The sequence below is a fragment of the Podarcis vaucheri genome (assembly GCF_965113315.1).
Source record: "Podarcis vaucheri genome assembly, chromosome: 5".
Classification (NCBI taxonomy): Eukaryota; Metazoa; Chordata; class Lepidosauria; order Squamata; family Lacertidae; genus Podarcis; species Podarcis vaucheri.
Window position 1 is genome coordinate 103,594,905 of NC_138763.1, and position 260,994 is coordinate 103,855,898.

The following is a 260,994-nucleotide window of genomic DNA, read 5'->3' on the forward strand; positions in this document are numbered from 1 at the left end:
TAACAGCACTGCACTACCCCCCCCCAAAAAAAAAAATTGTTGCCGTTTCATGTTCATGTAACACTTCCTTGTAGCTATTCTGCCGCATCAGTTGTTCCTTTGGCCCCATTTTTTAAGCTGAAAAGAGCTTTTCCACCCTTAGATCTCACTGAGTAAGAGATTCTGTGGTGAAGACAATAACATCATAGCACTACCCAGTCAGGTGAGTTTATGTGATAACGTCACAGAAGGCAAATGAAATTATGGAAGACTTGCACTCGGCTGGGTGGGCTGAAAGTCTTGCTTCACACACCAATAAACACCCTCATGTGAAATGGCAACAATTTGCAAAAAAAGTAGTGCCGTGCTGTTACATATAAAGTGCCTACTGTACTGTTTCTTTCCAGAATAGGTATGCATGTGCTTGCATGTCTATATAAGAACAAATATGTCAAGCTGGCTTAGAGCAATGGTGCATTTAGTCTGATATGCCCTCTCCAGCAATGATGAAAATTCCCTGAGTGCTCAAGTCCTTGTCATTCAGTATCTTAGAAATTATTCTTCAGTTCCACCTTCCACACGTCTCTGGTAATATTTGTATTCCGTAGTCATATGAATACCATGATAGTTTCCCAAACTTTACTCTTCTTCCTGACTGTGTGATGATACAGCCCACAAGGCACCAAATTGTTAGCCCCATTGCTGGGACAGCATGGGGAGAATCCACAGGGAGGTCATTCCCATGGTGCTTCTGCTAACTTAGGAATGATTCCTCAAGAGCCAAGCTGCAGTATCAGTAGATTCTTGAATAGCTCAGTCAATAAAGCATGAGACTCTTAATCTCAGGGTTGTGGGTTTGAGATTGGGCAAAAGGTTCCTGCATCGCAGGGGGGCTGGACTAGATGACCCTCGTGGCCCCTTCCAAGTCTACAATTCTATTATTCTATGTGATGCAGCTCTTACTGGATTGTAGCACTGGATTGTACCAGTTGTAGGTGGAGTATCCACCCATGGAAAACTGGCATATTAGAAAGAATAATCTTACCAGGTGCTTCTCCATAATGTGCTACTTTTCTACAGTATGTGCAGGGAGGGTGTTCTTGCATTCAGTCCTGGAGCATTCAGATATACAATGTCTGAAGTGTTACGGGGCAGAATATGTGTAAATCTTTCCATTTATTGTTGCTCTCTGTGTTTGTAGGGGGAAGTCCTAGCATATTGTTTAAAGGTCTGGTATTGTTCATGGCCCCTTCATGGATCACTGCCTTGCCGTGGCAAAGGGGCTTGAATAACTCAGAGAAGCTATGAACTATACCGAGCAGGGCAACCAAGATGAACAGGTCATAGTGGAGAGTTTTGACCAAACGTGATCCACCTGGAGGAGGAACCAGCAAGCCACTCCAGTATCCCTGTCAAGAAAACTCCATGGACAAAGACAACAGGCATATAAAAGTTATGACGCTGGAAGATGAGTCCCTCAGGTCGGAAGGTGTCCAACATGCTACTGGGGAAGAGCAGAGGACAAGTACAAGTAGATCCAGAGCTGATGAAGCGGCTGGGCCAAAGCTGAAAGGACGCTCAGTTGCGGATATGCATGGAAGCGAAAGGAAAGTCCAATGCTGTAAAGAAAAATATTGCATAGGAACCTGGAATGTAAGAACCATGAACCCGGGTAAGTTGGATGTGGTCAAAAATGAGATGGCAAGAATAAATATTGACATCCTGGGCATCACTGAACTAAAATGGACGGGAATGGGCGAATTCAGTTCGGATGACTATCATATCTACTACTGAGGGCAAGAAACCCGTAAAAGAAATGGAGTGGCCCTCATAGTCAACAAAAGAGTGGCGAAAGCTGTACTGGGATGCAATCTCAAAAATGATAGAATGATCTCGATACGAATCCAAGGCAGACCTTTTAACATCACAGTAATCCAAGTTTATGCACCAACTACTGGTGCTGAAGAAACTGAAATTGACCAATTCTATGAAGACTTACAAGACCTTATAGAAGTGACACCAAAGAAGGATGTTCTTCTCATTATAGGGGATTGGAATGCTAAAGTAGAGATTCAAGAGATAAAAGGAACAACTGACAAGTTTGGCTTTGGAGATCAAAACGAAGCAGGGCAAAGGCTAATAGAGTTCTGTCAAGAGAACAAGCTGGTCATCACAAACACGCTTTTCCAACAACACAAGAGACGACTCTACACATGGACATCACCAGATGGGCAACATCGAAATCAGATTGATTATATACTCTGCAGCCAAAGATGGAGAAGCTCTATACAGTCAGCCAAAACAAGACCTGAAGCTGACTGTGGCTCAGATCATCAGCTTCTTATAGCAAAATTCAAGCTTAAACTGAAGAAAGTAGGAAAAACCACTGGGCCGGTAAGATACAATCTAAACCAAATCCCTTATGAATACACAGTGGAAGTGAGGAACAGGTTTAAGGATTTAGATTTGCTGGACAGAGTGCCTGAAGAACTATGGATGGAGGCTCGCAACATTATACAGGAGGCAGCAACTAAAACCATACCAATGAAAAAGAAATGCAAGAAAGCAAAGTGGCTGTCCAACAAGGCCTTACAAATAGCGGGGGAGAGAAGGCAAGCAAAATGCGAGGGAGATAGTGAAAGATACAGGAAATTGAATGCAGATTTCCAAAGAATAGCAAGGAGAGACAAGAAGGCCTTCTTAAACGAGCAATGCAAAGAAATAGAGGAAAACAACAGAATGGGAAGAACCAGAGATCTGTTCAAGAAAATCGGAAATATGAAAGGAACATTTCGTACAAAGATTACCATAATAAAGGACAAATGTGGTAAGGACCTAACAGAAGCAGAAGACATCAAGAAGAGGTGGCAAGAATACACAGAGGAACTATACCAGAAAGATATGGATGTCTCGTACACCCCAGGTAGTGTGGTTGCTGACCTTGAGCCAGACATCCTGGAGAGTGAAGTCAAATGGGCCTTAGAAAGCACTGCAAATAACAAGGCCAGTGGAAGTGATGGTATTCCAGCTGAACTATTTAAAATTTTAAAAGATGATGCTGTTAAGGTGCTACACTCAATATGCCAGCAAGTTTGGAAAACTCAGCAGTGGCCAGAGGATTGGAGAAGATCAGTCTACATCCCAATCCCAAAAAAGGGCAGTGCCAAAGAATGCTCCAACTACCGCACAATTTCACTCATTTCACATGCTAGCAAGGTTATGCTTAAAATTCTACAAGGAAGGCTCAAGGAGTATGTGGACCAAGAACTCCCAGAAGTGCAAGCTGGATTTAGAAAAGGCAGAGGAACCAGAGACCAAATTGCAAACATGCGCTGGATTATGGAGAAAGCTAGAGAGTTCCAGAAAGACATCTACTTCTGCTTCATTGACTATGCAAAAGCCTTTGACTGTGTCGACCACAGCAAACTATGGCAAGTTCTTAAAGAAATGGGACTGCCTGATCACCTCATCTGTCTCCTGAGAAATCTCTATGTGGGACAAGAAGCTACAGTTAGAACTGGATATGGAACAACTGATTGGTTCAAAATTGGGAAAGGAGTACGGCAAGGTTGTATATTGTCTCCCTGCTTATTTAACTTATATGCAGAATTCATCATGCGAAAGGCTGGGCTGGATGAATCCGAAGCCGGAATTAAGATCGCTGGAATTAAGATTGCCGGAAGAAATATCAACAACCTCAGATATGCAGATGACACAACCTTGATGGCAGAAAGTGAGGAGGAATTAAAGTTATAAATGAGGAAATTACTTAAAACAATAGAAAGTGGCATTTCCTCCTGAAATGTAAAAATCTAGAATCATGACAACTGTAAGAAACCCATATTCACTAGTATGTCAATTACAAGAAACACATATCAGAACTTCAGTAGAAAAGAAGTAAAAAAATAGAGATACTAGCAAGCCTTCTTTCATTATGGGACAGACATAAAATAAGACTGTCTATGAAAGTCTCTGTTCACTTTCAGAATGTAGTACAGATTTATGAAAATATGAGGAGAAAGGGGCTGTTTAGGTATATCCATTTTAATTGAGAACAATAGATTGAACAGTAAAACCAAACACAAATTAGGAGGCATAAATCTTCCTTGGTCTGAATTTTATCAGATTCCATATTATCTGAATAATTTTTGAGATCAGATATGCAGCTAAGAAATATGACCAGTTTTAGAGAGAATTTATATCTAATGAGAAGCAGGTTCTACCCAAAGCTTGTAAAATATTGCAACACTATGAATGTGAATTGGATGGGGTAAAGCATTTTAAAATGGACCTAAGATGGGAGAGACAGTAGACCTGTGGGGCAAATATGAGGACACTTTGGGAGAACTGTCCACTCCATTTCATTAAAGATGAAGAAAATTGCTGCAAGCTTTTAATGGGGTGAAATGTTACTCTACTATCTATAAGTAAAATATGATCAAGAATTTCATTTCAAATGGTTGGAATTGTCAGACAATTAAAAGTGTTTTTACTGAAGGGCAGGGAAGCTAAAGAAGCTATGGAGGAAGATTTTAAAATGCAGTGGAAAAATGCTGAACTATAAAATACGTTTGGACCCACTATTTTTTCTCCTAAAATATGACAACAGAATACCCCTTAAGGATAGAGAATTAATATGTGATTATTACAGCACTAGTTGCTTGATGTAAAATAATGGCGGCAAATGGAAACACTATCTTTGAAGGAATTGCTAGATAATTTGTAGGAGTGTGCAATAAACAAATCAAAAAACCAAGCCCCACAAAATTATATAAAAGTCACAGAAGGCTAGTAAAAATGATATTGATTCATTTACAACTGGTGATATCTTATTTATTTTTATAATGAAGAGGTCACTGGCTTTTCTGGCTCATGGTCCTATTTGCAAACCTGAGAAACTGTTATGAGTACCACACGTACACCACAATCATGCAGCACATGCACACATATTGCAGACACACATGTACCCTCAAAAAAGTCATTTTGAAGTGAACGGAATATGGTTTTCAAGGGGCAATTTCCTTCTCTCCCCAGCAATGACACCACCAATTCATCAATTGGTCTCCATTCCAGTTAGGCTTTTGAGAAGCTTCTTTGAATTGTAATTGGGACATGAGGGTGTTTTTAACGGGTTACAGCTGAGGAAAGGAACTTCCCCCTCATCACCTGCAACCCTCCCAATTACTCCCTCACACTGCAATTAGGGGGGGGGACATTCTATTGGCTGAAATATATTTCTTTCCCCCCTTCAAATCTAATTTCAGCAAGAGTCAAGAACGGGGAAGGGAGGGGACCCTGTGGATGTCAGGGAAGGCCTTTGCATGCATATCTGTGCCCATGGGCACCACACGGGCAATCCAGACTTTAATTCCAATCAGTTATAGACAGAGAAACTTCCAGTTACTGTGACTGTATGCATAACAGGCTGTAGCAGTACTGTAGTATGAATTCCCCAGAGCAGAGTAAATGACCGTGTTTATAAGCTGCCAGGACAACAGATCTGTACACTGTTGCCATGTGTGTACAGATCTGTTGTCTGTACAGATTAGTGGATTCTCTGGTCTCTGAGGTATTCTTAGGTTTCTGAGGTGACAGAGCCCAGGCAGGTAGTCTACTGAATCACACTGTTCACTTCTCTAGAGCTGGGGTGGGGGCAGAAGAGGCAACCCATTCTTACTGGTTTCCTTTCAAGTTTGGAAGCTGTGGGAAGCATGGCTGGTACCTGGAATCTCCCTTCTTACACCCATTTTAGAGCACCCAAGGTTCTGCTATACAGACAAGTATATAAACAAAGGTCAGGAACAGGAATATTCAGGATGCAGGACATTCTCTCAAGAAAATCGAAAGAAACAACTTGAGAATATTAGAACTAATTGAATCCAAATATGCCAGATTTGTTTGTTTGGTCATTCCCTTTTTAAAAAAACAAAGGGCTTCAATCCCTAATGATTCTGGAATCCTTAGGAATTAGATCTAATGTCAAGGACTGGCTGGATGCAGAGGAGTGGTGGAAGGCACCAGCTAGGGAACCCCAAGAGAACCCCCAGAGGAAGAAGGCTCAACGCCAGGGGATTGGTGGTGGGATGACAATGAGTGGTGAGAGGGAGAAGAGGAGGCCGATAAGGAGGAGGAGGTGTCAGAAGCTGAAGACGCAACAGGGTTTAGTGAGTAGGAAGAGTCTGGGGCAGAGAGCAGCCCAGAATCAGAGGCAGGAGAGGAGGGAGGCCAGGAGACAGAGATGAGACAGGCTGCTGAAGAAGCCAGGGAGTCTTCTTCTCCTGCTGCGACTGGGTCCCCTCCCCACTGGTCTCCCCAAACACAAAGAGGAATGAAGAGGGCAGAGCAACATGGGACTAGATGAAGGAGCCTGAGATTGCTTGGGAAGGATCCAGGGGAGGAGGAGTATTAGGGAGCAGAGGGAAGGGGAACCTTCAGTCCTCACAGCTGCCTCATTGGAACCAGACCTTCTAGGAAGAGTTGCTGTGATCACGAGGCCTGCACTGTTTTGGTTGTTTTGAATAAAAAGTTAACTTCACTGACACTGGTGTTTTTTATTGCTGACCTAATCCTGACTTCGGCTCCTGACATCTAATATAGAGCTTAAAGGTTAAGCTTCTTTATAAAGCACCATTGGACCTACTAATGGGCAATGGGTAGAATTTTAGAGAAGCGTGGGACTTAGGTCAATTAACTGATGAACACAAATGGAGCTCTTTATGTTCTAAACCCCACTTCATATCATTTTGGCTAAACTTCAGGAAGCCTCTAAAGGTGAGATGGCATGGGGCATTCCTATACCTTTCCAGAGTTAATGGCACTCTCTCAGCTTTATGCTGGAGAGGATGTGAGCTTAACGGTGCTTTCCTCCACATGTGGTGGGAGTGTCCACCAGTTAAAGATTTCTAGACTGTTTGCCATTACGGGGCAACATCTTGTACCTGAACCCCTGTTAGCTCTGCTGTCAATGGAAAATGATATTAATTCAAATGTCAAGCATAAAGAGTTAGTCCTTTTTCTTATGACAGCAGTAAGACAAATAGCTGCTTCCAACTGGAAAAAACCCTCCCACCACAGAAACCTGGACCCAATATTTGTGGAATATAGCCCTTATGGAGCACTTAATTCACCATCAGAGGGTGATCAGAGGAATAACAAAGAAACATGGGTTTGACTCAGTATGGTCTTGATTTATATCATTTATTAACAATAAATGATAAGTGGTTGCCACTTATGCTGTGGATGTGAACTGAATTCATAATGTAAAAGATTTTCAAAGTTGATGGCATGTGGATGCCTGCATACAAGTACAAGCCCCAGTATACACATATATGTCTTGGAAGACACTTTGAGTTTGGTAATTGTTTTTAAAATGTGCAATAAAGTTTATACGGAAAGTTTATACTATCAACCAGCTGTTAATTAATTAACAAGGCATTAAACTCATCTTGAGAAGAAAACATATATACGTCCTTTTGATTTCAGTTGAAACACACACCCCTTTAGGATTCCATCCTTTGTTTATTGGGAATGTGTGCTATAAACAAATGTAAAGAAGGAATGTGCACTTATGGCATGAAGTACAACAGGAGGTCTAAACACATACTGAAATCCTCCTCAATGACATATCCGGAACTTAACCTGTGGCCAAACTGTGCAATTATCATTATGCACATAATAAGTACATGCTTAAGGGGAAAGCTGCATTGATTTCTTTTTTTCAAAAAAATCATTTTATTAAAAGTTTTCAACATATGACACAGTTAAAACCAAAGTGGTCTAAAGAGAAATACTGAAAAAAAGACTACATAGCAAGAAAGGAAAAAATATAAGCGGAGAAGGAGAGAGAGAGAGAGAGAGAGAGAGAGAGAGAGAGAGAGACGGATGAAATCAATTAGTAATAATGATGATGATAATAATAATAATAATAATAATAATAATAATAATAATAATAAACACACACACACACGCATTCCTCTATCACCATTATATCCTAATCTAATCTTCAATCCACATACAGAGAAGGGAATTCTTCCAGCTGCAGTGATTCCAATGCACAAAGCACATCTGTGTGTTCATTCCATTGTGGCAGCACATGGCAGAGATGCCCTACCTGGGACCTGGGGGTTTTATGACAACGTTTGCAAGCATTTTAAACCAGACTTTTGTGGTATAATTTTAGACTACCGAGGGTCTTTGTTACAGTAGTTGAGCACTATGGAATAATAACGCCAGATATGTGATTCTTATACTTACGGCAATGGACATAAAATGCTTGGCAAGGAATGTGATAAATGCAGTTACAACTCCTCCAGTGGCCGTCATCGTCATTCATCTAAATCCAAACAGTTCTGTCTCATCGATTTCAACTGGATAGCTGTAAGTGTTTTTAAAAGAAAATAAATTGATTAACTGTCTGGCTTTGGCATGAATGATTAACTTATGCTCATTGAATTAATGAGTTAAATGTAAATTTATGCAGAGAGATAGTTCTCAGTGAATGTTCTCTACTGAAGCTGCAGGAAGCTTTCTCTCTCTCTCTCTCTCTCTCTCTCTTTGGTCCTAAAGTTAGCATTCTTTCAGACTGCTATTCAAATACTGTAACTGCTATCGTTCATTTCTTCCACCATCTGTGCAACATTTCCAGTAGCATACAAAGCTTTGTGGATCCCAATGTAATATTATGGAATACCCATAATGTTTAGGATGTGGGACTTTGTAGCAGAGGTAGGAAATGGGTGACTGCACTTAAGGACTCTGAAACAGTCTCTTGTTTTGATCTGCAAACATAAACAGAAGTCTTAAAATAGGCTTGGCTGGATGAAGTAAAGGTGATTGAGATGTTTGGAGGATTGTGACAGGAGCAGAGATGGTGAGCAGAGATAGCACACAAGGGCTCTTATTTTCCCAACAGCCCAAACTAATTCCATCCTTTGCAGCCGAGGCGGGGCGGGCGGGGCGGAGTCCCGGAGAGGAGCGCGTCACCATCTGGTGGCAGCAAACGCAAGCACGGATCCTGGTTTCATTCCTTAGTCGCCGTATTTGTGACCTCCAGGATAGCACTGCCATCTAGAGGTTAAGAATAGCAACAGACTTGAATTAATTCCCCCCTTAAAGTAAGAAAGGAGAATGTTTTCTCTTGGCTTTGTTTTGTCATCATGAGCCAGTTGGAGAGACAGGCACACTCGTCGCTCAAAGACTGCAACATCAAGTGACAGCTTCTATGCGTGAAGAAGCCACTCCAGAGACAGTTCCCATACCATCTGCTAACATCTCCTCAAACAGAACTTGCATCAAGAGTCAGTACTATGGTGTGGTGTATGTGTGCATCAATAATATTTTGGGAGGAAATATGGTATCTCGGTGAACTGAAAGCTGAAGAAAACATGTATTTATTTACAAAGCCCTGAACAACTTAGATCTAGGGGACCTCAGGGACTGCCTAAACTCATACTACACCAGCTTGATCACTGTATCATTTGCATCAGTGTTGTTGATTGTCCCCCCCCCAAATTGGCAAGGTTCATTTGACATCAACACAGAACTGAGGCTTGAGTGCCATCAGCCCAGTCTTGTGAAATAAATATTTAGCAAGTGCTTTCTGTTTCAACTTTTAAATTCCTGCTGAAAATGTTTCTATGCCTCCAAGCTTATGCAGGCAATTTCAAAAATATATTCCCATAAGTTAGTTGATGGTTTCTGGTTTTTAATTTTTTGGTGTTACTATTATATAAAGATATTATTGTAAACTAAGATATAGCAGAGTATAAATACTGTAATAAAGAAATAAAATAAAAACTGCACAAGCACAATGCTCTGCATAGCAGTCATACAATATGGTGCAATGAAGGATTTATAATGCATTGGTTCTACTTTGGAAATGATTAGTTAATTTGGTACTCAAACTTTTTTGGCATCTGCCTGTCTCAAGAGACAATGAACTGCTCCTCTGGAGGTACTCCAAAATACAGGGAGAAATTTTGATGAAGAAAATTTTGGAAGCATCTCTGTTCTAGAATGCATCTTGCTAGGCCATGAGTGTATCAAGCTGAAACTGAAAGGCAGTTGGGATCAGAAGACAACTAGAGGGCAGGAGCAAGAGAATGAGTCAGAACCAAAGAGCAAGACTAGAATCACAAGAAACAGCAGAGTTCTTGTTGCTTAAGCAATATCAAATTCCAGTAGTAGTCTTCTCTAAGCTTTTGGCTGATGCACTTGGTTTCAGCTCGCAGCAGCAATGGGTAAATGTTTCTTCAATCCTCTCCTAGCTTTCAATGTTCCTGTGCTGATGCTCACTCTCACTCTTGTTCTCAGGAGCAAAGCAAGAGCAGCCGCTCCCAGAATTTGCTGGCTTTAGCCAGTGCCTCCTGGTATGGACTCTAGTCAAAGGCTGCTAGCAAAAGGCAAACCACCGCGAAGAGACCTTTGCCTCTTGCTGTTCAGTCACATCTCAGACAAACCCAGTGGCCTATGGACCAGTAGAGATGGCAGGAGACAAGCACACACCCAGACGCTGGACAGCTACAAGCAATTTCTCCAGCCTTCACCAAGAGGCTGCCGGCGTGTTTCTGGAGAACTATGGACATTAGTGGGGCAATGGCCCACACAGTTTCCACATAGTAAATGTGGGACATGACCACAACAAAGGGCTGCAACCACAGCAAAGACGTCAGGCCTTGTCTCTCTCTTTCCAAATTATTTTTATTAATTTTTTGACATAATAATGGCTGCAGAAGATACTGAAAATACAAAAAAATCAAATAAAAACAAAATCAACAGAATCATGAGATATCACGGAGGAACTACTTTTATACATGAGACCAACAGCAATTTTAAATCAAGTAAGTTATCATACACTGATTTCCTTTTGTTGTAGCTATATCATTATTGATTTGTTTCTCTACTACCTTAATCACAGGAATCGGATGGCAATGAATCAAAAATAACATGGCTGGTTTATACAAGGCAGGTCATTTTCTATACTGAAGGCACTTCCCTTTCTGTGTGCTTTTAAAATTTTATAAGATGATGCTAAGGAGTTGCAGAAGATTCTTTATCACTATTGTACAATACCTGAGTATTTAAAAAATAAATAAATCTGCAGAAGTGGATATCTCCCCCCCCCCATGTGAAACATGATAACTGGCTTGATATACCTGCACATGTCTTGATTTTCTTAAAGGCAGCAGAGATTAGGGAGGAATGACGGGGTGGGGGCAGGGGGGTGGAGAAAAACACCACCCAGCTCCTTCCTGTTGTCAACAGTAAGCAGTGGAGTGGCAGTGAATGTTATGATGGGGGGAAATGGGAATGGAGAGAAGCTAAGACGCCAAATAGGCACATGGGGGGCAGGGGATCAGTCTCCCTCAACATGGGAGGTTTGTAAATCTGTCTCCTGAGAAATTTCTATGTGGGGCAAGAAGCTACAGTTAGAACTGGATATGGAACAACTGATTGGTTCAAAATTGGGAAAGGAGTACGGCAAGGCTGTATATTGTCTCCCTGCTTATTTAAGTTACATGCAGAATTCATCATGCGAAAGGCTGGGCTGGATGAATCCCAAGCCGGAATTAAGATTGCCGGAAGAAACATCAACAACCTCAGATATGCAGATGACACAACCTTGATGGCAGAAAGTGAAGAGGAATTAAAGAACCTTTTATTGAGGGTGAAAGAGGAGAGTGCAAAATATGGTCTGAAGCTCAACATCAAAAAAACTAAGATCATGGCCACTGGTCCCATCACCTCCTGACAAATAGAAGGGGAAGAAATGGAGGCAGTGAGAGATTTTACTTTCTTGGGCTCCATGATCACTGCAGATGGTGACAGCAGTCACAAAATTAAAAGATGCCTGCTTCTTGGGAGAAAAGCAATGACAAACCTAGACAGCATCTTAAAAAGCAGAGACATCACCTTGTCAACAAAGGTCCGTATAGTAAAAGCTATGGTTTTCCCAGTAGTGATATATGGAAGTGAAAGCTGGATCATAGAATCATAGAGTTGGAATAGACCACAAGGGCCATCGAGTTCAACCCCCTGCCAAGCAGGAAACACCATCAGAGCACTCCTGACATATGGATGGAGGGCACAAGGAGAAGGGGACGACGGAGGACGAGGGGGTTGGACAGCGTTCTGGAAGCTACCAGCATGACTTTGACCAAACTGCGGGAGGCAGTGGAAGACAGGAGTGCCTGGCATTCTCTGGTCCAGGGGGTCACAAAGAGTCGGACACGACTAAATGACTAAACAACAACAGCAACAAAAGCAGCGACAAACCAAGAACATTGATGCCTGTTGCTAGTCATCCAGGATAAGAGGGCTAACTGGTTCTCAGGTGGGCGCCACTGCCATTCTGAGAGAACAAGGGAGGTGTTCAGAGTGAGTTCCTACACCTCTTGTGCTAGAAAAATAGCACTGCATGATAAACAATACAAACTGGAGGTTAAAGTCTCTCTTTTCCCTCCCTACTATCATACTCTCTCTTGTTAATTTGCCGTCTCTAGAATTTCCTACCAAAATTATGCATCATCATTCCATATTATTTGGAGTTATATAGTTTTGCCACTTGGAGACAACCAAATCTCTTCTTCCTCCTCCTTGGGCATTGCTCTTATTCAGGCCATAAACCTGTGTTTGGGGTGTGCCACTTTAGACACAGAGAATCATATACTTATAGAATTGTACAGTTGGGAGGGACCCCAAGGGTCATCTAGTCCAGCCCCCTGCAATTCAGGAATCTCAGCTAGATCAGATGACCATCAAATGCATTTGAATACAAGCAAAAAAAAATCCCTGCACATAGAAACTAGCATGTCAGGGCTAGCATCTAGTCATGACTAGAATATTTCTTTCATACATCCACCTTTCTGTGCAGAGGAAATGTCTGGGACAAGTGAACCTGTAAGCCCCACAGTGGCCGTCTGAAATGGCGCAGCCCAGACACACATTTCAGCACTTCAGAGAGAACTAAGCTTTAGTCTGTTGAGGCAAAAATAACACACCCAGCTATCCCTCTCAAACAGTCCAACGTGATCATCCAAGTATCTATATATTTTGATAGGACCAAATAAGGCACAATGATAAATTCTAAGTAGACTGTGAAGAGCTCCAGAAGAATCTTACCAAATTAGGAAAACTGACAATTCCTGCTGCACATATATACCAAGAAGTTCTAAATGGGGAAAATATCCTGATCATAGTGGGAAACTGACTGATAACATCTGTTCATTGAGCTGCATCAGTGAAAAAGGAATATATATATATATATGGATGATTGGGAATGGAATTCAAAATAAAACAGCAAGTATTTTAATGGCAGCATTTTAATGCCAAGATCTATTGCACACTCCAATTTAGAACAGCATGTACAGTTCAGGTTGCACCTGCCTAAAATGTAGTTTATAACTGAATTCACAAGGTTAGGAAAAGGAGAAGTGAAACAGTTGGGGCATGGAACATATTCCTTTGAAGAAAGCCAGTTAGTCTATTGCAGCTTCAAGCTGGATTCCAGATGGAATTTTAGTAACCCCTTTTCCCATCAGGGGGCAGTATACTCCTTCTAAAATTGCTGTTTCATATTCCTCTGAAAGGGTTCCTTCCAATATTCATGGTGAACTCTGAGCTGACTTTAAGTTACTGACCCCATGTTTAAATTAGTTTTCTTGTTTTAAAAATCCATTTTATGAGATCCATTTTAATAAAAAATGTATGCTTATCAATAATATTTTGCTCTTTCCTAAACAGCACAAGAAAAAATTGGATTATTTGTTTCCTGTTAATCTAATTGACATACTAGAACAATGTGCAAAATTGTGTTGCTAAGCCTGGATACAGAAGGGTGTGATCTGCTTGTCTCCTCACTGTGGTGATAAAAGGCTCTCAGCATTTTCACATCCTCAGAGGCACTTCCAGCTAGCTTCCAAGGCTTTTCTGGCACTGAAAATACATTTCAGATCTGGGTTGTGTTGAGATCTGGCTCAGGCTGAATTCTGGATTTATCTTGACACTGTAATTAAAACAACAACAACATCAGTTTATCTGAGGTACAGGTGAACCATTTCGTTACTTGGCTGCCTGTTTATTTCTGCCCCACTGAAAACCCTTCCAAGTGGCACCAAGTAGACATATTATTTAATTTTAACAGCATTCATTGGATATGTAAAACAACACATTTAGTAGGACCAATTCAAAATGCAATACATAAGCTTCCTAATTATACAGAACTAGGGATGGGGGGAATTCAATTCAGTTTCCTTTTAAAAGCAAACCTACCTAATTCACATGTTCTGAAACAAAACAAGAACCGGGACATAGCTGTCCTTCAGAAGTCACACTTCTCTGAATATTTCAGTCAAGTAATGTGTACAAAAATGCATATACCAGAGTAAGCGTTCCTGAAACTGCATGTGTTGATGGGGGGAAATAAAATAAAAATGCATTATTTTAGGAGAAATCACTATGTAAAAATTTGTATATTGGGCAAAAGGGGGTGACATGAAGCTGCCTTGTACTCATCCAGAGTACTGGTTCATCTCTAACCAGCTATTGTCTGCTTTGACTGACAACTACGGAGGGATCTGGCCAAGGCAAAGCAGGATCTCCACAAGGCCTCACAAGCTAAATCATGTCCTCCCTAAAAGAGGGCGCCTGGAGACTGACCTCCTGTGTTGTGGGTGGGTTGGATTGCTGCAGTAATGTGCAAGGCGCTGGCAGCGTTTGGCCTGCTGGCCAGTGAGTTTGCACCTCATTCTTTCCACATTGGTGCAGCTACTACCGCTGCTCACTGGGGCCTGTCCATCAACAGGATCAAGGATCTGGGCCTCTAGAAATCTGACGCATACAGGGGTTATGTTTGGATGCAGCGCTGATGTGTAGTTATTAATGTTGTTTTGTTCATTCCTAAGTCCGCCTACCCTGCACGTCTGGATAGTCAGGCATAGCATTGGCCACTGGGCTGGCAGGAAGGCGGCGGAGTCTGGATTCGGATGCAGGCTCAGACTCCTCGACCATGTGTGCGTTTCCTGGGTGTCCAGATGAGGAATGCGTTGGGAGGAGCTTCTCCCGATGGTGCGGGCGAAGGTGTCTGCGGAAGGCATGCCCGCAGCGATGGTGGTGCAGCTGGGTGAGAAGGATTTGCCGGAAGCTCCCGGCTTGAGCCTGGAGACCTGCATGCAGGAGGACTTGGAAGAGTTGAATGCAGCTCTTCCTGCACGCAAAATATTTTGGTCACAGCTGTTGCAGCGACATGTGTGGTGTGGTAGCCGATGCCCAGCTGCCACCGAGAGGGCCAGGAGACGCATGCAGAGCATAGTGGCCAAGAAGTTTCTGGCCTTGGGCAGGACAGTGATCCATCACCTGGGCATTACCTTCCATGATGCGTCTCTTTACAGGCTTGATGGTGTTCATCTGTCTGTAATTGGAAATGATTTGTGGCTGACCTCCGTGTCAGCGGAGTTAAGGGATTGGTTACAGGTGTGAGTGGTTGGCGGTGAGTGTGGTGCTTGTGTGGCGGATAGGCACTGGTTCAGGTGATAGGGATGGAAGAGCGGTCTCGCCATCCCTATGTGAAGGGTATTCCATTAAAGGAATCCAGGGGCTCAACTGGTTTGATCAATGCCCGAGAGGGAGTTGTGCCCATGCCTGAGTCCAGGGGGGCAGCTGGGTGGTGAACATAGTCTGTTCCCGGCTTTTCACCTTCCCAGGTGTTCACCCTTGGCTGACCTATGCTGGTGCCCTGGGTCAGCGCTGCCTGCAAGGGTGCAGGGAGCTAGTCAAACCAGAGCCTATGCAACCACTCACCTTCTGTGATCAATAAAGTTGTGGCCTAAATTCTGCCATAAACCAAAACTAAAATTTGAGTCAAGTGTGAATTTATTTAGGGGGGAGGTCTCTGTGTCTGAACACGCAAAACAGGGATCCCTGAAGCATTTCAGCAGCACCTCAGCAATCCAGACATTTTTGAAAAATGCTGCAGAGAAGCTCCTATAAAAGTGAATCTATGGGTGCAACTTTGCTGTTCCACTAGTGGAAGCCGGAGCAAGGACTCCTTCCAGTGCAGTGGGGTTTCCCCTTCTCCCTGCCCCACGTGCCCCTCATGCCTCCCCCAAATCTGGAGGGTCCAGAGATCACCCAGAGCAGTGTGCAGGAAGAGGACAGGACAGGACAGGGGAGATTGTTCCATCAGGCAACCTTGTGGTGATGAAACGATCTCCTTTGTAATATATTTAATTCCACCCAATGTCCCTAAGCTTACCATAGCAGGGGGCAGTGGGAGGGGGCAGACACAGGGAGCAGCTTTTGTGCAGAAGACTCTGCCCAGTGACCTTTTTAAAATCACTATTATTATTTTTATTCATAATTTAAGAAAATAAGGGGAAAGAGAACAAGATGAAATAAAATTAAAGGAGGAGGAGGAAGAGAAAGCAACAAATTAATAATAAGAAAAGTAATAATAACAGTAGACCCCCATCAGTTCACCTGGCTGACCAGGTGGCCTGTGTGTGCAGTCGCTTGTCCTGGTGCCAATTGTGGAAGGGCCACCTCAGGCTTCCTGCTCTCCCTCCTTGGGGTTCTGCATCTTGGACCAGACAGCTGTGCAAACAGAAGACCTGTCCTCTGTCAAGTACCGTATTTTTCGCTCTATAACACGCACCAGACCATAACACGCACGTAGTTTTTAGAGGAGGAAAACAAGAAAAAAAATATTCTAAACGAAGTAGTGGATATATGATTTTTATGGTTCATGCTGTGGCTACAGACATGTGATCTGACAGTGAGTTTGGAGTAGCCCAATGCAAAAATCCTGAGGATCCATGTGGATCCATGCTTTGTAACCACGGAGGAGGGAAGGAAGGGGAACCATGGATCCTCTGCTGATGACTGCAGCAGATCTCCCCCGCCACCCATAGGCATTCACTCCATAACACACACAGACATTTCCCCTTACTTTTTAGGAGGAAAAAAGTGAGTGTTATGGTGCAAAAAATATGGTAAGTCCCTGGACTGTCCTCAAAGCCACTAGAGGGAGTCACTAGATGGCGCAGGTGGTATATAAAGCCTGGGAACTGAATATTAAACATGTTGCAGTTAATACTTCAGGTTTTGCTAGGGTATATTGAGTTTTGACAAACCTAACAGAAGCTGCCACCACCCCCTTTTAAGTAAAATAACTAACTTCAGACAAAGCACTCTTTTTGTGTTTCAACTCTGTCTGCAGGAGAAACAAAAGATACTGAGCCCCAGGTAACTATTTTGGGGTCACACTCCCCTGTTAAAAAGTCAGTAGCCAGGAGGTGGTCATAAATAACTTTATATATAGTCCCGTAAAATCTGAATGAGCTGTTGGAGGGGCAGCCAACTGTACATTACAGAGCGGAGAAGCTTCTCCCATTAAAATGGCTCCCATCATTGGTCTCTGAGCGGCTGCCAAGGGAGCCTTTCAAAGGGAGCAGCACCCACCCCATGCCAATGGGTGGAGGGCATTGGCTTGGTCTTCAAAGGAATCGCTTTTCTATTAAAAGTTGAGGCTGCAGTAGCAGCTGCTGGGGGTGGGTAGGGGGAAGGGAAGAGACTAAGGGGAAAAGAATAAAACGTAAATCAGAGGGAATGTTATTTACTATTTGGATGCCTTCTCTGGCCCATCCAACACCAAATGGGTGGAGGTGGGAGATTTTTCATTTTATAAAGATCTCAGAAAACCCCAATATTTTTCATTTAAGAAGAAAGAAGAAGAAGAGCATGTATTCACAGAGTAAGAGCAAAGACATCCAGTGAAACAGCAAAACCTTAAAATTGTTTAAAGAGGCAAGATCCTTATGTACATTCTTATGTAGCTTTTCATCTCACACTGTCTGCCTCCCTTCTCTCAGTTGTCTTACCATTGCGACTGATCTTGTTCTAGACCTTAAACAGCCAGTCCTGGGACTTCTGCATGCAGAGTGCATGCTCTGCCCCTATCCTGGGAACGAAGGCCGTCCCTTCCGAGGCTGAACCTTCACTATGTTGCCACAAAAGCCAGCCTCCATCACCTCAAGACTGGGCCATGGGGGAGTGGCGCTGGGTGGCCACTGGACGTTGTTTGGGCCTGGATAGGGCCTGGGTGCGAGTGTGCTGGGAGGGGTCCTGACTTACTCTGCATCCACAGTAAGGCCCACCACTGTTGGGACCACAGCAGGGCTAAAGGGTTAAATCCATTCTCCCACTCACCCACCACATGCCACATTTCTACTCTGGACTGCCTTTTCAACAAAGAAACACACACACACACACACTGCCTAATTATGTACTAATCTAAGGTCACCAGACGTCCCTGTTTCCCAGGTACAGTCCCTGGATTTACAAATCAGCCCCCTGACAAAATCCATCTATTTAGCAGGAAGTTGAAAAGCGTCCCCAGATTAATTGAAAAAAATCTGGTAACCTTATGCTAATGTAACATACAGCTTGGCGCTTTGTCTTTCCTCACCTTCCCTTCTTGTCTCCTTGTTCATCCACTGTTCCTGTGTTGCCAAAGTAGACTGCAATATAAGCCTAATTGTGTGAATATGAGTTCCAGGTGTATGGCTCTGTCACCCACTGGGGTAAGCAATCTAGGATGGGCCAGGAGGAGGCTATGTCCTTGAGTCATCACCTACCTTTAGGTAAAGGTAAAGGGACCCCTGACCATTAGGTCCAGTCGTGGCCGACTCTGGGGTTGCGGCGCTCATCTCGCTTTACTGGCCAAGGGAGCCTGCGTGCAGCTTCCGGGTCATGTGGCCAGCAGGACTAAGCTGCTTCTGGTGAACCAGAGCAGCACACAGAAATGCTGTTTACCTTCCCACCAGAGCGGTACCTATTTATCTACTTGCACTTTGACGTGCTTTTGAACTGCTAGGTGGGCAGGAGCTGGGACCAAGCAATGGTAGCTCGCCCCGTCGTGGGGATTCGAACCGCCGACCTTCTGATCGGAAAGCCCTAGGCTCTGTGGTTTAACCCACAGCGCCACCCATGTCCCTCTCATCTACCTTTACTTTCTCACAAAACAATGTCAGGTTCCATTCACTATAATTGTGGAGGGATGTGTGGACTGCTTCTCCTGTGAGGACTAAAGCTGTTTGTTGTCACTGTTACTCGCTGTTTTCACATCAGTGAGATAGGGGGTGACTGAATGGGGTCACACTCCTTTCCTGCTCCTGACCTGCATAGGTTCAGTGTCCCCTTGTGTGAGCATTAGCCCATGTGCACACAAGTTGTATACATGCATAGGCCCTCTCCATTTGATCAGGAACATTGTGCAAGGCCCCCAGTTGGGTGGAGAGTCTGTGATAAGCATGCATGCTCTACAGGCATAGGTGCTGCTCAGAAGGGGGGCACGGCATGCTTGAAGATTGGGAGCAGGGACAATGGACATGATCTTGCTCCATCTCCACAGCATCTCCAGTGGGACGGAAATGTTATTTTTTCCTCCTATAAAGGTGAGAACAAAGCAATCAGGGTACCCTCTAAAATTTCAGGGTTCCCTAAATATTTTCCCTCAAAATATATACCCATTTATCTCTCATTGTAATCTTGGGAGTTTTAATTGCAAATCATCAGTGTGAAACCTCCTTCCCTTGTTGTGGCCTTGACTTCCCCCAGTCTTGCTTTTCCCAGGAAACACCAGCATGCACTTAGGCTTCAGCTGGCTTCCAAATTTGTTTTCCCCACATTAAAATCTCGAGGGTGGCCGTGTCTCCATCTGGATTCCTGTTTTCCCTCCAGTCTCTCTCTAGTCATGTAGGCTCAGGGGTGAATAGCCGTCAGAGCAGCTAGTTAATTCTGCTCTCAATACTCTCCCTGAACAGGCAGACACGGATGTCTGGCTGCCCAACTTTCTCTACCCATCTGTTCACATGGCATGGTGCCCGGTGAGAGGCTGGTGAGACCTTTGTTCTGAGGGTATACAAAGGAGGCAATAACGGATTTAGAGGGTGCACATGCAGAACAATGCAAGTGCCATCTCTTCAGCAGGAAGTCCCTTTCACTCAGATGATTAGTGGGGCTTCCTGCCGCGTCCTCCTGCAAACTTGCTTGCGAAGAGGAGACAGGCAGAATTGTACTGCTTTGCGAGGGTTTTGTGTTTTGTCTACAGGTTTCAGTCCTGGCCAGTGGTGGTGACGCTTAAGCAGATATAAAACCATATCATGGTGAGGATATTCTTTTTAAAAATAAAATTAAAAAACGATACTATCCAGAGCCATGGTTATCAGTGAATTTCTGCCACAGACTGGTTTTGGGTCCAGACAGTTGCAGAATCTACCACATATACAAGATTATGAGTAAGCATGTGTTTGGGGTGGGTACATATCCCCCCTCTCTTTGCTGCACATACGATGCCCACGTATGTCTGATGCTTAAACCTCAAAAAAGCAGATAGGTTTCCCCCCCTCCTTGCAGGAAGATAAAGTGGCAGAAAAAAGTTCCATCTGTTTAATCTCTTCAGGTCAGCTGTTATTAAAGCGCAGGAGCAGGGCCTGAGGAATGGTGGCAACCCTAAAGGCAAGAGGATGTGGAAGCCAGAGAGGGCTGCTCTGTCTTTCTGAGATGCAGAACTGCGCCATCTTGTCATGTATAATGCTGTGATAAGCAAAGCCATACTTGGTGAACCACAACCACATATTCCACCTTTACTCCAAGGAGCTTCTTGCAATCCCGTTTTTGTTTTAACCCCCCTGAACAATTTGTTCTTATAAGCAAAATGGAACTCTCCATTGGGTGAATGGGAAATAAACTGGCCAATTCAATGTAAGGAGCTGTAAGTCAATGCAATTGGAGCAATAAAATATATGAATTTCACATATACACTTATGGGGTCAGAACTGGCAGTGCGTGACAAGGAATGAGATATTGGGTCAGAGTGGAGAGCTGAATGAAGACGTTGGCCCAGGGTGTGACAGCTTTGTAAAAGGCCAATTCCATGTTAGGGATCCTTAGGAAAGGAACTGTAGATAAAACTTCCAGAAATGTAATGCTGTTGTACAAATCTATAATGCAACCCCACTTGGAATATTGTGCACATTTCTTATCACTGGACTCCAAAAAGGATATTTCTGGAAACTATTTGGAAAAGGACAGTTCAAATAATGTAGTGGATGAAGCAACTTCCCCCTGGGGAAAGGTGACAATGTATGGTGCGTTCAGTTTAGAGAAAGGGCAAGTAAGATGAGACATGACAGAGGTATGTATAATTATGCAAGGCATGGAGAAGGCATCAACAGAGAGGCATTAGATCAGGGGTCAGCAAACTTTTTCAGCAGGGGGCCGGTCCACTGTCCCTCAGACCTGGGGGGGGGGACTATATTTTTTTGAGGGGGAATGAACAAATTCCTATGCCCCACAAATAACCCAGAGATGCATTTTAAATAAAAGGACACATTCTACTAATGTAGAAACACGCTGGTTCCCAGACCATCTGTGGGCCAGATTTAGAAGGTGATTAGGCCGGATCTGACCCCCAGGCCTTAGTTTGCCTACCCATGCAGATGAACAGCAGGCAGAGAAGAAATTCCATTAAAAAACAGAGAAATTCTACTAAAAATATTTGAAGGACTTTTTTGATCCCATAATGAGAACAATAAATGCAACTATTAAAGAAAGTGGAATCCCAGACACTTGGAAAGAAGCCACACACACACACACACACACACACACACACACACACATGATAGATCCCCGTACCCCCCAACCAATAGTGGACTCTTGGGGCGGAACTGCAGCAATAGCCTCCTGGCACCACTGCCCCTGACCAGGAGTGAGGAGAGGTCAACAATATGCATGCTGTGCAGATGTGCTTTTGGGAGGGCTGGATATTTTGGGAGAAGCATAAACTGATGCTTTCTAAACCATAGGGCATTAATTATTATGAGAAGCATATAGATCCAGATTATGTAAGTAACTCCCACAAAAATGCTTTTGGAAATATATTTGGTCATGCATACATAAGCATTACTGTCTACATTCTCAGTAGAGGTTCCTATTAAATTATTAGCATAATGGCATTTGACTCTAGTTAGGGTAGCAAAAATGTGTAGGGATAATTGCTGGAAGCAGAGGAGGAGAAAGGATGTTTTTTTGTCATGGTTGGTGGACTTGCTTAGAAGCGGAACACTTGTGAACAAATAAATAAATAAATAAAAATCAGTAAATGAATACTATTCTTTAGGCTGACATACCCTAAGACCCAAAAGTCTACCTATCAATGTCTCTCAAAGTATCAGTTCAATAACATTGATTACAGTAATTATAGTGGCTCAATACTGCAGGCCAACTAGCAGAAACAAAAGATACACCTATTCAAGAAGAGCACATTAAACTCTGAGATCTAGCAATACTAAGTAAAATTACACGGACCCTGTAGGTCAAGCAAGGAAGAAATCAAGCAAATACTTTTGAGGAGGAATTGCAATCTTTCAGGGCAGGGATTGTCCATGTCAGCGCCCCCAGGGGACTTTCCTGGTGCCCACAGGGTCCTCAGCACCCTAGCTGAAATTGGGCTTGAAACAAGTATCCCATTGTAGCTCACAGAATAGTTTGTTGTGTGTGCTTGGCTGTAGGATAAATGTGGTGCCCACAACAGTTTCTCTAATTTGCAAAATTGTTCACTGACCCCCCCAAAGGCTGGAGATCACTATTTTAGAGTGTTATTGACCACTAAATGAAAAGCGGATTGTGGCAACCCTCTCCCCTTGCTATAAGCCAAAAAGAAGAAGAAGAAGAAGAAGAAAAATTGACTTATTTTCCTCTTTTTTGTTTTTGTCTCTTTTATTTCCATTTTTTTTTTTGCTCTCTGGAATACATTGGATGCTATATATTAAATATAATTTACACAACAAACAGCTGAATCACAAAGATTAGGTATTGAATAAGTTCCATATTTAAATTATGTCCATCATTTATTTAGCTGAAGTTGAAATGTGGTCTGCTTCTTTTTAATATTTGTACAACAATAAGTTTTTTCATATTGTAGGGTAGTTAAATTTTATTACTTAACAACTTAAGATACTAGTATTACTAAACAATTTCAGTTAATATTTGTAAAGTTGATTAGTTATTTTTCTGTGTTCTAAATTATATGTATTACTTATACTATGTACAATCAATGTATTTTTTAAAGGAGAAGACTATTCCAATGGGACATCTATCCCACTGAACACCAGGGGGCACAAACATGAACATCCGGTGCAGTGTCAAAACCTAGGTTAATTCCGAAGCCTCCCGTTACTGCCTAATGCCCTTCGTGGTGCTCTGGCTGCTGCTTGAACTATTTCCTGCTCCTGTTTGGAAGGCAGGGGAATTATTGTGATTCGGGCACCTTGCGGTTACTAGGCTTTGCACTTCAACCTAAAAGATTAGCAACCAGAGCCAGCCCACCAAGGAGGCGGGATGAAGGACACGTCTCAGGCAGCGAAGCGGAAGAGTCGGCACCATTCCCACCTCACCACTTCTTCCCTGTCCCTCAGCCATTAGGCCCAGTTCCAAATACCAGCACACAGAAAACTAACAGGCTGTGGAGAAGACTAAGCTAGAAGCCCTGTCCTTAACATGCTATTTTTCCATCTTGATTTAAAAAAAAAATTAAAATAGAGGGACAATTCAGTCATATGAGCCCCTTCCTACAGTATCCTGGAGGTTTAGCACTTCTGTGAAAATGTGATTTTGCTTTCCTGCCACAGGAAGCCTATTCTCATTTTAGTTGGCCTAATGTATCCTGTATCTGTTTCCAGTCTAGTGGCGTAGGGTTAGGGGTGCCAGTGAAGTCCCGGGCGCACAGTCTGGGTCTGTGTGAGCTAGGTGCTCCCTCCCCCCAGAGATCCCCATCGCGCGCCCAGCTTGCAAGCGCCTGCCCATCGGCAGCGAGGGCTGGGGAGGGGAGGGTGAAGAGCCCCCTCCGTGCCCGCCCAGTGGCAAAGGAAGCTCTTCATCCTCCAAGCCCCACCCCCACCCAGTGTGCAAGCGCCTGCCTGGCAGTTATGTGGGCTGAGGAGTGTGGAGGGGGAAGAGCACCCCCCGTGGGCCGCCAGCAGCGAGGGCTGGGCGTGGGCACCCATCCTGGGCACTGGCGAACAAGGCCCCTGTTACAGTCTTATAATTATCCTCTTAAGGTGACTAGATGGTGACTAGAACCATATTCAGTAGGGCAGACCCAGCAGTGCCAGAGGTCCATATCACAGCACAGTTACGTATGGGAGTTTGCTGTTGATCCCTTTGCGGTTGGGCTATACAGAAAACTGTACTGAGACATTTCCTTTTAAGGAGCAGCATTGCTGTTTTTTGATTTCTCCCTCGTTTCCCATGCCAAGTTTGCCTGAAGCCACTACTTTCATTCACACAAAACAAAAGACCATCTGAATGACATATTCATTAGTATGTGAATCATTTCACTTTCCCCACAAAGTAAACAAAGTCATGTGCAGACTTTTCTCCTATATGATGAAGGAAATATCTGATTCCCACAAACATTGTGGGAATAGCAGGCCTCCACAAACTGTGATCTGCAAAGTATAGTCCACCTGGTATGTCCAGCAGCCCCTGCTCTCTCTCTCTCTCTCTCTCTCTCTCTCTCTCTCTCTCTTCTGTGTGTGTGTGTGTGTGTCACACAGTTGCCACAGTTCACATATGTAGTCAATACACACTATATTTTAGATCCATACTTAGAGTATCTTAGCTGTAAACCAAAATATATGTAAAGTGGCCTACATATTCAACACAAAAAGTCCCAAAGCAGTTGGTATATTTGCCTGCACATGAAACTGACAAGATAGTTAATAAGCTGTCTTGAGGTTAATGAGTTTCAACACCATGGAGAACATCTGCTCTAGACAGGGCAAGATTTTAAATTTGTCTCTCAATCTGACACTGGGTATGCTCACATTAAGGGATTCTACACTTGGCTGTAATCTGCAAATGCCTAGTGTTGTATCAGGAGCCATTTGTAGCAACAACCTCAACCTCTGCAATGGCAATGGGGAGCTGCCATGCTGGCTGGCAGAGTGGGGTGGGCTTTAACTCCAGAGATAGCTGGCGGAGGGGGGGGCAATAAAATTGCTGGAGATCTACATTCAAGCATTGGGTGAGAGGAGTGCAGAGGCTCCAGATTCAGCGAGAGAAGAAAAAGAAATAAAACCAAGGTAAAAAATAGAGAATCCTTTTGTAAAAAAAAATCACAATAATAATAAAAAAGTGGTGCAGCAAAGTGCCCAAGTGTGAACTACACACAGCCAAGGACTCAATAGGTGGCCTTAATTGTGTGTGCAGGTCCTTCTCTCCAGTCACTTTTCTCCATTCCTGACTCAGGTCAGATGCAGGATGGTTGAGGGTTCAGGACCCTGTTTTTGAAGCAAGACACACATACCATCCTGCTTTATTTGTAAATGAGGCAGATTTATGAATGATGACTCCATTCCCTCTGGCATGTCCCTCTGCAGTATGTTGGTCTGCCCCTCTCAAACCCCCATCTGTAACATGGGGAAAACAATACTGGGCAGAGCCTGTGCACTAGCAAGATGCTGTACATACAGTGTGTTAAGTATAATTGCTTAATTGTACATTGACATGGAAAACAACTCTGCATGCATACTGCTAAATGCATAGCATGGAAACTTCTACTGTAGTTAAACAAAGGTGTTGCAGAAAGCCTAACAGATTGATAATTATCTTAGAATATATCTCTGCTACTCTGTCATGAAGTGTTTAACTTCAGATCACATGAGAAAGGTATTCAGTTGCAAATATCCATTTTGTGGGACTTGGCATTTGTAAGAATTTAAATATAACAGGACTAAAGCTACTTGGTATTGCTAATCTGTACATGTTTACTCAGAAGTAACTTCCACTATACTCAATCAGACTTATTCTTAAGTAAGTGTCTAAAGCAGTGTTGCCTCCTGCCCCCCCCCCGGATATTCCAAGGGGGCCACAGGTGAAAATCACGTAAATAGGTGGACACAGCACGAGTCTTGGGGGGCACAGAGGGAACTGAGAAGTGAAGGGAGGGAAATCCACCCCAGCATCTAACCGAGTGGTGCTGCTGACCTGCATCTAAATAACTAAGTGTCTACTTAGAAGAAAATAGCATATTTTCTCAAGAGGTAAACCTCACAAATCAAGGAGGTTGTTTGCTTTCACAAAAGGGACATAAGACTAAAATGTCCACGCCACCAATGTGTCCTGCATACACAGAAAGGCACGAAGAACAAAATATGTTGTTCTTCCATGCATTTCAGGGAAGTGTATATTCCACACACCCTCCCAAGAACTCTGTGGAACAAGTTAATCAGAGGTGTTTGTGACTGACACAAGGCCATCCCGTGAATGTTGTGTCCAAACTGACATTTGAACCCAGATCCCTGGAGTTGATACCAAACACTCTAGGGGTCAGCAGCTGAATGTCTCTGGGCCAAGTCCCTCTCCCTCAGGGATGCCAACTGCCCAGCAGTTGCTGGTAAAGAGGAGAAAGTGACATCCATAGTCACAGAAAGTCCTGGGTGGGCCAAATTGGAGTTCATGTGTTAGCCTGGTCACTCCCCAAAGTGGGGCTTCAGGAAAACTAGATGTTGAGAAGGGATGTACCTTCTATACACCATGCTAGACCTCAGTGTAATGGCTGAATCCATGTCCTGGGATTCTTCTGCTCTGTCTTGGTCTTATGCAGGGGTCGGCAAAGTTTTTGTGGCTTGGGCCGGTTCACGGCCCCGCAGATGCCGCAAGTGTGCGTGCGTGCTTGTGCAAATGCTATTTCCGGTGCAGAGGAGGTGTGCACAGCTTCTCATTGGATGCAGGAGCTTCCTGCATCCAATGGGAAGCCGACCAGCGTCGCGGAAGGGGGTCCCCACTCTGCTCCGCGCCGGTTTAGTGCGGTGCATGGGACCCGACTGACCGGGTGGCGGGGATCCCTGAGCGGGCGGCAGGGGTCCACAGGCCGGTTAAATGACCCCCGTGGGCCGCTTGTGGCCCATGGGCCTTAGGTTGCCAACCCCTGCTCTTGAGCTCTTGAGCAAGACCCCATATCATTGTCAGGGGAGGGGGAGACAGACAAGGGTGAAGAATAGAGCTGTCTTCCAGACTAGTGCCGACTTTTTTCCAGTTGAAAGGAAAACATCAAGATGTTCGTTTCAATATAACATTAACTCCCTCCCACCCACCCCCCTTTGAGAGGGGTATTCCAGGCTCATTGGCAAGTGACTAGAAGGAAGAATTTATAGTGTTGGCCTAGGAGATTTGTTGCTTGTTGTTTTTGTTTATCCACCTGTTTTCTGACTCCTTGAATAACTTTTCTCTCTGTCTCTCTCTCCCCGAAAAAGACAGGCGTGCAGTTACTGAAACAAGTCGGCACTGTCGAGCATCTGAGACCCCCTCTTTGTTTGACTGCTTGTGCGTTAGGTGGGTTTAGTGGCCAGATGCACTGAAGTTTGCAACAGACAGTCCTTAGACCATCTGCGCATTGTTTGGGTGGGTGGGGGGAGTGGACGAGTGGGGGGCGTGAAAGAAAGGCTGTTTGTGCAAGTCGTGGGAAATCTAGTGGCTGGCCTTGCCAGCATGCTCTATGAATTGAACTAATTGAAGATTAGGCTCGAGAGCTGGCCATAGCTGAGGGAGAGGATAATCCTTCATCAGTCCCAGTCGAAGGCCAGTAATTGGAGCTTATTGCAGGGCGGAGTTCCCCTCCAGTGCTGAAGAAACTGAGAAGCTTTTGCTGTTTAACTATGAATTCTCAACAGAAATTGAGGTTATGGGCTCTGTGCATGTGGAAGAATTTAAAGCAAGGGCGGAGGGGGGGGACCTGCAAGAGGGGAGAAGTGGGTGGGAAGCGTAATGCAATTTTGATAGTCTAGGCTCAACTTTCAGAAAACAAAAGAAATTAAGGCTTCTTTTGTTGCCCAAACCAACATTTTAGCATACATAATGAGCCCTTGGGTTGTATGTAATTAACCCTTAAACCTGTCTCCAGGAATTTGTGTGTTTTAAAAAAGCTGCCTTATCTTAAAATAGGAGGCATTACCCCACAATCAACACAGGTAGGGAGACTTTAAAGGGATGCTAATCTGCTGTTGCTACATTTTCTCTGCCTTTAATTTATACTGCATGTGATGTTCTTATTACTGGTATTCACAAAAGTGGTTGTTTTAGTTCAGGACAGAACAAGAACCTTTGCTGGGACTCCATTTATTTGAGCCAGCAATTCTATCACAGAATCAAGCTGTGGCATCAATTTAGTTGCTATTACCAGTGCTTTTTTTCTGGGGGGACGCAGGGGGATGCATACCCCTAAACATTTTATGAATCCAAGTTTGGCCTCATTGAGGGACATTATTTCAATATGAGTAGGAAAATGAGGGTACGCCTAAACTTTTTTAAAAGAAAAAACACACTGGCTATTACAGATGTGCTTTAAAAAAAAGCTTTATAAGGGGGACGGTGACTCTGTAGCTCTCCAGATGTTGTTCAGTATCAATTCCCAACAGCACAGCCATCATAACCAATGGTCAGGGATGACAGGAGGTGAAGTTCAGCAACAAGTGGAGGCTTACAGGTTCTCTATTATTTTATAAGTAAACCTTCTAAAAATAATAATGTATGGGGAACTTAAGATTTGAGGTTACACTTTTCCCAGTATTTAGAATTCAAACTTTTTAAAACAAAAATATTCCAGCAACTGTTTGATGGCCAAAACAAAAACACAAGAAGATAATATGAGCTTATGATATCTCAGAATTTGCTTTCAAACATCAGTGGAGCAATGCAATGGATGTGCAAAGTCATGACTGGAAAACACTATTGTGACTTTCAGAGGATTTTTCATTATGCTGAAATGCTTATATGTAATGGTTTTATTTTGATTTCATTTTACTGGCATTGCAGGGTTTGTTGTATTTGTATTCTGTTTTTACATGTTATGCTGGAAACCACACAGTGATGACCATGCAATGAAGGGAAGTCAACAGATCTGGTTAACAGATCGGGTTAATAAATAAAATAAAAACTACCCAATAGAACAACAGAATAGCACATTTTTTAAGGCCCTCTGAAAGAACCATTCTAGGTGGAGGCCGGGGGGGGGGGGCAGCGGGATTGTGGAAGAGGCAGTGTCTCAATACTGCTGTTAATGCATCTTCCCCCACGTCAACCTAGCAGCGCAAGTTGCGAAGGCCCAAATAACTTGCTCAGTTTCAAGAGCTGAGAAAAGCAAGGCTTCCTTCTCTTCCTGGGATGGTTGATTAAGGTTAGAGCACTGTCAGTCTCCCAGCTGGAGAGACCTTCCTAATTTAGCAAAGGGAGCACACTTTGAGACACTGTCACCACTGCCAGGCAAGGAATGTCCAAAGTGAGGAATTAACTCTTTTTTTGGTCAAAAGTACACTTACAGGTTAGGAAAAGGCATGTCCGTCTGTGAGTCCTAAGTCTCTGAGCTACTCCTAGGTGTGCACCCAATGAGGCAGCGGCAGCAACAGAGAGGCCTGGCCCCAGCCACAACTCATGTCCCTTCCCCACCTGAGCTGCGTGCAAAGACTCCATCTGTGTGCCCCCTGTTTCTGTTCCTCCCACCTCAATCCTCTCCTGGAGCAGTAAGTGATGCTCCTTTCAAAGATGAATCCTATGTTTATTATGTGTTATCTTCCACTTCACGTTAGAAATGAAGGCCTGTTGAAGAAAGGCAAGGTAAGACTATTAAATGAATAAACCAACTAGCCAGTAACTATTTTCAACTGCATCAGGCTTGCCTGGGCCCCCATGAGTGAAAGATTTATTTCCTTAGTCAGCAACTAGAGTTCCTTGAGATGGGACTGAGTGTAAAGAGCCAATGACAAGCATTTAGAAAATAGAGAGAAGACTTTTCTGCTTCGACTGGGCCACTTCACCACAGCAAGAGAGTCAGAGTTTCGTCTTCAGTCCACCAAAGGGCATATATTGATTCTATACGTTGCATTGACAGCCAACGGCTTTTTGTGGAATTGTAAATAGGAATAGGCAAATATTGTTTTGACTAATTTCAAATCCACTTCAAATTTAATAGGTTTGAGATCTGAACAGGTTTTGAGGTTTGTTCTGTGTTGGGAACTGGGACTTTGCCAAAGTGTATCTGTACATTTAACTTGAACTTTCCAAGCCAAGTACATATTGGTTTCTCATTATAGGTCATTTACATTTCTTTATGTTTCCCGTTGCCTTGTGTTCCAGCTGCTTCATTGGCAGCAAATTTTGGAATAAATATGTCATTAATTTCCTGTAGGACTATGTTATGTAGCTCTTTCTATGTGATCATATGAGGGGAAATGGTAGCGAATAGCATAGTGAGTGGTTGGGAACTCTTTAATAGTTGAAATTAAGCATGTGAAGAGCCTAGTTGGGAAGACCCACATAATTTGTTTGTTTAAATCTGTATACCACTCTTCATTCAGAGATCACAACATAAAAATACAAAATTAGAACACAATATAAGAAAACAAAAGTAAGTCAATAACCTCCGTCCCACAAACACATTTAAAAGATTGTTTAATCAGCCAAAGGCCTGGCTATAGAGAAACATTTTCACCTGATGCCTAAAAATATGTAAAGAAGCTGCCCGGAAGGCCTCCCTGGGGAGAGCACCCCACACAAGGGAAGCCACAGTGGAAGAGGCTCATTCTTGTGTCCAGGGGTGCCATGGGGGCGGGCAGAGAGGCCAGTGAATGAGGAAGCAAGGCTGTGGAATTGGCACAGACAGTAGCACACTGATCCACCATCTGTCTTTCATGTGAACTATTCCAGAGATGATTCTGAGGCCCTCATAAATGTTCCCTCACCAATGTAGGTCTGGTTGGTGGGGAGGAGGGAATACTTTTTTTGGCTGTGATTTTTGCTTTTAAAATGAGGGTTTCCCACACCACAAATCAACTGAACACCTCATTGCAGAAGAATACATAGAATATGAAGTGGCATAGATTAAGAAGGAAAGTTTTACATTTCTACATCCCTCAGGATCCTGTCATGCTACCAGACGTAAAGCAGGGCTAAGATTACACAAAATTATTATGGAATGTTTCTCTGCTAAATTTTCTCCAACATTTCTGACTCTTGATTTTTTTATTAGCATCAGAAATATTTCCTGTATTAGGACCAGCTAACGTTTCAATGCAGTACGTGAACTTTTGAGTTACACAGAACTCTTCCTTGGGCTTTAAAAAGGGGGGGAGATAGAGGGTGTTTATGGTTAAGCGCATGGCCTTAAGCTCGCCTGCAGTTTTTTCCTCTCTTCATGCAAATGGAGGAAGCTGCACCTGAACTGTAAAGGCTCCACCTTGAGTAAAGGCTTTTGGGCTAGGCAGAGGCATGCTGGGACAGAGGCACAGATGAGACTATCACTTTGGAAAAAGAAAAGGAGAACAAGCTGTCTAACTGATACTTCCATAGGTGTTCATAAATCCTTACCCACCAAGCTAAGCATAGTTCACTGGGCATGTGTTTTGGCCTGGTATTATATTGGCAACACCCCTCTTTTCACACTGCTGGGTAGGCAGGTGGCCAAATGTATCAAGTACATACCCTCCAACATTTATCTGATGAAAATAGGGGGGTCCCATTCCATAATGATAATTTTACTCTTTATATCACACACATCTTACTGGGTTGCCCCAGCCACTCTGGGGAGCTTCCAGCATACAAAAAAAAAACCATAATAAAACATTAGACATCTAAAAAACCTTCCCTATACAGTGGTACCTCGAGTTACAAACGCCTCAGGTTACAAACGCTTCACGTTACAAACTCCGCTAACCTGGAAGAGTTACCTCGAGTTGAGAACTTTGCCCCAGGATGAGAACGGAAATCGTGTGTGCAGCAGCAGCAAGAGGCCCCATTAGCGAAAGGATGCCTCTAGTTAAGAACAGTTTCAGGTTAAGAACGGACTTCTGGAACTAATTAAGTTCATAACTAGAGGTACCACTGTACAGGATTGCCTTCAGGCATCTGGCGGGTTGGGATGCTGGACGAAATGGGCCGTTGGACTGAGCCAGCAAGCTATTCTTACCTTCTTAGTTTCTTACCCCCCTCAGAGCTACAATTGCCCTTGAAAAACGACAGTGCCCAATAAGCCATGCGTTCCCCAGCAACTGGTGTCTCTGATCTTGCAGACTGCGTGTTGCCACCATGACGGGCAGCTGTTGACAGCACTCCCAGGTGTAAACATGCAGACACTCTCCTCTGCAGGCACCTCACACATTAAGAGCAACATCACTATGAAAACATTAAATACTTAAAAATATCACTTCCCTACATGTAATAAATTAGCATATCAGAGATTTTTTTATGTGTGAGGCATATATACCCACAGTCCCAAATTATACCACCTCATTCTGCAAGACCTGTACAATGGATTGACCTACTTATTATTTCAAAATGCTTTTATTTGCCCTTAAAAATAAAAAAAGAATCTAGTAAAAGTGCATTTAAATAGAACTATTAAAGTTTTCAAGGTTCTTCACATTCATTATTATCATCATTATTTTTCTGTAATCCTTACAAGGTAGTTTTGTTGGCTCTGTATAATTAAATGAGGGGTTGAGGTTGAGAGACAATGGCTTCACTAAATCTAGAGAGTTTTCGGGTGAAGTAAGATATGATTGCTATGCTCCTCTCCTGATATTTTACAGCAAAACAGTTTGCCAGCCCTGATAAACAAAAATGCTCAGAACGTGCAGTTTCACGGGATCACTAAAATGTGACAAATAAAATTGTGTCTGCTACATACAAAGGTTAATTTATTCACTTCCTTGTTAAAAAAGGAAAGGAAAGGAAAGCAGCTTTGGGAGAAGCAGTAAGAAGCAGAGAGGAAGTGGTATTTAACTCTTGGAATGGGAAAGTCTGCAGTTCCTCCACGGTTTCCCCACCTCACCCATTTTCAAACGTGAGGAAAGCAGGGGGAGGGAGGTATCTTGGAGCAGAGAAGAGGCAGTGGGAGAATGGTTTTGCTACAACTTTCCTCCTCCGTGTTTCACACGGTCCCCACAGTAAGCTTTTTTGTGTGGGAAAAGACAGAGAAAAAGTGCCACTGATTGTGAGTTTCACACATTACATGCGTACAGGTAAAGCCTGGTTTAGCTTAGAAGCAGGGTTTGAGTTTACAAAATCGTAAACTGCATGGAAAGAAAGCATCAAACACCACTTGTCACCTTCTCACATAACAGCAGGGCCAAATTCACTCACTTGCCAAGTTGATTGGCAGTTAGAAGGAAGTGCTTCTCTACACAAACAGGAGATGATGACTGCCATCTTTGTGCCCTGTGAGTAGAGATGGGAAAGAAATTTGATTCTGCTTGTATTTTAATAAGAAACTACCTCATTCACACTTCTTGAATCAAAACGTGAACTGAAACCCAGCTGTCCTTCAATATTTGCACTTCTCCAAACTTTGCAGTGCTATTCTCCAACCACTCTTTACAAAAATGTGGGAAATGGGGAAAAGGGTGAATATGAAGGCATATATTTATGAAAAAAGCATACAAAAATGCTGTATATTGTGGGATTATTTTGGCAGTAATGTGTACATTAGTCAAAACTGCATACAAAAATGTGTTAATTAGGAGAAATTAACACAAAAATGGTGATGAATTCTCTTGGGGATTTTTGCAGATTGTTGGGTAAATGTGGAGAAATAAACTCACATTTGCAAAAAAAAGAAGATACCAAGAGAACCTGAAGCTGGCACATTTGTCCAACGCTACAAGGTCGGGGCCCCTGGGAAGCTGACCTGACTAGCTGTGGCTGGAAACAGAATCCTGGACCACAACAATATTCCCCCACCTGTTGCCCTCTAGATACTCTGGAGTACTGTACAACTCTCATCAGCATCAATCAGCATGCCTGTGCTGGATGGCCTGACGGGAATTACAGTCAGTGGCCATTTTACGTGTGTCTCGTTGACTTAGGACCACACGCATGCTCATTGCCACGGACCTGGAAGTGGCCAGAAAAGGGGGCATAGCGAGGTAGGGTGGGGGTGGGAGGGGTTTATGCATGCAGGGGAGCACGGGGGGGGGCAGGAATGCAACACCTGGCTAGGGATGACTAGACTAGATGGATCTTGGTAGAATCTACAAAGCTCTTCTTCTGTTCTTAAAGCATTCACAGTCCCTGCATTTTATTTTGCGTAATTGCCAGGTCCCTAAATGCCAGTATAAACAGTTACCCTGTATAGAGAAATAAACCAGTATATTTCACTCTGGTTAAGCTGAAAAAGTTAGATAGCTAAACACTGTTTATTTAATCTCCACACTGTGCTGAGTTAGAAATATGGGGATAATTATTGCATTCAAAAGTTAGCGCTCTACTTCAAAAGAAAAAAATGAAAGAACATATGGATTTCTTTAAAACATCTCTTTGAAATAGTTTAACTTCACTGGGCTAATTTACAAGCAGTTTTAACATATGAAGAGTTCATTTCAGGACATAAGTTTTCCTGTGTGTGTGTGTTTTAAAATGTCTTCCTGTGTAAATCATGGGGGGGGGGGAGAGAATTAGGCTCTGGACTCTGATGCTGTTGTATTTTGGCATTCTGCCTCTTGACTGTTTTATTGTCTACTTTGGCTGGACTCAAAGTTCCAGTTAGAGTTGCCTGCCAAAAAGAAAGGGGGAAAATGTTAGGTCCTTTAAGGATACTGAAAAATAAAGCCAGTTTTTAAATCTGCCACGTCCTGTAGGCAAATAAAAACCAAATCTCTATGGAGCTCAGACGTTCTTTCCTGTTCTCCTTTTTGGATTCCAAGCAGGAATGAAACCGTTTTCCTTTGCATCAAGGAAAAGGGTTCAAGGGCCTCACAGCTCTCTTACCAGGCATGCCGCCCCCTTCCCCTCACTCAGTCAAGTCAAGGTGCAGATTGACAGCCTCCAGTGGGGAAATTATTCCTCAGTTCAGGTTTTTGCACATTTTAAACAAGACAAACAATGTAAGATCTATATATCACTCTTGCACATCTGAGCTGTTCAGTGGGGTTTTGCTCTCAGGCTGTTGCCATGTAGGACGTTAAACCTATAAATGCTTCAGGGTTTTTAAGAATTATGAGTACAATCCTGCCAACAGTTAAGCACTTTGAAAGCCCACTGATTTCAGCTGAAATTTCTCCTCACTGAAATCACTGGGGCTTAAAAACTGTCACCTTTGCTTCTTTGTTACCTTTGTTTGATTATGACCTTTCTTTTATTACACTTTTGCAAGGAAGGAGGTGAAATGAACAAAGTCCCAAAACATAGGGTCAGGGGTACTCAAGGGTACGCAGTACCAGCACCTCATTTGTTCAATATATATGATTTTCTTGGTTTACAAAAGTACACGCCTTGTCTCTTTTTTCAGGTTGTAGTCCTTCTTACAAATCAGTTACATTTGCTGTGAGACATTAGTGTTGAGTGCAGTATAAGGTTGGGGAAGTCGAGTGGGGAGGGGGAGGCTTATATTCTTTTGTATGGTGTCCGTGTGGGGTTTTGTGTCAGCGTCAACTGGGTAAGTTCTCTTTCTCTTCGTTTATTACATTTCCTTGGTAGTGAGAGGTATTGGGGGCCAGGGTGTGGGTGCTTGTCTGTGGTTGTCTGCAGTGGGGTTTGCATTTACGAGCGGGGGTGGGGGTGGTCCTTGTTAGGTCAGGTAAGCCAGATTGATTCGTATGCTGTTGATGGATTTTTGTCATTGTCTTGTTGGGCTGTGTATGTGATAAAGGGGAGCCATACCCTTCTTCTATTTGTTCCCATGTCAGTTTCAGTTTATTGGTTAGTTTTTCTAATAAGGCTGTTTCCCATACAGTTTGATACCATTGGTTCGTGTTTACTCCTGACAGGTCTCTCCAGTGTCTGGCTATGAGGTTTCTGGCTGCTGAGAGTAGGTGGGTTATAAACTCTCTATACTGTGAGTGGTGATTATGATCTTGGAAGATGTTCAGTAGGGTGACTTCTGGGTGAGTTCTAATACCTGTTTAATTATTTTGCATATCTCTTGTAGTACTGCTGTCCAGAAGAGTTGGATTTTAGGGCATTCCTACCACATGTGGAGGGATGTGCCTGTGGAGCTGCAGCCTCTCCTTGGTGAGGTTCCTGGGCATATCAGTGCCAGTGTCTATGGGGTACCACCTGTAGGTGAGCTTCAGAGGGAGTTCCCTTCTTTTGGCTGATATCGACTTAAAGGGAAGTTTAGACCACATTCTAGTCCATTTGGTGGGGTTAATTTCATCGCCAATGTCATGCTCCCATTGTTCTTCGATTGCGTCAAGGGGGGTTGTGGGATTCTGGAGCAGTATTTTGTACATTGCGAATGCCATCCCTTTGCTGTGTCCCTCTGCTGTCAGGAGAAGGTTTTTGAAGGTGGTCCAGGGCCTAGTGGCTGCTGATTTTACTGCTGGATTGTTTAAGAAGCGTATAGTTGACAATGTGCTAGCCAAGGTATTTGGGTGTCCCCTAGTTTGTCTTGTATTTCTTGTGCTGGTATGGGTTTGTTGTTTTTGTAGAAGTCTTTTAGGCAGTGCAGGCCTTCGGCTTGCCAGGTGTTTTTCTGGAGGTTTTGTGCTGGGGGTTAGGCTAGGGGATTAGTGGGGATGGGGATAGTTTGCCTGCTTTTCACTTCCTGTTCAGTGAACCTGTTCAGTATTGTGGGGATTTTCTTTAGTTTATTTGGAGTAATGGGTGTGCTGTTGTGGAGATGTTTCAACGGTGTCTCTCTCCAAGAATATACGGGATTATGTGGTATACTTGGTTGCCGATGTAACATAATTCTTTGTTGGGGATTCCCTGTTCTCCTTCTGAGGAGGGAGGTGCAGGTATTTAGGGCTTATTCTTATTATTTAGGGCTCTTTGTGTGATAAAATAAACGGGTGTAGCCACTTCTGGAGTTGGCTGGGGGAATCCAGATTGGGAGGATTTGGAATCAATAGGTTAGCTTTGAGAGAGTGATCATTTTGTCTGAGAAGGTGAAGTTGGCACTGTTCCATTTCCTCAAGTAACTGTTGATTTGTTGCCACAGGGGCTTGTAATTGTGGAGGTATAATTTGAGGTTTCTGGTTATTTGAACCCCTAGGTACCTGAATTTGGTGACGCAAAGTTTTATCTTTGTGATGTTGGTGAATTCCTTTTGGGTATGCGGGGGGGGGGGGGTTTGAAGCACATAGCCTCAGTTTTTGCAAAGTTTACTTGCAGGCCCGACACCATTGCGGATGTGTTGAGTTGCTGTGTTTATGGGGTCTGGTGTCGTGACCATCAGGTTGACCTGCAACCCTATTTTATAGGTTTTACCTTTTATTTCTACACCCTTGATATCTGGGGCTGCTCAGAGTCGGATTGCAAGGGGTTCCAGGGCCAGGATGAATAGGAAGGGAGATTGGAGTCCATATTGCTAATTCTGCATTTTGCTGAGGCTTGGAAGTAAATTTGTAGGAAGTTGGGCCCAAATTTCATGTTAGTTAATACTGCTAATAGATATTTCAATTCTAAGCAATCAAAGGCTTTAAAGATGTCTAGGGACCTGATCGTCAGTAGGAGTTTGGTCCTTTTGCTGTGTTCTATCAGATTCAGTAGTTTCCTCCTGGGGTCCTTTTACGTTGCAACCAGGAACAAAGCCTGGTCAGCCCTGTTAGGAATCTTCTGATTTCCTGTTCAGGTTTAGTATCATTTAAAAATAAATAAATTGCCCGCTTTTAATTTTTATTTTCTCATTAAAAAATTGCCTTCTCACTATTACTATCATACATCTTATTTCTGTTATTTTTTAGATTCCAACACCTAGGTAAGCTGGTGCTCAGCTGAGGGAGAGTCCTTTTTGCTCCCCCCCCCCCCGTTCAACTCCAGAGGCCTTCAGGCCTTGGAGCTTCACTGGGCCGTCGGTGGGGGGTGTGTGCTCCCAGTCCCAGCAAAGTTGAGGCCAGTGGGAGGGGGGTAGAAGTCCGGCACCTCTATTTTGTTCTTGTTAAAAAGTGTGGCACGTAGTGTAACAACTTCATGGCAAGTACCAGCACCTATTTTTCTTTTTTAAAAAAGAAGCACTGGTGAGTGGAGACACTGCTCTCCTGCCCTGTAGTTTCCCAAGATGGATATTCTGCTATTGCATCCCAAGGCAGGGGACTTTGGGGTTTTACCTTCCAGGTTTTCAGTGCAGCAGCCAGAAACCACAGCACCCTCCACCTTGCTGGTTCAAGAGGTCAATTGACCCATTGACCATCCCAATGAAGCTGCAACACTTTTGCAACAGCACAAAAAGAAAAGAAAAAAATGCCTCCACTTCACTATGGAGAACTGGTCCTGCGACAAAGTTAGCATATATTGTGCCCATACAAGGTGACCAACAGAGATAGAACTTCATTGGATGTATGTCTCTCGTACATCTTTCTCATTTAGTTATCAGATTTATATCCTGTATTTTCCCCAAGGCGGTCAAAGCAGCCTATGTGAGGTGGGGGAGTGGCTGGATGCTATCCTTACAATAGCCCTGAGGGGTCCAGGGGAACTTTGTGACTGAGGGCACATGAGGGTCTCCCTGATCTGCCACACCACATTGGCTCTCATATATTAAAATGACAAATACTGAATAATATTCAGCTAGAACTGAAACAAATATCGTTGCCACAAAATTATCTTCAATATTCTCCTCTTTGAAAATCATGGATAGTAAATCCAATAGGTATAAAAAATATTCGTATACACCTTAGAATATATATATTATTGTATATGTTATATATACTAACATAGTCCTAGGCTACCTGTCTTGAACTGGCAGGAACAGGATTTTGCTGAGAGGTGCAGCTGGGACTGGGTCACCCGGGAGCAGGCTAGGGATGGGGAAGGAGAGGTTGTTGTAGACAATACTCACAGGGTGACAGAGGATGATGAGAGCGCAGGGGGCAGTGCACAGGAAGCCGAGCAGCGGGACCCAGAGCCAGAGAGGCCCCCGTCCCCATGAACACGACAGGCCCTAAGACATAGGGAACAGCGGGCAGAGCACTCCAGGATGCAGAGTCAGGTCAGGGCCTGCAGCCCAGTTCACTAGCTGGCCAGGTGGGGAAGGAGGCCTAGACTCCTCAGCTGGGGCAAGCTGGAGCAGGCGAGGGTCACATGCTCATCAAGCCCAGATGCTGCAGTCAGCAGACACAGGATCAGAAGGCAGCAGAGCTGAGGGGCTGTGTTTGTTAAACTGGCCACCTTGAGGGATCTTGTCTGGGATTCTCCTTGGACCTTCACAGGTTTCTACTTTGAGATTGCCTGCTGAGCTACTTACTGCTTACTTGGACTGACTCTGGACTGCATCTCCTGACTTGGCTTGTGTGGATTGGCATCTGGAACTTGGATCGTCATCTTGGCACACTGTCTGCCAGGTAGGCCAGGGGATAATAATAACCCCCCTTTGGGCTTCAATGGTTCTCATTAAACCCATAGAAGGTGCTATGAGAGGGAACTGATAAGGGGTGATGGATTTCCTGGTCGTCTTGTGCATTTGTAAATAAATCATGGGTGACAAAAATGTCAAATGACTTTGGGAAATGTCTTCCCAAAGTCAAACTCTGGCAAGTGCAGCCTGCAGAACTTCTCAAGGCTTGGGGAAGTGGGGAGCATGTAGCAATATGTTTACTTTCGCATGTTAGGCCATTGTTCCCCAATCTGGTGCCCCCCAGATGTTTTGGGCTAAAGTGCCAACTGTTCTATCCTAACCATTGACTATGCTGGCCAGAACTGATGGAAATGGTAGTTCAAAACATCTGACGGGTGGCTGCTTGGAGAAGGCTGCTTTAGGCACAGAAGGAGAACATTCTGCTAGACACAACAGTGGTCCAAGGGACAGCTCAGCATCCTGGCTACTGCCCTCCCCTCCAAGTTGTAGGTCAACCTGTGTGGAGTGAGATATTGGGCAGGGGTTGCAATCTGGAATTAAGAGGGTCAGGATTTCTGCTGGCAGAAATTTCTTCCACTTTTATCATGCCATGTAAGTTCTGTATAGTTCTTGAGACGTTGATCTGTTAACATGCTGAGGCTTCCCTGAAGAATGATTTACCTCTCAGCCTTGTGGTTCTCCTGTGATTTCAGCCAACAATTGGAAAGAAGTCTTCAGTGCCTTCTTAAACTTCCTGCGACATTCCCCTTTGCTCCTCCGGGTTAATCTGGCAATTAGGAGGGGATATAGGCCTACTTTGGGCTAGGAGTCCTCCCGGCTTGGACTGCATGCCCTGACAGTGCTCCTGCCTTTAGGAGGCTACTGCTCAGTCTTCTGTTTCTTCCCTCAGAGTCTAACGTATATATCAAATTTTCCTGGCAGGAACAATGGCTTTTGCTTTAAAGGGAGTGGGGAGCTTAACTTTGTGTTCTCTAGAAGCCTGCATGCTCTTATTAGAAACAAAAATTTTAGTCTTTCAGGTAGAACAGAGGGAAGACCAGTAGGGTTGCTCCTCGCTCATAACTGTATGGCCTGGTCCCATTTCAGGAGCAATATCCATAATAATGAGAAATGTTATGAAAAAAGTTTACTTACACAGTAGTGTGTTTTTTCCTGGGAAAAATTTTGTCCAAGCAAATTTCAGTCACCATAGTGATTGCAGGGGAAAGGGACTGTTTTTTAAAGGAAAAAAAGAAATAAGAAAATTCTACTTACAATTAGTGACTGAATGGTATGGAAGATATACAGTGCTCTGTGATTATGTATGGTGAAGCAGCCCACAATATGTAGCAGATGTTAACATTAAATTATTTATATGTACTTCTACATGTTCAGCAGAAGGGACGCGGGTGGCGCTGTGGGTTAAACCACAGAGCCTAGGACTTGCTGATCAGAAGGTTGGTGGTTCGAATCCCCGCAACGGAGTGAGCTCCCATTGCTTGGTCCCTGCTCCTGCCAACCTAGCAGTTCGAAAGCACATCAAAGTGCAAGTAGATAAATAGGTACCACTCTGGCGGGAAGGTAAACAGCATTTCCGTGCGCTGCTCTGGTTCGCCAGAAGCGGCTTAGTCATGCTGGTCACATGACCTGGAAGCTGTATGCCGGCTCCCTCGGCCAATAAAGCAAGATGAGCGCTGCAACCCCAGAGTTGGCCACGACTGGACCTAATGGTCAGGGGTCCCTTTACCCTTTTTACATGTTCAGCTGAATGGGATCACTCCCCCCTCCCCCCCCCCGCCCGCCCCGGCCTGTGTGTCTGGGCAAAGAAGTGAAAAAGCCGACACGTGTGCAAAACGGTTCATAGCTAAGGCCTTCTCCATGCCACCACTTTGTGCTACATCATACCAGGTAAATTTCAACAAGCCTAACGCACTCCTGGTATCAGCCTGGCTGGGGGGGGGGGGGCGGGTGTCAGGTGCATAATGGGAGCAACTCAGTGCTTTTTTCTAAAAAAATGTTTAGGGGTACTCTCCTTGTGACTCAAGAAAATCACTGGGAAAGGAAAGGAAGCCACCATCGGAGGTGGCAACAACGAAACTGACCAATCACTGTGCTAGATTCCAGCCCCTACTTCACACATTAAATGCCTGCTTCCATCTGAGACTCAGGAAACACCATGAGAGGAAATGCTACCCGCCATCAGGGGTAGCAGCGGAAGTGACGCTTCACCGTGCTAGAGAAGAAACTAACAATTTAAATTTTTTAGTTTCTTCTCCCGTTAGATTCACAAAATGTTTATGGGTATGCGTCCCCCTACGTCCCCCCAGAAAAAAAGCACTGGAGCAACATCACCTTGCCAACAAAAGTCCGTATAGTTAAAGCTCTGGTTTTCCCAGTAGTGATGTATTGAAGTGAGAGCTGGGCCATTGCTCATGAGGAATGGGCTAAGATTCCTCAGGAACGCTGCCGCAAGCTGCTGTCTGGCTATGCATCTGGTTTGCAGCAGGTCATAGCAGCAAAAGGCTGCTCTACTAAGTACTAAAGATGCTTGCCATGAAGGGGTTGAATAATAGTGACACTGGAGAAGCCAGTGTAAGTTGCAATTTCAGCTGAATTTGAACCTGAAGCATCCATTGTGTTGAGCTATTTCATTTTTTAAATAATAATTTTTATTAAGTTTTCCATTATAACAATCCAATCAAATCACATTAAATATTCCAAATTATACAAATATATATCATGAAGTCCAAATATTTTGCCAAATTATAAATTTTTTGTTGGGGGTTCCCATGCTTCAAGTTCAGTGGGGTCCAATCATCTCATATTTCTACTGCTTTGAGTGTCCACTAGTCCCATCTTTAAATTTTGTTATTATCCTTCTTCTTTCATAGCCTCTGAGTTGTTTCCACAGGTGAGCTGAAATGAACAATATTATGCTTCTGTGTGAACTTTGTATGACTCTCCCCCCCTTTTTTTGCAGCTGATAAGTCTTTTATTTGCAATATGTCCTCACACGCTGGTATTTATGCCGAATCCATCCAAAAGTCCTTCTCGGGTGGCAGACGCCATCTTTCCTCAGTTCCGATGAAATAGAATCTAGGTGTTTGCTCATTAATTTTCTCAGACAGGTTGCACCAAACATTAGTCTTTCCAGAGGAGGATTGCCAAATCGAACTTGAGCTACCGATATAATAACAAAGTAAGGGCTCGCCTCCCCCTATGACTATTAATCTCTGCAACACAGTCTGTCTCATAATGGCAGATCCCGATTACAAGAGAGTCTTTTATCTTCTTCCAAATATTTCGAAAAACAAAGGCTTTAGATAATATTATTATTTCCACACAGTTTATATTTTCCAATCTCACTTGCTATAGGTAATATAGACGGTTCTTCTGGGACGGGGGGGTTGTTAGGTAGTATCGTAGTAGAAAAAGAAAAAGTTTTATCCCCCCTCCTTTCCATTCCGTTTCAACATACCGGCTTAGATGTTATTCTTTGATGTTATCTTTCTTCCAATCCGTCACTCTTAGCATCTCAGTGGCTGGCTTAATTAGCAGATAAAATACCCTTTCTTCGCTCGAAGCATGTCCATAAATCTAATATCCAATCTTTTATCTTAAGAAATGGAACTTGGAGCGCTCACAGAGACAGCGTCCAGGAGATCCAAGCTCCCTCGAGGGCTTTCCATCCAGTGCCCCCACCCCCTCCTTCTTTTCGACTCGGGGGTGGTTTGTGGGCAGCCGCGGATGAGACTGCATCTTCCCTTCTACCGGGAAGAAACCTGGGAGGCTGATTACTCCCATCTCAGCCTCTTAATTACCTCATGTGAGCTGGAGAGATGGTATTGTTGGCCATCTTCCGTGGCGCCCCTAGCGGAGCCCCCATGTTGAGCTATTTCATTCACTTTTGTTTGATTTCTCATTGCAGACAGCTGAAATTTTGATAATAAACACAATTTACAGTGGGGGTTGAGTCATTTTGATTGCAACTGTATATACTGTCCTAGTATCCATGAGCATGATGACCAGCCTAAAAATATTTTTAAAATAAAATAAAGAAAAATATGTGAAGAATTGGCTATTATTTATTAAATGTCTTTACCACCCTTCATCCGAGAATCACAGGACAGGTTACAATATATATACTTCCTTTTGTAATTTCTGAAGCTATTGCCAATAAACTTAATTGGGTACACTTGGATTCTAGTATTCTAGGGAGGAATAAACATTTATTTTTATCAGACATTTTCATACTAATTGTAATTGTATATAATATGTTCCAGCATGTTCTTCCTTGGAGTGCCCTCTCATACCCTCCAACATTTTTCAGATGAAAATAAGGGCATTCTATTCTACACCAGAAAGCTTTTCCCGCGGTTGATCTTGCTGCACACATAGACGTCATATACACATATGCATCTGTCACCTTGAGCCAGTTGCAACCTCTCCACCGAACCTTCCTCTCAGGATTGTTGTAAAGAGAAAATGTGTGAGGGAAGGGAGTGTGTACAACACCTTCCACAGATAAATGGAATGAAATAAATTTTCAGAGGTAAGCTGGCTTGAGTCCCTGTCAGGGAAAAAGCCAGGTAACAATAACAACAACAATAAAAAATAGAAATTGTCAGAATGATCAGAAACACACCAGAGAGTAAATCCTACTGCACTCAGTGGGATTTACTTCTGAGTAAAAATGCTTAGGATTGCAGTATAAGGCTGCCCAGTCTTTACCCAGTTACCTGGGAGTAAGTTCCACTGAATACCGTAGGGCTTCTGAGCAGAGATGTAAAGGCTTGCTGTATGAGGCTCCATTTGCAACAAGCTTCACATATTTCCTAAGACATGGCTGGCTGCTGAAGCATTGCAATTGAAGAGTTTAAAGTGAATTGGTGACATTTTCCTTCAGATGTATAGGGAGGGCTTCATATGCCAGCTTCACCATTTCCTTCATTTGAGGCAAGGATTTTATTTTCGGTTTAAACAGGACTCTGTTTTTGTACCTACAGACACACACACACCACTTTCAATTGTTTGCTGTGATGGGGAGAGGAGGAAAAAGGAAAACTGGGACATTATGGGATCAATCAGAAACTGGGGTGGCTTCTGCAATTCTGAGACTGTCCTTGGAAAATTGGGACATTTGGAAGATCTGCACTCTGAAGTGGGACGCACAGTGGTAGATCCACTTCTGCTTCCAAAATTCTTGCTGGTCAGGGCAGGAGCTGTGGGGGGAGGGGCAGAGTTCTTCTCTTTGCCTGTGTCCCCACCCCCCCCACCCCCCTTGCCAGAGTCTGCAGGTGTAAGGTTAGCTACTTCCACAAGCAGCAGCTTTCTGCCTGTGAAGTGATCCACTTCACTGCTGGCACAGTTCTCTGCCGGAGGAGGTGCAGCAGTTTTCCTTCTCCAGCCTGTGGATCTGGGGCCTAGAATTGCATTGCTTGCAATACGATACGATAATCTTTATTGTCATTGCCCCATGCAGAACAACGAAATTGAAAGTCTACATCAGACATTCAGAAACCAACAAGCCTGCTATCCCAGCTATCCCAGCCTGGTTAACCCCCTAAAAACTCTGATACCCCATAATTAAATACAATAGACTCCCACAGAGACTACCTTACACTGCGTTTAAAACCTGCGCTTACAACCTGTGCCTGAATACAAATGTCCCAAATGCTTGGCCTTTCTTCCTAGGGAACTGCCCCTCTCCCAGCTCCACAACAGCCCTTTTTGACAGCATTATAGACCATAGTCAGACCACAGAGTTGCACAGTAGCATTAAGTATTATTTTCAGTCCCTTTTCTTATCATTATTAAGGTTGAAGTTTGTTTGTTTAGTTACTGCATTTTAGACCACTCAAGAGCAGAAGCTTCTTTGGGCAGCTTACAATACATGTTAAACTGAAAACAAATATAATCATAAAGCAAATACAGATTAAAGTCAGCAACTGCAGGTAAAGTTATGATAGCAAAAACCGCATCAGCTCTGTAAAATTCCACAGATCTGAATACTTTAATAAATATCTTTAGTCACTAAAAGTTTTTAAAGTTTAAAAAGCCTGGGCCCAGAAATGGACAGGAAGCTACTGCTAGTGAAAAAGCACTGGTTTCATATATGACCATATTCTGTTGCCTTGTGGCCCTATTCTGGACCAGTTGAAGTGACTGGAGCATTTTCAAAGGCAGGCCCATGTATGATGCATTGCTGCAATCCATGTGAGAGGTTATCAGCATGGATAACTAGAGGAAGGCTGGTACAATATACGTATCAGTCAAGTACTACAGTCCAATTTCCCTATGTTCTGAGCAGGTTAGGTGAGCGCTTGGATTGTGCCCAGCCCTGCTGGCCTCCAGCTACAGTGACACCAGCATAATTGAGCAGGCATGGACCTCTTTCTGTTCCATCTGCCAAACAGACAGATTCCCACCAGGTGGCAGCCTGCAAAAATCCCCCAATTGGGTGAGGAGTGGGCAGGTCTCAGCTGGCCCAAGATCGGCTGTATCCTCAGTCAGCCACAATCACTGAGCCTGCTCCAGGTTTAGATTACACAGTATCCTGGTAAAAAAACACTCTGAGACATAGAAGCTGCTCATTCTCTCCAGCAACAAGTCCTCCAGAACAAAATGAACACCACTTAGCTGGCAAACTGCCCATTAACAGCACCTCCATCTTAATGGGATTGAGTGCCAGTTTATTCATCTTTGACCGGTATGTTACCATGTCCTGAGACCAATTTAAAAACACCATCATCTGGATTTGATAAAAAGGAGAGCTTCAGTTGTTCCCTAGGCAGATATTAGTGACATCTTGCAACAGGACGTCCTTCAGCAGCTTCATGTAGATGCACTACCATTGCGCAACCATACAATATTTTCTGCAAACTGTTCCACTGCCATATTGAGATATTTCCTTAGGTAGCCACCACCAGTTCAAACTCCAACAAGGCAAGTTTGGGATTTTATTCATTGATTCATTTTTACTATTTAATAAAACAAGATTTCTAAGCCATTTACACAAGTTACAATGATAAAATCACAAACAAAAAGTAAATGCACAATCAAAATATCACAAAAAGCTGATAAAACATTAAAATAGAAATACTGAGCAGTGTTATCTGAAAGTTGAGATGGTGGGGTGTGTTTTTTTGTTTTATTTTTTATGCCAATACTTGTCATAAATCTAATGGAAATGGCCCGAGCCAGACCCCTGGTGCATTTTTGGCCCCAGTTCGTGTCTGCTCTGTGGGTTGTTTTGCCCATTACACAGCAACAAGCCACAACCAGTCAGGGCTTCTGATGAGCACGCACATAGGTGTGCTTGAAAAACACCTAGAAATTATAATATATGAGGAGGCCCTGTTAGAAGTAACTCTCCAAGGCCTTAAGAGGTGTTTCCCCATCCCATAATCCGAGACCTTTTAAGGAGAGATGCCAAGGAATGAACTTGGTGCCTTTTACGGGCACAGAGCCATAACCAGCAGGAAATTTTGGTTAAATGAGAAATATAATATGACATCTAGTTCAGAGATCTGATGATGTGCTATGATGGAGAAAGCACAAGGCATTTTTAAAATTCCTGCACCTGCCTTCCCCCACCCCCCTCATCCCCACCCAACAGTGCAGTGATTTTTAAAATATTAATGGTTCTGGCAATAGCAATTTATCTGCTTATCATATGCTGCCTTCTCTGTGCCATGTTTAAGTAAGTGTAAAAGCCACTTATTTCCAGTAACATTCATTTTTTTAATGGATTCATTTAGGGTCATGTATTTCAGCAAAAATAGATACCTTTATTTCATTTCGCAACCAGCATGTCGACTGTTGTAACATTTGACCAGTTATTAATCAAGGAGCTAAAAGGTTGACTGTTCCAATTGAGATACATTAGCTTGCATTCAATATTAATAGCTTCTGCCAATATTTATTTTGCCCATTATTTAAGTGGCTGGTGTCATTAATACTCCAGTCTTTCACTTGATGTCAGCATTTTGAAGCAAAGCTACTGGGAGTGCAGGGGGCACGAGATGGACTGAGCTCCACCTGTGGACCCACCTGGGTGCTTGGGGAATGTATGGAGACCCCTTTGGCACTGCCATTTGTGGGGAGTGAAATCCCCATAGTGGGGGCTATGCGGCCACCATGGTTTCCTTGAGTGTCCTTGTCCTTCCCTTCATGGTGACCGCAGAACCAAAGTATCCATGAAGGTACTGTCCATGTAGAGCACGGAATCACACTAATGGCTGTTTTGTGTCATGTGGAGATGACTGCACTGGCACAAATAGATTTAGCACACACACACAGCATATTCAGAGGCATGCCCATCTGCTTGCCCGTGGTTTGGGACACCAGCTGCATGAATGACTGCGCCCGATCCTCTCTGCAATAGGAGCGCCTGGGTGTCTGTGTCAAACATTGGGAATCTTCACTTGTGTTTAACCATGTAGCTCAGTGGCGCAGCGTGGGTTGTCAGCACCCGGGGCAAGGCAAATAATTTGCGCCCCCTAACCCGTGGATTTGCGCCCCCTAACACGTGGATTTGTGCACCCTAACCCTAACCCCCAGATGTTGCGCCCGGTGCGGCCGGCCCCCCCCTGCACCCCCCACGCTACGCCACTGATGTAGCTTAACCCATGATGTTCTGTCATGATCTTTGTGTTGAAGCCTTTTACAGAAACAGAGTCGAGAGACCTACTCATCTATACAGCTGCAAATAAAATGTTTTCATTGTGTTGTGAAGTGCATTATACAAATGTGAACTATGGCAAATTCAATATATTTTTCAGAACGTTTTAAAAAAAGCATTTTCACAGTGTTTTTTTGTAAGTGTAGATTCCACCCACGTGCTATGTCCACCAGTGAGAGCCAGAGCAAATACTTACAATATTGTCTTGTTGTATGGATTACTTTGAATTGAATGTTTTAGGAGAGAAATAAGATTTGGACTATTCCTTGAATTTTAAGGCTGACAAGATACTGGAAAGCATCAAATAGATTTCACAGGTTCTTGAATCGAGGAACAGAAAACCTGCAAACCCCTCTTTACAAGAGTCAAAAGCATACCCACCATAAGCAGCTCTTATTTCTACAGTATATGAAAAAAGTGAACTATCGTTTATCTCTAGTCCTTACATTTCTCCCAAAGTCCCATAGAAAGCTTTGTTAGTACTCTTTCGAATGCAACTGTAATATGCCTGGAAGCCTCAGCTAATGCCTCATCGTTTAAAAATCCTTGCAGTTTGAATTGGAAATGAAGAAGCCTAATGCATTTTGCAAACGCTGCTTTTCGGCACTGAGCTGCTGCTGAAGCAGAGCCAAGAGAAGTCATATGTCGACCTCTGTATCCATTCTGCTGTATTTCAAAATATATGAACTGGAACTGTAGGCGTCTCTGATTGGTTGGCCATGAAAACATAGAATGTGAAGGGGGGGGCTGCGATCTTCCACATTTGTACTGTATGATAGTTGTGTAATCCAATTTTATGTACTGCAGTAAAGCAGTGCAGAAGATGCTGCCTGCCAGCAGATGGCACCAAAACGGAAAAAGTCGACACAAAGTGAGACTCCAGTGGACAAAAGGCTTCAGATTTCCAGCGCTCTTAGTTCCACTAGCCTGTTTTTGATATGCAAGGTAAGTTAGGAGAGGGTTCGGTCTTCCTCACTGCTGGACTGCGTACATCTGTCACGTATTGTGTAAATTTAAGATTTCTGGTGATGATGACAAGTGGCTAATTTATAGTAATGGTTTCATACCACTGTGTTTTCTTAACAACTTCTAATGTTTCAGATTGTATAATTTGCAGAGCATTATCCATTTCTAAACATACACACAACTTTTGGTAGATACTCAGAGTAAACTGCCCTAAGGTGACCCTCCCCATGGAAATATAAAGTTGAGCCTCTCTAGATTTGAAACATGCTAATAATTTAAGGCTGCATGTTTGCAATTTTAATTTATTCATTCATTTATTTATTTACACTGATACTGAAGCTTCGGTAGTTGCAGATAAGGCCACTGTGAGCAAGTTGGTAAGAACTGTACTGTACTCATGGCAAACAGACAGATTTGTACATTTTGTGACTGAGAAAGGTTGGATTGCACGTTCAGATGTGTGTGTTGCAGGATAGCATATTCTTGCTTTTAAAATCAAACTTTTTCCAGTAAATTTTACATTTTAAAACAAGGTCTGTGGTTGGTTAATTTAAACTGTCACCCATTTCATATTATATTCTGTGATTAACTGGCAATAATTTCTTCCAAACTAACATTTATTTTCTTTTAAATACAGGATCAAAGCAAGAGAAGTACCAGGTGCCACTTATTATAATTCTTGTCCAGAAATAACACAAAAGGTAAGGAATTGGTTTCATAACTAATCTGTTTTGTGATTTATTTATTTTTAAAAAACAAAATTTTAAATTAGACTTTAAAAGGCTTTCTGTTTTTGACTAGATAACTGGCACTTTTTCTTAAACTGTTATCTGCTACATAAATTGTATTCCAAATGTGTGGTTAAGTATGTACCAGATATTGCTATGTTTCCTGACGTTCATTGAAGTGTGGAGAATGTGTGTGTGTGTACACACATATTTTAAACCTTATTGAAAAGATGCCAGACACTGCTAGCAAAGGAGTAGTGGCTAGTGAATCTTCATCGTCATACTGATTTTGGATCTTTTTGCATATTTCTTTAAAAATGTTCTTTTTCTTGCCCTCTTCACCTCTCCAGCAAATATTTTGACAGTTGTAGTAGCAGCATAACCCCATCCCCCCCCCTCAAAACACCAGCCAGTTTTAATGATGGCCTCCAGAGATCTTTGATTGCAATAGCCCAAGGGTTAGTTCAAATATGTCTTTACTCAATGCAGAGCCTGCTTGTTTCGAGAATTATTGAAGGCAAAACATCTCTCAGTGATCAGAAGCAGAATCTTGAATTTGCAGATGGTGCCTGGAAGATGCAAGGAAGGGAAATTGTGAAGGCCTCGTGTGTCGGTGCGCCAGTGCTTGAGTGGACATCACACTGGGCAAGTCTTTAGTTAGGCTGAAGATAAGAAGCTGGCAGGGCCCTACGCAGCACCCGTCATATGGCACATCCTTCTAAGAGGCAAAATCCTTTCAATCAAGTATTTTCTGGGGTTAACTTGAAACACTGCATATCGATGCCTTGCATGACTGAGAACCTGGCACTTCTAGAGCAAAAGTCGTAGAAGTGAAGCAATTCTGTCGACCTAGTTAATGTAATTCAGGAGGTTCAAATCCGGGCCAAGTTATCTGCATTCCCTACATAGCGTCTTGGTCTTTTTTGAATGCCATTATCTCATCAGGAATCCATCCAGGCAAAAAAATAAATGCAATTCTCAGGAGAACAGATTTGCATTAGCCAGGGTTATAGCATGAACACAATATCTAACCAATAACATTTTCCCCTTCCATTTTCAAGGGGAAATGTTCCTTTTTTTAGGATGGATTTCAATGTATCCTTCAAGGAGGGCAGTTTTCCTAAGCAAGCTTTCCTGGAGGTAAATTTCATTGAAATTAGTAAGATTTACTTCTGAGTTAATGTGGTTAAATCAGGCCATAGGTTTCTGTGGGGAAAGGGAGGGGGGAGATTGTAGTGAGGTAAAATAATATTTTTTAACATGAGTAAATGACATCAGATTGAAAAAAATACTCATTGCTTCCACTGAAGTCTTTCTCAAAGCTTGGGTTGACAATGAATTCATTCTCTATGAGGTTTTCACTTGCAGTAAGTTTATTTTTTAAAAAAATTACAATTAAAATTAATAATTTATATTACATTTGTGTTAATGCAGATCAGACAATTGCAAAAGCAGATGCACAATCCATTCTGAGATAATAGAAAACCCCCTCCACTATCTCATTGAACTGAATGAGAGAATTCAGTGCATCCAACAGTCGTTTTGATTTAAAACAACTATATTTTCTCTACTTTGGTTTAGCATAAAACTTGAAGCAGCTGTCAGTTTCTTCCCTTGTCATTTGAATTTATAAAAGAAGGAAGAGGAAACTTTGTGTAGCTTTGAAGTGTTTATAAAGCATTTAGCTTTAGCACAAATCTAAACAAATGTACAGCACAGTCTGTTTTTCCAATTCGTAAGAGCTAAGCTGGGGAAAATCACGTTATTTGATATGTGATTACACCAAATGACAAGAAAGTATGAAAAGAGCAAAAATAAGGTTGCTAGTTTCAATGTACAGTATCTACTTTATGCACTAATCCTAACTTCATTACTTATGTGGAGACATGTCATAGGCAAATGACTATTGATCTCTAAAGCAACAGTGTCTACTGTTCTTAAGACGTTTTAGGAAGTATGCTTCTTTTCACAACAGTTGAAAATGTTAGCTCCTCTTTACATGATACACAGTATTTACAGAGATCAATGCATTAGATTAGCAAAAATGATACGGTAGTAAAATAACATTCATCACATGTAGGGGTTGAATATTAATTTTTTAGGTTAGTTATTGTATATAGGCTTATTCACTCTATAAAGATGATTCTCTCATTTCAATAAGGTTTTATATTTCTCAAGAGTGTTTAGCAATCCTGTGCATAATTACACGGGAGTAAGTCCCACTAATGCCAAAGAGGTTAACTGCCAAGTAACAGGCTCAGCTGTGAGGGCAAATTAACAACCTGTAAATGCAGCTGAAAATAACTCATATACAAGATTTCAAGTCTCTGTATTTTCAGTTTATTTGTTTTTACAGGTCCAAAGAGATCTGTTTTCTTAACAGGTTCCAGAGTCCAGTTATGAATTAGAGATCTTGTTCATTTACAGTTTTAATAACTATTTTGTTACATAATACAAGCATGGTGCTTTGCCCTCCAGAAAATTCATCTCTTTTTTGTTAGGTAACATTAGTGTAACATTTTTGGTATTATTTTCAAACGTAAAAACTTGGAAGCCTTCACTTCTGTATTCAGAGAAATAATTTTGGTAAATGTGAATGTGGATGCAGTTTCAATAGCCCCATAAAGCAACTTTGCAAATTAAGAGAAAGCAATGCTAGTAAGTACCAGTGAAGTGTGTGTGTTTGTGTTTTAAAGGGGGGAAAGTTTAAAATAAATAGGAATGTGGTTGACTGTGTAAAACCTGCCTCCGTTTTTAATTAGCAAATAACACCTCTGAGGGAAAATGCTTGTCTTCTACTTTTCTTTATAAATCTAAATAATGTAATGATTTCATATTTCAACCTGAAATACAATACAGAAATTGATATGTACAAAGTTGAGGCCTGAGTATAGAATTTCTGAATTTCTAACTTTTGTTTTCCATAGGCAACAATACAGAAAACATCAAATAATCTCATCCCCTTTTGTTCAAAAATAATTACAATGCCCTACCCAGTTGCTTACTTTAATTTAGCTTCACTTCATGTAAAATGTTTAGTTAAGCACTTTGCCTCCCATTGATTTCAATGCTGCCCTTGGTTTTTAGGTTATCTAGTATCAACAGCATGATTTTCTATTTTATATCATTATAGAGAAATAAGAATACTGCAGTTGTGCGCATTTGTGTGTCTTGTGACTGAATGCGTATCTGGGCAAACATTCAAATAAATAGACACACGCAAGGGTTTTGTGATGCCTTAAATGCTAACCAGTTTTAGATATATTTGATGCATCGGATGAAGTGGACTCTAGCCCACAAATGCTTGTGTCTCATTACATTTTTCAGTCTTTAGGGTGCCACAAGACTTGGCATTTTTTGTAAAAGCCAAAGGCTGCAATTCAGTGCATATTTAGCCTAGGCTCTGGGGCGAGGGTCACCCTTGGGTGCAATGGCATTCTTGAGGCTGTCTCCTGGTTCCCATGAGTTTCTGAGCCCCCCTCCCTTCACTTCAGCCTTTGTCATGAGAAGGTGAGACTGGATACATGTTTTTTTTCCTAAGAAACGATGTCCCTTCCCACGCCCCCTGTCAGTTGCAACCACTTTTCAAGGCTTAGGTTGGCACCTGAGCAGCTGCACAGAGAGTGGAGTGACCAAGAGGAGAGGAGGGAAAGGAGGAGAGGATAGAAAAAGGAGTGATGTGGGAGACGGAGGGGGAGGGGAGGGGATGTCACAGGAGCTGGGACAGAGGGGGAGCAGAGGGAGGATAAAGTAGCAGCAGCAGAGAGAGGTGGGTTGGGCCACACTGCTTACCTGACCTCCCTCCAGCGAAGGGAGTGGTTGTGCTGGAAGGAGCACCAGATTGACTCACCCGATGTGTGTTTACACTGTGCCCACCTCTCAGTCCCAGTATGTGGCAATGACTGGCGGGAGGTCAGGTAGGAGGCAGAGCCCTGCAGTGTCATCTTTTACTGAGTAGCAGGGGGAGAATGGACGTATTTGCGCATGCACACACACACACACACGTGTGTGCACATACTGGATCCATTAAAAGTGATCTTCTTGAAATTGCACCGGTTTCCCACTACCAGCTGAACCATCAGATTGCAGATCACATCTGTCTTCACTGATGATTCATAAAAAATGTGGATTTGGTGCTTTCCAGTACTGGTGTAGTGCACAGACATGGATCTGCATCACTCAGAGATACTTATGCATCCTCATAGTTGTTTTTACAACGGATCTGCTCAAAACCACTATCAAATCATAGGTCACCTCTCTGCACACAGATATCCTCTGTGACACATGAAGATCTGTGCCTTGGATCAACATTTTCCTAGTGGTTGCAAGCATTGGAAATGTAAATTTAACACTGTAAACTTAATTTTGTACAATCAGGCAAATTCAAGAAACTCTGTTTTAATTCTCCTCTATCCAACTTTTACTGAAACAATAGTTGACAATAGAACTCTGCAAGTGAAAGGGATGCAGCTTTATACTGTTCTCTGTAGTCCTTGTGGGCTTACATGCCTTAATAAATTACTTCCAGTTTAGGGGTTTAGACTCAGCTGTTTGTGTTTTTCCATTCACAATATATTTCTAACAAGTGTAGCCAACAGAGACTTTGGTATTTTTCATTGTGAAATAGTTATGGAACTTGGATAATGCTTTCTCCCATGTGCAGCATTATGACCTCTGTCATGAATCAAGGCCACCATCGTGAGGACGGGACTAGAAAGGAGAATAGCAGCTCACTAAATCCCACTTCCTGTCACAATAACAAGAAGTTATGAGAGCACTTTGCAGGATGACACCAATGTAATTTCCATTGCCATTCCTGTTCCATGTTATCAACTACTGGTCAGTACTGGGGAAGCACAGCCCCACTTTCTCTCTTGACATATTTGTTAATAGAGGGGGCAGGGACATCCAAATTGGGCTTTCCCTAAATATAGGAAGTAATGGGAAAACATGCTGGGAAGTGATTGGTCTTCATTCCATAACAACAGAAGAAGGCAGTAACTGGGGTTGAGCAACAGCAGCCATAGAATGAGACAAAGCCAGCCACAATCATCTACACCACTTTTTAGCACACATTTATGAAGCAGACAAACTTCCTCACATTCACTGTCCACTGTCCATGTTCAGCCATAGTTTTAGCCCTCAGCAAAATGTGTAGTTGGATTTTTTTTAAAGAAGAAGAAGAAGGATACTACCATTAGAGCAGTTTCCAATGATTTCTTGTTGTGCAGAAATAGGATGTGTAACTTCCCCTGCTTCCTGTCCCTTTGCCTGAAATTCCAATATATCTCTGTATGAGGAACTTGTGCGTTTCTTAGGCAGGAGGGATGCAAATACCACATTTAAGACACAAGTTAGAAGAACCTGGCCCCTAGTCCCCCTGCCCGGACCCTGGATAAACAGGCCTCTACAGTGGTGATGCCAAAGATGCTCTCAACGCATTGCCACCATCCACTGCCTTTTCCTGCTCCACCCTTCAAAATTGTGACCATTTTCCATGTATAAAAGTAAATGGCAAAAATAGAATTTGCTGGGGAGGTCTCTAAGTATGAACCAAGAAACTTTCTCATGCAGGAATAAATTATGTATTCTGTATGTAGCCCCTTCATAAAGCCTGCAGAAGAAGCACACACACAAGACACTGTTTGCACGGACAGAACCTGCAGTTTAGCAACTGTGCCATCTAGGATCTTGGAGGGTAAAATATTAAAACATGCAAACAAAAGTCTTCATCTCTACATAGGCATTTTTATATTTTTTAAAAATAAGGCTCAGTTCAAAAAATTATCTTACCTTTAAAAGTTGACCTTTGCCTTCACTTTTTCCACTTTACTACTCTTAGCCACTCCAATGCCAATGGCGCTGCCCATTCCTCCTTGTTGTAACAGCTGTGTGGTGTCACCTCTTTGCTTCTCTTCCTTCAAATCCAAATGAAAACTCTGCATTTCCTGTGTAGCTTCACTTTAAGCCACTAGGGCCAACCTCAATGGAACAGAAACATACACAACAAATGTTGCTGCCCCATCCAGTCTACTATATCTGTAGTAGTAGTAGCAATAGCAGCAGCAGCAGCAGCAGCAGCAGCAGCAGAATATAATATAAATAGATACCGCTTTGGCTATAAGCTTGTTTTCCTTTCCCATATAAATGGCGTTTCCGTGCGCTGCTCTGGTTCGCCAGAAGCGGCTTAGTCATGCTGGCCACATGACCCGGAAGCTGTACGCCGGCTCCCTCGGCCAATAAAGCAAGATGAGCGCAGCAACCCCAGAGTCGGCCACGACTGGACCTGATGGTCAGGGGTCCCTTTACCTTTACTTTTGGCTATAAGCTTGTTTTCCTTTCCCATATAAATCCATGAGACTTAAATGAGTCTAACAAGCTGGATTGTGTCTATAATGGCCTTTCTGGATTCAGCCTTCCATTTCTAGTGGTGACTAGCCAGATAATCTGGGCACTCAGAAACAGGACATGAAAGTGATCGACTTTCCCCTGTGGTTTGTCCCCAGCATCTGGTAAGCAGAGCAAATGCCGCCTCTGTGCATGCACAACCCATTTAGCAATCATAGCTAATAGCTGTTGATTGCCTCATCTTCTCATTCATTTTAGGGGGATTAATTTGGACATGAGCAAGCAATTCCAAGAACTGTGCTCTTTGTACACAATCCAAAACACTTTTAATATTGAAAATACAAAATAGGTGTGGAATGATAGACAGATAAAAATATGTTTTCTTTACATTTGCTTTTCAAGTCCTTCACAAACTCCCTCAAAATTATTATTTCTCAGAGGCCACGGAAAGAAAGTCGATGGTGTAAAAAGCCATAAACTAGACCAAAGCGTCATATGGTCCATCTGAGGCTGGCAGTAGACAAAAGGTCTATTTATATGATAAGAAAGGGGTCCTAGAAGACAAAGGCATGCAGTGATCCTGATGGCAAAATAAATCATCAGACCACTAAATAGATCAAACATCTTACTCCTCCAACAATTATACCAATTCAGTCAATCTAGTGAGATTCTGGGTCTACTTTGTAGAAGCTCAATGTCAAGGGAGGACAAGCAGATATGTTTGTCTGGTCCAGTGAGACTGGACTGGACAGTGAGACCAGGCCCATCAACTGTTGTTCAGCTGACAATTGCCACTGTTAAAAGTGTGGTGCCTATTTCTCATGAAATTTAAAAAGGTGCTGTAAGTCTGTGTTCCTCAATGCACACAGGAACACATTGCACCTCCCCTTGGGACCCTTGTCAGGTCTGCCAGTGACTGGGACGGAGGGGAATGGGGTCCTCCTCACTATGCCCATTCTTCTCCATGTGGAGTGCCTTACTTTTCTCCATAGGAATGTAGGATTGAACTGCAAGGAAACTAGAGGGAAGCGGCTGCATCCTCAAAAATCTTTGGTTGTGGGAGAAGTCTATTGCCACCAGAAACCCTTAAAGACACATATCTGTGATTCCTATTGTTCCCATGCCAAAATGGTACAATCTGCCCTTGCAAGAGGATCACCCCAGCTATCATTCTGAAATTTGTTAGGCTCCTGAAAACCCCTTGATGTATCTGCCTACAGTTTTGCAGGCTTAATCCAACGTGGAGGGGATCTGCAATGCCGGCATATTTCATTGATTTCTATGAAAAGTGGGGAGGGCGTTATAGCCATTTTTTAGATTCCTCATTATAGTGAACAGAGAAAAACATAGCTTCATTGTTAACATATCTAATTTAGTTCTGAATAATGAGTTGAATTGGAAAGATATAGAGCAGCTCCAAAACAGTTTGAGCTGCTTCCAAACCAACAGTAGATTTCTGTGTTTGTATTGTGATGACTTCTTTTGTAATCCTGCAGTGTCATTGTGGAGTTGTAAGGGCCCTGAGGCTTCCCTAGTTCAACCTCTTGCGGTGCAGGATTTGATTTATATATCCTTCAGTAAAAACCATTCATTTGGTTCAGGTTCAGTTTAAGTGATAAGACATCTGCTTCTTCTGTAGAAAAGCACTGAAGCCAGTCTCTGCCTCATGTGTTAAAACTTTAATTCCATGTGTGTGTGTGTGTGTGTGTGTGTGTGTGTGCTAATAATTAGAAAAGTGATTCATAATAACATTTAGCCATATTGTGTCTGTACTTCACATTCCGAATGACTTCTGTATCCATTTTCCTTAACCAGATTTTTATGCTTCTTTAATGCCAAGGCTTGCAATTTTAGAGAGGAATTAAGTAGCATAGGATACAAAAATGTCTTCAGTTTCTGTAACTATTCCTGACCAGCATTTTGGCTCTAAAGTACAGTACAGTGGTACCTCAGGCTACATACGCTTCAGGTTACAGACTCTGCTAACCCAGAAATAGTGCTTCAGGTTAAGAACTTTGCTTCAGGATGAGAACAGAAATCGTGCTCCGGCGGCGCGGCAGCAGCGGGAGGCCCCATTAGCTAAAGTGGTGCTTCAGGTTAAGAACAGTTTCAGGTTAAGTACGGACCTCCAGAATAAATTAAGTACTTAACCTGAGGTACCACTGTAATGATCTCAAATTGTACTGCCCACAGAAAGTTTGTCTGCTAACGAACCAATGGACCTTTTACAGAACTACTGTGTGTGGTAGAGGATTCTGAATTCTTTTTCAGAGCACCCACAGACAGTTTAGGACGTATAGTCTCCAGGTTTCTTGGGCCTCATCAAAATCATGTGTGACCTAGAGCATACAAAATATTATTCTGCAGCAACACTTTGCATTTGGGGCCTATGTGTCTCTGAGGGGGCAAGCCTGTGTGTTGTTTTTTCCTGACACACTAATTTTCTATTTGGAAGGATTTACTTGTATGTAGGAACATTCAATTGTGTGCCATCGCCTTTCACTCTGAAATGGTAGAGCTGAGACATTGTTTTACTACCTCAGTGAGAACTAGGACATCATCTCTGACCATAAAGAGCATTTGTGTTCACCAAACTGTCTTTCAGAGAAATTTAGCTGCCATTGCTAAACTTCTCACTGAATAAATCTTAGTAAGTGTCTATGGAAATCCTGTGTTCTTTGGAGTACTGTTTAAAATCAGAGCTGTAAAGTTTGCAGATATGGTAAGAGCCCATTGGAAAGCTCCTTGCAATGCCCAAACAGCATTATTATTATTATTATTGTCATGGAGGTAAAAGTCCGATCAATGTGTGTCAGTTTGCTAGGCTGTGCTGTTTCTCTTATTTGTTTCATGGTACTATTTTTACTATATTATATTTAGTGATGTTCTAACTATGTTAGCCAGTCTGAGCATCCTTGGACAGAAGAGCAGAGTAGAAATGTATAAAAATAAAAATGATGGGAAAAGATTTGTGCTTAGAAGAAGATCCATTGCAAATGGGCAAAGGCGTTTCATTTTACTGCTTCATTCCATAAAATTCCAGTGGTTTACAAGTCCTTCTCCATCCCTGGGATTGGCGAAAGAAGCTGAATAGCTTGCATGGTGGTGTTGCCTGTGTGCAACCCGAAGCTGACCCAGGAAATGTCAAAGGCAGATGAGGCAAGAGGGAACAAGTTCCATGCCGTGTCAATTTTCTCTTTGGTAGCTTGAGAGAGAGATAGAAGAAAGACCAACTCCCACAAAATGGATATTTGCAACTGAAAACCTTTCTCATGTGATCTAAGTTAAACACCACATGAAAGCTAGCAGAGATACATTCTAAGTTAACGTACTTAAGAACTTTTAGGCACTCTGCTGCTCTTGCTTAGCGTCAATGGAATTTTCTGATGTTACATCTCTAGCAATAGCATTTCAGTGTACAATTTAACAGTTATACTTATTTATTTATTTATTTATTTACGGCTATTAGCCCATAAAATATATACAAACATAAAAGGACAGAGGCATAAAAACCGATATATTCGGCACCAGAAGGAGAACATCACGATGCAAGGGTGGGTCATTGAGCAGAGCCAAATAGCAGCTTGGGGCCCAGGGAGCTCCAAGGGACGGGTCGCAGAAAGAGGAAAACTGAAGACGAGATCCGACATGCACTCTCATCATAGCTGTCCGATTAGTTTTGGTGATGTTGTTTTTTTAGTGGTTTTTGTGTGAGAGATAACTGCGTTCAGGAATCTCGCCACCTGCAGAGTTACAGAGGGATCTGTGTCCTGCAAAAGTAGTGCGGCGTGTGACTCAACAGGCCTGCCAACCAAGCGCAATAAAACAGGACCTAGGAATTTAGTCCTGACTATGCTATGTAGGGCAGTTATACTTAACATGGATGAGCCTTTGGATAGACTTTTGATGGTTGGGCTAAAGCACATGTGTAATCTTGATACTGTAGGTTATTTACACTGACATACAGTTCTGATATTCTGTGTTAATAAGAATTTTATCTATTAGCTTAACTGAAACCTGGTTTAGAACTTGCCTGTGACACTTCGACAGCTACAGTGGCTTTATGTGAAAATATTCACCAAGTGTTTAACAGGGGACAAATGCATCCACTGCCATTGTGCACTGAATACATTTCATTTTTTAGCATCTGTCTGATTTATATTTTTATCACACTTACAGGACCGTATTTGATCAGTTCAGTTTGTTCCCATCAGCAAGGTTCCTGGAATAAAAAACACTAATCCCTGTGCCCTTACCTTTTGGGTCCATCTAATTCCATCTACAGGTTTTATTGTCGAAATGTGGTGCAATAACTAGGTTGTTGGGCTTGAGCTTCGGGTTCAGATTCCTAGCCAGCTATGGAGCCCTGTGGCTGGCTTTGAACACGTCAATCTTTATCACCATAACCTACCTCACGGAGTTGACCTGGGGTCCATGTAAGGAAGAAAGCTAATACTACTTCTAACGATGATGGTGGTGGTGGTTAATAAACAAGAATGAATTATGGACCACATATGCAGTGGGTTCAGATGAGAGGGAAAGATGGCTATATAGTTTGAATCAAATATTTGTACAGTGGTACCTCGGTTTACGAACTTAATCAGTTCCGGAAGTCCGTTCTTAAACCCAAACTGTTCTTAAGCTGAGGTGCACTTTCCCTAATGAGGCCTTCCACCGTTTGGTTCCGTTCTGAGGTAAAGTTCGCTAACTTCCAGTTTTAACACAACTTCCAGTTTTGTGGAGTTTGTATACCGAATAGTTCATAAACAGGGCTGTTCCTAAACCGAGGTACCACTGTACTTGGGAAAATCTTGTGTTTCAGTTATATTTCATGCACAATGTCCATGTGTAGTTTGGTTGACAAGAATGCTGTCTGTGTAGTGGTTAGCTCAATGAATGTGGGTTGTTCTTTCACATGCTTTCTGTAAATAACACGTTCGGATTTACTATAAGAGGCAATAACCTGATTCAGCAAACAAAGGAAGAGCAGGAACAGAAAATTCTTTCCCAAGCAGTTGAGGTAGTCTTGGGTGCAAGATAAATACTGTACCTCTTACAGAGCTTGAGGGTCACTCACGATACCTGATCTGTGGCTGCATTATGGCTCAGTTGATTCATGGGGAATTTGAGTGAATGTACGGAGTCCATTTAGAAGAATAGCTTATGCAAGCCAATAACTTTGAGGTCTTGGTGGAGACAAGCAATTTTATCCTCAAAATGCTTTGCAAACAAGTCACAGCAAGCTACCGTTGATTCTACCACCTCCTTGGGCCGGCCTGTAAAAGCCCCATACATCCTGGAAAAGCTCTGCCAGACGACATAATGAGGATGGTCTTCACTGCCACCAGGTAGGCTTGATAATGAGCCCTGGCCAGTGTTTGGTTGCATACATTCAGATCTTTCCTCCACTTTCCCGAAGTCTTTACAGCATCAGTGAATCTCTTTTCCATGAGACATCAGTACTTGCAGAGCTCCTTAGGAATGTTTAATTCATAGTCAATGAAAACTGAATGTGGGAAAAGAAAAATATCCACTAAACCTGTATGCCAGGAAAAATCTAAGGAACTTATTGCATACACACAACGTAATATTTTTATTTTAAGTTATGAATAATATATGAATAATAAAGAATGTTAAGTTACAATCAAGAGAGCTTTGTTACATTGCAACACAGATTTTTATTAGAAGAGGTATTTGTAATTAGATCAAATACTTTTTAAAATGTATCGCTATAAGTCGGGATCAGATTATATGGGGATAACAAGGTAAAGGAGTCCCCTCAGGAGTGACGAAGCAAGTACTGGCACCGTTGAGATGTGCAGATGGTAGGTGATGTCCAGCTTATCACAACTTTTGCATTTCCCCCCCTTCACTTTTTAGTTAGCTGAAGCCTTAGGTTTTCTGATGTGTGCGTTGTCAACCCATCAGAAAATAGCAAGTAGTTCAAAGCAGCTGTGCACGAATTACTTACTTGTCACCACCAGTGTCTGCTATTTAGCACAGTGTCTTTAGCTATTTTAAATGCCCCCACCCCAATGTTTCAGGCTGGTCTATACCTCTGGATCTTCACTAATACTCATATTTCTTCAGAACAGAAAAAGGTGTAGATTCCTTTAGTCAGCCAGGACAATGTCACACTGCCTCCCTGCTATGCAGGCTGCCTTTCTGTTGTCTGTCCAGCCAGGAGCTGTGAGGATTAGGCAGTTTATGATTACAGTATTCTGCAGCCTACTGCAGCTTGCCCATGTGAGATCAGAATTTTCTAACATGCAGATAGCATAGGAAGAGGATTAGTCTACTGTATGTAGATGACAAACAGACTTACTGTGCATTGATAGAGCCTCTTCCTTATTGCTGATCTCAGTGGGATGTGGCATTAGTTGGGACAGCTTGCCCAAATTACTTTCCTGTTCCAGTTGACTTTCTGATTGTGTCTCTCTTCTGCCCACCCTGGTGAAGCAGGAGAAAAATCTGGAGAGATTCAGTCGTTCAGTCATACACTTGCCCAGCGATATCTGCAATATTATAGATTGCTTCCTGTGGCCTATTGTATTGACCATTAAAGAAGATGTTTGTTGGCTATGACCATGACAGAATGGATAACATTTTCCACCCTGGGGCAGTAAATGCCTTCCACGTGTGACATCATAATAAGCATTATTTTTAGGCTTGGCTATAGCTGGCCAATATGGAGTGTCCTTCTTGAAAACGGACTTTCATGCTCCCTCCTTAGTGATTTATACCATACAGCAGGGAGGACATGAAGTGCAACATGTTTTCCAATTTGTACTTGTAGCTCTGAATGAGCATTTTGTAATTTGCCACTTACCTTTAAGATTCACAGATAAAAGTGTCAAGAATGCTAAGTTGCAACCCCACAGATCTGGACTCTGCGCCACTGGCTCACACAGGCAGGACAGATCTGCCTGGCTATGTAGCCACAAATGTTCTGGCTCATTATTTGAAATAGCTCTGTGGTGCCTGTGTATTGCTGATTCAGTAGTTGGGTTAATACTCTGGCAGGTGGGGGGGGGGAGAGATGATAAGAAAAACTGACTATAATACCCTGGAGTAGATGAGGTCATTGATGGATATGATGAATACTAATATTAGGTGACTGCTTATGATCACATCTTCCCAAGCGTAGAAGCCGTGATTCAGCTCTGCCCTGCTAGGAGTGGGTGGGTGGGAAGCAGAGATTATTGAATCCTAACCATAAAGTGGGTTAAATCATAATTGGCAGTTGGCCAAGCTGCTCAAGGTCCCAAATAGAATTTATAAAAGGGTTTCAAAGCCGGGAAAGGAAGCTCTGAATTTATGCCAAATCTACATTCCTGAAACAAAAGCTTCATGCATTAGCTATGTGTTTATTGAATAAGTTCTGGATTTTGGTTATGCTGTGAGTGTATGAGGGGTGGGCAGACTTAATTGGTATACACCCTTGAATGGAGTTGCCACATAGAGTAATATTCAAGTGAATTTGGAGGGGCTCCTACTATAATGCGGGGAAGGGGAGACCTTTTTTCAACCTGAGGGCTACATTCGCTTCTGGGTAACTTTCTGGGAAGGGTCAGAGGCAAGAATGGGCCAAGCAATTTATCTTTGTACAGTAGGCTAGTTTCTTTGCCCACTCGCACACCCTTTCCGTCCTCCAGAGAGGGAAGCGAGAGTTCATGGTCACTTTCTGGCCAGGAATAAAAACCTCAAGGCTGATCCATCTACCTCTGAGTTGCACAGAATTCCCGCTGCTGCTTTCAGTCTGCTCCACCATGGGTCAAGGAAAGATTGTATTGTAGGAACCAAACCAGGGCAATCCTCAGGTGAAATGTCTGAGGAATTTCGGGGAGAAAGAAAAAGAAGAACAAGAAGAGGGGCAAGCTCTGAATTAGAATTTAATATAGGAAAGCGATGCAGCCCTCCACATATACAAATCCATTTCTACTTATTATAGACCATTTTTTGCTGCACATTTACTTTTAAAAATGTAAATATTTTTCTTAATATTAGAGATTTTAGGGTAATGGTGGATAATGAAAATGGCAACTCGGTTTGCGGGAAGTGAAGAAGAGGCAAAAAAGAGAAAACCATGTTATGGAAATTGCCATAAATCTCTCAGGTGCAACCAGGACAGGTCCTAATCCTAACCTCAACTCACCTGAAAGTGATTCCCATTGAATTCAATGAGTAGGATTTCACTCTGGTTGTAAAAAGAAGAACTGGTGTGTGTTTAAAAAGAAAAAAAATGTAACTGAAATGATATCAGATTAGTTTGTGAACTACTTTCAAATCAAGGAAAGAGGAAATCAGACTCAGGGAATTTTTATTTATATGTTATGAGACTGAGATTTCCTGTTACAACACTTAGCCATTGTCTTTATTTTGTTGCAGTTGTGAATTTCTATTGTTCTTCATAATGCTGCTATTGGAATTTATGATGGTAAAGTTTCCCAAGGAGCGTCATACATCCTAATAGAAACATATAAGGGTTGATTCATCAGGAACAAGGGGAGAGGAATCAAATCAGCCTTACCCAATGGTTGAAGTGGGAATAAAAGCCTGTAAGGGGGGGGGGGAGATGTGCTCTGAATTACTTCAGGCAGCAGTGGCATAGCGTGGGTTGCTGGCGCCCGGGGCAGGGCAAGTCTTGTGCCCCTTAATGGATTGGGCAGCTGGGGTGGAGGCGCGTGTTCCCCCCTTGGGTGCTTTTCTGCCTCCCTCACTCCTTGGTGTAAGGTGGCGGCACCACCCTCCCCCTCCATCATTCTCAGCCATGCAGGTGGCGGGGGCAGGCAGGGGGGCAGGCTGGTGAGTACCTGTGCTGGGAGAGTTTGGGGCTGCCCTTGTGAGCATTGCCTGCTGGCCATATCCCCCCCCCCACCACTGCTGCCGGCAAGACCAGCACCAGGAGCACTGAGTGGCGCTACTGCTCTGACTGCAGTGACCCTGGTGACTCAGCCTCCGCTGCAGCCTCCATCTCCCCCTCCTTGGGAGCAGCCTCCTCCCCGACCTACGCTTTGGTCACCAGCGTTCCCCAGGGCCTGCTGCCTGCATCCTCACCACCTTGCAGGCTGGGTGAACCCTCAGCTCTGGGCCAGCCCAGGGACAGGCAGGTGTCCAAAGAGAAGGAGGCAGCCCTGAAGGTTGAAGACCCAGCCCAGGCCCAGCTGGCCTGCCCATGCCTCCGGAAAGCTGCGGGAGCTCAGCAGGGAGTCTGTTGCGGGCATGCCTGGTTGCACCCCTCTCAGGATTTTATGCCTTGGGCCACAGCCCCCTTGGGCCCCCCCTCCACTGCCAGGAGAGCAGCCCCTGAAATTTCCTCCTTGGGGTGGGAGGAGACCAGCAGTGCCTCCTATTCGCTGCATGGAGGGGGGGGGCTGCCGAGGAGGCGGCTCATTTGGCCTCCAAGGCGTGTGCCACAGCTGTAAAAATAATTCTCATCTACTTTACAAATAATCTTTGTGAAATACTTTGAACACTCAAAATTGCTATACAAATGCTAAATATCCTCCTCATCCTTTTGAGAGTAATTTAGAGTTGTGGGCATTTTCTAACAAATTACCCCCCCCCCCATATGCATTTTATGTGGTAGAATGTCTTATGTCTTACTCAGACATTTGAATTGACTCATTGTACCCAACCCTGGAAGGCGGATTGTTGGTGATTTGGAATCTATCCTTGAAGATTCAGGATGCTAATCTTCACCCAGGGATTCCCTTTTACCATCTTATCACATTTTACCTTTGGGATTTTGGGAGCCAGTAACTGATTCTGCTGCGCCCTCTTCTAGTGTTTGAAGTCATTTCTTGATGCGCAGTTGCATGCTCCCAAATGAATAGAGCCATTCTGCTTTTCCTATCAATTCATAATTATTTATCACAGCTACAGGCAAACTATTCTTCACATTTGGTTGAATAATTTAGGGTTGGAGTTTAAAAATTACTTTATAGACCTATCAAAAGAATTATTAGTTGATACCATTTGGAGAAGCACTGTGACATATTTTGGGGTGGCCTTTTTATTATTGCCTTCCGTGCATATTACACAAAATTGATTTTGTATTTGGAATTATTTTGCTAACAAAAACTATGTTATCTTTGGGATAGGCAACTGGTTGTCCAAGTGTCCAATCCAGCCAACATGGGCTTCCGTTCTGGCTCCTAGGAACATCAACCAATTTCTTCCAAGCCAAGATCCAACTAAGGGCTCTTTAGCCCATTCCCTTCAACTATGAACAGCAACATAGGCTCCTCTCTTGTACGCCAACTGCTTGCCCTTGTGTATGAGCCAAGATGTGGGGGTGAGCAGCAAAGGTGTAGACCAAGGGTTGTCAACCTGGTCCCTCCCGCCCACTAGTGGGCGTTTCAGGATTCCGGGTGGGCGGCAGGGGGTTCTATGGCACAAGCTGAATCCTCCTTCCACCGAGCACTGGGGGGCGGCAAGAAAATTTTACCATCAAGAAAGATGCATTAGTGGGTGGTAGGTATAAAAAGGTTGACTACCCCTGATGTAGACACAAAAGGACATTTCTGCCACTGCTCCAGCTTCAACTTGTGCTCACACTGGGGAGGCGGAAGCTTTTGCTTGTGGAAGAACCGATGCTGTTTGCCCTTTTGTCATTGTTTAGTGCAGAATATGGTCATTATTAAAAAGCAGCTATCAACCAGGCAAGTCTGCCTTACCTCTATGGCTGCTTGTTATTCAGGGGTGAGAAGAGCTATGACTTCTGAATACTCTCATATCCACAATGAAGGAGCCACCTCCTCCTTTGTAGACAGTCACCTGTCACTTTCACCTTAGTCTGTATGTCTCTCCCCATCCCACAAAAACCCTTCCCATAAGGCATCTTCATCTGAAATTAGAGAAGGACTATCAGCATATTCACATTAGATGAGCATGCAAAATCTTTTCACCCAATAAAGTATGGCTATGTAGTATTCATTTTGCTGATATATGGAAAAGTTGGAATATTTTGCAAAATTAAATAGTGTAAAACGATATGAAGACTCAGCTGAAGAACTGTGTCTAGTTTGGTGATGTATTTTGCTTTTCAATCTAATCGTTTCAGATGATGGTCACTGGGTTCTGACGTGTAAGTAGTTAATTAATTCTGAACTTGATTTTATCATTTGCAATTTTCTCCCCCTCTCTGTTGTGTAAAGCATTTATTAGCACTTGAAGGGAACACTTTGTCATTTACAAATGGAATGATACATATTCAGTGAAGGATCATGTTTAATTGGAAAGGGAGGAGACAAGCAGTGAGGGGTCCAAACAATGTCCTCCATCATGCAGATTCGATAATTAGCAGAAATATGCTGGCAAATTGTGAAATGGGGGGAGTTATGTGAGATGGACCAGCACTTTGGCATACTTGAAACATGCCTGCAAGTGTAAACCTCACACAGTTCATGGTCTGGAAAGCTGATTTTTGGACACTGAAGTTAAGTTAGTGTTACCTAAAATTCTGAAACCTAGTGCACAACACACACGCACTGATTAAAATTGGAAGCAGGCATAATTCACACATGAAAAGATTATTCAGAGAGAGAGAGAGAAATGAGAATAATGGGCAGATATATACCTTGCAACTGCAAAGAGCCCAGTTAATATTGTCAAACATTGAAAATTAACCTATTGTGCTGGATTCAACCGCTACCCAGTGTCTCTTAATGCTCTGATTCTCTCTTGCTCCCTTTCTTACAACTATACAGTGCAACCCTGTATTTCACTCTGTGGATGCAGGAAACATATTTTCTGCGTTGCTGTTTTCTATTCCACCTTTTATCTTACAGGAATCCAGGGTAGTTTATAACATAATAAAAGAAAACCCAAACAATCCAACAATTAAAATATTAAAACCACATATATAAACAAACAAAAAACCACCCAATGTAGGAAAGCATAATCAGTGGTGATGCTTCTGGTAACCCCCCACCATACCCTTCAGGATAGTGTCACCAAGTGAGGTGGCATTGATGCCCTATGGAGCTTCCAACAGGCCAAGAGTGGTAGCTGAGCCCAACACAGTGGCTTAATTTTTCAAGGCTCACTTCAGCCTCCGTTCGAGCACCCTGGTGTGTTCTAGTTCTGGTATTCAGTTTGGGAATCGCAGGCTGAACAGCAAATGCATGAAATTAAAAAGGTAGCTTATTGTACAAAAACCTTAAGTCTTCTGACAGCTGATAATTGCTAAAAGAAGCACTTTTGGTTTTATTTATATCTTAATTAAAATATTTATAATCCCACCCTTCATCTGTAGTACAGATTCTTTACAGATACCAGGGCAGTGTAGCCAGTGGCATCGCAAAGGGGGGGTGCCCCAGGTGCCATGTCTGCGGAGGTGACAAAAAGGCACCCCGCAGGGGCTCACGGCGGTGCAAGCAGCCATTGCGCTGCTGCAGCCACATGTGGAGGATCCTCCATTCACAGCTGCAGCTGCGAGCAGAGGATCCGGAACCGTCCGTATGGCGCTGGAGTGGCGCAGGCAGCAAACTGCTATGTATGGCGCATGTGAGGTGTCACTACGTATGGTGCATGTGTCATACATAGCGACACTGCACATGCGCCCTATGTAGCGACATCCCGCTCCAGGTGTCATGACACCTTCGTTTGCCCCGGGTGTAAAGATAAAGGTAAAGGGACCTCTGGCCATTAGGTTCAGTCGTGGCCGACTCTGGGGTTGCGGCGCTCATCTCGCTTTATTGGCCGAGGGAGCCGGCGTACAGCTTCCGGGTCATGTGGCCAGCATGACTAAACCGCTTCTGGCAAACCAGAGCAGTGCACGGAAACGCCGTTTACCTTCCCGCCGGAGCGGTACCTATTTATCTGCTTGCACTTTGACGTGTTTTCAAACTGCTAGGTTGGCAGGAGCAGGGACCGAGCAACGGGAGCTCACCCCGTCGCAGGGATTCGAACCGCCAAATTTCTGATTGGCAAGTCCTAGGCTCTGTGGTTTAACCCACAGTGCTCCCCGCGTCCCCGCCCCTGGGGGTAGGAGACGTAAAATGAACAAACTGTACAGTCATCAAATATAAAATAATAAAACATGTAATAAAAATAAAAAGTTGCTAAAAGCACCAGCACTAGAGCAAGTTAAACAATTGCTCATGTAAAACCCATTGAGATATTTAAAATGTCTGGGCAAAGAAGTACCGTATGTCTTAGCCTGGCTCCAAAATGATTACAGGGTTGGCATGAGACACGCTTTGCCGGGGAGGGAGAGGTCCACGAAGAGGGCATGGCTACAGAGAAGACTGTTTTGTGTCACCAGATTGTGAATTTCCCTTAATGATGGAACATAGAAAAAAGCCCCCTCTGGAGTTCTTAAGGCACAGGCAGATTGCTATAAGGAGAAGCGTTCTTTCAGGTATTTGGGTCCCAAAGCATCTAGGGCTCTAAAAGTAAGTTTCAGCACCTAGAATCGGTCTGTGTTATGTGACTCTGCCTGCACTGGTTAAAATTATGGCAGCTGTGGTCTGTAGTGAGTGAAGGTTGAGATGCCTTCAAGGGGAGCCCTTGAACAATACATGACAGGAACCCCACTGGGGGGTTTCCAGAGCATGGCTCCTCTTAGAAATACCATCCTTATGCAGGAATAGTTGTGGCTAGTGAACCAGCTAAAGCTGTTAAAATGTGCTTTGCACCACTGAGGCTTCTAGTAGTGACAGTGCTGGTTCTAGGATTACTGTGCCCCCAAGACTATATGTACCTTTTTCTCCAAGGGGAGCAGAACACCACTGAGAACAGGCCCTGCACTTGATTCTCAGACAGAAGGACCAGCTGCCCACAGCATTTCTGTCTTATCAGGATTCAACTTCAGTTTACTGGCAGTTGATTTCCAAATCCAAGCAGCAATGCAATACCTGTGCAGCCTCACTAGACTCAGATGACAAAAAGAAATAGAGATGAAGATCATCAGGATACTAATCCTATCTTAGCAAATTTATTAAAACAGCTTTTCAGCGAGAGTTTAGTTATTTATGTTTCCATAAATAGCTATTGGCACAAGCAACTCACACCACAACAAGTTTAATAATCAGTTGTGTATGTTGTTTTATATTAGGAACGATTTGTGCAAAAATAGGCAGAGGAAATAGTGTGTCAGTTTATCGTCAATATGTGAAATGCAGGGAAAATACCAGCTGGCACAAGAATATGGTCCAGGTGAATGGAAGCCAAGAGGGAGGGGGGAAATGGGTGGCGAGTGTGGACAGCTTGAAGGGCAGAGTTTGAGAAAACTAATGTAGTTAACAGCATCCTTGGTTCTTAATTGTCACGATGGCATTTGTTACCATATAGGTGTGTTGGTGTGAAGTCTGCTGGGGACAGTGCCTGCTCAAGTACCTGCTCACTGAAGTTGTCTACCTGCCCTCCGCCAAGTAACATTGATGGGAGAGCCTTGGCCGAGATAGTCACAGTGCCCTCTTTGAGACTGTTTCATCTCCCTCCCCCAAGGTAGCCTCAGGGAGCGGCTTGCCCAGTGGGGTGGGCCCACAGCAATAGCCTCCTGGCAGCAGCACTGCCACTTATGATAGGGGAAGGGGTATGAAAGTCGCAAGGTGGGTGCTGGGCAGATACGCCTGTGGGACCACTCGGTGGGCTCCACCGGTGGCCCCTTCACAACTCAGACCTTGCCACTGCCTCACCTTCCCCTCCTGGTAAGTAGCAGTGACACCAATAGTAATAATACCCCACCCATCTTGCTGAGTTTCCCCAGCCACTCTGGGCAGCTTATAGGATATCTAAAAACATAATAAAAACATCAAGCATTAAAAACTTCCTGATACAGGGCTGCCTTCAGATGTCTTCTAAAAGTTGTGTAATTCTTTATCTCCTTGACATCTGATTGGAGGGCATTCCATGGGGTGGGTGCCACTACCAAGAAGGCCCTCTCCCTGGTTCCCTGTAACCGCACTTCTTGCAGTGAGGGAACCGCCAGAAGGCCCTCGGAGCTGGAACTCAGTGTCCGGGCAGATCGATGGGGGTGGAGATGCTCCTTCAGGCTGTTTAGGGCTTTAAAGGTCAGCACCAAAACTTTGAATTGTGTTCAGAAACATACTAGGAGCTTACTGCCAGGAGGCTATTATTGCAGTTCCGTCCCACTAGACGAGCTACTCCTGGGTAGCACCTTGGCAGAGTTGTGAACTTGTATCAATAATATTGCCACACTCAGAATAAGGTTTACCAAAAGAGAGAGAGAGAGAGAGAGAGAGAGAGAGATTAGTGTTACATTATTTGATGCAGGTGTTTCCAAAAATCCAGGTAATACAGATTCAATTCATCAAAAAGAAAAGAAGATATCAGTAAAGCTTTATAGGACTCTTTTTCAGCAAAAAGAAGGGGGCTGAGTCTGTTTTGGAACACGGTAGAAAAGTGCAAGTGAGAACCACATAGTAATTTAAGAAATACAGTAGATTTTAGACTTATTAGATCATTTGTGTGGGATAGGATCATGGTATGTGCATGGGAGGGGGGGACCTTGCTACATGTTTGGACTGGGTTCAAAAAACTCCTTTATTATTTTATTTATGATTTTCAGTTTTATACATGTCAATAATTATATAATCATTTTAACATTTCAAAACTTGACTTCCTTTCCACTCTTTCTGCGGTTCCTTAAGCTTATTTTTTAATATTTTCTGCATATCCAAATTAACAATTTACTCATTTATTCATCTACTTTAAATATATACTCTTATAAAACTGCAGGTTATTATAATAATCCTGCCAATGTTCTTATCTGTTTACAATTTATTTGTAAATATTCAATAAACCATTTCCATTCTTTTATAAAAAGTTTGCTATATTGATTTCTTATTTTCCCAGTAAGTTTCACAATTTCTGCATTTTCCATAAGTTTTTGTATCCATTCTTCCTTTGCTGGGACTTCTACTTCTTTCCATTTTTGAGCAAGTAACATTCTTGCCGCTGTAGTAGCATACGTGAATAAATTTCTATACAGTTTGGGTAGTTCTCTCCCTATAATTCCCAAAAGGAAAGCTTCTGGGGTGTGTGTTTTTTAACAAACGTTATTTTAAACATCTTTTTCAATTCATTATTTATCATTTCCCAGTAACCTTACTACAAGACCAGCACATATGATGAAAACAACCTTCTTTCTCTTTACATTTCTGGTTTTTACTTTTTGAAATATGGCAACCCTAAAAATAAGCACTGAGACAAACTGCTTTTTAAAATAGTTCACCCTTCTTCCTCCCAAGCGCTAGGGTTAGAGAAGGTTGGGTGAGATTCCAGCCCTGGGTTGGAAGCTGGATCTATCAAGGAGCAAAGTCCAGCTTTCCTCCTCCGCCTCTCCCTCTTAAATGGTTTTGTTTTGAATTTTTGCAACACTTGGGAGACAGGCCTTTGTGCTCTTTTAGAAAGTGTTTTGAGTTGGTCTGAATAAATTTGGATTAATTTGACGAAATTCAGATCTGCCTCGACCCACTTTGAACCAAGTCCAGTTGGGTTGTTTCGGTTCAGAATTTGGATTTAATCCAAAGAGGTTGCACAACTCTCCCTGCTCCTTATATGGAGAGTTTTTGGAAATTTTACTGTTTGAAAGAATGTGAATTGCTTGGGTGTATAATTTTATTTTATCATTATTTCTGTGTCAAGTACATAGGCTTGGATATGGTGCTTGAATGGATCAGTGTACTGTTCAGTTCATTTAAAGTGGTATATTATGCTTCATCAAGTATTATACTTTGGAAAATTCTATAGTGAGTTGCATTCTGATGCCATAAGTGTTTGTTGAGTCCATGCTTCTTAACTGAAAATTAAACAAATAGCTGTTACTGCCTATTTTGTACACGCACCTGCATTTATCTGAACAGAAGGAATCAAATCATTATACGAATGAACCCAGGTGCACATAGTGGAAATGTTGCTCACTCAGAGAATCCACTCAGCACACCTGAATGCATTTGCAAGTGTAATAATTTAATAAACACCTTTAACATTAAGAAGTAATGACTTTTAAATATTTTTCAATGTTGCTAAATTACTGAGTCCAGGGTATACAAATCGAAACAGGTCTTTTTTTTTTTTTATAAAATTTTTATTGGTTTTACAAGAGTTTTTATAACAAACAAACATAAAAGAAAAACAGACAAACAAACAAATATAATTTCAAAATGTCCTTTCATAAACTTCTTTCCTCGGACTTCCCCATACCTCCCCTTTCTGCATCCTCATGTCCAAATTTTATAGCAACTTATAAATGTTTTTTCCGATCCTAATTCATCATAGTCCTTTCTTAATCTAATCTTATATTACTGCAACCCTTTCTCTCTGTAAAATCTCGACATTCTAAACTTCATCAAGTTTATAATAGTTCTTAAGATAAATCTTAAATTTCTTCCAGTCTTCTTCCGCAGTCTCCTTTCCCTGGTCACGAATTCTGCTCGTCATTTCCGCCAATGTCATATAGTCAATCACTTTCATCTGCCATTCTTCCAAGGTGGGTAAATCTTGTGTCTTCCAATACTTTGCGATCAGTATTCTTGCTGCTGTTGTTGCATACATGAAAAAAGTTCTATCCTTTTTTGGCACCAGTTGGCCGACAATGCCCAAGAGAAAGGCCTCTGGTTTCTTAAGAAAGGTATATTTAAATACCTTTTTCATTTCATTATATATCATCTCCCAGAAAACCTTAATCTTCGGGCATGTCCACCAAAGATGATAAAAAGTACCTTCAGTTTCCTTACATTTCCAACATTTGTTATCAGGCGAATGGTAAATTTTTGCTAGCTTAACTGGAGTCATGTACCACCTATAGACCATTTTCATCACATTTTCCTTTAAAGCACTACATGCCGTAAATTTAATACCAGTGTTCCACAACCTTTCCCAGTCAGCAGACATAATATTATGACCAATGTCCTGTGCCCACTTAATCATAACTGATTTAACTGTTTCGTCTTGTGTATTCCATTTCAACAGCAAGTTATACATTCTTGACAAATTCTTAGTATTGGGTTCTAACAATTCTGTCTCAAGTTTTGATTTTTCCACCTGGAAGCCAATTTTCCTGTCTTGTTTAAAAACCTCCATTATTTGATAATAGTGGAGCCAATCTTGTACTTTGGGTTTTAATTTTTCATGGCTCTTTAATTTCAGTTTCTCTCCATCCTGTTCTAAGATCTCACAATACTTTGGCCATCCGACCTCCATATTAACTTTCTTGTGGGCCTTAGCCTCTAAGGGTGACAACCATCTAGGGGTTTTGTTTTCCAACAGATCTTTATATCTCATCCAAACATTAAACAACGCTTTCCTTACAATATGATTTTTAAAGGCACTATGCACTTTGATTTTGTCATACCATAGATATGCATGCCAGCCAAATGCATTATTGAAACCTTCTAAGTCCAAGATATCTGTATTCTCGAGGAGCATCCACTCTTTCAGCCAGCAGAATGCTGCTGCTTCATAGTACAATTTTAAGTCCGGCAGGGCAAATCCCCCTCTTTCTTTTGCATCTGTTAAAATTTTATATTTTATTCTGGGCTTTTTGCCCTGCCAGACAAATTTCGCAATGTCTTTCTGCCACCTCTTGAAACAGTCCATCTTGTCAATAATCTGCAAAGTTTGAAATAAAAATAACATTCTAGGCAGTACATTCATCTTAATCACTGCAATTCGGCCTAACATTGACAATCTCAAATTTGACCATATTTCTAAATCTTTTTTAATTTCTGACCAACATTTTTCATAATTGTCCTTATACAGATTCAAGTTTTTAGATGTTAAATTAACCCCTAGATATTTCACCTTCTTAACCACCGTCAGACCTGTCTCTTCTTGAAACTTATTCTTTTCCATATCTGTTAGGTTTTTCCCTAAGACTTTAGTTTTTTGTTTATTCAATTTAAATCCAGCTACCTGTCCAAATTGTTGGATTATTTCCAACACTCTTTTTGTACTAGTGTTTGGCTCCTGCAAGGTCAAAACAAGGTCATCTGCGAACGCTCTTAACTTATAGTGTTTGGTTCCGACCTTTACACCTTTAACCTGCTGGTCGTCTCTAATCATGTTCAGCAACACCTCCAGGACCGAAATAAAAAGCAATGGGGAAATTGGGCACCCCTGTCGTGTTCCTTTTTCTATCTTAAGTTCCTCAGTTATTACATTATTTACAATCAACTTAGCTTTTTGTTCGGAATATATTGCACCCATACCATTCTCAAATCCTTGTCCTACCCCCATCCCATGAAGATTCTTTTTCATAAAACTCCACGAAATATTGTCAAAGGCTTTCTCCGCATCCACAAATATCAAAACTGCTTTAGTATTTATGTTCACCTCTAACTTTTCCAAAATGTCTATTATATTCCTAACATTGTCTGAGAGGTGTCTTTTTGGGAGAAAGCCTGCTTGGTCTCTGTGAATCTTCTCCATCAATACTCTTTTAAATCTTTTTGCTAAAATGTCTGCAAAAATTTTGTAATCCACATTCAATAACGAAATTGGGCGGTAGTTCTTCAGTTGAGTCTTTTCAGTCTCTGTCTTTGGTATGAGTGAGATATATGCTTCTTTCCACGATTCGGGTGCCTTTTTTCCCTCTAAGATCTCGTTACAAACTTCCTTTAACGGTTGTATCAGCCATTCCTTTAAAGATTTGTAATATCTGGAAGTCAGTCCGTCTGGCCCTGGAGATTTGCCCAATTGCATGTCCTGAATGGCACCCTCTATCTCATGTTCTGTTATTCTCTGGTTTAGATCCACCTTGCTATGATGAGAGATTTTTTGTAATCCATATTTATTAAGGAATTTATCTATGTCCTCTTCATTTTGTAATCCTTGGGAATAAAGTTTTTTAAAATAACTCACAAAACAATTTCTTATCTCATTGGGTTTAGATATATTTTTTCCATCCACTTCTAGACTTGTGACTGTATTTAATTTCTGTCTTTTCTTAAGTTGCCATGCCAGAAGTTTACCACATTTGTCTGCCGACTCAAATGTCTTTTGTTTCATTTGCTTTATTTTCCATTCTATCTCTTGGTTCATCAATTCCATATATTGTGTTTGATACAACTTAATCTCCCTCAAAATCTCCTGGGACTTTGGTTTTGATCTTAATTTTTTCTCTCCTTCTTTTATCTTTTCCAAAAATTTTTCCTTTTTCTCATTCTGTTTTCTCTTCTTTATTGAATTTTGTTGAATCAAAAATCCTCGCATCACAGCTTTACTTGCGTCCCAGATCACTCTTTTTTCCACATCGCCCTTTAGATTGATTTCAAAATAGTCCTTTAGAGTTTTTTGGGCCTTCATGTGGATCTCTCTATCTCGGAATAGGGTGTCATTCATTCTCCATCTAAACTGACCAGTTGTTGTAAATTTCATTTCCATCTTCACGGCGTTATGGTCGGAACAGGTTTTTGGGCAGATTTCTACCTTCTTAATCTTCGGAGCCATTCCACTAGTAACCCATATTTGGTCGATTCTGGTCCAGGTCATCTTTGCATGGGAGAAAAAGGTTCCCTCTCTTTCAAGAGGGTTCCTTGTTCTCCAAATGTCTATTAAGTCCATATTTTCAGTCATTTCGAAGAAAGTCTTCGGGAGTCTCCCTTCTTTAGTAAGTGTCAGTCTTTGTGTCTTGTCCATGTTTGTAGAGACTACACCATTCATATCTCCCATGATTATCATATTGTATTCCAAATAATCTGTCAAAGTTTCATGGAGTTTTTTGAAGAATTCTGCTTTACCTTCATTTGGTGCATAGATCCCAATTATCAAAAATTTTTCTCCTTGTACCTGAATCTCCACCGCTAAATATCTTCCTTGTTCATCTTTGAACATCATTTTTGGAGCCCACTTCTCTTTTACATAAATCACAACTCCTCTTTTTTTCACTTTGTCCGACGAAATAAATTCTTGTCCCAATTTTTTATTCATAAGCAGTCTCCTGTGTGCTCTAGTTATATGGGTTTCCTGTAAGCAAATCAAGTCCAGTTGTTCTCTGTACAAAATATGGAATACTTGTCATCTCTTCAAAGGACTGTTCATCCCATTACAATTCCAGCTAAGGAATTGCAGGGCCATCTTGTTATTTTTCTGGTATTCCTCCAACAGCTCCCAATTGTTGTTCCTCCTCTGTTGGTGGTGGAAGATTCTGTCCAAACGAAAGGTTCAGGATGTCTATTACACTCTTTTGCTCAGCAATTGGGTCTACAGTTCCTTTCTGTAAATCTTCTTGATTTCTTTGCAGGAACCTGTCTTTATCCTGTATCGTCTTTATTTTCACCTTCTTCCCCCTATAGTCAAAAGACAGTCCCTGTGGAAATTCCCACCTGAAGAGAATGGTGTTCTTCTTCAACAGGTAAACCAAATCCTTATAAGAAGCTCTCAAGTCCAAAATATGTTTAGGAATGTCTTTAAAGATCTGTATCGGTGAGTTCCCAATTTGTAAGGCCTTTTCAAAGTGCAGTCTTAGAATTTTGTCTCTTTCCTCCTTCGATCTCAAGGTAATCAGACAGTCTCTCGGCGCCTTTCTGTTCTGTCTTCTGCCCAGTCTAAATGCTGTTGTAATTTTAAATTCGTCTTCCTCTAGATCTTCCCAGGAATCAGCAAACTCTTTCGTTAAAAAGTCCGTAAGATTGTCTCCTTCGTCCTCTGGAATTGATCGTAGTTTCAAATTCCTTTCTTTTCTTTGTAGTTCCCACAATGCCAGAGTTGCGTCGTGGTCATAGACCTTCCTGGCAATCGGTTCTAATTTTTCCTGGGTCTCTCCAGCAATAGTTCTGGCTTCCTCCGCAATTTGACGTGTGGCAGAATTTTCTTGCGTAAGCCTGTTTATAGATTCTGTATTCAGGTCAAGTCTTGTTGTTAAATCTGTCAATTTCTGTGAATTCTCTGTCAATTTCTTGGTATTTTCAGCCGTCTGCTTTGTTAGATTCTCCAGAGACTGGTTTATCTTAAGAAGGGCTTGCGACACTGCATCCATGGAGACTGCTGTACCTTTTTCTTGTCCTGTTGTCACTGTAGAGGTTATGCCTGAGATCGAGCCTCTTTTCTTGTGTTGCTGTAGCTGTTGTTGATATTGCCTTGTCTTGGCTCTCGTGCTTATCTCGTCTGCTGGGCCACTCATATCCCAAGGTCGTTTCCCACGAGAGCCTTCTCCTAAAGGAAAATTCCACTGTCCCAAAGCGTAGCAACTTTTAATTTACCCTCTAGAGGGAGCAAATCAAAATGTCCGCAAACAAAGGCAAAGAGTATTTAAAAAGCAAATTTATCGGGAGGCTTCTATATGTATATTGCAACACTTTCTCAATAGATAGAGTCCCAGCCTTCCCTGATATATTGTGTCCACAGAGTCCCAAAACTTTGTAACAAATAAGCAATGAGACTTCCACTTTGTTACTTTCACAGGAGTCTAAAATCAGTTCAGTGTTCCTTTGTTTTAATAGCAGTTTGTGCCAGGTTGAAGGCTGCAGAGAGTTCCCTTTCCTTTAAGTTGGTCATGCAGCTTATAAAATCACTTATTCCTCCCCTCTGCCCTGCAAGCTAGAGGGGATAGTCAAAGTCCAAATGTCGGATTCAAGCAGTTAAAGACAATATCCCATATGGATGCAGCTCAGTAACTTTCGTTGCTTTAATTATCATGCAGTCGGGGGAAGGCAGACTTCCTTAATTTTCGCCTTTCCCGTTTTCAGCCTAATTTCAAGTAGTTTTGACACGAATAGAGGTTCAATCTTACTCACGGGTCTTTTTTGTCCAGATTATTCAGGAAGGGAATCGGCGCTCTCCACTAATGGCGACGCGGCTTCACCCTGCGGGCTGGGTAGCGATTCTCAGCACCGCGCTCCCCGTTGTCGTTCCGGAGCCTTTAAAAAGGCTCTTTCTGCGGTAAAGGGGGGCGCTTCAGGTGCCCACCGAATCTCCTTGTTCACAGGCTCCGTTCCTGTGATTTTAGGGGTCCCCCGCTTGCCGTAGCGGGTCAGACCCGAACTCGCAGAGCCGTCCTCTCTCCGGAGCTCGGAGAGGGAGCAGCCATTAGCGCTGGCGCCGAACCGGAATCCAAATCGAAACAGGTCTAACAAGAGAACCATAGTAACTAAAATCAAGAGAGCAAGAGACTTTTGAGTGACTGGAGAGCAGTAAAGTTGAAAGAGCAGTGTTCCTGGGCAGAGATGCTTCATTTACGAGATAATTTGTGTATTCCTGTGAACTTTCCCCACAAAATGGTGCTCAAAGCAGTTCAAAACATATCAGATGAAGACAATGGTAAAAAAAAACCCGAGCATGAGCAATTACAGGCACAAATCCCCATACCAAATAAATGCACCATTAAAGAATGTAAACAATTCAGTACAACTGAAGCAGCATGTAAAACAAGGCAAATAAACTGATCTACATGGCAACACGAGAACGGGCCTTCTCTGCAGTGGCTCCCCCTCTGTGGAATGCCCTCCCCAGGGAAGTTCGCCTGGTGATTATACACCATTAGGCGCCAGGCAAAAATGGTCCTTTTTAACCAGGCCTTGGGTGGACCTGATCAACATCCCATACCCTTTTAATATGTGGCTCTTTTGTTTTTAATTTAATTTTATATACTGTGATCCTTTTATGTGAATCTCCCTGAGACCTCCGGGTATAGGACAGTACAGTGGTACCTCTGGTTGGGAACGGGATCCGTTCCAGAGGCCCGTTCGCAACATGAAAAGAACGCAACCCACGTCTGCACGTCTGTGCATGCGTGGGTTGTGATTTGCCACTTCTGTGCATGTGCGTGACGTCATTTTGCGCGTCTGCACATGCGCAAGCAGCAAAACCCGGAAGTAACCCTTTCCAGTACTTCCAGGTCACCGTGGGACGTATCCTGAAAGAACATAACATGAAGCAGACGTAACATGAGGTATGACTGTATATAAATTCAATAAATCATCATCATCTAATCTAACACCTTAAAACCAAACGGGGAGAGTTTAAAGCCTAAGAGAAATGGCCTACAGGACCCTGGAGGCCAAGCCCGTTATTCCATTCTGAAGTACTGGCATGGGGTTGCCACTCTTCAGCGGCACTCATTAGATGCTAGCAACCCTGGGCTCTCTCCTCTCAGCCCCTTGCCTGCTCTGTGCACCTGGGAGATAAAGATTGCCACTCCTCCTCCTCCAAACCCCACATATGCTTGCATTTCACGGCAAGGCAGTCTCCCCCCCCCTCCCCAGCATTGCTTCATATTTGCAGCCACTTCTGTTTTTAAAAGGACCCTGAGCTTGGTTTTTCTTTCTGGAGACTGTCATGCTGCCCAAGTGTGCTGGGGCAGCCTTTTGTCTTTCCCTGGCATGCCCACGCACGCAGGCAGGCAGGCATTTGATGCAAAGAAACGTGAATGAAGAAAGATGGCTGTTCCCTTGTAAGATTGTGGTTTCATGTCTCAGTCAAGTGCTTTCCTAAAGCTGTTTCACCCCCACCCCTCCTGCCCCAGACCATGTATTTTGCATGCGGGGGACAGTGGGCTATTGTTAGTCTGTGAGACACAACTCCGTCTCAGAGCCGTTCAGGAGTAGCTTGTGAAGCAAGTCAGCTTGATTTGCATTTGTTCCAGTCACAAAGGTTTATAGGTCAGTGGAGGCTGGCTGGAAAAAAAAAATCACCATGCTTTTGCACCATTCTTCTATGGTTGTCAGGAATTCAAACAGGCTGGTTTGTATATTTCTTCTCGGCCATGAATATATGATGGCGCAGTTGGAGCTGCTTTGTTCCTTGGGAGCCTGGTACCAGCTGGGACTAAGATGGAGGACATGGCTTGATGCCAGCCTGCCCCCCCCCCGCTTCTCTGCCTCTCACCCTCTTCCTTTTGCCCATACTAATCCGCATCTGCTTGGATGTCAGTACAGCCAGAGACAGTGAGAGGGCACTGCTCACCTGTGTGCTGTGCCTCTTACATTTCTTCTCTTCTGAGAAAAGAACCCAGATGAATAAAAGGCAACATTTGCCGTTTTCATTGGGAGCTTTGCAGGAGCTTAATCTCCATGCTGTTGTTGTCACTGTGTATTTCAGTTCATGCAGGTTTAAAAGCTGAACCGGGGGCTGCTCAGCTATGTAGGAAGAAAAGCCATGCTTCTGTCTCACAAGCCAGATAAAGAGCACGTTTTATTTCAGGCATGCATTAATTCAGACAGCCTTTTGTTTTTGGCATTGGAGGTGGAGGAGGAACCCCTTACAATACAAGATTTTTGTGGAATATAATGATATAAATGTACCATTTATATAATGGTGTTAAATTTTGCTATGTTGGATGTAGAGGGTTCCTAGATAGAAAGAAAATATATATTTTAAACATTACTAGACTTTAATTTTAGATAAAGCAAGAGGTTTTGAAAGAAAAATCTTCAGTTTGAAACTGTGAAGTTTCACACAGATTAAAGGAGACCATGGCAAGGTGCTATCCTATTAAACACTGGCAACTCTGCTTCCAGGAGGCTTAGCCTGAGCTTGAAATGGATTTTGCATTGGTTTTGATGTCAGATCGCCCTCCCTCTCCTGAGTTGATGAGAAGATCAGTTTCAGTTGCAAAAACCAGTTCATCCCATAACTGTCTGAAATCTGCAGCCCAGAGATTTTCCTTACAGATACCTGAAAATGTGCCAAGCATGGTGTTTTAATGCCTCTATTTAAATGCAAGCAGTGATTCTCCCATTCTGAATCTACTTGAAAGAGGCTTTCTGTAGAATATGAATTGTTTTCCATCCAGTGAGACTTCACTTGGTAGGGTGGCTGCTTCTGTAAACGAGTGAGACCCTGGCTGAATATCACATTGATGCCTCCATTTGAAACGGCCAAGGAAACCCATTTGAATATATGAATCGCTGCCAGGTTGGCACTGCCTTTCATTCACAGATTAGAATTCAGCCCATGTCTTTAACTCTTCAGCTGCACAGGCTGCAAAACAACATTGCCCTAAACAAATGTTCAGGTACAATTGCTTTATTCTCCTGCTGTCTCAATCAGGTCCTGTTACACTGTTCACTTAGGAACATGCACCATTTACGTATTTAATACACATGCAAACAAATGCATCATAACTTTTTAAAGGATCAAACATCAGATTCTGTTATTGAAAAAATACAGTTTCCAATTTTGTTATTGCTTTTTAAAATTGGTGCTTTATTTTTATCTTAAACACACACTTGTGTATGTGTTACATTATAGTCAGACTGCAATATTTAGAAGATTAATCAATGCCTAGCACAATCCTATACATATCTGCTCAGAAGTAAGCCCCACTGAGTACAGGAGCACAACCCTGTTCTCACTTACCTTGGAGTGAGTCCCATTGAACGCCGTGGGACTTACTTTGAGTAGGCGTGTATTGTATGGAACCCCATGATTAGTTGCTGGACGCCAATTTTAATCAAGGAAATGAGGTTAAGGGCCGTCTTGTTAAATTTTTTAAGCTATTTTGGTAGTGTTGTATAATGCAATAGAGAAAAATGAAAATTTTAAGAGATGGCATTTTCTTGTGATAGTAAATTGTAGCCTTTGTTTATTAAATTTTAAGTTGTGTTAAGCTTTCTTCAGTTTCTCAAAAAGTGCTGATGTTTAGGGATGGGTAATGTACCAGTTTATTTACATTTCATTCTTTTAGTGACAATGTGGAAAATTAATCAAAGTAAAAATAATGTTGGCGGACATATCCTAGTTATAATTACTTCAATGCAAACCCCTGGTTTTAATGTCCTTGTTTCAGACACTAAGGAAATTCATCAATTGTCTCTTATCCATCAGATCTACAGTAGTAACCTCCCATAACAAGCCCATAACATTAATTTCTGCCAAATGATAAATAATGCAAGTTATTGATATGTTGATATTAAGAATTCCTGCAGTGGGGTCCAAACTTTTTTCAAACAGGGCCAGATTTGATGAAGTGAAGGGCCGTGAGGGCCGCCCAAAGGGCCAACCTTTTTTTTAGGATTGAAGTTGTTGTGCTTTTTTTTTTTTACCCCAGGAAATAAACTGCCACAGGAGATGAATTAAACCGACCGGCGGACCGGATTAGGCCCCCGAAACGGACTTTGGACATGCCTGCCAGCATCATGAGCAGCAAATTCTCATAAAATATGTATAAATGGAGAGGGAGATGATATAAAATCGAGAGGGTGAAAGAATGCTTGGATTGTACTAAAAATATATTTTGTAGCTATGAGATTGAAATTCAATTTATAAACTTATTGGGACTGGGATTTATACGCGTTTTTATAATATTTTGTAAAGCAGTGCATGCATAATGCTAATACTAATGATGTGACAATATATTGTAGTAATTAGTTAAACTATAAATATTTGATTTGAAATAGTGACAGTACAAAATAAAAATTGTTTTTAAGAGTAATAAATAATAGTATGATCCAGTCAAAATTAAGTCACACTACGGTCAGTGGAGAGTTATATATTTGCCTCTTGTCTGCTATGTTGGCCCTGATGCAGCCTCCTATTGCCTCCCCCACATCCTCAAGCTACATTTTGTGGCCTGGCGGTGGCTTTGTGAACATGGTTTTGCTGCCCATCTGTGACTGTGCAGGAATTAAGGTCATGGTGATATAAGTCGTCATGGCAGGCCAACAGACCTGTCCGATAGGCCACAAGTTGTGGAGGCCTGAGTTAAATTCTGTCATTTCACCTTTTCTTATGGAGATCTCTTAAAACGCTCTGTTCTGTGGAACATATCTGATTTTGGTCATGGTGGCATATATCCTGCTTTACAGTCCTCAATTCAAAGACATATTCTGCTTGATGGCCTGCCCAATCCATATCACTGTAAGAACCGTAAGAATGGAATTCAGTATATTGAACAGTTAATATGTCAATGGACAATACCATAGATTGAATAGGCACGTAGGTCATCTGGTTATAGTCTTCCCAATTATAGTAAAAGATATTGTACTTCTGTTTAAATTTTAGTACTGCTTTGTAAATTAACACATACAGTCATACCTCGGGTTGAATGTGCTTTGGGATGAGTGTGTTTGAGTTGCGCTCCGCGGCAACCCGGAAGTAATGGAGCGTGTTACTTCCGGGTTTTGACGCTTTCGCATGCACAGACGCTCATAATGCCGCCACGCGCATGCGCAGAAGCAGCAAAAAACGATGCGTGCATGCGCAGATGTGCCGTCGCTAGTTACGTTTGCTTCTAGATGCGAACGGGGCTCCAGAACGGATCCCGTTCGCATCTAGAGGTACCACTGTATATATTATGCAAAACTGTCCTCCTTTTTGATGATGGGTAGCTGCCATAACATTTGGTGGGGTGGGAGCATTGATCTAATCTTTCAGCAGTGTCGCTGTGGCTTACTAGGAGGGGTAAGGTCAGCATGGTGCAAACACACTGGCAGGATCAGTGGATTGGCTCTGCTGGTGCTTTTGCACTGTGCTGACCTTGCAGGCACCTCCGTCCTTTCCCTCCTGCTAAGCCACAGTTGGCAATGGGCAGTCAAGTGCATGCCCTTGCCCCACTGACCACTAATGGCCACTCTGCGTGACCCACACTCATTGGAAAAGAGCCCTTCAAGAATTGCACTGTGTTCTTCACTGTGCTTGGCAGGGGGTTGGACTCGATGGCCCTTGTGGTCTCTTCCAACTCTATGATTCTATGATTCTATGATTCTATGAAACTTGTGTAGGAGCACTTATTGCTGGATTCCACCCCATGTAGCTGATCAGTGCTTCTTTTTGTCATAATTGCACTTTCTTCCATAAGAAGATATAAAATACAGAATATTTCATGTGCTGTTGGAATGCATTATGCATTGTTGGTTGTTTCTGAGTACAATATTGAAAAGTTCTAGGAGCAGCTATCCAGGGCTTGTTTTCCTTTGAATAGGAGAGCCCTGGAGATTTACAAATATAATACAGAGCATAGTTTGTCAATCCTAGAGATTCCCAGAGAATAAACTGTGCAACCACATACCCCACACCCTACTTCCAAGGCTGCCCCCCCCCGTTTCCTACTAACTTCAGCCAGCAACTCTCAGTTCTCAGTCTGCTTCTCTATGTCCATGCAATTGACAATTTGTTTTTAACTCTCACAGTCACACCCCCCCACCCTGCAGAGCAGTATATCTGACAAACTGCCTCTGCAAGTAACTTGTCTAATCAAGAAACACCCAGAACCATTAAAGGAAGATCTAGGATGGAATTCTGCACCCTTTGGGAGTCAGCCCATTCAATGCAGTCAGGCCTACTGCTGAATAGAATTATTCTGCATTCCAGCAGAACCAGAGCAAGACAAACCCAACACACCATGGTATTGCCATATTTTGAGATTAGAGGAAAACAATTTGTAAAAAGTCTGCTATTTCATTTTTAATTTTGTTTAGTTTGAAGTCATATGTACTTTCTGTGGTTGAAAATACTTTCATAATCACGAGTATATTTTAGGGTGCTGGAGGCTCCTTAAAACTGCCTTTGGATGTGGCATCAGATCAAAAGAAATCTTAGACTGTGATCCAAGCATAGGCAGACCTTGATTTCTTCTCACATTTCCCCCCTTTACATTTTTTCTTTTATTCTTAATGGCTTTTTGAGGCAAAGGAGGGTGTTAATTGTCCAATGTAAACATGATATTGATATGATTATAAATCATATTTCCCTCTCAAGTCATGTTGACTTTATCATAGAAGCAGCTTTTCTTGGCAAAAACGGGCTCCTAGAGCTGCAGGTGATTCCTGCCTATTGTGTACGATATGCAAAGTTAATAATTTTTTGCTATTAATTCCTTAAATAAAACACATATCTTTTTACCCACTCTGTTATTCCTCAGCCCCAACTGAAGCAAAGCCTAACTAGGTATAAAAGCATTTTCTGCTATCCATATCTCTCTCTTTCCTCCCCTCCTTTGTTCTAAGAAGGGGGCACGATGAAGCACCCCCCCCCCCCTCTCTATACTGGTCTCTGCTGATAGCAGCCTGTCCTCCACCTGAATGGACAGGACACTGCCATATGGGGAGCCTCCACTGGCTGTAACCAGTGTGGGGCTCAAAGTGGGGCGCTTGAGGGATGGGTGCCGGGTGGCCAAGTGTCCACTGTCTTCTTTGCCAGCCTGTTGCCTGATTCGGGCCCCTCGGCTGTGGCTGCCTGGAGGTCGTGCAGCAAGAACTGTCCTCGCTTCCTCCCCGGCTGGCAGAAACCAACAGGGCTTGGGATGAGGTGGTGGCTGTGCCACTGGGATCGCTTCCTCTCTTTCCTCCTCCCCAGGCAGGGTTAGGTTTGCTCTGCTGGTCTACTTAAAACTGGGAATTGTTATGACTTAGTATTTTTTGCTTTTTCGTCTATGACGATCGCTTGCACCGTTTCAGCTTTCAGTGTTGTAAGAAGAGGTTTTGCCGGGGAGGAGACAGGATTCTTAGAAAGATTAAAAAGTCATTCTGTTCATATTCAAAAATGGCAGGAAAACCTTCTAAAGAGCATTGGTTGCATACCCTTCAACATTTCTCTGAAGAAAATATGTGGTTACATTTTAATACCTCAAAATATCTAGAAATATAGATGTTGCTAGATAATAACTTGCTCAAAAACATGGGGGTGGGGGTGGGGGTGGCCTTCCTGTCTTTCCCCAAGTGATGTTTCAATGGAATGAATCCACTGCTTGCGGTAGAGCTCACATTTGGCAGAAGACAAACCTATTTTCTTTTACCTATCTCTTCTAAAGCACTAGCATCATTTTGACGTTTTGCCTTTTGGGGAGAGGTTGCGTGTCTAGAAATCAAATCTTTGATTGATACTTTTTGACTGTAGTGCACATGTGTGCAAATGTGTGCTTGTGGACCCAAAATGGCAGCAGATGGCTTCCCTTCCACCCTCACACAATTGCATACCCAGAAAGCAAATGTTGTCACATGTGTGTGAGTAGCAGCAGCTAAGTAAAGCCAGATCCACTGTAAATTGAAACATTTAGTCGAACACCCTTGTGGTGGTTGTCTTTTTTAACAAAAGTAAGCTGCTATTTTTAGTTTGATAAGCAACAGCCAGAAAAGCATATTTAGTAATGTTCGAGTGGAGGAGGGATGCCCTTGCATTGGTGTGAAAATATGGGTGCTATAACTATCTAACTCATGCACCCCATTTTTTATATATTAAATGCTGGAGCGTTAAAAGGATGGAGGGTGGGGTAGGGCAGAGCCTGAGATTTCACAGACCTTCTGCCAGTCAGGTAAAGCAGTGCTGGATTAAATGGTCTCCCTCAAGGATCGGCAGATCCTCTTAAGTCTGTCCAGTCTCATTTTTCTGGCAGTCATAGATCTATTTTGTCCTGCTTTGCATTTTTTAGTATGCATTGCCCCCAAAGTATGCATTTTCCAATGTGCTTTTTGTGTGTGTTAAAAACACATTTTACATGCACTTTAATCGTAATGTGCATATTTTTGTGTGCACCTTTGTGCACCGAAATTGCATTGCAAAATCCAGAGATGTGTGTCATCTGATTGGGAGCTGTATTCTGATCCATAAGCAAGTGTAGGGCTGCTGCAAAAAGCGAGCTGAACAAGGCTCTCCTCCACCAACAACTGACTCAGAAAAAGGTGACTGCGTACACTCATAGCTCTGTGTACACTCATTGCTGAATTATGCTCATTAATAATAAGGCATACACATATATACAGCAGCGCTTTTAGGAACACTTAGGTTGAAACATTTATCGCACAGTAAATAAGGTAATGCTGACTATCAGGGTGTTTTTTTAAAATATTGTGCTTTTTTAATGTTGTGCTTTCTCCCCTTCATCTAAATCAACAATTTAATAAACTAGAATAGAAAAAAATATTGTTTTCATGACCACATGGAACATGTATAAAAAAATACAAAGCACAAAACCCCAGACATTCAATTCATCGCACGCAGACAGGTTCTGTCAGTTGCCAACCTCTGTGGGAAAATGTTGAATGGAAGGTGAAATTGCAGACAGAGGCCATTTGGATGCCAAGACTTCAACTGGGTGCTCTGGAATTAGCATATCCGTCTGGCCACCAGTGCCAAGCTGCAGTTTTTATGGTGTTGATAATCGATGGGCAGAGGAGAACAACAAAAGACGCTCCTTGCAGTTGGTTGGCAGCAGAAAACAAGTGGTGAGAATGAGGGAGGGGGGAGGGATGGAGAGACCCAAGAGCATTTGTATGCCGTCTGCTTGGGAAAGACTGGGCTGCGTTGAAACTGTGTTTGTGTGTGCTATGGTGGTGACTCTGGCGACACCACCATCGAGTTTATTAGTCCTGTTTCTTTCTTCCTAGAAGAAACAATTAACTCAAGTTTTGTTGCAGCAGCTAATGACCATTAGCCAGGTGGAGTGGTGTGCTTGTGTGCGCACATGTGCAGGCATGTGCGCACTTTACATTGTTCCAAAAGCAATGGAAGCAAACAAACAAGTCATTGATTTTAAAAATTGATTAATAAAAACACAGAGTATATCATTCCCAGGGAAATTGTTAATCTCAGGAACACAGACCAGTACATTTAAGCCTCCATGGTTTCAAAGGAAATACCGTATTTTTTGCTCTATAAGACTCACTTTTTCCCTCCTAAAAAGTAAGGGGAAATGTGTGTGCGTCTTATGGAGTGAATGCAGGCTGCGCAGCTATCCCAGAAGCCAGAACAGCAAGAGGGATCGCTGCTTTCGCTGCGCAGCGATCCCTCTTGTTGTTCTGGCTTCTGAGATTCAGAATATTTTTTTCCCCTTGTTTTCCTCCTCCAAAAACTAGGTGCGTCTTATGATCTGGTGCATCTTATAGAGCAAAAAATACGGTAGTTTCTTCCAGGGAAATCCAATGCTTAAATTCAGCTTGATGGTGATTTAGGACTAAAATTTTCACTAACATATTTCTGTTGGATTTTACTTATTGGATATTACATGTGGCCACTATAAAAGAAGCTTTTGGTGGATATTTCTAGAAGCCTTTTTCACACATAAACCAAACATTTTTTTAGAGTGTGTGGTTTACCTGTTGACATGTAGAACATTTTTGTGCTTCTGAACCTGTTGGCTAGTGTCCCATGCAGTTTTGGGAAGACAATGGGGTTGGGGTGGAAAATCACTGGATGTCAGTATCTGTCATGTATTTGCACACCTGAGTGCCTTCAAATTGTGTCTTCTTTATCACTTCTCACAAAGCACAGTTCACCGCAGCTTTCCTTGCTCATTCAAAGAGCTCTTCCCTTTGGCCGCAGAAGCTGGGTAGAGGGAGATGCAGGATTAGTGGTGGAAAGGGGTTGCTGTTGTGACACCCAGGGAACCAGCTAAGACTGGAGAAAGGACAATTGTTGCCTCCCCCCCCCCACTCCAAGTGTTTAAGGTGACATGACTGAGTCATAATTGGCACACTTTCCCTGCCTCGCCTTCTATACTTCTAGGCTGTGTTATACACAAGCAATCTGCAGGGCTGGGCAGTACTATAGGATGCAGGCATGTAGTTCACAGTTGGCAAAGAATCACAGAGTCTCTGTCAATTGGGAACTATGGGCAGGAATATATTTCCATTATGCAACACAGCAGTATCAGTGCATGACATTTTTTTTTAAGCTGTTCCTTTCCAGAAATAGTTTCTGTTGTATTTGAGAAAATATGTGTTTGCCTCAATAAGCTGCCGTGTTTCCTGTGAACTTTGAGGTTCCTTCCATCTTCTGTTCCATGTGTCTGATGCAAGTTTTAGAACAGCAACTGCTATGAGTCCCATGGCAATCAGTGTGTTTACATGCACTTAACAGCTCATGCCCAGTATTCAGAGTTTCATGTGCAAGTAAAGTTCCTCTTGCTGTCAACCTATGAATGGCTAGAGTTTGTCTGTTTACCTTCTGCTAGCTCATAGGAGTGCACAGGCCATGACTGATTTAAAACAGAGAAAGTGTTCTCACCAATGTGCAGTCTTTTACCAATGTACTTGTGCATTTGTGTGCATTCAAGAAACACTGCAAAAGCAGCGTATGTACATAAAGTTTATTTTTGTTTGGCATTTTACCAGTGCACAAGATTGGTAAAAAGGTAAAGGTAAAGGACCCCTGACTGTTTTAGGTCCAGTAACAGACAACTCTGGGGTTGCGGTGCTCATCTTGCTTTATTGGCCGAGGGAGCCGGCGTACAGCTTCCGGGTCATGTGGCCAGTATGACTAAGCCGCTTCTGGCAAACCAGAGCAGCGCACGGAAACGCCGTTTACCTTCCCGCCAGAGCAGTACATATTTATCTACTTGCACTTTGACGTGCTTTCGAACTGCTAGGTTGGCAGGAGCAGAGACCGAGCAACGGGAGCTCACTCCGCTTCGAACCGCCGACCTTCTTGATTGGCAAGCCCTAGGCTCAGTGGTTTAGACCACAGCGTCACCCGTGTCCCTACAAGATTGGTAGTATTACACAAATGAATCTTGATGCAATTATACATAGATCACACTGAGGTTGTTGTTGTTTTTGCAGTGCTTTTTCGCAGCACACACCATGTGTATTGATATCGTAGAGGTAAAAATATGGTCTTTACCAAGGCTAGTAGTAGCTGTCGGAGGAGGGGGGGATTTTGATCAGAGAAACAGGTGAGGGAAAGGGGTTAAGCCTCCACCCACACAGTACACTTTCCCTTGTCAAATTAGCATCAACCTGCAGCTCCTTTGGAGGGATGAAAAAGACATCAGATCTTGTAGTATGTAGTTTGTCCCTTATTCATCTATGATTCTAGGATGTATCACAAAATTCAATAGGAGAACATAATACAGAAGATCTGCTTCATATATTTTTTTGCTTAAATATAGCCTGTATCATTAGCCCTGGTTCTTGGCTATACTTTTCTTGGGACAACTGTTCTAAAATTGTACTTTCCATTAGAGAGTCTTGATATCAATAACAATATAAATAGTTCCTGGCAATGTAAAAGAAGCACACACACACACACACACACACACACACACATTCTTATTTTGCATTTTTGTGCAGAATGGTTAAAACAATAAAATGTTAGCTATGCATCAGTGCAGAAGATAAGTAGTCATGCATAGAAATGCAGGTACCATAAAGATATGCAATTAGAGCAACTTCCAGAAAATCTCAGGCATGAAAACTAAGTGGTGATACAGGCTAGAGAACCTGTTGCTACAAGCAATGGTTTCCATGGAAACAAATGGTTTCCAGCATGTAGAGATGATGGAGTCATATTTTTCAGATAATAGACAGTCATTCTTTTATGCCATGTGCTACAAAAAGCAATTGCTGAAGAATCTCCACTACAAATCAGTGCCTGAAGTAAAATAAATTATAAATTAAAAATGAAGAAAGGTCCTACAAACACTGCTCATCTTTTAGCCTCACCATTCCTTTTTTATTATTCATGTCCATTTAAAGCTATCCCTCCTATCCTTGGCCATGCCCCTTCTGTAAATAAATGAGTAATATTTCTAAGAAACTAAAAACCTTACAGACTATGATGGTGTTCCTGGACCATCATCAAACCTTGTGACAGCACACTTCACACCTGACCTAACCTTCCCCGCTGTAAAGAATACAATGGAATAAATGATTGTTCATTTGGGGGAAACTGTATGCTCCCAGTTTCTTTTCATTGTTCATGAAATAGGCAATGGTATCAAGCAACCCACTGTGTGAATAACATCTGCCAGTCAAGAAAATAAGAAAAGGGTTCACTTCTAGATACCACTCCCTGTCCTGTGTGTGTGCAGCTTCTAACCTCTGTTGAAAAGCCTTCAGTGAAAAAGAGTCCACTACCTCTGGAATAAGTGGAGGTTCTAAGGGGCAAGGCCCATCTTGCAGAGCTCCCATTCATTTTTATGGGTCTTGCGAAAGAAAATCATCTCATGGATTGTGCCTATGGCTCAGATCTGCCCATTACTCCTAATAGCCCCTTGATTTGTCACCCGGCAGCTGCTTCCACTAGTCTCGTGGTCAGAGAAACTGTTCTGGTTTCCTCTTCTACACCCTATAGCCATTGCTCTGTCTCTATATTGAGAATATCAGGTGATAAAAATATTTGTATTTTAAACATGGTTTGTAGAGATGAATGGTCTTTTAAATTCCACTGTATTAACAAGCATCCAAAGATGGTGAGCCTACAACCCTGTGCACACCTACCTGGCAGTAAGCTACATGGAACACAGTGGGACTTACTCAGGAGTAGGATCAGACTGTGGCTGCACAAGAGCTCGTGCAAAGCAAGAGTTTAGAAATGTCAGAGAGGTGCATAAAAGCATTAGTCACACAAGATTATACAGTTCAATTGCAGCCACTTTAAAGGGAAAAAGTGGAGGAGTAACATACTTTTGAGTAATTTGTGACTTTAATTTTGATTAAACCCACCTTTTCCTATTCAAATACAATGAAAAAGTAGATTAGCTGGAAAATGATGTTTTCCATCGTAAACTGTAAGTTAGGGATGAGTAATCCCCAGTTTGAGGCCTACGCTTACAGAAAGAGCCCTCCAATTGTGGCAGCAGTGACAAAAAAGGGAAAGGATTTACAGTGCTCCCAGTACGTTTCCAAGCACAAGTCAACATGTTGGAGCTGACCTTTAGAGCCCTAAACGGCCGCAGCCCAGTAGACCGGAAGGCAAGTCCCACCCTCCATATCTTTTAGCCTGGACATCTCTGAGGGTCTCTGAGGGTCTTCTGGATGTTCCCTCAACGCGAGAACTGAAGCCACAGGGGACGAGACAAGTGTGGTGCCCACCCTGTGAAACATCCTCCTGTCAGATGTCTTTTTTAAAAATTAGTTTTTCTTTTATTACTCACAAGTATAGCTTTACATCATAACTTTACATCTTACAATTATACATATTCCTGTTTTCAAAGTATGTTCATAATTATTATCATAGATCGGCAAGTATTACTGTACACAAAAAGGAAAAAAGATGTAATTTTAAAATCGTAATATTCCTCATAAATAAATGACTTCCCGTCTCTTCCATTTTGTACTAATAAACTTGTTGCCTATATTTGTCCCTTGTCTTTTTATTTATAATATTTTCTTATCTGTCGATTTTCCTTTTAAAATTGTTATCCACAGAAACTACTCAAAGGCCGTCACCGTTTTCAGATTGCAGCAATTACTCCTCAAGTATTCCTTAAAACAATTCCAATTTGCGACAAACTCCTGTTTGGAATTATCTTTGATTCTTTCTGATAAGTAGTCTAACTCCGCAGACTCCGTTAGCTTTTGTATCCACTTATATCTGGTGGGTACATACCTGCTTTTCCAATGTGTAGCTATTATAACCCTCGCAGCTGTGGTAGCATACAGAAAGGTTTTCCTGGTTTTTGGGGGGGATATCCAAACCAGTAATACCTAATAAGAATGTTTCAGGTTGTTTTTTTGAATATTCCCTCCTGTCACATGTCAAGGAAATAAACAATTATCTGACTTTTAGAAGACATCTGAAGGCAGCACTGTATGGGCTGGGAATAAGAATAAGAATAAAGCGTTGGAGAACTGTCAAAGTCACTTGAATCAGCTTACATCTGAGAACCAGGATCGCCTGGCTATCTCCTGATATATCTCCACCCAGACATCTTCTCCTCCAGCACAATCAGCCTAATCAATTTGAGTATCTCTTAGCAGATTCAACCCTATTTTTGCTTCTGGCTCCAGGAACACGAGGCCACCTCTTTATCTGTCTTCCCTTTCTGTGACATCTTTGGTAGAACTTGTTAGAACTCTCTGTGTGCTAATACATGGTATAACCAAAGACATGTTCTTCTTTGGTTTAACATTGCCTCCATCTTGCCCTCTCCCTCGGTTGCCTTCCTGGTGTCACATTTTAGACTGTAAGTGTTTTGGGGCAGGGAAGTCAATAAACATATGCAGCTCTCAGCTATATCTAATAAAACTGGTGGTTCTTGCAGTGAAGAGGGAAAAGAAAACAAGATTTTGTTGTTGTTTTTACATTAAGGATGTTCCCAAATTCCATCCAATATCAGATTGGGCCCATGGGTTTCAGTTAGAGTGCACTGATTTCCAGACTGGACACACGTAACATGTGTAGCAGGCAGCCTAAATCAGTCGTTCTGCCCATCCTGTGTTGCAAAGTATAAAAAATAAGAGCTGAGAAAAGAACAAGGCAAGAGTGACGAGGATCTAGGAAGGCCTCCTCATGGAAGGACCTTTACATGCTAACTTGGCAGAGATTTTCAAGGTATGGGAGTATGTCACAGAGCTAGAAATTCATGAAGTTAAGCAGTGACAGTGAGAAACCTGGATACTTGCAGTTAAATTAGCTGCAGTTAAATTAAAAATTCAGAAAGGTCTGAATTTTACAAATTGAATAGCAGCTGCAGAAAGCAGGTTGATGGTGTTGGGAGAGTGGTGGTGGCAGTGCTGGGGTTACCTCTTTTCTCCCAATGCTGTTTTCCCACCGAAAATCACTTTGCCTTTGCTGCTATTTTCTATGTGATTGGAAGCATGTAGGTAATTACTCTTTCTAACAGTATTATGTAACAATATTTGTTCTATACAAGTGAGCAAGCTCAAGATGCTCATGAGGATTAATCAGATGTGATCCAAACACAGTAAATGTTGTCTTCTTTTTGGAAATATACTTAATTGGAGAGACTGAATTATCTTGAGAAAAAATGAAACAAGTAGTTGCAAAGAACTTTGGTTTGGAGGATAATAACAGCCTCTGCAATTTGTCACTTATTGCAATTAAGATGTCATTGGATCCAAGAACACAGGGAACAAGAGAAAAAATCTAGATATATATTTTGTATACCTTCTAGGTATTTGACACTTTAACATCACATTGCCTCAGCCTGGAGGATAATAACTGGACATCACTCAAATGCCACCCTTCTGGACATCCTGTCCTCCGTGTCCTAGAATTGCCACCTTGGCTGCCATCTCACCTTTTGAAAATTCAGATTTGTCAGAAGCCTTCCCTCTCCCCTTCTCCCTCTCTGTGTGCTTGGGAAGGGGGAAGGGAGGGCTGTTTTCTGCTTCTTAATTAACCATACACTGCTCCGCAATTTCAATATGGAAATGGAAAGCCATCCGCAATTATTAATGAGCCTCCAGGCTGTCCTGTGGCGTTTTGAAGCCAAGGCTTGCCGGCCGGCCCCCTCCTTTTTAATTCTTATTCAGAGCTTGCGTGGGTGAAACATGGAGGTGGATGTGTGCATGTGCCCAGGCCCGAAGGAACCAAAGAAATGCAGACAGAAAGGCCGGTTTTTGCTTGCTTCCCCTCGCAGAGCGCAGGACTAGATGTCTGTGTTTTCTGCTGCGCGGAGGGAGGGAGGGAGGGAGGCGCGCAGTGTTTTTCGGTCCCGGGCGATGCCAGCCAGCCAACTTCCGAAGGGTCGGGGGGATTTTCTGCTTTCAGAGAAAGACCACCGCGGACGAGGGGGGGCTCCTTTGCCCTTGACTGACCCCCGCCGCCTTGGCCGCCCGCCAGCTTCCCAGCCTGAGAAACCCGCGCCTGGTTGGGTCGGCGCGCCCGAGCCCTGGGCAGAGGGAAGAGGCCTGGCCCGCCCGCGGCTGCTGCGGGGGGGTAATGAAGATGCTTGCTCCGAGGTGGGGCGGCGGGGGGGGGAGAGATGCAGCATTCCTGTCCCCCCCCCCCCCCGGTTCTGAGATGCGAGCATCCAACTGGGTTTGCAGGCTTGGAAAAAGAGAGGAGGCGAACAAAGAGCCGGAACCTTCGAGATGGGGAGGAGAAGAAAATGAGGGTGGACTAAGAAGGGCGGCGGAGGGAGGTGGGGCGCGGGGGGGGGTTCGGGTTCATAAGCTGAAGACTTTCAAGCGTCAAAGCCTGAAAAATAAAATCAAAAAGAGGCGGGGAAATGCAGCCGTTGAGAAGCCGGAGCTGCTTTCTCTCGGCAGCTGCCCGGCCTGCCAGCTCCCCGCCGGACTTCCTTTTGCAGGGAGTTTGGGTTTGGGGGCCCCCAATTCTGCACTGTGGGGGGAGGTGTGGAAAGGGAAAGTTTGGTGTCATTTCGAGGTGACAGAAGCGCGATCAGAAGAGCGTGATTTGAGTTGCGGGGCGGGCGGGGGGGGGGGGCTTCGCTTTTGAGTGCCTGGCCGAGTGCCAGCTCCCAGGGAAAGGGAGCTCAGTTTTCTCACTGCAGCATTTCCTCTCTTTCGGAATGATACCAGCTATATTATAGAAATCCTTGTAACAGTTGTAAAAAAACACACAAATAAATAAGCATTTAAAAAACAACCACAGCAGACTTATTGAAAGCACTTTATAAGAATTCCTGGTGGGAAATCCCCCCCCCTCCCGACGCTCCTGCTTACATTTATGCAAGGCAATTTTTACCTTTTTTGTCTCCTAATCATGGCCCTTTGTATCTCAAATGGCCTTCCCTTAATTTATTGACTTGCCCTTTCTTTTCCTTTCCCTCTATAAACCTCACATGAAACATGGTGATGGTTTGAATGCAGGAAGTTATAAAATGAAAGATATGATTCAGAAAAGGCAAAATGCTAGAGGTGTTTACTTTGAACAAATTAAGTAAATAAATCATAGTGAGGGCAGCCTTAATGAAATTACATCTTGTCTACATTTTTGTCAATACATTTGTGTTTAAATAAGCATAATTTTTAAAGAAAATGCCTGCTGTAGGAGTATCTTGCATCACAGAAACTATATTAATGTTTTGAATGGTAGTCAAGTTACCGTGCTTTTAAAGGGTAATCTCTTGTTGCTGCATTTTTTAATAGAGTATTTGTCTAGGGATCTTATAATGGATAAAGTAAATCTTAGAGAAATGAGATTTGTTTATGCTGTACCTACAGAGGAGAGATACTGAAGGCCTTTCAAATAACCCTTAGTATAAATGGAGTGAGGTTATTTATAAAAATGAACCTAACAACATTTTAAAAATTATCAGTCCTAAACAGATCAAACACACCGAATAAGTCATTTTACAAATGCGGTAAATATTGTTAATTCATTTGCTAGATATACAGCTATTTGGTAGTAATAACTTTTGACATTCCCTTACATGATAAGGGACCTGCTAGTATTTGCATTCGGTATCAGTTTTGCTGCATATGGAACCACTACAGATTTGCAATCCAGAGAGAAATGCAACCTAGATAACGTTTTTCTTCCTAAATTCTATCCATTTCAAGCGTGGTGAAGTCCTGGACTTCTGCCATGACTTAAAACCCATCTGTGCTGATTTTCAAAATAGTTCTCATATACTGTTCATTGAAGCTTGGGTAAAAAAATACCGTTGACCAACTTGTATCGTAGGTAAATCAACTACATTTGGTTAGAACTGAAAGCAATATAAAACTGTACAGTAAGTTTGCTTCGGAAGGTGCTAGAATCAGTTCCACGTGGTAATTAGTTACTGTTTAAATGTGTTGCTGGGAGAAAGTAGTACAGGAATGGCTAGGATTTTGTATAATCTGGTGGTCTTCATCAGTTGCAGACTATTCTTCTTCTGCTATTCTTTGTATCAGGCCTTTGTTGATCTATTTAGGCCATTTCTGATGTCTGCTTATTTTATTTTATTTTATTTTATTTTATTTTATTATGAGTCCAATTTATTGTCTTCAATGGAAGGCTTGCAGCACCTGAAAAAAGATCAAAACAGTATCATTATGCAAAGAATGCTGGTTTAAGGAAGGGGCTAGGTCTGTTATAAAAATTTTATTTACTGGGAAAGCTATAGTGCCCTAAGCCCCTTTATGTAAGACATGTAATTGACATCTGAAACAATTAGGAAGTACTGGGAGAAGGTATCATTGATGCCATTGTTATGATGATACGCATTTTAGTGTTTTTATATGGCAAACTACCCTGTGATCCTTGGACAAAGGGTGGTATATAAATTCAATTAATAATAGTAATAATAATAATAATCCAGGGCTTGGGGTATTCACAGGCCAACCTTTTAGCCTGTCCCAAATTAGCTTTGCTGAGTATTTTCTCAGGCAGCCTTGATAACTTTTTGCACAAGCCCAATAATATCCCCGTGGGGGCACACTGTCTTACAAGCTGGCAAAACACTTGAAATCTGCTGGCACTTTGACCCTTTCATTGTGGGAGTTAAGAATCAGAGACAGAATAATTAAGGGAGAAACCCCCTACAAGGGTTTCTTGGCTAGACCTGTTATGCCAGGTCTAGCGAAGCCAGGTGTGTTCAGTGGAATTTGCTGCCAAGGAGTGTGGTGGAGTCTCCTACTTTGGAGGTCTTTAAGCAGAGGCTTGACAACCATATGTCAGGAGTGCTCTGATGGTGTTTCCTGCTTGGCAGGGGGTTGGACTCGATGGCCCTTGGGGTCTCTTCCAACTCTATGATTCTGTGATTTTATAAAACATGACACACACACCCAATGCTAAATATGCTTATTTCTTCTCTCAGCAGTTATCAATAAACTTTTGCAAAGGTATCCTGCTAGATAAAGTGGAGCAATATATTAAGAATTCAACACAATGATTCACAGACAATGATGCCTATAGGAGGTCTTGCCATAAAACCAAGCGGAGCCCCATTTTCTCTCTTCCTTCGTTTTGGGGAATGGGAACGCCTCCCACACTGCCATTCTCTCCCCCATCTCCCCTTGGTCAAGGATGGAGATCTCAGAACTGCACTACATCCTAGCCTTTTTTGGTATCTAAAAAATGAAGACCATAAATAAAGAGAAAGTTTTTTAAAAAAATATTTATACTATAGTTATGTAAACCATTGCTTCTGACTGAGAATGCTGATTTTTAATATCTGCAGATTGTATCGATTGGCAGAAAAAAAGAGTGCAAACTAGAGAAGGTTAATGCAGAGAATGATTTCCGTTGGGTGACTGCTATTTATTTGATCTAACAAAATAAATAATACATTCTATAGAAACTCATTGAACTTATCCTTAAACCCCATTCATCCCAGAAGGCACTGGATTGCATCAAGAAGGGATTATTAGAGCCAGATGCCTAAATTGGATGCAACCATCATTGCGTGTTTTAGAGTGATACATGGAAAGACCATCCTATTTTCTGGAAGGTAGCTGTTCTTCTTCCTTTGCAGCAATCCCAAGCAAGGTGTGCAACGCTTGTAGCCTGAGTCATATTTTAAATAATAGGTAACACCAGTGATTTCCACTCCCCACTGCGTGAAGAAATACTAGCTTGGCCTTTTTCCAAACTGAAGATTATTTTTGAAAAGTACATTAACATTAAAATAGTTGTGATTATTTAGGATATTATTGACAACACATTCATAATTCATGTCAGATAAGCAATTACTTTAACAGTTGAACATATTAATAGCACAGTAATAATCGGTGAATATTTGCATCATTATATACCACCTACATTTTAAAAAAGCAGCGGCAGAAGGATATTTTCTAAACTAAAGAATAATAGTTTCCTTTGCTGTGCTATGGAATGCTGAATATGCAACAATGGCAATATTTACCAATTATGGTATGATAATGAAGAATGTTTTTGTTAAAATATAACATCCATAATTTTCATGAATATTAGACTTGAACAATATAGCATGTTTGCTCAAAAAAGAGAGAGAGAGTGATTAGATGAGCTGAGATATAGAGCAATAGATAGCAAAATATAAATTCTGCAATCCCATATTACATTTTACCATTTTGGAGATCTAAAATAGAAATTGATTTAAGTGAGCATAACCAATTTGGACAATATTTGAATATATTCTTTTTTGTGCAACTGAGCTGATGGAAGGAGAGAAACATGTTGACCCTTGCAAAGGTGAATCAGCAGCAGAGCCCACTGCCGCCTTGCAACGGTGATGCAGCAGAGCCCACTGCCGCCTTGCAACGGTGATGCAGCGGAGCCCACTGCCGCCTTGCAACGGTGATGCAGCGGAGCCCACTGCCGCCTTGCAACGGTGATGCAGCAGAGCCCACTGCCGCCTTGCAACGGTGATGCGGCGGAGCCCACTGCCGCCTTGCAACGGTGATGCCGCAGAGCCCACTGCCGCCTTGCAATGGTGATGCCGCAGAGCCCACTGCCGCCTTGCAACGGTGATGCCGCAGAGCCCACTGCCGCCTTGCAACGGTGATGCAGCGGAGCCCACTGCCGCCTTGCAACGGTGATGCAGCGGAGCCCACTGCCGCCTTGCAACGGTGATGCAGCGGAGCCCACTGCCCCCTTGCAACGGTGATGCAGCGGAGCCCACTGCCACCTTGCAGCAGTGATGCAGCGGAGCCCACTGCCGCCTTGCAACGGTGATGCAGCGGAGCCCACTGCCGCCTTGCAACGGTGATGCGGCAGAGCCCACTGCCGCCTTGCAACGGTGATGCGGCAGAGCCCACTGCCGCCTTGAAACGGTGATGCCGCAGAGCCCACTGCCGCCTTGCAACGGTGATGCAGCGGAGCCCACTGCTGCCTTGCAATGGTGAATCAGCAGCAGAGCCCACTGCCGCCTTGCAATGGTGAATCAGCAGCAGAGCCCACTGCCGCCTTGCAACGGTGATGCAGCGGAGCCCACTGCCGCCTTGCAATGGTGAATCAGCAGCAGAGCCCACTGCCGCCTTGCAACGGTGATGCAGCGGAGCCCACTGCCGCCTTGCAACGGTGATGCAGCGGAGCCCACTGCCGCCTTGCAATGGTGATGCAGCGGAGCCCACTGCCGCCTTGCAATGGTGATGCCGCAGAGCCCACTGCCGCCTTGCAACGGTGATGCAGCGGAGCCCACTGCCGCCTTGCAACGGTGATGCTGCAGAGCCCACTGCCGCCTTGCAACGGTGATGCAGCGGAGCCCACTGCTGCCTTGCAATGGTGAATCAGCAGCAGAGCCCACTGCCGCCTTGCAATGGTGAATCAGCAGCAGAGCCCACTGCCGCCTTGCAACGGTGATGCAGCGGAGCCCACTGCCGCCTTGCAATGGTGAATCAGCAGCAGAGCCCACTGCCGCCTTGCAACGGTGATGCAGCGGAGCCCACTGCCGCCTTGCAACGGTGATGCAGCGGAGCCCACTGCCGCCTTGCAATGGTGATGCAGCGGAGCCCACTGCCGCCTTGCAATGGTGATGCCGCAGAGCCCACTGCCGCCTTGCAACGGTGATGCAGCGGAGCCCACTGCCGCCTTGCAACGGTGATGCTGCAGAGCCCACTGCCGCCTTGCAACGGTGATGCAGCGGAGCCCACTGCTGCCTTGCAATGGTGAATCAGCAGCAGAGCCCACTGCCGCCTTGCAATGGTGAATCAGCAGCAGAGCCCACTGCCGCCTTGCAACGGTGATGCAGCGGAGCCCACTGCCGCCTTGCAACGGTGATGCAGTGGAGCCCACTGCCGCCTTGCAATGGTGATGCCGCAGAGCCCACTGCCGCCTTGCAATGGTGATGCCGCAGAGCCCACTGCCGCCTTGCAACGGTGATGCCGCAGAGCCCACTGCCGCCTTGAAACGGTGATGCCGCAGAGCCCACTGCTGCCTTGCAACGGTGATGCAGCAGAGCCCACTGCCGCCTTGCAACGGTGATGCAGCGGAGCCCACTGCCGCCTTGCAATGGTGAATCAGCAGCAGAGCCCACTGCCGCCTTGCAATGGTGAATCAGCAGCAGAGCCCACTGCCGCCTTGCAACGGTGATGCAGCGGAGCCCACTGCCGCCTTGCAATGGTGAATCAGCAGCAGAGCCCACTGCCGCCTTGCAACGGTGATGCAGCGGAGCCCACTGCCACCTTGCAATGGTGATGCCGCAGAGCCCACTGCCGCCTTGCAACGGTGATGCCGCAGAGCCCACTGCCGCCTTGAAACGGTGATGCCGCAGAGCCCACTGCTGCCTTGCAACGGTGATGCAGCGGAGCCCACTGCCGCCTTGCAACGGTGATGCAGCGGAGCCCACTGCTGCCTTGCAATGGTGAATCAGCAGCAGAGCCCACTGCCGCCTTGCAATGGTGAATCAGCAGCAGAGCCCACTGCCGCCTTGCAACGGTGATGCAGCGGAGCTCACTGCCGCCTTGCAATGGTGAATCAGCAGCAGAGCCCACTGCCGCCTTGCAACGGTGATGCAGCGGAGCCCACTGCCGCCTTGCAACGGTGATGCAGCGGAGCCCACTGCCGCCTTGCAATGGTGATGCCACAGAGCCCACTGCCGCCTTGCAATGGTGATGCCGCAGAGCCCACTGCCGCCTTGCAACGGTGATGCCGCAGAGCCCACTGCCGCCTTGAAACGGTGATGCCGCAGAGCCCACTGCCGCCTTGCAATGGTGAATCAGCAGCAGAGCCCACTGCCGCCTTGCAACGGTGATGCAGCGGAGCCCACTGCCGCCTTGCAATGGTGAATCAGCAGCAGAGCCCATTGCCGCCTTGCAATGGTGAATCAGCAGCAGAGCCCACTGCCGCCTTGCAACGGTGATGCAGCTGAACCCACTGCCGCCTTGCAACGGTGATGCAGCAGAGCCCACTGCCTCCTTGCAATGGTGAATCAGCAGCAGAGCCCACTGCCGCCTTGCAATGGTGAATCAGCAGCAGAGCCCACTGCCGCCTTGCAACGGTGATGCAGCGGAGCCCACTGCCGCCTTGCAACGGTGATGCAGCAGAGCCCACTGCCGCCTTGCAACGGTGATGCAGCGGAGCCCACTGCCGCCTTGCAACGGTGATGCAGCGGAGCCCGCTGCCGCCTTGCAACGGTGATGCAGCGGAGCCCGCTGCCGCCTTGCAATGGTGAATCAGCAGCAGAGCCCACTGCCGCCTTGCAACGGTGATGCAGCGGAGCCCACTGCCGCCTTGCAACGGTGATGCAGCGGAGCCCACTGCCGCCTTGCAACGGTGATGCAGCAGAGCCCACTGCTGCCTTGCAACGGTGATGCAGCGGAGCCCACTGCCGCCTTCCAACGGTGATGCACCGGAGCCCACTGCCGCCTTGCAATGGTGAATCAGCAGCAGAGCCCACTGCCGCCTTGCAACGGTGATGCAGCAGAGCCCACTGCCGCCTTGCAATGGTGAATCAGCAGCAGAGCCCACTGCCGCCTTGCAATGGTGATGCAGCGGAGCCCACTGCCGCCTTGCAACGGTGATGCAGCGGAGCCCACTGCCGCCTTGCAACGGTGATGCAGCGGAGCCCACTGCCACCTTGCAGCAGTGATGCAGCGGAGCCCACTGCCGCCTTGCAACGGTGATGCAGCGGAGCCCACTGCCGCCTTGCAACGGTGATGCAGCGGAGCCCACTGCCGCCTTGCAACGGTGATGCAGCAGAGCCCACTGCCGCCTTGCAACGGTGATGCAGCGGAGCCCACTGCCGCCTTGCAACGGTGATGCAGCGGAGCCCACTGCCGCCTTGCAACGGTGATGCAGCGGAGCCCACTGCCGCCTTGCAACGGTGATGCAGCGGAGCCCACTGCCGCCTTGCAATGGTGAATCAGCAGCAGAGCCCACTGCCGCCTTGCAACGGTGATGCAGCGGAGCCCACTGCCGCCTTGCAATGGTGATGCCGCAGAGCCCACTGCCGCCTTGTGACGGTGATGCAGCGGAGCCCACTGCCGCCTTGCAATGGTGAATCAGCAGCAGAGCCCACTGCCGCCTTGCAACGGTGATGCAGCGGAGCCCACTGCCGCCTTGCAACGGTGATGCAGCAGAGCCCACTGCCGCCTTGCAACGGTGATGCAGCAGCGCCCACTGCCACCTTGCAACGGTGATGCAGCGGAGCCCACTGCCGCCTTGCAACGGTGATGCAGCAGAGCCCACTGCCGCCTTGCAACGGTGATGCAGCGGAGCCCACTGCCGCCTTGCAATGGTGATGCAGCGGAGCCCACTGCCCCCTTGCAATGGTGATGCCGCAGAGCCCACTGCCACCTTAATTCAGTGTACAGTATACAGAATTTTGCTTAATCAGCTTTCTGAAACATTCACCTAAAAGTATTCCATGCTTTTCAGTATATGACAGTGTTAGTACATACAAAGGAGAACATTTCAAAAGTAAATCTTAAGGTGATAAAATATACAAGGGCAACCTCATTCATATCTTTATAGGTAGTGTGGATTTTCATCTAAATAGGATAGCATGTATGAAGTTAATTATGGAATGCAGATAATAAAATATTCTGCTCGGTGACAGTTTGAGTTTAAAGTACTTAAAGAAGAGCAGGCTTGATTGTTAAACAAACCCCTCAAAGTGGTTTGCAAACATATAAGACAAGAAAATCAAGGAAAAAATATGGCCATTCTGTAAACCATACAAAAGTTAAAATACTAAAACAGGTTAAGATTACCGCAACTTTCTAAGCGTCTGGCTAAGCTTGTCTAAACAAGAACATTTTTAGCAGGCACAGAAAAGAGTACAGTGAGAGTGACTGCTTGATCGCAATAGGCAGGGAGTTCCCCAGTGCAGGCACTGCCATGCTAAACAATCACGTTCTTACAAATGCAGAATGGGCATTATGTGGCACCTGCAGTGGCGCCAATTCTGCCAATCAAAACAGCTGAGTGGGTACATGTGGGGTAAGGTGATTTCATAGGTAACCATTCCCAAGTTGTTAAGGGCTCTATATACAATTATACTGACTAGCTTGTGATGAAAAGGTACTTATTCAGGGGAAAACATCAAATAGCAAGGTCCCTTACCCTGCAGAAGTGTAGTGATTTCAAAAGACGGCCTTAATTTAAAATGGTATTTATCAGCAGATATAAATGTCATTCCAGCTAGTTTGACCAACCAATGAATAATATTACTTCCTTGCAGTAAACATACCTGGAATTGAATCTTACTGAAACCAGTGGAATTTAATTCCAAGTGAATATGGCCACAAACCATTTAAAATATTCTGTATTAAATGGCTTGTGGTAACCCCATAAATCCTATCTTTAACAGTAACAACACCAAAAAAAGCAAAGCCAGTGGTCTTGATTCATCATTATACTGTAACAGTTTACCTACTTGCAACAATAGAAAGAAAATAAACTGTTTCTATTTGCAGCAGATTGATTAACTGAAATTTCTACAAAGCTACAAATATTGACACATACTTCCCAGGTGAAGAATGAATGCATATTTCAACATAATATTCCAAGTAGTATACTATTCAGTGAGCATGTGATTTGAGGAAGCGGATTCACTTTGTTAAAAGGAAATCGTTGTGTGATTATGCATTTTTTAAAAATATCGTTACAAATGTGCATGTCCGCACTGAAGAGGCAGAGTTCACAAATTTCAAGAAGTACATGAAATAAGATTTTAAATAGAAAAGATTCACAAAGTAGTGTGGCATCTCTTTGAGTAGAGGGATTCACCACTGTTTGCCTTCAGGGACCAAACTGTTATTCTGGCAAGTAAATTAAAATTTTCAAAATATCACTACCATATTGAGAAAGAATGTTTGGATCCCAGGCTCTGGATGAACTAACAACTCAGGACGAAGTTTTCTGTGGAAGCAAAGAACACCAAAATATTAGTGACCCGTTATCATGAAATTAACGAATGCAAATTAAGTTATGGGATAATGTGGTGTGTGTTTAACTCAGCTAAAAGTCTTCAAATACAGTCCAGTATAGATATTAGCATGCTTGTTACATTGGATGCATTTGCGCAATCATATCTGGCTTAATAAACCAGAAACCAGAATGCACATGACAGTCACCATATTCAGGTCCTTCATGGAAACAGAAAAATGAGCCAGGAAGCTGCTTCATTTACTATCGCTTCCTGTTACATGGGAACCAGGATCTATGGTTAATGACTTCCAAACAAGCTGCAATAAAAAAGTCAAGCCATTAAAGATAGTTCCTGGTCCTCATGTAACAGGAACCTACTGTTTTTTGCAAGTTCCTGGTTTGTATTACTGCTCACAATAAGAAGTGGAGACAAATGAGAGCAAAGGAGCTGCATGTAGGTACACAAAGCTTGTATGTACCCGGCCTTATTGAGCCAGAATTGTACAACCCAGGCATGAAATCCATACTGTATTGCACGTTAACTTTTTAAAAAAGGATTTTAAAAAATGAAATCTTCAAGAAATATCAGGAGAGCTGAATGTGTCTTCCTTTATGTGTACCTTTAATGCTTCACCCACCCACCATTTCTCCATTCTCAAATCATGCCTCCCCCAGACAGCTTTTCCTGCATCAATTTTCACATGTGGCTACTAGGTACATATTTTGAACCACTCTGGCTGAAAAGGCAACTTGTGCAGCAATTTGGAGTGGATAAATGGCGGGGCAGGGAAGGGATAAGGACACACATTTGAAGCTAGGCTGGGCTGAGAGTCACTCTACAATTTTGCAGGGCTATTTGTCTCTTTTCAAAACTGCAAATCTGTTTTCCATACTTTTCCAGGAGCCTTGAGGATTTAACAGAAATGTCCAAATTGGGGGGCAGGGGCGAATTTTGCACTTACTTCGTTAATTGTATGAGGTGGTTGAATGTGCCGTTATTGTTCTGCTCTTAAAGCACTATATATGTCCCATGCCTGTTCTTATTGCCACAGAAGTCTCTCCCTGCCACCTCCCAGCCTGGCCCACATCCTGGAACCTCCATTTTGCCATACTAGGCCCCATCTGCACTATATATCTAAACCACTTTAAACACTCAAAGAACCATGGGTACTGTAGTTTGTTTAGAGATTTTTAGGAGAGCCCTTTTTCTTCACAGAGCTACATTCACCATTCCCTAGAAAAATGAGGAGTTTGTTCAACTACTGCAGGAGTTGTAGCTTTCTGAGGGGAATAGGGGTCTCATCATCATCATCATCATCATCACCATCATTTATTTATACCCCACCCATCTGACTGGGTTTCCCCAGCCAGTCTGGGCAGCTCCCAACAGTATATTAAAAACAGAGCCAAACATTAAAAACTTTCCTAACCAGGGCTGCCTTCAGATGTTTTTTAAAAGTCAGGTACAGTAGTTGTTTATTTCCTTGACATATGTGGGAGGGCATTCCACAGGGCAGGCGCCACTACCGAGAAGGCCCTCTGCCTGGTTCCTTGTAACCTCACTTCTCACAGGGAGGGAACTGCCGGAAGGCCCTCGGAGGTGGACCTCAGTGTCCGATGGGGGTGGAGACACTCCTTCAGGGCTTGTTTAGGGCTTTAAAGGTCAGCACCAACACTTAGAATCGTGCTCAGAAACGTACTGGGAGCCAATGGTCTCGGCGGCCATTCCCAGTCACCAATCTAGCTGCCGCATTCTGAAGTAGTTGTAGTTTCCAGGTTACCTTCAAAGGCAGCCCCACATAGAGCGCATTGCAGTAGTCCAAGCAGGAGATAACTACAGCATGCACCACTCTGGCGGGCAACTCTCAGCACACTTAACAGTCCTGCAAATGCTCAAAGTGGCTTGCTACCACTTTAGATGCAGTGTGTGCCATCCATGATGTGCTAGTGGATGGGAAGCCAGGAGGCTGAGGCCTTCTTCACACTGTTGCAAGCATGCTTTCAACAACATTTTTAAAGAGCCCAGTGTTGAAATCCACCTTCCAATTTCTTGAAAGTTTTCTTCCCTCGTTCTCAGGGCATTTTAGAATTTCTTTAGAATTTGGGCAGGTGGTGAGCTTGGAGGTTACCTTACCATTATGAGCTGGCTGAGGGTAGTGTGAGTATTTTTGCTTTCCAGCAAAAAATTCCCAGGCACTCTTCAGGCTCCCCAGACTTTAACTGAAGTGTGGGAACCCTGAGAGTGCAGACCACGGGTGAGATGATTTGCAGAAGGAAATGAAGGAGAGGCACAAATACCGGGGGCCCCCTCCAAGCAGGGGAGGCAGAACACAGACTGTCACCTAGCATTTCACCAAAATATCCCACCCCTTTTGATAATTTTTGAATGCAGTTTCTTTTCTCATTAACTGATGGAGAATGGATGAAAAAACGCAAAAGAATTTTTTGGTACAACAGTAGTTTTAAGAGCAGAGAGCAAAAAAAAATAAAAATAAAAATTGGACCATTTGCTACAGCTAATGAGTACAAAATTTCCCCTCCCTCAACAAGTTCTGAGAAATTTTAGATACCAAAGTGGTGGAACAATTTGCCTGGAAAAGGAATAAGGAGATGTTTATGATTTACCAGGCAAGTTGTTCCACCATATTACTCACAGCCACCACTCACAATTTAATACATATAGATGATATTGATGTAGATTTGGGTTAATTTTCCTTGAGGTAAGAAGATTGGTTATTTTACTGAACACCTTCTTTTTAATGTCTTTTTGTATTCTGATCTGCTGTTGCCCCTTCTCTGTTCCCCCACTCCCCATCAACTGGGGCTTATTTATCAGTTATTATGTAAACCTAGCCCAGGGGTCGGGACGCGGGTGGCGCTGTGGGTTAAAGCCTCAGCGCCTAGGGCTTGCCGATCGAAAGGTCGGCGGTTCGAATCCCCGCGGCGGGGTGCGCTCCTGCTGCTCGGTCCCAGCGCCTGCCAACCTAGCAGTTCGAAAGCACCCCCGGGGGCAAGTAGATAAATAGGTACCGCTTACCAGCGGGAAGGTAAACGGCGTTCCGTGTGCGGCTCTGGCTCGCCAGAGCAGCGTTGTCACGCTGGCCACGTGACCCGGAAGTGTCTTCGGACAGCGCTGGCCCCCGGCCTATAGATGTGAGATGGGCGCACAAACCCCAGAGTCTGTCAAGACTGGCCCGTTCGGGCAGGGGTACCTTTACCTTTACCTTTAGCCCAGGGGTCACCAAACTTTTTCATCAGGGGGCCTGTCCACTGTCCCTCAGACCTTGTTGGGGGCCGGACTATATTTTGGAAAAAAATATGAACAAATTCCTATGCCCCACAAATAACCCAGAGATTTACATAATAACTGAGAAATAAGACCCAAGACCCCTCAGCCGCTAAGAGTAGGCTCCTATGCTTTACTGTTATGAAGCCATTTAATATGTGTCATATTATGATTTGATGTGGCTGTTTGCAGGAGGAAAAGTTAGGTGAGGTAAACTGGGATTTAATTTAGTTGGCCTCTTGTGGGGAAATTCCCGCAACAGTGAAAACAGAATGTGAAATGTTCTGGGGAGCCAAGAGCCTTACTCACTTCTTGTCGAGAGCCTCTTGTGGGAGATGGATCAGGGTAGTGAAAGTCTGGGCATATCCTTCAATTTCTGAAGATTTCACTTTCGTGGGGAATCTCCAACATCACCTTTAAGGAAGCATTTTTATTTTATTTATTCAACAAAATTTATATGCTGCTTGATTGTGTGTGTGTGTGTGTGTAATCCTCTGAATGGTTTACAAATATATAAAACAAATTCTTAAAATTATCAATAAAAACCATTAAAAGCAAGTATTTAAAATATTCAAAAGATATTTAAAGTCAATAGTAACTAAAAAGAAATAAAACACATGTAATTTCTACATATCTTGAATCGTTGCTTTGAAAAAATGTTTTAAGTAGAATTCACATTATGTGGCTCCTGTCACAGCAGCAGTTTCACAGACTGAAGTGGTTGGGTGGGCATATTTGCCATATTGAGTATTTATTTATTTTAAATAAACAACTTGGATTTATATTTACTTTTAATTGAAGAGTGGTATAGAAATATTTTAACTGAATGAACACTGAGCTCATTCCTATTTCCGGTCAATTCAACAATTCATAATTAATTGGAAGGCGCTTCCATATCATCCTGGAGAAGGCAGCGTATTGGAACAGACGAGGCAGGGTTTTTGTTTCATCCGTTCATTCTAGACAAAAAATCACCTCTGTTATTTAGAAACAGGAACCACTTCACCCTGAGATCCCACTGCAAGATCTTCCTGTGCTGTCCTGCACTGCAGGCCACTGCTTTGCCCTCTCCCCTGGAGTTGAATGGCATTGACGCACAGTCCAGAAGCCTTGCTTCTCCTGTATCTGGGGGGCAGGAGCTCCAATACTTCCCAGCCACACGCATAGATTCTGCTGCTAGACTTCAGCAGGGCACTGCCGATCTGTAGCTCCCAGCTGGGGATTACTGGCACGGCTCATTTCACCTGGGCAGGAATGGGGCAGGGGGACAGGCAGTCAACCACATCCAGGTGTGCCTGGGATTCAGGACTTGGCGTTACTTCATGCTGCGCTTGGCATTGCTTCCCTTTATTGGAAAATTGTGGATCCAGGTCCCAAACGTCATTTTTTTTACCGCTATGCAGTTGTATGGCATGCAAATATGACAAATTATTTTTGTGTAACCAATGTTATCAGTGAATTTTTCTTCCGAATGCATATAAATTTAAACTAGCCATATTTCTAACTAGCCTTAGATTATTGAGTGTGAAGTTAGAAGAACCCAAAAAATCATCTTGCAAATTGCTCTGTTTATCATCATCATCCTATTTGTATTTTGAAAAATAAGAATGTAGGAATGTATATTCAGAATATGCTTTTCTTAAAAACCGTAAGTCACCAACAATTAAAAATGAATGTTTCAGTTATTTCTCTCTCCCTTTTAAAAACCACTTAAGGATGTTTGTGTGCTCGCACGTGTGTGTATATAAAGTTTCCAAAAGCAAAAGTCAAATGATTTTGGTGGCTAAGGAGGGCTGCCACTTGTCTGAGCTGAGGATATGACCCCTTTAATCCTCTTTAGTTAATGTATTGGTGATCTTTACTTAGGCAAAGTAAACAGTGCTGATCTGAACAAAGAGGAGGTCATGCCTCCTGCATTACACTCTGACCCAGAGGTCATGGCCTTTGTTCGCTTCTCAATAGGAATTGCTCTCGGAGGGCCACCACAAAATGGAGAACTAATTTAGGCACGTGCGAGCATAGAAAGGCAGAGCAGCAGGATTATATAATTTTAAACACTTCAATACCCAACATTTACACCCACAAAATTGAAGTAGGTTGTTGTTAACATTCTGTGAAAAATACTTTAAACTAGTTTTGCTAGATTGGTTGTTTGCAAAATTTAATTGTTCAGTTCCTCACTGTGATTTGTGAAAGATAAACAATTATATGATAATAGTTTCTGTTTGGAACACTGAAGTGTGTGTGTAAAATTAAAGCAGCATAAAAACCTGAACTATGGTGCTTTGCAGATAATCTGTCTTGCAAATATATTGTTTAAAAGTGTGTGCAGTGTCTTCCAGCTTTTCAGGGAAATGGTGTATGATATTTCCTCAGCATACATTTAAATAATAATCTTGAATTGTAACATACCATGGAAAACCATCCATCTTAGGGCTTTACTAGAATGATGTCATATTGAAATGGGAGTTGTGGAAATTAAGAGAAATTAAGTGAAATGTATCTTTTGGAACTGTAGCTAAATTCTAAAGAACAAAAGGGGGGAAAATCTAAAGAACAAAATTTTATCCTTATATACATATAGAATTAGTGTTAGCTGTTTATTTTTCCTGCACATATGGGATCCAGACAGTGAAATACATAGAAAACAAGCAGTTCAGAAGACATTTACATTATTTTTAAAATAACAAAATACTTTCTGAGTGAAAAACTAAAATAACATATATTACGTAATATAACAAATTACATACATAGAATCATCAGGGAACCTACAGAATGTAGGAGAATCCTTCCAATACCGAATTATCAAGTTTATACTTGTATTATAATCACCTATTTTACATACTTCTTCTCACAATTACATAAGTGGATCCCAGTGAAGGATTTCCTGTGGGGTGTGATAAAATAGCTGATGGAAATCTACATAAACCACACCTTTTATTTTGAAGTTTAATGTCACAATTTTCTGCATTAGTTCCAAACTGAGGTTGCTTCCAGAAGACCTGTTTTTGAACATTCATCCTGATTTGTTTTCGGGAAGATTATATGATATCAGCTGTTTACAGAGCATTCCTTTCTATGATGCGGGGTCAAGCAATTGCCACACTTTCCTTACTACAGAAAGTCCAATATGAAAGGGGAGTGGGTTTATTCTGCAAGAACCAGTAGTGGTTTAGTGGGGCAGATTGGAATGGGGCAGCGTTGCTCACCTGGTTTCCCAATGCAGGTGACTCCCAGAAATGAGAGGGTGAGGGGAGCTCAGCAGAAGGGACCCACCTCCGGCCTCCCTCGCCCCTCTGTGTTTGGAGGCCTGGTGAACGCTGCCCAGCCCTGATCTGCTGGTAAGAGCCCCCAGCCCACTTGGCTATGTGCAATAAAACTGACTGAGACCCAGCCCACTTTCACTGATCGGTGCGAAATTGCCACTATGTGATTAAATTCCAAAACAGTCTGGAAAGCAGAGACATATCTGTAGTACCCCGGGATAGAGACGGTTCTATTCAACTGCTGTTGGCTCCAATTTTGTCACACCAAGCAATAGCCAGAATTTTTTTATTCTATTTGGTAGTATAAATAGAACCTCAAATGTACTAGCTAAGATATTCTCCATTTCAAATCAATAAATACTGTATTATGAGCTATAACTTGCTGTTCAGCATGCAGAAATGTAGAGTCTTGACATTTAATTAGTGAGGTTAAATAATAGAAGTAGGATAATATTGGAGGTCTCTTAACAACCTGTGTTCCCATTCCCATGAAGAGGCAAGCGTTCAGTACACCCAGAATGCAGGTGCTGTGGAGGAAAGGGAGAGACCGGTTCTTCAGAGGCTTCCCTTGGCTTGCTCACAGCCTTTGCTGCCTCGCGGCCCATCCAGCAGAAGAAGAGCTGCTTAGCTTCCTAAATGATTAGTTTGAGAAAGATGAATGTATTGAGGTTTAAGAGCTCTTATAGTTTGCAGTGATAATGCTGAATGATAGTTGTCATATGCAATTATAAAACTACTTTTTTAAAGGAAGTCATTTATAAATATATTTACTGAGCTGTTGATTTAATTGTAGCCATTTGCTCTGAAGAAATGTTGAGAATTTGCACAACCAAAGGCTTATAGCCCTTTTAGCACTCAGAATCTGTTCTGTTTAGAGAAAACAAAATGCTTAACTTTCAATATATTATTGGTTATCTTTTTTTAATCCCTCTTCATTTCAACTTAGTGCAGTTCCTGGGTGAAGGGGAGTTCTATAGTTTCACCAGCACAGTGAATAAAGGATTGAAACAGAAGATTTCCCAGCATTATGATAAAAAATGCTTTGTACAGCATATTTTTTAGAAAGTAACATGCAGAAAGAAAAACTACCTGCATGTGATGTAAAACAATACCTCTGTTCAATCATTTTATCCCAAACAAGAAAATGCAGCAGAAGTAGAGACTAATTAAAATTTATGATAATTACAAGCAAAGGAAAAGCAACGTACACTTGGCAACTGTCTTCTTGGTTATATGCAATATAAAAGTGACTGCTTTTTACACTTGCATTTCTTAGGCAGTGGGGCATTTCAGTTATTTGCTTTTTGAATTTAGTTTGGACAGGGAAATAGAACCACAAGCTTTGGTTTTTCCTCAACATTTTGTAAAAAAGCAAAAGATATACTTTTTTGAAAAATGCTGGGGGGGCAGGAAGGTTGTGGAACCTGCTTTACTTAAGAGTGTAGAAAAACCTGGAAATATTTATTATGTTCATTTTAAAGTTGCAAAAATTATTCTACTGTTAAAAAGACTCTGTGATGTGAGTACGCTTTACCTGGCACATAACCCCTTTTCTTTAAGAATTACTTCTATTTATAAAGTGCTTAGAGCCCCATGGCACAAATTTGGAGTTCTGAAAGGGTCTGATCTTTCTATGGTTCATGTAATGCCTTCTTTTACAAAAAGGAGTCCCCTTTGTATATTTTGATGCAATATGTAATACAGAGTATTGATGCAATGAAGCAGACCACAGACAATATTATTTAATTAATATTTAAAGTTTTTCTACCTCCTTTAGGGTGTGTTCTCTCCCTCCTGCATCAAAATGGTTTTGGTTTGGTTTTGTATGTATTCTGTTAACTGTCTGTGTATAATGGATAAGCTTCTGACTTATAGTTTTGGTGACTTTTTCCTATACAGTTTTCTTGACATTTTCAGAAGCTTAACAAGAAATCTTTTGTCACTGCCAATAACAATTGTTTTATGTGGTAGCCTAAAAATCAAGAAAGTGACAAGCACAATGAAACTGCATAAGGATAATTCTGTCATAATAAATTGCAGACAAGTAAATCTGTAGCAGCAAAAATAACAGCAATGAAAAGTCCCGATAATAAATATCCAGCAGCTGTCTGAAGTGGCCATACAGTGGTTTTTTGTTTTGTTTTTTTGTTTGAATAAAGTAAATAAATAAATTAAAAGAAAGAGGGGGGAAACTACTTTCTGCTCAGGGCATATATAACTTACCCTTTTAGGTGACCACTTTATGCATCTGCTGACGTGGCCTCTGGCCCTTTCCCGAGTTTCCTCATTAGTATTGCATCAGTATAGCAGGAAAATAGATTTAACCTTATGTCTTATAAAAAGACTCATAATGACATTATTAAGAATTTCAGCTTCACAGCTTCACTGAGCCAGTTCTTTTCCATAGTCTCATCAGTTGTACTAACAGCAATGTTGTTCCAACTTCACTTAGCCACGCAGCATTTTCACGCAGTGCTCCATTGTCCGGACACAACTCAAGTCCTGCTGAAAATGATCACATTTTGGTTGAGGCAGATCAAAATGTACCTATGTCTTCACAGCTCCTGTGACATCCCTTTTGTCGAGACAGGACTATGTCTCAGCTTTTGCAGCCGTGTGGAACATCACCTAGAATAGCTTTGCACGATAGCTCCCCACTTTTTCATTTCGTAGGTACGTATAAAATTATAGTCAATATTGGGTAGGAATATAGGTTCCAAAGTCATTTGACATTTCGCGCACGGAAGGAAATCAGATACATTTCTAGTGAGACCGTGCCTTTCTGCTGGAGGGAGCATTTCTGCTGGTGTCACCTGCTCTGTCTGCAGCCTCCCGTCTCTTGGACAGTCTCTTCAGCAGATCCCCTGGAAGCTGCTTCATTTTGGGTCAAACCGTTGGTCCACCCAGCTCAGTGCTGCCTCCACTGACTGGGTCTCCAAGGTTTCAGACAGGAGACATTCCTAGCCCTATCTGTAGATGGCAGAGATTGAACCAGGGACTTCTGCGTGCTGAGCTACAGCTCTTTCCTAAGCTTCATGGAGGGCTCAGTGAGGCTGTAGACTGAGTGAATATCAGCCAACTTGCACCCCTTCCAGCAGAAGTGGAAGTGTTATCCACTCTTGCAACCAGTGGCGTAGCGTGGGTTGTCAGCACCCGGGGCAAGGCAAGTAATTTGCGCCCCCTAACCCGTGGATTTGCGCCCCCTAACCCTAACCTCCAAATGTTGCGCTCGGTGCGGCCGGCCCCCCCCTGCACCCCCCATGCTACACCACTGCTTGCAACCGGATCTTTGGATCTAAGACAGGCTTCCTCAACCTCTGCCCTCCAGATGTTTTTGGCCTACAACTCCCATGATCCCTAGCTAGCAGGACCAGTGGTCAGGAATGATGGGAATTGTAGTCTCAAAAATATCTGGAGGGCCGAGGTTGAGGAAGCCTGGTCTAAGATATTGTGGCGCAATGGGTCAGGGCATCTGGCTGTTCACCAGAAGGCTGGTGGCTCCAACCCACCCAGGAATGGCTGTCGGCAGAATTCCTGCATCACAGGGGACTAGATGACCCCAGGGTCTACAATTCTGATTCACATGAACTTAATCAATTATTATATTCAATTAGTTAGTTTCATAACCTGCCTTATATGACATTACTAGCAGAACCTTAGGTATTTTTACTCTGAAATGAATCTCACAGGTGGTCAAAGGTTACGCTCAAGTAAATGTGCATAGGATTGTTCCATTGAAATGAATGGAAGCTCTGAAAAAGCAACAAGGCACTGTCATGCTCTTCGTGTACAGCAGGGCTCCCATTAATTTCAGTTACGGGGCTGGCAGATAAAACTAAGGATTGTGCCTTTATAAATGACAAGGTTGTGCTTGTATTCAGGGACCGGACCAATCATGCTTTGAACAGCAACCAAATTATACACATAACATCTAGCTGTTGTTATTTTTATAAACTAGCTCATATGTCATACCTAACCCAAAAGAACTATTTTAATAGATTTCTCAGAGTGATTTTAAAGAGCATTTATTTCTACAGCACTTGGCTTGGTAACAATAGATTTTTAAGCCCTTAGCAAAATGCTTATATTCAACTTGTATGCACACCCTGGGAAATAAATCAACATTTTTATTTTCTTAAATGAGACGTTAGATATTAATATTGTCAACTGTTGTTTCTGCTCTGGAAAAACCAAAAAGTGTTGTGTTTACTCATTTGTATATAAGAAGCATTACTGATTTTTGTGGTGGCCAGGAAAATGTAGGGGGCACATGTTTTTATGGACTTACTTGGTAGTTCTCACTGAGGCTGAAATTAAAGTACACTTAATTGTACAGGTCATACAGTTCCCTTTGCCAGATCTAAGGGGAAACAATTTAAATATACCTTTCTTTCAAGGTTGCATCCAAAGCTGGCAGATAATTTGTATTTGTGGTGAAACAACGAATAATTTTTCATCTAAAATTAGGAATCAAATGTGATCCAGACACTGAGCAGAACCCTGCTCACCCAATGGGGCTTTCCACTCAAAATGCTCATCGACTCATACAAGACATCTCTGTGGAAAATCCCAAATTCAATTCAATCCATAGCCAGTATATATTAAACTTTGGGATTTTTCACAGTACTGATGGGGCTTGAACTTGTTAACTATTTTAAAGCCATTTTGCATTCTGATCACTCTAACAGCGGACACTCTATATTTAAATAACTATTGAAGATAGCAAGTACTGATAATGACCCTTGCACTTTAATACCAAGGCCTCTCACATTCAGTAACTATGAATTAAATATCCACAGAAATGTAGCAGTACACAAGCTCAAGTAATTTTATTTATTGGCAACCTAATTAATCAAAGACAGATGATAAATAAATTAAATAATTTTAAAGCTGTGGCAACTCCAAAAAAATCCAAAATGAAGTGTTTTCCTTAATATTTATGATCCTTTAGGTTGTATATCTGTATATTTTTAGATTACAAAATATGTAATGTGGTTAAAGTTAATGTGTTTTAAAAAGAGGATAAGCAAAGAGAAGTTTTGTCTAAGTGGTTAAACCTGGCATTTGCTGCAAATCTGATGTCAAGGGGAAATATTATTAGTATTAGATTTCATTTCTTTCTCTCATGTATAACCATTATTAATTTCAAATTAAGGTGGGTTTTTTTGGTATTTTCTTTTCTATTATTTTCATATGCTTCCATTAATGGGAGTGAAGAGTTCTAGAGAATTAATATCACCATAGTGGAGACCTATTCTTATTATACATCCATTTGCAAAGTTATATTTGAAAATATATTACAGTAATTTTCCCACTGTGTATAAACTATGTTTATATATTGCATAGCTTGTTTCCTAACTAAAAAAAACCCCTACAATTAATATTCACCACATTTCTTTATTTCCCCCTCCCTCCCACAATGTTTTGTAATGTATATTGTGCTATAATAAAAATGTCAATGTGTTTCTATCTAACATAACACAAAGAAAAAGCAATATATGTTGGTCTACCTTGACAGAATATAAAGCATTTTGGCTGTTTAGTAAATACGGGTTCTTAATTGATCAGAAAGCTATTTTGATCGCTACCTGTGCAGAAAAACTGCACGTGCATATATAGAGGGTTTTTTTTAAAAAAACAAAACTAGTTGCCTGCTAAGTGTGTCCTTCTAAGTGTGTGTGTGTGTGTGTGAGAGAGAGAGAGAGAGAGAGAGAGAGAGAGAGAGAGAGAGAGAGAGAGAGAGAGAAGTCTCTCACACACAAATCCAGCCAAAATTAAGCACTTTTAAATCTCAGTTTTGGGATCTCTCTTGCTGGAGTCAGTACTTGGACTTGTCTGTTTATGGGAGTGCAGGCAGAGTGAAGGTTGAAGCTAGTTGTAAAACAGTCCGTGTTATAATTCCCTTCTAAATGGGCATTAAATTATTTATTGAAACAAGGTAATAAAACTTGCTCCTTATTCATAAGCAACACCACTGAAATGAAAGAGCCTTAAGCCCAAGCAAGAGCATTCAAGTTTGTTATCACAAATTTTAGAATGAAAGCCTCATGACACATTAATATAATACTGCATATAATGTAAGTGTATCAACCAATTTGCATTATACTGTATCTTTGTAAATGCTTCCATTTTTAAAAGGTGAAGAGTCCAGAATTTGGTACTTTGTATAATTAACATTACTTACTGTGGTGAAGGCTTTTTAAAAACATTGCAATTGACTTACTGGTGAAATTTGAAATAGGCTGGTCTAGAATGAACTGAGAAGAATTATTTACAACCTGCAGTTCTGAGCAATTTTCTGAACCACACAGTTTTTAACACATAGCACGTGTTTATTTTGCATATTTATTTATATTCTGTTATGGTTCAATGCATAAATATTTGTAATTGCTGAAAGGAAAATAAATGTGCAAGTTGCTTAAAAATAATTTTAAAATAATATTTTTTGCTATCAGCCCTGTTGCGTCATTTTTTTGAAGCAAGATTACAATTAGTGGGGAAATTAAGTGTCCAGGCCCACCTTGTGTGTCCATGTGTCATACACAAAATTCACTGAGGAAAGCTTGTAAATTTATAAGATTTTATTACTTATGTAGTTTTCGGTTTATAGATCACTGCGTTTCAAATATTAAAAAGGTTTCAAAAGTACTTGTCAAGTATTTCACCATGCTGATCTTCTTTAGGCTGCTATACACAATTGGCTGGCAGTAAGCTCCACTGAACTCAACGTATAGGATTGTACTGCTAAGTGCATCAAACTAGGGTAGAGTTCTACTATTGTATAACTTTTGAACTCACAGTGCTTCATTTTTAAAAGGAAATAAGTAAAATTTCTACCTCAAAAATAAAAGTGAGAAAGGCAAAAGCCCACATCTTATAGGCAGGAATGTGAACAGATGCAGAAAATCCTAAAAACAAGGATGGGGGAATCACATCCAGTGTATTTAATGGAGGGCTGATGTTGTCTCATGCATTCATTCAGCCTTTATTCCCATAATTTAGATAATTAAATCATAAAGGGGGGTCCTAAAACATTGGTAATCCAGACATACAAAAGATTCAATAGCCAACATTAAGTAATATTAAGTAACTTTAGATTTGACTTTTAAAATCTCTGCTAAATATCCTGAAACCAATCTCAGTAGTTTCAAGAATACCATCCCTCAACAAATATTGCATTACAAATTCTTTGCAAGTAGATACTTTAAACTTCAAAGGAGTCACCATTAGGTGTCTCCGAAGAGTATAAAAGAGAAGGCAGTCCAAAATTATATGGTATATTGTATCTAGTGTATTCATACCACAAGAGCAAAGTCTTTCTGGAAGGGTATTTTTTGGAACCTTCCAAACAGTACAAATGGGGGGAATGCATATAAACGGGCTAGCATAAAAACTCAATGATACAAAGCGTTATCTAAATTATAAAAATTAGTTGGGCATCATTCCATGACAAGGCTGCACACCTAAGTAAGCAGATGAGCATACAGAAGGCTGAGAAGGGTAAAGTTTTTGAAATACATAATTATTGAACCTATATTTATTTATTGCCTTATATGGGGAATAAAATATTAAAGGAAAAGCAAATGTTTTGTTAAATATTAGCATAATCTTAGATGTCAGTGACGGGACTGCCATAGCAACAAGCTAAGCATAACAACGGTCACGTTAATTCTTACCACGTTATTTTAGAATTGCTGTCCAATACACTGAAAGTGGCTGTTTTGTTTTGTAAATAGATACTAACGAAGCAGCTTAGTAAATGACAGAATATATAATGTGTCGTAAATATAGCAAGTATTAAAAATGCAGCATTGACTTTCTTATATATCAATGGGGTTCAAATGTGCTGCAGTGAAATGAGTTTTGATACAACATAATGCAAAGTTAAAGCAATGTGAAAAGATGAAGGTAGTATTAAGAGTAAATATATGAAATATATTTATTTTTATCTTAATTATATGGTACACCAAATAGCTCTTTAAACCCATGAATGTTAATATCCAGTGTTAATAGCCAGTGTGTGTTGATACTGAGCAGGTGTGAATCTTTACTGCTTTAGATTTGCTGAAAATGTATTTTAAAGTAAGCTGTTCTGTCCCTCCCCCATTTTTTAAAAAAGGAAAGTAAACTCTCAATACTCTGTGTTTAATTCACTAATTCGACTAATTCAATGCACTGTTATTTTTATTTTTTATGTGGAAACAAATTGTGTGTTGAGGGGCAAAACTTTGTTCTACATCCGAAGTATCATTTATATAGGTTTACCAGTTCGGTGCCAAGTTCCCTATGAAATAAGACAGTTAAGTCCTATTGAAATCGATGGGAGCTGAAGGAGAGCGCTACAGTTTCCTCCTTCCTTTCCATGGTGGTTGTGCGGATTGTGACCATAGTGTAGTGTTAGAAACAGCCTTACGTGCTGCACTGCCGTTCTCAGCTGTGCTTCAGGTCTGATGGCTCTTTCGCCACCAGATGCATCTCACATAAGGAAATGCAGCGCAAGTAAAAACATGTGTAGCTAATTACATGTACAAGAGAATATTAAGTATAGTAATTTTGTCCTTGTGTCACCCAAAATCTCAGTATTAAAAGACAACAGCATTTAATATTTGCCATTTCAAGTGCCATATTGGAATTAATCATTTATGTAGTTTTGATTTATGAAATAGGAAATGTGTCTTTCCTAGAATATTTCAAGTCTCTATCAAGAGTTTTTAATCCTTAAAAATAAAAAAACTGTTGTGTTTTAAATATATATATATCCTGAAAAGAGACAGACATGAAGAGACTGAGAGACATTTTTTTAAAAAATTGCTTGAAGTAAACATTAAGAAAATGAAAAACAACAACCCCATAATATGGCTCACTGACAAAAAAACAATTACTAAATTCTCTGTCTTAAAATTCTCATACCAGAGAAGTTTGGTTCAGAAGTATCCAGGTAATTATTTTCACTTTCCAGAACCATTTAAGTGTTGGTTTATGTCATCTCCAAAAGATAAAATCATACAATAATTTAGAAGGAATGTATACTTCACATTTCTGTTTCTTACTGAATAAAATCAAAAGTAAACTTGCCACCATATGCTTCCATGATTAATGTAAACAAATAAAAGATAGATAAAATGTTATTGTGGATCTAGAGCTAGTAAAAGTTTTAATTCATTTGGGTGGGGTTTATATATTCATCTCGCTACTGCATTTTGCATCTGAAAATATAATTTATTAGTGGCAGATAACCAGCATTTAAGATAATATTACAAATCTGTGCCAATGCAGAAATATTTTATAGTCTACTATATACTTGATTCATGATTTTCTACTTCAGAATAAATAATGGGAAACGAGTGTTAATTGAATAGGTGGGTTAATGGTTTTATACAATTTTCGTATCATAGTATCTCAACACAGATATCAAAAACATTCGTGTTTCTTCTCCGTCTCAAAAGCAAGCAGCAGCAGCAGCAGACCAAAGCAAAGATGAGACAAGGTCCGTGGGAAGCCAAATTTTCTGAGACACTTTCTAAGGATGGCAGGTGCCTTTTTAAAATGGCCAAATGTGGACAAAGCCGGGGGGGGGGAAGAGAGGGAAATTGGCATGTATTGCAATATTTGTAACTCGCTGCTATATATACACTGTCAGGCTGCAGTTCTAGTTAAGACAAATAGGCTGTTTTCCCTATACTAGCTGTTAGATAAGATGCCCACTAGACTAGCAGTAGTTACAATGTGAGCTTTGCTGTTTCAAAATAAGCTTAAATATAGACAAACAATGTAAGTGGACAGGAGACCAGATAATTTCAGTGCTGTGAATTTCTAGTACTTCTTAGGAACTTGCATTTGGAAAGGGGGATTAGCTGCGCTGTGGCCTGCCTATGAGCTGCCAAGGAAAAGGCAAGGTGGTCAGTATCCCAGAAGTGAAAAATATTTTGAAATAAAGCAAAACTATACAGTTGACTTCTTCCAGTTGATATATTTTCCTGTCAGTTCTTAGGAACAAAAGGTGCTATTTCTAATGAGAATTTTTCTCATGGCAGTACATGGGCAAATATTTGTCATAATCCTGTCAGCAGAATTTGAAGAGAGTTGAGTCAAAATGAGATGATGGCAATTCTACATCCAGGCAAGAGCCCCGGTCAGGTTCCCTAACTGCTCCCTGAGGCTGCAGTCTTCTACCATTTTCTGAAGAGAAAGTAGAGAAGGTTTGGCAAAGTATCTTCATAGAAGTCAGAGATTTTGTGCTTGAATATTGGAAGGCATCCCTAAAAAAATGTGCTGGGTAATTGAGCATTATAAAGCTTGTGCGTATCTGTGTGTATGAGAGAGAGAACCCGTACAAAATACGCTGATTTACAAATACACCAATGGGGGGGAAATCTATCTATGTATCTATTTAAAATATGAAAGTGGGATTTCAATTGGTTGATTGAAATGGTGAGATGTGACGCAAAAGGACACTTGGATGGGTAGAAATGCTGATGTGTGCCAAAGCAGGCCCACCAAGAAATATGGTTGTTGTTGTTGTTGCTGCTGCTGTGTGTGTGTGTGACAGAGAGAGAGAGAGAGAGAGAGAGAGAGAGAGAGAGGTGGGGGGGGGTTGTGCAGGCCTTGCACTTTCTTTTTTGCTCACCCTTTGACTGAATATCTCAGGGCTGAGATATGTGTGATGGGTCGGTCTATCTACAGAGCAGAAGAGAAAGAAAGCCACTGCAAAGGGTGGTGGAAGGGTTTGCGGAACACCTTCTCCGCCCTCCGGAGCGAGACGATGTGCGGGTTCAGCCCCCTTTCCAATGCAGGTCTGTCTCAGCCCAGCAGCAGCTCGGCAGACCTCGATCTGCCCACTCGCCCGCCCAGGCGGAGCTGCGAGTCAGAGCCCAGGCCACGAAGAGAGACAAAGGGGGGATGCCGCCCTGGGCAGGGACGCATTCACACGTGAAACGAAGCCCGAAGCAGCAGAAGCCAGCCCCAGTCCCAGGAGGGCGCACGTTGAAAATGGAAAAGGAAAGGCGGAGAAGAAGAGCCCACCTTCGTCCCGCGGCAGCGCAGACGCCTCGGGCGCCACAGTCGCCAGCAGAAGTTCGCCCGGGTCGGGGGGGGGGGAAGCTTCTTGGGCAAAGGGAAGTTTCGCCGAGGACGCGCCGCCTCAAGAGCGCTCCATGGGGAAAGCCCCGAGCGAGGCCAGAGAAGAGACGGGGACACCTGAGAATCTCTCTTTTCACGCGTCTTCCCTCATATATATATATATATATATATATATATATCGAGGCGGCGGAGGCTTCGTTTCCTCGAAGAACTGGAAGGATTCTCTGGGCTTGGAAAGTCGGCAGGAAGTGTCAGGTGGGGGCGGGCACCAAGGGCCCTTTCCCCCAAGTACTTGGTAACCAGCGACGGGCTTTTGGCCCGACTCCCCGAGTCTGTTCGGGGGGAGGATGGAGAGAGCGGCGAGTCTCCTCAGGATGCGCCCCCCCCGCGTGGAGCAGCCCCGGGGCGCGTGGCCGCGAGGGGGGCGCGCGAGGCCGCCCGCCCTCCCGCTCGCCTCGCCCCTTCCTCCCTCCCTCCCTCCCGGCGCGCCCCTGGCAGCTGTTTCTCTTCCAGCCCCGCCGCTGAGCTGTCTCGCCCAAAGGCTGATCGGCGCTTGACTCGCTGCCAAGCTCGTCGCCAGGCCGAGCAGCCTCGCCTGGGCTGTGCAGCTGCTGGCGAGGGAAGGGCGGCAGAAAACAAGGGCTGCTGCTCCCCCCCCCTCCGCTCTCTCTCGTCTCCGCCAGGGGCTGCCCTGATTTCCCTTCCCCGCCTCGGGCGCAGCTTCTCCAACGGGGCCTGCGGACGCCTTGGCGCTGCCAACCTGCAGCCCGTTCCCTCTAAAGATGGAGCGAGTTTCTCTCCGGGCTTTGTGCGCCTCGCGTGCCTTTCCCTCTTTGGCACCGAGCCGGGGCGGGGGAGACCAGGCGGAGGAGGCGCCGCCAAAGTTGAAGGAAGCCAAGCGCCTTTCTGCAGCATCTGGGCACGTCGTGGGCGCGCGCGCGCGCGCCTGGTGCCTGTGTGTGCGAAGCCCCCACCGCCCCCGATCCCACTCGGGCTCCCTTCTTTCTCTGCCGCTGCACCAGTCCTCCGCCCCCCCCCCCGCCGCCGCGTCACAAGCACAAGCCCGCACTGGGCTGGCAGAAGAAGAAGAGCTCTTGCGGGCTCGCAGGGGCGGCGGCCAAAGGCAGGCGAGCAAAAGCAGAGCAAAGAGACCTCGGGGCGCTGCAGATCGGGCGCAAGGAACCGTGTGTGTGTCGGCGCGCGCGCGCGTGCGAGAGCGAGAGATGCCTCTGTGCGTAAGTACGTCTTCCTCCTGGGCTTCCGCCGCGCGCTCCCTCTGCTCGCCTCGGCCCGATTGCGCGAGTCGCGAGAGAGAGAGCGAGCGGGGGGAGGACGAGGCGATTCCTTTGCCGCTTGCTTCAAGGGCCGCCTCCCCTTCAGATGGCCTTCAAAAACTTTTGTATCATTTTTGAAACATGGCCAGAAAGGACCACTGCTCCCCTTTCCCTTGACTGTATTTTTAACTCCTCTTCCCCCTCTTACAATATTTGGAATATTTTTTCATCTCCTTCACTGCACTTTGCTTTGAGGTTTAGGTACTTCCTCAAACCCTGCTGTTTTCTCTCCTTATCTGGGGGTTTATTTCTTTTGACCAACCCATCAGGATTTGCGTAGTTTGCAAGCTATGAAAATGTGATATTTTAAAAATGTTTTTCCTTTTCTGAATAGAATGCTGGTGCATTCTCCTTCCTCCCCCCTTTCTCTCTCTCTTTTGGACTGTCTGGAATGTATAAGAGAATCTCCTGTGTGGGAAAGGCTATTCGCCTGCACCCCTTTGAAAAGTTAGCCTGATACAAGTGGAAATATTTACATGTTTTGGTTGCCCAAGCATCCTGGCATTTTCTTCTGCTTCTCATCCTCCACCCTAATGGAAACACAGGGCTGGTGCATTAAAAATGCTACCTCCAGGACAGGTGCCAACTTCAAGGTAAAAAGCAGTAAAATAGGTGATAGAAGGATAGGGGGGGGAGAGCAGACAATCAGGAATTACAAAGTCTATCTGAAATTATGATTGAATTTTGCCATCCAAAATGGGCGAAGGGAAAAGTTGAAAAGATACTTTTTCTGCATGCATTCAAAAGGGGTGAAGAGACTCTTTCTTTCTTTCTTTCTTTCTTTCTTTCTTTCTTTCTTTCTTTCCTTGCCTACTGAATTATTCAAACTGTCAGTGGTGAATCCAGGGACATTAGCATGCACCAGGCATGCTGTTTGTCTGTTTGCTAACATTCTTCATTCAAGACTTGTTAACTGCCAGACAAGCTTAACACGCTCCTCTCCTCTCCCCCCTTTCCTTTCTCATTCTGCCTCCCTCCCTCACAGTGTCTTTCCTTCTCTCTCATGCCACCCCTCTCTGCCTCTTCTATTGTTGTTCCTGGGAGCTGGCAGCCAGGGGGGCAGCGGTGGCAGGGAAAGCATGTGGCTGCGAGGCTGGAGCCCTGTGGTTGCTAGGGAAGGACCGCCTTCCCATATTTGCCAGGCCTGTGTGCACTTGCAAAATCAAGAAATGCCACGGAGATCACCGAGTGTCTTCCATCTGCTTTCACAGGAGACCACAGAACTGCAAGGTGAACACACTGTCGTCCTCTCTCTGCTTCTTGTCCTTGTGGCTGGATTCCTACTCTTCCCCGGGTAAGAGTCAGTCCCTTCCTTTGATCCTTCTGATTATTACGTCGCAACATTTCACATTTAGCAGCATTCACAACAGAGTGGGGGAACAGAGGAAAATTGCCGAGAGGAAAATGAAGTTTAATCACTCAGATTGGATATTGGTGGATTGTCCTAGGATTCGCTAAGTTAGACCACCTAACCAGCAACATCTTCATTGGCCTAGCCGGGTCTCAGTCCGGCTTGCTAAAAATGACGGCTTTAGATTTAAGGATGTTGTGTAGTTACTGGTTTTTTTCCCCAATTTCTGTGCCTATCGTTTTCATTCTATCATTTTGTCAACCTGATTTAAAACCAGCAACCTTTCTTTTTTCAGAAAATCAGATGCATGGTTTGTTTTTGAATGCAAATGTTCTGGGTCTTGTGGCAGTTTTGGTTTTGCTTCACTGACAAGTTTTCATGAGTGGTGTGTTTCCTTACCTTTTGGTGCGTATGTGGAGGTATACATACATGATACATAAAAATTATTATATAGATGATACGCCTTTTTACCAGAATGGCACTTTGCAGAGATATGGCACTGAATCAGATTGTGTAGTCTGTTCTGACTTTTATTTGACCATGCTTTCTCTAGGAACTGGAAGCTTTATACTCTCCCTTATTGCAAGGCTTTGCGTGTCTGTCTGCATGCTCACATGTATCGAGGAACCGATAGGCTTTTAAAAAACGACAACATTTAAAACTATATTCTTTGGTAACACAATTCAGTGGCAATAACCTTTGCCCAAGTAGTGCAATGACATGTATTTAGGCACATCTGTACCACACGTTATTTGATAAGGAGAGGGATTAATATTATAATCATACAGTTTACATTATTTTTGTAAAATCCCCAGAGGAATTGAAGTATGTCACTGCACTATGTATACATATTCCGTCTATGGCCAGTCATAATATATGGATGTCTACTTTTTAATTATTCATAACAAAAGCATTTATGCAAATGCTTTTCTTTTTCTTTTTTTACTGGAAACCAATGTATACATCAAAACAACATGTGGATATGGATGCTCTTTTGATGAACTTGACAGTCAGCCAGTTTGGCAAACACTGTACATTTTAGATATATTCATACTGTGCATAAGCTGAACCTCTAATATGCTTAGTTTTATTCATATCCCCAATTAAAATATGCATAGATAAAAAAGAAAGTATTGTTCTTTGCTAAATGAAAAAAATACTTGGATTGAGCTTTCGTTTCTGATGCCGAAGCTTCTTCCTCTTTTTTTTTTAGACAAGTATGGGAGATTTCAGTTTAGCCAAGGAGGAGAATGTATTGCAATACATCTGCTTGTGTATCTCTTACATTTAAGTACACTTTAAAAAATAGGTGGGGTTGTGAAATTGCAAATACGTAGAACATACTTTCTGGTTTGTATAGAGACACTTTTTAAACAGAGACATTAGCCAATATGAGGATGGCAGCCATGTAGTAGCTCTTGTGGAGAATTGTTTAATGGTAACATAATGTAAAATGCAAATAATAACATCTGTATCTATAGCTGATGTGTGTGTTTATGCCGATAATCTGAGACCAAAGAGATAAAACATTCTGGAGGAAATACAGCATTGGTTTCTTCATAGTTCAGAAAGGCCTATGCCTTCCCCAAACAACTGTAATAGAAGTGTACGTATTAAATCGCTACCACTTTTTAGCATTTGTACTTTCAGTAAATTGCATCCACGTCCAAGATTTTTATGGCTAATTTGTTTTTGTGTTATATGAAGAAAAGTTATTGTGGATACTGAGGGTAATTTATTATGTTGGAAAATCACATTTGAAAGCATACTTAAGATAATATTCTCTTTAAATTAACTATAGGAATTTGGGGGGATGTGAGAGGAATTAAATTGGATAAATTGGTAAGAGATGAACAGGAACAACATGATTAGGTTATTTACTCTTCTGCAATTTTCATACCATTGTAAAGTAAGTACTTGCAGAGACGGTGATCCTAAGCCAAGTCAGTGGAAGAAAGGCGTATTGAAATTAATGGGAATAATTTCAGGGAGTCTTTTTAGGACTAGAATTCTAGGTTAGTGCCAAGACAGAAATTGTGATCATACGTGAGTGTGTTCCTGTAATATATAGCATGTACGGTGGTGTGTACAGATAATAATTGTGATATTTAGGTGTTGAATATGCTACAAATAAGTTGGGATTTTACCTTTCTTGTCCTAACTTTGTCTTTTTCAAGGGTTTGGCAAGGAAATACGGTGTATCAAAAAAGTGTTTCCTTCATGAAAATCTACCAGCATTGCAGGTTTGGCTGTACCAAGTACTGAGCAGGAAGGGATTCCTTATTTAAAAGTAAAATTCACACCAGAGCTAGACAAAGTTGGGAATCCTGAGCTCCATTATATGCAATACAGCCCTACTGAAGTAAATCTATCTGTGTTTACAATTGCAGTCAAGCACCTCACTGAAACACAAGTGACGCAGCCTTTTTTACAAACCTGAAATCCCTCTGATCAGCAGTTTTGGGGGAGGACAGGAAGGACCGGATCCTTTCCTCTGGTTCCTCTCTGGAATGGCTGATTGCCAGGATTTTAGCTTTTAAAAATCCATGTGTGGGAATTACAGGGGCAGCTCCCAGCTCTGCGCATGGCCTGCTATCCAGCCTGGGAGATGTACACAGAATCCTTCCTATCATGGCAGAAGCAGGTTATTAAAGGCACTACGATAGACGTAAAAAGCAGAAGGGCAACCAGCCGTAAAATAAAATGAGGCCTGAATTGACCACTTCCTAGAAACAGACAGATTGTGGTTAGATAAATAACCGCATGTGAAGATAATAGATGAGAATGGATGTCCTGAGAGCCTTCGTTTTCTTTTAGAAAAGTACTATTTCCTATTACACCAAGTATAATGGAACTGTAGTTAAAAATTCAGCAAAAGCATCCGGGGGGGGGGGAGGAATTAAGCAAGATTAGGGTAGGTGTACTCCCCCCCCAAATAGTACATTTATTTTATTTTTGAAAAATGCAGAAAACAATGAAATAACGTACAGTAGTACCAGAATTTCCCCACATTTAGTATGCGCAAATATATGCATACTAAATGTATATACTAGATGTATATACTATTGTACATCATGCAGGTTTTGGTGTCTTCGGGTGTCTTCCCGTGTACGGGAAGACACCCGAAGACACCAAAACCTGCATTCCTGTACCCGTGAAAATCTACGAAAGCAAATATTGTACATCATCTATATATTCAGAAAACATAGATAACTTTTAAAATGATAAATGGAATTCACTTTATTGTCCACATTTTTCCTGCAAAAAAGTTCCATTTTCTTAAAAATTCACAGCTTCTCGAGCTGAATACTTTTGCTTAGCCTCTGTCTTATCTTCACAGGATTCTTGTTATTACGGAGGTACCTTTCTTCAGCGTCAGTGCACAAGAGCCTTACGTTCACGCCCATGGGGTTTCTTGTTTAAGATAGACTCATCGTACTCGTGAAGGGGGTGTATACAGAGTAGGTTCGTGGAGATCCCAAATACATAGCAATCAGGTATTGCAATGGAAAGGGAAAGATAGGAATGCGCTGCCACGTAGTAAAATGTCCATGTGAACTGAGTTCAGAATAGTGAGCCTTTCCCATGAGAAGGAAGCTATCATAGCATCTTCTGGGCATTCCATGATCATATCTTGCCCTGGTCATATCCTGATGCAGCTACTGGTAATAATGAGTGGGTTGCTTTTTTTATTACCCCATCTGTGTGAAAGTGTAGCCATGCGTTGCTAGGTTAAAATCTTACTCAGTTGTATTTTGTAAAGCTGTATGTGACTGGGCTGGATTGAGGAAACGCACACATTTTAAAATGGAAAGAGGTATTGAGACCCAAGAGCTGAAGGGCCTGATTGTAGCCACATTGAATTCTGTGTATGCATACACACAAACTGCAGATTAACATAACGAGAGATCCTTGTTGAAGAAGACATACTGGGACTGCTATATTAGGTGTATTGATAAAGCTAGGTAGATGTATCGTAAGGAGTATGCAAGGCTAAAACTGTGATTGAAATTTGAGAAACGCTTGAGTTAGGCCTTGAATGACTCCAGCATTGAGTGTACAGTCAATGGATAACCCAGTCTTTTGGGTAGATCAAAAGCTGCATTTATATGATTGAGAAATTGGTATTAAATGCTCAGATTGGGATCATTAAGCACTAGTAAATCTTGGCTTTCTGTAACAGTTTTTAAGAATAAAATCGTAAGTGACAACAGTATGTTAAACTGCCTTCCTATTTACTGGGGCATTAGCTCTTCTACGTAACAGAGGTAGCCAGCCAGGATGGTGTTCTCTAGATATTGCACCACAACTCACATTATCCTTTGGTAACATGGCCAGGGGTCAGGGATGGTTGGAGTTGTAGTTCAGCAACACCAGGAGGGTACCATATTGTCTATTCCTTCTCTATAGTATCCTCGTCACAGATCTTCAGGAGAAATCTTGCAGAGTATCCCATGAATTTTAGAATTTAGACAGGCTTGGATTGGAAGGGGCAGGCACTCTTTTGCTGTGACGCCACAGCTGTGGAACTCACTTCGTCAGGAGACTTGTGGGATCCAGTTTTTGGTTCTCTTCCACGAGATAATGAGGATGTTTCTGTCAGAAGTCATTATTCAGAGCAACTATATTTTGCAAAATATTTTGCCATGGTTTTTATTAATACTTTATTTTGTTGAACTGTGACCTGCCTGGAGAGTATACATTCTAGAAAGTTGGCTTAGAAACATAAACGATAATAATGCTACATACCTTGTGGTGATTTGCACCCTTTTGCAAGCATTCTTTGTGGCTTCTGTTGAATCATAGTTCAGTTGAATCCATGCCTGTGTCAGAAAAACTAAGTCAGCCAATGCAGGCCTTCCCTTTGTAGTTAATAAGGGATTATATGCACAAGAGAGACAGCTGCAAAGTGGGTTCCCTTAATGTTTTAATTTTTTACAAAAAATACTTTTTAAACTAGTGCTGTAATTATTTTATTTCCTACTTTGCACACTATCTTTCTCTGGACAATTCCTGTGGATTTGATTCCTTTTAGAAGTGTATACATTGGCCTAATACAGATGTAAATAATAGTTCCCAAACATACAGCACAGAATCATGGTTTACGTCAGTAAGCTAAGCTGTGATCCCAGAGGACATATATGTATAGAAAAGCATCAGTGAGACCTTCCCATCACTTATAAGCATATATATAAAGTATAGTTTGTGTGGTGCAGTTGTTATCCTTAGCCATGGTTACTGCAAATCGTTTGTGTACCAACCATACTTCTATATCCTGACTGGCAGACAATCCTTCAACTTTGATTATGTTTTCAAATATACAGGTGAAACTTCGAAAATTAGAATATCGTGGAAAAGTTCATTTATTTCAGGATTCAACTTAAAAGGTGAAACTAATATATAAGATAGACTCATGATATGCAAAACGAGATATGTCAAGCCTTTATTTGTTATAATTGTGATGATCATGGAGTACAGCTGATGAAAACCCCAAATTAACTATCTCAGAAAACTAGAATATTAAATGAAATCAGCAAAACAAGGACTGCAAATAGAGCAATATTGGACCTCTGAGAAGTAGAAGCATGCATATGTACTCAGGGCTTGGTATGGACCCCTTTTGCATCGATTACTGCCTCAATGCGGTGTGGCATAGATGCTATCAGCCTGTGGCACTGCTGAGGTGTTATGGAAGACCAGGATGCTTCAATAGCCTCCTTCAGCTCTTCTGCATTACTCGGTCTCATGTCTCTCATCTGTCTCTTGGCAATGCCCCATAGATTCTCTATCGGGTTCAGGTCAGGCACAATAATCCCATGGGCATTGAATCAGGTTTTGGTACTTTTGGCAGTGTGGGCAGGTGCTAAAGTCCTGCTGGAAAATGAAGTCAGCTTCCCCATAAAGCTCGTCTGCGGAAGGAAGCATGAAGTGCTCCAAAATCTCCTGGAAGATGTCTGCGTTGACCCTGGACTTAATGAAGCACAGTGGACCAACACCAGCTGAAGACATGGCTCCCCAGATCAACACAGACTGTGGAAACTTCACACTGGACTTCAAGCATCTGGCATTGTGTTCCTCCCCATTCTTCCTCCAGACTCTGGGTCCTTGGTTTCCAAATGAGATGCAAAAGCTGCTCTCATCAGAAAAGAGTTTTGGGGAGCCATGTACATATGCATGCTTCTACTTCCCAGAGGTCCAATACTGGTCTATTTGCAATCCTTGTTTTGCTGATTTCATTTAATATTCTAATTTTCTGAGACTGTCAATTTGGGGTTTTCATCAGCTGTACGCCATGATCACCACAATTATAACAAATAAAGGCTTGACATATCTTGCTTTGCATGTCATGAGTCTATCTCATATATTAGTTTCACCTTTTAAGTTGAATTACTGAAATAAATGAACTTTCCCACAATATTCTAATTTTCCGAGTTTCACCTGTATTAGGTTCTAAACCACTTTGAGGGGTTTTTCTGAAAAATATAAAGTGGTATAGAAATGAAATAAATAATAATAGTAATACTTAACAATGAAAATAAACCCTTGTTGAACATTATAGATTCCTAGGACTGCATTACTAGAGCTGCACATGTTGATGGGAATATGTTTTAAACTGAGAATAATTGTTTCTGATTCCAGCTAATAAGTAACACAAAGTAGTTCTCTTGATCTAATAAAAAAAAAGTTTTCAGGAATACTGCTTTTAGCCAAAACATCTTAAGTAGAGTAGAGCCAAACTGAGGGAACCATTTTGCAAATGTTCTTTATAATGCTTTCCTACAGCAGGGCCGCTTTTTGACTTTTTTCTTTTCATATGACTCAGAAGGACATGGAAATGCTCCCTGGGCCCAAGGGGCTGAACTTCTGATCCCTGCCTTGGCATCCTGCTGCGCTTCCGTTGGCTGCCCTTACAGCACAGCAAAGCCAGGGCGTATTGGCCTGCCCACCTCAAGCACACAGGGCTCTGTTTCATCTTGCTGAGTGGCGAGGGCAGGAAGTGAAATAACCGCAGTGTGGCACACTACGACAGCAAGAGTTCGCCTGGTTGTCTGAATAATATAAAATCCATTTCGCCGTGAGGCACTGTGACAACATCTCCTTTATGACATATCATGTCCCCTTTAAAGCATGCCTTTTGCCCTGAAAATATTTTGGGGTGAGAATTCCAAGGTATCGCTAATCTTAACTCTGAAGACTTGTTGCTTAGGATGTGCCGTGCCAGCATGCAGGCTTTCAAAATGAGAAATTATGTGTACTTTGAGGAGTTTGGAATGAGTATTGTATTGAATTTAAATTATGACTCAGAAAGATGCACAACAAAGACCCATGCAGCTTGCCATCCTTTTTTCTGCTGAGACCTTAGTAAGTTTTTTTTTTTGCTAAGATATTATAGCATGCTTTGATTTTCTTTTAACGTTGCTTTTATTCTTGCTATCATTTGCTATATGTTTTTGTTCCAAGCTCTGACATAAAGACATGTATTGGAGCAGACCCATCCACTTAGCTTCAGTTTAAGGGCTTCTTTATAACATAGTTAGATCATCTTGCACAGTATTTCACTTTGCAAGACAGAGTTTTTGTAAAGGGAAGAAAATAGGTATCAAAAAGTTTATTTTGACAAAACCGTTCATTGTTGGTACTCTATCGTTTTAGCAGTGTCAGCCACATTTATGTAGGATTTGCGTACTTAAATCCTATTCCTCAGTAAATTTCCTGGTACGTAAGACCCATAGATTTTAAGGGAGCTCATTTCAAAATGAAGGGCTTGATCTCCTCAACCCCTTGCTCTACCCTTCCCCTCTCCAACTTCCCTGCCAGCTGATCTCTGTGCGGAATTTCCTCTTCCTCACTAGGCCCCTTCCACATTCGCACAGCTGCACACAACCTGCTCACCTGGGATAGACGGAAATCATCCCCTGGCAGGCACAGGAGTGGTGTACGTTAAATAGTAAAAATTATTCTGAATATAGCCGCAAATTCTAAGTAGGGATGAAGATGCTGTTGTTGGAAAAAATACTGGTTTTGTATTTGTTACTTTTCTGAGTTTCAGTGTTTAAGTTCCATAAAAGTTGTTAGGGCTTTTGCAACCATTGCCTTATCCTAATTAACTATGGCTAATAAGGTAAAGTCAATATAATGAAAGGGAAATAGTTGCAGAAGCAATGTTCATATGTTATGTGGCAAACCAACTTGCGTTTGTGTTTCAAGTTGAGCCATACATTTTTTGAGACCATGATGTTGTTTTTCCTACATTACCACATATTTCTAAATACAGTAGCTAATTTAATAGGAAATAATGTGTAATACATAATTAAAATTGTAATTCATCACAAGCTAAAGTTATGGATATGTGTAATTTTAATTCCCTCTGCATAGCATTATTGGCAGGTGTCATGATATGGAGAATAATAATCAATTTAACATTTATTTTTTCTTTTAAGTAGGAATTGTGTTATGTAGAAGTCATAAATAAATGTAAAGCACAAAGTAAGCTACTAAAACACTTTACATTTTGGTATTTAATTGACATATGGTGCAGAATGATATAGAATTATCTATAATAATTATCATCTCTGTTTTCGACACCACAGTCTGTTTTCTGTGTTGTATAAAAAGAGTTTTAAGAACTATACCATAGTCCTACAATTCAATATTGTGATATAGTACATATTACAGTACAGTGGTATCTCGGGTTACAGACGCTTCAGGTTACAGACTCCGCTACCCCAGAAATAGTACCTCGGGTTAAGAACTTTGCTTCAGGATGAGAACAGAAATCATGTGGCTGCAGTGGGAGGCCCCATTAGCTAAAGTGGTGCTTCAGGTTAAGAACAGTTTCAGGTTAAGAACGGACCTCCAGAACAAATTAAGTTCTTAACCTGAGGTACCACTGTACATCTTTGCTGCCCATGTTTGTTTTTAAAGTCAGCAAATTTTGCTAGTCAGTCACTCTTTTGATAAACCACAGCATATTACATTCTCAGGCTCTAATCCGAAGTTTCTTGTGTCTCTTTATTCCATTGAGTTTTAATTGGACTAATACATTACTGTAAAGCAAAAAAAAATTAAGCACAGGTGTGTGATATCCATAAATGCAGGGATCCAAGTGCAATTTCGGAGCTTCATGTCTGGACCTGTGTTTTGAATATCTGATCACTATTTTTACTAATTGAAACAACAATAAAATGTGGTTTTAGACAATGTTGCCTCTGCATTCATGTTGTTAGACTTTGCCCTATTAGGTAGTTGTAGGATCTGAGATGTTTAAAAATAGGGAGAAAACATATTTGAAGGATAAAGAAGTTGTGCAGTCTCAAGGCTCAAGAGGCAAGTTTACCATGCCCCAAGATTTGTTTGACATGTTACATTATTTGTAGTTTAAATTGCCTTATTTTTATTTGCTTTTTGACAAAAAAGTCTTCAAGGTAGCTTAGAATGGCAACCATAAAATTCCACACCAAAAATAAAGATAGATTACACTGCAATACAGAGTTTCATTCATGTTATTTATAAAAACATTTACAGTGGTACCTCGCAAGACGAAAAGAATCCGTTTCGCGAGTCTCTTCGTCTTGCGGTTTTTTCGTCTTGCGAAGCAAGCCCATCAGCGGATTAGCGCTATTAGCGGCTTTGCGGGCTTAGTGGATCAGCTGATAAGCGGTTTAGCGGCTTAGTGGATCAGCTGATAAGTGGCTTATCGGATCAGCTGAGAAGCGGCTTAGCGGATCAGCTGTTAAGCGGCTTAGCGGCTTAGGATCAGCTGATAAACGGCTTATCGGATCAGCTGATAAGCGGCTTATCGGATCAGCTGATAAGCGGCTTAGCGGCTTAGGATCAGCTAAGTGGCTTAGTGGCTTGGGAAAAAGGGGGGGAAACCCCCGCAGGAACTCGCAATACATTTTCGTCTTGCGAAGCAAGCCCATAGGAAATTTGTTTTGCAAAGCACCTCCAAAACGGAAAACCCTTTCATCTAGCGGGTTTTCCGTCTTGCGAGGCATTCGTCTTGCGGGGCACCACTGTATATATAGCTATTCATTTTAAAAAATCAGAGCGGTTTAGAACAATCATACAGAAAACCACGTAATAAAAGCCATATTGCCAGATCTTTTGATTGTGCTGGTCCTGAGGTGCAGGGAGAGATCCTGAGATGCTGTGAATATGGCCCAGTGCCTGGTGGGCCAGGATGAAGCCTAGTAGGCAGAGGAGGGATGGTGGTGGGAAAACGTGAACGTTCCCAAGCCAGGCAAGAAATAACCTGTCCCACCGCTTCTCTGAGACTGTTCTCCTCCAACTGCATCTGCAGATCTTTAACGGTGGCAAGCATGGTGCGATGACATCCAAGAGAAATAGCACCAAAGAAAACTTCAAGACTGGACTTCGATACTTTAGAGAAGCATCACCCCATCCCACATAGAGACTGAAGCTTTTTTTAAAGCACTGTAGAAGAATGGACATTAACCTCTGAAATTTGCTGTCTGAAAGAAATTATTTGTGTTGCTTCACGTTCTAGAAGCAAGTGTAGTAGCAAAATAGTTCTAGTTGGTGACTTGAGTAACGTAGGTCTGCAACAGTGTTAGAAACTGAGATAGGAAAGCCAGGAGCTAAATGGCGCCTTAAACCAAGGTTATGGGCGCAACAACGACACACTTTTTATAACAAGAATACAAAGCTCGAAATGAATGAACTGCAGCTGAAACCTTATGTTCATTTTTCACATGGTCTGGTCCTGATCTGAAGGCTTCAAAAAACAGCCACGCTTCCCCTGCCCGCCCCCTTCATATTCTGAAGAGGGTCTCTTCTCCAGTCTTCAGAGAGTGGCTGGAAGTGGGGAGGCAGAAAAAGGCCCTCCTTTCCTTCCACGCTACAGATAAGCCCTGGATTCTCCCTACACCCCCTTTCCTTTGAAGTATGGTGTGCACACGGTCTCAGAGGCATGACGCCTCTGGCACTGGAGAGCATAGAATTGTGGAGTTGGAAGGGCCCCCAAGAGTCATCTAGTCCAGCCCCCTGCTATGCAGGAATCTCAACTGAAGCATCCATGACAGATGGCCATCCAACCCCTGCTTAAAGACCTCCAAGGGACTTCCTTGAATTCCTGGTCAGCGCCTGGCACTTCCCACTTGGAAATACTTAATTCTAGTTCTGCACCACACACCAGATACTCTAGGAAGCCCACAACCAGGACATGACAGCCACCCCAGCAACTGGCATTCAGATATATACTGCCTACAAACACAGAGGTTTCTAGGTAGCTGTTATAGCTAATAGCCACAACACACCTTTCATGAACATGCCACACACATCCTGTTAACAGCATCTAAGCCTGTAGCCATCATCACATCTTGTGGCAACAAATCTCATAGTTTGACTATGTACCGCAGGGGCAGATATTGTGGCGCACCCCATATTATGTTGTTGGACTACAATTCCCATCAGCTCCTACCAGCCCCCATACCTGATGGCTTCGGTTGGTGGGAGTTGTAGTTCAACAGCAGCTGGATTGTACAGAGTGAATAAATTTGTGCCTAGGAATCAATGTGCTAGAAACCATTGTGCTTCATTGGATGACTAGTGTTACAGAAGATGGGCAATGAAGGTGATCCCCTCCCTGTGGCTGTTAATTGGCTACATTCATTAAATGCTATGCGAGGTATATTTACATTGCAAGCATATGCATGTCTAGGCAGAAGTGCACCCCGTGGGATTCAAGTGGACTTGCTCCCCAGCACATGGACGATTGCAAACCTCAGGCTAGCAGCCTATTCACTGGTATATCCCGCTGAAAAATCCCACATGGGATTTGGGAGAGGACAGCACTGTGAAGTTGCAATGGATACACACTTGGAAGTCACAAGGCTTCCTTTCTGAACAGGCAGCTCTGGAGCTGCACCATACACAGATTGCAAAACAAAAAGGCTCCCCAAATGCAAAACAAAAGTTACCCCCGAAATGCCTTTTTTTTGCCTGCCAACTTCTCAGCCACACAAGACTAGCCCTGACCCCGCTCATTCTCCCCTTTGCTGCCCCCCAAGCAGCCCCGACTTCTAGCATCCCTCCCCGCAGGCGCCTCACAAAGTTTCTCCGTCCCCCCGTGGCGAGGCTTCCTCCAGCGGTACCTGCCTCTGGGCCACCTCCGAGTCCCAATAGTACTTTGCGGCCAGCAGTTCCGCCACCAAGGCCAGGCCCAGCCGGGGCAAACGCGGTGGAGGAAGGAACTCCCTCCGCTGGCCTCAGCCTCGCTCGGCGCCATTTCTGGCAGGGCTGCAGGGAAACCTGGGGGCTCCCCTCTTCTCCCCCGGCCATCACCCGCCGCCATGGCCGTTTCCCCGGACTCCAACTCTCGGGCCCTGGACTCCTGGCCTGGCGCCCCTGAGAGCCCGGTGCCCTGGTGCCCCGCACCACTATGGCCTATGGGTAAGACGGCCCTGCCCGCTGCTATGGGAAAGTATGCCTTAGTTTAAGAACGCTTTGGTTTAAGAATGGACTTCCGGAATGGATTAAGTTTGTAAACCAAGGTACCACTGTGTTACAGTGGGGGAACTACACTTGTGACTATCACTTTTGACAGCTGCTACACTTTCAGACTGCATTCAGACAGTCCTCCAAACCAGAACTGGAGAACTGGGATTTGAGAGCTCCTCCTTTCCCTTTCCTCTTGCTCACAACTAAGTATATTACTTTCTGGCCTTACCAAATGCTGCTATGTCTAGGTCACCGAGCAAGTTTTGAGCAAGCCCTCCAGGCCAAGGCTGCAAACTTTCCCCATGACTTACTTCATGGTTTGGAGGATTGTCTGAATGCAGAACTAGTTTAGTATCTAGGCTGACTCAGACACTTGCTTACATATTCCCTGGTGGTTTTCTTTTTGCCCATCACAACAGTTTGTATTGTGATTGAGTTAAGTGTTTTTTATTTTAATGTTCCTGGGTTTCCCCCCATCTAATTTGGAGTACTATACGTCTCCAGTTTTACATTTAATTCCTAAGCAGATTTCCTTGGAAGTAGGTACCTTTGAATTATTTTAAAATGTATTTAAGATCACAGCCATAAGTAGGTAGAAAAATATAACTGGAATAAAGTAAGTTAATAAGGTTGCCCCAAATTTGCCTGTTTTCTTGAATAATTCCATTTTTATTTCTGACTGGTACTATTGCAATATCTGTGGTGAAAAATTATACAGGTCAAAATAGAGAATGTGGTAAACTTGTAGCAGTTCCATAGCTTTGCTTATAGTTTCAAAATGTGTAAGAATTACATTATCTGAAATGAAATATTTCTGCTCTATCCAAATGAATAGTTAAGGTCAGCATGATAAAAAATAGAAAAATCAACTAAAAAACTGAACAATTAGCATTTTTAAAAAGACATGCAGTTTCACCTTTCTTGCATAGCTCATTAAAGCATTATTTTAAAAATTAACTTACCATGGCATTTGTGCGACATTCTGACAGCTTAATCACAAAACAAATTTCAAAACAAATAGGCACTGTCTTTTATATGGGGTCTCTAAATCCCTAGTAATTGATACCAGACCTTGGTAGAGAGAAAGAGTTCAGTTCCCACAAAAGAGAAGGTTTTTCACAGCTACCTCACACAGAAGTAAAAGAGAAAAGTTATTGTCTTCCATAAGTTTCCGCAGCTAATCTTAGGGCCTTCAAGGTATTCCTTGTTACTTCAGTATAATACTCTGCTAGAAATTTAAAAGAATCACTTCTTTTTTCAAACCCATCATCCTTGGAAATTTTATAAAGGAGTTCCTAATTTCTCGGACTAAAATGTCAAACCATAGAGATATAAATAGCACAATAAAAGCTTTGTAGATGGCACAGTAAACATTAGAAATAATATTTGCTATCATACCTGTTAGAGTATATTTTGAACTGTAGCCTATTTATCTACAACAATAGCACAGATAATAATATGTCATTAAAATAATTTAGTGCTTTTTTCAGAACTCTGGAGCATATTTTTTAAAATGTGGCAGCAAAATATTGTTATGGATTAGGTTAAAATAAACAGAATAAATTTGGAAAAGTAAAGTTTGAAATAAAAATATGTACTGCCTATCTTAAATTGAGATTATCAGTTATTTTTATTTTCTAATTAATTGGATTTATTCTTCCTAAGCCCTTGGGATGATGTGGGCATAACAATATGTTAATTATTGTGATGCTTCCTTCTCTACCAGCAAGGATAGAAGTGTCTTCCAGAAGATGCACATGGTCAGGATGGTATTGTAATGCACTCTATATGGGTCTACCACATTGAGACAACGCTGTAGCTAGATGATTGATGGAAAGAGGCTATCAACAGCACATAACTCTGACACTCAAAAGCTTGTACTGGCCGCCCATGTACTATCAGTTCCAATTCGTGGTTCATGTATTAATATACGGGCAGCGGTCATTTTAGACATCTCCTCTTGACATGCAGTCGCTGACTCATGGGTCCTGTTGGACCCAGAAGAAGGCAGAATGGGGGTGGAGCAGGTCGGGGGGGTGCTTATACATGCTCTGTTGATGGAGTGGGGGGCAGGAATGGTCGGCACCTGTATATGAACAGCTTGGGGCCAGGATATTTCAGAGGCCACCTGATCCCTTATATCCCTGCCCAGTCACTGAGCTTCAAAGACATTATTATTAATAATAATCTCCAATGCCAGTACTGCTCAGCTGCAAGTGGGGGGGGTCAGAGGGAGGGCACTCTGCACATGCTCAGAGGCATGCAGCTCTTTCCCAATGCTAGCGTCATTGCTTGGGCACCGACAAAGACGTTGATCATAAGCGGCCCACAGATTTTGGGAATGGCTTTGCAAGGTCAGCAGAAGAATGCTGATTACAGGAGGGCTGGAGGCTCTTGCTCCTAAGGGTGCCTGCCATTTTTGCCTTCCTCCAGCCTGTGGTTGATCTCTGCTCACAGGGCAGCGTTTCTTGCTGTTTGCCCACCCTTTCGATGAGCAGCATGACCCCTCGTCCCTCCATGGCTGCCCTTCTGCAGCTCGCCACCACACGCTCTGGCAGGGAAAAGGAAGGCTGCTTGCGCAACACCGTGAGGCATGTCCAGAACAGCAGAGCTCCTCCAGAGCACACTTGCGCCATCCTTTGGACATGCTCAGCAGCAGTGCTCTGGCCTTCACTTCATGCTTGCTGTGGCGCATGGAGCCACTCGAAAGGCTGGGAGAAGAGAGTTTTGCTTGGGGAGACAGATGTGTCACTGCCCTTTCCCTCCCGCTGCTCTCACTTGCTGTTGGATGTAAAGATCAGTGCTTTTTCCAGAAAAAGAGTTGCCAGTACTGTGTACCATTGGGTATGACCAGAAAAAAGCACTGATGATGATGATGATGATGATGATGATTAAACTGAATTCAGGTTTTGTAATTGTAACTGATTTTTATTTTCATTTTTTGTACACTCATTAGATACATTTGTGATTAAGCTGTATATGAATTGTCGATATATAAATAAAATGAGTGGCCTCAAGTCATCTGCCAACCTTGATTTTCAAGTCACTGGGCCAGATCCCAAGCCCTTGGACCTGGCGCACCTGGTACATTTCTGTATTTTAGCCTCAGAGGGACTCAGCAAAAGTGCTTTGGAAGAATGGCTACTGGACTGTAATGGCAGTGAAGGAAGCTCAGTGCTCCTCATCCGTGCAACCATGTTTTTGTTTAAATCAATTCCAGGTTCCTAGTTGATTATTGGTACACCCAGGCTCAAAGACACACAGATCTGCAGTCACCACATCTGGTTTATTGAAAGCTGTCTGGAAGGGAGAAACTGCTCATAGCAGTTATGGGGCTTTGCTTGCTTAATGTTTCTGAATTTATATTAACAGTATCCCCAAAAATTAATGAGGCTAAAGACATGTCTGCATTTGCAGATTGACGCATGATATATAGAACCTGTTTTTCCATGTGGGCAGAGACAGAAATGTGTAGAATACACCCCATATTTTTCAGGGATCAAAAGCACAATTTGGAGTTGTGGTGTGGTAGTTGTAAAAGAGAGAAAAACATTTCCTGAAATATAATTCCAATAACATATATTATTATTACCAATAAGGTGGGAAAAGATTGTTGGAAGTACAGAAGGAAAAAACCCCCAGCATTCTAGCAATGGAGAGCCCTTGAGAGCAACAAATATTCCCTCAAAGGAGGAAGGCAAGGAGGCTGTGAACAATGAGAGTAACAGCATGTGCTGGTGGAAGAAAGAGAGAGAGAGATGACTTTTTGCAAGTTTCTTTGCTTTGAGTTTACCCTATTTATATTGCACACAGTATATTTATTATATAATTTTGCAGGAAGGTTAACTGACTTTTGATGCCCCTAGCCCTCATCCACCATTCAGGCATGGGTTCAAAATAATCACAGCCTCTCTGGATTCAGATAACAGAGAAATAGAGCTGGGTGTCATCAGCATATTGATAAAAACATGCCCCAGATTTCCTTAGGAGTGTTTCCGTGGTTTCTATAGCACAACTGCCAGAGGGCAGACACAAAAGCCCCAGGGCTATTCTTGGTCCTACAAGCAGGAATGGAGCCACTGTAAAAGAGGACTACAGGCTCACACAAACCATTCAGGAGCATAGAGTGGTCAGAAGCTGTTGAGATAAAGCAACCGGGTGACATGCTCCATCCGTCTCTTGGAAGAAGGTCATTAGGGCAGCCAAGGCCATTTCGGTCCCAAACCCAAGCCTGGACCCTGTGCTGATGTTCAGGGAACGGAATGTGATTCATTTGCCTCCTATGTTAAGGGAAGGAACATCATCAGCATTATCATCATCGACCAATAAATACATCAATAAATAAATCATTAAATGTTTTAAGGTAAAATAAATATGAAAAAGAAAACATATTTTGAGTCATCCGTCATGCTTGTTTCTCACACCGAATGGGCATAAAAGGCCAGGGTTAGATCTTCTGCAGGTATGTTGAGTAACTAATAACTTTATATTGCATCTTGCAGGGTCATTTCAATCCCTAGCACTTCCTGTGCTGGGGTGTGTGTGTGTGTGTGTGTGTGTGTGGTTGGTTGTTGTTGGGCTTTTTTTGTTCTCTCAGTCATTTCCATAGTAGTAGAATTTGACCACAAAAGCTGAAAGAGCAAAACCACAAATAGTTCACTAAATTGAGGGCTGAAGTATCATATGGCAGTTCATACCTTGTCGTAGCTGAAGACTACCTGGGACGTGGAGTTGTAGAAGGATGACACAAAAGTTTTCTTTGCTGTCAGGTTGCATTTGATTCCATCAATCATTAAGGACAGGCTGCTCATTTTTTCAATCTTCTGTTCTCCACATTTCCCCTAATATAATGGATTTTTGTATGCCATTTTCACCAAGATATGCATTTTATTACATATTACTTGGCTAGCGAACTGCATTATAAAATTTGGAGAAGGACCAGTTTCAAAGGATGGCTGGGGTTCAGTCACGTTCAGGCTGGCAGAACTACTGGACTCATGAAGTTGAGATATGCAGCCTCATCAGCTGTATAGTTTGCCAAGGTCTGACAGTCTCCTGTTTTTTCATTCTGAGGCAAGTAGCAAAACCAATTTCTCTACCCTGGAGACCAGGGATGGTGATGCATGGCTTGTGGGTGACAAGTTTTACAGTTCTGCTAAAAATGAACTTAAATATGTGTGTGACATCTTAGGGCTGGTCCAACACATGCATTGAACATCAGTCTACTTGATGACTCAGAGCTGAATTGTGAAATAGCAGGCTTGAAAGCAAAAGATAAAAATTATATGGTTCTCATTTATGAGGAGTCACTCACACAAGCCATTAAAAGACAGGCAGTGTGAAAAGCATTAAATGGTGGTGAATAGCTGGGTTGTGTTTTAATCATTTGTGTACAGAGCACAATATTTTATAGTGTTGTCCTTAATTTTATCCCGTATCTCCCCCATAACATTCTCCATCAATAAAAAATGAAAATAAATTGCTTTAAAAGATAAAAATTTTGAAATTATCATGGGTGGGGTGTAGAGTTTTTGTCACATTTGTCTTTCAGGGTGGCCTTCATTCTGCAACTCATCTCTCCAATTATTTATGTTCTGCAGCCTTCCTAGGTGTCTCCACTTCCTTAAACAAAGCTCTGATACCTTCAGTTTTGCTTTTGGTGTGGGAACCCATGGAGGCTGCGTTCCTGACTGCTGTTCTTTTTTTATTCTAGTGAACTCTTGTTTTACTTTCAAAGACATTGTGCATATTTATTTTAAAATTAAAGGAAAGACTTCTCCTGAAAGTACTACCAGTGCACACAGTGATCTCAGGCACTCAGTAGCCATCTCCCCCAGCTTCAGTTCACTCCCAGGGGGAAGATGTGATGACCTAACTCCTCCCAGGAGGCCTTTCCAGATTGAGAAGTGCAGTCAGCCAGGAAGGCTGCAGAGCATTGGAGAAATGTTCAGTGGAATGAATGTGTGCACACCAAATGTGTGCTATGCTAAGGTATGTTCAACCCTGCATTTGCTGAAATTCTGAAGAAATTCCAATGGCGGCAGGGATGGAAAGTGAAGCCGATTTGCAGAATAAGAAAATATTTGAGGACAGGTTTCAGCACAGCACTAGCTGCAGTCTGAAGAAGTGTGTGAGCAAAGGGCTGTGCCCAATAAAATGCATATGCCTGATTGTGAATGTGTTGACGAGGACAAACTCAAATCAAAGAAACTTGCAAAGACTTTATTTACAATGTGCAGATAAATGCACGAGGCACATGATGTATGTTTATTTTATAAATACCAATAAATGTGTCAGCCCATGCTGTTAGCCATTATTAAGAATTCCCTTTCAGGCATTAGAATGCCAGACCAACACACATACCTTGTTTTCTATGTGGTTGTGACACATGCAGGTAAAAATGCACAGAACTGCTTCTGTTGTGTCTGGTTTGGTTCTGAGTTCTAGGCTCTTCACATACTGTGAAAAATATATCTCTACCACAGACTTAAATGCCTACTGAAATGAATTGAGAGACCCCACTTGACATGGAGGTTTGGGTCTTAAATTTCCAATAATAGCTTTATGACTTTTTCTTTTTTGCCAAATCATGAATTTCAATGTCAGTCTTTTGCATCATTGTAATGTTGACTCTTTTAGCCCCAAACAGCTGAAGCTATCTGGTTCTTGTCAAGGATTGTGAGTTTTATTGGTGCAGAACTTTCTTGAACTTTCTCGAAAAACACACTTGCAGCTGTTGTTTATCTGTTTAGTCACGCGAGTCTGTGGGACTCAAGGTCACTGCTCGGCGGCGGCCAATATATCTTCTGCCTGCTGAGCAGTTCTGTATCAGTCCTTTCTTTCTGTTTTCCTCTCTTTTACTTCTGTAACTGGACACTCTCTTATGAGCTGAAGTTTTTGTACCTTACTGAGGATCAATTTTTACACTTTTAAGCCTCCTCACTAAACTATTACTGAAGAATTCTGCTGCCTGTGTGTGTATTGTATTTGCACTCTGCACAGGAGATGGATCCCATGCATTTGCTACTCTGCTGCTTTCTGCCCATGCACTGGAGTTGCTGTACTCAGGCATGGAGACAGGGGGTGCCTGGATTTGCACCAGCCCTGTCAGTCCTATCACAGGGAGAGAGAATATACATTAGAACATACAATCATACCTCGGAAGTTCAATGGAATCCGTTCCAGAAGTCCGTTTGACTTCAAAAATGTTCAGAAACCAAGGCACGGCTTCCAATTGGCTGCAGCAGGCTCCTGCAGCCAATCAGAAGCTGCAGAACCCATGTCAGATGTTCGGGTTCCAAAGAACGTTCACAAACCGGAACACTCACTTCTGGGTTTGCGGCATTCGGGAGCCAAAATGTTCGACTTGCAAGGCATTTGGGATCCAAGGTACGACTGTAATGCATTTTGCACACCTGGAGAAGAAAAAGAAAGACAGAATTGATATCTGCATATTGATTGTTCTAAACAGAGTTGTAAAATTGGGGCGGGAATAAGATTCATAATTGATTGAGAAAGGGGGATATTAAAACATGCATGATTGTAGTACATCAGATCTAACTACACAGAATCTGATGCAACACCCTGTTGCTTTGTCTGAGAGCTGCACACCCACCACCAAGGGCCAACAATGTATGAAGAGTTTCTGAGTTTTGGGGATCTATGTAAAACAGTAACTGTCCTGACCACCTATACCTATTCTGTTGACCCCTCAGTAGACAGAGCAAAACTTCCGTTAAATAACGCCCATGAAAATATTACAACTCCAACTTTGCTAATATAATAGCAATAACTACCTGGGGGCTGGGAAGCAACAGAAAACATAAAACACCTATGTCCAGTCCTCCTTCATTTTTTCACACAAACATTAATATTCATATCAGCAATAATATTAAGGTGAATAATATTAAGGTTCCCTTTCTGTGAACAACATTTTGCTTCATTTGTTACTTCACAATCAACCTCCAACTTTTCAAGCAGTCCCTGTAACTGTATTTGACAGCCATTTGGTTTGCAATGATAAGCCACAGGGACGTTTATCTCTCATGCTATGAAAAGTTTATTCTACTAATATCTGCTGGTCAAGCTGTGTTGAAGGCACAAGAGCGGGCACTGCTGGATTTTCTTCTGGCTAATTGGCAGCCCTAAAGATTATTCAGAGTTGGCTTTGACTTAGCAAATAGGGTGAGAGGGCACAGGAATGGAGGTGGTGCAAGAGAAGAGGAATATAGACAGCAAAGGTCTTGTACACTGTTTCAGCTCAGAGCCTCCTGGTCTTCTTTCCAGGCAAATGGTTGCCTTGGGCTCAATTTGTTCGTGATACTGAAAGGAGATGGACGGCAGCAAGATAATCCCACAGGTAAAAGCATCCTCCTATTCTGCAAGTGTACTTTCTTCTCCTCACCCTCCTTTCTGTAAACACACCTTCTCAAGGCACACTTGCTCATAGAGGCAAAGTCGGTAAAGAGAGGGGTAGAAAATTAAGCTGACTGCACTATAGTGCTAGAGATCATGCAGGAGAATTATTCCATGGTTATTCAGTCTGTATATAACACCTAGAGAAAGCAAATAACCAAGAGCTTTAGCATTTAAGCAGTTTTAAAATACAGCAGTTGGGAATTACTCAGTTTCTCTTGTAATTAATCATTTGAAGCCACCACACAGTGCAAAGCAACTGCTACGTTTATTTTATTAATGATGAACTGTGATTTGAACCATGGAATAAGATGATATTTTGTGGGAGAGGAGTCAGACATCAGTTAATTAATCATGGGGATCAAATGATATCATCCTCCTGCCCACTGCCTCCTGTGCCCACCCTTTGGACTCCTGCCTGTCCCTGTAATCTGGTCCAGAAAAGCATTAGGTATAACCTACAAACCCTCCAGTGCCCAGGGAACTCAGATACCTCATTGAATGCCTCTTGCCATACAAACCTACTTGGTCATCCTTAGAGACCTGCCTCCAAGCAGTGTTAGAAAATTGGATATATAAGCTAGGCTAATATATGGCTCCTTAAACCAGGGTTACTGTCGCCAAAACAGAATGCCTAGTTGCCATTTTTGGGCCGGACTGCTCAAAAGTTGTATTTTTCAATATGATTTCTTGGTTCCTGGAATTCATTCTGATTGTGCAAATAAAATATAATGGGTAGAATTCTACAGGATGTGTTGCAAGTGTCAACAGTCAGTATCCAACAATCCCCAGGCATGCATCTCCGGATGGTGGAGGTGTCAGGTGCCACCCTTGGTCACAAGTAGCCAATAGCCAGGTGCAAAGAGTGTCTGGTGCCTGGTGAATTTTGGATGCTGCCTCCTAGTTCCCCCTTCCCCCAGCAGAAGAATGTCAGGTGACAACAAGAGAGAGGGCCTTCTTAATGACACCCCCCCAGCTTATTGAATTCTCTATCCAAAGAATCTCACCTGGTGTTCACATTAACATATTTTTGGTGCCAGGCTTTTGAATGATTTTAAACATCTTTATTGCAGTTTCTATTGGCTATTTTTTAATCTGATCAATTCGTGTTGATGCTGCTGCTGCTGCTGCTGGGGAAATGGTTCTGATTATTGCAGTGATTCTTTATAATAGCAGATTGTGTTGTGTTTTTTATATTTCTTCTCTTTGACTGATTGCTATTGAATTACTATTTGGTAGTTGGCTTCAGGCTTTGGTGCAAAGCGATGAATACATTGACTTATTGTTATACATTGGTCTTTATTGAGCTTTTGTCACTAAGGGCAAGTGACAAAGGGTTCAAGCCGCATAGTGCAGATCAAACACCAGACTTTCAAATCATAAGTAGAATAATAGAATCAGAAGAATTAAGCCCATGACATCCAGTTCATTTAGTTCATCTTCCTCTTACTGATGAGCTGTAGCCTATCCCCTGCTCCTGTCACGTTCAGCCACTTTGTTAACTCGAAAACTAACTTTCTGAAATGCATTACTGTTTCCACTTTATTGACACATACATACAATGTTAGTCTTTTGTGATAAAGATAAATGTATTTGGCACTGGATACTAACTTTTAATAATCTTTTCATTACAAAATGGCATGAGTTTTAGTGGACAGCAACCTATTTCATCAGTTTGTTCTTTTTGGTACTTTGAAAAGGAACTAGCTAATGCCAGGGCCTTGGAGTCTTATCAAAGAGAACTACTTGCACCCATCCATTCCTATTGGTTTTGGTGTACTGCTGTCCAGATTTTTAACATCTCTTATGAAGAAGGCTAGTAGTACGGAATCTTTTCACAATTACAGCAGCGCCTTGGTTGTCGAACGGCTTGGCTCCTGAACAAATCGGCTCCCAAATGCCGCAAACCCAAAAGTGGGTCGAACCGACTTCCGGAACGGATTCAGTTTGACAACCAAGGTACCGCTGTATTCTAATAATAGTAGGGAAGTGGATCTTTTTATACCTGTTTCTGCTCTCCCTCCATTCCTTCTTGATTAGCAAATTGTTCAATAGATGACTGGGTAGAAACATAAAGTGAGGCCTGTGTATTACAGGTGTTTTCCATGTTTATCAGACTTGTATAGAAAAATGTTTGATACAACCTGTGGTGATGCATTTAATAGGGATATTGGACATCATCCTCTATGTGTCCTTGAATTGATATTGAGTCTGCAATTGGCATAGGTTCTCCTACAACCTTGGTGGAGGAGCAGATACTAGATGTTCCAAATGTCATTGTGGAATCTCTCCCTCCTAGTAATCTACTCCTGTGGTAATGTCACACAATACGGAAAGGCAAATCTGTGCTTTCCACTAGCTGTACACCCAACAAGGACCTCTTGATGTCTTTTGGTCTTGTCAGGTGAGCTTGTATAGGATGATTTTCCCAGATGTCAGGCTTGGAAAACCGAACTATTCAATGCTAGGAAAATTTGGAAGGGGATTGAAAACAAAACTACTAAAATCATAATGTCATCATGCAAAGCTGTGGTGTGACTGCACTTGGAATGCTATGTACCATTCTGGTTACCTCACCTCAAAAAGAATATTGTAGAAAAGGCTCAGAAAAGAGCAAGGTGATCAAGAGGGATGGAGAAAAAGTGGCAGCATTGGGGCCTTTTTAGCTTACAGACAAGGGAAGTAAGAGGTGACATTATAGAAGTTTATAAAATTATGTATGGTGTGGAGACAGTGAATAGAAGCTTTCATAGAATCATAGAGTTGGAAGAGACCACAAGGGCCATCGAGTCCAACCCCCTGCCAAGCAGGAAACACCATCAGAGCACTCCTGACATATGGTTGTCAAGCCTCTGCTTAAAGACCTCCAAAGTAGGAAACTCCACCACACTCCTTGGCAGCAAATTCCACCGTTGAACAGCTCTTACTGTCAGGAAGTTCTTCCTAATGTTTAGGTGGAATCTTCTTTCTTGTCGTTTGGATCCATTGCTCCGTGTTTAGGTGGAATATTCTTTCTTGTAGTTTGGATCCATTGCTCCACTTTCCTCCCTCTCATTAATAGAACCCAGGACCATCCCTTGAAAGTGAATGTTGGAAGATTCAGGACAGACAAGAAGAGGAACTTCATCTCAGTTCATAATTATGCTATGAAGTCCACTCTCTCAAGATGTAGTGGTGGCTTTAAAAGAGGGTTAGACAGACACTGGCTACCAGCCTTGATGGCTGTGGTCTACTTTCAGTGCTTCTGTACTAACATCCTGCTTGTGGGCTTCTCATCTGGTTGGCTGCTGTCAGAGGATTCTGGACTATGTGGGCCTTTTGCCTGACCCAGGAGGACTTTCCGTAGGCAATATTTGAGCTTTAAAATGTTTCTTCTTATATTTCAATACGGGTTTGCTGAGGTTCACCTTCCTGAGTCAGGAAATACAGCATCTCTCTGTGTGATACAGTTGTCTGTCTGCACAGGCAGTTTTTACATGTACAGTTTTTTACAGTTGTAACATGTGAAGTGGTCCTTAGGAGTTTGTTAAGTAACTGAAGAATGTGAAAAAGGTATGGTGTATACTTTTTTTTATTTAAGATCCCCAACTTTAATAATTAATGTTAAGAATAATTGCAATAATCAACTGTATACCAAGAAAGAACATCTTGGTATTAATCATTTCTGTTTTTACTTATTAATGTTGTACTTTCCTATTGATTTTATCTTTTTGTGTATAAATGGAAAATTTGAAATAAATATTTTTACAATGCCTATTTGGATCTCCAGATTATGTCAATTTGACTTTTAATTAAAAAGGAAAGTTGGTTTTTCTGTGAAGAAAACACCATAGTAATTCATTTTCAGATCTCCCTACTGCTTTGATCCCATTTTTGTCCTCAGGCATCAGTGTGGGCAGGTGCTAATAAAAGCTTATTACTGTATTGGCAGTGCCAGGTGCTGTACCTCTGTAGAAGTAAGATTAATTTTCTATTTCTGGCTCTCCTAAACCCTAACCCTGCCATCCTTTCCGTGTAGGCTCCCAGATTCACCCACAATGACCTGATTGTGATGAGCATGTGCTGTTCTGAAAAACACATTTGTTTGAATAATATGTAATGATGATTCCAAGTTGAAATGTGGAAATTATTTTCAATAAGTCTGGTGTGAAATCAAACATTAAATGTGTGTGTGTGTGTAAATAGGCCTAGGTTTCCATTTTTATCTCTATACCACAGATCCATGGACTGCAGGATCTTGTATTTAGTGCAGAATTTTGTTAATTACTGCACTGTTTTAAAAAATAAGAAAGTTGCTGGCCCTTATAGCTGCAGCAATACACTTCAAAATGGGTGGCAGCTGGTGAATAAATTTTTCATGAATTGAGGAGGGTACATTTCAGTGCCAAATGTATCTCATTTTGCTTCCCATAAATAGAAAAGAAGACTATACAGTGCAAAATAAAATAAAAAGCATTGCAGATTTGCTCCATTTGCATGGAATTCCTGTTGTGGAAGTTGATTTTCTTGGGCACGTATTTTTTTATTCTTTAGTATGGAGTACAACAGAGATATCTTTCCTTCAGCAAAATGCAGGAAGTGCATCTGGGTATTTTAGATTTTTGTTTGTTTGTTTGTTTTACCACCCTTCATCCAAAGGTTTACAACATAAAGACACAAAATACGAAATACATAATATATCAATAAAAGACCAATAGCACACACATAGACACACTCATTTAAAAGGCTATAGATTGTTTAACACTCAAAGGCCTGGTTGAAGAAATAGATATAGAACATATTTCCTTCATTTCCGTGGGCTAAACTAGGTGACCCAACTCTACCATTCTATAGAAAAAGATATATTTGTAACTAAGCAAAGTGTTTATCTCCATCTTTGGTCTATTCTCTGAAGACTTAGAAAGCATTTGGCTGACTGGTGCAGTCAGTGTAATTGCTAACTTGCTGTTGCCAATAGAAAGAGTGCACCACCCTCGCATAGGAGCAATGCCCACTCATATGGGAAGTTGCTTTGTGTGCAGTAGAGCCGCTGCCCCCCCCCCAATGTGTGCACCCCACTGAGCCAGGCAGTGTTGATGGGACATCTGGGTACCTTGCCAACAGAAACATGTAGCTCATCTGCATCAAGGTGAAAGGTAACTAGGGATCAGGAGTGCCGACTTTCCTTTCCTGAGAATGGCCTGGGGGACGAAGGTGTGTATATGTACTCATGCTCTAAAGGTGTGGGGGCGGTTGTTGCTCCTAAGGGGTGCAGCAAGGCCAGGCCTTGGCTGGTACTTAGACCAATGTTTCAAAATTTATTTTTTCATACTAATTTTGGTATTGTTTTATAGTGCTAGTTTAAAATTGTATATAACTTTTCGCTGCCTTAGCATGGGAGTACATTTGTGAGGCTAGAAAGCAGAGTAAGAAATGCAAAAGTGAATATGTAGATTCCAGCGGAGGAATATGAATGTATTAACAAGAGTTGCAGTTAAACTATGCAGAACCAGTTTTATATATTAAATTAGAGATGTCAGCAAAGTTCTCCAAACCAAAATTTGAAATTATACTTGGGAGCTTATAAAAGCACACCTCGGGTGAGAGGCAAATCCTGAGATTATTCTTTGGCTCAGATCAAAATCCCACCTGGCAAGCAATTCCTCACTCTCCCCATCCACCTGACACTTGGCCCTTTCCTGTTCCCCAAACCCATTTCACCCCCGTCTCAAAGCACATTGACCTCTAACCCCTCCCTTACCTTTAAGAAGCAGCAGCAAATGCCCTTGCAGCAGGTCCTCAGGAGAGCCCCATTTCCCTTGTTTATCCTTGTTTATATCCAGGTTGGAGAACTGAGGCTTTGTGTGGCTTGAAACAAGGTTCTTTATTCTTTCATCTACTGTATTACCTTATTTCCTTGATTTGCTATGTCTGCTTCAGAACACATATCTTTCACATACTACAGAAGATGGAATAATCTGAAGCAGACAGTAATATTTGAGAGCTGTATACAAGAATAACAATAATACAGTGCAATTGTCTTATGAAGTTATTAAATAGTTATAAAGGAGATAAAGAGCAGCTAAATTATTTATTTAAAATATTTTGTTATAAAACATTTATCATTCTAGAAGAAAAAACAGCTATCATTAGTTTTTACAATTTTCCCATAATCTCTTCCAATTGGGAACTAAATTTAAAATCCCCCAGAAAAATGTGGAAGGTAAACCTAATTTTCCAATCATTTTCATGCCACCACACCCAGACCCCTATATCTATACCTCCCAGTAAAGTGATTACTTGCATATCCAAACCCTGCCCTTCACTCCAGGCCTTACCAGCTATATGCATATTATCCGCAGAGCTGTCCTTATTTTTGCTGTCTGTCTATCTTGGTAGATCACAAGTTCTGCAGGTGGAAGGACCACTTCACAAACACTCACGGCAGTTGCCATAGTGGGAGACATTAGGAACTGAATTCATCTCAATTTGCAGTCTACCTCAGTCTATCCCCAGATTTCATTTTTTGTCACATGACAGTGTAGCCAAGAGATGGAATCTAGGACGTGCCTCACAGTTTTAGAACGCCACTCTTACAAAGCTTTATTGTAAGCTCTTTTTCCAATTTTTCTAAATTTCAGAATACAAGTTAATCTCATTTCTACTATTCTCATTTATACTATGTCTTATCAGGTTTCAGCCCCCCCCCCCCAATTACATGTATTCAGATTAATTAGCTGCATCCAGTTCATGAAGAGCCTTGCCAAAAAAGTTTCATTCCCAAGCAAGTAATGACACAAAAAACATATGTCTATTCCACATAGCATCCTAAACAGGAAGGTGGGCCTTGTGGCCTCACTTCCAAAGGGCAGGAAATGATGCTTCTATTCCTAGCTTCATTCCCACTTTCCTGTGTGACCTTTGGCAAGTCACTCCATCTCCCCATTTATCTGCTATGCTAACTGTACAGTTGTGATAATTATATCTCATGTGGGCAATATAGTTGTGGCAATTTAAATTGCTGAAAGAAAAGTGCCTGGGTAAGAATTTCTACAGTGGCACAAGATATCATATGCTGATGTTCTTTTCATTATATATATATATATATATATATATATATATATATATATATATATATTTGCTTTCGTAGATTTTCACGGGTACAGGAATGCAGGTTTTGGTGTCTTCGGGTGTCTTCCCGTGTAAGAGTCGGGGTGTCTGTGCGACGTTTCGACGAGGTCTCACTCGTCATCTTCAGGCTGGTGCTTTCGGCTTCTTGTTACTGGAACAGAGCAGAATCTGGTGTTTGAGTTCCTATAAATACTGTTGAGGGGTGTGGTGTATAGCCTCCAACGTTCTGGGCAGATCGCCAATGTGTTAATCGCCAATGGATACCAGAAAAACAGGGTTACGAAGCTAATCCAAAAAGAAACACCCCCCAAAAACCAAGACACAGAAGAAAACAATGGCATGGCCCTCCTTCCTTATATCAAGGGCACTACAGACAAAATCAGCAAAATCCTCCATAAACACAATATCAAAACAGCCTTCTGCACCAACCAAAAAATAGCCAATATCCTCAGAAACCCAAAAGACAAAATCCAGCTGGAAAACCAAGGGGTCTATGAAATACCCTGCAAAGTCTGCCCAGCCACGTACATTGGACAAACAAACAGACGAATAAATGCACGTATCGCAGAACACAAGAATGCCGTCAAAAAAGAAGAAAAAACTTCCTCTCTTTTCCAACACATGAAAGAAACAGGACACGAAATTAATTTTGCAGATTCCAAATTGCTCTTTAACATGGAACATCACCACAAGAGAATAATCATGGAAGCCATCGAGATAGAGAAACACCCTCACAACATGAACAAGCGTGACGACACGTCCCGCCTGCCAGACATCTGGAAATTAGCCCTCCCCACAAAAACCGACACCAGAACCAGAGGCACACAGAACGCCGTCACCAATCAACCACACCAGACCCAAACCCAGACCCTCTCCACAGACATATTACAGACTCCATCCAGTAGCCAAACTATAGTGGCACCTCCGGATGCTGCACCCCCCTGCAATCCCTACACAGATCTGGCTGGCACAAGGCACAAAACCACAGCTCGCCCCTATACACGAAGCCAAGCCAGAGCACAACTAAATGCAGCACAGCCATCTTCTCAGAAAAACTCTTCACAAGCTCAAGAGGTCAAGACACGAAAGCTTTAGCAACTAATCTACACTTAATGACCCACCCAGTGGTATTCAGAATATCACTCATGAAATCACCCAAGATATCCCTCAAGTAATTAAGGAACAAAAGAAGAAAAGGCACACTAATCTAGGAACTTCCTCTCTGCCCAGAACGTTGGAGGCTATACACCACACCCCTCAACAGTATTTATAGGAACTCAAACACCAGATTCTGCTCTGTTCCAGTAACAAGAAGCCGAAAGCACCAGCCTGAAGATGACGAGTGAGACCTCGTCGAAACGTCGCACAGACACCCCGACTCTTACACGGGAAGACACCCGAAGACACCAAAACCTGCATAATTCAGCAGCATTATCTGGTACTGATATATATATATATATATATATATATATATATGCTGCTGAATTCAGGTCAATAATTAGAGTATCACCTTTCCCTCATTGAATATGACAATGCATATGACTATGAACTCTTCCACAAGCAGAGAAGCAGAGGCCTGACAACCATATGTCAGGAGTGCTCTGATGGTGTTTCCTGCTTGGCAGGGGGTTGGACTCGATGGCCCTTGTGGTCTCTTCCAACTCTAGGATTCTATGATTCTAAGAGGGTCAGGATGCAACAGGCCAGATGTTCCAATAGGATGAGGAATACACCTAATAGTGGGGGAGGGGAACCCAAAGCATGGCTGAAAGCAAATGAGCCATGGCAGACCCGACTGGGATTCCTCTTCAGTAAATCTGACTTGGATAAATCCTTCTGAACTCCCAAATAATCTCTAGCCAGCTTACAGTGCGTTTTTGCACATTGTCCTGGGTACTATTTCAAATATTGAGGATAAAATTAAGAAATGAAAATCTAATTTGTGGTCATCAGCTTAGCTATTCCTGGTTTATGACTACAGCCATACCTTGGATCCCGAATGCCCTGGAACTCGGACGTTTTGGCTCCCGAACATCGCAAACCCGGAAGTGATTGTTCAAGTTTGCGAACATTCTTTTGGAACATGAACATCCAGTGGGGCTTCCGCAGCTTCTGATTGGCTGCAGGACCTTCCTGCAGCCAATCAGAAGCCATGATTTGGTTTTCACATGTTTTGGAAGTCAAACAGACTTCCAGAACGGATTCTGTTTGACTTCCAAGGTATGATTGTGTGTTGAATTACAACTTGCTCTTTCTTCCGTAGGCTTGCCTTTCTTAGTATATAGTTTGCTTTTTTGGCTATCAAATAAATAAATGGCTAGTATTGCAGGAATAGAATCAGAAATTTTAGATACAGTTTCTTTGGTTGCGGAAGGAGAAGTGCCAGAGATGACTAGAGCCTCTTCTAAAGCCAACAACATGTTTGTTTTCTGTTGCACACTGCCCCGTGATCGTCAGGTGAAGGGCTGTATGTAAATTTAATAAATAAATGAATAAAGCTTTTCTCCACAGTCGGTATGCAAAGCAAGTGGGCTGTAGAAAGAGAACCAGGTGCTCTGTCCCTCCTTTGCCAGCACACTCACTCAACCTGGAGGGCATTTCTGGTCACCAAGTGGTTAAAAACAAGATGTTGTTGTTGTTTACTGAGCCAGTTGGTGTGTAGATTATTTCCTTTGCACTTAATCACCCGCTTATATTTCCCAGTGCCAGTCTGACATTGTTAGTCATTCTTCTGGATGTGTGTGAAAAGCACACACACCTCAGCAAACTAGCCATAAAATTATGTCTTCCTCACTGAAGGCAAAATTGAGTACACCTGTAATAACAGTGCAGTAAAATACTGTCCACCTATTTCTGGGCGTTCGTCTGTGCTGCTTTCCAAGCACTCAGAGAAACAGAAGCCCATGCCCTAGTATATATTGTTTTCTTTAAAATAAGTGCGTTATTGTTGTGAAATCTTAAATATGCCTGACTGCATTTCCTTACAACCATTTCTTACCATCCCTCCTCTTTCTGCTATTCATTACCCTCGTTTCCTCTTTCTCTCTCTCTTTCTCTGTTTTCTTCTCTACTGCAATGGTGGTTGGACTGGTAGGGTGGAAGATAGGGGTACTTGGATCTACAGTGGTACCTCGGGTTAAGAGCTTAATTTGTTATGGAGGTCGGTTCTTAACCTGAAACTGTTCTTAACCTGAAGCACCACTTTAGTTAATGGGGCCTCCTGCTGCAGCCACACGATTTCTGTTCTCATCCTGAAGCAAAGTTCTTAACCCGAGGTACTATTACTGGGGTAGCGGAGTCTGTAAGCTGAAGCGTCTGTAACCCAAGGTACCACTGTAGTACCAAAAACAAGTATTTATTTAAAAAAGAAAAAAATGTGCCAATACTCACAATGAAGTTGTTACGGTAAGTGCCACACTTTTAACATGGGCAGGAGGTGCCGGTACTGTGTATCCTGGCGTATCCCCAGAAAAAAGCACTGCCAATAACTAATTCTAGTTTTGTCCCCATCCTCCTCCCTGATGAGTTCTACAAAGGTAATACTGAGTCTGAGGAGGCGGCGGCTGGTGGGCAGTCCCAGCAAGAGGGCACACACTTGGAGACGGGCTGAGGGCAAGCTCAAGATGGTGAGACATTGCCCCTTTTATCCAATGTGCCAGCCTCCACTCTCTTGCTGTCAAAATTTAGGCTGTGTGCTCCTTGGGGCATGGATTTGTCCTTTTAAAAAGTTGTGTGAGAAGGCCAACATATTTGGTGAATATGTCAAATCCAGGTTATGAGGGGGCCTTACAACGCAGATGCCTCCCTCCAAATATTTGTGTTTGAGGGATTTTGTGTGTAGTTGTCTGAGACAGTAAGCAAATAAAGCCCAGGTCTGATTCTGTGCTACAGCGAGACCTATCTTGCTTAGTTGTGCGGCTGGTAGAGCAGCCAATAGCTTGCACTGATGGTGTTGCAGCTGAGAAACACTTCTTTTCCTAAAGCCACCTTGTGAGCTTACGGGGCAGATATAATTTGAACTGGATATATGAAGCACATCTCTTCATACGTTAAAAATATGAAGGCTGTCTGTGGGATTAAAGGGGCAACAGGTGACACTTCTGGCCCAAGGTTGAATGGCTTTCTCCCCTGCCTTGAGATGTGCCCGAATATCTACCAAGGGAAGTCCTACACATGTAGATCTCGGTGTGAGTAGGTATCCATGGGAGATGGAACCCTGATTATAGAAAGCTATAGCTCCCAAGGAAGCCTTTGCAAATATCCATGTTCAATGCATTAATGTTGGAAGGAGCAGAAGGGTCAATGGTCATTCTAATGGTCAATCTAATGGAGCAGCCCCTTAATGCCCTGATTTCATGAGGAGGCCTGTAGTTTCACACTGCAAAGCTGGAGGTTTTGGTATTATTTTATTTTATATAACCTCAATCCCCACCCCCACCCACCTGCATTTAGAGATGCTCTTGAGTCCTCTAAAGGGTTTTATAAATCCTAACTATGATTATTATTCTGTTCTTTCAGATCACTCTGGTATGCCATTAAACATTGCTAAATGCAAACAAGATATTGTGATATTTAGATTTGTGATTTCTATTCTAATGACAGTTGCCTACAAACAAAAAACTGGCTGACTAACTTGATAGTTGTGGTGACTTGATAGTTGATTGCTGGGGGCATGAACTCTGCTCCCTCTCCTGAACATTTTTAGCTATCATGCCAAATAACTGTTGATGAATATCATCTATGAGTATATCTAACTCATTTCTAAAAGCCATTTAAATTGACATTCAGCATTATTTTGTGATATGGCATGCTCACGAACCTTTGAACTGTTCATAGAATGAAATGGTCAGCAATAAAATGTTCTCAATTCACTTTCTATGAGGGAAGGAAACGATGAAGGTTTTGCTGGAATAAACTCTGCACACATATCTTAAAGCTTAGACAGGCTCTAGGCTGAGGACTAGGAAGGTTAAGTGAGAAGAGTCCTCTGTTTGGAGGAAGAGGGCGGAATCGGTAGTGAGATACAGGAAGCTAAAGAAAAGTTAAATGAATGAACTGGAGTGTGGTGGGAGGGGAAGTGGAATAAAGAGGAGATGCGGAGTTGAAGAAAGGAGTGGGGAATAGGATAGGGCAGTCTTCCCCAACCTTGGGCCTCCAGCTGTTTTTGGACTACAACTCCCACCATCCCTCGCTAGCAAGACCAGTGGTCAAGGATGATGGGAATTGTAGTCCAAAAACAGCTGGAGGCCCAAGGTTGGGGAACACTGGGATAGGGCACAGAGCCAAGGGGAGTGCTAAATGTTCTATATAAAAAAGAAATGTGCTGAAGTTACACAGGTTAAACTGCATGCTACCTTACCTATAAAGCCCTAAATGGCTTGGGACCTGGCTGCCTTCTCATGAACCAACCCACTCTCTTCATTTGACATAGGAGTGCCTTCAAGTTCCCTCACCATCTGAGGTAAGACAGATGGCAGCAGGTCAGATAGCAGGTGTTAAGAATGCCTTTCCTGGAAAAGCTGGCCGGGTGTCAACTTTGATGCCTTCTCGAGACCGGACAAAGGTGCTCTTTTTTCATTTGCCCAAGCAGTCAAACATCTATTATAACGGTTTTTAGTTTTGTCTTTGTACTCTGCTGAATTTATTGACTTTTAAGGCTGCTGCAGTTTTAAGGTTTTAGATGGAGTTTTTATGGTATTTCTTGTCTGCAACTGTACATTGCACAGGAGTCTTGCACTGAACTGCCTATAAATAGGTTGGAATCAATAAATAAACAAATTAAGCAAATATTAATGCAAAACATTGTGTTGTGTATCTAGTAGGAGTTTCCTGCTCCTGCTTTTGCACAAAACAGAGACCCTTATTCTTATTTGATCTTCCTTCATTTTTAAAAGGAAAGGAGGAGGCTGCAACAAATACTGTATTTTTCGCTCTATAAGACACACTTTTCCCCTCCTAAAAAGTAAGGGGAAATGTGTGTGTGTCTTATGGAGCGAATGCAAGCTGCGCGGCTATCTCAGAAGCCAAATCCCTCTTGCTGTTCTGGCTTCTGGGATTCAGAATATTTTTTTTCTTGTTTTCCTCCTCCAAACCTAGGTGAGTCCTATGGTCTGGTGCATCTTATAGAGCAAAAAATACGGTACTTTCTCAAATAACATAGGGCATCAAAAAAGTTGTCCACTGTTGTAAGTGTTATCTGACATGGTCAAAATTGCTATTTTAAGAGAAAGCAATATTTTGTAGCAGAGTCCCTGTAGTAAGACACTTTTAATTTCAAGTCCACCGACACACATCTGAAAGGAACGGGAAGATATTGCATCATGTTACATTTTTAGAAAGGGCCTTATAACCACAAACTCTCCATGTAAAATTATTGTGAGGAGTATTAAAGTTAAGCTGTGATCCTCAAAGAACTTAGCATCTACTGGGGCATGAGTGTTATGACTATTATGAAGGTCAGCCATTTTTTGAAACTAGAAGCAGGTGCAAAAGCATAAAAGGATTACTGAACTATTTTGAACATGACAAAAGGGGGCGAGACAGAATGTGTGATTGACTTGGGCTTCCTGTTTCCTGCATCCTCAGTTGGGGCTGAAATTGAGTTATCACATTTCAGGGCCAGGACTGGGGGTGGGTGAGATGACAGCGTACAATATGAATTGCAAATGAAACAGAGAAGCTCCAAAAAGTGCACAACAGTTGTGCATAATGGGGACCCTCCTCACTTTGGGGGGGGGGGATAATCTTGCAAATCACTCTGGAAAGCTTTGTGAATTCCACAAGCCTTTACTCTACCATTTGTGCTTTCGTCCCTTTTGCAGTGTTTGTATTGTGTTCATTCTAAGAAAAAAAATGAAAGCTCACCAGCATAGTCTAATTCTAGTGTGCGAGGTGTGGGGAGTCCAGTTTAATGCCATTTTACTCAACAAAAATGCTGAAGCTGACAAAGGCCAAGGAGACTCTGCCACTCAGACTGTCATTCAGTATACCTCTTTGAACATACCTAAAAAAGCACAACATAGATATTTGTGGTAGCAAAATATGCCTTAAGATTCTAGCAAATCTAGTTCTCAAGTGGCTGTTCAATCAGTAATTATTATAAAGGATCACACACTGATCAAAAAGGCATCTAGTTAGTAGGAGTGAACGTTTTTTTGAACATGGCCATTCAGTGGAATAGGAGGGCAATGTTTAGAGACAAGATGTACATAGATATATGTGAAATGTGTCCCTATTTCGTCTTTCTAGCATTCTGGCTTCACATGTCCTGGACACTCGTCTCAGAAGGCACATATGTAGTTTTAGCCATGCAGATATTCTTGAGTGTCATTGTTGTCTGCAGTTGGTTTGCTTGCACAACATCTTGAACATTCTGTCACTACTTTCCTCCTTGATTGATCTGACAGTAATGTTGAGCTGCTGCTGCTTCTTCAGAACATTAATCAGCAACAGCAGATTTGTGGCTTTCACTAGGACTGAGCCAGCAGTTCTCCTGCTTGAAATCTGGAGGATGAAAGTTGCTCCAAAACTTGGGTGGGGGTCTCCTCCAGGTAGCTAACTGGAAATGCTGCTGTGTGATGACACCTTGCCATTCTCTGGGAATTGTGGGAAATAAAAATAGCAGTTGCCAGTTATCCAGGAGAGCCGCTGTGGGCATGGCCCACATTTTTGTTCCTTTGCCAATAATAATAATAATAGTAATAATAATAATAAATTGATACCCTGCCCATCTGCCTGGGTTTCCTCCCCCCCCCCCCAAATTCCACTGCCTGCAACTGGGACAGTGAACAGGGGTGCCAGTTTTGGTCAGTCCTATGTTTGTTGCTGTTCTGTTGTTATTATGGTTATTATTTATTTATACCATGCCTTTTCCCCTGATGGGATTTAAGGTGGCTTACATATAAAAATGAGAACTAAAAACGTAGGAAAAAACATTAAAAATAAGTCAACATTGTTAGAAGTAAAACTATATACAGTGGTACCTCGGGTTACTTCTGCTTCAGGTAACACACGCTTCAGGTTACAGACTCTGCTAACCCAGAAATAGTACCTTGGGTTAAGAACTTTGCTTCAGGATGAGAACAGAAATCGTGCTCCGGCGGCGCAGCAGCAGCGGGAGGCCCCATTAGCTAAAGCAGTGCTTCAGGTTAAGAACAGTTTCAGGTTAAGAACGGACCTCCAGAACGAATTAAGTACGTAACCGGAGGTACCACTGTACATTTATAAAACCTATTTAAACCATGCCAGTAATTACACTAAAAACAGCACAGCACCACCCCTTCCATTAAAAAAGCAGCCTGTTGCCAAAAGCTTGAGGGAGCCAATCTAGCTTTTACAGGGAGGGAGTTCCAGTGTCTGGGAGCAGCCACCGAGAAGGCCCTCTCCCGCATCCCCACCAAAGTGTAGATGTTAAGTTGTGAACATATCAGACAACACAGCGATTCTTCAAACAGCTCTTGTTTATTCACAGGCCAGAACTGAACTGAGCTGAAGGGTTCAGCCAGCCTGCTTATATAGAGCTCCACTAGAACGCAACAGTAACCATTTTCTGTAACTATCCAATCACTGAATGTCACTTTCAATCCCTTATTTGCATATGTGGACCTGAGTGAAAACTATCTACAGTATCCCCCTGCTGGCCCAGGGTGAGAACTTCAGTACATAACAGTAGACTTGCACATAGTGGCCAGCTGCCATTTTGATTTGCAATGCTCATTTGGGGCTTCTCAGGTGTATGTAAAGGCAGGAAGCAGGTGTGGGGAATGCCGGCCGGCAATGATGCCCACCTAATAGGGGGGGGAAGCACCAAAGCAGCAGCCGATAGGGGAAGTAATGGAACAAGGTAAGGAGAGATGTGGTGGAAGACGCTTTCTAACATATTCCAAAAGCACTGTTTTGCCTCCAGAACATAACATGTTAATATTCTGGTGAATACTTGCTTCTACCTATATAAATAGTAACAAGTATTATAAGGTGTTAACAGTGGTGCAGGTTAGGTACCAAGAGAGTTGACAATTGGATTTTCCATGATAAATTCCATTGAAGTATTTTATCTTGCATACTGTCCATGCAGTTGTGGTTCCTGAGCATTAATAAAGTTCTTCCTAAACCTTTTAGGTCTTGGGCTGGGGGGGGGGGCAGCTGTGTCCTCTCACTCTAACTCTGTAACATCTGTTTGATAGAAGAATGTCAGTAAGGGAAAGATCAGCAAGGGGGAAAAAGACAATTAGATCCCCAGGGTATAGATGTGCAAAAGTCCTCTGAGAAATGCTACTGGTCTTATCAAAAAAACTCCACTTCCCTTGAAATCCCACTGGTATTTTGCCTGAACCACAGATTAATTTTGAATTTTATTTTAGGTTAAATTCGAGGACAACCTGGGACAGTGCTCATCCCAATAAAAGTTGCTACATTCATCAAAACCCATTTTGAATTTTCTTGAAATCCTTCAGGTGGTTTGCCTGAGGAACGATGCCCAAATTAGCTCTGAATCTAATTTTAAGTGACATTTTGATGGCAAGTCTCTTCTAGGGGAAGACAGGTTAAAAATGTTTCAATACTAGAATTGCTAACAGAATGCTTGAAGTTAGTATATTTTTATTTTTACCTTATTGGATGACTAAAAACAGAAGAAAAATAACAGGCAGTATCTACAACCTCCATACTTTTAAAGACACCAATAAATTTAATTTTGGCGATACAGTCTATAATAATTTGCAGGGCTTTCTTCAAGATGGCATTCAATTTACATCAAGGCAAACAATTTGTAACATTTTATGGGAAGACTGATATTGTTTAGACTGCCAGTGAGGATTTTGTCTCCTGTCTTCTTGTCTAGACAATGGGGCGGTTTCCTTAAAACGTTAAAAATTGCTTCCTATTACCAAAACCAAAAAGCTTCTTTCCACATAATTGACTGTCTCTTTTGTGCCACGCTACAACCAGAGCTTTTATTTTGGTCTAGAAATGGCGGGTATTGATTGCTTGCTAAACCCACTTAAAAGCAGCTTCAATTGGCACAATTATAATCCATTATAAAAATGCAGCATTTTAAAAACATCAGCCCTAAAAACAGATAAATTTAGCTGCCTGCAAGTTGATTTGGTGACATATTTATGAAATTGTTCATGTGCTCAGGCTTTTTTTACAAGTTTTAATTTCAAGCTGTACAATTCCTTTGAGAAGTTTCTTTTGAGCATTTCGTAGAATCTGTTGACTGAAAATGTCAGAGGAATAGGCTTGCGTAGCATTATAGTTCATGATATTCTGCTGTGCCAAGCAGAGAGGGAGCCCCCTTTTTCTTTCTTTCCTTAATGGCCCATCAGTTGCTATTGGGGGTTTCTTCTGCCTGTGGCTAAAAGGAAAGTTTGCAGTTTGGATCTGGGAGAAAAGGCTGATAAGAGGTTTCTTGCTGGCTTTTAAAGATCCATCTTTAAAAAATGTTTTTATTAAAGATTTTATTGGGTTAAAGAAGTACATACATTGTCTCTCTTTTCAGATTATAAAGTGTTTTTTTACAGATCAGTTATATTCGATGTGAGACTTTAATGTTATATAGAGGATGAGGTTGGGGAGAAGAGAGTTGGGGAGAGAGGGGAGGGGGAGAAAAGAGGGGGAGCTGTTGCTTGGGAGGGAGGGAGGGGTGCCTGGCCGGGGCTCACACACTTCCCCCATGCCCCACCTGCACTTTGGTAAATGTTATAGAAGTGCCACTACTCCCTCATTGCCATCTCTTGCAGGGAAATTAGCCTGGTAAAGCTATCCTGGAACTCCTTAGATCAAGAACTTCTTGAATAGAAAAGAAAATCATAAGTTGTTTGAAGTTGAATGCAGATTTGTCTCATGCACTTTTTGATCATTCTTTTGTATGATCTTATTTGTTCCTTTTCACCAGTGTTTTAGATTTTTCTTCCTTCCTATTTTCTTCCTTACATTTTACTTTTCAAGTCAGAAAAAGCAAAAACAAAACAAATGAATACTGAATATAGTTTGGTTTTGCAGAGTTAACAGAGGGCGCTGTGTGTGTGTGTGTGTGTGTGTGTGTGTGTGAATGATCAGATGATCGCTGAGATCATCCGAGGAGACTGTTGTTGACAGTGCCGCAACCTGCAAACTTCCAGCTACTGGGCCTGCTTTGTGTTGGTGCCTGTCTCTGGGATGTTTTCCCTGCCTGCAATAGGGGAATATCCATCTCTAGTGTGTCTAGTGACACTTACTGAAAAGGAGAGTTGGTCCTGGTCTCTGTGTGTAACATCCACCCAGGGAAAAATATCTACAGCTAGAGAAAGGAGTCTCTGAGCTTAGATAGGAAGACAGTGTTGCGTGTCTTGGGAGAGCATTCAGACAGGAGTTAACCGGAGGGCTGAGTTGGAGCCAGGAGAGGGAGAAGCTGTGAGGATGTCTCCTTGGGTCTCCTTCCCGTCAGGAGGGGAGAGATCTTCCAGAAAGAGAAGACTCCCAAACCAGGAAAAAAGGGGTGCGTGGGGATCCCCTGGGTCTGTTAGACTGCCAGAGGTATCTCAGGAGTATGGGAAAGGAGTATCTCAAAGGCTGGGAAACGGACAGAAAGTACTACCTCCTTGTTTAAGAACCAAAGTATTAAGTTGTAACACCTACACAACAACTAAGTTTAGGAACTGAAGTGAAAGAAGTGGAAACAAACTTTTGTCTAGAAACCTGTAACATCTAACTGAGGAGTAAAAACTGAATTAAAGCAGCTGACATTTAAAAGAAGCTGTGCATTTATTACCTTCTTTAGAAGCCTGTATCATCCACCTGATTAAGTATAATTATTAATAAATTAACTGTTTCCTGAAAGACCTTTTATCTCCTGACACATCCTTTGTTTTATCAACTTCATTCTGTAAACTAAATCTTTCTTATTTGTCAAACTTCTGCCTGAGTCTCCAAGAATCTAAGTGTACTCTCACACAAAACTCATATGATAACCCCTGGTGGTTATATATAGTGTATACAGAGGTGAGATTTGCTTCAATTGGTGGCAGAGAGAGGGATCCACTACAAATTGGTGGCAAAGGTTTGATCCAGTACAGTATCTTTTGTCCAGTCATTTTCTGACTGTTGATTGCTGGATCGTACTTATTATTTTTAGTGCTTTGTAGTCTTGAGTAATTTATTCTTAAGAAAATGGAAGTATTTGCTGATTATATTGTTTGTTTGTGTGCATTGAGTTGCTGCATGTTTTAGAGCTCTTGACTATTGTTTTAGAGTTTTTGAGTTGAGTCCTTATTGCAGGGCCTGACAGGCTTCTTAAGGACTGCTGCTGCTGTTGCTCAGCAGAGAGGGCTTCCTCTTTTAAATGATTTTTATATCCTTTTATATCCTTTTTAGTGCTTTAATGGTTTTTAACTGGGTTGTAAAGGCGCTTGATGGGATGTGCCTGGGAGGAGAGGAGTGGGAGAGAGTGGGGGAGGCCCAGTTACAGGGGTTCTAAGTAGGGGGAGGTATGGTGAGGGAGGAGGGGCAGGCTGGATCTGTCCTTCCAGTGAGCACTCAGGGCTGATTTCCTTAAGAATGGAGAGGTCTGATCTTCTTGCAGTCCATGGGACTCTCAAGAGTCTCCTCCAGCACCAGAATTCAAAAGCATCAATTCTTTGGCGATCAGCCTTCTTTATGGTCCAGCTCTCACTTCCATACCATCACTACTGGGAAAACCAAACTTTAACTATACGGACCTTTGTTGGCAAGGTGATGTCTCTGCTTTTTAAGATGCTCTGCTGTTACAGCAGATGAATTTCATGGGGTGTCCAGAGCACAGTCTAGCCCCATTGTGTTGGATGAGTTTCAGTTGGTAAGGCCTGAGGATGTGGACAAGGTGCTCGGATCGGTTAGGGCGACCACTTGTGCCCTAGACCCTTGCCCCTCTTAGCTGATAAAAACCAGCAGGCTGAGCCCGGAAGGTGATCAACTACTGGCCAGTTTCTAATCTCCCTTTCCTGAGCAAGGTTTTGGCGTGAGTGGTTGCAGACCAGATCCAGGCGCTTTTGGAAGAAACTGATTTTCTGGGTCCCTTTCAGTCTGGGTTTAGTTCCAGTTTTGGCACAGAAACTGCTTTGGTCGTCCTGTATGATGACCTCTGTCGAGTGAGAGACAAGGGAAACAGGACCCTGTTAATTCTTCTCAACCTCTCAGCGGCTTTCGATACCTCGACCATGGTATCCTTCTGAAGAAACTGTCTGAACTAGGGCTGGGTGGCACCACTTTGCAGTGGTTCCAGTCCTACTTGGATGGTCATTTCCGGAGGGTGTTACTTGGGGAGTGCTTTTCAGCCCCCATGTTGTTTAACATTTACATGAAACCGCTGGGTGGAGTTATCCATAGGTGTGGAGTATGTTGTCAGCAGTACAGTGGTACCTCGGGTTACATATGCTTCAGGTTACAGACTCCGCTAACCCAGAAATAGTACCTGGGGCAAGCACTTTGCTTCGGGATGAGAACAGAAATTGTGCGCTGGCGGCGCAGCAGCAGTGGGAGGCCCCATTAGCTAAAGTGGTGCTTCAGGTTAAGAACAGTTTCAGGTTAAGAACAGACCTCCAGAACAAATTAAGTTCTTAACCCGAGGTACCACTGTATGCAGATGACACTCAGCTCTTATTTCTCCAGGTGAGGCAGTGGGAGTGCTAGACCAGTGTCTTGCCTCGGTAATGGACTGGATGAGAGCCAACTAACTGAAACTCAATCCGGATAAGACGGAGGCACTGTTAGTGGGTGCTTCCCTAGACTAGATGGGTGGGAGATCACCTGCTCTTGATGGGGTTACACTTCCTCTGAAGGAGCAGGTTCGTAGCTTGGGGGTACTCCTGGATCCTTTGCTGTCACTTGAGTCTCAGGTGGTCTCAGTGGCCCCGAGTGCCTTCCATCAGCTTTGACTGGTGGCCCAGCTGTGCCCCTATCTGGACAGCGATAGCCTAACTTCTGTAGTCTATGCTCTGGTAACCTCAAGGTTATATTACTGCAATGGTAATATTAGGGCTGCCTCTGAAGATGGTTCGGAAACTTCAGCTAGTGCAGAATTCAGCGGCCAGGTTGCTCACCGGAGCAAGACGGTTTGAGCATCTTACACCAATCCTGGCCAACTGCACTGGCTACCAATTAGTTTCCAGGCCCAATTCAAAATGCTGGTCTTGACCTATAAAGCCTTAAACGGCTCAGGACCACAATACCTCAAGGACCGCCTCTTCCCATATGAACCTACTCGAACCCTGAGATCATCTTTGGAGGCCCTCCTTCGTGTCCCCCCTCCTTGAGAGGTCCGGATGATGGCAACATGAGAATGGGGCCTTCTCTGCAGTGGCTCCCCGTCTGTGGAATGCTCTCCCCAGGGAAGTTCACCTGACACCTTCCTTATACATCTTTAGGCGCCAGGCAAAAATGTTCCTTTTAAAGCAGGCCTTTGGTTGATTTGATTGACATCCTGTGCCCTTTTAAAATGTGGGGTTTGGGGGGGTTATTGGGTTGTTGTTTTTAAATTGATTATGTATTTTGTGATTTTATATTTTAATTTTGTTCTCTGAACCACCCTGAGACCTCCAGGTACAGTGTGGCATATAAATTCAATAAATAAATAAATAAATAAATAAATAAATAATAATAATAATAATAATACCACATCTAACTATTATATATATGATAAGCAGTCTGTAAGGGACATGGGTGGCACTGTGGGTTAAAGCACAGAGCCTAGGACTTGCTGATCAGAAGGTCGGTGGTTTGAATCCCCATGATGTGGTGAGCTCCCATTGCTGGGTCCCTGCTCCTGCCAACCCAGCAGTTCGAAACCACGTCAAAGTGCAAGTAGATAAATAGGTACCACTCCAGCAGGAAGGTAAGCAGTGTTTCCGTGCGCTGCTCTGGTTCGCCAGAAGCGGCTTAGTCATGCTGGCCACATGACCTGGAAGCTGCACGCCGGCTCCCTCAGCCACTAAAGCGAGATGAGCGCTGCAACCCCAGAGTCGAGCATGACTGGACCTAATGGTCAGGGGTCCCGTTACCTTTACCTTAAGCAATCTGTAAGTTGAATATACACACATAAATAGTAAAATAAACAGAGGATCTTCTACATGCACTGAGTTCTGGGTCTTCCCATCCTACAGATGTACTGGACCTACATAGGAGCCTTATAGCTAACCCTTCCATTGGAAGTAATGAGCAGTTATTCTGCCCATCCCCAGCTTAGCTAGATGGGGAAGGATGAGGAAGGGGCTCAGTTTGTCCCTCTCTCTCTCTCTCACACACACACACAGGTATATGGAAGGGAACGATAGTTTTCTCCTTGTTATTTGGGCTGAGCTAAATTTCTCAACTAAAACTACGTCCCTTCTTTAGCATTTTGAGGGTGGGGCAAATTTTGAGGGTGAGGACAAAACACCCCAACACTCCTTAGGTATCTCGCCCCTGCTGGCTGCCATCTTTAGTTCCTCAATACCCCTAGAATGCTACATTAGGTGTCGTGTTTTTTCCAGGACATCAAGGGGAATTAAGATGTCAGCCAACAGCAACTAGGACTGCCAGCAAGTTTCATCCCCTTGCAGCCTCAAAATTGCCCCATCCTACAAAAATAGCCAACCCATTCCTCCTTTTCACTGCTCCTGAAGGGGTGAGAGAATGAGGGGCATTTCAGTTAAGCTCTACATGAATAGTTCTCACAGTTATATGAGAAATATTTTTGTAACTTTAAAGAAAATTCCTTTTTGTTAGTTTTATGAATTTAGCTACTGTAAGTCATCCCACCTCAGGGGCAATCAGATGCAAATGTTTTAAACCATTACCAAACCTGTTTAAGATTGTGACATGCTCATCCCATATCTTTTAATCCAGTTGTGGCTAGTGATGTTAAATTCTCGAGAAAAATCTTTTGGAGAATATTCTCAAGAATATTCTTGATTAATGAGAATAATAGAGAATTTTCGTTTAAAATAGGAGAATATTCATTTTAGTGCATTGAAAACGATATAATTTTAATGTATTGAAAATGATATAATTAGTTAATATACATGTTTATTCATGGGTAAACTTGTTCAGATGGCAACCAAAAACTGTACAGATATTTATGCAGTGAATTCATATTCTTTGATTTTTTTGCACCAAACCTGGAATTGAAAATTCAGCGTGAATGACTCAGGTTAATCACTAAGCCTGCCACTACCCATCAACTTGAAACATCAACTGTTTAAATCAAGGCCACCTCACATGCTGTTACACATACCGTATTTTTTGCTCCATAACACTCACTTTTTTCCTCCTAGAAAGTAAGGGGAAATGTCTGTGCGTGTTATGGAGTGAATGCCTACGGATGGCGGGGGGATCTGCTGCAGTCGTGAGCAGAGGATCCATGGTTCCCCTTCCTTCCCTCCTCCGTGGCTCGCTTTGCTCACTTTGAAACAGCAAAGCGGGAGAAGAGCCACTGAGTGGGGAGAAGAGAGGGACAGAGAGCCTGGTTACAAAGCACGGATCCACATGGATCCTCAGGATTTTTGCACTGGGTCACCCCAAATTCACCATCAGATCACATAGCATGTCTAGGGCTACAGCTTGCACCAAAAAAAACCACGCACCCACTGTTGCCTGGGGCCGCAGTGGTGCAAAAATGTGGTTACAAAGCATGGATCCACATGGCTCCTCAGGATTTTTGCATTGGGCTACCCCAAACTCACTGTCAGATCACATGTCTATGACCACAGCATGAACCACAAAAATCATACATCCACTGTTTCGTTTAGAATATTTTTTTTCTTGTTTTCCTCCTCTAAAAACTATGTGCGTGTTATGGTCGGGTGCGTGTTATAGAGCGAAAAATACGGTAATTGTATAGGCCTAGGTACTTTAAGTCTATAAAGCATTAAAGCTACTTTCTGTAAAAAAAAATCACACTGTATGTCCAAAGGTATAGAATTGCTAAGAATAAGGTCACACCAAAATAGAAAAAGGTTATTACATATAGTTGAAATACATACGAATTCAAATGTTCATCAAATTAAATGAATAACATTTTAAAAACTTTTTTTAAAAAAAAAAATGTTTTCTGTATCTCACATTTCAGAACTGCCAATGGTGAATGACACAATTCCCAGTAATGTAACTAGATCAAAAAATCATTATTCATTACTTACACTGGCTATATCACAGCTTGACTTATTATTTACTAGATTTTTTAAATGTGGGTTGTAAAACTGGTTCTTACATTAGAATTTACAGTTTGTGGAGAATATTCTGTGGAAAATTTTCTAGCAGAGAATATTCTCAAGAACATTCTCACATCACATCACTAGTTGTGGCTGTGGAAATGGGAAAGACCACCTTTATTTTTCATGTATTTAATGCATTTTCTGATGCTTTCTTGTACACTAAAGTATCGCATACCGGATGGCTTACAAAGTACCTATATTCCTTCGAAATAAACAGTATCTGACCTCTGGACTCTGGAAGACTATCAAAGATCTTGGCAGCACATCAGACAGTCTCTTAATATAACTTTCCAGCTATTTCTGGAAGTCCATCTCAGTTTTACGGAGGGGTGGGGGCCGACCGGGCTAGAGAGAGTTGGGGGTGGCAGCTTAGATTTGCATCCTCCTTCCGGAAGCCATTTCAGCCACGCAGCCCATTCTGCATCTTGGTGCCCTTTTATAACTTAAGGACCCATTTGCAGATGTAAAGTAGATCCACAAGGAAAGCCAGAGCAAGTAAAGAAGAACAAAGGTCCAAGGTAAAGTACAAATCTTGCCTTGCTGCTGCATGTACATTTCATTTCAGAAAACTGCTGGCTTTTTTAGTCAAAGGGATTGGCATAACTATAAATGTTAATTTAATTTTTCTTTATGAAGTGGTAAAGCAGATACCAATTCATAGCTGACCACTTACAGAACAATGTTAGTTTCCTTGGAAGTACGTTTCACGAACATTTTCTCCGAAAGGTGAAATAGGATCCTAAAAATCTGGCTTCATTCCCAAGGAAGCAGCAATACTCTCATTACGAAACTTTCTGTTGTCAGCCCAGTTTATCTTTAAATTGTCAATGTTTAGTAAAACTTTTTATGTAAAAACTAACCACAATCTCCTGTTTATTTTAGTAAGAGATGAACATATTCTTATATTAACGTTTGCAGGAAGGTGTTAAGTTCCAGTTCACTTTTTTATGCAGGCACGCCTAGAGTACTACAACAAATGTTGATATTTTATTTGCTTTCTTAGTTTGAGGTTGTTGGGTTTACTTCTTACACAAAGATTTATATACTGCACTTTCGTGCTTATGCACCGGTCTAGGCAAATCAAAATCATACAGCTTTGTGTATCTTAAAAAGAAATTAAATGCTATTCCTGACTTCAATGCTATTCCTGACTTCATTGACTCAAAAGGCTATTGCTCTTAGTCTGAGGTTTCAGTTAGGTTTTTTTTTTTAAATGGAGACTGTCACTTGGTACTAAAACCTTGGGTGGACAAAAGTGTTCATTGGAAGGGAAAGCCTAGGAATTGAAATAATAATAATAATAATAATGGTAAAGGTACCCCTGCCTGTACGGGCCAGTCGTGTCCGACTCTGGAGTTGCGTGCTCATCTCGCTCTAGAGGCCGTGAGCCGGCGCTGTCCGCAGACACTTCCGGGTCACGTGGCCAGCGTGACGAAGCTGCAGCTGGCGAGCCAGCACCAGCACAGCACACAGAAATGCCGTTTACCTTCCCGCTATAAAGCGGTACCTATTTATCTACTTGCACTTAGGGGTGCTTTAAAACTGTTAGGTGGGTAGGAGCTGGGACCGAAAGACGGGAGCTCACCCCGCTGCGGGGATTCGAACCGCCGACCATACGATCAGCAAATCCTAGGCACTGAGGTTTTACCCACAGCGCCACCCGCGTCCCTAATAATAATAATAATATTTTTTATTATTTATACCCCACCCATCTGGCTGAGTTTCCCCAGCCACTCTGGGCGGCTTCCAATCAAGTGTTAAAAACAATACAGCATTAGATAATGCACAACCCCTCTTCAAATTTTAACAGAGGTGATGTTGACTTATGGCAGTGGAAGAGGCAGGCTGGGTAATCCAACCTAATAGTCTGACCAAGAAATTCCTTGAGGCAACAGAAATTATAGAGTTTCCAAGCTAATTGGAAAACCCCTCAAGGGGAAGCTGAGTTTCCCCTGCTTTCCCACCCTAACCCCTTTGGGCAACAACATTCCTTCCTGATATGTGGGGACAGTGGTGCTCCCTCTGATTGTCGCCTCTTTTTCTGGTTCCATACAAGTGAATGAAGCAAAAGTATCCATTCACTTTTATGAAGCAACGAAAGGGACTCTTTATTGGGAAGACCCTAGGGGAACACAGGGACGCAGGTGGTGCTGTGGGTAAAACCTCAGCGCCTATGACTTGCTGATCACATGGTCGGCGGTTTGAATCCCCGCGACGGGGTGAGCTCCCGTTGCTCGGTTCCTGCTCCTGCCAACCTAGCAGTTCGAAAGCACGTCAAAGTGCAAGTAGATAAATAGGTACCGCTCCTGCAGGAAGGCAAACGGTGTTTCCATGTGCTGCTCTGGTTCGCCAGAAGCGGCTTAGTCATGCTGGCCACATGACCCGGAAAAACTCTGCAGACAAACATCAGCTCCCTCGGCCAATAAAGCAAGATGAATGCCGCAACCCCAGAGTTGGCCACGACTGGACCTAATGGTCAGGGGTCCCTTTACCTAGGGGAACACAATAAATCCTAAGACTTACTTTCATTGATCTTAATGGGAGAGGACTGAGTATATTCTTATTTTCCCATTGAAATCAATAGGATCTTAAAATGCTCAGCTTCTGGCTTGATCACAGCTGGTACATATCTCAATTCAAAGCTTTAATCCATGTAGCTGGTATATTTGGCAGTATGTTGTTTGCAGCCCTTTTCCATCATGTGCCAGTACTTTAAAGCCAATTAAAGATCCAACTAAACGGAGAACCTCTGCTTCTTAATGGTGGCATAGGGGGGGTTTTGCCAGGCAAAGTGCTTTTGCAGTCAGCGCCTCCCTGCCTCCCACATTCCATGCCAGAGCAAGAGCCAGGTACTAAGGCGAACTGCGAGTGAAGCCCATTCCCCTGTCCCGGGGGGGGGGATTTGCAAGGATGATTTACCCTCTATCATCCTTGTTTTTCGTTCACTGACAATCCATTGCTGTCGTGAGGCTGTGTCCATTAAGGCAGGTGGGCCCAGAAGTCTAAGGGGTGAATAATTATATGTGTGTGGGGGGGTACCTCCTGAGAAAATCAATTTAAAAAGCAATTGTACCAAATGGAATTGTGAAAATAATAAATGGGGGATTTTGTCTTCCCTCAAGGGAGCTCCTAGACTCCTTAGGGCAGACCCTCCAAGTGTCCCTATTTTCCAGGGATATCCCTGATTTAGAGAAGCTGTTCCAGTTTCTGATTTGACCCCAGAAAGCAGATCTATCATCGCCAGGGCCAAGGGCCTTGACACCTCTCATTTTTTCCATTCCATTTGTCCAGTGGAAGCACGTGTTTGCAAATATGATTTGTGTAAACCAGTGTACCTTAGCTGCTACTCCTTGCACGGTGTTCACAAGCATGCATCTCTTGCTGCACTCTACTTGCAAGACCTCTCTGCCCTAATAGAAGGCTGTTGACAGGCAAGTCTCCCATATCTCACTCTTAGAAGTGATTGGTGAACAGCAGCAACACTCAGTGTCGGGAACCAATGCTAGATTACAGTGGCACACCACTTTGGAACAACCAGTTTACTAGAATACCTCTTGCTTTGAGATATCACAGTGCTGTGTTTTCCTACATGATGTAGCTTGCCTAGATTCACCTGGTGAGTTTGTGGCTAAAGTGAGGAAAGATTTCAACTTGAAATTTAGCCTTTATACTGCACTTCATACTCTTGGGCTTGGTGCTATAATTGCGTGTGTTTTGTATGCCGAAGCTGTGCAGGGACAGGGGCAAGGCCAGCTTGCCATATGAGTTCTGAATTTTCAAACCAATCTACTGACATTTGATGTCACAGGGATCCATTTTCCTTTTGTTTTGTTTTTTAAATGAGCTATTGCATTGGGGGATGCATTGCATATGAAAGGGCAAGGATTCTTCAGATTATTACCATCTCATTCCTCTTATCCTTCTGATGTGTGGGCCAATTAAGTGATTCAAGAGCAATTGGTTGACAGCACGCGCTCTCACATACATGTGGATCATTATCATATAGATGTTTTGTGCCCAAAGCCTTTGAATTTAAATGAAGTGAAACTGTAAAATGAATAAATAAAATATATGTTTTAAACTATGCAAATAGAGAAGTGTAATGTTGGCAGCATACCTCAGTAGCAGACTTGAGTGACTCACATATAGAAGTGTGGTCATGTGAAGTTATGTGGCACTATCGTCATTATTTTGCTGATGCACCAAATAGTTGTATAAAAGACTTCTAATTGGTTTCATAGTTCTGTTCCAAACTCATTTCACAGATTTTAAAGTGGCATTCAGGTGTATGGAAGTAGTAATGGGCTGCTCGAGGGTTATTTACATCTGGCTCTTCAGAGGAAGACAGGTTTCATGTTGACAACCAACCTTACCCTGCCTAGAACTTGTGAACTTACTTATGTTTCCTAAGCAATAAAAATCAACACCTGAATCCATCAGGTAACAATATTATTTCCCCATCTTATAATTAAAAAGAATGTTAAATACATTCAGCTACTTCTACCAGTAATGTTTGTAGGCCTGTCTGCTCAGCTGGAATAACTTCTGCTTGTGTCAGCAGTTAAATTTGGTACAATTTCTAAAGATGAAGGGATTACAAGCAAACCCATCTGGCATGCATTACATTTTCCAAGTCAGACATTGCACTGCTAAAGATATTGGCAAATTATTTTTTAATTATTATGTAGGGGAAACAGGGCTGAATTTTTAAGAATCTGTTTGAACAGTAGATTAATCAGCTAACACAGGAGTGGGGAACCCGAGGCCCAGGAACCAAATGTGGCCTCCCAACCCTCTCTGTTTGGCCCTCAAGACTCTCCCCAGACCACACACCTCCCTGGCCCTGCTTCGCAACCTCCTCAAATGCTTTTATGTGACTGGAATGTCTCCTTGAACTCTGTCCTTTGCTTGCCTGAAGGGAGGATAGAGAAAGGTGTTTGCATGTGTGTGTGAAAAGTAGCTTGCTGGAAAAGTAACGTGTACATTTGTTATTTACCCACTTTTGTTTCTGAACCCAGCCACCACTGACATGTGGCCCCTGAGAGATTTCCCAGAATGAATGTGTCTCTCAGGTTTCCTCCCCCACCCCCAGAACTTAAAACTTTAATCAATTTCAATTTGCAAAGGCAATTTTTATCCTGGGTAGAGGCTGCTGTGTAATGGCACACCTGCTTGCTTTTTGCTAGGTAATGCATACCTCCTCCTCCTCCTCCTTCCGTTTCTGATATATTTTCTGTTATAAGGAATGAAAAATGAAATATTAAAAACGAGCTTTTTAATAACTAAAATTATCTTTAGTTTATTAAGACCTCAATACTGTACAGTTTACACACTTAAAAAAGCTTCATTTGGACTTACTTCTAAGTAGGCATGTATAGAATTGCACTGTAAATTGTATGACATGTTGTTGTTGTTTATTAAATTTCTATACCACCCTTCATCCGAGGATCAGAGGGCAGTTGACAATATGAAAACACAATAATACATACCAAAGCAACAAACAAAAACTGTATTCCACCCTCATTTTAAAAGGCTATATAAAAGCAAAAAATCTGGGAGAAGAGGACTGTTTTTGCCTGTAACAAAGGCGCCAGGCAGGCCTCCCTGGGGAGAGCATTCCACAAGCAGGGAGTGACTGCAGAAATTCTCCCTCCAATATCTCAGAAAGCTCCTAAGTTAAGCAGTTGGTAATATGCAATTATCTTTTAAGTTAACTGATTTAGCATCTATTTAAAAGACAGTTAAATCATCTCAAAATCTTGGTTATAACCTGAATACTTCCTAGCAAAAGTTAGTTTTCATGACTTCATTGAAATCAGTGCAGTTGACTACAGCTTAGCTTAGTTACAACTACATTCTGTTGTTTTCTGCTGTTTTGGGTTGCAATTGCAACTAATATTTGCCACAACACACACACATCTGTATATATTCTAATGCACATTCCTTTGAGTATTATTAACAGTGTCTCTTGTCAAGAAAATATTTCCCCCCCTGAAGTTACATTGCCATATTCTAAGTATGAGCAGTCACTGATCTTGTCCTGCTTCTTTCAGAACTTCATAACCACTTGTAAAAGGTGGAAAAGAAATAGGCAAAGCTGGAATTTCCAACATATTATAGATTAAAATGTTGTAAGCTTCTGAATCTGTAAGGTCTTCATCAGACTTGTGTGGAGTGGGAAAAATAAAACAGATTCATTTTCATATATGGAGTAGTTTCTTTTATCCAGGTATCAGGGCTGGCCCAATATATTTTGGCACCTGAGGTGAACCACAAAACGGTGCCTCCCTCCCTGCCAGGAAAGAAGGGGTGAGTGAATATCTGCATCAGGAACAAGGGGGGGGGGATAAAGATCTACATCAAAATCTGCTGCCCCTGTGGAGCCTGCCACCCGGGGCAGTCTCCTCACTTTGCCTCATGGGTGGACCGGTCCTTGCAGGTATGGTGCTTGTTGGAGAAAGGAAGTAGGCTAGGGGTGCAAATGTTTTTGGCATTTGCTGTGAGGGGGAGAGAGAGCTCAGTGAGCGTGGGGGACCCTGCTTTCTGCAGTTGTATCTGATCTCCCTCAATTTCCAGGCAGTGCTTAACTGCAGTGGCGTAGCGTGGGGGGTGCAGGGGGGCCGGCTGCACCGGGCGCAACATTTGGGGGGCGCTCGCACTCGCAGCTCTCTGCCCCCTGCTAAAATCCACGAGTTGGGTGCAAATTACTTGCCTTGCCCCGGGTGCTGACAACCCACGCTACGCCACTGCTTAACTGAGAAGTGCCTGAGCTCTGGCCTATAGGAATTATAACCATTGGCTTTGGAACAGAGATAACTGGGTCACTCTGTCTTTGCTCCATGTCATTTCTACATAGGAATTCATGTGCAGTATGTGATATTTGAATTGATGTTAAGTTCTGCCTAAAGTAGTTGGTCTCCATGATGCATCATTGACACATATAAGTCTTCACTGGATGTTTCAGTGACGTGATGAATATCTTTGTGTAAACAAGTCCATGAGCCATTGTGAAACAAAAATTCCAATTTCAGCACCTTGAGGTCCTCCCCCCCCCCCATCTTTGTTCTGGTTGTTCCAAACACTAGCAGTGACAGTGATGGCATTGGTCATAAATCCTTTGCTGTTATTTAGTTGTTGTTTGTTGTCGTTTAGTCGTGTCCGACTCTTTGTGACCCCATGGACCAGAGCATGCCAGGCACTTCTGTCTTCCACTGCCTCCGCAGTTTGGTCAAACTCATGTTGGTAGCTTCGAGAACACTGTCCCGCCATCTTGTCCTCTGTCGTCCCCTTCTCCTTGTGCTCTTTCCCAACATCAGGGTCTTTTCCAAGGAGTCTTCTCTTCTCATGAGGTGGCCAAAGTATTGGAGCCTCAGCTTCACGATCTGTCCTTCTAGTGAGCACTCAGGGCTGATTTCCTTCAGAATGGATAGGTTTGATCTTCTTGCAGTCCATGGGACTCTCAAGAGTCTCCTCCAGCACCAGAATTCAAAAGCATCAATTATTCGGCCATCAGCTTTCTTTATGGTCCAGCTCTCACTTCCATACATCACTACTGGGAAAACCATAGCTTTAACTATACGGACCTTTGTTGGCAAGGTGATGTCTCTGCTTTTTAAGATGCTGTTGAGGTTTGCCATCGCTTTTCTCCCAAGAAGCAGGTGTCTTTTAATTTTGTGACTGCTGTCACCGTCTGCAGTGATCAAGGAGCCCAAGAAAGTAAAATCTCCCACTGCCTCCATTTCTTCCCCTTCTGTTTGCCAGGAGGTGATGGGACCAGTGGCCATGATCTTCGTTTTTTTTGATGTTGAGCTTCAGACCATATTTTGCGCTCTCCTCTTTCAAGATTCCCCAAAATGAGTACATTGAGACATTCTACCAAAGGTAGACATGCATCCCTTTGTGCTGCCCACATCACTAACATTTTTGAGAAGCTATTTTTAATGTACTAGCTAATTATGGGGGGGTATGATGTCACTAGAATACTATTTTGAGAATGACTTCTTTCAACTGTGCTGAAATTATTCATTCTATGGTCACCCCACTCCCTCCCCCATTTGGACTCATCTGTTGTATCCCCTATATCATACTTTAGGTTCTGTAAATAGCCAGTCACAGGATAAAAGTATTCTGTATAGTATAGGCAACTGCTTAGCTTGGCGGAGATGAAAAAATGCCGCCTTTGTTATAGCTGTAATCTGCGCCTCCATAGAGAGGGAGGTATCGAAGATTACACCCAAACTCTTCATGGATGATGCTGGCACTAATTGCACCCCCGCAAGAGACGGGAGTTGCCCCCTCAATCCCATATCGCTCCGTCCCAGCCAGAGGACCTCTGTCTTCGAAGGATTTAACTTCAACCGGCTCCCACGTAACCATCCAGCCACAGCTTCCAGACATCTGGTCAGTGTATCTGGGGCCGAGTCAGGATGGCCATCCATCAACAAACAAGATGAACTTTAACAGGGAGAAATGTAAAGTATTGCACTTGGGCAAAAAAAATGAGAGGCACAAATACAAGATGGGTGACACCTGGCTTGAGAGCAGTACATGTGAAAAGGATCTAGGAGTCTTGGTTGACCACAAACTTGACATGAGCCAACAGTGTGACGCGGCAGCTAAAAAAGCCAATGCAATTCTGGGCTGCATCAATAGGAGTATAGCATCTAGATCAAGGGAAGTAATAGTGCCACTGTATTCTGCTCTGGTCAGACGACACCTGGAGTACTGTGTCCAGTTCTGGGCACCACAATTCAAGAAGGACACTGACAAACTGGAACGTGTCCAGAGGAGGGCAACCAAAATGGTCAAAGGCCTGGAAACGATGCCTTATGAGGAACAGCTAAGGGAGCTGGGCATGTTTAGCCTGGAGAAGAGGAGGTTAAGGGGTGATATGATGGCCATGTTCAAATATATAAAAGGATGTCACATGGAGGAGGGAGAAAGGTTGTTTTCTGCTGCTCCAGAGAAGCGGACACGGAGCAATGGATCCAAACTACAAGAAAGAAGATTCCACCTAAACATTAGGAAGAACTTCCTGACAGTAAGAGCTGTTTGACAGTGGAATTTGCTGCCAAGGAGTGTGGTGGAGTCTCCTACTTTGGAGGTCTTTAAGCAGAGGCTTGACAACCATATGTCAGGAGTGCTCTGATGGTGTTTCCTGCTTGGCAGGGGGTTGGACTCGATGGCCCTTGTGGTCTCTTCCAACTCTATGATTCTATGATTCTCCTGTTTCTCCCGCAACATTGAATTCAAAGAGAGATCTGGCATGGATTCAAATGGAGGTCTCTCTGGCTCTCTGCTTGCTGTTTTCCTTCCTAGACCACATCATTGCTCTCAACTTCATTACTTCTCAATATTTGCAAGTTGAGGAAGGAGCCCTGCCCCCTCGCTGTCTCTCACAGAGCTCCTTCCTTGGTTCTCTTTGCACTTCACCAGGAGGCTAGCCTGACACTTGCTGAGTCCAGGGATTAAAGAGTTCTGGCACCCATAAACTCATTAACACTACTAATATTCTTTTAGCTAGTTCTGAAGGCAGACACTCCAGATGAACTTACCTCTTTCTTTCTCTCCCTTTTTTTTCTTTTCTTTTCAGCACCCTCAAGATATGTGGGCTCCATTCACTGCCACTCACTGTTCCAAGCTTCTTTCAGCAAGGCCAGTCTACATTTGTTGGATGATCTGTGTGGTACCAGGTAAGCAAACTGTACCTTTTAGATCAAAATTTACAAGTTATTAAAATGCATGTTGTCCTAGCTGTGTGGAAGCTACTTTTTCACAATACCCTCCCACAATGTTTAAATTTCAATGCTGTATTTTTAAAGGAGAATTTTTTTTTATATCAGTGTTTTCAAAGAATGTTTTTTTTCTAGCTACAGACTGAACAAGGAAAGAAGCAAAATATTTATTTTACCTGTTTCAAGCTACCATCCTAACTTTACTGAACTTGGAATTAAATCAAAATGAAATTCCTTCAGAGTAATGGATATAATGGAACTGATGTCCTGCAGTTGCTTAGGTCCCGCAAGGATGCGCAGTTTGTTTCTGTGGGGCAGGAGGAAACACCCAGTTTGGGTAGGAACTGGACTCCCATCATACTTTCCCTGGCTTCTAACTTTATGTGCTGCAATGCTTTGACCACTTCTGCTTAGCAGGGCATACAGAAATGGAACAGGGGAAGAAGGCTTCACCTCTTCTCTGTGTCAGGTGCAGGGGTATAAAAACTTTAGAAGGCTACTTCCCACATAGGCCTGTGGAGCAATTATAAGCAGTAAAGAGTCTTACTGCATCACAGTGATGATGATATGGTCGTATAAGCTTTATATGGGCGCATTACATGTTACCCTCATTTGGCCGAAGAATGCAACTAAATTATTCCACTACCAGTAATGTTAAATGTTGTGAACTCAAAAGAAACTTTGATTCTGTAGGAGGAAACAGTATTTTAATTTCTGGAGAAAAGTGAGAAGGGGTTTGGGGAAAATAGTGAAATAATCTAAGGTAAGCATCAGTTGGTGGTTTTAAATCTGTGGTGCTATACTAGGTTTTTTTTGCGGGGGGCGTCATGTTAAAATTAAATATATCGAACACATTTTTTATAAAAAGTAACATTTGATCTGTTTGTTGCTATGAAAAAAACAAATGAATGGCCTTTATTTGGCTTTATTGTACTTGGCCAGCTTTACTGCTTTTCTTTTGAAAGGCAACACGCTTTCTGAATGTCAAGTTAAAACATTCATTACAGGACTTGAATAAAATGCCAAATTTAGTTCCACATGATATTTCCTTTTGTGTAAATAGCCACTTGCCAGATTGCTTCTGGTGAACAGGAAGTCTCACCCGGTGACCAGGCAAGGTCATCCAGGAGGAAACATTTCTTCTAGTTTTTAATCTAGGTTGTCCATGATGTGGACAAATATCAGCATCATCACACCTACAACCTACATCTCTGTGTTGGGGGGGGGGGCTTCTGGAAAGTGAATGACTGGAAGTGGGGTGGTTCTAAAGGATTTTAGCTCAAATTTGCTTCCCAAACCTACCCCCCCCATAGACCCCTTAAAAATTGTTAATGGTCTTGGTGGACCACTTAATGATTTTTCTGCCTGTTATTAATGCTGTATGATTTTATTTGTGTTTTTATTGATTATTTTATTTCTTTTATTTATTTCTTCTATATTTTATTATATTGCATTTTGTATTCCATTTCAGATTGTAATCCACTAAAAGGCAATTTAAGAAATTAAATAAGGAGCAAATTTCAGTTAAAAATGAATGTTAATATTTACTGTGGACATACAGTGGAGCCCTTGAATGAAACTTGTGGAATGCTGGTGGTCCCTGGACCACAGACTGGAAACCCCTGTGCTAGAAAAACCTGTTACCACTCCAACCCTGGTTCTATTCTACTTGAGGATAGACTGCTGTCTGTTGAATTCAGCAGAGCCATAAACTAGCCACTTTCCTGAAATACTCAGGTGCACATCATGTGGAACATGGCATTGCTTGGTCAGGGTAGCAGAGAGCCCTCATACAGTAATCAGAGATGCAGAGACTAGATCAGAACTTTTCCAGAAATTGGGAATGGATTATTTGTTGTCAGAAGTGTTGAGTTGGTTACTTACATTCCCCCCACCTGCATCTGGAACCTGGCAGGTGGAAGAGTGGTTTAAGGAGCAAAGGTTTCTGGGTAGAGTTGTAAGGACCAGTTACTGGAGAAAACAGTTACTGGAGGGAGTGCAGTTGCCCTCAGATCCTGCTTGTGGTCTTCCTACACACATCCGCTTGGCTACTGTGAGAACAGAATGCTAGACAAGATGGGTTTTTGGACTTACTGAACCCTGCTCTGAGACTCCTTACAATACCACCTTTTAACCATTTAATTTGAGTCAAAACACTTCATAATCTAAAGATGGAACCCATGAATTGGCTAAATCTGCAGCTCTGGTTGAAATCCACAGGATTGAGTTGCATCCTAGAGTGTGTCAAAACCCCAAAGAAAACTAAGAGCTGGACAAATATGAGGGATAGTCATCTGCCTCCATATTTCTTCTTGACTCTGTGATGTTCATTGTGTGTTGATAATTCTAAAGGTGTCATTGGCCAAGAGTAAACCACACAATGCAGCTGGAGTTAACTCTTTATAAGCAAAAACACGATCTGCACAGAATTGGTGGAGTGTCAGGCCTAATAAGCACACCAAATCATCCCTGGTAGGCCTTGCCCCCATGAGGCAATTGCTGAGACGGAAGATCCCTGCCTCTCCACAGCTCCTAAAGTCCCCTCCTCTCCAGGGCTTTCCCAAGCAATTGGAGACTTCACTTGTGTGAAGCCCACCTCTCCTCTTTTCTAAATTTCTTGGGATCCTTTCTGTTGTTGTGTGGCTCCAGTATACAAATTTAGGAGAAGGATCAAGAGAAGCAAGCTGTGTCAAAATATCACTTTTGTTTGGGGGGAGTTTAGGTTTAAGGAAGGCATAAAAGGGTTGCTTAATATTAATTCATTTTTATTTAGTTTGGGTGTTGAATGTCTTCAAGATTCACTTCTCAGTTAATCTAACAATAGCTTGATTTTTTACAAGAAAAAGAAATATTAAAACTATTATTTTAGTTGTCAAGGCAACAATGCTTACATACATGATTATGAAAAAGATTTATATAAAATGGTACATTAGGTCGTTATGGTAACTCCAATACTTTGAAAACACCAAACTGCCACTTTGGAGTATTGCTCTCCCCACCACTCCCTGGACAACCCTAGTGATAGCTTGATTTGCAGATTGGTTTTGAATATGGCTTAACTTGAAATTTTTGAACCTGATATGGTTTTTGAGGGACGAGCACAAACTCTGTCCAGTAGGAACAATCCAGAAAAATGTAGTTGGAAACCCTGCACCATTCAGATGAATGGTGCTTAATTTAGTTGCAGCTGAGATCCATTCCATTGTTCTCAGCATGACTTAGTTATTCTGACAGATTTCCTCCTTGTGATGTGCAACATTTCCCCCTTCCCCGACATGTATGCATTACTCCAAGAGATGAGCCATATCTACACAACCACCAATCTAACTGCAGCAAAACAGCCGTGTGTTTTGGCCTGCTACTCCTGTTTTGACATGTTGGTCCTTGGGCTCTGGCTGGGCTGTCCTATGTAGCTGATTGGTGCATCTATGCTGATGCTGTGCAGGCCGGATTTGGCCAGCATGGAATTCAACATTGGACGACTAGGCAGAAGCAAGGCCTTAGTTTTCTCCTCTGTCATCATTAGGGGTAGTAAGTTGCAATCCAGAGAAAGTGCTTGTCTCCTGAAGACAAAGAGAGCATGGAAGAAATAGATGAAATGGAAGAGGAAGGCTCTGCACAGAAGCTCAAATGGTCTTTGTGTTTTCAAAACCCAGCTGATATTTGGTTCTCCTCAACAGCTTCTCAGCAATAGGAGTCACTGCAGCTGTGGCTTTTCCTGGCCCACTCCTTCCCCACAGGTCCTTCTGCCCACACTTTCCTTCTGCCTGCTCTGAGGCAAAATGAGAGCATTGCTTCCTCCCACAGATAGGGTGGAAATGGACAAGCGAAGCCACCAAGCAGTGAAGCTGTTAAAGAGACCTGCATATACCTGTGACAAGACCTTTAGCCATAATACATGCACAAAGGAATTGATAGTAGGCCAGATGAGTAACTCTGCAAAAAAATAATAATAAAAGAGTCACACTTTCTCCTATCGTTTAATGCTCCGTGCATATGTTCTGTGTTCACCCTGAATGTGCCCTAGTATTTTCTCCCATTCTTTACTTTTGTTGTTGTTAGGTAATTTGTATTCCCTTCCTGTTTTGTCTCAAGCATGGCTTCAAGGCAGATTGATTATTTATTTGTTATATGGAATTTCTTTCCCTGGGACTTTGCCATAGGGCCCTATCTTATTACAATAAACTGCATGAAAAAACAGTTAAACCCATAAAACTAGAAAAGTGTAAAGACAATAAAAACATTTTTGTGTGATAAAAGTGTGATAAAATGTAAACATACATTGTTCCCAAAATTGCTCCACTTGCCCCACCAAGCCAAATGCAGCACAACAGTAATGTATGGGGCAACCCAGTCAGATGGGTGGAATACAAGTAATATATTATTATTATTATTATTATTATTATTATTATTATTATTATTACTACCACCACTACTGCTTTTACTACTACAACTACTACTACTGTGGCCAGCCAAGTACTTGGCAGCCTCCCTCCCCATATTTTTCCTAGCATGTTGTCTAATGGCCAAACTGTACATTATGCTTAAAAGGTAAAGGTACCCCTGCCCATGCGGGCCAGTCGTGTCCGACTCTAGGGTTGTGCGCCCATCTCACTTAAGAGGCCGGGGGCCAGCACCGTCCGAGGACACTTCCGGGTCATGTGGCCAGCGTGACAAAGCTGCTCTAGCAAGCCAGCACCAGTGCAGCACATGGAAACGCCGTTTACCTTCCCACTATAAAGCAGTCCCTATTTATCTACTTGCACTTAAGGGTGCTTTCGAACTGCTAGGTGGGCAGGAGCTGGGACCGAAAGACGGGAGCTCACCCCGCCGCAGGGATTCGAACCGCCGACCATGCGATCGGCAAGCCCTAGGCACTGAGGTTTTACCCACAGCGCCACCCGTGTCCACATTATGCTTAGTACGTAGCATATAACGTAGTTATGTCTTCATAATAGAGGTGGGAGATGAAATTCCTTCTGAAAAAAATAGCACTTGGTGAACAGAGATGTACTTCTTCCACCCCCAATGAGAATGGAAATTGCCCCTCACATACAGAAAAAAAAACCATGTGCTCAAATTTAGTTAAGCAAAATAGAAGAACTAGCAATATTCTATGTACAGTGGTACCTCTGGTTACGTACTTAATTCGTTCCGGAGGTCTGTTCTTAACCTGAAACTGTTCTTAACCTGAAGCACCACTTTAGCTAATGAGGCCTCCCGCGCCGCCGGAGCGCGATTTCTTAACCCAAGGTACTATTTCTGGGTTAGCAGAGTCTGTATCCTGAAACGTCTGTATCCTGAAACGTCTGTAACCTGAAGCGTCTGTAACCTGAAGCGTATGTAACCCGAGGTACCACTGTAATGCGTAGTTTGATCATGACAGTCATGAGGTGTGCAGGCCTTATGTACTTCAACACTCACAATGAGTTGTGGTTGAAATTCAGTCTTTTGTAAAGAAATGACTACATGTAACCATAACTTAATCAGGAGTATCCATTTCTCCTGCGTCTAGGGATGTAGTGGACTAGAACTTCATGCCCTGAGATTCAGAAGGAGTAGCCTGCGAGATAAAGGGCAGAGCCTCGGGAAAAAGGCACCAGACCAGTTTGGGAGCAGAGAATGGCACCTGGTCAGTCAAAGTAAGGCCTTGGCAGTGCCTAGTGCCTTAGCCGTAGAGCTTGCTGGACAGACAATACACAGCGATGTCTCAGACAGCAAAAGAGAGGTGAAATAGCTTAGCCTCATTTGTTCTGGGAGATCTTATTCCTCCTAGAGACCCAGAGAAAGAGAAATGTCAGATCAGGACCTAACGTGACAAACATACAACACACACGCATCAAGCAAACTTTTCTCAAGAGGATATTGACCTTTAGTGAACTTCTCTATGAACCGGGGTTAGGTTTCAGGTTTTGTAGTTTTAACTCTGCTGCGTATGGTATTACAGGGTTTGGGGTTTTCTAACAAACACAAAATGCAGGCTGTAATCAACATAGTGGTTTTAGAGTTCCATGAGCTTTGAGGGCACTATGTCCATATACAAGGTTTGGCACAGACTCTTAAGATTTTGATAGAACTGTGCATGGTTTTCCCACCTGTTGCCATAGCATTCCTGGGGGCTGCCAGGAGAGATGGAATGCTGCAGAATTATTGTCTAAAGGAAACAGATACTTTATAAACACACAGGGGGACGTAGTATGTTTAAAGAGGGCCATTCAGCAGCTGGAGTTCTTCAAGGAGTGTCTCCTAAAGTATTTGGAGTCTGCAGACCACCACTATAGAGCACAGCAAAACAGCATGGAATGGATCCTCTTTCTTGGTTAAACCATTACTTCACTGTCATGGGTTTTGCCCCTGTAATTTTGCCTCACGTAGCTAAAAATCATTTACAGTGGTACCTCTAGTTTCGAACTTAATTCGTTCCGGAGGTCCGTTCTTAACCTGAAACTGTTCTTAACTAGAGGCATCCTTTCGCTAATGGGCCCTCTTGCTACCGCTGCGCTGCCAGCACACAATTTCCATTCTCATCCTGGGGCAAAGTTCTCAACTCAAGGCAACTCTTCCAGGTTAGTGGAGTTTGTAACCTGAGGCATTTGTAACTCGAGGTGCCACAGAATACCCCACAGACCTTCACACATGGTATTTTTTAAAAGTTGTTTGACGGTTTTTTTTCTGTCAAGCACATGGCAAGGTCCCATATGTTGGTCACAAGTTATGCAGGCCTGCTCTGACATAATTTGCAAACTGAATGCTTCCAGTATATCACAAATGTAACTAAATATATATTTTCTATATTTCCCGTTTTCTGTATTTGAATTCAGCACCACCCTCATCCTAACCCCTTTTGACATATAGGAGGGTAGATAACTTCCCACTCTACCCAAACACTTTTTAAAACACTGTCCTGGTATTTTCCTTTGAGGGAATAATTCAAAACAGCTGAATCTTTAACCCTGAAATTTGACAAACACACAAAGTTTAATCGGTAGCATGTGGTTGCCTGTCTTTTTCCAAAGGGTTGAGACCTTGGCTCTTTGGGATCCCTCTATTCTGTACGTTTCTTAACATTGGAACTGATAGTGATACAATTCTGGGACTATGTCATTTTTATGTTAATTTGTAATGGTTTCCTTAGTTTATATGTTTTCAGGCTCTACTGTTATATGCAACATTATTAGCCATTAGACTATAGTTTAGACAAAATTTTGGTTTCAGAAAGATCTGTTTATGTTGGGAGTTGTTGGCATCCATCCATCATCTTGAGAGACAGTGTCATGCACCTCCAAGAGTGAAACCAGACCGCTGTGTTAGCAGCACCAAAGTGGCCTCCCTGGGGCTCAAGCCTGTGCAGTGTGCATGGAGGTTCTGGGCTGCCCAGACGACAAGACCTCCTTCTCGGCCTCCCTGATGTGGTCCAAAGGAAAGCAGAGCAATGCGTTTGGCATCGTTGCAGGAGTTGCTGGAGGGAGGCATGCCAGGCACCATCCAACTGTCTTAGGGACGGACTCCACCCCAGATTTCATAGAATCATAGAATCATAGAGTTGGAAGAGACCACAAGGGCCATCGAGTCCAACCCCCTGCCAAGCAGGAAACACCATCACAGCACTCCTGACATATGGTTGTCAAGCCTCTGCTTAAAGACCTCTAAAGAAGGAGACTCCACCACACTCCTTGGCAGCAAATTCAACTGTCGAGCAGCTCTTACTGTCAGGAAGTTCTTCCTAATGTGTAGGTGGAATCTTCTTTCTTGTAGTTTGGATCCATTGCTCCGTGTCCGCTTCTCTGGAGCAGCAGAAAACAACCTTTCTCCCTCCTCTATGTGACATCCTTTTATATATTTGAACATGGCTATCATATCACCCCTTAACCTCCTCTTCTCCAGGCTAAACATGCCCAGCTCCCTTAGCCGTTCCTCATAAGGCATCGTTTCCAGGCCTTTGACCATTTTGGTTGCCCTCCTCTGGACACGTTCCAGTTTGTCAGTGTCCTTCTTGAACTGTAGTGACCAGAACTGGACACAGTACTCCAGGTGAGGTCTGACCAGAGCAGAATACAGTGGCACTATTACTTTTGTTTGCTCATTAGCTCTTTCTTCTCCTGAAGACATCCCACAAGGCTGCAGAGGTTTAGGATCAGTTTTCTTCCCTTGTGGGACCACAGTTATTGATACAGCACTTGATTTTGAATGGAGAACACCACGGGGTATACTGTGATATCTTTACTTAAAAGGAACTTAAATAGCAGGTGATAAGAGAGAGACCTTAAAGAACTCCAGCCAGTCAAGAGTTGACAAAACTGGGATAGGTGGACAAATAGTCTTACTGGTATAAGGCAGTTGCAGAATTTGTTAAAATGTGGAATAGCATTTAAAATAGCCTTCAAGGAGCAATAGAATTTTTTACCACTGACCACGGCATTGTCCTGGACCAGCTCTGTGGAATGGGAATTGAGGGCACTATTTTATCCCCAGTGCTATTTAATATCTACATGAAGCTCCGTTTTTTTGGAGTTTTGTGGTCAGGCAGCATCAATATGCTGATGACACGCAGTTCTGTAACACCTGAATCTGTAGCGGCCATGTAGGACCTGTATCGGCCTGGACACACTGGTGGGAGGGATGAAGGAAAATAAGCTGAATGGAGGCACCGTGGGTGACTGGTTCCCATGTCAGGGAAACTGTCCGATTGCCTGCCCTGGGTGGAGTTTCATTCATCCTGAAGGAGCAGGTATGCAGTCTGGGGGTGTTTCCGGACCCAGCTCTGTCACTGAGGCCGAAGTAGCTTCAGTGGCTACATTTAGCAGCCGTACCTGGAATGGCAGCTCTGAACATTCCTGAATTGGGAGAATTTGGATACTGTGGTTCAGGCAGTGGTGGCTTCAAGGCTGGATTTCAGCAGTGCTCTTTGTGTGGAGCATTCCTTGCACTTGATCTGGAAACTGCAGCTAGTGCAAAATACTGCAGTGTGGTTGCTGACAGGAGTGAGACCCTGTCAGCATATATCACCTCTGCTCAGAGATTGGCACTAGCTGCTGATTGGTTACCAGGCAAAGTTGTGTATCGCTATTGGTACAGAAAGCCCTTAACAACTGGTGAACAGTTTACTTGCAGGGTATCTTATCCCGTATTTGCCCAGTCAGCCACTTCAGTCAGCAGAGCAGGCACTGTTACAGGTGCCACACCTACACTTTGGAGCTCCCTGACTATTGGCATCGGGCAGGTGTCTATTCTTTTCAGCACCTGCTTAAAACTCCCCCCCCCCCTTTTAGGCAAGGCTATCCAGACATGTAGAAGTTGACATGTTTTAATCTCTTCTTAGTTTACATGGTTCATGCTGGGATTGGGCTCATCCGAAGCGCAGATCAACTGGCTGCTACCAAGACCTTTCCGAGCTGTTGGCCAAGCCTGTGCCCAGTAAGCTGCCCATGAGCAGGTGGGAAAGACTCCCTGAGGGGTCTCTGCTGGCCCCTCTCTTAGCGGCCCCCCCTCTGCCTTTAGGGTCTCCCATATACAACACCCCCCTCCGCTCTCTCAGCCCTCATTAAAAGTTCTTTCCCTAAGGCCGATGGGCATTTGGAGAGCTAGCTTGGAGATGAACCACATCACTTTGGGTACCTCTAAGCGCAATTCTTGAATGTAAGTTAAAATACACAGCTCTCATGTAAGGTCAGGTATGTGTTTGTCCTGAAATCTTAGCAGACTGAAGCACCTACCAAGGAAAGGGGTGGGGGAGGGAAAGTGTGGAGGAAATGGCTGAAACACTTGGCACCCCATTTCCCCCCCCCAAAGGCTTTGCTCCTTTCCTTTGATCACCATACTGCTTGGATCTTCATATTCATACTGTATTTCTTTATATTGTATTCATATTGTACAGTGGTGCCTCACAAGACGAAATTAATTCATTCCACAAGTTTTTTCTTCTTGCGAGTTTTTCGTCTTGCGAAGCACGGTTTCCCATAGGAATGCACTGAAAATCAATCAATGCGTTCCTATGGAGACCGTCCGGGGACAGAGGGGAAGCGCCGCGCGCCGCCTTCCCCTCTGTCCCCTCTTTTGAAGCAAGGGGCAGCGGGGAGAAGATCGCTTCTCCCCTTTGCCGCCCCTTGGTTCAAAAGGGGTCCGGGGACAGCGGGGAAGACGCGCTGTGCTTCCCCGCTATCCCCGAAGCTTGCGGGGCAAGCTTCATTTTGCAAAGCAAGCCCATAGGGAAATGCATCTTGCGAAGCGGCTAAGAAAACGAAAAACTCCTTCGTCTAGCGAGTTTTTCGTCTTCCGAGGCGTTTGTCTTGTGGGGCACCACTGTATTTCTATATTGTATCTTTTTCTTAGAAGACATCTGAAGGCAGTCTTCTATAGGGAAGTTTTTAAATGTTTAATGTTTTATTATGTTTTTATATATGTTGGAAGCCGCCCAGAGTGGCTGGGCAACCCTTTCAGATAGGCAGGTACTACTACTACTACTACTACTACTACTACTACTACTAATGGAATAGGATGTGCCTCTTTTCATCGGAGATGTGTTGGAGGGTATGGCATGCGTGTGCACAGTGTGCATGTGCTGTGGAAGGCGAAGGGGCTCCGCATCTTCTTTTTTGCTCGTCAAAACATGGCAATCCATTAAGGATGCTATCCTATACCCACTTACCTGGGAGTAAGTCCCACTGAATTCAGCGCACCTTATTTTGAGCATAGATGGGATTGCGCTATAAGTCACTTCAAAAATTTGACTCGCAGTCCCTGGGTTACCCTTGCCATTCATAATGCATGCTGAATTTCGGTATATTTTTATATGGGCATACTGGAACTTGGGCCAAACTTACCAGCGTTGTGAGTAAAACATGTAAATTTGCTAAAATCAATGTTGCATAGATGGAACATCCTAATTAAGTACAGAATTACTCATAGAAAAAACACTGAGGGGAATATAGAATATTAATCTTTAAAATTGAGAAACACGTTAGCCTGGTTCCCAAACTATATAATTTCCACACTGTCTTCTTGTTGGTACTGAAAGATAGGCTCTCTCTTTTTCCTTTTTAGTTGTGCATTATTATTACATGTCTTTCCCCCCTCTCAAAAATAAATAAATCGCCATTTTGTGGCTGATTGATGTCTAACAAAGACTGTGAGGAATAGAAAGTAAACTGTGGCATGGAAGGCATTTCAATGGGAATACAAGATTGGTGTGTTTTGTTTAGCCTTTTTATTGTTGCTGACTGGCTGCCTTTGCAAACGACTTTACAGTGTCTGGAAGGAGTCCAGGCCCAGAATCTGAGGAGCCAAACTTGGGCAAGTGCCACCAACGGTTCTTTTCTTTTGGCACTGATGTGTTCCTGGCAAGAAGCAAATACTACAGAGAGGCCTCTAACTCATTTCTCCATCAGAGCCGCCTGAATGTACAGAGACGCTAAACCAGCTGTGCTTTGCTCTGAATTTTACCTGCAACCTTTTGCTATGCAGTGCAGAGTTGGAGCTGATGTGTCTAAGTATTTCTCCCTACCAGTCTTGATAATTGATTACATGGTGAGATGGGAAACAGTCTCTGGTCCATTGTCACTGCAGGAAAGTTCACATTTGCTGTGGGCATTGCCCTATCCCTTCCTCTCTCTGTATTATGGTGGATTTGTGACATGACATTGCACACGAAAACATATTCGCACACTCAATCACCATATATACTCTCCGTCAATTACTTTTTCTTCTTCCTTATATTTTAAAATGAAAGACATAGCAGGCAGCACATCCACGGCATTAGCAATTCATATTGATCTTTGATCAAATTCTAATTGCTTCTTTTATCCCTTACATGGTATTTTATTGTATTACAATTTGAATTCTATGGGGTGCCTTACCTTTCCCGCCCCGACCTGGCCACAGTGATCCATGCGACGGTCACCTCCAGGCTTGACTACTGTAATTCGCTCTACGTGGGGCTGCCCTTGAAGCTGTCCCAGAAACTCCAGCGGGTGCAGAATGCTGCAGCGAGGCTCCTCACGGGGTCTCTGCCATGGGAGCATATTCACCCAGTGCTTTTCCAGCTGCGTGGAGTAGAGGGTCAGATTTAAGGTGCTGGTTTTGACCTTTCAAGCCCTTCACGGCCTAGGACCCTCGTACCTACGGGACCGCCTCTCCCAGTATGACCCACAGAGGACCTTAAGGTCCATAAATAGCAACACCCTAGTGGTCCCGGGCCCTAAGGAAGTTAGATTAGCTTCAACCAGAGGCAGGGCCTTTTCAGCACTGGCCCCAACTTGGTGGAACGCTCTGTTTCATGAGACCAGGGCCCTGCAGGATCTGATTTCTTTCCGCAGGGCCTGTAAGACAGAGTTGTTCCGCCTGGTCATTGGCTTGGAGCCAATTTGATTCCCTCCCTCCCTCTCTTTCTTTTTTCTTTTCCTTCTCCTCCTGCGATGAGGCTACATTTTAATATTTTAATGGTTCAATATTTTAATGTTGTATTTTAATCTTGTTTTTAAGTTGTATTCATTCAACTTGTTTTTATTATTGCTTGTTAGCCACCCTATTATTATTATTATTATTAATTATTATTATTATTATTATCTAGAGAAGGGGGGCACCACAGTAATTTTCCATTGCTGGATTTTAAACATTAATGGTCACAAATTGCTCAGCTGCGTGTTCATTTTCTCAGCTGAAGTATACAGTGGTACCTCGGGTTACAGACGCTTCAGGTTACAGACTCCGCTAACCCAGAAATAGTACCTCGGGTTAAGGACTTTACCTCAGGATGAGAACAGAAATTGTGCTCCAGCGGCGCTGCAGCAGCAGGAGGCCCCATTAGCTAAAGCGGTGTTTCAGGTTAGGAACAGTTTCAGGTTAAGAACGGACCTCCGGAACGAATTAAGTTCTTAACCCGAGGTACCACTATATTTAAAATCCCAACAGAACAACTATGCAAACAAGGCAGGCAAGATGACTTATCTCTACTAGGAAGAGGCAGAAGTGTTATGTAGGATTAGTTTTGAGGATGTGATCAAAGACTTTGCAATTAGAAAAAGGAGGATATTTTTTTTCAAATATAAAGTGGAAGTATACAAAACTTAACATTATTTTCCATCTTACTGTAGGTTTTGTTTCATTTTAAAAAATACAAAATATGGTTTATTATTGTTTATATTTTGATTTAGATATATATGGGGGCACCAAGTGCTTAGTGCCTCTAAAGGTCTTTATCTAGCTCTTCTCATAAGTTTCCAAATCCTCAACCATCTTCTACACAAGCTCCAGCACCACAATAGCCTTCTGACCTCATTTAGGGTTGCCATATTTCCAAAAGTGAGCTTTTGTTGAGTTTTTTGGGGGAACATCTCTCCCCCAAAAACTAAAGTCTTTTGCAACATTTTTATTTTTAAAAAATCACCCTAGTTGCCATACAGCCAGGTTTTCCTGGACATTTTGCTGAGTCAGCAAAAACCTGCATTTCGACAGTCCAATTCCTGGATGTGTGGCAGCCCTAGTAGTACTATGACTTCCTATGATCAGGACACTAGACTTCAGTTGATGCAGCCTAGAATAGCTTTAGCTTTTTTTGCTGCTGCATCACACTATTGACTTATGTTAAGCTCGGGGTCTACAAATACTCAGAGATCCTTTTCCCATGTTCTGCTGGCTCCTGCAGCCAATCGGAAGCCACACCTTGGTTTTCGAACGGTACCAGGAGTCGAACAGACTCCTGGAACAGATTAGGTTTGACAGCCAAGGTACCACTGTTTGGCAAAGATTAGGACGTGTTGAAATGGCTTGAGGGTTTGTTGAAATACAGGCACCATAGAACTAAGGGACTCTTGAGTGTATATGAAACGCTTCCCATTGTAGGACTCTTACTGCTGTATCAGACCCAGAGAGGAATCAGGTCAACCATGTTCATGGGAAACAAAACTCAGGAAACAAGTCCTATTTGGGGCATGGAAAGAAGAGCCCTTACCAGTTCCTTCCCCTGCACAGCCTTCCCGCAAGTGTGGATCATCTCCTTGGCTACTATTTGCCCACTGTGCCCCAAGGAGTTTGCAGTTGATTTCCTAACACCTTTGACTTCGAGGTTAGAACATTTGGAACACAACACCAGAGACATCCCTACTGTGACACACATTCAGTTTCTTCACATTATTAAATAGATAACTAATAAACAGGTAGCTGTACTTTTTATCAGTACAGTCATACCTCAAGCTAAATATGCTTCAGGTTGAGCACTTTCAGGTTGCATGTGCAGACGCTCAAAATGACTTCACGCGCATGTGCGGAAACGGCGAATCATGACACACAGGCGCGGGTTACGTTCACTTCAGGATGCAAATGGGGATCCGAAACGGATCCCGGTCGTATCCAGAGGCACCACTGTATATAAATCCCGTCCAACAATGTATGCAAAAAGTTAATTTTAGTCCGAGAACTTGGTTGCTTGAAGCTTGTTCTTATAAGTAATTGACAGTGACAGTGCTTTAATACAAGAGAATTTGAATGAGGTTGGGGTTTGTTTGTTTGTAAGCATAGCATTTCCCCACCCCAGTCTGGAGAGTGAATAGAGGACTACCTTGATGTTAAGAGTCTTGTTAATTTTATGGTCCATTTTCACATGGAGATCAGCTTTTATTTTCTGCATCTGCCTTTATTCTCTGCTCCATCATCAGTAAGGTTTACTGAGCAGAAACAGTGGGAGTATTATGGGAAGAAATCTAATCAATGCAGCGCTGAGGGACAGTCCTTCAAAATTCTCCCTCATGGCCGTGTGCCAGATTGGAGGTCATTGTGAGGTTATCCTGTCTGACTTTCACACACAAAAAAACCCATCAACTTCTCTCTGTGTGTGTAAGAAAGAGTGCTGGCAGTCCGAGTGTAATAGAAACCTTGTTAAAATAAGTTCCTAATATACATGCACCTGTTATACCACCCTCCCTAGCACAAGAGCTGTGTTTCCTATTTTAAACGCTTTGCGTGTCCGTCTGCATTCCCGCCCGTCTGGACTTGGTCTGGTGTGGTGCAGCCAAAGCACTCAAATGCCAGGCCTCCAGCAAATGTCCGAGGGGGGCAGAAAGTTGCCGCAAGCAGATGTCCGCAAACCTTGCCAAGCACTAATTTTCATGTCAGCCAGTTTGAAAGCTTCACTGGCTAATCCACATTTCGTGATGCAGAAGAGACACCACATAAATGTGTGGCCTTATTAAGTATGTCTTTCTTTGAGAGGCCTGGCCCTTTATCAGGTAGCCATGCGGGAAAGTGCATTGACAGAAACTGATGTGGCAGATTTAGTGGGGGGGGGACTGTTAATAGAGTAACTTAGGCAAAAAGATCTTTTTCCTCATGCAATCAGCTCTCATTCTTCTCAAATTTTAAACATTTGTCAGATCCTATACTTCCGTAGGCTGTTACCTTGTGTCTGTGACTAACGTAAGTTGCCCAGTGGTGAAATTTACAACCCTCTGTGAATAGATTAATCTCCCTTTCAACCAGCAATAGTTCAACTTGGTTACAGAAACGGGCCCTAGTTCAGTAAATGCACTCTTGGTACTGCCATCCCTTTGCCAAAAAGCTCTGCCACAACATGCCCCACCAAGGCAAATGCAGCCCACCAGTCATATGTCTGCCAAGCGCTTGACTGTTTTCTCTGTGTTGTGCCGGGTGGGTCACAGGATGTGCAGACCTGATCTAAAACAAAATTTAACATTGTGAAAACACAGCTTAACTCCTCCAGCAAGGGAGCACAGAAGCCAAAATGAAATTGGCCATTAAAAAGCCTTCCACTTTTTAGAGAAAAGAGCCTCAAGCTGATGTCAAATGAGATTTAATTTTTAAAAAGTATAAAAAGCCTAAGGAGTTTTGATTAAAAAGTCTTTCCTGGGGCAATGAATTTTAATGCTATTTTCTTAAAGAGAAATTTTTAGATGGTTATCTTTCCATATCTCAGTCAGCACCAGTTTGAAGCTCCTGTCCCATATGTCCCTCTCACCTTGGAGCCGCCCCTCCTCATTTTTGTTTCGCTGGTTCTTTTAAACTTTCCCTTTTAAAATATGTGCACAGGAAGTGCTCCAACCCTGGGAAAAGGAGACAGCTTTCATCTTCTCTAAACTGGACTACCAAGGTGTTTACCAGAAGGAAGAGGGATACCTGCTGTGCTGAGCACTTTTGTGGACTCACTGCTATCCACTCCAGCATTTGAACCCTGCCGGTAATATCTCTGCCTTTTCCTTTTCAGTGGAGGTTGCTCTTCAAGTTGCCTTCCACATCCTCAGCCTGTACTCAGCCAGCCCTCACCTGCCTGCTTGCTTACACCCAGGCCAAGAGGTCGTGGCACTGGCGCTCAGATTCCTCCTCAGCGTTGCCCTTATAGAACTTTGCACCAGGGACAAAACGAGAATATTTTTTGTTGTTGTTGTGTATTAAAATTGTATCATTTAAAATTTACAGGGCAGTTCACAACATAAAAATACAAAATACATAATAAAACAAAAACAAGCCAATAAACCCCCTCCCACAAACACATTTAAAAAGCCATAGAGTGTTAATCAGGCTGGTTGAAGAGATACGTTTTCACCTGGCACCTTAAGATATGTGATGAAGGTGCCAGGTGAGCTTCCCTGGGGAGAGCATACCATCAATGGTGAGCTACTGCAGAAAAGGCCAATTAGCTGGCTCTGGTGCCGCCTCCCGTTGGCTTTCTGCCTTTCACTCAGTCCCAGGAGGTGCAGCCACCACTGTTTTTGTTCCACCCTTGTACATGGACGCTTCCAGACAGGTCCCTTTATATATTGTAAGGTCCATTTTGTCTGTGTGTGCCTAGCCTGTTAGCTCCCATGCATTCCAATTATTTCAGCCATAATATTCATTACTGTTCCACCACTTGCCATCCATAGCAGTGGACAAAGTTTGATTGCCTCCCATTCAGAGTGAAGGCAATGCAGAAAGGTTGCGTAGTGGGGTTTGGGTGTGTGTCCTGCTTTTTGCCCTCAGGGATGTCATGTGGCCACATCTCTGTGTTGTGCTGAAAAAGAAAGTGTATAGTTGGCTTGGAAGTTGCATAACTATTTCCTATTGGTGTTAATGTCTCTCTGTGGGGTTTATTGTGGGGTGTGTGCACATGGCACGCTGATATGCAGCCCCGGGCCCCCTCAATCACAGGGGCAAGGCAGCAAACATGGTTGGTTATAAGTCGCTTTGGGGTGCCCTGGGCAATATAAAGGGGACTAACAAATTCAATAAATTATAATAATATCACAGTTGTGAACAAATACAGAAAACTGAAACACCACAAAGGGAGGTGTTTTGGTATTTTAAAATCTCAGAAGCCCAACTTTTTGCATCAAAAATATTTCAAAAATAGCCTAGAGCACTAATTTGCTTGTGTGGCACCAGCAAGTACTGTATAGCGCAAATGGGCAAATGGGATGGGGTGGTGAGTGGAGACAGAGTAACAGAATATTGAACTTCTATATTTGAAACTCCTAATGACAAAGAATCTAAGAGGTCTGATAGACATTGTCTATTAAACTCCCCTTTTCCTTTCCCCCAATTGCTATAGCACCACACTGCAGTACATTGCACTTCTTGCTAAAACTGTTTTCTAATAACTGAGCCTGAAGCATGATTGTTATAGACCATTACTCAATTGCTCAGCTTGTTGTCATGCATTGAGTCATCTTTGTGGTGGATGTCAACCCTAATGTTTCTTCTGCTAAGAAAGCACTGGTGACTAGTATAACAAACCACACAATTTGTATGGCATAATCTTGCAATCACTTTCCCTGTGAGAGACAGCTACCATTTCCAGGAATCAGTCTTTTGCTCGTGAGTAATAGCTATGAACTCTATTCAGCATCCTGGTTAAACACAGGGAAGGAGGAGTGAGCATGAGCATGCTAGCTCTATTCCCTCATTGCCTTCCACGAGTTCAGGAGCAGCTCTTGACGTGAAGAGCCTGCTTCTACTTGGTTAGGCTCCTCATGTCATGTGGAACCCTGATTTCCCAAGGCTCTGCATTGCACAGGAGACTCTACAGGACCGGGGTGCTCTCTGGGTCCAGGAGCAGCCAGTTGCCACTTGAGAGCTGTGTGCTTCCTTCCTTGCATGAATTTTTAACCAAGACCCCAAATGCCTGAATGAGGTTATCATTTCTGAGATCTGTCTTCTGTTCGTAATCATACAGAACATGAGACTCCCAAAGTCGAAGCACAAGCCCTTCCCAATTTACACTAGCCCCTCCCAATCCGGTACCTTGCTCCCAAATGCTGTTGGACTCCAACTTGCACCAGCCCCAGCCAGCATAACCAGCAATCAGGAATTGTAGTAGCACAAAACATTTGTATTGCCCCAGGTTAGAGTAAGCTGCTGTACACACAGCTTCTGACTTTTGTGCAATCTAGTAGGATGTTTCTATGAAGTCAGAGGAGGTAATTTTATTTTTAAGCTTCAAAAAGCAGTGCTGCACAAATAAATTATTGCTAGCCTTACTGATTTAATCTATTTGTTGGCAAAATAAAATTTCATTTTTAATTTCGTGGTAGGCTAAATCAGGTGATACCCAGTAGAACCTCACCCATCCACCCTGAACATTTTTAGTAATTGTACTGAAATACTTTTAGTTTCGTCATGAAATTTCTTATACTTTTCACTTCTTATTTTGCTTTAGGCAACATTTCAGTGGTAACACTGAATGATGCCCTTGCAAAATATATTAGATGCAAGGTTTTGTTTTGTTTTGCTTTATACATGAACCCAGTGGTGTTTGTACATACCTGAAGTGACAATGTAGTTAATGCGGGGAAGAAATTATTTCAGTGAGGTACTAAACAATTAAATGTTCATTTAAAACTCTATGGGACCAAACTCATTCATTCTCAAATATCATTTTAGGCTTATAACAAACAAACAGGCAAAAAGGAAATCCATAAGCTTCTCACAGCAGGAAAAGGGAAAAGCCCTCAGAATTGTGTCACATAATTATGAAAAGGGTTCTTTTCATAATCTGGTTGTTCATACCATCAGACTGTAAGATTATTTATCCAGCAAGCTAAAAGAGTGACAACGATTTCCATTAATCCTAAAGATAATCTTTTAGTATCTTTTTGATGCACTGTGTTAATAAAGAGCTGCAAGCTGAAGGACTTGGACTAAAAAAATAATTAGGAACACTGCCTTTAATATCACATTCTAGCAATAATGGGAGTTGCACATTGCATATTTGGATTGCACATTTGGTAGTAAATGCAGAGATGTAACGTAAGCCATTCCCACGAAAACACAAGTATGAAACTGAATCCCTCTTAGTTTTACCCACTCCAAATCAACTTTAAAGGCACCCCAAAAATGAACAACAGCCCCACATCTGTCCTTCTGATATTTGTCACGTTTCTTGCTTAGGGGCACTTGCAGAAATATTTGTGCTATTTTCATACAAATTGCAACAAAACAATAGGAGAAATGGCATTAATCCTTTTTTTATCACTCCATGGAAAAGGCTGCTCTCACAAGAAAACCACTGCAACCATCCTTTTGAAATACAGCAGGATTCATTACCTCAGAAAGGGTCGGTGTGCCTACAAATTCTATCCAATTATATCGGGGGGGGGAGTTCAGTTTGTTTGTTTGTTTGTTTGTTTGTTTGTTTGTTTGTTTGTTTTTGTTTGTTTCCTTGTTTGTTTCTTTGTTTTAATCTGTATAGCTGTAAAAGGGGATAACAGAAGAGTTTTATTCTTCTGGATTGGGATTTGGACTTAAATCTACTCAGGCTGTCTATAAAGTACCTCAGACTGAATTGGGCTGTGCCAAATCAGAGTCCAAACCAAATTGTGCAGTTGGTGCACACCTGTACCTCATGCATCCAGTTGTCGAGTTGGGGTTTCATTTTGGGGATATAGATAGAAATGTGAAATAATAAACTAAAGCTAATATTCACTGTTAAAGAAAGGTAATGTTGAATAATTTCAGACATGATCTAGCACATGTTTGACTCCAACTGAAATCAGTAAAATTACAGATTTTTTGGCTGGAATCTGCCTCTTTTTTATTCTGTATTCTGTACCAGCATAGTTAAAGCATGTGCACACACATATATTTGCTCTCTTAACTCTAAACTCTACAAGTTTATATTGTCCCCAAACTACCTCTTGCAAGTGAGCGTTTTTTAATTGCATTAATTTCAGTGTGACATATTTAAGCATACACATTGGAATCCATGAGTTTTTGAAATGTTTTAACTTAAACTGGCTTGTATTCTCAGTTTTCAATACTTTATGCAATATTGTGTCATAATCCTGAGCTGAATATTAGGTTATTTAGGAAATCTTAGTAAGCATTAGGAGAGTCTAGGGTACGTAATTGTTCACACTTCTCTTTACTTACATGCCTTTTTCACAACCCAACCCAAACTAAGCATTTTGAAATCCCTTTGGTTTAGAATTGTTGATATTCAAGCCTAACGCCTCTAAGTGTGTTTCCCTGGACATGCTTGGAAGCGATCACATTATTTGGGAATCCTGATATGGCAGAGATTGTCCATGTAGCATCACTCAGTTGGGCTTATTTGTGTCCCTAGTGGACAAAGGGAGGGGTAGCTTTCCACAGTGTTTTTTTCCTAGAAAAAGAGGTGCTGAAACTCATCATGAACTCATTCTCTTAGGTATCCAAACTGAGTTAGAATCATAGAATCGTAGAGTTGGAAGCCCTGATGGGTAATAATGTGGCCTAGCAGCCCCATAAGGCCTTGTGTGAGACCTTGTGTGAGCCCTTTCAGGGGCCTACTAGCATCAACTGACTCAAACTTTGGGCAGCTCATCTGGCCACTGAACACTTCTTCCATAGCATGTGTCTGTCTCACATCCTAATCTGAATGGACAACACAGGTGCTCACTCCTGTATCAACCGGGAAGGCAGGACCAAATCAGCAGATCTACAACAGGAATCTACGTTATTCCTACTCTGGGTAGAGAACCACCTCAGTGGAACACATATCTAGGAGGTCCAATACACACGCTGACTGGTTGAGCCGCACCACACTCTAGAAACGCATTGTTTCTAGTTGCCTTTAGAAAAGGGTTTAGAAAAATGTTAAGCTGAGAGGATGAAATTATTATTTAAAATGGCATTGGCAAAAGTGCAGTCAAGGCAGATAGGATTTTTCTTGGGTAGGGATGGAAATTACTAACAATATTAGTTTTAGTTGACAGACAAGGTTGCAAAGACATAGACTCTGCCACCCTCACCCAGCCCCCTTTCTTGCTCCATCCCAAGTTCTGGCACCCAGACAAGTACTTGCAACTGAAGAGTTGGGCACATAAAGACATGAGGTTCATGCGACATCTGTATAGCAGGGGCTGACCTATATAACTCCAGACAAACTTGAAGCTCAGCTTTGACCCCTGCCAGCAACATGCTTTCAGAAGGCTCAGATTTTGTCCTTTGTGCAATACATTTACTGAACAGAGAGTCCTCCGTGATTGTTAACACTTTTTGACGGTCTACGTTTCTCTCAGAGAATGAGAAGGATTATCTCCACAATCTGTCAAATGCCTTTAAATATGGAGGTGGGGGAGAGGCAACTAGTTGAGTTGCAACTAGAGACAAAATATGACATAGAACAGAAGTCGAACAGAGAGTTTATATCCCACCCATCTTTTTTTGCAGTTGTCAAATATGAAATCTCAAAACTTGCCAACTATCAAAATAGCAACTATCATTTGCCTTCTATATGACAAACTACACTAAATAATTTTGGGCTTGTGCTACCAAATAATAATACTTTTCCATGTCTAAAAGTCTGTTGAAACCATTTTTAATGTTTCTTAATTTTTGTAATGTGATTGCCATAGATTATATTAATCCTCTAAATAGAAAATCCTGTAGATTATCTGTGTTTAGGCCGTTTTTCTAGGGTTTCAATTATAAGTCTTACATCTGGTTCCCAAACCTTATTTTTGTTTTAAACAGGATATGAGATTTGCTGGGTATCAACACATTTCTTTGAGAAAAAATTGTTTTAGCAGTTACAGTCTCACCTGTGATTGGAAAATTATGGGGTATGCATATTTTTATATACATATATTTCTTTAAAATGTTTATATCTAGAATAGTTTATATATTTATATTTACAAAATTTATATTTATAAAATATTTATATTTATCACAATGATCTCAGGGCAGAATACAATAAAATTACCTTTCCATGAATTTGTTCCAATAACCTAGTATATTGGCTAAATCTCTTCTTTTTTGTTATGCCAACTGAGTAATTCATCTCTACACAGTCAAAGGTCCTATAGATGTTTAGAACTATCTAGGTTTTTGAGTCTTCCTGTAATGATTTCTATTGTATTAGCAGTTCCCCAATGGAGTTTTGAGATTTGGCAGCGAAGGACAAGGCCAGCAAAAACAGGATAGATGTATTAGCTCAGTATTTGCTTTAAAAGGTCAACTAAAAGTGCTATAAATAATTTATAATAATGATTAAATAATGAAATTGGTCAGTGTGATTAAATTTTAGAGAGGTCCTGGAAGGGTTTAGGGACGACTACAGTTTTAGAACGTTGCCATGTTCAGGGCAAGGTAGTTCTTCTAATGTGCCATGAAAAAGCCATGCCAGATAAGGAAAGGATTGAGATATTTCTAAATAAATGAGCTATGTAACCATCTGCATGGTTGTCTGCAGGTGAGGCACTCCTCATCCACCAAATCCTAAATTTACGTGGGGGTTACGTTCCAAGGCACTGTTCACATATGTGAAATTGTGTATAATTGAAGCATCCATTGACAAAGCCTGAAAACACCCTCTATAAACCTCTGGAAAACTTAGAAAAGCTCTTTTAAAAACCAGCAGCCCTACCAGACAGGCAGTAATGGTGGCAATGGTGGCACTCAGTCTTCCTCATAATTGGAAGACGATTTGCAAGTGCAGTAGACTGGGTCAGATGCACTTGTGGGGCTGGTGGTGTCTTGCCACTGAACATGATGATGGGCAGATGGTACAGATGGTCAGGACATGCTTGGGGAGCCTCCTGGTCCACTGATACAGCTTCAACATGGTTGCGTCATCTGCATATCTGCATATCTGAGGTTGTTGATATTTCTTCCTGCAATCTTAATTCCGGCTTCGGATTCATCCAGCCCAGCCTTTCGCATGATGAATTCTGCATATAAGTTAAATAAGCAGGGAGACAATATACAGCCTTGTCGTACTCCTTTCCCAATTTTGAACCAATCAGTTGTTCCATATCCAGTTCTAACTGTAGCTTCTTGTCCCACATAGAGATTTCTCAAGAGACAGATGAGGTATCAGGCACTCCCATTTCTTTAAGAACTTGCCATAGTTTGCTTTGACACAGTCAAAGGCTTTTGCATAGTCAATGAAGCAGAAGTAGATGTCTTTCTGGAACTCTCTAGCTTTCTCCATAATCCAGCTCATGTTTGCAATTTGGTCTCTGGTTCCTCTGCCCCTTCAAAATCCAGCTTGCACTTCTGGAAGTTCTCAGTCCACATACTGCTTAAGCCTGCCTTGTAGAATTTTAAGCATAACCTTGCTAGCGTGTGAGATGAGTGCAATTGTGCGGTAGTTGGAGCATTCTTTGGCACTGTCCTTCTTTGGGATTGGGATGTAGACTGATCTTCTCCAATCCTCTGGCCACTGCTGAGTTTTCCAAACTTGCTGTCATATTGAGTGTCTTTGTCCATGGAGTTCTCTTTGTCCATGGAGTTTTCTTGGCAGGGATACTGGAGTGGCTTGCCGGTTCCTCCTCCAGGTGGATCACCTTTGGTCCAAACTCTCCACTCTGACCTGCCCATCTTGGGTGCCCTGCTCGGCATGGCTCATAGCTTCTCTTGAGTTCTTCAAGCCCCTTCGCCACGACATGAAGGGGGTCATACAAGTAGCAGCACCCGATATTTCTGCCTCAAAAGAGACAGAAAGTACCCAGGTACAGGCAGCACAGGGCATGAGAACATCCCAAATGAAAATAGTCAGGCAGTACAGTACTGTCAGTGCTGTACAGCTTGAATGACGGATGGGGGGGGGGATAGATATGGGGAGCTACATACTGAAAGCAACTGCACTATCAGATGTGTTACTGGACTCCTACAAAAAGTTATGACTTCAGGCATGAAAGTACAGTTGCAAGATTATTTCACCATGCATAGCTTTCTAAATACTCTCCTTGGTGACTATGATCTACTGTTTTGAAAGGACCTGTATGTTACTGCATTTTATTTCCCCAGCCAGTCATATGAGGGGTACAGGTCATATTCATTACCAAAGTTTGCACCAAGAACAAAGACTTCAGTTGTCCTGTTGCTTGCAGATACCAGTCGGGCCTAGTTAATCTTTCTCTTCACTTTGCTGGATGGGTATTGTAGGTTTCCAAATGCTTGATACAATTCCTTCTGATCTGTTTTTGAATGAAAGACTGGAGCAAATATGTCTTTTTATGCGGTTGGGCTGTAGACACTGATGTAGCATTTGGAGGCGTGTTAGGGCTTCTCCAGACAACCTGCTTATTATGCATTCATCCTGAATTGCTTTTCAGATCGCTTATGGTGATTTTTTAAAATTTAGGTACAAGTTATATGCCAAAATGGCTTTGTCTTCCTTTGTGTTGTTCACTCATTCCACATTTTCCAGTGCATTCTCCCATCAGTTTCCTACCTGCAGAAAGCCATTTTAAATGCATTTGTTGCATTAGGGCAAGGCAGTGCTTTAATTAACTTTAATGGCACAAGCCTTAATTTTCAGGATGTGCTTGAATAATCTTATTTTTGAGGCACTCCTTTTAAAAATGTTTTTTATTAAAGATTTTGTGGGGTTACAGAAGTGCATATATCGTCTCCATTTTCAGATCATGAAGTTCTTTCAACAGTTCAGCTGTATTCAATGTGAGACTTTGAGGTTGTATACAGTATAAGGTTGGGGGAAAAGAGGGTTGGGAAGAGAGAGCAAAGGTGGGAGAGAAAGGGGGTAATAAACTTTTGTTCTTTTACATGGTACATGTGCGAGGTTTTTGTGCCAGCGTCACATGGGTCGGTTCTCTTTCTATTCATTTCTTTGTTTTCATTGGCATTGAGAGATTAGGATGCCCAGGGGATGGTTAGTTGTCTATAGTTGACTGCAGTGAGTTCTGTTTGCCGGTGGGGTGGGCTAGTTGGGTCAAGTTAGCCATATCAATTCATATGCTGTCAGTGGGGTTCTCCTTGCTGTCCTCTTGGGCTGTGTGTGTAAGAAAGGGGAGCCACACCAGGGTGAAGTCATCCTCTCTCTCTTTTTTACTCCTGTGTTAGTTTCAGTTTGCTGGTTAGCTTTTCTACTAAGCTGTTTCCCATACTATTTGGTACCAGTGGTTCATGTTCACTCCTGTGTCTGGCTATGATGCTCCTGGCTGCTGGGAGTAGATAGGTTATAAGCTCTTTGTGGTGTGAGTGTGTGTTATTGTCTTGGAAAATATTCAATAGATCTCGTTCTGAGGTGGCTTCTAATACCTGTTTAGTTATTTTGCAGACTTCTTATAGGACTGATGTCCAAAAGGGTTGCATTTTGGGGCAATCCCACGACAAGTGGATGCATGTGCTTGTAGAGGCACAGCCTCTTCAGCATGTTTTTGATGTTCCTGAGTGTTATCAACGCCAACATATATGGTGTTAGGTTAGATAAGTTTCAAGGTGAGTTCCCTTCTTTTGGCTGAGATGGATATAAAGGGAGGTTTAGACCACAGTCATTGTTTTTTGATTGAGTTGAGGGGATTTGTGGGATTCTGGAGCAGCGCTTTTTATATTGTAGATACAGTCCCCTTGCCATGTCCCTCTGCTGTCAGCAGAAGGTTTTCAAGGGCCTAGTGGCTGCTGTTTTTACTGCTGGGTTGTTGAAGAAGGCATGCAGTTGACAGTGGGTTAGCCAGGACGTTTGGTTGTCCCCTAGTTTGTCTTGTATTTATTGTGCTGGTATGGGTTTATTATTTTTGTAGAAGTCTGTGGCGATATAAACCTTTGGCTTGCCAAGTTTTCATCTGGAAGTTTGGGGCTGCATGATCAAATAGTGGGTGGTGGTCCAGGAGGGTTAATGGGGATGGGGTTGGAACAGTTTTCCACCTTTTTCCTTCCATGCTTTAAGCATGGTCTGTGTGAACCTTTTAGTGTTGTGGGGATTTTCCTTAGTTTGTTTTAGAGGAGTTGGTATGGTGTGGTGAGGGTATTTTTGATTGTGTCTATCTCCCTGTTTCCTTTCGTCTTCTAGGATGTATGGGATTATGTGGCACGTTTGGTTGGCAATGTAGTATAGTCCTATATTGGGAATTCCCCCATCCTTCTTCTGAGGAGGGAAGGTGCAGGTATTTGGAGCTTATTCCTGGCAGTTTTTTCTGCCATTAGCAGAGTTGGGTTGGGGAAATCCAAATTGAAAGGGTTTGGAATAGGTAAGTTAATTTTGGGATGGTGGTCATTTTGATCATGACTATTTAGTCTGAGGGGGTGAAGTTGGACTTCAGGTATTTATTAATTTCTTGCCACAGGGGATTGTAGTTGTGGAGGTATAGTTTGTTGAGGTTTCTGGTTATTTGTACCCCTGAGTATCTGAATATGGTACAGCAGAGCTTTATTTTTATGATGTAGGTGAATTCTTTTTGGATATGAGGGAGGGTGTTGAAACATATAGCCTCAGATTTTGCAAAGTTCACCTGTGGGGGTGACACCATTGTGAAGAGTGATTGCTGTGGTTGTGAGGTCTGGTGTCATGACCATCACTTAGTTTATGGGGTTTGCCTTTTATTTCCACACCCTTGATATCTGGGGCTGCCCAGAGTCAGATTGCAAGGGGTTCCAGGGCCAGGATGAACAGGAAGGGGGGCAGTGAGCATCTTTGTTTTGTGCCTCTTTGGATTGCTATGGTATTGGAGTCCATATTGTTAATTCTGCATTTTGCTGAGGCTTGGGAGTAAATTTGTTTGAGGGTTTGTAGGCGGTTGGGGCCAAATGTCATGTTGGCTAATACTGCTATTAGTTATTTCCATTCCAGACAATCAAATGCTTTGAGGATGTCCAAGGACATAACTATCAGTGGGAGTTTGGTTGTTTTGGTTGTTTTGCTAAGTTTAATCAGGTTCAGTAATTTCCTAATGGGGCCTTTTATGTTGCGGCCAGGGAGAAAGCCAGCCTGGTCCGAGGCTACTAATTTGTGTAAATTTTATGCGGTTAGCCAAGATTGATGTGAATATCTTGTAGTCTTGATTTATCAATGAGATTGGGCAGTATGATTCTACTTTGAGGCTATCTTTGACTGGTTTGGGGATTTTGAGGCACTCTTTGTGTGCTAGCAGTATAATACAATATAATACAATATATTAGAAACTTGACAACCCCAGTATTTTGGAGATGAGACAAGCCATTTGATTGATCTTCTCAGCTACATACTCTTGAAATTTTGGTTCAAAAAAGAGCCCCCTCTGATCAAAGTTTTTAAAGTGTAGTATGGGGATAGCCAATTCAATGCCTTCCATAAGTTATTGGACTCCATCATCCCTCACTGTTATTGTCCATGCTGCCCAGGACTGATAGGAAGTTCCAGATGTAGCAGATGCCGAGACCTTTGAAAACGACAGAATGGCTGAGGCAACCCAGTTAGAAGGGCAGGGTTGAAATAATAAAACTATTATTATTGCTTTATTATTATAGCTTCAAGGTACTGTAGTTAGCATTTAGAGTAGATCTTGGACAGCTCAGATTGCATGTTGATATGGTGTGTAATCCAGCAATTGTGTCCTGAACGTGGATGGAAGGGAAAGCAGGTTTTAGTACACATAATCATGTATGGGAGCACATGGTTGTAGGCTAGAGAAACTTTTGATGGTGTTTTCAGATCTTTGCCTGCTACTCCAGTACGCTGTGAGTCAGAGTGTGTGTGTGTGTGTGTGTACATGTGTATTCACGTGACTCAGGACAAGTTTAAACAGATTTCATGTCAAAACATTTTTTTGCTGATGTAGCACATTGGTGCATTGAGCAGCTAATTGCTGCTCATTTGTTTGTAAGATTGTTTTATGACACCTAGTGGTCGTTGTGCTGGTATTTCTGACTATTGTAATTATTACGGGACTAATATTCTAGACTAGAAGTTTTTACTCATAGTAGTTTTGTACTAGTTGGTTTCGTGCAGTTTATGGGCTAAGACTGAGCTAGGTGGGAAGTCCAAAGTTTGACTCCCCCTGCTATGAACTCTCTAGCTGGCCCAAGGCAAGCTGCTTTAACTCTACTTCTGCCTCAACAACTGTGGCATAGGACTAATTATACTTGCTTGCTTTGCTTGAAATGTTCTATATTAATACTGCATTACTGTTATGCATACTACAAGTTTTCAAATGGCAGAAGTCCAGGAGGGAATTTCCAGAAAATCCTGACAATTTCAAATAAATGTAAAAGCCAAGTGAAAGTAAATGTCCTGTAGGCACCAGGTGAAGACGTTCCTCTTTAACCAGACCTTTGGGTGATTATCATCTGATGCCCTTTTACATGTGTTGTGGAAGCGGGGGAATATTGGTTTTTGTTAAGTATTTTGTGCTTTGTATAATATAATTTTATGTTATAAACTGCCCTGAGATCTACAGGTATAGGCCGGTATGAAAATGTAATAAATAATTATAACAATGATAATAATTCTCCTTTCCATCATCTACAAAAAAACAGACATATATACTGCCACAAGTGTGAACAGTGAAAGCAACTCTAAACATTTCTGTAATTTCCTGCTGGACATCATAGAATCTTAATTTTCTGACTATATTTATGCTGTAGGTGGGAAAAGCATGAATATTTTACTGTTGTTTGTTTGTTTGTTTGTTTATATAGCATAGACAATGTACCGTATTTTTTGCTCTATAACACGCACTCGACCATAACACGCACGTGGTTTTTAGAGGAGGAAAATCCGTAGGCATGCCACCCGTAGGCATTCCCTCCATAACACGCACAGACATTTCCCCTTACTTTTTAGGAGGAAAAAAGTGAGTGTTATGGTGCAAAAAATACGGTATATAGCACTTTACAGACAAAGTGAGACAGAGGCAGATACAGAGAGAACAGCCCATTCTAAGAAGTTTGCATCCTTTTTTTCTAAAACATATAAATGTTCATATAAAAACATGCACTCATTATCATTGTTACTAGAAGAGAGAAAGTTTCATAGAATCCTAGAATCCTAGAGTTGGAAGGGCACCCCAGGGTGTCTTCTCCCCTGCAATGCAGCTAAGGCACCCATGACGTTTGGCATACGGTGATTGGGTATAAATAGTTGGAAAGAAAACTGCATAGATGGAGAACAGTATACACAACAGTAGCAGTTTTTCTTTTTCTGCTTATTCTATTTATGGGTTTCCCCCCTCTAAATTAAAATGGAGGAGGCTTTCCAGTTATGAGCAGAGCAGTCCTAATCCCTGGACTGCCTTGCGGGAGGGGATTGAGGCGCTGCAGAGGCTCCAAATGTGCCCGCTCCAAGTGCTGCCGAGCAGAGGCCACCACAGGCTGCGTTCCCACTTCCTGTAGCCAGCAGAGGAGTAGGACCATGCCTCGGAGGGAGCCAAAGCCCACTGACTTCCCTAGTCCGCTGGAACCAGCAGGGCTGTGGGTGCCACAGAGAATCCACCTCTCTGATGCCAGCTGGGTGGGTGCTTAAGAACTTGGAGTCACAATCAAAAACAAAGCAAAGGGTAACAGTTCAAAAATGAACTTTAAAAACATTATCCAAGAAGGCATGATTTTAAGGGGGGGAGGGGTTTGACTTGTGTAGCCGGAAATACTGGAAACTCTGAGCACTGGAGACCTTCTTTTGAAAGGCGGTTCAGGAAGATGAGGCAGGGTTGCTGGTGAGGAGGCTGTGCCCATATCTCCTGCAGGCCTCATAGAGCAGCATGTGGGACCTCAAGGCCAGGACTTTTCCTGAAGACCAAAGAGGGTCACGGCCTCTTTCTTGAAGCTGCTCTTTTTGATTCTGCATATTCTCTATTAGTAACTGGGGGCGGGTACCCAATCCATCTTCATGGCTGTGTGCCACATCCCTGGTTAGCAAACCAGCAGCAGCGCTTGAGGTTGGAGCTGGGATTGTCTTCTTCCCATCACCATCCTCTACTTTGCCAGTTGATTGGTGCCATCACCAGGACTATGTGCACACATCCCTCCTCAAGACCACTGAAATTAAAGAGAAGTTAGTCACTTCTGTGGGGGCAGCTTCTGAACAGGAAATCCTGTAAAAAGTAGCGCAGTAAAGTGCACCTTCAGTTCTGAGTCGAGTTTCCATTTTTCCGTGCTTTTCTTAGCTGATCGTCGTAACGGTTCCCTTGCTACTTTCACTTATGTAAGATTAGAGCCCTCAGCAAAAGCATCATGAATAATTGACACTGAGAATAGCATGCTGTTGAGCGCCATGGCAGCAGCGATCTGCTTGCTTTCTGACACTTTGAAGCCTTTGTTTCACTCCATTAATGAAGGTTTAACTACATAAAAGCTTTATACTGTGAGTTAAAGACACACATACTCCATTTCATAGCAACAGAATAGCTTTTTTAAAAAATGGAAATCACTGGAAAGCAGCATCCCTACTGCAGTTGAGTTACAGTCCTGTCTCACAAAGCGCTCTTTGCAGGCTCTGTGCCTCCAGGTTGTTGGATCTCAGGCATTTGCACTAGGCCCAAACACCCAGGTCTTGCATCCCTTATTCCATCTTGCTCAAGACTATGGTCCTGTTATATGTTACTTCTTACTACCAGGATGTTGGGTTATTTTAAAACTGCTGTGTGGTGAAAACTTGATAGATTTGGAAATAGCAACTTATATAATTAGCAACTTGAAGGCAGCAGCCCTTGCTAGGGGGCAGTTCCCACTGTACAGAGTGTGGCTTTCTTATGAGTTTTATGCATTGGGCTAGATAAATAATTTAAATGGTTTCTCTAACTCTTTCGTAATCCTTGGCCCGGTTTCATTCATGGCCAACTGGATATCCAAAAGGTGTGTGACTTCTACAAAATTGTCTGAAACCTTTTCTTATTCCTCGCTCTGCTTGGCCCCTTGTTTTTCTTGTCAGGTAATGTACACAAAGCCTTTCTTTGAATTGTTATTTAAGGTGATTGTTTTTCTTCCTCAATACATTTCCCATCTCTCTCTCTTTCTTTCTCTTCTCCCCTGAGGTTTCTTATCCATCCCCAAAATTGGCTTGGTACCGCTTTCGGAACTCAGACCATCTGGTAGCCATCACAGCCTCCTGTTGAGATCATGGAAACTGGTTCCGCCATGCTGCTGCTGCCACTGCCTCCCTCAGCTGCACATGTCACATTTCAGCACCATGCGGCGGTGGGCAGAAAGCCCATTGGCACTAACACAGCAAACCCACGGAGGAGCACAGGTAAGAGGGTCCTGGGAAAATTATAAGGCCCCAATCCAGCCACAGTCAAGTACTTCTGGTTTCACTGAAATCATTTTCACTGATTTCAGTTCCAGAGCTGAGCATGTACTTTAACTCTCGCTCAGACACATTTGTACATGCATACGCAGAGAGAGAGAAATTGGTGGGAATTAAAAGCTCTTATCTTCGGCTAGATTGCTCCCCATTTAAATCCTGTCCCATTTTATTTTGAAACAATCTGCTTCAATAGACTGGATATAAGGAATTATTCCGTATGAGAAAAAGGATAGAGGGTCTTCTCTGTGGGCCTGGCTTTCAGACTGTAAACTCAACTAGCCTCTCTGAATCCTGTCTTGACCTCACAGAGCCAGACCAAAGCAGCCTGGCTGTACTTGTTCAGAACTATGAAAGGCCCCTTCTAACAGGCAAGGGAAGGTGGGAGAGATTGAAGACATCAGGGTTTGTATCAGACTTTAGTAGTCCCTCTGCCCCCAACACTGATTTGAAGTTTTGCCAAGATTTGCTATAACTCCTGCCACCCTTAGGCCCCACCCCACCCCAAACTGCTGCTACCAGTTGACTTCCCCTGGACATACTCACCCAAGTGTAGGGTGACACTGCTTGGGTCCCATCCACTGCAGGTAACCACTATGTTGTAAAGGTAAAGGACCCCTGACAGTTAAGTCCATTCGCAGACGACTCTGGGGTTGCAGCACTCATCTCGCTTTACAGGCTGAGGGAGCCGGCGTTTGTTCGCAGACAGCTTTCCGGGTTATGTGGCCAGCATGACTAAACCTCTTCTGGTGCAACAGAACACTGAAACCAGAGCAGTGCACGGAAATACTGTTTACTTTCCTGCCGGAGCAGTACCTATTAATCTACAGTACTTGTACTTTTTTGCATGCTTTCGAACTGCTAGGTTGACAGGAGCTGGGACTGAGCAACGGGAGCTCCCCCCGTCGCAGGGATTCGAACTGCTGACCACCTGATCGGCAAGCCCAAGAGCCACTCGTCTGGTGCCAGCTTACTTGGAGGAGTTTGTCAAGACGCATTTGGACAGGATACCTACCACATGATGGGTTCCCACTCCAGGTGGTTGTTGATGATGGTCAGGCAATTACCATTACCCTTGATCCCTTCTAAAATTAGCCAAGATGACACTAGACTTACTTTTGCATATTACAGTGCAAGAGGTTTTAACATTGGCACTATAACTCATGAGATGCATGCATGTCTGTATTTAATATGCCTGGTATAAGAAATTTAAATAGTAGCCATGGGAGGGCTGGGGAGGGAGAATTCAAACACACACACACACACACACACACACACTGGTGCAGCAGTCTTGATGGGGGAAGGAAATTCCCAATGCTGCTGCCCCCCCCCCCCTCCAGCAGACTGGAAGCTGCCATTGGCTGGTGATTTTTTTAAAATGAAAGGTTGACAGCCCTGTTTATGGCCATATAATTATAATTTTTTATGAAGCTTCTGATCCTGGCAGTTGTTATCCTTTGGGGCTGTATCTCTCTCCTACCTTAAAACTGTCATTTTTCCTATTACATAACAAAAATAACTGGCTTGGTGCCTTTTGAGGAGAGACTGTTGAGGTGTTTATTACCACCAGTCCCCCTCTCCCAGAGTGCAAGGGCGTTGTTCACTCAGCACTGAAACTGCTGGGAATGGAGGTGGGGGAAGAGTATCAGCTTTCCTACTTTGGAATAGATCTCTGATGGACTCCGTACATGCCGCTTTGGTTTATTAAGCAACATTTTAACCAGTTAAAATAAATTTACAAGCACTTATAAAATCCCAAAAGTAATTGGTTTTCACCCTTGAGCAAAAACATTTCATAACAGGCACATTAAGCATTAATGTAACCAAACCTTTTTATTGTTGACAACCACAGGACAATCATGTGTAAGACTAACAGTTTGTAGTTAATATTTATGATGGAGCTTATGACTCACCTGTGGAGCAATTAAGTGCTGCTCTTAAAGACTGAGGTTTGGGGTTTTTTTACAAAAAAAAAAAAAGTATTTTCTGCATGCCCATGTGAATCTCCTGCAACTTTAGTACATTCTTGCTTTAAACACTGATCTTTCTAAACATTGTACATTATTCTGCTGAACGGATAACAGACATGTTAATTATTGTTGAGTTTATTCTTCTAAAGACTGTTGTATGTCTGGGTCAGTCCGGGTAATATCAGTACATCAAAACAGCACATTAAACCCCAAATTATCAGATCAGCTGAGGTCAGCAGATGAGACATACACACACACCTGTGGGTGACAGTACACATTATCAAAAAATGTGAGAGTGGCAACCCCATGTCAAGACCCATGTATCAATAACATGTTAACTGACTGGGTGTCCTTGAGACTTTCCCTGTCCTAACCCTGGCATCATTGGCGCCTGCCGGCAGTGGCAGTGAAATGCTCCACATAAAGTTCCTCAGGATACTAGTAAATCGTATTTCATGATTTCATATTGGGGTAGCCCATACTCTGTCTTGCAATGTTGTTGGACTCTTTCCATCATCCCTGGACCTGAAGGGATTTTGACTCTAGCAACATCTGGAGGGCATCATATTGCCTGTCCCAGTGTTTCTAAGCTCTGGGATGGAATTTGGCAGAGGACTGTTATTTTTTATCTAGCCCAGAGTTTCTGATAACATGTAATTCTGCCTTGCATAATGCCACACAAATGGTTCTTCATGTTTTCAGAGGGTTTGGTCCTTACAGATTAGGTCAGGCAGACATGGAGTCAGGGTGGTGTAGTGGTTAGAGAGTTGAACTAGGACTGGGAAGGCCAAAAAATCAAAGTGCCTTTTGGCCATGAAGCTCACAGGGTAACTTTGGGCCACCCACATTTTCACAATCTAACTGCTTCACATAATTGTTGTGGAGATAAAATGAGAGCTGAAAACTATGTACACCTTGAGCTTCCTGGAGGAAGGGGGGAATCTAAATGCAACAGATAAATACCATACACATCTGGGAATTAATGAATCATTAGAGCAATCACTGCATTGGTCATAAAGAAAGATGAGATCTTTTGACACCTTTTGTTTGATGAATTGTGTTGGCACAGTAGCATGCCTTGATGGTTGCATTGAAGATGCCTTTATTAAGCAGTAGAGCACAAGCTTTGCACGCAGAAGGACCCAGATTCAGCCTGTGCTGTCTCCAGTTAAAGGGTATCAAGTAGCAGTACATGGAAAGACTGGCCTGAGATCTTCCAGAGCAGATGCCAAAATGGGAAGATAGAGGTAGACAAAATGGAGCTTTAATGTATGCATTAGTTTTGGCCCAGTATGGTTCTGGCATCTCTTTCAGATGCTGAACATAGTCTTTAAAGCTTGCTTCTATATGAATTAATAAAATAAATTCAGGGTGACTTGTGTGGGATGCCATTTCAGTTGGGGCATCACAGTGCTCAGGAAATTACCAGGCCCCCTGGCTGAGATATTACGAGGAATGGGCTTTGTGTCGCCTCCAGGAGGTGAGCAACACCCACTGACCAACCTGGTGGTGCCTGGCCAGACCCCAGCAGCTCCAGGCCCCGTGCATAGAATGCAGGATATTAACCCGCGTTAGTCATACATACATACTTTAAGTTAAGTGTCAGGTTATAAATGATTAAGATGGACTACCTGGATTACTAACAACAGTAAAAGCTAAAATATGATTGTTATAAATGTGGAATTTGTAGAATATTCCTAAAAGATTGTATTGTGTCTAAACTAGTAATGCACTGATTAGCAACACCATTAATTTTTCCCCCCTCTAGAGATCTTTTTTGTCTTGCAGGTTACTATGATTCAGCCCGGGGATTTGTTGGACCTCACCTGCATCCGAGTGAGACTGTCCTTTGGGGTGAGGTAGTAGGTTGTATAGTTTTAGGGTTATACCCTCCCTGTCAGATAACTATACAATCTACTGTCTTTCCTGAAGTGGCTGTGATAGCGGCACAGGACGCTCCATCTCCGTATCAGGAAACAACATCTGTTACTGATGCATACTGAATGTGTGGGACAGGAGAGCGGAACCTTGAAGTACACATTTTGGCTGACCAAACAGTATGGTCTTCTTTAAAATGTTTTGGGGGAAAAAATAACTCTTGTGGAAGAGAGCATCTTTCTTTAGTACAGTAGTTCCATAGGAAGTTTGCACAGATCGCAATATCCTCCAAATGTAAATTACAGCACTACTTGGCCACTGAAGGTTTCCAGTTGAGACAGGAATAGACCCATTTGGCAGGTGGCAGTGAAGAAGAGGAGAGAGCCCATTTGGTTATTATCAGAGGGTGCTACAATGTGGCAGCAGAGGTAAAGTATGGACCAAGACCACATGGTAGGAAAATCCCACACCATAGACCTGGAGTGGTGGCTCATGAGTGGAAGGAGAAGGCATTGCAAGGCTGCTGCTGCTGCTAATCCTGAGGAGTGACTAGGAGGTGGAGGGAAAGGGCTGGTGGACATAGAAAGGAGAGCATGATGCCCGTGCCATACTGCAACACCTGGGGAATGGCCAGCACCACTAAATACAGGTCTAGCCTAGTGGAATGAGCAGCAGCATCCCCTCTTTGGCTCTGTTGGATTTCTTGAACAGCAACCCCTGGTTGTCACCCAGTGGAAATGGCGGCCTTGCCTTTCACTCCAAATACATTTATGCATCGCCACATGCAAGACTCTCTCTCTTAATCGTGGAAGCAAAAGCCAAGAAGTAGCTATGTTCTATCAACGCCACCCAGTGCTCTGGCAGGATGAGGTAGTAGGTTGTGTGGTTTCAGGGTAGTGATTTTGCCCCAATCAGGAGATAACTATACAACCTACTGCCTTCCCTGAGGAGCAGCTCTGCAGCTTGCCCAGAAAACCCATTTCACTCTCAAGTAGACAATGCGTGCAAGAGTCCTCCCAAAGTATCTTGAGAACTGTATGATTATGCTGGGAATTCTGTCTTGGAGAACCACTACCCTCACCTAAAAATGCAGTTCCCAAGGACAATATGACTTTTAAGCCAGCTTCAATCTATGAAATGGGACAGTATAAATTAGAGAAGATGTTATGGTCATCTCCAGAGTAAACTTATATGTGAAAATAGTATTATTTGGGATTTTATATTTAGAGTTTATATAATTGTATGCCTGTCAATTAATTCATATTTTAGAAAAAGTTCTGATTTATCTCATAAGTTCAATAAAATGTTTTGGGCTGTAAAAAATTTGGCTTAAGTGTCAATTGAGTGGAGTAAAATTGTTATGTTCTGAAGAGTAACACTTTGACCCTCCTATTCAGCATATTTGCAAGACCGCCACTTGGCTTACAAACAGCTACAGTGGGTGTCACTAAGTTGTCAGGCAAGGAATGTCCAGTGTGAGGATTTAACTCTTTACTGTCAAAAGTGCACTTACAAGTTTGGAAAAGGCATGTCTACCCGTCCTGCGTCTCTCAGCTCTCCATAGATGTGCACCCAATGATGCAGTTGCAGCAACAGAGAGACCCCGCTCCCAACCTCAGCTTATGTTTCTTCCCCACCTGAGCTGTGCACAAGCTTCAGTCCTCTTTTGCTCCCTCTTACTGAGGTTGGAAAAATAAGGCTCCTCTCATTTAACCCTGTGAAGCAGCCCATGATGCCATCTCTTTCAATGCTGATGACCACAGGCAGCCACACTTTAAGCACAGGTGATTCAGGTCCTACCAGACCCTTGTGGTGTGTTTTTACAGGAGCCATAAGGGATCTTTCGTTTCTGAAACTAACTTAGTGAATGCATGTCCTCAGGTACATAAGCCTACAAGCCATGTTTTACAGAAATGGAATAACTGCTTGTGTTATCAGCTTCACATCTGCACATAAACCTACATATGTAAATACTAGTAACTGAGTTTGCCAAATGGTGTTTGCAGAAAGTGGGAGGGGGCGGGTGGGAATGCCACAGGTTTGCAAGCAGCACTCAAATTCATTTCTAATTGTGAGGGAAAAGGTACTTGCCTCACAACCTCCTTTGAGGCTTGTCGATTTACCAGGTGTGAAATCTGGATCAGTTCCTGGAAGTTTTGCCTGTCTCTAATGGAAAGCTTGGGAAGAGCTTTAGTAACCATATAGCAAGTTATTTAACTGGTTGGGAGGTGAGAAGGGGGGGGGGAGAGAGAGAATGGCCCATTGTCCACCATCAAATCTGGTATCTATTATTACAGTTTATTAAAGGTGCAAGATTTTATCCAGGCCTGCCCAGCTTGGGACCCACCAAGCAGCATACAGATCACCCATTATGTGTGGCAACTGAACTTACTGTTTTTCCTGTTTGCAAGAGAATGCTGTTAAACATCAGTCAAACCGCAATACTTTGCTGTGTTGCTGGAATTGTCTTGGTGGGTCATAGGTTGATCAAGCCTACAATGGGAAACATTTTAATGGCTCTCATCCAGCCAATGGAGCTACCTCTTTGCCTTTCCTTCCCACCAGGGCACAATGAAGGAAGCACAACCTGTGACCTATCAAAGCACACATAATCCACCATCATGGCAGAACAGGATCTTGACAAACCTCATTTTTATGTCTGTCAGAGACTACAAAAATAGGGGAGTTGCAAAGCCTTTGGCAGGCCACAAAGGATGGCTTGTGTTCAGCTTGGTGGGTTTCCCAGATGGAGGGGCAAACAAATAGCTTGGCGCTGGCCACCACCCCCCACCCTTGCTAGAAGAACTCCCCTTTTAACCAACAGATTCCTTGTAAGTAGCTCCCTCCAGTCTTTGCCAAGCATTAGAAAACAACATTTATTGTGATCCTGCTATCTTGGAGCATTAAGTATCAGCAACAAAGTTTCTCTCGGTTGTTTCTGACAATCAGCCACAGAGTATTCAGATAAAATTGTCAGGATTGGAATTTGGATTCCCTGTAGGCATTTCAAATAGCAGCAAATGAAACCAGCAGCAGAGTCTCTGAAAGAAGAAATGCATTAAGAAGAGACATCAAACATCAGCAGGAGAATATGTGGAATTTCAAAGTATTCATTTACAGCAGAAATATCTTATTTGCATTATGATGCATTATTTATTGAAAAGCACTTTGAGTCTCTGTGAGAAAAGTGAGTGTAAAAGCTTTCTCAATAAATACAAATAAATAAACATTTTCCATCACGGTCTGTGTTGGAGGGATCCAGACAGGTGATACCAATGCATAACCAGAGCAATGGCAGCATTCTTTGATGCAGTTTGTGCTCATTTTTAAATGCAGATTTTGAAGGCTAGCCTATATTTTAACTGGCAAAACATGGGGCGACATAAGTTCTGAATGTTGGCCCCCCAAACTCATGCTCATATGCTATTTTTGGGGAAACCTCCTTTACTCTGGTAGATTTCTCTTGTGACTAGGCAGGGGAAATTCACTGCTATCTGAGCAGGCAACAATCTTAACCACTGGCAGTAAGCCCCAATGAACTCAGCTGGGCTTGTTTCTGAGAAGACATGCCTAGGCTGGCACTGTAAGTAAGCTGAGTGGCATCTTCCCAGTGAGAAATGTGGGGAGGCTCCTTTCACTTCTTTGCAGACACAGAACAAGTCAGTCCATGATGCTCCACCAGCTGACTGTTCTGAAGACTCGCTCAGAATTTCAAACAGGAGGATTCTATTTGAAGAGAATGGATGAATGGAAGCAAAGAGCTTTCATAAACATTGCACAAAATGAGGTGATAGACCAGAGTGGTAGAATTCTGGGATGTTCTACTTCAAACTGCAGGGAACACATTTCTGAATGTACCTGTATATAAAGCACATACACAAACTCCCAACATGCTGAAAACTTGGCAGAGATATGTTAAACATTTCTCCCCCAATAGGTTAGATGGCTACATGCAGGGACTGTTGTATGTAAGGATGCATAAGAAAAGCAAACCCCCTATTTGCAGTCCAGAATTCTACTCCATTCTGCATAATCCGTAGAACAGCTGTAAATCTACCTCCCTAATGAGCCTGTGGGAAAGGAGTTGAATATAAAAACCCATTTTTTTCTGAATCAGCTGAAAGTTTACAACAGCTGATCTATTAGTACCCGTCTGTAATGAACACTTGGAAGAATGAGTAACATGCTGTATTTAAAATCAACACCTTGAAACAACAATACCTAGCTTTGGTTATCCCTTAGCTAGAACAATTCTCACACAAAGTACACAGTATTGATGCGTAAAGGTAAAGGTACCCCTGCCCATACAGGCCAGTCTTGCCAGACTCTAGGGTTGTGCGCTCATCTCACTCTAGAGGCCAGGAGCCAGCGCTGTCCGCAGACACTTCCGGATCACGTGGCCAGCGTGACAAACTGCATATGGCAAGCCAGCGCAGCACACAGAACGCCGTTTACCTTCCCGCTAGTAAGCGGTCCCTATTTATCTACTTGCACCCGGGGGTGCTTTCGAACTGCTAGGTTGGCAGGCGCTGGGACCGAACGACGGGAGCGCACCCCACCGCGGGGATTCGAACCGTCGACCATGCGATCAGCAAGTCCTAGGCGCTGAGGTTTTACCCACAGCGCCACCCACGTCCCCCTAATATTGATGCTACTTTTTGTTAATAAGGCACACCTGAGTCCCTCAAATTCTATCCCATACTGTCAACATCAGGGGTCAGCAAACTTCTTCAGCAGGGGGCTGGTCCAGTGTCCCTCAGACCTTGTGGGGGGCCGGACTATATTTTTTTTTGGGGGGGGGGGAATTGAACGAATTCCTATGCCCCACAAATAACCCAGAGATGCATTTTAAATAGAAGCACACCTACTCATGTAAAAACACGCTAATCCCCAGACCATCCACGGGCTGGATTTAGAAGGCAATTGGGCTGAATTCACAGCTCCAGCCTAAGAAGCCAAGAATATTTTTGAAGGCATGCCCTCCAACATTTCTCCAATGAAAATAGGGACGTCTTTTTATTATACTATTTATACCCCACCCATCGGACTGGGTTGCCCCAGCAACTCTGGATAACTTCCCACATACATAAAAACATAATAAAACATGAAACATTAAAAAGCTTCCCTATACAGCGCTGCCTGTAGATGGCTCAAGGCTCCAGACCCCCCAACATTTTGCTGATGAAAATAGGGACATTCTAAGGAAAGCGGGACATTCTAGAATCAGATCAGAAACTGGGATGGCTTCCATAAATCTGGGACTGTCTCTGGAAAATAGGGACACTTGGAGTGTCTGAATGCTACTCCTGATTGCACAACTGGTAACTCAACAGGCTGAATGCAATCAATGTTTTCTGTCTGTTTGGGACTTCTGGGGAACTGCAAAGCATTCTGCAATCCAATACTTGCAATACAAGACTGCAAACTGTAGAAGCCTCATCTTCCTCCACCCCCACTGATTCCCTTCTTTGGGCTATGGATGTCACCTTTTTCAGTCCTGCGCCCTTAAGCAGCAGCTTGTAATGCAGAAATGATGAGGATAAAGTTTTCCCGGTCACTTTATCCCTATGCCAGGAAAACCTTCCCCTATTAAATGTCTGCACGTCAGATTGCTGCTCAAGGTGCAGCAGCAAGATACTCAGACTCACTGCTGCTACAGAAGCACATTTATTACAGAAACAGAGCAGTTACAAAACCACCCACTTGATATGCATGCAGAGACACCTACTGGCTGACTCAGTGTTGTTGTTTTTCAAAGTCCTGTGCAAACATTACAAGACCCCGGCAGGATCAGGCCAAAGGTCCATCCAGTCCAGCTTTCTGTTTTCACAGGAATCAATGAGATGCCTGCGGGAAGCTTGGGATTCCCAGCCTTGGAAGGAAGACCTCCAAGCGCAGAGGCAGAGCAGAGCTATCAGGGCCAGGAGCGTCTGGCAGCTCTGATCACTCTGTCCTTCATGGCTTTCGCCAGCCCTGTAAGAACAACTCCCTATAATCCTTTGAATGGAGATTTGCATATGTGTTGTTTATGACTGAGTAATATGAACGATTGGACAGTTGTTACCTCTGCATTTGTTTTAGATTTATCACCCTAAAAGCTTTCAAATAAATTTGCACAAATTAATGTCATATCATTTTAACATTTTAAAATTAAAATATACCAGCTTAGAGCAAGAAAAAATGCTGCACCAGTAGCTAGTTCAGGCAGGCAGGCAGGCAGACTTTTCCAAGGGTACTTCCTTGTGACTAGGTGAGAGTTCCAAAAACCAGTTTTGGGGTTTGATTTAAAAATAGAGGGACTTTATTTTTTTCCTTTGCACCCTGCAGTATTGGTTAGTGGAAACTGCAAATCCGTGCTCCAGTACCTGACACCAAGTTGGAGAGGTTTATGCTTGTCTCATAAAAATGTACCTATGCATGAATTAATATTGTAAGACTTGATTGTGTGAAATGCTTTGAGTTGTATTTTCTACATTAAATGCTTTGAGAAATGCTTTCCATATGAATGGAAATGACCAACAAGTCATACCCTTTTCACTACCTCACACCTTTTTTCACTAAACATTTTGTACCATTTAGTACCATTCCAACCTTGCAATTATACTTGGTTCAGCTAGCATCTCATAATTACTTTATGGTGTCTCTTTTTAACCCTCGGAAGTTGGACCAAATCCATTCCGGAAGTCCGTTTGACTTCCAAAACATTCAGAAACCAAGGTACGGCTTTTGATTGGCTGCAGGAAGCCGTAGAAGCTGCGTTGGGCATTCGGGTTCCAATGAACGTTCACAAACCAGAACACTCACTTCCGGATTTGTGGCGTTTGGGAGCCAAAATGTTCGAGTTGCAAGGCGTTCAGCTTCCAAGGTACAACTGTATTCATTCAAGTGAAATGTTTTTATATTTGCTGGAAGCAGCCTAGAGTTTGCTAGGGAAACCAAGCCAGATGGATGGGGTATAAATGTTGTTGTTGTTGTTGTTGCTGCTGCTGTTGATAAGCTGTCTCGGGATTACTAGGTCAATGAGGAACTTTTGTCATTGAACCACACCGTGTTTTGAGGTTCAAAGGCCACAGTCCCAAGCCCATTTGCTTAAACCTAACTATGCTCCAATCAAGTATCAGACAGATGAGGTTTCATTTTAAGAGTGAAGGGGGCACTGAATCAACCCCTCCTGCTGCAATTTATCTCCCTGCAGCCCCCCACCCCAATTGAGCTATGTTCTTGTTCTGGAGCCCCATTGAAATGGGGTCAGTGGGAGCTCTAGCAACTGATTACAATGCTATAAGGCATGAGAAAGTTCAGTTCCTCTCAACCAAGCGTCCCGCTGGGTCTTCAGATCACCCTGACTTATTCTTGACAAATAGGTCTGCTGTGGCCACGTGCACATTGAGCCTCGGTCACTCTCAGCCCTTCTGCCTCTTCCTTCTCCCAACTGAAAGTTTCCTTTGTTGATTTATGAAGTGAATGACCTCACTGGGGGAAATTACAGCCCCTTTCGTCACATAGTGCTGTCTCTGTTATTCTTACTGTGTTCTATAGATTTACGATAGTTTTTAAGCCTGGCAGTACATGATGAAATATGATGTTTAAAGAAAAAACCCAACAGGCCAAATGACGTTGATGTGGTGGAAGCTGAATATAATATAGTGGTTTAGCATTTCCTTTTCTTTCTAGGCTTCAATCACTAGTAGGCTTTAGCTGTTTTTGCCAGCTCTATCTGATTATCAGACACACAAGGATAAATCTCTAATCAAGCAAAAAGGGAACGGGAAAGAGAGAGTTTTCAATGCTGCGTTATCATTTTTTGCTCCACAGATATATTTTATAAACCTTGAAAAAGCAGTTCTAGTGCAGAGTGCCTCAGCACCCACCCAATGGCTACAGTAGTTTATCTCCATGTTTTATTCCTAAATAATTGCTACTGGAATAGAGGTAGGGAGCCTATGTGCTCTCCCAAAATCCCTGACTTGGGCTAATAGGAGTCCAACAAGATCTGGAGGGTGGAAGATTGTCCCTCTTACACACTGAAGGGAACAAAGCCAAACTCCTCTCCCCTCATTTAATGAAAAATATTTTCATCAATTCACATATGAAGTTACATATGAAGACATATAGGATCAGCATGCATAATAATTATACCGACAATGGATTTTAATGGATTTCTAATGAAGCTGTTGGGAGTACATTGGCCAAGTGACCTACTTTACAGAGACAGTCCTCTGTTTGAAAGTATCCTTTATTTGAACGGTTGCCCAGCCCAAGTCCAGTTTAAAGAACCCCTGGAATTGTCCATCCACAAAGTTTGCTGCATCTGATCAGCAGATGAGCAGGGCCAGGCACACAGGTCACCTAGTCACTGTCATCTCTGATATGCTAAGATGTATTTCTTCCTAAATTATAGGAATTGTTTCCAAATTTGTATCTATACATATCAAACAGCATATACAACTTTATGCTATTCATTGTCTTCTTTTGGTGATGCATAAATGGCACCATAATTGGGAGTAAGCAGTTTGCCTAATAAAATCTATGCCAGAAGTGTATGCTCATCATAGAAGGGGAATAAATGTAATATACAGTTACTGACTCACATTTGCGTGCATGAAAGGGTTAACCTGAGCCTTGAGTTCAAGTTACCAGAGTGTGTGTAGTTTGGCAGGCTCACAGCAGCCCATGCTTCCTGGAGCAAGCAAAGAAGGAACCATGCGACTTGGCTCCCAACTCAGAAAATGCTGTAGGTGAACTGAATTACGTACTCCAAAAGGGAGATTTTTATAGCCTGCATCTTTGCGCAATCCTTTTTGTAAGGAAACCAAGTTCTTTTCTTTTAAAGTTGTTTAGAATCTCCCCCCCCCCCCCGTTTTACTGCCTGCAGTTGGAGATCTGTTTGCAGTAAAATCTGGAATCTCTGTGAGTAAAACATTCACTTATTTGCAAAGCTAAGTGTCTGTGATTTATTCTAGCCTAAGTATTTTTGTGGGGAACATTTCTTTAAAGGTGGATGAGGGCAGATGCAAATCTAACCAAGTTTTAATGTGCTTAGAACAATCACCACTGTGCTTAGCTCCGCTACTGGACAGTAGGAATCTCTCTTCCAAACTTCTCTTTCCAACAAGAAGGTATTAGGAATAAACAAGAAGCAGGAACAGGTGGCACTACTCTGAGAGAAGATGATGCAGCAGCTTCAGGATTTTAGGCACCACTAAAGGTGGCAGATTTGGCTGCGCTAAAAGAAGGGTAGCTGCAGCCAGCTACAGCTTTCTGGTTAAGTTACCTGACTTATGTGTATGTTCGTTTCATTCACACTTTACCATTTTGCATGGTATACCCTAGGTATACCCTGAAAAATGCAGCATATGTAGAAAGGCTCTCAAAGGCAACCTTGAGAAATCACTTTTAAAAGTGACAGAAAGAGGAATAACCTTTAAATCATGCATCTCTCTCCCAAAGTTGGCTGATCTGGGAATATGTAACAAGTCAATTACCAGGATTTCCCAACCTGTAAATTTGGTGGTTATTTAGTTCTCATAATGTTCTCACCTGTGCAAAGAAATAACATTAAATGTTGGTTGCAAAGCTCTGCTTGCCACCTCAAAGATACAATTTGTTTGGAATTGACATTGGACTGCTCCACCGTTTTCCACTGTGGTCAACTTTTCAAGCTGACCTGGCCTAATGTGGGCTGACTTTGTGTCCCTGGTGCCAGACTTTCCCCCTTCTGCTCATGCCGTGAGCCATCTGTTCAAATTACTGTTGAAAAAGTACCGATGTGAAATATTGCAGAGAGAATATTGTGAACAGGAAGCGGGTTTCCAGCAGGGTAATTTATGTACTTTAAAACTGAAAGGTATATTATCCTTGCTTTAACAGACATCAGTTGCTTGTTAAGCTAAAACTTACAGGTATTTTCTCCCTGAGGGGCAAACAGCATTGAGGACAATTTTGATCAGGAAAATGACATTGGGGGAAGGAGGTTTTTTAAAAAAGAATTTCCCTGCTTCTTCTAACAGCACCCCTCCCCATTTATATTTGTTCTTAAAAGTCAGGAAATGTTAACCCATGTGCTCTGAGCAGGGAGCCCTTATCAAAATGTTGCTGGTGGTAATTACAGTATTAAGAAAAGGGCATTTTGCATATGCTCACAGTCACTTCTTGGTGCTTTTATCTTCTATTGCTGAGACCCGGCACCAGATCCTAGGCCTTAAAAGGATTTTGGGGAGCTTTTCAGCAAATGGAGAAACACCACAAGGGTCAACTTTTAAGGCACCAGTTGTCACCAACTCTGGATTTTGACTTCAGCCTCCCCATGCACTGAAGTGCCTCTGTGTGGTCATGTTATTACTTATTTACTTAAAATATTTGTACCCCACCTTTCCCCATACATACAGTGTGTCTACACATACAGGTATGTCTATACAGTGCAACTTTCAAATATGCCAGCTATGCAGTATATCCAACCCTGAAAGTGAATGCCCACTTAGAAAATCAAATAGTTTCTTTTTTTATGTAACAATACCTTACTTAGCTTGATTTTAAAAATGTAAGCACCTTTCAGCAAAAAGCGATTAAGCCTGTCAACATAGCACCAAAGACACAATAGTTAAGTCATATAAACAAACCCTAGAAACCCGCATTCATAAACGCAATCCAAAGCATGCCCATGCACAATCAAAGCTCTCTGTACTTTTTTATGACGTATCTGCAGAGATGAGTGAACACCCTGGCTTTAAATCCCCACCAACCATGCCTTCGGCCATGAGATATTGGCCTGTATTCCAGACCTTCAAAAATAGGGCCACTTACCAGAAGAGAGTCACTTTCTGAGGAAAGCCATATAATGAGAACTGATACGTTGGTTCTCCTCTTATAGATAAGTGGTACTCATGTGACACAAGAAACACGTTCAACCATGATTTATTGGTATTTGAAGGAGCCTCAGGCTTGCTTCCCTCTCCTCCTCCAGTCCTAGACTTGTTAAATATGACAATCACAGCAGGGGCAGAAAAGAAACAGGAAGAGGGCATTGGCTGGAGAAGCAGCAGGACGTGAGAAGCAGAGTCAGCCACTCAGTAGCCCCACAAGGGGTGCAACAGGAAGGATAGAGGAGACCCTTTGCCAACCACCACCATTTACCACATGAGGACCACAACTGCTGCTTTGTTGCTGCAGCAAAGGAAGCTCCTGTGGGACTCTCCAGGAGTGCCAAGGCCAGAATGGCAAGCTCAGATGCAGGGTCCTTCCTCAGTGAGAGGCATTCTGGGTGAGGTGGACTCAGAGGGGACCTGTGGTGCTGCTACTCTCCCATGGTAACTACTTTTGAAGTTTGAGTAGCAGACCATTAAACCTTAAAGTCAAGTGTCTGTTAAGCTTGTGGCATAAGCCCCATGGACAGAGGGACTGCAGAGAGGATTATAGAGTTATCATTATTTATGATGGAATCTCAGAATAAGTCATTGTTAGCTTCCAATAGTCACTGCTCAGATAGTCAAGAAAACCTCTCCTGGTAACATGTGAAAAATTTAAAACAAAGGGCTTGGTAACATAAATGCCGTTTGTTATTGTTCTGTTTTTTAAGAAGCTGCTCTTTTCCCCCCTGCTCCCCCCTCCCAATTTCTTCATTTTTTTTTCTGGCAATCTTTGTACAAAAAAATCTCTTCATGCATCTTTCCCTCTTGGCTGTTGTAAATATTTCTGTCTTAACTTTATTCTATGATTCTATGATTCTCCTTTCCCTTTAATATTTCGGCTGCAGAGCTGCTCATTTTCATGTCAGTCCCTTCTGGAGTCCCATTTGCAGCAGCTTTGATATCAGCTGCAAGCTTCTTGGGCTGCTCTTAACTTTGCAGGCAAAGAACCTTTTATGAATGAATTAAACAGCATGAAATCTCAAATGCTGGAGCTGGATAACAAAAAGCTCAGAAATGACATTTTCTAAGGGAAAGAAACAAGAATGGAACCAAGGTGCATCTCTAACACAGATACACACAAGAATATTAAATGGGGATGTAGGGGAAGCCTATTGTGGAATAATTTTGTGTTTTGGGGAGATGGGATTACAGTGGTACCTCGCAAGACGAATGCCTCGCAAGACAAAAAAACTCGCTAGACGAAAGGGTTTTTTGTTTTTTGAGCTGCTTCGCAAGACGATTTTCCCTATGGGCTTGCTTCGCAAGACGGAAACATCTTGCAAGTTTGTTTCCATTTTCTTAACACCGTTAATACTGTTGCGACTTGACTTCGAGGAGCAACTCATAGAACATGGTGTGGTAGCCTTTTTTGAGGTTTTTGAAGACTTTGATGATTTTTGAAGCTTTTCCAAAACTTTCCCGACACCGTGCTTCGCAAGACGGAAAAAATCGCAAGACGACAAAACTCGCGGAACGGATTAATTTCGTCTTGCGAGGCACCACTGTATTGGTATGTACGATACTTCCTCCTTCCTTATTGGCACATCCTAAAGGGTTAAATCCTTGGCTCTTATGCATTTTGGGTTTGCATTCTTGTCTTGATTTTCTGTTTCTGCTTCAGGGATGAGTGCCTGCAGCTGAAGGTTGAGTGCCTGCCCACAGCAGTCAATCTGTAGGATTAAATACCTATGCTGGTCCTGGTCTATTAGCTTATCTGCCCTGGCCAATGATGCAACATCCCTCACACCATCCCAGGAATGGTTTCTAGAATAGGTGCAAGGCTTCAACATAGGCCAGGTGCTTTGTTCTGGCTAGTTGGAGTCTCTCCATTATGGTCTCTGATAACTGAAGTGGGGATTATTTTATATTGCTTATTTTATGTTATACTGTTTGAAAACTGCTTCCATGGCTTTTTAGTCTGTGTTTAAGCCTGCTACTTAATAAAAGCACTGAATTTCTCTCCACTAGTGTTATTGTGATTGAATAAAAAATAACTATTGCATTTGGTATTGGGCAAAGAAAGCATTAGGATATTTGGTACTGTGTTCACTCAGAATGAAATGTGAGTAGGAGGCTGCATGCAGAAAGCTGTATGACAGGGGTCAGCAACGTGCGGCCCATGGGCCGGGTGTGGCCCACAAAGACCGTTTTACTGGCCCATGAGTCGCCCATGAACCCAGCTGCCCTCTCGGCGAGTCCCCCGCATGCTGTGCTAAACAGGCGCGGCGCGGGGACTCGCTGAACGGCGCCAGAAATCGCTTCTGCGCAGGTGTGATTTTCAGTGTCTGGGCATGCACAGAAGCGATTTCTGGTGCCGCAGACGCGATTTCTGGCATCACGCTGCGCCAGTCCGGCCCACAGATGATCTCTGTGGGAGTGATCTGGCCCATGGCCGGTAAACCTTGCCGACCCCTGCTCTATGATAATGAATGCAATGATCTTAAGAAAAAATATTGATATCATTTCAGTAAAGGATTTAGGCTGTAATCCTATACATATTCATCTGAGGAGATGTACATAAGGCTACATTGTGAGTTTATTCATTATTTTATTTACATATTGGATTTATTGCTGCTAAACAACAAAAGTCCTCTGAGTGGCTTACAATCTTGATCACAATGGGAAAGAGAATTCCACAGCTTGGGTGACATAATCAGAAAGGTCCTCTCCCACTATACTTAATATTAGATATGTTTAAGGAGGGTAGGTCTATCAATGGCAGTTTGCCATGAAACCTAATTGGAACTTCTGTTTTGAGTCTACATACTTATGAAAGCAAGATATTTAAGACAACCAAGAGGGGAAGGCCATTACCGTAATACCTTGCCTGTGACCTTCTCACATGAACACTGTGCTGATAGAACAAAGCAGTCCTTATATTTGGTGCAAACCATGTGCATTGCAAAGCGTGCCCTTACTGGTAGTGGACCAAGATAGGGTAGGGGTTCTGGAGTAGTTTGGCAAAAAGCTATAGTTCACATGTATAAAATCCAGGGGTAATCAAAGACATATTGCTGCTTCATGAGGCAGACAAGATGACACCCTCACGCATACCGGGTGCAAAATAGAATCACACTGGCAGTATTTTACTTCAACACTGGTGATGGGGCTTTATCCTCCAATGTACCTCACAGCAAGCTAGCTTAGGGTATGTAAAGCAGGCTGTGAAGCACACAAAGCTCTGTCTTACAACCCCTTGCCAATGCTTCTCAGCTCCTTCTTCTGGAGGTGCATGCCTCCCTCTGCCGAATGGTAGGGCTGGCCCCTGACGAAGCCCTAGGTTCAGTTCCTGGCCTCTCTAGTTAAAAGATCTCAGACCCTCAGCAAGTGTCCCTATTTTCCAGGGACAGTCCCGGATTTACAGGAGCCACCCTAGTTTCTTATTGGATCCCAGAATGTCCCTCATCCTTAGGACGTCCCAATTTTCATGGGAGACATGTTGGAGAGTCTGGAATTATGTGACCACCAAGCCAAGGCGATAAGTAACTATACAACCTTTCGAAGACATCTGAAGGCAGCCCTGTATAGCGAAGTTTTTTTAATGTTTATTGTTTTATTATGCTTTTATACATGTTGAAAGCCACCCAGAGTGGCTGATGCAACTCAGTCAGATTTGTTCTCTGCGTTTTTTCAGTTTTTTTAGGATGAATCTGATGCACTGGATCCAGAAATCACATTGGTTTTGCTCAATCAGGTCAAGTTTTTGAGCTATGGTCACATGTCGGTTTTTTACGTTTTTGTTCACATGTACGCTTGTGTGGAGCATTTTAGAATAAGTTGGTGGGGGTAAAATGCTATGTTGAATAATTGTTTTGATTGGAAATGATTATTTTAATGACAATAAGTATTCAGGTCCGATAGTTCTGGGTGGTTATGTCAAAAAGGGATCAGTTTGAAGTCATAAAACCTCGAAATCTTCCATAAATTGGTGCGGCTCCATAAATTGGTGGGATCAACAGAAAGAACCGGAGCAGCCTCAAGTATCCTGATCTTCAATCAGCATGTCGTCCTGTAGCTCATTGTGATGAAATTCCAGTGCCTATCTTCGGAGAACTTCCTGACATTAGTGACGAAGATGCCTCCAGTGTTGAAGGACATGAGGAAGAAGAAGTGGTTCTTGAAGATGATGCTCCACATCCATTTTCCCCAAAGGAGTTGAATGATCTAGTTTGTGACCTCAGCTTGTCCATGCACTCTGCCAAACTGTTGGCATCCAGATTGAAGGAGGAAAACCTCCTCTCTGACAGTGCTCGCATCAGCTTCTTCCGCAACAGGCATCAAGAGACCTTTGTTTTTTCTCGGAAGAGAAGGACTTGGTGTACTGTGCAGATATTGCACAGCTTCTGCTCAAGCTTGGAGTGCCACAGTACGAACCCAAAGATTGGAGACTGTTCATTGACAGCAGCAAGCGATCACTGAAATGTGTTCTGCTACACAACAGCAACCAGTTTGCCTCTATACCCCTGGCTCACTTGAGTACACTGAAGGAGAACTATGAAGCGGTGAATTCTGTGCTGGAGAAAATTGGTTAGGATCAGCATAAGTGGTTTATTTGTGTTGACCTGAAGATGGTGAACTTTTTGTTGGGACAACAGTCTGGCTTCACCAAGTACCCATGTTTTCTGTGCATGTGGGATAGTAGGGACCGTGCTCAGCATTACACAAAGAAGGACTGGCCTGTGCGGGAGGAATTGGTGCCTTGCAAAGAAAGGAACGTCTTCAACGACCCTCTGGTGGACAGAGACAGAATACTCTTCCCACCGCTGCACATCAAGCGCAGCTTAATCAAGCAGTTCACCAAGGCTCTGGACAAGGATGGTGACTGCTTCACTTACTTGTGCCAGGCTTTTCCAGGATTGACCATGGAGAAGTTGAAAGCTGGCATCTTTGACGGTCCTCAGATCCGTCAGCTCATCAGAGATCCAGAGTTCGGAAACTCAATGAATGAAGTGGAACTGGAAGCGTGGAAGGCATTTGTTCTGGTAGTGAAGAACTTTCTTGGCAACAATAAGGCCAGAAACTACGCAGAACTTGTCAACAACATGCTGACTGCTTTCAAAAACCTGGGCTGCAACATGAGTGTCAAGATGCACTACCTATTTTCACATATGGACCAGTTTCCTGAGAATCTGGGTTCAATGAGTGACAAGCAGGGGGAGAGATTCCATCAGGACATGAAAGAGATGGAGACCAGGTATCAGGGTCGCTGGGACGCAGTCATGATGGCTGACTACTGTTGGACTTTGAAGAGAGACCTCCCTGCCGCTGAGCATTCCAGGAGTTCCAAGAAACGGATGTTCAAGCCCTGAAGTTTGAAAGATGGTGAAGCAACATGCAATTTACGTGTACTTACCTTTATCAATGCCCACCATTCAGTTTACAGTAAACCTGACCTGATGGAGAGAAACAGATGCCATTTCCTGATTCAGCAGTGCAAAAATACTCTAAATCAGTTGTAGAAATCTAGACAACATTCAAAAAGTAAAAAATTGTTGCCCAGTGCTATTATTGAATAGGATGTCCCTATTTTCATTGGAGAAATGTGATCTCTGTCTGAGACCCCTACCAGTCAGAGTAGATATCTGGCAGTTGTGGGGAGAGACAAAATGAGGTGGTAAGAAAGGACAGCGCTGATTTAGAAAGGGGAATATAATGAATGCTTCCCTATTTGAAAAAAATCCTCTAGCTCAGATGTTAATGCCAATGTAGCTAATTTACACTTCCAAACCCAATATGTGAACAAAAACACAGTTATTCCACAAAACACAGGCTTCTCTCAATTTTGAAGTTCTTCAATCCAAAAATATGTACAAAAATATATCTATTAGGGGAAAGTATTCTACTTCTCTTTAAATCCCTAATGTTCCCTCACCTGAGCAGGAACTTCCAGAACTTCTCTTCAGCTGAAATTTGGGGGCAGTCATAAATTGGAACTGTTTGGGTGGGACATAAGAAAACAGACCTAGAAAGATTTGTATCCACCATTTTGCCAAATGTAACTTTCAGCCACTAGGTGGCAAATGCTCCCTTCTTCCTTAATTAAAAATTGCTGGTTGTATACTGTACTCCTGTTACAGAATTGCAGGATAGTAACTTCTGTGGAGGCAAGAGTAGATGTTTTGCACGTCACCATGCATGGGGTGGCTCATTCTTCCCCAAGGCAGAAGATTATCCATGGGAAAGCAGATCCAACTGCCTTATCTATGTTTTTTTTTACCCTGAGAAAGACAAGTTTAAAACATAGTAGGACTTGCATATACTTTGTCTAGACAGCTGGAGCATTTAGAACTGACCTCAGTTACATTACTCTACAGTTTACTTACATTTAAGCATGCAGAGAACCCTTCCGGTTGGAATAAAGTGTACAATACATTGGTCGGATGAAAGTGCCTCAGGTTCATCACTCATATAATCCACATATTATATCTGAAACCTGAAAAAGACTGTGGAAGTGAATTTACTTTTGACAGACTATAGTATTTGCATATAAAGTGTCTGCATGGTATAAAGGTTTTTGCAAGAGTTGTTTATGTAGTGGAATTTCTTCAGTTAAACAAGAATAACTTAGGTTTAAGTTTATACAAGAACTCTATTATTATTATTATTATTAAATTTGTATACTGTTCACAACATACAACTGGCAGCATTGGGATTTTTAACATTTAGTCAATTGAAGTGTTGGTCCAGTCGTGACTGACTCTAGGGTTGCGGTGCTCATCTCGCTTTATTGGCCAAGGGAGCCGGTGTACAGCTTCCGGGTCATGTGGCCAGCAGGACTAAGCCGCTTCTGGCGAACCAGAGCAGCGCACGGAAATGCCGTTTACCTTCCCGCCAGAGCAGTACCTATTTATCTACTTGCACTTTGACGTGCTTTCGAACTGCTAGGTTGGCAGGAGCAGAGACCGAGCAACGGGAGCTCACCCCGTCACGGGGATTTGAACCGCCAACCTTATGATTGGCAAGTCCTAGACTCTGTGGTTTAACCCACAGCGCCACCTGCGTCCCTTAAAGTGTTGGTATAGTGACTCCTTAAAGATTAACAGGTTGTTTACCTGTGAGTAGTCATTTGTGCAAACACATATAAGGGTATTTTAAAATGTACTAACCAGAAGCTCAAGGAATAATGTTAAGTATAGCCAGAGATTAAATATAGCATATTCAAGTTCAAATGATCACATTTACCATTATTACCTCATTCATGTCTCTGATGTCTTTAGCTTTCAGTACAACAATTATGCCTTCATTTAGATGTTAAAAATTACAGTGCAAAGCAAGATAATTTAAAATTTTGAATTGTAGAAATAAAAATGGTTTAATGCTGAAATAGCTCAGCAGGCAGGAGACATGTAATTTAAAAATTTAGCACTTGGTTTTAAGTTTCACTAGTGACTTGGAAAAATTAATCAGAATCATCTGATCAGGCCTTTCTCACACAACCTGCTTTAAAAACAAGACGACTGCAGACTTCCGGAGGCGGCGCGAAACTGTAATGGCGGTCCTCTTCGTTCTTTGAAGAGGGGCTCCGCGGAAAAGGGTCGTACGCTGCGGCATAGCGGCGATCCACTAAGAAAAACCACGGGGAGAGTGAGCCCGTGGCCGTGGGACTCGGCGGGCACCAGAAGCTACCCCAAAATCACAGAAGGGACCCCGTAAGGAGATCCGGAGTGAGAGAGGGGGAGCGGTGCTGTGAGTTCATCGCTCTTTCCGCGGAAGTGAAGCCGCGCGGCTGTTGCAGATGAGCGCTGACCTTTCTTCCTAAAAACTAACATCAAGCTGCAAGCAACATACCCGTGAGTAAGGGGCTTAAAATTGGCAAACAATTTGTTGAATTTGACTGAAACCGGGAGACGAAAAAAGGGAAGTCTGCCTCCCGTCATTGCTGGCAAGATCAAAGCAAAGATCTAAGAAGCGGAAAGCGCTTTAAAAGAGACTGTGGGAAGTTTTAGCTTTCGTGCGCTTATGGAGTTGTTCTTTTCTAGACGAAAAGCAGAAATAGTTATGGAACAAAAGGGACTTTAAGTATTAAGTTGGGACTTTCCTCCTATTTTGGGGGGGACTACAAATTTCAAAGAGCCAGATCGTCGGGCTGCCGGGGAGGAGAGACTTTGTTATAGAATCATAGAATCATAGAATCATAGAATCATAGAGTTGGAAGAGACCACAAGGGCCATCGAGTCCAACCCCCTGCCAAGCAGGAAACACCATCAGAGCACTCCTGACATATGGTTGTCAAGCCTCTGCTTAAAGACCTCCAAAGTAGGAGACTCCACCACACTCCTTGGCAGCAAATTCCACTGTCAAACAGCTCTCACTGTCAGGAAGTTCTTCCTAATGTTTAGGTGGAATCTTCTTTCTTGTAGTTTGGATCCATTGCTCCGTGTCCGCTTCTCCGGAGCAGCAGAAAACAACCTTTCTCCCTCCTCTATGTGACATCCTTTTATATATTTGAACATGGCTATCATATCACCCCTTAACCTCCTCTTCTCCAGGCTAAACATGCCCAGCTCCCTTAGCCGTTCCTCATAAGGCATCGTTTCCAGGCCTTTGACCATTTTGGTTGCCCTCCTCTGGACACGTTCCAGTTTGTCAGTGTCCTTCTTGAATTGTGGTGCCCAGAACTGGACACAGTACTCCAGGTGTGGTCTGACCAGAGCAGAATACAGTGGCACTATTACTTCCCTTGATCTAGATGCTATACTCCTATTGATGCAGCCCAGAATTGCATTGGCTTTTTTAGCTGCCGCGTCACACTGTTGGCTCATGTCAAGTTTGTGGTCAACCAAGACTCCTAGATCCTTTTCACATGTACTGCTCTCAAGCCAGGTGTCACCCATCTTGTATTTGTGCCTCTCATTTTTTTTGCCCAAGTGCAATACTTTACATTTCTCCCTGTTAAAATTCATCTTGTTTATTTTTGCCCAGTTCTCTAATCTGTCAAGGTCGTTTTGAAGTGTTATCCTGTCCTCTGGGGTGTTAGCCACCCCTCCCAGTTTGGTGTCATCTGCAAATTTGATCAGGATGCCCTTGAGTCCATCATCCAAGTCGTTGATAAAGATGTTGAATAAGACCGGGCCCAAGACAGAACCCTGTGGCACCCCACTAGTCACTCTTCTCCAGGATGAAGAGGAACCATTGATGAGCACCCTTTGGGTTCGGTCAGTCAGCCAGTTACAAATCCACTGAGTGGTAGCATAGTCAAGACCGCATTTTACCAGCTTCTTTACAAGAATATCATGGGGCACCTTGTCAAATGCCTTGCTGAAATCAAGGTAGGCTACATCCACTGCGTTCCCTTCATCTACCAGGCTTGTAATTCTGTCAAAAAACGAGATCAGGTTAGTCTGACATGACTTATTTTTCAGAAATCCATGCTGACTATTGGTGATCACAGCATTCCTTTCTAGGTGCTCACAGACTGTTTGCTTAATGATCTGCTCCAGAATCTTCCCTGCTATTGATGTCAGACTGACTGGGCGGTAATTATTTGGGTCCTCTCTTTTCCCCTTTTTGAAAATATGGACAACATTTGCCCTCCTCCAGTCTGCCGGGACTTCACCTGTTCTCCAGGAATTCTCAAAGATGACTGCCAGTGGTTCTGAGATCACATCTGCCAGTTCTTTTAATACTCTTGGATGCAGTTCATCTGGCCCTGGAGACTTGAATACATCTAAACTAGCCAAATATTCTTGTACTATCTCCTTAGTTATTCTGGGCTGTGTTTCCTTTGCTGAATCATTTGCTCCAAATTCTTCAGGTCGGGCATTGTTTTCTTTATCGGAGAAGACTGAGGCAAAGAAGGCATTGAGTAGTTCAGCCCTTTCTGTGTCCCCTGTTTGCATTTCACCATCTTCTCCTCTGAGTGACCCCACAGTTTCTTTGTTCTTCCTTTTGCTACGAACATACCCATAAAAGCCTTTTTTGTTGCTTTTAACCTCTCTAGCAAGCCTGAGTTCATTCTGTGCTTTAGCTTTTCTGACTTTGTGTCTACACGTGCTGGCTATTTGTTTGAATTCCTCTTTGGTGGTTTCCCCCCTTTTCCATTTTTTGTACACATCCTTTTTTAATCTTAATTCAGTTAAAAGTTCTTTAGATAGCCACCCTGGCTTCTTTAGGCACCTTCCATGTTTCCGTCTCATTGGTATTGCCTGACGTTGTGCTTTTAGTATCTCCCTCTTAACAAACTCCCAGCCATCATGAACTCCCTTTCCTTTTAGTATTGTTGTCCATGGGATCTCACCCAGCACTTCCCTAAGTTTTATGAAGTCGGCTTTCTTAAAGTCAAGAAATTGAGTCCTAGTATGCTTGGCTGCTCCTTTCCGCTGTATAGTAAACTTCAGAAGAGCATGATCACTCGCGCCTAATGATCCTTCCACTTCTACCCCACTAACCAGGTCATCAACATTGGTTAGGACCAGATCTAAAATGGCTGTTCCTCTTGTTGCTTCTCCCACTTTCTGGACAATGAAGTTGTCTGCAAGGCCAGTGAGGAATCTGTTTGACCTTATGCTCTTGGCTGAGTTTGACGTCCAACAAATATCCGGGTAATTGAAGTCCCCCATTACTACTATCTCCCTTCCTTTTGCATGCTTGGCCATCTGTTCCAGGAAGGCATCATCTATGTCCTCCGTTTGGCTTGGGGATCTATAGTAAACTCCCACAATGAGGTCTCTGTTATTCTTCTCTCCCTTAATTTTGACCCAAATGCTCTCACTTTGGCTTTGAGGATCTAAATCTTGGATCTCTTCACAGGTATACACATCCCTGACATATAACGCCACTCCTCCTCCTTTCTTGTCTGGTCTGTTTCTCTGAAATAGATTGTATCCCCCCATTATTACATTCCAATCGTGGGACTTATCCCACCAGGTTTCAGTGATGCCTATTATGTCATATTTAGTTTGCTGTACCAAGAGCTCAAGCTCATCTTGTTTATTTCCCATGCTTTGCGCATTAGTGTACAGACATTGAAGTCCATTAATCATTCCCCCGTGTCTCTTATTTAAGGATTTTTTCCTCCCACCACTAGGTCCGCGTGCTGTTTGCTCCATTTGGTCTATGACATTTGGATGATCATCTTCATTAATTGATAGGCTCCTACCTTCAGGAGCACTGTCTCCCTCCCCCACATTAGTCAGTTTAAAGCCCTCCTGATGAGGTTTCTGAGATTTTTGGCAAAAACATTTCTCCCAACCCTTGTGAGGTGCAGCCCATCACTTGCCAGAAGTCCATCTTCAAGAAACTGCAGTCCGTGATCTAAGAATCCAAACCGTTCCTGTTTACACCATTTGCGAAGCCAGCTGTTCACTTCCACTATTTTCCCCTCTCTCCCTGGGCCACGTCGTTCAACTGGGAGGACAGATGAGATGACAATTTGTGCATTTAGTTGCTTCAATTTCCTGCCGAGAGCCTCGTAGTCTCTTTTGATCTTCTGGAGGCTATTGCTTGCAGTGTCATTGGTTCCCACATGAACCAAGAGGAAGGGGTATTTGTCAGTGGGTTTTATGATTCCTTGCAGTCGTTCAGTTACATCTTGGATCTTAGCCCCGGGGAGACAGCACACTTCCCGAGACATCTTGTCAGGCCCACAGATCACTGCTTCTGTTCCCCTCAGTAGGGAATCCCCTATCACCACTACACGCCTCCTCTTGGGTTTGGTCGGGGTTCTTCCGTGAGCTGTCCGTTCCAAGGTCGCCTGCACATTCCCTGAGGACTGACTTTGCTGCTCGTCTTCATATACCTGATCGACTGTAATGAGGGAGAGATCCTCAAATGGAGTCTGCTCTTCGTCTTCCATGCTAGGGGAGAGGACCTCAAAGCGATTGTGTATTTCTAAGCAATCAGAGTGAACCCTGGGCCTCCTACTTCTTTGAGTCACGTTTCTCCATATATCTGGCTCATGTGTTGGTGAACTAGACTCCTTCTCAGGGGAGTCCCCTGTCTCCTCCTTGGTGGAGACGGTGTGCTCTGTTGCTTCCAAGAAGAGCTCCAGCTCTCTAATTCTTTGGAGCGTAGCTACACGTTCCTCCAGTTGCTGGACTTTGTCTTTTAAGAGAGCAATCAACATGCAATTGCTGCAGGTAAAGCTGCCTGCAACCTTTGGCAAGATGGCAAACATTGCGCAGGAATCGCAGGCGACTGCAGCTGTTCCCTCCCCTTCCATCTTGAGATCGTGTCGTTGGGGTTGGCTACAGAGGTCCTCCATCATAAAAAGCTTGAAGACAGGACAAATAACTTCCCCCACACAAAAAAACACCTAGATCTCCCCCCACAAACATTTGAGTCTAGCTCCCCTAAATCTAAAAGATGGATCTAACTGCGCACGCCGCTAGGCGCGTGCCGCTGCCCTGCAAACTCTGATAAGCTCCTCCCACAGCTAATCCCCTGCCTCAACAGAAACCCTGCCCCCTCTGACCTTTACACAGGGAAAACAGCTAATCAGCCACAAAGAAACACACAGACACAAGAAAACCCTTTTTGCTCCTTCTTCAACTGATGCCCTGCAAACTCTGATAAGCTCCTCCCACAGCTAATCCCCTGCCTCAACAGAAACCCTGCCCCCTCTGACCTTTACACAGGGAAAACAGCTAATGAGCCACAAAGAAAGAAACACACACACACACAAGAAAACCCTTTTTGCTCCTTCTTCAACTGCTGCCCTGCAAACTCTGATAAGCTCCTCCCACAGCTAATCCCCTGCCTCAACAGAAACCCTGCCCCCTCTGACCTTTACACAGGGAAAACAGCTAATGAGCCACAAAGAAAGAAACACACACACACACACACACACAAGAAAACCCTTTTTGCTCCTTCTTCAACTGCTGCCCTGCAAACTCTGATAAGCTCCTCCCACAGCTAATCCCCTGCCTCAACAGAAACCCTGCCCCCTCTGACCTTTACACAGGGAAAACAGCTAATGAGCCACAAAGAAAGAAACACACACACACAAGAAAACCCTTTTTGCTCCTCCTTCAACTGATGCCCTGCAAACTCTGATAAGCTCCTCCCACAGCTAATCCCCTGCCTCAACAGAAACCCTGCCCCCTCTGACCTTTACACAGGGAAAACAGCTAATGAGCCACAAAGAAAGAAACACACACACACAAGAAAACCCTTTTTGCTCCTTCTTCAACTGCTGCCCTACAAACTCTGATAAGCTCCTCCCACAGCTAATCCCCTGCCTCAACAGAAACCCTGCCCCCTCTGACCTTTACACAGGGAAAACAGCTAATGAGCCACAAAGAAAGAAACACACACACACACAAGAAAACCCTTTTTGCTCCTTCTTCAACTGCTGCCCTGCAAACTCTGATAAGCTCCTCCCACAGCTAATCCCCTGCCTCAACAGAAACCCTGCCCCCTCTGACCTTTACACAGGGAAAACAGCTAATGAGCCACAAAGAAAGAAACACACACACACAAGAAAACCCTTTTTGCTCCTTCTTCAACTGATGCCCTGCAAACTCTGATAAGCTCCTCCCACAGCTAATCCCCTGCCTCAACAGAAACCCTGCCCCCTCTGACCTTTACACAGGGAAAACAGCTAATCAGCCAGAAAGAAACACACACACACAAGAAAACCCTTTTTGCTCCTTCTTCAACTGATGCCCTGCAAACTGCAGATACAGTTAAACTGCAGATACAGTTACTGAAACTTATTGGGACTTAATTGATACTTTTGAGCAGAAAAGACTGGATGTGACATTGTTACAGGCACCTTCTATGAAACTTTGTTGAACTTTAAAAAGTGCTTTGGGGAACTTTTGATCAGTGAAGGGACTATTGGATTTTATGAACTGAGTTAACTTGGAGCTTTAATGGCGGAAAACTTCCTTCTTTGTCTTTGAAACTTGGTGGCACTCCCCCTACAGGGCTTTGGGATTATAAAAACCTGGGAACTGATTTTTGTTTTGACTTTCACTTCACTGGTTGTTTATAACTGGATCTGTCTTTCCCATGGAACAACAGACAATCTGACCTTGAACACTGACAGATGTGTAATGAGTGGTGCAGGGAGAACAAGAGCGTCTAAAGCCAAGGAAACTAAAGAGGCTAAGGAAAAAGAAAAGGAAAAAAAACCAGCTCAACTTGTACAAACAACTTTGACCCAAGGACGCCGATTGTCAGTTCCAACTGTGCTGGTGGCACAAAAGGTGGAAACTGAAATAACCGAGAAGTCCACTGAGGAAGATATGGCAACAAGTGGATCAGACGCAGTTTTGAAACAAATATTGGAGCAATTGTCAAAGTTAAATCAAAAGGTGGACGACCAGTCTTTGAAAATAGATAAGGCGACATCCTCGATTCAAAAATTGACTGAACAAGTTTCCCAGCACACACAAGCAATAGAGAATCTGCAAGGAGCAACAGCTGAAAATCGTGAATTAGCTGGGGAAGCCATTCAGAAAGTGGGAGTTTTACAGAAGGAGGTTGAGGAGATAAAAGGAGAAGTTAAGCCTCTGCATAAACAGGTGGGTGAACAACAAGCCTACCTGTCAATGGTGGAACTGAAAAATCGTGAGAGCAACATCAAATTGAGAGGCATCCCAGAACTTGAGCAAGGAGACCTGATTGGATATTTGACACAAGAATTTTCCAAGTTCTGGGGTATAAAGGAAGATACAGACTTCAAGATTGTCTCGGCTTTTAGACTGGGAAGATTGGTAAGGAAGGACAGAGCTAGAGACTGTTTGATAATTCTAAGATCAAAGGAAGAAAGAGATAAGATCCTAGGCCTTCACTTCAAAAAAGCAATTGAAATACAAGACAAAAGGGTGGAAATTTACAGAGATATCCCGAGACAGCTATTGGACATCAGAGCCACCTATACAGAACTAGCAAAACTGCTGAGACACAACGCAATACCCTACAGGTGGGAGTTCCCACAAGGACTATCTTTTACTTACAAAGAAAAGAAGGTCAAAATTAGAACACCTGAAGACAATCAAAAGTTCCTTCACGACCACGGGGAAGATCTGCAAAAAGGAGCCACTTGGCCACCACCTTTACCTACACCAGTACTGCCAGGAGGTGGGCCAGCGCCTACACCCTCGGGACCTGAGGAAAAGGAAGACACCCCACTTTAAGAGCAACATAAATAGAACAGGATGTCTCTGCAGCTACTTAGTTGGAATATAAATGGCGCGAACTCACCCGAAAAAAGAAGGAGGATATTTCACATCTTAAAAAAAGAACAATTGGACATAATATGCCTTCAAGAAACACATGTGACTGGGCTCCACAGGAGAGTATTAATCAATAAAAGACTAGGTCAAGAATTTATATCATCGGACAAAGTAAAAAAAAGAGGTGTGGTAATTTACGCAAAGGAGAACCTGTCACCAAAATTTTTATTCAAGGACGACTATGGAAGAATTCTTGCAATTGAAATTCAGACACAAGGTGAGAAAATCTTGATATTAGGAATTTATGCGCCGAATGACGGGAAATCAGAATTTTACAAGAAGCTGCATGAGACAATGCTGGACTATTTGGACTATTCTAACATTATTGTGATGGGAGATATGAATGGGGTGGTGTCAACAAATATGGACAAATCTCAAAATCAAAACTTAACAACAGACGGCAGACTCCCTAAAACGTTTTTTGAAATGACAGACAATATGGACTTGATTGATATATGGAGGACAAAGAACCCCTTGGGCAAAGAAGGAACCTTTTTTTCTGAGGCCCATCTGTCATGGACACGAATCGACCAAATTTGGATATCTAGAGGGCTGGCACCTAAAACAAGAAAAGTGGAAATCTGCCCAAAAACCTGCTCCGACCATAATGCTTTGAAAATGGAATTGAGACTTACCCCAACCGGATCCTTCAGATGGAGAATGAATGACACCTTGTTAAGAGACCAAGAGATTGTCAAGAAGGCCCAAAAAACACTAAAGGACTACTTTGAAATAAATTTGAACACCACGGTGGAAAAAAGAACAATCTGGGACGCAAGTAAAGCAGTTATGAGAGGGTTTCTGATTCAACAGAACACAATAAAGAGAAAATTCTGGAATGGAAAAAAGGAGAAGATTTTAGAGAAAATAAGCGAAGGAGAGAAAAAGTTGAGAACTAAACCAAAGTCAAAGGAGGTGCTGAGAGAAATTAAATTCCATCAAGCACAATATTCGAAATTGATTAATCAAGAGATAGAATGGAAAATTAAACAAATGAAGCAGAGATCGTTTGAATCAGCAAACAAATGTGGAAAGCTGCTAGCTTGGCAGCTGAAAAAAAGGCAAAAGTTAAATACGGTCACAAACTTAGAGATTCAAGGAAGAACAGTTCAGAAACCAGAAGAAATAAGGAAGTGCTTCCACAGATATTTTAAAGATCTTTACGCACAGGGGCCTCAAAAAGAACTGGAAATAGACCAATTTTTAAAGACAAATGGATTATCTAAAATAAGCCAAGATAAAAGATCAATTCTTAATTGTAAAATAACTCAACAGGAAATTGAAGGTGCCATTCAGAATATGCAGCTTGGCAAATCTCCAGGCCCGGACGGACTCACCTCCAAATATTATAAGACTTTGAAGGATTTTCTGATACAACCGTTGTTGGAGGTTTGCAATCAAATTATGGAGGGGAAGAGAGCACCGGAAACGTGGAAAGAAGCATTCATCACATTGATACCCAAGTCAGAATCGGAAAAGACTCAGCTTAAGAACTACCGTCCCATCTCACTCCTGAATGTGGATTACAAAATATTTGCAGACATTTTAGCAGGTAGACTTAAAAAAGTACTAAATGAAGTAATTCACAAGGACCAAGCAGGCTTTCTCCCTGGTAGACACATGTCCGATAACACCAGGAACATTATCGATATATTGGAACTTTTACGGATTAGGAACACAAGGGCGGTGCTAATCTTTATTGATGCGGAGAAAGCATTTGACAACATTTCTTGGATGTTTATGAAGAAAAACTTGGAAGGGATGGGTGTGGGGCGAGGGTTTGAAAATGGAATAGAGGCAATCTATTCAGAACAAAAAGCTAAACTGATAGTGAACAATGTGGTGTCGGAGGAATTCAAAATTGAAAAAGGGACACGACAGGGGTGCCCTCTATCTCCTCTGTTATTCATTTCTGTCCTGGAGGTGTTGCTAAATATGATTAGGGAGGACCGGTTGGTGCAGGGTATAGTGGTCGGAGCGAAACAGTACAAATTGAAAGCTTTTGCAGATGACCTAGTTTTAACATTACAGGAGCCAGAATCTAGCACAAAAAGAGTTCTTGAACTGATCTCGGAGTTTGGTCGGGTGGCGGGATTTAAGCTAAACAAACAAAAAACTAAGGTTTTGACTAAAAATTTAACACCTACAGAGACAGAGGGGTACCAGAAAGAAACAGAATTAAGTGTGGTTAAAAAAGTGAAGTACCTGGGGGTATTTTTGTCCACCAAAAACCTGAACCTATTTAAAGACAATTATGAAAAATGTTGGTTGGAAATCAAAAAGGACTTGGAAATTTGGTCAAGATTGAAACTTACCTTGTCAGGTCGAATTGCAGCTATAAAGATGTGTGTTTTGCCGAAAATGCTATTTTTGTTTCAAACCTTACAGGTCGTGGACAGAGTGGAATGTTTTGGAAAATGGCAGAAGGATATATCTAGGTTTGTCTGGCAGGGCAAAAAGCCCCGAATAAAATTTAAAATACTAACTGACTCAAAAGAAAGAGGGGGGTTTGCCCTGCCGGACTTAAGGTTATATTATGAAGCTGCAGCCTTCTGCTGGTTGAATGATTGGTTCTTGTTGGAGAACACTGATGTCCTAGATCTGGAAGGGTTTGACAACATTTATGGTTGGCATGCATATTTGTGGTATGACAAGGCGAAAGTTCATAAATTGTTTAAAAACCATATTGTCAGAAAATCAATTTTTGCCGTCTGGATGAAGTATAAGGATTTATTAGAAAATAAGACCCCGAGGTGGCTATCACCGGTGGAGGCCAAGGTTCTTAAAAAAAGGCCCAATATGGAGGCTTACTGGCCAAAATATTGGGAATTAATTGAAAGATCTGGAGATAACTGGAAGCTACAGAGCCAGGACAAACTAAAAAGTAAGGTGCGAGATTGGCTACATTATGCTCAAATTCAAGAGGTTTTTAAAATCGATAAAAAAGTTGGTTTCCAGGTGGAGAAATCGAAACTGGAGACGGAGTTGCTAGAACCAAAAACTAAGGTACTTTCGAGAATGTATAACTTGCTGCTTAAATGGAATACACAGGATGAGACAGTTAAATCTGCTATGATAAAATGGGCACAGGATGTAGGACATAACATTATGTCTGAGGACTGGGAAAGGTTGTGGAACACCGGTATGAAATTTACGGCATGTAGTGCCTTGAAAGAGAACATTATGAAAATGGTATACCGGTGGTACATGACCCCAGTCAAGTTGGCTAAGATATTCCACCTGTCTGATAACAAATGCTGGAAATGTAAGGTGGCAGAAGGGACATTCTTTCACCTCTGGTGGACCTGCCCGAAAGTAAAGGCCTTCTGGGAAATGATATATAATGAACTGAAAAAGATATTTAAATATACCTTCCCCAAGAAACCGGAGGCCTTTCTTCTGGGCATGGTGGACCGGAAGGTGTTAAAGAAAGATAGAACTTTGTTTATGTATGCAACCACAGCAGCAAGAATTCTTATTGCAAAGTACTGGAAGACACAAGATCTACCCACACTGGAGGACTGGCAGACACAGTTGATGGACTACATGGAGTTGGCAGAAATGACTGGCAGAATTCGAGATCTGAGCGAAGAAACAATTGAGGAGGACTGGAAAAAATTTAAGGACTATCTGCAAAAATACTATAAGTTGTTTGAATGTTAAGACTGTGCACGACTAGGAAACGTTATGCTTCTGCAATTGGATTAGGTAAATGACTGCAATAGTTGTCATTCTTATTTCAGAGGTGCATTCAGTAGCAGTGAACAATAGTACTTTTACTTGACATCATGTCAAGTTTAAGCAATACATTTACATATTATTGAAAATAAAAACATTCCTTCCAGTAGCACCTTAAAGACCAACTAAGTTAGTTCTTGGTATGAGCTTTCGTGTGCATGCACACTTCTTCAGATGAACATGCATGCACACGAAAGCTCATACCAAGAACTAACTTAGTTGGTCTTTAAGGTGCTACTGGAAGGAATTTTTTTATTTTGACTATGGCAGACCAACATGGCTACCTATCTGTAACTGAAACATATTATTGAGTATTACTCCAGTTGCTTTCAAAGGCATGGTAAGAAAACACAGTCCCTACGTTTTCCTCTAGAGTCCATGCTTTCATTATTTACACAATCCTATTGCACTCTAATTATTGATGCATACCTGTAGATTGAGGAATATAATGTAAACAAATAGCAGCTCATATTCTTTACACTGGAAGAATCCTCTTTGGAAAAGGACCTGAAGCTCCCCAAGGCAAATGTTAGGGAGCAGCAGGCCTTGTCCCTGGACAACCAGGCAGCGAGGATTCAGACATCATGGCGCCCCAACCACCTTCTCAAAACACAAAGGGTCCCTGTGCAGAATCAGAAGCAGAGAAGTCATAGAGATCACAGATGCCTAAAGGTACAGGCTTAGTCAGCTGCCAAGCATCCTGTTGCCTGCCTGAGGAACAAAGACTCTTCACAAGTAAGGAGCGACTCATGAGTAAAGTACTACTATTGAGTAGGCCAACTTCCCAGGCAGGCTACACAACCTGCTACTTGCAAAATATAATTTTAATCTGCATAAGATGCTATGTTTGCGTGCATTGTATATGAAACTTAGTTGAGGTTTGAATTCACAGAATGTACTATGTTTTGCAGATGGGACGCGGATGGTGCTGTGGTCTAAACCACAGAGCCTAGCGCTTTCCGATCAGAAGGTCAGCGGTTCAAATCGCCATGACAGGGTGAGCTCCCGTTGCTCAGTCCCAGCTCCCGCCCACCTAGCAGTTCGAAAGCACTTCAAAGTGCAAGTAGATAAATAGGTACTGCTCTGGCGGGAAGGTAAACTGCATTTCTGTGCGCTGCTCTGGTTTGCCAGAAGTGGCTTACTCATGCTGGCCACATGACCCAGAAGCTGTACGCTGGCTCCCTCGGCTAGTAAAGCGAGATGAGCGCCACAACCCCAGAGTCGACCGTGACTGGACCGAATGGTCAGGGGTACCTTTACCTTTATGTTTTGCAGAGAATTACAGCAAGTGCCCCAAAGGTGCTTTTACAGCTAAAGCTACAAAAAGAGGATGGAGTCTTTGTTTCAGTGTTTATGTTAATTGATGACTCAGCCCTAGAAGTCTCAGTCTCTCTCAGAAGCTGCCAGCACATTGAAGAAGAAGATTGGTTATCTGAATCTCTCTCTGGGACCAGAGGGAGGCTAGTAGTTCTTGGACTATATTACCAAGTAAGATCTTAAAGAAAACTGGACTTCATTGCTAGTTGTTTCAGAGCAATGTGTTGATTTGTATTTACAGCACTTTTTGGTCACAAGTTTAAGTACAGTTTGCAGTAAAACCCTGGGACTCTTTCTTGATGTGGAGGGCTTATTGATTTGTACTCTGCACAAGGTCCAGATCAGGGCATTCCTCTCACACTGCTGTGCTCTGGGTGGGACTCCAAAAGCGGAGAGGTTAAAGTTTTCAGTTGCTGGAGCCAATATCTGTACACCAGCTCCCTGCTGAGCCTTGTGAACTTAGCATCTTTCTGAACCTTGCTCTTGTGTTTTGACTTTCAGCCGCTACCAGACCTTGCTTTTTGTGTTAACCCAGTGAGTAGACTTGGAACTGCTGCATTTGACTGTGAGGGGCACATTTCAGGTGTCTGTAGCATCTTTCCCACCCCTCTAATGCACGCTACTCCTTTTCAACAGCCTTCTTAGAGAAGAGAGCTAGGATTGTCAGTGTGTTAAATACTAACTTCAGAACAACTTAACTGGAAAAAAAGATCCTTATAAGGCTACACTGCCCTTGAATGATCAAACGCTGACTACTTTTATTCATCATGTAGCAGTACCCCATAAATTGCAAATGGGGAAAATTTAACTCCCTTAAATTCTATTCCTGTACAGTGGTACCTCGGGTTACATACGCTTCAGGTTACATATGCTTCAGGTTACAGACTCCGCTAACCCAGAAATAGTGCTTCAGGTTAAGAACTTTGCTTCAGGATGAGAACAGAAATCGGGCTCCGGCGGCGCAGCAGCAGCAGGAGGCCCCATTAGCTGAAGTGGTGCTTCAGGTTAAGAACAGTTTCAGGTTAAGTACGGACCTCCGGAACGAATTAAGCACTTAACCCGAGGTACCACTGTAGTACAAATGTTATTTTTCTTGGTGAGGGGGAAACTTCAGCATCAGCCCTCTAAACAGGCAACTCACATTAGTTGGAATTTTACTACAAAAAGTTAAAAATGCACACCAAGCAGACATTCTTTTGCATATGGTTTAGTATGAGTTTGAAAAATGTGTTCTAGTGATTTTAAAATCCCCCACATAACAACATGAATCCTTTTATCAAAGAGTTCCTGCTTCTGAATGTGGTTAAAACTGTGTCAGTATCGAGAGGATTATTAAGTGCACCAACCTACTTTGCAAATGTTTAAATTGCCAGTCTGTATTAGGATGAGTGTTGTATAGTAACCACAAGTAAAATATTAACAGCTCAAACTTGTAAACACATCCTGACTTTTGGATCCTTTGACAAGAACCATTATTGAAGTAGAGCATATTTTTATTCTTTAAAATGGTATCCTATTGTTGCATCTTGACTGATGCTGAAGTTAAAAAGCAATCCCAACTTCACTGCTTCTATATTTAGGAAGCTCTGCTATGTACTTTGAACCATTTGTTTATGTCCTGATCCACCTAAGGTGATTGTTAGGCAAGTGGTTGCAGATTCCATGTTTTGATTGGGAATCTGTATTATAATTAGATTAGGAAGCAACACAGTTAGAACTGGTTTAAGATGAACACTCAGATGCTTCTTATTGATCTCAGCCCTCAGATGGGTGACACCTGGCTTGAGAACAGTACATGTGAAAAGGATCTAGGAGTCTTGGTTGACCACAAACTTGACATGAGCCAACAGTGTGACGCGGCAGCTAAAAAGGCCAATGCAATTCTGGGCTGCATCAATAGGAGTAAAGCATCTAGATCAAGGGAAGTAATAGTGCCACTGTATTCTGCTCTGGTCAGACCTCACCTGGAGTACTGTGTCCAGTTCTGGGCACCACAGTTCAAGAAGGACACTGACAAACTGGAACGTGTCCAGAGGTGGGCAACCAAAATGGTCAAAGGCCTGGAAACGATGCCTTATGAGGAACGGCTAAGGGAGCTGGGCATGTTTAGCCTGGAGAAGAGGAGGTTAAGAGGTGATATGATAGCCATGTTCAAATATATAAAAGGATGTCACATAGAGGAGGGAGAAAGGTTGTTTTCTGCTGCTCCAGAGAAGCGGACACGGAGCAATGGATCCAAACTACAAGAAAGAAGATTCCACCTAAACATTAGGAATAACTTCCTGACAGTAAGAGCTGTTTGACAGTGGAATTTGCTGCCAAGGAGTGTGGTGGAGTCTCCTACTTTGGAGGTCTTTAAGCAGAGGCTTGACAACCATATGTCAGGAGTGCTCTGATGGTGTTTCCTGCTTGGCAGGGGGTTGGACTCGATGGCCCTTGTGGTCTCTTCCAACTATATGATTCTATGATTCTTTCATGATGCGATAACAACTATACAGTTCAAAGTACATCACTAAAGCGCAGCCACGCTCTCTCTCTTACATTTCTATCCTACCTTTCCTCCAAAGAGCTCAAGGTGAGATAAATTGTTCTCCGTTATTTGTATCATTACAACAACCCTTTGAGGTAGGATAGGCTGAGAGACTATGACTAGCCCAAGATCACACAGTGACCTTGATGGCTGAGCAAGGATTTGAACCCTGTTCTCTCAAGTCGTGGTCCCCAGCATCCTAGCAACAAGGCCACACTGGCTCTCGGTGGGTAAATAAGGGCCAGAAGACCAGATCTGTGGTGCCTCTCTCCCCTAGGGTTGCAATTCCGTGGGTACAGTTTGCTAGAAAGGACACTAGGTGGTTGAATGGAGCTAAGTGAACAACCGTTCCTCGCTTTGCTGTTTTCTATCTCCTCCCTCTAAACTTAACTGATAAAGGAACTGCATGTTTTGATGATCACTGCATATTTGGTTCTGGCCATGTCCAGGTTCTGGTGTTATTTTTGCAAATCATATAATTGGATCTGGTTCTGTCAGTGCTGGTCTCTTGGCTGGAAGTAGAGGGGAATGAACCTAGCTCCCTTTCCCACATCAAACAGGTAATGATGTCTTTCACAGGCAGCCAATCTTCATGAGTAGATATCCAGATAAAGTACATCATAGCTGGAATGGGACCATCATGGTTAAAACCTTGTACTGTACAAAATACATTCTAGTGTTCCAGTATTAAGTTGCCATGCCTTACAGGTATTCATATGCTTAAAATCAGATATCTGGTTTGATTAGAAGTTGGCACATCATAATGTTAAGCTCATAATTATGCTAGAGTTTGCACTGAATAAACATTGCCAAATATTTTTACTAGCAAGTAGGGCATGCAATGAAGTGCTGCAGCAGGAGTGGACTTGGGTCTTTCAGATTTCAGTGGCGCCTGTGCGAGGCCCAAATTCAGCGCCCTTCTCACCTTCAGTTCTGCTCAACTCACTACAACATAGTGGCGCCCCCACCCCCATCTGCTTGGTGCCCAGTGGGGGGAGACTGGTAGGACTGGTTGCAAAGTAAAGTGCTTCTGTTCAGAATACTCCATTCCATCCCTGCATCAGGAAGAGAGTATAGAGTTCTGCTCACTTCATTTCAAAAAAGATATTGTGGAACTGGAAAATATTTAGAAAAAGACAAGCAAAATTATCACGGAGATGGAGCAACTCCCCTATGAGGAAAGGTTACAACATCTGAGGCTTTTTGCTTAGAGAAATAGTGAGTAAGAGGCAACAGGATAGAAATTTACAAAAGCTGTGCATGGCATGGAGAAAGGGGATAGGAAAAAGTCCATCCCCCCATAAGACTAAGCCTCGTGGACATCCAGTGAAGCTGAATGTTGGAAGATTCAGGACAGAAGAAGAAAGTCCTTCTTCATGAAATTCAGTGATATCCCCCAACTCGGGAAGCTTTAAAAGAGGATTAGACAAATTCATGGCGGAAAAGGCTGTGTTCTGCCTCCGCTGTCTGAATACCAGTTCCTGGGAATGGCAGGAGGGGAGACTGTATTTCTGCTCACATCCTGCTTGCAGGTTCCCCATTGTGCCATCTGGGAAGCAACATCTCTTGCCACTTGTGAAAAGACTAAAATTGGCAAACAGTACAAATCTTATTGCAGTTGCTCCTATATGCAGTGGAACTCTGGCTGCAATATACTATTATCAAAATAATAATTTCAGAAAATAAGACAATTTCCTAAGTTTTATACTGTTACTGAGCATTAGTGCTATAACACCATATTTAGGTGCAGTGATACCAGAGTTAATACACCCTGGATATCCAATTACAATAAACTGCAGTGAAAACATATGAATTGCCTTGGTGGTTGAATCCAAGACCCATATGGCGCAGTACTCACCTTTTGGAAGTTTGCAGCCAGGATGCAAAGATCGCTCACTCTTTTGTACAATATCATCTCAATGGAGGCCTCTACTTGCTGCTACAATTTTTCTTTCAATCAGCACCGCAACCTAGAAAGAAAATCACTGCTTCTTGCTCTTCCTCACAACTCACTTCCTCAGGAGGTGATCAGGCAGCAATTGTCAGGAGAAGGAGCAAGGTCAGAAGGCAGGCATTAGTGGTGAGACCCCTACTGAGCTGTTGTAAAACAGCCCTAGAAGGGGGCAAGGCAGAAGTGATTACACCTAAGAAGGCCAACACTTGCTCAGAAACAGACTAATTCCCATCCAGGTACGAACCAGGCCTGACCCTCCTTAGCTTCCGAGATCAGACAAGATTGGGCATGTTCAGGGTAGGACCATTTCTCCAAAACAAACTAAAGAAAATCCCCACAACACTGAACAGGTTCACACAGTTACAAACCCCCCTGGCCTAACACCCACTATTCCAACATGCAGCACAAAACCTCCAGATAAACACCTGGCAAGCCGAAGGCCTGCACTGCCTAAAAGACTTTTATAAAAACAAACCCATACCAACACAAGAAATACAAGACAAACTAGGGGACACCCAAACACCTTGGCTAACACACCATCAACTACATGCCTTCTTAAACAATCCAGCAGTAAAATCAGCAGCCACTAGGCCAGGGGTCCGCAAGCTTACTGGACGATGGACCGGTCCACGCTCCATCTGTCAGAGGGTGGGCTGGAGTGTGTGCACACGCGCGCTCTTCCAGGTTGGAGGAGCGTGCGTGCGCACATGCTATTTCCGGCACTCCTCCAACCTGGATGTGTGCCGGAAATAGCGTGTGTGCATGCGCACGGGCGCTTCTCTGTCCTGCATGGGTGCACACATGCTATTTCCAGCACACATCCGGGTCGGAGGAGCAGCCATGCACATGTGCACAGGCGCCATCACCCTGGAAATCGGTCCTCGCAGCGTGCCATGCTACACCGTACTGGTAAGAGTGAGCGGCAGGGGTCACCATGGGCCGGATAGACGAGCCCTGTGGGCCGCTACCGGCCCCTGGGTCTTAGGTTGACGACCCCTGCAGTAGGCCCTTGACCACCTTTCAAAACCTTCTCCAGACTGCAGAGGGGATGGTATCCACAATATACAAAATACTGCTCCAAAATCCCACAACCCCCCTTGATGCACTCAAAGAACAATGAGAAGTCGTCATAGACTATGAAATAAAATATGCTAAATATTCAATACGCTAAAATATGGTCTAAACATCTGTTTAGACCAGGGGTCAGCAAACTTTTTCAGCAGGCGGCCAGCCCACTGTCCCTCAGACCTTGTGGGGGGCCGGACTATATTTTGGGGGGGGGAAATGAATAAATTCCTATGCCCCACAAATAACCCAGAGATGCATTTTAAATAAAAGGACACATTCTACTCATGTAAAAACATGCTGATTCCCGGACCATCTGCAGGCCAGATTTAGAAGGCGATTTGGCCGAATTCGGCCCCCGGGCCTTAGTTTGCCTAACCATGGTTTAGACCCATCTCATCCAAAAAAGGGGGGGAAGTTACTCTGAAACTTACTTACAGGTGGTACAAAATACTGCTGGCACTGATACACCCAGGAACCTCACCAAAATGCTGGAGAGGCTTTGCCGCTACAGGCCCATACCTCCACATGTGGTGGCAATGCCCCCAAATCCAACCCTTTTGGACATCAGTCCTACAGGAAATACACAAAATAACTAAGCAGTTATTAGAAGTCACCCCAGAACTGGCCCTGCTGAACATCTTCCAAGATAATAATTTCCACTACACTATAAAGAGCTCATAAGCCACCTGCTCTCAGCATCTAGAAGCATCTTAGCCAGACCCTGGAGAGACCTGTCAGATGTGAACATGGACCACTGATACTAAATCGTATGGGCACAGCTTTACTAGAAAAGCTAACCAACAGACTGACAAATAGAAGAGGTTGCCTTCACCTCAGTATGGCTCCCCTTTATCAACTCAATGGGACTTCAAGAAGAACCCATGGACAGCATACAAATCAATATAGCTTACTTGATGCCCCCACCCACCCACTGCAAACCTCGCCGCATCCAACAACAGACAACCAACCACGCCCCCCTGCCCCCCCTGCCTCTCACCACCAAGGAAATGCAAAAAGCGAATAGAAAGAGAACCTACCTAGTTGACGCTGACACAAAACGCTCACGTGTACATTATATAAAATAATATGTTTCACCACACCAGCCCTCCTCTCCCCCTTTCTTCTTCCCCAACCCCAGGCTGAATACAAAGCTAATGTCTCGTATCAAATATAACTGATTTGTAGAAAAGACTTTACAACCTGAAAAAGAGACAATGCACAAAACCTTTTATATATATTTTTAAAAGAAATAAACAGACTAACTCTGAACGTGGAGGTTCGACTTAGCTGTCATAGCTACAGCCAGCAATAAAACTAATTGGTTGCTTCAAAACTAGCAATAAAAAGTCATTGGTTGAGGCATGCTCTTATTACAAAATTCATATATTACAACATATATTTCTAGATCTGTGTTTATGAAACTGCATTATGAAATGCAATCTTATTATGTAATGTTCACATAACATTCCTATTTATATATGCTTTTATCAGTTTAAATATAGTGTACATTGGGCTTCTTTCATTTTAGTTCCTTAATAGGTGTTACATTGGTGCTCAATAAACCACCATTTCTATTATTGAATCCATTTCTAAGGGTGTGCATAACTCTTAGGTACAACTATCTTGGCATGGTGGTCAGAAGCAATCAAAGCAAAGAAATTAAGGTCATTAATGATATTCATTTGTTGAACACTGATACAATCAAATGCAGAAATTTAAAAGCAATAATGTTCATGCCTATACCATCTGTTTCCTCCATTTTCTGAAAGTCATCAAATCGGGCAAGCAAGGTGTCCCCAAGATGTTTTATTCACAGCACCACAGAGATCAAATCCATCCAGGAATATTATAATGTATCTCCTAAATGACCTTAATTTCATTGCCAGAGTTTGTTGCTTGTATCATGAAGTTTCACTGTGGAGAGCAGGATTATCTTATTCTTCTTTCCCATCCTACACAATGTGGACTGGCCACGCTGGTCCTGTGGGGACCCATTCCTCTCCAGGTAGCACATTGTAACAACAATTAATCACTTGCCCAAGGAACACGAGATTATATTTTGGAACGACTAGTTTCAAAAGAGGAAATTAGTACCGAAAGAGGAAATCTTTGGTTCCAGCTGCTTAAGAGGGTGGAGTAGAAAGCAGTGCCCATGAGGAAGTCTTGCAGGCCCTACATTAGGGAAGAGGCAGGTGTAACTAATCGTTTGGTTTCAATAAACTAATGAAATTCTTAATGACCTGTGGGCAGCTCATATAAATACAAATCAATATACAGATCAAGTGTTGCCTTGCACATTAATTTTCATGCAGAAGATCAAGTCTTCTGTATGATGTACCAGCGTTTTGTATCTGTAGAATGGATATGCAAATCTGGCCGGCTTCCAACAAATATAAAAGCACAATAAAACATCAAAATTAAAAACTATGCAGGGCTGCATTCTAAAAGTTGAATAGTTATTTATCTCCTTCTGGTGGGAGGGTATTCCATGGGGTGGGTGCCACTACCAAGAAGACCCTCTGCCTGGTTCCCTGTAACTTCACTTATCACGGTGGGGGAACCCCCAGGAGGCCCTTGGAGTGGGACCTCAGGCTGAATGATGGGGGTGCAATGGAGCAGGTTGGACTAGAGGACCCTTGGCGTCCCTTCCAACTCTACAATTCTGTGATTCTATGATTAAATGAAGCCTGTTGTTGCATCCATTTTCACATTACAAATGTGTACATTTCTTACTCATGACCACAGACATTTGAGTATGAAAATGTAATGTGTAAAACATTCCAAGAATACAAATGTTACTGAATTAGAAAATAAAAGTATATGCATTAGCATTACCCCATGTGTAATTGAACCTTATCAAGGACATTAGCGAGCTCTCCAAAATTGCATCCATGTAAAACTCTCCATGTGGTTTAATAAGCAGGAATTTATGTGCTATTTCCATTGGCTGAACTCTTACCAAATTGTCATGTTTGCTTTCTGAAAAATAGAAGCGTTTGTTTGCAATAATTGTCATCACAAAAGGTCTGAAGCAAAGAAGGAAGTCCAGCTCAGCAAGTGTGACTAAGTGTTTTTTGTTAACTTTACTCACACTTTAATAATAGAGTTGAGGTGGATCTTTTCTATGCAAATGTTTTATTGATGCTTACTGGATGAGTAATCTCTACATTGCTTGCTGTATTAAAAAAAACCTGGTTAAGAATTCTCATCAATCAGTTGCGGGAGGGGGGAGGAATCTCTCCCCCCGCCCCCGTTGATCAGTTTTATTCCCTCTCTTTTATGTTGGCCAGAGATGCTGTGGCAATGGTGTCCTGACTCATTTGGAGAAGCAAGGGAACTATGCGAGACTGTTATTTGTAGACTTTAGTTCTGCATTTAATACTATTCTTCGGCATAGATTGGTGCCCAAATTATTAGACCTGGGACTTCCACCGTGTTTGTGCAGGTGGATATTAGTTTTTCTATCAAACCGTTTCCAAAGGGTCAGGTTGGGTTCACACGTTTCTGCGGATCTCATCACGAATATGGGGACGCCGCAGGGGTGCGTGTTGAGCCCACTTTTATATACGCTGACTGTGCCCCCAAATACCCCAGTAATAAGATAATTAAGTTTGCAGATGATACAACGGTGGTTGGTTTAATCACGGCTGGAGAGGGGGAGGTGGCTTATAGGAAGGAAGTTGAGCAGTTGGGGGAGTGGTGCAGGAAAAACAACTTACTCCTTAACTTAAAGAAAACAAAAGAGATTATTGTGGGCTTTAGGAAATGTAAATTGAATATTCAGCCACTTATCATTGAGGGGAAGTGCATGGAACAGGTCTCAGTGTTTCGATTTCTGGGAACGGAGTTGAAAGATGACTTAACCTGTTGAGAGTGTATTAACTTATGGTCTGTGTGTATGACTTGGGAGCTGCACAGCCAAGGGAAAAAAAATACTGTCCGGGGTTGTAAAGACTGCAGAGAGAATAATTGGGTGCACTCTCCCCACCTTGGATCAAATCTACGCTTCCAGGTGCCATAAGAAAGCTGCAGAGATAGCGCAGGATAGTGTGCACCCCAGAAATGAACTCTTTCAGCTTCTGCCTTCTGGAAGAAGGTATAGGGTTATAAAGACTAGGCCTGAGAAACAGTTTCTACCCAAATGCAATTTTGGTTTTAAACGCAGTATAAGGAGTATCTATAGGAGTAGATTGCATTTTAAAATGGGGTTTCAGAGTTTTTAAAGGTTTTTGAATGCCTTATGTAGAGTTTTCAATTTCATTTTTTCTGTATGGGACAATGGCAATAAAGATATTGTATCATATCGTATCGTAGAGGACACTGTTGGTGTCTATGCAGTTTAATTAGGTCTGGGCTTTTCACATGGGCATAGCCAACGGGTGTTTGGGGGGGCAGCTGCTCCCCTAAATCAATACAAATCTGAGGTTCTGTCCCCCTAACAAAAGCCTGCCCCCCACTAGCAGAAAGGCTGGCTACGCCCATGTCAGAGCAGTGTGTTTTCGTGAGGTTGGACAGTCAGAGCAGCAGCTTTTTGACTGCTTTGTAAGGTGTCTCAGAGAGACTGGAGCATAAATATATGCTTATTAGTTCCCCTTTGGAAGTCAGTAGGATTAAAATGTGCTTAGCTTTTGCTAAATCATTAAGTTAAAGGACCTAAGGCTGTAATCCACAATATCACCACTAGACCAGCATTTTATCAGGCCTTGAACCACTCTGAGGAAAAAATCAGCAGAGTGATTGCCATTTGTGGTAAAAAGCAGGCTTTCGCAGGGAAAGTGGTAGACAAACCAAAAAAAGTTCTTGGACACAGACCTGGAAAGACCAGACCTGTGCCCAGAAATGTGGAGTAAAGGCAAGTGTGGAGGAGTTCTCAGAGGATGCAAAGATGATGTTCACTGCAGATCTTCTTCACTTGCACCCTTGGCATCGCCCAGACATGAGATCAGTGATCACCAACCTTTTTTGGCGTAGTGGCATGTTTGGAATTCTGAAAGAATGTCACGGGGAATCAGACACAAAGTGCCTGCCATGAGGGTGCAGCTTGACACAAAATTGGGAATACTGATTTTCTTGCATAACAAAGCATCAACTGATTGGTTGACCTGAGAGACCAGGGTTCAAATCCCCACTCAGTCATGAAGTTCAGTGGCTGATTTGGGGCCAATCACTTTCACTCAGTTTAATCAACCTCACAGGATTCTCGTGAGATTATAATGGAGAGAAGGAGATGCATGCCACATTGAACTGCTTGGAGGTGGTAATAATAATAATAATAATACACCCTTCAGGTCAGGAAAAAGCAATGAGTCAAGCCTCAAAGCAGGTGGGGGAGGCATCTCTGTCACCTCTTCTCCCCAGAGCCAGAAAAGGGCGAGAAGGTAAACTTTGCCTCCGTCTGTTCCAGTAAGTGAAAGATCATTGAAAATATTAAGCAAGAGCTGCCTGGAGTTGGCGGGGCAACGGCTGCATCTACATCTTGCTGTTCTCCCTGGCCGGGAAAGCAGAAGGCGGGCAAGTTGTTGAACCAGCCTGGAGCTGGAGCTGTGATTAGGCTCACATTGGACACATGATGACAGCAGTGAGTGAGGCCAGTTCAGGACCCAGCGCTTCTTGGGCTGGCTTAAGCCCTCCCCACCATGTCCCATATTGGGGCTCTCTGTGGTGGAGATTCCGCCAGCAACACTTCCTCCTGTTTGGCAGGCATGTCTCCCTGCTAAAAGCAAGGTTGGCAGGCACCCCCAACCAGCAGTCCTTGCCAAGCCCTGTGCTTTCACAAGCCCTGACATGATCATCAACTCTTGTACATTATTGATAATTGTATTGATTTGTAATGTTTTGTTGGGTCTCTGGACCATAATAAAGATTGTTGTTGTTGATAATGTACAAAAATAAATCAGACCGATGCTGGAAATGTAAGGAGGCGGTGGGATCAATGTACAATGTCTGGTGGACCTGTAAAAGAATGAGGGAATTTTGGGATTCAGTCTATAACGAGTTGAAAAAGATGTTCAAAATTTAATTTCCCAAAAAACCTGAGGCATTTCTTTTAGGGATTATTGGGAGGGAGATTCCAAGAAATTTAAAGAAATTATTTATGTACGCAACCACGGAACCGAGAGTTTTGATTGCACAGAATTGGAAAAGTGACACGATACCATCAAAAAAAGTTTGGCTGATTTAACTGATGGAATACGCTGAGATGGATAAACTGACAGGACAGAGACGCGATCAAGTGAAACAAAAATTTAGTAAAGACTGGAATATATTTAAGCAATACCTGAAAGACCACTGTGGAGAATTAAATTTTTTGACTGGTTTAGATTAACTCTTGTAATAAGAAACATCAAAAAGTAGCAAAAAAATTGGTTACCAATACAGTAAACTAGATTTATTTTGATATGCATTCAACCAAGAACTCTAAAGGACACAAGTAAGAAGGGGAGGGAAGTCAGAAGTAATTAGAATATTAATGAGTCAAATGATTAAGAATATATCTTTGTTTTTCTTTATTATGATTTAGAAACACATGTACATCAACAAGAAATTGAAACTTTATACTGTGATCTTAAGTTAAGAAAGCATTTCTGTTGTTAAAAACCAATAAAGATGAATTGCAAAAAAAGAAGACGACATGATCATCAACTCTTGCTGACTGCTTATATATGGTCAAGACAGAGGGAGAGGGGAAATAGACCAACTCAAGCTGTTTAAAGCAGGTTATTTAATTTAAACAAGAGACTCTCAAATGCTGCTTGCATCTACTATATATTTTGGATGGTTGTTTGCTTGTTTTTGACACAAAAAGCCCCACGAAACCACATTGCAGTACTCCAGTCTTGAAGTTACCATCACTGGAAAACTGTGGCTAGGTTATGTCAGTCCAGGAGTTGCATGCAGTGAATCAGCCTCAGCTGAGATATTCTTTTTGCCACCAAGGCTACCTAACTATCAAGAAATAAAGAGGAGTCTAATAACATTCCCAGACCACACACTTTGTCTTTTAGGGAAGGTACAGTCCCTTCCAGAAGTGATTGAACACATATTTCTTAAGAATTAAATTAAATTAATTAAATTAAATCCCTTAACCCTTTTCCAGTCTGTGATTGCTTTCAAACACCACATAAAAGCTTCTTCTGGGTGTGATTGGGGTATTGATGGCACACATCTTCTGATGGCCTCATTCAGCAGCTTCATGTTGAACAAATGGGGGACAGAAGGGATCCTTGAGGGACCCCATTCCACAAATGTCATGGAGCACAAGCACCTTGTGGGACCACTGGGAGTGGGCAGAGTGCCTCCATTCCTGAGAGCATATCCTGAAGATTACCATGGTCAATGCTATCAAGCGCTGCCAAGGATCCAGCATAATCAGCAAGGCCACAGTCTTTCTATTCCAAAACAGAACCCGTTCACATCCAGAGATACCTCTGTATTCGGACAATTCTCCCAAAGTATAGAATCTTCCTGAAGGTACTTCCTGAAGGACGTTTACTACATAGGATGAGTTGTACACGCCCACTTCATTTACTGGCTCTGCTCCCGTTTCCTAGGCGGGGGGGGGGGGTGGACGGACGACCACCAGCTCTCCCCCCTTCAGCATACCATGCTAATGAATCACCATCTAGCCTCCATCTTTATGCACCCAGATTTAGCTTCCATTAATATTTTTAATAAACTCAGTGATTTTCTTACTGAGAAAAGGTGGGGAAACTCACCACAAAGTTAGTTTCTTGCAAGCCCAGTCACAATGCCACCCTGACAGGCAGTGACCAAGTGTAAGATGTGATTTAAAAACTCAGGCACTGACAAACTGAAGGACACTGACAAACTGGAATGTGTCCAGAGGAGGGCAACCAAAATGGTCAAAGGCCTGGAAACGATGCCTTATGAGGAACGGTTAAGGGAGCTGGGCATGTTTAGCCTGGAGAAGAGGAGGTTAAGGGGTGATATGATAGCCATGTTCAAATATATAAAAGGATGTCACATCGAGGAGGCAGAAAGGTTGTTTTCTGCTGCTCCAGAGAAGCGGACACGGAGCAATGGATCCAAACTACAAGAAAGAAGATTCCACCTAAACATTAGGAAGAACTTCCTGACAGTAAGAGCTGTTTGACAGTGGAATTTGCTGCCAAGGAGTGTGGTGGAGTCTCCTACTTTGGAGGTCTTTAAGCAGAGGCTTGACAACCATATGTCAGGAGTGCTCTGATGGTGTTTCCTGCTTGGCAGGGGGTTGGACTCGATGGCCCTTGTGGTCTCTTCCAACTCTATGATTCTATGATTCTAAGCAGACAATGATCTGGATTAGAAATGGCCACAACTTTATTGATTACAGATATAGGTGGATTTTTGGCTCAGGCATTGGGTGTACTGTATATCCGTTCCAGCCCCCCTCCCCCGACAAAATAATTAATTAATTTTAAAATGCTGTATATGTCTTCTTCTCCCCTTATGTTTAGAATCTTAAGAAACTAAGGTCTATTTAGTCCAACATTTG

At 42.7% G+C, this 260,994-nt stretch overlaps 1 protein-coding gene and 2 long non-coding RNA genes across 12 annotated transcripts; 1 reads left to right on the forward strand and 2 right to left on the reverse strand.

Moving 5' to 3' along the window:
• The first annotated feature begins 29,421 nt into the window (after positions 1–29,421).
• LOC309532705 (uncharacterized protein) lies at positions 29,422–217,127 on the forward strand. Of its 10 annotated transcripts, none has more exons than XR_014219952.1 (6): positions 29,422–29,646; positions 49,585–49,648; positions 125,472–125,554; positions 180,395–180,494; positions 211,688–211,902; positions 212,822–217,127. XR_014219952.1 is itself a non-coding variant. In XM_082223356.1 (4 exons), the coding sequence occupies exons 1-4, from the start codon at positions 33,901–33,903 to the stop codon at positions 149,812–149,814; spliced, it is 462 nt and encodes a 153-aa protein (XP_082079482.1). In that variant the 5' UTR covers positions 33,848–33,900; the 3' UTR covers positions 149,815–150,109. The 10 variants fall into 10 exon arrangements, 2 of the variants coding, with proteins under 2 accessions (XP_082079482.1, XP_082079483.1); XR_014219957.1 differs by lacking the exons at positions 29,422–29,646; positions 49,585–49,648 and adding exons at positions 124,246–124,853; positions 186,052–186,178; XR_014219954.1 differs by lacking the exons at positions 29,422–29,646; positions 49,585–49,648 and adding an exon at positions 123,911–124,165.
• LOC309532728 lies at positions 97,475–116,321 on the reverse strand. The gene is made up of 3 exons (XR_014219982.1): positions 115,120–116,321; positions 114,071–114,963; positions 97,475–97,530 (listed from the first exon to the last, which is right to left on the reverse strand). It is a non-coding gene; the product is annotated as an uncharacterized lncRNA (long non-coding RNA).
• On the reverse strand, positions 121,195–122,944 carry LOC309532745. The gene is made up of 2 exons (XR_014220000.1): positions 122,870–122,944; positions 121,195–122,026 (listed from the first exon to the last, which is right to left on the reverse strand). It is a non-coding gene; the product is annotated as an uncharacterized lncRNA (long non-coding RNA).
• Positions 217,128–260,994: the final 43,867 nt, after the last annotated feature.

What these genes read in the sequence shown, in the direction of transcription:
- LOC309532705 (XM_082223356.1), top strand. Translation starts at nt 33,901, where the DNA reads ATGCTCATTGCCACGGACCTGGAAGTGGCCAGAAAAGGGGGCATAGCG. An exon ending in AGAAAAGGGGGCATAGCGAG is followed by an intron (nt 33,951 to 49,584) that starts GTAGGGTGGGGG and finishes TTTTAAATACAG; the next exon opens with GATCAAAGCAAGAGAAGTAC. An exon ending in GGATTCCTACTCTTCCCCGG is followed by an intron (nt 125,555 to 149,549) that starts GTAAGAGTCAGT and finishes TCTCATTAATAG; the next exon opens with AACCCAGGACCATCCCTTGA.